Below are 275,375 nucleotides of genomic sequence, written 5' to 3' on the forward strand. Positions count from 1 at the left end.
AGTACTGAGAATTAATGACTGTCCTAAGGCTGTAATGAAAACCGTATTGACCCAGTGAAAAATGAACGGGACGATGGCTTAAACCAGACAGCAGGCCTAAAGGGTTTATAAACTACTTTCTCTACAATATTATTCTTTTAGGTTTGGTTCACAGGGCTGTGGTTTTTACAAAATTAATAACATAGTAAGTAAACACAAGGTTGAATTTGAATAAAATTAGAAATTTCATCCTGTTTATGATTTTCAACATCTTGACCAAATGTTAAACATTTAAATTTTTCATCTTCATTCTGTCCAGATGTTGTGGAATGTTAGAGGAAAATTAGAAATGAGACCAAAATAAACCAAGTCTAGTTTTTATTTTAAGTGGGGTTTGAGAAAAAGTCATTACACATTGCAGTGAATATTTGTGCCTCCTAAAACAATGAACAATCCTCAACATCCTAAAACCTAGGTAGTAATAGGCATCCATTCTATAAACACAGTTAATTCTAAAAAGCCATTTAGATATCAAGAAGACCCTCATTAGAAAGCTGTACCTTTAAAATATACAATCAACTCTAAAGATGCATAACCCTTCAAGTTTAAAGCTTCTCTAGTTGAAGATTCAAACATAAAGCCCTTATGAACAGAAAATTTTGTTGAGAAACCAAACTTAACCTCTTAAAACAAAGCATTTCTATTAAAATAACTTGTTTGGCACATCATTAAGGTTGTGCTATTATTAGTTCCAGGCAAACAGATGTCTTCCTGGATAAAATCCAAGCCAGGCATCCTTTTAATTTTTGGCAAGTGAGTAACATGTTAAATTATACTTTTTTCCAGCTTAGTAGCTTTATAGCATTAGACAGAGGCTTAATTTTGCAGATCCATTGGAATAGAGTTGTTAATGTAAAATTTTACAGTAGATACTACAACAACTTGGTTCAAAAGCAAGGTGGTAAATTCCAGCCTCTCAAAAAGCATAGATATTCCAGATAATGGTATTAAACTACAAGTCTAGAATGAAAATTGTACATAGTAACTGACATATATGAAGGATATTAAAATAGATTAAGCTCCACCAAAATTTGTCTTGTAATATAAATCAGAAATTCCCTTGCCATTTTTCCAAGATAAGGCAAATTTTAACAAGGTTTTCTATGGTTAAGTAATTATTTTGTTACTGTACATCTAAAAGTTACATGTCTTGTTGAGATAGTGACTTGCTCATTCATTAGCCATCATGCCTTTCCTCGTCTAGGTAAGAGAGTGCTCCTGCATTCATGGCAGGGCATGACTGTCCATTGGCCCCCAGCCACCCTTGACATAATGAATAGCCATATATTATGACCAATGGTTCAGAAGTAAGAGCAGCTTTGGGTTATTTCTTTAAATGCAAATGCTTTCCTTCATTTTTCCTTTGTCTTCTCTTGTGAGAGCTACTGCACATGAGCTAGCTCCAGAAACACAAATGGAAAGAACTTTAAATTCTCCTTGACCTTAGAGAGAAGAGCCACCTAAATTCACTGAACTGCTTATCTATTTCTACAATGTTCCGGAAGAGTCTGTTCTGAATCACTGAATGTTTCATCTACTCTGTTATATGTGCTTAATCTATTTGATGCATTGATATTTATAATGTGGCTAGTATAAACATATAGTATGTGAGAACCAAGCATGATGATACATACCTATAATCCTAGGATTGTGATTTGGAGGCCAGACTAGGCTATATCACCAGACTCTGGTTTTATGGTTGGGTTTTTTTTTAAGTTTTCTCTCATATGTGGATGTTACATCTAAAATAAAAATAAACATAGACAAACTCAGGTATATGCATATGCACATATAAACTGAATAAGATGTGGCATCTTCAGGAGTGAGATTCCATGATACCCCTTTGGATAATTAACATACAGTTAAACAAAAATATTATTATAAAGCTAAAATATGTCTTTGCTTGGGAGGGTGCCAATAGAAGGGGTCAGAAGAATGAAGAGGGATGAGGATGGTAAATATGACAAACATGAAAATAGTATAAAGCATTTATGAGACTAATGCAGGAAGGAGAAGTGAGAGGGGGAAATGAGGGAGGAGGTGAGTCTGATCAATGTGTTTTGTGTACATACATGGACACTTTAAAATGAAACCTAATATATAACTAATTAAATATGTTAGCAGTACAAAGGAACTAAGACCCTAACTTTTCACAAAGAAGTTCAATGCTCCTACCTCCTGTTCACTCAGAATACCATATTTTTCTGACCATTGTGAATAGTGAATGTTTATTTGTTAAACCCATGAGGAGAAAGATATATATTTTCTCTTTCAGGGTAAAAGGAAGAAAGTTCCAGCAAACTTAGACTCAGCTTACTTAGCTATCAGGTGGGAAAACCTAGCCTATAAATGAACACAAAAGAAAACAAAGAGATGGTATCACTTAAAGCCCTGCATCCTGTCAAAGCTAGATGCAGCCCTCATTTACAAGTTTTATGGGCCCATAAGTTTCCACTTGGGTGAAAAATAATTCAAAGTGAGTTTCAATAAATTACTACTAAGCAACTTTTTCTAATCTCTTTGGGGGATGGAGGAAGGTGCTTGAGATGAAGCACTTTATTCCTGAACTGCACTCTAGCTCCTAAGTAACTCTTGACTAAAACATCTGTGAATTACAATATTTTAATGAACAGAAAATATTACCCCAAGACCTTTGCTCTAAAAATAGTTCTTATTTTCCATGTTTCTGAAAATGTCATTTGAAGATGGTTGGTATTCATCTTGGCTTAGACCATAATTCCAGCCAATTAGAGACCAAATCTGACCATTTTACCCACATGACTCCAAGTCTAACCAACACTTTTAACCTGTTACTCATCTTCTGTGAGTAAAACACACACACATATACACATTTCCTTTACATATAGTGAAGTAAATAATTTAGTTCTAGTACATAGAATTTAATTTTGTTGTAATTTGAATTATAATTTTTCTTTTTCTACTTTTCTGTAACAATAGATAAAACCTCTATCTCTCTGTAGCTCATAAAAGATTATGAACTTTTACATCTTTAGATAAACTTTATCTAAAAATTGGCCAACCTACTGGGATATATGAGTGGGAGAATGATGGAAGGGCTGACACTGACCAAAATGCATTTTACTCATAAATTGACAATGATGATTTCAGAAACTCCTTTGTACAATTATCACAAAATAACAACAACAACAAAAAAGAAATAAAAGTAAAAATTGGCCAAGTTGTTTGGCAAAGCCAAGGTTTGGGAGACCAGTCACCACCAATTCATTCAATAGAAAATACTTCAACACCCTATGTGCCATGCAAGATTCTAAGCTGTGAAAGCATTATTGATCAAAATAAAGGACTTCTCTCACAAGGAGTTTGTCCCTGTTTTGACAGTCTAGCACAAAAATGCTTGCAACTGAGTAGCCTTGTCTCTATGTCCTCATTTCTAGTACACTCAGCCTTCCTGACCGTTCCTGCTCTTCTCTTTCCCAGCACTTGCCTTTGTAACTCTCTGGGATTCTTTTGCTTTCTTGTTTTGTTTTGTTTTAATACAACCATGAATAAATGTTATTTATGGTGGAAAAGAGTGTTCATTACAAATTTCTTATTTTGTTCTTTTTACAAGCACTGAGAAAAATTGTTGACATGACGATGTGGAAAGAGTTAGATGGGAATGGAGATTGGAGGATTGGATGTAATTCAACTATAAACTCCTTTGATGTTATATGCTCAAAACCACGGAGATTTATTATCGCAAATGCCTAGCTTAATGACCAATTCCTACAAGTGTTTTAAAACCAAAGAATTAGAAACCCCAGAATTTTAAGATTTGGTTTTGATTGGATGGAGACTTTGACTTCATTATCATCCATAAACAATTACTTTGGCTTGATGGACCATATTTTACACATTGAAACGAACATCAGACTTGATGATGTGTTGACCAGTCTTGAATCATGATAAAATATCTGAAATAAAGACCACAAAAAGAGGTAAGACTCATTTTAGTTCATAAACTGAGACGTTTCAGTCCACTACTTTTAGGCCTATAACAAGGCAGAACATTATGGTGAGGAGTGTTGGGGTCAGCTGTGCCTTTAAGGGGCCACTGCTGACCTTGGCTTGTCCCTCCCCTTCCTGCCTCTGGCAGGAAGAGAAGGCCCTATCTGGGGCAGCACATGTGTAACGGAGGACACCCCAGAAACCCATCCTTGAGGGGCTGGGGCTCCGCCCCTGAGGATGGTCCCCTGACATCACTTGATGGACAGCCCTCTGTGACCAATCTGCAATCCCTTTCTTGTGCCAGCCCTCGGGGGTATATTTGGGGGGCTCCTCATTTGAATAAACAGAAGCCCTAGAGGTTTTCTCAGAGATCTCACATGCTTGTGTCTTCCTTGGGCTGGCGAGTATGCAGGTCTCGCACCCACACGGGACCCAAGGCTAAACCCAGGACCTGACTCCCGCATCCATTACCCTACTGGCCGGAGGGGGCATGAGAGTTGGTATGGATCCCCCACTGAAGAGTTAGGTAAGCCCAGGATCCCTCCCCACGTGTTGGGGAGGGATAGGGTTAAGCCCAGCGAATTTACAACCCCAACAGAGGAGTACATGATGGAAAAAAAAGGGCAAAAAAAGCTTACTACCTACCTCATGGTAGTAAGGTTTTATTCAAGTATTTTTGGTGTGACACACCAAAAATAAATACATGAATAAAAACATAAATAAATAGAACCATTAGGAGCACTTCCTACTGGTCTTATTTTTTTCCACTGTTAAAGGGTCCTATTGCTCTCAAAAGAGCCATCAACGGCACCAAGCACCAAGTCTCCTCATTCGACTTTGAGGAACATGTAACAGGTGAAACATAAAGATGTGATATATTGTCTTGTTTTATAAAGAGAGAGAGAAATATGATTGAAAAAGAAAATCATGGTGCTTTACCTGACATTATCAAGCTGATTAGTATTAGAAAATAATATATATTGGACCTGAGTATTAGAGATATCAATCTCTTAAAATTATTCCCAGACTCTAGATATCAAGAGGTGCACATTTGTAGGACGGAAGACTACTGATCCACAATTCCATAAACCCCAACTTGATCTCATTGCTCGAGCCACCATGTTCTTCTACACTCTCAACTTCACTGAACCAGTTTATCTAATGCTCACAAATTCCTAATTCACAAATCCATGAATATATCAATTTTTGTATAGAATTCTTTGTGACATCAGCTCCTGGTGACTACTACATTTTTCTTGATACTTACTGTATTCAATTTTTACTGCTTTACTCCTTTTCCAATCAATTTTCTATATTTTTTTTGTACTAAAATGTTCCTCTTTTTGTCCTGAGGAATAATCTGAACAGGTGATCTCACTCACTTCTCCAACAGTTTCACATCATAGTAACTTTTGTATCTCAAGCTGACATTGTCACTAGGCACACAGGCTTTACTGTCAGTGCCTGTTTGACAGCTCCAGTTTGCTGTTGGCCATATGGCCTCGGACAGATCAAAATTTGACCTCTTTATCTTCCCTGTGTGTCTCTTCCTAGAGTCCCAAATACTTATGAATCATACCACCAAAGCTTCTAAATTAGACAGAACCAAGAGTCCTTGCACAAGAGTATCTCTTCTTTATTAGTGACTTTAATTCATCCATTTTGGAAATATTTATTATATACCTATCATATTGCTAGAGCTGTTCTAATCATAGCAATCTGTGATAAAGGTATACTCATATTTTTACTTGTTTTATATATATACACACGTACACACATATGTCTATGTATATAAATATAAGTACATAAGAATTCATACATTTGCTCTCCATATTAGAACTATACCAAATAAACTCCATTCAATATGGCTTTTTATGACTGTTCTGCAAACTAGAGGGAAATATTTTAGACAAACCTGTTTACTCAACATTTGGGGGGGCTAGTCAACATTTTTCTACACATTTTCCCTATTGTATGGAGTAATTTAATATCCCCAAATTCCTACAGTTCACATTGTCATTTTTGTTATATAATTAACTAATATGGAAATTATAAGACCATAACATAAGTCATTTCCTGTGAAAAATAATTTTGAGAAAAGAATTCAAAGATAAATTACAAGAGTGCCTGATAATCATTAAATATTTCATCATAATCACAACATGTTACACAACTTCTTATATTTTAAAACTTATTAAAAATGACCGCATTAACACACAATGGAATTCATCAAAAGAGAATGGCGTCGCCTCCATTGATAAGGGAATGGAAAGACTTGGAAAAAATTCACATTAAGTGAAGTAAGCCAGACCCAAAGAAACACAGGCTCCATGGTTTCCCTCATTTGAAATAATTAGTATATGTCTAGAATAGTCCTAGCAGAAGATCACAATAACTCAATAGCTGTGTACATAGAACCATATAAAATGATGCTAATTGAAATGAACTCCAAGATATGGAAACAAGAGGATTTTTTGGTAACGTTATTTTTTTAACATGCTGTATGGAGTTATTTATTTTTTTCTTTCACTTTTCCCCTTTGGTTTATCTCCTGTTGTCACTTTTTAATTTTGGTACCCTGTGTCTTGTGTATACATTTATCTGATTTGGGGAAAGGAAGGGGTATAGCAAAATGGTCACACAAAGGACAAAGGGTGAACCAATGCAACTGTGATACACACAACATAATATGTTGGAAATGAACTTAACAACTGGGCAGGAGTTGGGATGGAGGGAAAGTGGGAGAAAAGGAGAGAGGGAGTAACTATGTTTTTCAAGAAATGTTCTTATTATCTTACTTATGTAACTGTAACCCCACTGACATCATCCTTACAATAAAATAAAATAAAAATTTAAATTTAAACAAAAACAAAAAAGAGATAACCACATTAAAAACAAGTACTCCAAACAGGACATTATAATCCATTTTGATGCACTGTTATTTGAACATGAATTTTGTTTTAAAGATATAACAAGAATTTTATTAGCAAAACCACACATTTTACATAATTTTAGAAATGAATGTGAAACAACTTTCACAAGTATTCTACTTCTGGCCTGTGACACTATGACTGTAGCATATATTCTCTATTTAAAGTAAGAAGATAAGCCTTTATGTTCAGGTGAATCAAGGTCAACATAAAGCTACAGCAAATAATGATACTTCTTCTAAAGGAAAAATAAATATGTCTAGCCCATAAGTCATCCAACTCCTTAAAAAGAAAATGAATTTGCCTCCGTAATATTAACTTTCTCAGTTATAGCTCATTTCCTTCAGGGCATATTTATAAAATAGACAACAGAAGGTAGAAACATTATACTTTTGATCCTCCTCACAGGCCAGATGTCTTTCATAACCTATTGGCTGAACATCCAAAATAGAGACAGAGGAAACATATTGGTTACTATCACTCCTGTTGTGGGAGATTACTTCTACTTCCTGGATGTGGAATAGCACCAAGAAAATGCTTTCAAATATTAATCTGAATAGTTTTCTTAATTGGCAGACAACACTTACTAAATGCAAAAGGTAATTTTATTATTGAATTTAAATTTCATATCATCAGACTTTGGGAGACAAAATTATGTTTATGAACAAGCCATGATTTAGCAATTGCTAACCCAGCATTCATGTTCATAGTACTATGCTGCCACCTAGGGGAATAAAAATAGGATCCCAGTGCTGCTGAGAAATCCTTGTTAGCCTTCCACACTTAAACAAAAGATATAAAAGTTCTATGCATTTTTGTCTTTTATAAGAGTGTTTAAGCACACAAATGTGCTGTATTATGACACTTCTATATATGCACATAATGTTCTTTGATCCAATTGATTCTCATTACCTACTTTCTATCATTTAGGTGTGGGAGGGTACTGATCCTGGAGCTTGTACTCAGAGGGTCTGGACACCGACCCTGAGCTTTTGTGCTCTAATCTAGCTAGCACTCTACCAGTAGACCCCTTGAGCCATATTTCCATTTCCAGCAATTTAGGGGTAGTTAATTGGAGATAAGTATCTTATGGACTTCCCTGCCCAGGCTGACTTCAAACCACCATCCTTAGATCTCAGTCTTCTGACTAGTTTGGAGTACAGAAGTAAGCCTCAGGTGCCTGGCCCTATCCTCTTTTTAAATATTTTTAAATGTACTTCATCATATTTTCAAGGGCTATGTCTATTTGTGATTCTATTTCAAAATGATGGCTCCCTGGTCTCTGAAAAAAAATTACTGAATTGTGATACTGGCAAGATACTTGAAGACTATTTTACACCCCTGAGAGATAGAGAATGGATTTTCATGTGAAAGATTTTTAAGTAATTTTCGAAGACATGGGAAATCAGGAATTGTCCATCAGAAATAAAACCTGTCTAAAGTTTAAACAAGGTAAGTAAAGGGTTTGGGCTGCCACTATCAAGAATAAAATGCTTAAAATTTCGGATTTCCGCCCACTTTTCGAAAAAGACATATAGAACACAGGGAATTGATAGTTAAGCAGCCCTGTGTCTGAAAAGGTTGCATGTGATAGGTAATATGAAGTGAGGACCTTGAATTCACAAGGTGATCATTACAGCTGACCAGTTCTACTTGACATTTTGAAAAGATTCATGTTGACACCATCCACTGGAGTCAGGGGTTCAATTTATTCTGAGAGTCAGTGAACTCTGTATCATCTCTGTCAGACACTATTAGTATTCTGCCTTTCTTTCCCATTCACAAGAAGCAAACATGAACTCTTGTATTTATTACATGTCTTTCAATCCTGAAGAATCAAATCCTTATATCCAGCTCATTTATGTTGCCTCCCACTGGTACTTGTGAACACTGGGACTTCTGCTCACTGTGTGTTAGACATTGGAAAAAGTTGAGATTTCCTCATAAATTATTCCATCTCACTAACATTATTTCAGCAGATTCACAGATACACACACACACACACACACACACACACACACACAAACACATACACAGCTGCTCCCATCAATCACCTCATACCCATCCCTAGCCATCACTTCACAAAAACTCATACACATGAACATTCATGATCAGATTTGCAATCTGACTTCTTCCACTAACTTACACTTCTCATCATTCTCATAGTGCAAGCCTAGCCTTTATATTTTAAATGAAGATATCATGTTTTATTAACTCCTGCTTTTGTGATCAATTATATGAAAAGCTACAAATTATGCATAAAACTTGTTTATCAACCCATGAAACTCAGATTTTGTTTCTAGTAATAGCTAGCTCTTTCCTCTCTAGGTTAATTTTACTTAAAATGGACCTTCAAGGGGAGGAACTATGAATTTAAGGAAGGATGTAATTCTCCAATTAGATATTTGAAAAAGATTACCCCTGTCAACACAATTCTGAGAGATGAATAATCAAACATATGGGTAGTAACCTGGCTATACAAATGTTTCTAAAGTTTTAACTGACAGATACAAAAACAAATGCCTTATAGCTCTACTGACATTCTGTTGAGCAATCTGGATTCTTTTAACATCCATAAAGGCATGAATGATGTCGTTTTTATTATCATCCAATAATGAAATATGAGAAAATTGTATTTGATTTATCAGATGAGTATTGGATATTAAGAATTTAATTTTTTTAGCTAAGCACTGCTGGCTCACTCACTATTGTAATCCTAGCTATTCAGGATGCTGATATCTGAGGATCGCAGTTCAGTTTGAAGCCAGTCTGGACATAAAAGTCCCCTTAAGACTCTTATCTCCAATTAACCACTAAAAAGTTGAAACTATGTCTCAAGGTGGTAGAGCACTAGCCTTGAGCAAATGAACTCAGGGATAGCTCTCAGGCCCTAAGTCAAGGCCCCACAACCAAAAAACAAAACAAAAAAGAATTTAATTTTTTTAATGTTTATCACTTACACACTATCCTAAGTTTTAAAACATAACAGCTTTAAAAGGTGATTAGTTTTTTGTAATTGTTAAATATATACATATATGCACAGCCTCTCACATATAGAGTTAGAGATTAATGGTGATGGAAATAATGCATTTCACTCTGAAATCTAGCTCATCTTGCTGTAAAGAAAATATTAATAATAATTTATTGGGGTTTTTAAGTGTAAAATTAACTACATTTATAGGGTTTTTTTCTTAATGAACTTTTTCCTGGTGCATGGTGGTAACGTTTGGCTTTGTTAGTTGTTCCTCATTAGAGTTGTTGAAAGCCATTGACACAAGGGCTGCGTGGCATGCATCCAGAGAGTTCACATGTGCAGGTTTCCTAAAATCATCTTTTTTTCATATGATAGCAATTGCCATTTTCTCCTCTTCTGCCCTTGACATCGTCTAGTGGTTTCCTGCCATGATAAAATGGAACGAGTACCTTCTGCTCCTGTTTTTGTTAATGGTCCATCCACTCATGCTGTCTCCTGCTTTCAGTTTCCTAGATTCTAGCAAGGTGGCTTCTCTTTCAGAAACAATGGCACAAAAAATGGTCACCCCTGCTTTATGATGGTCCTCTCCTTAGAACATTAGAACCAAGCTCAGAGACAATCGTCATTGTTGGGTCAACATTACATACCTCAGAAATCTTTCCTATAACAATAAAGATTTATTTCAGTTTCCTGGTGTTGATTTAGTTATGCTATACACCATGGGAATCTATCTCTGTATATATCATGCTTTAGTCAGGCTAGTTATGCATATACACATACAGAGCAAGTGTTGACTGAGGGAGATAAGGCTTAAGATGGAAGGGTACAATCAAATGCAGCGAGGAATACTGGGTAAATACAGTCATAATATGTATGTAAAGATAGAAGTAGATACGGAGAAAATGGGTGGGATAGAAGAGTGAATTGTGAAAGAGGTGACATTGATCAATACATTGTACTTATAAAGTGAACAGTTGATACGGTGAACTGAAACCTCTTTATCCAACTAAAGATATACTTTTAATAAACTTTAAAAAAAAAAACAGCAATTTGTAGCTTAGGGAAATGCCTAACTCAATGAGTTCTATGCCAACCCCAATACTCAAACCCTATCCAAACTACACACACACACACACACACACACACACACACACACACACACACACACACACACACACACCTGATTTTCTCAAGTATAGACATACCCTGCACATCTTTCTCAGCCATTCATTTAATCTGTGCACATTGTTAGCAATCAGGAAATGTTTGGAACTATTTCTGAAAGTCAGCAATCACTTTGGATAAAATGTAGAATTGTTAGAAAATAATTTTGGAGGTTGAGGATTCCTAACTGTGACTGGGTTTACAACTTCTTAATGTGTCCATTTCATCCATTTCAACGGGCCAGTTGCCTTCTGAAACACTGATCAGTAATGTAGCTTGCAGAAAGGAGCAGAGTTGGGTGCTAACCGATCACCTTTCACCTTGGTTGCCTGATCTAGTTCAGCAAAAGGCAGTCAGGAGGCCTGGAACCTAACCACCATCACCAGGGAAACCCACCTGCAAGCTGTTGTCATAGAGACCAGCAGCCTCTGAACGCTTGACCAGGAGGCCTCAGCTCACTTCAGACAGGATGCTTCGCCCCAGAGGCCCTAAAGCGTCTGAAAGGCGAAGATGTTTGAGCGACAACCTCAGCTGGCAGCAAGACCAAGCTCTGAATAGCAGCATCTATCTCCTGAGAGAGATGGGACCCACCGGCTTCCTGCTGAGGGAGGAAGAGCCAGAAACCAGGGATTTCAGAGTAAAAACTGCAAGCTGACCCATTCACCTCTGCCCCAGTCCCTTCCCCCAACATAGGCCGGGTCTGTCTGGTTTCCCCCAGAGCCAAATGGCGCTTGAGCCACCCCCACATCCCCTGAAGACCCTGTTAGCCCTGGTCCAAAGGCATATCCTCGCAAATTCTCCAGACTTAAAAAAAATAAAGTGGGAATAACAGAGGGAAATAGGATTTACCGGGGAAGTTTCTTTTGAATTGCACCCAAATCTTACACAATGATGGCCCCTGATCCTAAGGCTTCAAAAGTAATATTTGGCTTGTAGTGTGCATGTTCTTGGAACTATAGTTAGTAGTCACTAGCCTTTTAAATCAAACAAATGGAAAATCCTACAATCTGCTGACTGTACATATTTGCTAAATAAATAAGTCCATTTTCTTACTCCAAATTAATAGCAAGGCCCCATGAAATGATGGTTTAAATGCAGAGGCCTTGGAAATGTCTTAATAAATAAAACTCTCATTTCGTTTTACTGAAAGACCAAAGAATATTTTATATTTACATATCTCATTCTCACCAGGCCAATATCAGCCCCACAACACCCACCAGTGGTGGATTAAGAACAGCTAACATTAGGGTCACACATTTCAGAGTACTGAATACATAAGTCTGCTTATTTAAAGCACCTTTTGTTTTGTTCCTTATAAAATGTATTGAATTTAATGGATTATTTTATGAACTATAGTCTTGGTAGTATAAAATTAGTTCTCTTAAATGAAATTAAGTTTCAAATTTTAAAAATCTAAAGTGAACTACCTTACAAAAAATATTTAGCTTCACTTCAGAGTAAACTTAACCATTTAGGGAAGTATAGTTTTTAAACTTAGCTTTACTTTTAACTGAGCACAGGTGACTTAAAAAATGTCTTTATCTATAATGCAAGTAATAAGCAAGGCCAAAAATAAGTGAAAAATTAGCATAGAATTTAGTGTCAATGGTTAAAATTTCCCAATAGATTCTGGTCAATAATAAAATCAGTTTGTAATCAACTAACCCAAATTGCCACTTCAAATCTCTCTTAATCTAAATACATGTCTACTTCGTTTTACTGTAACTCTAAACATTAACGGGCAATTTTTCTTTCAAAGGTTTTTCTAGGAAATCCTCATGTTTGTAACTGTTCTGCATTTCTGAAAGGACAGGAACTTTGTAAGCATATTTGTTGGTGAGTAACTTTCTGGGCTTTTGGAAGTACTGAGGTTTGAACTCTTGGTCTCAAGCTTGCTATATAGGAGCTCTACTAAGGAATCCTGCCTCCAGGCCTGTTTAACAATAATTTTGAAATAGAGTATCACTTCCTGCCCAGTAATCCAATTCCTGGGCAGTAATCCATGTACTTTTTGGCTTGTTTTTATTTGCCAGTTCTGGGCCTTGAACTCAAGGCCTGAGCACTGTCCCTGGCTTCTTTTTGCTCAAGGCTAGCACTGTGCCACTTGAGCCACAGTGCCACTTCTAGCCATTTTCTGTATATGTGGTGCTGAGGAATTAAACCCAGGGCTTCGTGTATATGAGGCAACACTCTTGCCACTAGGCCATATTCCCAGCCCTTTGGCTTTTGTCTTAGTTAAGATGAAGGCCCTCAGCTACACTTAGTTGAGAATTGACTTTTTAATGACAACCTTCACAGAGAATCATCTTGATATGTCACATCGTTGGCTTTTTCATGGCTTCAACAATGAAGAATAAAGAAATCTAGTGTTGGGAAGATATAAAGTTAAGACTGATACAATTTATCAATATTTTCTTTGTTATTCTATTTCATTCTGAAAACTGAGAACAACTTTAAATTGAAAAGACTTAATAATGTTCGTTTTAATAGAAAAACACAATTTCTATATTCTCACTATGTGCTCAAGTATGAATTCTATTAATAATATTTTAAAAACCTTGATTCATGCCAGTGATAGCTATGTGGTTCATTCTAGGGCATTATTGTTCAAATTTTTCTCTCTCCAAAAACAAATCTCAAAATCAAGTGTTCTATTTTCCACTTATAGACATAGAATATTCTCCCTTTTCATGCTGGCTTATGTTGATCAGGTTTCCAAAACGTTTTCTTTTCAATGAATGTTTAGTTCAAGGTAAAGTCAGGACTCAAAGAATCCTAATCTGAAATTTCCCTCCTGTGTCACAACCTGTTTACACTGTGATTAATCCCCAGAGATGTCTCTCTACATACTAACCCAGCTTTATTCACATCTTTACTTACCAACACTTTAGTAGTTATCTGCTAATATAGGTTATTTGCAAGAGTTAACATAAAGATAAAATATGTTCAAAACTTGCAAAGTGATATTATGACTATATTTACAGTGAATTATTCCAGTTTCATTTTATGTCAAGGAATGATCATTGTTTTCTGATTTTAATGGACTTAGCCCCTTTAATAATAGTATTTTAACCACAAACTGGAAATATAATATACTAAGGCATGTTTAAAATGCTTCTAAAAACAATTTAATATGTATTTCCCACTTAAAAAATCATTCTTTTTTTTTAATATTTCTTTATCTTTAAGTAGTTGTACAAAAGAGTTTCCATTCAATGAAGCAGTTTAAGAATACAGGGCACCCCTTTCAACATCCTCACCTAGACCTTTCCAACTCACCCCTTTCCCCACTTTTTTTTAATTTTTAAGTTATGTGTTGATTTTTTTCATTTAACAAAGCAGTTTATATATACAATGCACCTTAATCTGTGCCATCTCTTCAATATCTTCACCCCTTTCAATCTACCACGTTCCTTATTTTTCTCAAGTCTGTAGAATATATTATGAATTATTGCCTGTATTCTCTCCATTCTGAGCTTCATTCTTCTACTTCTATACCCTTGGACCACACCCCACCCTCTTGAAAGTATCCATTTCCTAGTACTTACTTTGTTGGAATTGGACTTAGTCTTCCTAAGAATTATACTTCTTGAAGCTATGTGCCTATGATCATATAAAATAATATTTGTCAAAATGAATTCCAAGAAATGGAAACAAGAGAGTATTTTTGTCTTGCTGTTGTTTTCTGTGCCTTTTGTCTTGTTTGTAAGTTTTTCTGTTTTGAGGAGGCCAAGGTGGAAAGCACAGAAAGGGTGGGACAAGGTGAACAAATACAGCAGTGATACTCACTAGACACTACATTGAAAATCAACCATACAACTTATGGTGGGGGATAGGAAGGAAAAACTGGAAGAGAGTGAGGGAAAGGGTAATTGTTCAGAAATAAATGTATACTCATTATCTGACATGTAATTGTAACCCCTCTACACATCACCTTTACAATATCTATCTATCTATCTGACTATGTATATATTTAAAGAAACAGAAAATACAAAGCAAAAAAGAAAGAATTATACTATTTGAGCTCCCCGTAGAGTATATTATATTTGAGTTAATTTATTTGTAACCAATTGCATACCACCCAGTATGTTTACTTGTAAATTTATAGGCACATTTTTAACTACCACAAATGAAGGAAAATATGCAACCTTTGTTTCTCTGGGTCTGGCTTACTTCGCTTAACTTAATTTCCAGGTATTTCCACTTCCTTATGAATGTACAATATCATTCTTTCTGATGAGTAGAATTCCAGTGTGTGTGTGTGTGTGTGTGTGTGTGTGTGTGTGTGTGTGTGTGTGTGTGACATTTTCTTGATCCATTGAAGGGCATCTGGGCTGATTCTACATCTTAGCTATGGTGAATAATGCTTCAGTTAACATGGTTGTGCTGTGGGCAGGGAATGTGGCCTAGTGGTAAACTGCTTGTCTAGCATGCATGAAGCCCTGGGTTTGATTCCTCAGCACCACATATACAGATAAAGCCACAAGTGGTTCTGTGGCTCAAGAGGTAGAGTGCTAGCCTTGAGCAAAAAGAAGCCAGAGACAGTGCTCAGGCCGTGAGTTCAAGCTCTGGGGCTGGCAAGAAAAGAAAGAAACGTGGTTGTACTGATAGTTTTAGGGTAACCCTGTTTGTATTCTATTGGATAAATGCCCAGGGTGGAACTGCTGGGTCAGAGTGGAGTTCTGTTTTCAATTTTTGGAGAAACCTCTACGATGCTTTCCAGAGTACTTGAACAAGTTTTCATTCTCAATAACAGTGTAATAGACTCCCCTTTTGGCCACATTATTTTTTCATGAAATTGGCCCTTCTATGTGAGATGAAGTGAAATCTGAAAATAACTTTGATTTGCATTACCTTTAAAAGTTATTTCATTTTAATGTGTGATATTTAGAAGTATTACTTCTATTGTACATTAAAGTAGTAGATTGTAGAGAAACAGTCTCTTGATTCTCTATCCAGAAAATCCCTTCCTTTGCAAAGAAGTTTAGAGGAAGTACTATGAAAACCAGAATTCCCTCACTTTCCTTTTGCCGTTCAAGAATTAGAGGTATTACTCCACTAGTATATGTCATAAGAAATACATGGACATTCTGATTAATCTCTTTACTACAGATGTCTTATTTTTCCATATTGTGCTTTTTCTTTCATATTCTTACTCATCATCTTAACTACAACAGAAAAGTGTTGAATTTTAGGCTTATTCATAATTTTCTGCAGTGCAAGTCCTACAATTTTTTCCTGTATTGTCAACGTGAAGTACAAAAGGGTTACAGTTTCATATGTAAGGAGACAGTAAGTACATTTCTTGTTCAATTTGTTACCTCCTCCCTCCTTCTCCCCCCTGTCTCTCCCCCTTTCCCTCTCCCCCCACACACACAATGAGTTGTACAGTTGGTTTATACCAAATGGTTTTGTAAGTATTGCTTTTGGAATCGTTTGTCTTTTTATACTTGGTCTCTCAATTTTGTTATTCCCTTTCCCTTTCCTAGTTCTAATATATGTATATACAATATCAAGGGTACTCAGATGAGATACAGTGATAGTGGGGTACAGCCACAGGAAGGGAATATGAGAGAGACAAAAAAAAAGGTATGGTTTCATATGGCATGTTGAAAATAATTACAACAATGATATACCACTTGTTTCCATAATGTGGAGTTCATTTCACTTAGCATCATCTTATATGTTCATAACGACATAGCTATTGGGCTATTGTGATCTGCTATGACTAATCTACAAAAATTTGAAACATTTTGAGCTATGTAAAAATGTTTTAATTTTTTTCTGTTTGTTAATATTAGGATCTTGTTGAAAAAATTCAAGCTCCCAAGGAATCATGAATGTAAGTTTTTAGTATTTCAATTTTTTTAATTTGAACCTAGCAAATATAATTTTTAAACATATTCTGAATTTTTACATTTATTTTTCTAGACAATCTTTTTTTTTTTTTTTTTTTTTTTTTTTTTTTTTGCCAGTCCTGGGGCTTGAACTTGGGGCCTGAGCACTGTCCCTGGCTTCATTTTGCTCAAGGCTAGCACTCTGACAACTTGAGCCACAGCGCCACTTCTGGCCTTTTCTATATATATGGTGCTGAGAAATCGAACCTAGGGCTTCATGTATATGAGGCAAGCACTCTTGCCACTGGGCCATATTCCCATCTTAGACAATCTTATAACTAGCTCTCTCCCAGTTTGTTATATTTCAAAAAGTTGGAGCCAGGCACTGGTGGATCAAACACTGATGAGCTATAATCCTACCTAATCAAAAGGCTGAAAGTCACGTTTCAAAACCAACCCAGGTAAAGAAGTCCACGAGACTCCTTTTCCAATTAACTACCAAAAAGCCAGAAATTGAGCCGTGGCTCAGAGTAGAGCACTAGCCTTGTGAACAAAAGCTCATAGACAGACAGCACTTAGGCCGTGAGTGCAAGCCCCATGACAGGCAAATGAAAATAAAAGGAAATAAAAGGTTGGGATATTTTTCTTAATAAAACATATGTCTTATACACCATTTAAAAAATCAAAGTCAAAGGTACTTGATTAAAAAATAAACAGGGACATATTAATAACTAGTTTATAGGGAAAAAATCCCTCTATTCAAAGTATCTATCCTGTATGCATCTATGGAATAATTGCAATGAACTCCCCCTTGTGCTAATGTATGCTAATAAAAAATAGCAAGTAATGATGTTCCTCATGTTTTAAGTAAAGATTTACAGTGCCTTCCATATGTAAACTGTTTTAAATTATAATCCAAATGCACTTACAACAAAGAAAGCATGCCACATATAGAAAGATTTTCTAATTAAAATTGTTTCGGAAGAATGAAAGACCTACAAATAAATAAAATGTGTTTTGTTTCCTTGAAAGAAATTAGATATTTTTGCCAGTCCTGGGGCTTGAACTCAGGGCCTGAGCACTGTCCCTGGCTTCTATTTGCTCAAGGCTAGTATTCTACCACTTGAGCCACAATGCCACTTCTGGCTTTTTCTATGTATGCGATGCCAAGGAATGGAACCCAGGGCTTCATGTATGCAAGGCTCTACCACTAGGCCATATTCACAGCCCCTAGATTTTTTTTTTAATCCAAAATGAGCTACCTTAGAGAAGATAGTTAGCTCTACTCTAGGATGAATTTTTTTTAGAAATTAACCATTTAGAGAGGTATAGTTCATTATAATAATGCATTCAGCACTATTAGAGATAACAGCATTGCTTTATGTCATAAGTACTTGATACACTTTTGACATAGTTGCAGAATATTAAAAGCCAGTGTCCTCAAAAAATGAAGTAAGAAAATAGTTCTATTCTAGTACACTAAGATCCCCTGTAATAAAAATACTGTCATTATGAGAGTCCCCTGCAATTGGGTTGTTTGACCTATGCTAGACACACATAAGAACTGCATTCTGAAACAACAACTTCATAATGTTCAAATAAATCTCTTATGTTCTGTTTTCTTTTCCATTACTTGAGGATGGAAACTTCTTTTTATATAAGATGACTAGGGAATGTTTTAACTGTTTACAATGAATTTCACCTATTAATTTTTAAACTGTATACTTCCTATGGAATTTAAATTATAAGTAAAATTAATTAAAATTTCTCATAGCTAGATTCAAAAGAAGTGTTAACTCTTTAGTTAACTAAGTTAACATTTAGTAACACTTCTACTTAGGAGAATCCTGTTTGTATCATATAGTTACGGACAATGTCATCACTATTCACAATAAAGTCAAAATAGACATCTTAATGACCATGAAATTTATTGTTTAAATGAAAGATAAGCAAACGTATATGAAAATTAAGTTAAAGGAAGCTAGAAAGATTATATAAAGCATTTAAGTGCAAAGGGGATGTTATTACTAATGGAGAAAGAATGTTTTGATATCATTCAGATACTCTTCTAAAAGGAGCCTCAAACAATAACTTATACCCTACTGTTGCAGATAAGAAACCTAAGATTCTATCTTATTTTTTGAAAACCTACAAAGGCAGTTATAAAAGAATTTTATTGTGAAAATATCAGTTTGAGAAAGCTGATCATTCTTTTTCCCACAAATATATTCCTTTCAACCCTAAATTTATCACCTGATGAATTTCTTCTGAGTACAGAGATCAGTAAAGACCATCTGTCCTTTCTTAACTTATTATGGATAAAAGAAAGCTCACATTGAAGCAAACATTTTCAAATTCTCATCACAAATATATAGTATGTGTGTGTTTGTGTGTGTGTTTGTGTGTGTGTATGTGTGTTTTGGCCTGAGGCTTGAACTCAGGGCCAGGGCACTATCCCTGAGGTTTTTTTGTTTGTTTGTTTGTTTGTTTTTGTTCAAAGATAACACTGTACCACTTAAGTCACAACTCCACTTCTGGATTGTTGTTTTTTTTGTTTGTTTGTTTTTGTTTTGAGTAGTTTATTGGAGATAATATTCTTACAGACTATCTTGAAAGGCTGGCTTCAAACCTCAATCCTCAAATCTCAGGGTCCTGAATAGCTAGGATTACAAGCATGAGCCACCAGCAATATTGTGCCTGAAAGTCTGTCATAATATTGTGTTCTGCTTTTATCAGAGAATTTCTATCATTTTGATTTTCACTACTATCTAAACTGTATAATTTAAAGTCACCAATAATCTTCCACTGAATAAGTATGTAAAAAATAATTGGATGTTCTTTCATGATTAGGCTTTTAATGCATTTCTATTTGCTATATGCTTTGTATATGAGTCTTTTTAGTTATTTACTTAGTTTTGCATCTCCTTTATTCAGATTTTTGGCATATACACCTTAAAATTTTTATTTCTGCTTTTCATATGAATTGCCAAATTCATCTTTCAGACACTTTGGGTGTTTATAATAACTTCAAAAATATACCAACATTTTTTAGATTTTTTTTTAAATCTAGAGTTTTTACAGTTTGAGTTTTGGCATCCATATTTATCCCTAATGAAAATAGATACATAGAAATATCATGACATGTTATTTTCATAATTTTAGAATGAACGACTAAGTCATGTAAAATGGGAAGAATGGCAGATACAAATCGTAGTATCTCCAGTAAATGATAAGTAGTTTCCATTCTCCCATACACCTAACCTTCCTGTATAGAAGATCTAAAATGCTGCCAAATGATTTTAAGTACAAAATAAAATGTTTCCTTGGTGGTGAAAAAAATAAAATACACAAAGCACATTTTCATTATTATATTTAGTAAATTTTCTTCAGTGTTACTTCTTCATTTCAAACTAAGAGAAAAAGAAAATCCTTTCACAACTCATTAAAACAACTGAATGGCAATATGAACAAAATTCACTCAAACAAATTCCACCCTCCAACTTCTAGCAACACAAGCCTAGCATTTTATTATTGTGCATTAGGGAGAAGAGAAGGGAAGGGGGGAGGAGCAAAGGAATGGGCCAGGGAATGGATTTAGAATGCTCTGATTAAAACTATAGACTCATTTATAAGGACAGCTGAATGGAGAATATTCAGAATTCAAAGATTACACATCCCAAGAGTACAGAAATACCCTGCCTAATAAATTATTCTGAACAATACTGACAAAATGTGAAGGAAGGAAGGAAGGAAGAAAGGAAGGGAAGGAGGGAGGGAGGGAGGGAGGGAGGGAGGGAGGGAGGGAGGGAGGGAGGGAGGGAGGGAGAGAGGGAGGGAGGGAGGGAGGGAGAGAGGGAGGGAGGGAGGGAAGGAAGAAAGGAGGAAGGGCTACTAGGACACTTGACAAAGACAAAATACAAAGAGGAAAATAGGTACAGTTGAGTTTTAGTCTTCCATTACCCAATCATTTATTTACTTATCTAGCAAATATTTATTTACCTATCTAGCAAATTTACTTATCTAGCAAATCAAATACAGTTGTATTTTTCTTTATGTATCTCTGTCCCCATTTCTTTTCTTTCTTTCTTTCTTCTTCTGGTACTAGTGACATCGGGGCCTTGGCACTATTCCTTAGCTTTTCTTGCTTAAGGCTGGTGTTTTACCACTTTAGCCATAGCCCTACTTCCAGCTTTTTGGTGAATGATTGAAGATAAGAGTCTCACAAACTCTCCATCTCTGATCCTCAGGTCTCTTCAGAGTAGCTAGGATTACAGGTGTGTGCCACTGTCACTCAGCTTCTTTTTAAATATACTTGTATGTTACCAAACTTATACAAACTGATGAAATAACTGAATGTGTGTGTGACAGAGAGAGAGAGAGAGAGAGAGAGAGAGAGAGAGACAGAGACAGAGACAGAGAGACAGAGTGACAGAGAGACAGAGAGACAGAGACAGAGACAGAAAGACAGAAAGAGAGAGAGCACTGAACCAAACTCAGGGCCTTACACTTACTAGGCAAGTACTCTTCCACTGAGCTCAATGTCCAACCCCAAAAATGATTTTGACATCTACCCATGAACACATTGTTTGCACTGACTTTCTTCAGTAGATTAAACAATAGCTTCCATTCTTTTTATTTTTTTTATAAAGGACTTTCTGACCTAGCTATAAAAGTAACACAAAGACATGGATCAATGTCAGAATAACAATCCAACAGACACTTTTTCTGATATCTGAAGGAAATTTTTTTAACTTAATCCATCTTATTACAAATCTCTGTTTCTAATTCCTCCACTAAACTTTAATACTTTGAGGGGTTTTGTTGCTGTTGCTCTTTTCAATAGTTGCTTTCCAGCTGGGTCTTCTGGAAGGAGAAATCAATGATTTACTGCGAGGAATCCATCAAGTCCTGACTCCCCTACAGAGAAGTGCCCCGGAAGCAGAGGAAGATGGGTCCCTGGCACAGAGGGACATAGACGCAGAGGACATCTGCTCCATTTGTCAAGAGGTGCTTTTAGAGAAAAAGCTGCCTGTTACCTTCTGCAGGTGAGAGGTTTTTGTCCTTGGATTCTAAAACTTTAGCAAAACTTGCCAAGAGCCAGTATTGCACATTTGAAAGCCTAGCTACTTAGAAGACTGAGATCTGAGGATCTTGGTTCACAGCCAGTTGCAGCAGGAATCCTTGACATTCTTATATATTGATAGAAAAAAAAGGCTTTGGCAATGTTTGACTTGTACTTTCTTTGTGTTTTATGTTTCCTAACATATATCTGTGGCATTATGTGATATATTATGTTTCCTGATATATACTGGTATTTAAATACTTGTGAGCTGTGTTTTCAAGGTAATAGTTACAAAGAGTTTTCTGAAAATATAGATCATTTTACTTTAAAATTTTTAAATTGTTTTTAGGTGTTTTTTAAATTCTATCATCAAATGCAATAATATTTATTGAGAGATTCAGGTTCAGGATACTTTTAAGTTGAACTTTGAAATTTTGGGTAGCCACTTGCTGAAATTTTCCATTTGTTGTTTTTTCTCCTGATTTCTTGTCACAATTTTCATCCTAGTTGCTGGTTTTTCATGTGGTTTGTATATTGTAAGATTAGCTACTTTCCCAAACACCTTTCTTCCTACCAGTTATTTCCTATATATTTTCAGATGCCATATGATTTCTTGAAAAACAGGCAGACACACTATGAGACAGTATCTTATTTTAATGGAATAAGGAAAGGTTTATGTTTGGAATTCTGATAAACTAAATTCATTACCAATTGAATAGATTTCAGTGTGTGAGTATATGTGTGAGAGAGCGCTTATATAATCAAGTGATATATATAAAATCAGTTTAGTCTACTTTAAACAGAGGCAAAATGCTAGCAATTTTATTTACATAAATATAGGTGTATAAATTTATACACTAAAATACAATAAAATTTATACACATATGTACATGTATATATGTATCCTCTCTGGTTGTAGATGTAAACTTGTATTTTCCTTTTGATAGATTTGGCTGTGGCAATAGTGTTCACATAAAATGCATGAAGATCTTAGCTAATTACCAAGATGTGACATCGAAAGTTGCCATGCTAAAATGTCCTCTGTGCAGGAAAGAATTTGTCCAACTAAGTGTTCTTTTGGAGGAATTTCAAAACTCTAGCAAACTTGTGGCTGCAGCTGAGAAAGAACCACTAAACAAACACCTTGGAATCCCCTGCAATAACTGTAAACAGTTTCCAATTGAGGGGACATGCTACAAGTAAGTGTAAAATTACCTTTTACAAAACTGACTATTAGAATACTATTCGTTGTCCTACTTTCTTCCTCCTTCATACCCAACATTTGCCTATTTATTGACAGCTTATTTAGTGTTTCCTTTTACAAGAGGGTAGCCTTTACAATGGGTTTTTTGTTGAGTATGAAGTATTACCATCCTAGAAGGTCTAGCACAGGCTTTCTTGCTTTGGCCTATCAAATTCTAAGATGACAGTGAGCAAATGTCTTTTTTTTTAATTTAATTTTATTGCCAAGCTGATGTACAGAGGAGTTACAGTTACATACATAGGGTGGTGAGTATATTTCTTATCAACCTTGTTACCCCCTCCCTCATTTTTCTGTGAGCAAATTTTTTTGGTCAGCCAATGAGGTCATTGTCAAAATTTCACATATTAATATAAAGGGATGTTAACTAGACAGAATTTTTCATCATTTTGCTCTTACTCCAAGTTGTAATGGATACATGTTTTGCTTCACTTCAATCTTTACTCAGCAAGATAATTACTAGACCAAAAAGGTTGTGCTGTTTTTATTAATACCTCCAAAGATCCCACAATTACCACAGTAAACATTAATTGATAAAGCTATGAAATAGTGTATCCTTAATGAAATGCCTCTTATCATGAAATTTTAATTAAGCCATTATCTGAATATTTTTTCTGTTGTGGTAGATTGTTCATATGCTACCCCCAACCCACTGTTGAACTTCTCTTTTGAGAATACATTCCCACTACTTTTTCTCTAAGAATTTGGCAGTTACTCACCTGTATCTCATCCCATTTCCTCAGATTACAGACTGTAATTGAAAAGTTTATAACTTGGAGTTTGTGAACTCCATCTTTCCTCAAAATCCTCACAATCTTCAGATTGAGAAAAATATTTCTAACCATTTTAAGATAGACTGGATAGAAAGCAAAGTAAACTTAAAGGCCTCTAAGATTTCTCTTCTTTAGAGATTTATGATACAGCTATTTTATTTTTAGGGTAATTTTTAAAATGTATCCATTGTCTGTAGAGGATAGAGATGTTTAACTTTTCCTAGCCTAGCATACATTGATAAATTGCAACATTGCTCTGACTCTTTGATATTAAGACTCTTCCCTATGTCTATAAATAGTCACAATGAATAAATTAGCACTTGCTTCTTCCAAAATGTCTCAGACAGATCTTTCCTTATTTCTCATGGAAATAGCCTTCTACACCTTAAATAATTTAAACTAGAAGGTGACCTCATTTGACTACTGCTCATGGTTTTGGGTTTTGATTAATTTTACAGCAAGAAATTAAAAACCTTGGCTTGTGGCAAAATTTGTAAATGATATAAACTTTAAATTGAGCTATTGTAGGAAATTATTTTTTTCTTAATTTATCAATAATTTTTATTGATACTGATTGTATAGTTATCATTTTCCATTCTTTGGTTAGAGAAAGGAAATATAATTCCACTTTCCGGAATGCAACACTGGATATTCACATAAAGTATCTAATATGCTGTAGATCCTATAGAAATTTAGAGGAAGATATAAATTTAACCTGAGAACTGAGACAATAAGAATGAGCTATGTGGTAGGAAAAGTAACAGTCTCCCAAATTTACCTTCAGCCTACATACATGTCATAGGGAAGTAAAGGTTGCACATGAAGTTAAAGCGTTTGAAGTAGGCAGCCAGGGTCTGGGAGGGACACCCTTATGTAACAAGTCTCAAGAATCATGGTTTTCCCACCACCACTGGGATAAACAACATAAGTCAATCTATTTCTTGCAGCCTGGTTCTCTAAGACCCCTTGAAGGAGTTATTACAAGAACAGATGAAGGGGGCATTCAAGGAGACCAGTTAAGAGGAGATAGACTAATTAGGACAAGTTTCTCAAAAAAATCATAGGTAGTGATTGGAAAGAAATACATTCTAAGTGGTAGGACTAAGTAGTAGGACTAAGCGAAGGCATTGGGACTGTAGGATTCCTGGTATAAGAGAACATTGTAAAGGTGAAACCAGATCATCAGAACCTGCCCTGCCATGCTAAGGAGCTTAGGCTTTATTCCTAAATCAAACCTAAGAATAGAAACTGAAGCTATCTGGCATTTGGCATGTATGTAGAAGTGAGAGGAGAGGGGAGAGTTTTGGAAAGAAAGACACACAAAGGTCAACTGTATAAATCTCTAGATCCGGTCATTCATATGCAGGCTCTCTGTGCATGGCCACACCCCATTTCCATTTCTGTCTGGGGAAGGGGGCTCCGCTCAGAGGTCTGTACTGAAAGTGAACCACACAAACACACCTATGCCATTGCCTTTCCCTTTAGTGTACTGGGGCACTCCATTTTCCACATTCCCTTCTTCCAAGAAATCAAATTAGTACCTTAAAGGTAGTCGTACCTGTTTCAGGCCTTCTGGCTCTGGCTGGGGCTCAGGCTTGTTCCATCCTCAGTAGAAATAAAGCTAATATTCTGCTATCCTTTCATTTTCTGCTTTCTCTTCTCTCCTGAAGTTTGTGTTTGCAATGTGCCGTGGACAGATTTCTATCTGGGTAGACAGTTTTACACCAACAATAATGTCATTTAAACTGATGAACTGAGCTGGGATGGTGGCTTAGTGGCAGAGTGCTTGCCTAGTATGCATTAGTCCCTGGGTTCAATTCCTCAGTGCCACATAAACAAAAAAAAATGCATAAAATGATGGACTTACTGAAGTATGGGGAAACTAATATACAATGTCATTTGTCATGAGCAAATATCAAATATTTGGATTGCTCTCAGAAATTTTCACCTAAAAATGGCAATAATTGGACATTTTTTTCTTAAATGTCTTGATTTGTTGCGTTTTCAGGTGTAGTGAATGTGTCGAATATCACCTGTGCCAAGAATGCTTTGACAACTGCTCTCATCTTTCTCACACATTCACATTTCGTGAGGTAATGTATACATCTTGAACCTAATACAGTATCTGTATTTGTCTTGTTGCAATACTAAGTAAATCTAAGAATGTGAAGAGCAAATGACACTCTAAAATTCAACTTTTTTTTTTTTACTGCCCGTGGTCTTGAACTCAGGGCCTCTATCACTTGAGACACAGCTTTGCTTCTAGCTCTGTGTGTGTGCGCATGCATGCATGTGTGTGTGTGTGTGTGAGAGAGAGAGAGAGCGAGAGAGAGAGAGAGAGAGAGAGAGAGGGAGAGAGAGAGGGTGAGAGAGAGAGAGATGGAGATTATTTGGAAGTAAGAATTTCACAGACTTTCCTGGCCAGCTGGATTTCTGCTGAGATCCTCAGATCTCAGCCTCCTAAGTAAGTAGGATTACAGGAGTGAGCCACCAGCAGCACCCAGCTAGCTTCTTGATAAAATCTAAGTGTATATTCTTAGAACTCTTTGACAGGGGTGCACAAGGCTACCAGTTCTTACACTGGTGATTCATGAAATGCAACACAACAGCATGCATCTGATGATATTATAAATAAATATTAAGAATAGAAACTGTGGTCTTCCAACTTGAAAAATTGTTATAAAAAATCTCAAACTTTAAAAGCTAGCCCTTAGTAACATTGCACTACCCTTTATTGTTTCCTCTTAATTTTTTTACACTAACAATAATGAATCATGGGACTTTATTGAGAACATTTCAACTACACGCTTTAAAGGTTTGGGTGATACTTTGCAATGATGTCATCTTTTTCTTGTTACAAGATAAAACATCCACATTTACCAGTTATATTTTTACTTTACAAAGTACCAAGTATGGTGGCAATCCAAGCTGCTCAGTAGGAAGAAGCAAGAGGGTCTCAAGTTTGAGGCTAGGCTATGCATTTGAGATTATCTCCAAATTTAAAAAAAAAAAGACAGTTTTAAGTGATGGATTATAGCTGATTGTTAAAGCACCCATCCCCCCATGTGTTCTACCCACAATTTTTTAAAAGAGTAAAAGTAATGTCATTGTAGAAGTTGTGAGTCACTAGATAAGACCCACTGATAGAATTTGTAATGTTGTTAAAACGGGTATGTTTAAATTAATGAACATTTCCCCTATTGTTGTTATTGATATAGTCTATCAATTTTAATCTACAAAAGACAACTTTCCATGATTTGCAAATTTAAATCTACTTTTCACTTATTTCAGAAGAGAAACCAAAAATGGAAATTACTAGAAAAAGCATCAGATGATGACACAAAATGTCTGGATGTTAAAAAAGAGTTAGAAGAAACAGTGCCACAATTTCAAGAAAAGAAAAGGTGAGGTTTTCAATTTTTTTTTAAAAAAAGTGTTTCTTTATAGCATTTGAGATCTTCCATCACTATTTCCATTTGAAAGAGTGATAGGTACACTTTGATATTTATTGAGTAATTGCTATATAGCAGGTAACATCATAGCACACATGGAATGAGCAAGACTATCTCTGCCTTCCTGAATCCAACCCCAGCTCAACCACCTATTCTGTGGCTTTTTGGCTTATTATACTTCTTCCTGCAAAATTTCCTCATCTTACAATGTGGATTTATAAGACCAGCCTCATAAGAGTTTTTTGTTTTTTTACTGTGAAGTTTAACATTACTCACAGTAAATGAAATCTATTGTTAAGCATTAGCCCTATCAGATTTACTAAGTGTAGGAACACAGTTCCCTGAGTAATCAAATAATCATCTAATAACTACAAAATCAAAACTGACATGAATGATGTAATGATAAAGAAGAAGTTTAGACATGCCTTTGTAATATTTGCCCTTTGAGAGAAGGATGTCTTTGCCTCTCCACCTTCTCCTCTGCCTTGGATTGAAGTGCAAGGGTGGGGTGAGGAGGGGTCAGAGTGCTGAGTAGGTGGACCATTCTTTCAAACACCAGATGGGCTCTATGTAGTACATAGGCCTATAAGAAAGTACTACGATTTTCCTGATAATAGGACATTCTTACTGGGGTGAGATGGAATCTCAATGTTGTTTTGATTTGCATTTCTTTTATGGCCAGTGATGTATAACACTTTTTCATATGTCTCTTGGCCATTCTCATTTCCTCATCAGAGAAGTCTCTTTTTAAGTCTTTAACCCACTTGTTCAGGGGGCTATTGGTTCTTTATGGTTTTGTTGTGGAGGAATTTAATTTTTTTAGTTCTGCATATATTTTAGATATGAAGCCTTTGTCCGTTGTATGGCCGGTAAAGATCTTTTCCCAACCTGTGGGCTTTCTGTTTATCTTGCAAACTATGTCCTTTGCCATGCAGAAGCTCTGCAGTTTGATGCAGTCCCATTTGTCCATCCTTTCTTTGACTTGTAACATTTCTGGGTTTTTGTTAAGGAAGTTCCTTCCTGTGCCAAGGAGGTCAAGTGTTTCTCCTACTCCTTCTTTTAGTGTTTTTAGGGTATCTGTTTTAATTTCGAATGTCCTATATCAAGAAAACTAACAATAATAAATGTTGGAGGGGATGTGGCCAAAAGGGAACCCTACTTCATTGTTGGTGGGAATGCAAACTGGTTCAGCCTCTCTGGCAAGCAATATGGAGATTCCTCAGAAGGCTGACCCAGCAACCCCACTTTGGGGCAACTACTGAAAAGACCACAAACAAGAACACACTAAAGCCACCAGCACAACAATGTTCATCGCAGCACAATTTGTCATAGCAAAAATATGGAACCAACCCAGATGCCCCTCAGTAGACGAATGGATCAGGAAAATGTGGTACATATACACAATGGAATTTTATACCTCCATCAGAAAGAATGGCATTGCCCCAGGCGTAAGGAAATGGAAGGACTTGGAAAAAAGTATACTAAGTGAAGTGAGCCAGACTCAAAGAAACATGACTGTATGGTCTCCCTCATAGGGAATAATTAGCACAGGTTTAGGCTAGTCACAGCAGAGGATCACAAGAGCTTAATAGCTATGCCCCTATGAATGCATAAGATAATGCTAAGTGAAATGAACTCCATGTTATGGAAACGAGTGATAGATCACTGATGTAATTACTTTCAACATGCCATGTGAAACCGTAGCTTCTATTGTTGATGATCCTCTTGTATCCCCTTCCTGTGGTTGTACCTGCACCATCACTGTATCTTATCTGAGTACATTGGAAACTGTATATACTGTTATTAGAACTAGGAAAGTGAAAGGGAATACCAAAATCAAGAGACACAGTATAAAAAGACAAATGACTACAAAAGCAATACTTGCAAAACTGTTTGGTGCAAACCAGCTGAACAACTCAAGGGGAGAGAGGAAAAGAGGGAGGGGAGGGGGGGAATGAAGGAGGAGGTAAAAAAACAGTACAAGAAATGTATCCAATGCCTAACGTATGAAACTGTAACCTTTCTGTACATCACTTTGACAATAAATAAGAAAAAATAAAATAAATAAAAAGAAAGTACTAGAAAAAGTAAATGCTCTGTTTATTGTTAAATTACATGTTGTAGCTGAGTGCTGATGGCTCACGCCTGTAATCTTAGCTACTCATGAAGCTGAGATCTGAGGATTACAGTTCAAAGCCAGCCCAGACAGGAAAATCTGTGAGACTCTTATCTCCAATAAACTACTCCAAAAAAGCCAGAAGTGGCGCTGTGTCTTAAGTGTCAGAGCACTAGCCTTGAGCACAAAAAAGCTCAGGGACAGCACCAGGCCCCGAGCTCAAGCCCCAGAACTAGCAAAAAATACATAAATAAATAAATAAAAAGTATATGCTGTAAAACACATATGAAAGAAATTTTAATAAAACAACACAAGATCAAAATATTTTAACATGTGCAATTAATCAAAACCTATGGTTATTCTAACCAAATGTATAAACATACATGTAATACAACCCACACACCCAAACACACTCACACATATGTTAAGTTTCAACCCAAGTCCCAGTGGGCATGTAGCCCAAGCCCTCTGGCAATGCCACACTCTTAGGAAACCAGAGCTTTATGCGACATACAAGAAACCTTTGCAGAGGTTCTCAGTCCCCTCTAGCTGGGTATCACATTTCAGCCTACTGAAATAAATTGATTAACTAAGGGTAGGGTTAGAAGACATGGGGTTGAAAGGTTGGGAGAGAAAATATTGGAGGAAAACATTCTAGGCAGACAAAATGGAGTAAAAAATATTTCAGAATAAAAAGTAGACAACCGTAACAATATTGTGGATGGCAAAATAATACTGTTTTTAGTATTGAATACTAAAGTTGTATATGTTTAGTTAAAATTGGACAGCATTGTAGAAGCAATCTTGTAGCAATATGGGGATATAATTGAAATTAAAATGTTAACTTTTGTGGACAGTATTTGTGGACCTTTGTTCCGAATAACTTATGAATATTATAATTGAAACAAATAATTATGATTCATTAGCTAAGTATTTATTTTTAATACTCATTTTACCAGTTTTAATGGAAGCAAATATCAATTAATTCAAGTTTATTCACCTTTACTAAGTCATTCAGTCCTCTCAGATTTATGTAAAGAGCATTTAACACTATTGTCCTAAGGGAACACTCCATGGAAAAAATAAATTTCATCACAGATTATGATCTGCCAGTTTACTATACACCTCACTTACTATGTGTTATCACAGTGATTTGGAGTGCATTTTCCTAATCGCATGTCTAAATAGTGATTCTGAATAAAGTAGCATCAGTATGTAGTCATCATTTTAAAGCTAGGCCCCAGTGGCTCATGACTGTAATCCTAGCTATTTGGAAGACTGAGATCAGAGGATCATGGTTCAAAGACAACCCAAGCAGAAAAGTCCATGAGACTCTTATCCCCAATCAAGCACCCAAAAGCCATAAGTAGAGTTAAAAAAAAAAAAAACTTAGGAACCGTGTCCAGGCACTGAGTTCAAGTTCCAATACCAGGACAAAAAAAAGGGAAAAAAATGATAAGGTTCTTGTTTTATTGACATTCAAATACAAATTTTAAAATTTTTATTATTTTATTTGTTGAGTAATCAAACTTTGCTCTTTATGAAGTTGGATTTATCATTTTGAGAACTGATATAACACTTTTTTTTAATTTAATAATATATGAGACTACATTTGGTTCAAAAATTTCAGTTGCATGATTTATATAGTAAATCTAGTGCTAGGGACTACCTCCAAATCTGTAATCCTATATCAATGGTCACATCTCTGCTTATTTCTGTTCAGCCAGGTTTACACACCTAAAGATGTTGTGAAGTCACTGCCTCTCCAGTTGATTACGAAAAAAAGTAAACTCCTTGCACCAGGGTACCAGTGTCGACTTTGTCTAAAATCATTTCATGTAGGTCAACAAACAAGGCTTCTACCATGTACTCATAAGGTAAAGGTCACATCAGTTTCATTCAATTTGCCCTGTCAAGCCAAGGTGTGGTAACTGTTCATTTCTTCTTACATATTTTTGTTTGGACTTGTACAGAGAAGTTAAGAAAGCTGGGTATATTCAAAAGCTAGCACAGGCCCTCATAATGTGTTCTGATTAAAACTCATTTCTGTAATAGTACTAAGAAAGATAAATGGCTGAATTAGGTTGCTTCATTTATTTTGATGATCATTGGATTAACTAACAATTATCTAGGTATTTTTACAGCTCCATAGATGTGACAGAAATTCCCAAATGGACAGTTAATTGTTTCACAGCAACTTACTAGACTCAAAATATAATACTTTTTGCCAGGCTAATCCTAGCTAATCAAGAGGCTGAACTCTGAGGATCACAGTTCGAGGTCAGCCTGAATAAGAAAGTCCATGAGATTCTTAATCTCCAACAAACCACCAAAAAGCTCAAAACAGAGCTGTGCCTCAAGTGTTAGAGTGCCAGGCTTGAGCAAAAAAAGCTAAGAGACACTTCCCAGGCCCCAAGTTTAACCCCTAAATATATATATATAGTTCCTTTTATTACCAAAGTGTGAATTATTTCACATCAGACTAATTTTCCTTTCTAATTTATTTTCATTTTTAATAATTTTCTTTTTTTTCTGTTCTTTTTTTTGTAGGTTGTGGGATTTGAACTCAGGGCCTGGGCACAGTCCCTGTGCTTTTTCACTCAAGGCTAGTACTCTACCACACAGCTCTATGTCCCATTTTTAGGTGGTTATTTGGAGATAAGAATATCATGGACTGTCCTGCCTGGGCTGGCTTCAAACCAGATCCTTAGATTGCAGCCTCCTGAGTAGCTAGGATTATAGGCATAAGCCACCAGCACTCAGCCATAATTTTCATTTCTTAGAAGTGTGAAATTAATATTTTGAAAAAATATTGAATTTTAAACATTATAAAGTCATATATATGTATATATACATAAGAGGTTTTGCACTTCAGTGTTGAAAATGGACATTATTCCATATAACCACTATTTTTTCTAAAAACTTGGTGAGTTAAAATTACATTAAATAGTTTTACATAGATTTTCTGAGCTGGAAAACCTTAAATAACTAATATCAATTATAAAGATAACAATTATAGCTCTGCATAATGTATAACCTTGTGTTTCAAGTTTCATAGGAAATGTATTGACAAGTGGCTACTCCACAAGTGCAATTCCTGCCCTATTGATGGACAAGTTATATATAACCCTTTAATGTGGAAAGGCAGTGCAGTGAATGGCCAAGCACATCCGTGCTCTTCAAACGTAGATATCATTCATCTGCCAAAGCAAGAACCACTAAAGCTTTTCATTCCTGGGACTAGACTAGTCCTAAAACAAAGCAGATATGGAATTTTACCTAGCATACCTCAATGTGATTCCCAAAAGTTGACCACACCTCAGAATCCATCAGAAATCTACCAGAATATAACAATTGATGACCTATGCTCTGTGAAATTAGATGACACAAATTCAAGAAAATTAATCCATGAATATGAAGTTAGCCAACATCTCCCCAGATATCTTCAAGATTTACCCACTGGATCATTTGGAAAGACAGTGTGTCAAACATTTCTTCCATCCCTTACTCAAGAGAATATCATATGTCTCAATGGAATTAAAATTCCAGGTAACCACAAAAAATGTAGTACCAGTCAAAGTCAAAAGACAAGCAAAGGCTGTAAATACATTAACCGTAAGCCAAAGAAGAATTGTGGTGTCAAAACACGAGAAGAAAACAGGAGATCAAACATGTTACTTCCAGAAGATCTACATCTTACTCTCAATGGGACTACAACTAAACTGAATTTGCCTAAAAGACATAATAATTGCATGGAAAAACTTAGACAAAAATGTATTCCTGCACCAAGACAACCTATGCCTCCCTCCTTACAGGCAAAAAGTACGTAGCATCTTTAATAATGGAAGGAGTTCAACTGTAAAAAAAAAAAAAAGTATTTTATTACCATCAGAAAATATTTGATTAAATATACAGATATTTTATTTATTGAACATAAATATATATATATATACGTTTTAACAAATGCATATAAAATCTTGTGTTGTCATTTTGCCTACTTGTCTGTGAAAAGCTTCTTTTCTTGAAGAAAATTAAGAAAAAGTGTTACATGTCATAATAAGTATGCTCAGGATGCTATGAATACCAGACCAAAGCTTTTATATTATTTTACAGTGAATAAAACCTTTAAAGTTACAGATTTTTTTTCCTCTACTTTGAGTCATTCTTTTCAAGTGTTTTACTTGATAACAGCTTGTTGGGCTTATTTCTGAGTACTTGCAACGATTCTGTACTTTTTATGGTAATCATTATAAACCTATAGAAAAATTTAAAAGGCAGCTTTCTTTTCAGTTTGTTTCCTCAAAGTGTTCATATATTAAGTGAAAATAAAATATAATTCTACAAGCAATGCCACATTTTAAGTAATTTTACTATTCTCACTTTCAAAAAAATTGTATTTTATAAATAGTACCAAACCTCTTAATCTTGTTTTGTTCTATTTTTTTTAAAAAGTCCTGTGCTTCAAAATGTTCATCCTGAAAATAACATTATTGGGTTCTTACTGTGTTTTTTTTTTAATGTTTTATTATCTTTAAGTGGTTGTACAAAGGAGTTGTCATTCAACAAAGTAATTTGCCAGTACAGTGCATCTTGATCATTGTCACCCCTTTCAACATTCTCACCCAGCTCTCATCTAACCCACCCCTTCTCTCACTTTTCTTAGTTGTTTAGCATAGGTATTGAATGTTTTAGCCATTTAGGAAAGCAGGTTTTGAATATGACGCATCTTGAGCTCTTTCAATCTCTTCAACATTTTTACCTCCCTTCAACCTACCCCTTCCCTTATTTTTCTTAATTTTGTGCTATATATAATGAATTTTTTACTCCATTTTCCCACCCCTCCCCCTTCATTCATCTACCCTTCTTCCCTGGGCCCCATTACCCCCTTGCAAGTACCCATTCCCTGGTGCCTATTTTGTTGGGCTTTGACTTTGTCTTTCTGAAGTATTACAATATTTGAGATTTCCATAGTCTATTATACTTTACTTAGTTCATTTGTAATGACTTGCATACCACTCGGTGTGTTTACATACAGAATTAGAGGCACATTCTAGTTCCCACAAATGAAGGAAAGCATGCAACCTTTGTTTCTCTAGGTCTGGTATACTTCATTTAATATAATTTTTCCAAGTCTTTCCATTTCCTTATGACTGGTGTGATATCTGTATTCTATGTTTCACCAGTTTTTCAAAATGATCTTTTTAAATTTTATTTTTAACAAAGGAAAAGAAACCTCACATGATTTGTCATTAGGGGTAATCAAATGCATAGCTATGCAAAACAGTCTAGCAGACAGTAATTTTTTTTAATTTCTTTATTGTCCAAGTGCTGTACAGAAGGGTTATAGTTTCATATGTAAGGCAGTGTGTACATTTCTTATCCAACTTGTTACCACCTCTCTCATTTCCCCCTTCCCCAACTTCCCCTCTCCCTACATCCCTCCCCTTATCATGAGTTGTACAGCTGGTTTACACCATATAGTTTTGTAAGTATTGCTGTTGCATTCATTAGTCTTTCATCATTTTTCTCTCGATTTTGATATTCCCTTCCCCTTCCCCAGTTCCAATACACATACATACAATATCCAGGGTACCAAAATCAGTTACAGTGACATCAGGGGTAAAACCATGAGAAAGAAAGAGAAAAAAAGGGCATAATTTCACATGGTATGTTGAAAATAACAGCAACAATGATAATCCACTTGTTTCCATAACTTGGAGTTCATTTCACTTAGTATCATCTTATGTGTTCATATGGACATAGCTATTGAGATCTTCTGCTAGGATTATCCTAGATGTGTGTTAATTATTCCCAATGAAGGAGACCATAGAGTCTATGTTTCGTTGGGTCTGGCTTACATTACTTAGTGTGATTTTTTGAAAATAGCATTTGAGCCTAGTGCTGTGGCTTATACCTGTAATCCTAGCACTGGGGGTAGGGGGGAAGAGGGGAGGCAAGATCTGAAGATTGGTTTCAAGGCTGGTCCAGTCAGAAAAATCTGTGAGATTTTTACCTTCAATTAACCACAAAAAATACTAGAAGTGGACTATGATTCAAATGGCAGAATACTAGCTGAAGGACAGCTCCACCATGAGTTTAAGCCCCAAGACTGGAACCAAAACAACAAAAAAATTGATATAAAGAAATTATTAAATTGATATTAATCACACAGGGAAAGTTATTACAAAAAGTAGTTGAGAGTTCATTACAACATGAGTCAAAGTTAGACTCAAATGAAGACATTTCTGATTTACAAAGTGAGCACCAAATGTATTTGTTAGTAACTTCAGACTTCACCAGCCTAATTATTTTGAACAATAGGGCTAAGGAAACTACAAAGTAATTTTTAATTTAACCAAATATTGTGTTCAAATAGATACTAAATTCTTTTATTCAAACTCATCCATCAGAAAAAGAAAAATGAACTGAGGGGTTTGGGGAAGAGGAAAGGTGGGAGAAAAATGAAGGAGGAAGTAACACGTTTGACAAGAAATGTACTCACTACCTTACATAAGTAACTGTAACCTCTCTGTACATCACCTTGACAATAAAAATTAAATTAAAAAAAACTCTTTAGAAAGCAACACAGTTGAAGATCTATAATATGATATTGGACTATTCATTAAGAAAAATAATGCTGTAAAATTCATTTTATTAAAAGAAAAAGGACAATGTTCTTAAGCAAGCAAACATTTTAGTAATCATTCTACAATATTTTAGCTTTATTGTTTCATTAATGTAATGATAAAAGAATAAAAGTTATCTGTTGCAGTAACAATTATGAGTACATTATAACTTATGAGTAACTTATGAGTACATTAGCAAGTTTTGGCCAAAGTTCAGAATGTGAGTTAGATGTCAGAGTGGGGAAGTTAGTCCATTTCTTGGTTCATTAGACAATTTTCATTCATTCATTATAGACAATTTTCAGAAAGTCATTTTCCTATTCCTGAGGAGGAAAAATGGCCAAAGGTATCTAGGATGCAAACTTGTAGGCAGTAGTAAATAATATAATAGGTCCAGCCAGGACCTAGAAGAAGATGGCAAGAAAGTAAACATGCTGGTCTGTGGTAAAGACATGTGGACAACATATGGGCAAGGCATTGCCAAAATTTCCACCCCTGAGAGCTCCACCCTTTGGTAGGACTTCCTTTCACCATTATGACAGGACAGAAACTATTTGAAAGCAGTGCTTCCTGCTTTCTCAGCATGCCTCCAGCTCTCAGAGCTGGTTTGGGGGTGGGGGTGGGGGAGGGCCAGTCCTGGGGCTCAAACGCAGGGCCTTGGTGCTGTCCTTGAGCTGCTTTTGCTCAAGGCTCTGGCTCTACCACTTGAGCCACAGCTCCACTCGCCTTTTTTGGTAGTTTTAGTGGAGGTAAGAGTCCCCCAGACTTTTCTGCCTGAACTGTGATCCTCAGATCATTATAAGCCACATGTGATATGTTTCTACTCTAACAGAGGCATGTAATAAATTTTCAAGTCTCTGCATGTAACTACCAGTCCACACTCTGTCCAGCAGCCCTCAAAACATTTGGCTCTCCCCTTTCTTTCTCCTAATGCACAACACCAGGGTGGTAATTCATCACACTCCTCAGGACTCTCGAACTTTAAAACACAATTCCATATTAAAAGAAGCCCCTCAGTTCTGCAATTAGGAAGACGATTAGCAAGCACAGGACTTGTGGGAAGTTATTAAGTGTATTTGTTATGGATTTAAATTTTCCTCATTAAATTTACCTCAGGTTTAACTTTAAATCAGGTGCCACATTGATTTGAGCAGTTCCCCAGTCTTCTAGTCTCCCTTATTTGCCTCTCTTTATCACTTGACTTGGCGAACTATCTCCATCTTTGTGAGTCAGCCCCTCTGTCTGCTACTCAGACTGCCATTTCTTATGTAATTATATCTACCTGAATTTTGGTGGTTATGTACCAGGTGGCCTATGTTGGTGCCCTTATCCCCATTGCTATTGGTAAGCTCTGGACTAAGAGCCTTTCCTGCTGTCAGTCCTGAGTTACAGAAGGGAGCCTCCACCACACATTGGAGCAATGCTGAGGCTGAAAACCAGCACTGCTCATGGCCTTGATAAATTTATTTTATTCATAATCTTCTGGCCTCACAGAGTATCTTCACTTTTAGCAAGCCCACGTTTTCATGCTGCTCGCAATCAGTCTATAGTGGCAATGCACCATCACCTGGAGTCCTTACCCAGTTATTAAATCCTACATCAAAACACATGCTCAAGCAAGTAAGCAATGTTCTTTTCTAGCCTGCTTAATTATTTAGCCTAAGAATTCAGAACCAACGTGTTCTTTTCCAGGACACAATACCCATTGGTAGGATATGCAGCAACTTTAAAGTACAATATCCAGCCAGGTGCTAGTGGCTCACACCTGTAAACCTAGCTACTCAGGAGGCTGAGATCTGAGGATCATGGTTCAAACCCAACTGGGGAAGGAAAGTCTGTGAGATTCTTTATATCCAATTACCCACCAGAAAACCAAAGTGGTGCTGTGGCTCAAGTGGTAGAGTGCTATCCTTGAGCTGAAGATCTTGGGAACAGCACCTAGCCCCAGAGTTCAAGCCACAGGACTGAGCAAAGAAATAAAATATACAGAGAAGCCATGGAAGCGTCACATCCCTAGCTGGGTTATGCTATGATTTTGTCTTCATTAAACACTAGTAACAAGAAGTAAATGCAAATTGTGAATGTTCTGGGGAAATCAAACTGACCATTACTTTCATGCAAGGGGAAAAACCTACTGCACGCCTGCCTCTGGCTCACAATTTTCAGAGACATCAATCAAATGTTCTCTTTCCAAGTGTTCCAAGTTGTTTCCAGTTAGGCTCCAATCTTGGCTTTACTTGCGTGCACTTGGTAAGTATTTTCTCTTGCCTGGAGTTCTACCTGGAAGGTCTGGTTCTCAGCCTGCTCATGCAGGTGTCTCTAGCTACCAGGAAAGTCTTTGGGCTTTCACATACTAGGTGGTCAGTAGAGTAGAAATTAGCTTAAGAGGATCCCTCTATTCCCATTTCTCTTATAGTTTATATCTCCCCCATATCACTTAAAGCTCAGCAACAGCACACCAAATAGTATTTATGCTCCTCCCCTAGTGACTCATTCATAGAGAAAGCATCAATAACTGGACACCCATGTTGTGCCCAGAGATGTGTGTTTCACTCGGCAGAGGCTCAGTGTTCACTGTAGCTTTGCAAAAGCAACCCACTCCCTCACTTCACACCTCTCCCTTTCTCGGCTTCCATAGATTGCTTCTTCCTAAAGCAGGTGCATAAGTAGAATTGGTGGGCTGACTCTTCATTAAGCATTAACACCTGTTAAAAAGCAATGGCCGGGCTGGGAATATGGCCTAGTGACAAGAGTGCTTGCCTCCTACACATGAAGCTCTGGTTCGATTCCCCAGCACCACATATATGAAAAACGGCCAGAAGGGACGCTGTGGCTCAGGTGGCAGAGTGCTAGCCTTGAGCGGGAAGAAGCCAGGGGCGGTGCTCAGGCCCTGAGTCCAAGGCCCAGGACTAGCCAAAAAAAAAAAACGCAAGGGCCTGCCAGGCACTGATGCCTCACAACTGTAATCCTAGCTGCTCAGGAGGCTGACATCTGAGGACCGTGGTTCAAAGCCAGTCCAGGCAGGATTCTCACCTCCAATTAATTACAGGAAACTGGAAGTCTTTGGCTCAAATTGGTAGAGCACCAGACCTTCAAATACTCAGGGACAGCACCCAAGCTCTAAGTTCAAGACCCACAACCAACCAAAGGAAAAAAACAAACAAAAAACAAGGGTCTGATTCTACAAAAAAATATATTGTTACTCTTCATCTTCATCCTTTCCCTGGGGAAAGAAAATATTTGGCAGAGGAAAGCTGGGCAATGTAGCACAAACCTGCAATCATACCTTTTCAGGAGGGAGAGGCAGAAGGATGTCAATTTTGAGGCTATCCCAAATGACGTTAGTGAGTCCCAATCTCAACAGTTCAAGTGTTGCCTATTTAGCAAGTTCTAAGACCTGCATTCAGTACTTGATAAAACCAAAAAGAAAAGGAATTAAGAAGGGGAGGGAAATAGACCTGTAATGATTTGGCTCTACTCCTGCCACAGCAAATTATGGGATAGTGGGCATTGCAGATAGGGTGTGATTTGGGGTTATTTAAGTGCTCATAAACTGAGAGAGCCTGAAGTAGCCGACTACAGAAGACTATCTGCTGTAACATTCTCATCAACCAACAGACTGATGAGGGCTACACATTTCCCCTCTATTGTAAGTACAGATGGAGAATGATATTTAGCCAAGGGCTGATTAGGACAAAAAGGTAAATGAAGTCCAAAACAATTTCTTTTGCAGTAGCCATTACTACTGCTCACCAGTAACCTTCCCCTGCAATTGGAGAGGTATATTTTGTAACTCTTCTGGAGTTATGTAGAATATTATAACGAGCTTTGACCAATGATAGGAGAAAATGAAGATGATTACTTTCAGACAGAGACAGAGAAAAGTTGATGCACATTCCATTCTCTCTTCCTCAGCCAGTAACTGGAGGGCCATATTTTCCCGACAGTACAGCAGCAATGTAACAGAGCCTCTATCAGCCTGCATCACTGAGGTAAATGTAACTTCAGAGTGATCAGAATGGGGCTTTAGGTAGAATATAAATTTAGAGGTTCCCCAGGCTCATACCTACTTATATAAGCTATTCAGGAGACTGAGATCTGAGGATTACAGTCCTAGGCTAGCCCCAGAAGGAAAGTCTGTGAGACTTCCACTTATGACCAACCACCAAAAAGCCATAAGTAGAGCTGTGGCTCAAGTGGTAGAGTGTTAGCCTTGAGCAAAAAAAAAAAAAATGGCACTGTGGCTCAAAGTAGTAGAGCCAGCCTTGGGCAAAAAAGTTCAGGGACAGCGCCCATGCCCTGAGTTCAATCCCCAAGACTGGCACAAAATATTTAGGGGTCATTGGCATTGCACTGAAGATTCTTTGCTCCTGGCAATGTAAAGCATCTTTCAGGTAGGCAAAAGAAGATGTGAGATAGGTTGGGAATGGGGGCCATGGTTCATTCACAGGCTCATTTTGTCTTCTAGCACCCTGCCAGCAATGGAGCACATTTATGACCTCTGTAGACCAACTGACCAAGTATGGTCTCAAGCTTACCTAAGGTGTCTCGTGTGAACATGGTCTCAGGGCTACATGAATATGTTGACTCTAAGTCCTCTGGGCTCATGTCACCAGGGTCCTCCAGAAGTGCTGCTATGGGAGCCCAGCTTACTCCATTGTCTCCTTAGGCCACCCATTTAGAGCATCTTGTCACATAATGTACATGTCATCTCTCTTCTGCAATGATCCCTGGGTGAGGAAGGCTGACTCCTGGACCTACATACCACACAACAGTGCATACCATAACAGCATGCTCTCAAGGGGCAGCCCCAATTTCTAAGAGTGCCAGGAACTAACACCAGGAGTGTCCCAAATTTGCACAACATTTCTGTAAGGGATATTTAGTAAGCTGTTAGATCAGGACAGTACTAATGTGACCATGTGTGGAATATAAACACTACCCTCGGTTTTCAGTAAGGCAGACAAACCTCTTTGGGCTGCAGGAAACCAATCTAGGGCCATGAAGTTCTGCAAGTATATTTCTACATTTGGTACACTACTTCATTCAATGAAGATGGGGTCTGGTGGGTCCCATTAATGCTCTGTTGGTATAGAGAGCTAATATAATTACCTGGGTTTCAACATAGGCATCTGTGCATTGAGGTGAGAGCAGTGCTACTGGAAAATACTACTGTGGAATGGACTTCACTCTATATCATGCCCAGGCTGCATCCCAATTTGGGGGGGTTCCTGCTGAATCTTGCATCCTACCAAGTCCAGGAGATATAGTCTGCTCCAGGTATACTTAACCAACCAACTCTGAGACAAATATGGCCATCCACATATATTCTGCAACCTCTGCCTATCTAAAATATCCTGCCAACACAAGGATAGATATCAAAGCTCTCTGATATTAATGTATGTCATAGTGTTAAGAAACTACTTAGTATGATTTCAAGTTTTAAAATTTGTGTCATGGTGTTTTATGGTGTCCACAGATTGGCATGGTTTCCTCTGGGCCCCTGAAAATGCTTCTACTAAGTCGCTGTGGAGGTTCCTGAGTAGGGAGATAAAAGAAGCAGGACCCATGTCTCACAGGCTTGATCACAGCTAAGATCATCAGGCTTGTCCCTGGGGGCTTGCATAAGCATATCCTCCACAATGGCTCTTATTGGAGGCCAATTTGCTTCATTCTATCATTCTACAGCCAACGGAGGATGGAACCATGTCTCAAGACCATTTCAGGCCTATAGCATAAATGGGCATCACTCTTCCTGTGTCCCATGGCTGATGGTTTTTATGGCAAGATCAAGTCCAGACAAGGAAATACCTGTATTCACAGGGTACAGGGAGGGAGGAGGGGACATTTCTGTGTCTGTAATAGGGAATAGCATCTACCAGCCATTAGTGTTCCTCCAATACAAATCCCTCTAGGCCTAGTCTGAATCCCAAAGCAAAGATTTCTCAATTGCTGCCAAATTGTTGTTGGGGATACAAGTTGGGGAGCTCTTTTACAACCTTTTGCTGACATTAGTTTCTCTAATTCTTAAAAAGAAATTAGGTTGTTTTCCATTGAACAAAATCCATTATCATCTATTTAGTTTGTAACTCCATTAATATTTATTGAGTAATCCTTATATAACAAAAGTATTGTGAGAATTAGGGGATTATAGAGTTTTTATCCATAAGGCTTTTAAGTTCTAAAGAGATAAACATAAGCAATATGCAAATATTAGTTCAATGTAAGAATTTAGGACAGACATCATTGTCTAACATCTGAAATCCTAGCTACTGAGGAAGCTGAGATTTGAGGATTGTGGTTCCAAAGCCAGCCTAGGCAGACAAATCTGAGAGACTTGTTATCTCTGACTATCCACCAAAAAGCTGGAAGTGAAGATATAGCTCAAGTTGTGGACCCTTGAATTTTTTTTTAAAAAGGCTAAGAAAAAGCAGAGGTCCCAATTCAAGCCCAAGTTCTCTCTCTCTCTCTCTCTCTCTCTCTCTCTCTCTCTCTCTCTCTCTCTCGCTCTCTCCTCTCTCTCTCTGTCACACACACACACACACACACACACACACACACACACACACACACACAGAACCTACCAGCATATTCATGATTAACTTGCAGGACTTACTGTCTTTAGAAGTAAAAACATTTTGGGTAAATGAGACTTCAGAAGTTCTCTGATTCACGTGGGCATTGTTTCACAAAGGCTAACAGTCATACCATTACATTTCAGATTGGATTCAATAAGCAGCAGGCAGAAAAGTTCCCAGTATGTTTCTGTTGTCACTAATACTTTGCAACATATTCTGAATCGTCACAGAAAAATAAAATGATGGATTAATGGCAAGGATTTTCTTTTTCTTGAGAGATCAGAGTTTCAGAAAACCAATATGAGCTAAAGATCATTAACATGAAAATCACTTTTGAAAATGTTTTCCCCATTTTATCCAAGCGTATGCGTGTATATGTATGTATGTGTGTGTATACACTAACACAGAAGTAATTCTTCCTTTCCCCATTTCTTTTGATGTTGTAAAATAAAAACATTTCCTAGAAAATGAAGAGGGAACAAAAGAAAAACTTCTGAATTATAAACCTCATCTACTTGTCCTCGACATGCTTTTATTAATAGTATTTTTGTTGAGTAAATCATGAATCATATAAAGAACTCATTTGCAGAAAATAGATGTAAACACTAAATAAAAATTAGTAACAATGAGAATATGAACTTGTGTTCATATTTAATGAATACAAGCATTTTGGAAGTTATCTAAATTAGCAATCAGGGTTTCAAAATAGTATTTCATATTCCACATTGCCTAATAGCTATGATTATGCTTTAAATGATGGTGTTTGGGAAAGGTTTTTAATGAAGTCATTCAAGTTTAATAATACCAGAAGCTCCTGGGAATATAATTACCTGGCTTGTTTTGAATCAAGTTGTCTGTAGTTTGTCTAGTGTTCTAATAAGCTCTACGGGGATTACAAACAGTCAATATATAAATTGCAAAACCCTAATCAACTTGAGGGAAAAAAAGACCAACTCATGTGGTCTTTGACAGAACTATCAAGTATTATTCACCAGCAAAGCTAGATATACAGTTCAACAATGGCAAGTTTTGTCAGCACAAACCTCACATGCGAACTTTCCAACAAGATTTCTGTGAAGGTAATTCATCTTCCCTAGCTAACAAAATGTACAAAAACATTACTACAAGATTTTCACAAATACTATAGGTAGTAAAATCTGTAACCCTTAAGTTATTTCAGAAAGATAAGTTATCTCATTTTCTCCCTAAGAAATTTTCTATGTTTATTAAAGTCGTTATTTCCTCGTTTGTAATTTTTATCCAAGTTGAACTCTGATGTCTAGACTAGCTTTCCTGAGTTAAACTCTGAAAATATTTCTATTTTAAAATTCTGAATTCAGTAAATAGAAATATATGGTTCTAAAGTGAATAGAATGTCAAAATAAAGAATATATATAAATATAAAAATTGAGTTTTTCATTATTCTCTATATAATATCATGTTATATATTATCATGATCACCATCCATCTGGCAGCTATGTATCAGAGTGTGATTTGGGAAAGGTTTTCCACGTGAGCTTGTGTTGTCTGTGACGTCCCCAGGAGCCACGTCTTGCCTGATGTGGCTTTGATGTGCCTTTGACGGACAGCAGGCACTAGAGCAAAGGCAGCCATAGCCTGGCTGGCACTTTCAAGGTTCCATGTTAAAGCCTTCATCACAATGTCAATGGAGAGAGTTACCATGGCAACAACAGTATATTTCTAAGTAGACTGAGAACCTAATTCCCATTCAAACCTCTGAAGGTAGACCTAGCGACAGGAAATATCTTTAGAACATAGCAACCAAGATAATTCTAAAAACTATACTGAAGCAGAGAATTTTGGAGACCTTACACTGCTTTTGTGTTATCATTTAGGCTTAGGTCTAAAGTCCAAAGAATATTTTTAAAGAGAGAGTGGGAGACTGTATGTCACTTTCTCACTTAGAATGTAAGTAATTCTCAAAACACTTATCAGATTACTTCAGTACATCTCATTGGGAAGAAAAGAATTTATCTACAACTGTAACACTGAAAATATGAGCTCTAGAGATATGAAATACAAAGAGAAAACAAGTGCATTAAACACAGGTTTATTTTACTAGGGGGAAAAAAATGAATAAAAAGTAATGGTTGGATATTTACTAGATTAAATGTTAATTGATAAAGCTTTTGCATTCTACCCCAAATTAAACAATGCACCCAATTTATTTTATTTCATTATCTTTAATGACCTATTCTTAACATTTTACAAATCTCCAGATTGAGAACAGTTTTCAGCAGTGGGTATAGTAATAACAGCAATAAATACACAGAAGCATGAGATTTCTCTGATGAGAGAGTATAGGAAAGAAACACTTGGAAATAAGAGGGCAAAATTTCAACTCTAGATCTGAAGGGGAAATTAATACAAACTCTTTTACAATGTCATTCCATGGAGAAATGAGTAACCCATAGCTTCACCTTTTGGGGAAATTTTGAGGGGCATTATTCAACCAATAGATTCCTAAAACCCTATGTACTATGTACGGATGCCAGGAGATTTTCAAAGTGACCTGAAAGTGATTGCCCAAAACACACACATGCTTTTTTTCCTCAACATTTGTTATCTTAGTGGCATATTAGACAGATTATAAAAGGGTATAATCTCTATACAGCTGCTTAAAGTCATAAAAATTGGTTCTAAAAAGTCTATGATCATATGTATTCAAAAATACATATAGATGTGCTTTAGTAAATTGATAGCTAATTGACATTTTTGCCTTTAAGACATATCCAAAGTATATACAAAGGATCCACAAATGTTAACCATTTGTAACCAAAATTATTTAGGTTTATATTTGCAAAAACGTGTTAGATTTCAAATTTAAAATTTAAGAAAGTTGTTTATTCTCATTTGTTGTATTCTCATTTAGAGTGGGAGGGTAAGAAAAGTAGATGGCTTCAGCTTTAACCAGGAAACATGTGAACCACTCATAAAGTCACATTTTTTTGATCACTAGAAAAGATAAGTTGCCTAAAATTCCTAATTTAAAAAAAAAACAGCATATGCAGTGTTGTTGTTTTTTTAAAAAAGGTTTTCTTCTCAAATCAAACAAGAAGTTCTAGGAAAGCCCTTGGGATATGAATTCTCCTTTTCCTCACATACAAATGAATAAAGTAACTTGCATACCTGGGTTGTATACCCACATAGGAATGTGTGTGTCTTATTACCAATCTGAGGGATGGGACAGTTTTAAAGGTGGAAAAAATACTTAAAATGTTGAAGACGAGAAGGAACTTTTTTGCTATACAGTTTCTAACCTCATTCCAACACACACAATGTATCAATATATACTGAATTCAAAAACAGGATTAAAACATAGAAAACAAAAAGAAATGCAACATGCAAAATTCATTGTTCCAACATGAAACACTAAGTCTATTTTTTAATAAAAACTGCACATCTGTTTTACTTGGCTAACAGAGATAATGTACACTGAAGAAAGGTGTTATTATATCCTTCTAATAATGCAATCTGTATCAAAGGCACTTCCACAGAGCACTAACTCCTTATTGTATCCCAAATCATTTTCATTCATGTTGTTTTAATCTATTAGTGTGTGTGTCCAACCAATAAAAAAAAATCTCTTCTAATTGTGAGCCTTGTCACTATTACTAAAAAAAAAAAAGCACACAAAAAGTCTATGTATTATCCAAACATTTATATTTTCTGTGGACTGAGTAATATATAGCAAACACTCCCTAAGTCTTTAAGTTCTTTGGGTTAACAAAGGAGATTTCGGAATAATTATAGGAAAATATTATTAGCTGAAGTGTACCATTTCAATTTTATCTACAATTTTACTAAAGCAAATGTGGCTGTTTTTGGTTTTAAACTTTCACCCTATTTATGTGGCTTAAGTCAATATTGCTCCTATGATGAGTAATAATAAAATGAGAAATAAAGCAATTTTATTTCATCTGTTTTATCAAGGAAAAGGGAACAATGCTTCATATATGTGTTTTCATGGAAAATTTAGGAGTAATGGGAAGGGTTGATTTTAATTAAAAGCTTTTAGGACATATGAATAATAACTTCAGAATTGAAGACACATATAAACAGCTAATGAATGTGTTCCCATTGAATTCTTTGCTATTTTGAAAAGCATACTGATATACTTTTAAAACGAAAGAGAGAGGGAGAGAGGAAGAGAGAGAGAGGAGAGATGGAAAGAGAGGCAAGAGGAAAGAAAGAAGGAAGGAGGGAACGAAAGAAAGCAGGAAGGAGCGAAGGAAGGCAGGCAGGCAGGAAGGGAGGGAGGGAGGGAGGAAGGGAAGGAGGGAGGGAGGGAGGGAGGGAGAGAGGGAAGGAGGGAGGGAGGGAGGGAGGGAGGAAGGAAGGAAGGAAGGAAGGAAGGAAGGAAGGAAGGAAGGAAGGAAGGAAGGAAGGAAGGAAGGAAGAGAAAAGGCAGGCAGGCATCAGTGGCTCATGCCTAGCTCAAGAAGCTGAGAGTTGAGGATTGTGGTTTGAAGCCAGCATAGGCAGGAAAGTCTGTGAGACTCTAATTAACTACCAAAAACCCAGACATGAAGCTGTGGCTCAAGTGGTAGAGCACTAACCTTGAGTAATAAAAGCTCAGTGACAGCGCCCAGGCACCGATTTCAAGTCCCAGGACCAGCACAAAACAAAAATAAATAAATTAAATTAAATTAAGTAAAAAATTACAATGCCTGCAAGTGAACATAGGAAGAATTTATGCTTCTACTGAATTGAGAGCATTTTTCTCAAACATCTTACAAATGTACCAACATGTATGTACCTATATAACTGATTTCCTAAAATATTTTTGAGCCTGGGGAAAATGGCCTTTTTTCTATTCATATAAAAAAATGTTTACTTCTTTTATCTCCTCATATTTTGTTAACTTTTTGGTGTCCATAGGAAACATTCATTATCATTATCACTTTTTATATCAAGTTTACTAGCTTTTAGTGACGGAGTTACAGCTTTTGGAATAGAAGAAACACATTAGATTCTTGCCTATATGTGTCAGTGAGCCTTAACATCAAAGTTTTGTTGTTATTTCAGATTGTTAAATTTTCTTTCATGACAACTTAGGTTGCTTCATTTTGAGGGTGGAAGATAAAATGAAAAATAAAAACCCTGCTTTACAACAATCATTTCTCAAATTTATTTTTTTAATTTCTCAAATTGCTATTTATTTTGTGGAGTGTGTGTGTGTGTGTGTGTGTGTGTGTGTGTGTGTATTTAAAGAGTTGGTACCTCCATCTCTTGGTCATCTTACCCATTTTATATGAGTGTCCAATTTACTTTGGGGATGATATGTGCTATTTATTTCACAAAAGCAAATATTGCCTGGTATTTGAAGTCTAACATAGTATCAGTTGAAACATTTATGAAGTCTATATCAAGTATAGGCAGAGGGGGATTTAATCCTAGCATTTCATGTGAGGTTCCTATAAAAGGGTAGTTATCAGGTAGACACATTTTTTAAGAGTAACTTTAGAAATATCCATTTCATTATTTTATTCTCAAGAGAGTCAGTCCCAATTTGGGTGACTGAGCAAATATTTTGTTAAATAATTAACATCTTGATGCTATATCCATATTTTGAAAAGCCAATACTTCAAATGATTCACTTAAAACTAAAAAAAAAAAAAAAAGAATAAGCTGGAAAAAGCATTCCTCAGTGCCTTCCTCTCTGGTTACTGAATTACCTATTTACTCTCCTTGAGACACGACCTGGGACCATGAGTTCACTCAGTCTCAACTTCTTCAGTTCATACTAAAATTTACAACAAGAAGCACAGATGCAGCCACCTTGCGACTTAATTTATGGGAAGTAGAGGGCGTTCCTCTCGCTTCTTCCAGATGTTAGTCTTGCTGTCTCTTTTGGTAAGTGGTGGTGGTCGGCCCCTTTTTCTGGTGGGAGATGTAGTGGCTTCAAAATCTTCAATGGTATTTTTTCTTGCTGAAGACTCTTCCCCAGGGTGCTCCAGGATAACTGCACTCCCTCCTCCATCCAAGATATGCCTCAACGTGGGGTCCTCCGGGGAGCAGACAGTGGTTCCACTCTCACTGCTGCTCAGGTCTAAATCTTCTAAGTAAAGGATCTTGGGCTGATGCATGCTTTTAATGAATGTTTTCTCCCTCTCAAGCTTTCTGTTCAATTGATGCTCATTCATATCCACCCCAGAGTCAAGACTTGTGTCATTGCTCTGGGCTCTCTTTCCCTTTTTCAGGTCTATGAAGGAGTGTCTCACTTGGGCAACCGGCTTTCCATCAAGGGACACAAACCAGGCTCTGGGATGTGGGGAAGGCTTTCCTTTGGACAGCTCCAAGAGGGTCTGCTCTGAAATTCCTTGAAGTTCTGAAGAAAATGGAGTCATTACAACAGCTTCGTTTAGTGTTCCGGGGACAGAGACAGATTCTAATAAGCTGTTGGAGTATCGGCTCCAATCTGAAGTCTGGGATGGCAAACTCTGCTGACCTTCCAGAACAATATCCTCTTCCCTCACATCTTGGGGCTGTGCATGGGAATGCATTGGCATTTTCGGCAATGTCTGTGTGAAGTTCTCTCTGTTTACTGGTTCCATCAATTGGCCGTAGACTAGCTGTCCTTTCCTTGGCAAAGTCGCTGACTTCGCAGTATGTAACTGCTCTGGCGTGGAGAAGAGGTCTGACGTTTGAAGGATGGCAATGGGCTGGCTGTAGATATGCATTAGCTGTTCAGGAAGGTGAGATCGTCCATACATCTCCTCATTACCTGTAAGATACCTCTTCTCCTCTTGAGCATCACCTAATGATGAAGACAGATTGTTGTTGATATGTTTAGGTTGTTTGGTCCCTCCAATTGGCTCCAAAGACTGTGTTGGGTTTCTTGAGTAGTTATTTTGATTGACTGATAGGAATGAAACATCTTCATTGTAGATTTTAAAGTTGTCCCGAGTTTTTACCATGGAAACTCTTTCTTCTCCTTCTGCTTTTGATGGTTCCTTTTTCTGAGGGCTGTAGGAGACGGCATTAAATATCTGTGACTTGTCCTCAGCTTTTAATGCAATTTTGACGGAACTGATGTGATTTATGTGTGTTGTTGATGTTGTCTGGTCTCTTTTGAGGACCTCAAGTTTAGTGATATTTCTTTCTCTTTTTTGTGGAGTACCACACTTATCCCTAGGAGAGAAATAACACGTTATTTAAAGGTTATGATCCAGAAGATTCATTTTTTAAAATCCCACAATACGCACATTATGTTGCTGTTAGAATATATATTTTGATTTCCAACATACATATTTTAAAGAGTATACAATTTACTTTTAGAGATAAACTTTGTAATGCACAGAATATAGTGAAATGATACTATAATTAGATAAAGAATATAATTCAATGATACTCTAATAGATGTGTGTGTTTGAGTGTGTGTTTATACACTTGACTAATGTTGATCTTACCTGCAGTAACAAAGTAGTACAGCAAAAAAACCAATGACAATGACTATTGTCCCTCCTAGTATGGCTGTAAGAAACACTGTGTGGTAGGCAGTTATGTCCTTGGGATCTTCACTTACACCTGAACCTACGTGGTAAAACATAAAGAAAGAAAACATACAGAAAATATTTCAGGAAAAAATATTCAACTATGTTATATCCTAGAGAAGGCAGACTGAATACAAGTACACACTTCTATTGCTTCTTTTCCTACCATGGCACACATTCCTGTCATCTTCCTTATCCTTTGTAATTTCATCAACAGACTTACTTTTAACAATGAAATGTGGACACCTTGAATGAGGTTGTATGGTGTAGTTGTGCCCCTCTTGGTGAGTCATTCAAAACTGTGAACATTGTATCCCATAGAGCCACTATTCCTCCAACCTGAGTTCTGAAATGTGAGAATACGTTGAACTAAACCAAGTTAAGCCCGGCAGTGTTTTGGTCAACACAAAGCACTCATGAGAAGAAAACTGCAAACAGTGCCTGCTATGGCTAGCCACTGAGGTAGGAAGAGTGTTTGCCACTGCATTAATAACTAGATTAGGCCAGAAATTATATCTGGATACTGAGATGCTGCTATATAAAAAGCCTAAAATATGTGACTCTAATCAGGCAGCAAAAAGGAAGGATATTGCTTTGGGAGGTCAAAATCGTAATTTGCGCTGTGTAATAAAATACTTAGTGAAATAAATGGTGAGTGCTATCTCTAACTAATGTGAACTGTCATGTGAGTTGTATTTAAAGAGGTTCTATGCTTTAAGCAACTTGGTCTGTGGTATTTTGTTATGGTAAAATGAGTAGACGGATACAATGTCCAACTCTCTCAGTTTAAAAATAAAAAAATCTAATGCTAAGATAAATAATTAACTACTTCAAATTCATCTTGTTAACTGTAAGCAAAGCCAGACAAACTATCAAGTTATCTTTGTGTGTAGGGTAAAGTATTGCTTTAGTTGTGATCTGCTTACAGAATACACTTTTGAAAAGCACTGCCAGAAGGTATTGACTCACACTAAGTGAAAATTTCATGATTCTATTTTAGTGTACTGCTCCACACAAAACCTTTTCCAACAGGTAAGCTACAACAGAACTTCACTCTGTTTTAGAAAATGACTGGCTTTTGTAATTCATAAAACCCATCATATTTAAGTTAGTTCTCTGAGGCATGTTTTTAGTGCAAGTACATATCTCTATAAAAGTTCCTTGGTTGATTTTTATTTAAAATGAAATAAATTAAACATTCTTTTTCATCAATATTTCATTATAGGCACCAATATAGATGGAATAAAGACAGACAGCTGGCAGGACAGCATGATATTTTGCATCATTTATAACAAAGGTGACCACCATCTGGCTTCCAAATAAATAATCTCACAAGTACTAAGTACAAATCTAACAGGAAAAAAAGAATATATTTCTTGATTATATATAGCTAATGGCTCATATTTCTGCTACTGAAAATCTACATATTTGTTTCACTGAAAAAAACCCTGACCCTAACCCTAACCCATGTTATTTTGCATAGTTTAAAAATCAATTGTTAGTGCAAAATGAAAATAAAACTGTCATTAAAAAACTTTTTCCAAACAGGCACCAGTGGTTCATACTTGTAATCCTAGCTACTCAGGAGGCTAAGATCTGAAGATAATAGTTAAAAGCCAGCCTCAGTAGGAAAGTCCATAAAAACAGCACCCAGGCTCTGAGTTCAAGCCCTACAACTAACCAAAGAAACCTTTTCCAGAAAAAAAAATCTAAGTCTTAAAAATAATACAAACAATAAAGTTACATAATACAATACTGCAAAAAATAAAACAAACATGTAAAATGTACACTCCTGGATTATATATTGAAATTAATTTCTTTATAATTTTTTTAATTTTTCTTTAAGTAATTGTACAAAGTAGTTGCCATTTAACAAAGAAGTTTATGAATATGCCTTGATCAATTAACCTTTTTGTATGTTTATTTGCATTCGGTTGTTTTTGAGACACAGTTGCACTATGTAGTCTATACTGCCATTATGCGTGTGATCCTTCTGCCTCAGTTTCCTCAGTACGGGGAGCACAGGTGCCCACCATCATGCGGGGTGAGACTATTTTTGACCAACATGAAATAGCCAGGTAGGAGCTGCCTCTCACCTGGGGCAAAGCACTTAAAAAAAGGAAAGGAATCATCTCTGACATGGTAGAGAATGGAGGAAGGATAGGCACACTCCCTTTCACTCCCAATCTTCACAAAAAAAATAAGACTAAAAGTTCTGCTTCATTTGTATGTTACATATACACAAACAATGAGACAGAAAGCTGCCAGAAGGCAGAAAGGTGAAAGCCAAGAAACACTGATTTATGCCAGCAAACACCAGAAGACCAGGAAACTATTAGCCGGAAAACCGTCCAACCAGTCTAGGTTAGAGGAGATTTATTTTGCTCATGAAGATTTAATGGAGAAAACACATCATGTTTAACTTAGAAATTTACAGAGTGAAATCAATGTAGGTTTGCAATAGCTAAACAATTTGAAAATGTCAACTATGAAAACAAAATACTCATGTCTTCAGGAATATGTGCAGGTGTCTGTACTGGATTCTTCTTGGTTTGTGGACATCACCTCCCACTCGCTGTCTGTTGAAAATATTGTTTCAATTTTTGTTTGGCCTATCACCTATCTTACAGTGAGGACATCCTATTATCCTAGAAGTTTTCATTCCCCAGACTACTCAAGACCCAAGTATAGACCACCCAGTGTCTTCATCTGTAGAATGTTCTAGCACTGTATGAGAAAAAAATACTTGAAATAATGGAGTTGGCCATCACATAGCAGCCACTCGGCAAAGACAGTCAAGTCATCCTCTTACCTACCCAGGCTCTCTGGAGCTGCAGAGTCCTGCCCTCCAGCTCCTGGTTCTTAGGCCTCCTTCATTCATATATCCCTATATCTCTTTCACCTTTAACAAAATTATCCAAAATGCTTCTGTTGCTGGCAAACAAAACCTATATAGAATCTGGATAAATTTATTCATGAAAAAAATAAGCTAATAAAATATTTGTTTTGAACAGACTTCATGCTTCACACATTCATCAGACATTATAGCTACATTATACCTTGGAGTTCATGGACCTTAATCTTTTCTTGCACACATGAAAAAAAGAAAAGAAAAGAAAATCTGAGATAAAAAGATAAGAAGCTCTATCCAGAGTCACACAGCTAGTAAGTATATGCTATTTGTTTTTCTCTTAGGAGAATTCAAATTTATTCTATCAGCAGGCCCAGAGGAGTTCCTCCTCCAAACTCTAAAAATGCTCCTGCAGAATTACAAAGTCTTTACAGGGTTACATAGTGCAGTGGGACTCCCAGGGTCATGCTGGTTGCCAATAAATGAGTGTAAACTAGGGGAGGAGGTTGCTTAGACAGGAACAAGTTAGGGTCTTGGCAAGAGGTCTGCTTATAGGAGGAGAACCCAGGATGTCATGCTATATAAGAAATTCACAGCCATTACATTGATTACAGTTTATTTACAAAAGTGGCAGGTGGTGATTAAGCTCTTCTTGGGCCAGTTATTGCTGTTAGATCAATTGTCCAGTAGGGGCATTCTAAGAAGAATAGTCACACCCTGGAATGGCACCAGCAGGGAGTCCTGTCTCAATTCAGGTTTCTGTGCCTAATGTGCCAAGTTCCTTGACATTCCCCCACACCCCCGAGATGCTTTTTCTAGCAAGAATGGGCATGGATCTTCTGTGGGATTTATCATACTGAATCTGGAGCATCTACAGTTTGATGGCCTTAGCATACACTTAAAATAGGATAAAATAGAAGCCAATTGGTAATTCCAGTATGTCTGGATTATTTTTAATTACTAAGTTGCATTTTCACAGTACCTCTAGATCCTGGAAGTGGAGCTGCTATCCAGTATCCCAGATGTGGTGCATCATAAGTCCAAACTAAGTGATTGTTATATTCTTTGACCATTCCCCAGCCATGATTTACCCAAGCACCTAAAAAGGAAGGTAAGTAATTTTTTTAAGTTAGTTATGCATCTTTTATACTAATAGTAGTTTGTTGATAGCAAAATAAGGATACTGGATCTAACCAGCACCATCTTGGCCACCTGGTGGATGATAAGGAATTGGGTTTAGTTGCCACCATCTTGTCTTCAAGATGGAGGAATGTAAAGTCTCATCCCCAGGTGAAGGGTGGCCTGAGTTCCTAGAGGCAGGGGTGGGGACTTGGACAATTTGACATTGGGCCTATCAGTCCTTTGCCTTGAACTCATGAGACTCTCTGTAACTCCCTGTGACCCCTGCCTCCCTGCCCTTAACTGTATTTAGGCCTGGACCAGCAGAGGAGCTATGAGGTCATACCTTGTGTCTCCTGTCTCCTAGCTCTCCTCTGGTCAGCATGGGTCCCATTTCAGCCCTCCATTGGAGTTGATCTGCTTGGTTAGTGTTGTTTGTTCTGCTCTTTTCTTTCTTCCTGCTGTCATGGCTCAGTTTTATAACACTGTTAAGTGTAATTGAGACTGCAAGTTTCCTGGGGACCTGTGTCTACCTGCAATCATTGGGTTTCTAATAAAGACTTCTGATTCAACCTCTCAAAATGTGGTTTCTCATGATTGAATTCCAGTATCACAAGTTGTCTTTTTAGTATGTGATTAGTGAAGTCAGACTTCAAGAACTACAGGAAGGTAGGTCAGTAGAAGAGCACTTGCCTAGCAGGCCTGGAGTCCAGTGTTCAATTTCCAGCACCACCAAAACCAGGTATATATACATACATGCACATGCGTATACATATACTGATTCATTAACAAATGGTTATCTGTCCCTTGTGCTGGGATTTTGATCAAATACTTACAATATAGGTCTTCTGACCTTATTAGGCTATTAAGCATTGTAATGTAAGTATGGTGTTTCTGGACTAAACATTTTAAACTTAAAAGAATGTTACCTATTCCAATAAAAATTTACCCTCTATAGAGAAAAGTTTATTTTTAAAAAACTTACATGTGTGGGGCTGGGGATATAGCCTAGTGGCAAGAGTGCCTGCCTCGGATACACGAGGCCCTAGGTTCGATTCCCCAGCACCACATATACAGAAAACGGCCAGAAGCGGCGCTGTGGCTCAAGTGGCAGAGTGCTAGCCTTGAGCGGGAAGAAGCCAGGGACAGTGCTCAGGCCCTGAGTCCAAGGCCCAGGACTGGCCAAAAAAAAAAAAAAAACTTACATGTATGAACACTACAACAAAGCTATTTAAGTTTGATATATATTTTTTAATTTAATTTTTTATTGTCAAGGTGATGTACAGAGGGGTTACAGTTACATACATAAGGCAGTAAGTACATTTCTTGTCAAACTTGTTACCTCCTCTCTCACTTTTCTCCCACCTTCCCTCCTTCCCAATCCCTCCCCCCTGAGTTATACAGTTACTTTACAACATATTGTCTTATAAGTATTGTTCTTGCATTGCTCCGCCTTTTACCCTTTGTCTCACCATTTTGATGTTCCCCTTCCCTTCCCTAATTCACATAAATGTATTTATATACGTTTATTGTAGCAAATTATGTATTTCAAATACAAAAATGGTATTTTACTTCTGTTTATAATTGATACACTTATATGTATTTGTAGGAAAGAGTATGATAATTTGATAGATGAATGCAATAACTAATATAAAAATCAGGGCAGTTGCCTGGGAATATGGCCTAGTGGCAAGAGTGCTTGCCTCGTCTACATGAAGCCCTGGGTTCAATTCCCCAGCACCACATATATAGAAAACGGCCAGAAGTGGCGCTATGGCTCAAGTGGCAGAGTGCTAGCTTTAAGCAAAGAGAAGCCAGGGACAGTGCTCAGGCCCTGAGTCCAAGGCCCAGGACTGGCAAAAACAAAACAAAACAAAATAAAACAAAAATCAGGGCAGTTAGCATTTCTATTTTTTTCTAACATTTATCATTCTATGTGCTGAAAATGTTTGGACCTGTCTAGTACTTCTGATTTTTATCATTCCAGCCCATTATAGGGCTGGAAATGTGGCTTCATGGTAGAGAGCTTGTCTAGCATGCATGAAGCCCTGGGTTCAATTCCTCATACATAAACAGAAAAGGCCAGAATTGGTGGTAGAGTGCTAACCTTGAGCAAAAGGAAGCTCAAGGACAGTGCCCAGGTTCTGTGTTTAAGATCCAGGACTGTCATATAAAAAAAGAAAGGAGAGGGGAGGGGAGGGGAGTAGAGGAGAGGAGGGGAGAGGAGGGGAGAGGAGAAGAGAGGAGAGGCACTGTTGTTTACTTTCATGAAATTGACACATCTTTCTGAACTGAATTAAGCTTTTAGATAAGCTCATATTACCTACTAAAAAATCCTGAGCATAAATAAATATTTTATGTGCCAGTCCTGGTGGTTGAACTCATGGCCTTGTATTCTCACTTGGCTTTTTCACTCAAGGGTGATGTTCTACCACTTGATCCCGAATCTCTATTTCTGGCTTTTTTCTGGTTAATTAGAGAGGAGAGTCTCACAGACTTTTCTGACCAAACTAGTATCAAACCGGGGTCCTTGGATCTCAGCCTCCTGAGTAGCTAAGATTACATACAGGTGTGAGCCATCAATGTCTGGCTTTCATTAATTTGTTAAAAAAAAAAATCTTTCAAAATTGCTGCCTCCAAACACAGAAGGAAGGCAAAGTGGTATTTCTGGCCCACACATCACCATCATTTGCCCCATTGTAATGCTACTTTAAGCTAATTTGGGTCACTAACAAAGAGCATTATATTGTAAGGTTACTGAAATTTATTTTTTTATTTTTTTACCATTCCTGGGCTTGGACTCAGGGCCTGAGCACTGTCCCTGCGCTTCTTTTTGCTCAAGGCTAGCACTCTGCCACTGAGCCACAGCGCCACTTCTGGCCATTTTCTATATATGTGGTGCTGGGGAATCGAACCCAGGGCTTCAAGTATACGAGGCAAACACTCTTGCCACTAGGCCATATTCCCAGCCCCTGAAATTTTCAAGACAATGTACTCAATCATTCAAAAGAAAAATACTCATGTTATGTTCATCTTGCTAACATACCTGTGTCCATATCGAATGCCCAAGCAGGTATGCGATCATCCCCATGGATGTCATCCGCATGTAGCAGAGGGAGTGAAACTTGAATGGAGCCATCCACCTTTAACTCCTTCCCACCAGAGTATATTTTCACACATATTGCAGCAAGAGGAGTCAATTCAATGCTTTCAAAACCTAAAATGGAGGACAGTTTTTCAAAAATCATGTATAAATGGAGAATGTATTTTAGATAATAAATTAGTATGAATCTAAAATATCTAGTTCTTCTAGTTGAGCAGTATTATCCATTCTCATGTCAGACATCAGTAGAGCCATATCTAGGATATTTTATTAGTATCTTTTGTAAAAATTTTATTGTCAGGGTTACAGTTACATATATAAGGTAGTGAGCTCATTTATTGTCAAACTTCTTAGCCCAGCCCTCATTTTTCTCCAACTTTTCCTCCCCCCACCCCACCCCCCCAAGTTGTAAAGTTAATTTCCAACATATTGTCTTGCGAATATTGCTGTTGCATTGGTTTACCCTTTGTCCTTTGTCTCACCATTTTGATGTTCCCCTTCTCTTCCCTAATATACAATACCCAGGGTACCAAAATCAAATATAGTGACAACAGGGGATAATCCATAGGAACGACAAAGGAAAGAAAAAGGAAATAATTTCATATAACACATTATTTTTAAGATGTAACTTCAAAGTAGCTCATAAATGCAAGCTCAAGAAGACAGCATTGACAAATTATCTCAGTCATCTCACTTAAGAACTTTGGAACCCAACTGAGTACTTTTGGGAAAAGGTACATCCATAAGATCATAGCCAAAGGCTATGTAGTTCCTCATTATCAATGCAGGTGCAACATCTGGCCTTTTTTCTTCCAAGAGTATTCCCATCAGTGCTAGAACCAGTAGACCCACCTGCACTCCTCATGTAGAAAGCACTCTTGTTCAAAATACAATGTTTAAGGGGCAATTATGGCAATGAGACATAAAACAACCGAGAAGACATTTCCATTAATTTAGAATAATGTGTGCCAATGACTGCATTCTTTTAATTTCCATAAAAAGGAATCACTTATAAATATTCCAACCAATTTTTATTTAAAAAGTGGCACATATTCTCCAAAACTTAAGTGAGAATTAAATTTCTAATAAGAAAATATCTAAACAAATTTTGAGGAAAGATTTATGTGCTGATGTTTCTTATAATTATTACATATCAGAAGACTCTTAGGGATGAGGGGATATCAATGACTCCAAGAGATCAGGAATTATTCCCAGTTCTGCTCCCTACCACATACAGAGCTCTGCTTTTTTACTCTTAATCAACATGTGGGGAAAGAATTAGCTGACTGAATTAAAAGAATGAAATGATAACATCTAAACTTTTTCTATAAAGTAATCACAGAAATCCAAGAAAAGCACTAAGGTAATGTGCGCAAACACCACAACTAAACAAACTCTGATCAGAGTTCCCACTGATGCCTTTTTCTTATTTAAGGGAAAATAATATCAGCAGTATCTGTAAGCAATGCAGATTAAATTTGTTTTTGTTCTGTGAAAAAAACAATTATGACACTATATAAAAGCTATGAATTACCTGGTTTGTTGAGAGTAAGTCCAGTTGTATACAGAAAATTGTCCACTTTCAAAAACTGCTGTAGAACTGTGAGATAGCCAGTAACGTTGCTAATGTGATGGTTGTCAGGAAGTTTAATTAAGGCTTTTGAAAACTGAACACTTGGTTGAGATTTGGCATCTGGAAAAAGGAAATCTCATTAAATGAAACAAAGGCATGTTAAGCACTGACATTTTACTTTAAAGGAAGTAGCTACAATTATTTCTAAATGTTGTCTAATGTACTTCTAATTTTTCTAAATCTCATATAATTATTATTTTAAATTCAGAAAGGACTGAATAAGAAACTTCCCTGACTTTAAACTAAACAAAGCATCTTTGCAAAAAGTCTGCTTGAGGTCTGTTGCCCAGAATCTCTTCATCCTTTCTTGGATTTCACTTTAAGGGACCACACACTGACCATTTTTTGTCCATGTGGCTCACTTGGGACTTCATTTCTGTAATAGCAGTGGAGTTGACAGCACTGGCCCAAATAGGCTGAAACCCATCCAACCATCTCACTATTCTCTTAGCCAAAGTGATTTGCTCAATAATGGGCCTTGTCCCAGTTAATAAGATGTACTGCGATTTCTCTGGATTTAGCAGGCACTTTCTTGTTTACTCCAATCGATTTTATCTAAGCAAGTATACAGCCAAGAGTTTCAATAACCATTTGTGACCAAAAATGAGAGCTTCTTAGAAAATGAAGAAAATGCTCAGAGAATGGAGCCAGGCACAGTGGCTTATTCCTGTAATCTCTGCTACTCAGCAGGCTGAGATAAGGAGAAACACCATTCAAGGTAGCTACCCCAGGCAAAACAGTTTGCAACACCTTTTCATAGTCAGTTAAAAAAAAAAAACTGCAATCATGAAGGCATGATTCAAGTGGTAAAGTGCCAGCTAAGTAAGCAAGCTGGAAAGCATGAGGCTCTGAGTTCAAACCCTAATGCTAACAACAGAAAGAAAGAAAATTAAAAAGCCAAAACAGCCATGCACTAGTAGTTCACACCTGTAATCCTAGCTACTCAGGATGCTGAAATTTGAGTGTACTGATTCAAAGCCAGCCCAGGCAGGAAAGTCCATGAGACTCATCTCCAGTTAATTACCAGAAAACTGAAAGTGGAGCTGTAGCTCAAACTGATAGGGTACTAGCTTTGAGCAAAAGAGCTCTGGAATAGTACCCAATAACTGACAAAAGAGAAAAACTAAAAGAAACAAAAATTTCCTACAAGTGAAAAATATGTGCTCTTTGCAAAACATCTTGTTGAATTTATGAAGATTTTGTACATTCCTAGAGTTATAATTTGTCCTCTTCCTTTTTACTACAAACATATTAACATGCATTTCATACATTCTCATTGTATAAAATGATCACCTTCCTGGTCAAATATTTTGTGGAAGTTAAAAAGTGAAAAAGTAGATGTATCATTATTATAAACAGCCATCCTTTCACACTTGCTTTAACCAATAGGTGGCCTCTTGGGGAAATAAGGGAACAAAGGAAGTAACTGAGGAACTCAGAGACTTCATGATGTTTTCCTGGGCAGCAGCCAATGTGTAACCAGTACTGTCAAGAGGAATGAGCACACTTCAAGGCTTGGTATGGTGGCAAAAGCATGGCACGGATACACCAATCCATGTCAGGCCAGCAGCAATTATGATTCCCAGCTGGGTTTGAAGAAGCCAATAAAGTGTTCAGGCTATGCCAAACAAGACTGGATCAAATAAAAAAAAAACACACTAAAATATGACTGTGGAGAAGCAGATTTCATCAAAGTCTTAGCAGCAGGAATCCCCTTTGTGGACGTGTGGGTCTTATTTACTGTGCATCCTTCCACATATAGCTCTATATCCTCCATTCACCAGCCAAATCAGCAGTTCAAAATTCTGTCAAATGCTATAGCCTTACTCAATATATTACTCCAAGATCAATCAAGTGCTAGTTCAACTTTTCCCCAACAATTGGAAAAACATATTTTCAAGAGTAAAGTACTCTTAATAGCTTAAAAGTAAAAGTGCTTCCAAGTGAAGAGCACTTTTTCACAAGCAGTTGGTCATTTGTAAAGCTATGACTGGTTAGGTGGTAAACAGGTGACAGGTTGCCAGAGGTTCCTCTAAGCACCTTTAAGAGGTATGGGGAGGTAAAGGGATGTCTGATCATTCCTTTGTCACCTTGGTGGTGGGTGAAGAGGAAGTGGAATCAGTCACCAAAATAAGGCTTCTTTGTGCACTTTCGCTTGGAGTGTACAAACAGGGTAAGTCATGGCTGCCCAGTAACCACATAACTACCCAGGGTTAGGCCTCTACCACCAATAGCAAGGCTAATCCAGGAGGGATGGCTTCCAACTATAGCATTCCATAGGTCACCGTGACCATGAGTTCTGTCCTTTCTCTCTTTCACCAGCCATGAATGTCCCTTGTGAGAGATGTGATTACACAGAAGGACAGACAGAAGTAGTTTACGTAATTCCAGTCATCCTAAAGTGAAATATTTCCATGGAAGAGGGTAAGTGACCTAGTAAAAGAACAGTCTTAGAGTACTATAAGGACCAGTTTAGAGTCAATTACAGTCAATATCAATCATCACTGCTCAATTCTGATTTTCCCCAATTCTGAATTTCTCAATTACTATTGAGATTGATTCACATCCATAAAAACCCCTGTATTTTCTCATTTAAAAAGAAGGAATGCACTTACCAGCTAATTTTCCAGTAATCAGAACAGTGTCTTCAAATAGCCATATATTTGCTTGGCTTTGCGGGAACAGGGAAAGGGTAACTGATGAATAAACTGTGAAATATAACACAGTTAAAATACTGAATGTGGGGGACCAAACTGGGGCAAATACAGTTCTGCTACTGGAAGTCCAAAGTTACAGGGTAGAGGAGCAAATCGCTCAATGAGAAGAGCAATGTAAAACAAAGGAAGAATGAATATAAAATATGATTGGATTGAGGGGAAGAAAAACACAATAAAAGTTACCATCTTACTGACCTTTTCCATTTCAAATAATAGTTGACACCACGCTAACTGATGATGGGTTATAACTTGGCCTTGATATAAATAATCCAGTTAACTGCCTGAACAACCGTTATTTTTTATGTAGTTATTTCTAATTTAGTTCTCAGGACTGTTTTGTTTATTTTGTGCTGCTATTGAAGCTTGAACTCAGGGCCTGGGCACTGTCCCTTAGCATTATTGTTTAAGGTTGGTGTTCTAACTCATGAGCCACAGCTTAACTTCCTGCTTTTTTGTGGTTAATTGGAGATAACAGTTTCACAGACTTTCTTGCATGGGATGGCTTTGAACTGAGATCCTCAGCTCTCAGTCTCCTGACTAGCCAGGATTACAGCCACGACACTGCCTTGCAAGACTTTTTTTTCCCTTCTTTTCTTCATTGACTCAAAGCTCCTCAGGGAAGATTACACCTACTCTTCATTTTTAACTTCCCACATAGAACACAAGGCGCTTTCACAGTATACAATTTTCCAAGTGGCTTACCGTTGGCAGAGGTGGAAACTAAAACTGTAATGCAGTCACTGTTGAGTAGTAATATGGAATGGGCTAAACCTGCCAAGAAGAGTAAGTGCCTGGCATAACCTGTGAGATGAAGAAGTGCAGATCTCCTGAAACAAGACTAAATTATTGCAATACCTGGAATCCTAGAAGTTGTGACAAAAGACCATTGTAGCCAAGAACAAATGAAACTGAACCAATCCTATGAATAAAAAGTTACCAAAAGTAAATGTTTCCACATGGTATCACCCTGCTACATGTAGGTAAGTGTTTAGTATGTAAATAGCAATAACACAGTAATCACAAATCTCTTAGAGGATAACAAGTTGCACGGAAGTATATTTAGTATTATGTGACATTAAAATAAACATTAAGGGTAAAATACAAAATGTATCTGATGATGAGAGATAGTAAAATGAAATACACATTTATTCTTTCTGTAGAAAAAAAAATGGAGTTACCAAATAAAACATCCATTTCAGAATCTAGTAACATTTAGACTCGTGGGTTTATTTAAATTGGAGAGGAGGTAGTAGAGTCACAGCATGGATTTCAAGATGATATATTCAGTATTTCCTCAGTCACAGGTAGCTTAAAATGGGGGGACCATCCTGACAACTTTTTAAGGCTTCAAAGCCAGAAGAGAATCTATCTGAACCTCACTAAAACTTATGTTCATATTTCTTTTCACTTAATTCTTTTCTTACTGTAAAGGGGATGTAAAATCCACTGTGAAAATGTTGAGAAACACAAAACAGGATTTAAAAAATTTACAGCGATTGTAAACCACTACCAAGACAAACCACTAATAATATTTTAGTATAATTCTTTATTGACATTTTTTTCATGTAACTTGTTTTTGCCAGTACTGGGACCTGTGCTTATCAATGTATAATAACCCACTGCTTCCTTCTGGCACTTTTCCCCTTGGTCTTTTCTTTTCTTTTTCTTTGAGTGAATGGTTTTGCTTAATTCCTTGATCTTTTTTTAAAGTTAGCATTTAAACTATCCATTTATGTCCAGCATCCCTATTATGACTTTATTCACTTTCCATTTTATTTCTTATTACAGACTTACGTAATGGTTCAAGAATTCAAATGTTCCAGTATGAAACCTATTGATTTCCAAAATAAGAATCATCATAAGGAAAAAGGAAACTAGTTAACTCACATATTAACCTTCAAGCAGTACTTTGTTATTTTGTACAGTACATCCTTCCCATAGTCCAATCAATCCCTCTACATACTGCCAATGCTTTCACTACATCCTTATCTCCCCTGTCCTTCCATTCCCTCTTGTATCAGGTGTTGTTACCCAGACTCCTGTCAAACTCCTTGGTCAAGCTCTCCAGATGCAGTTTAGCCCTCTTGATGGCCAGTAAGAGAGCATACATGACACTGCTAAAAAAAAAAATAAATAAAAATAGAAATAAAAATAAAAAACCTAGGTTCTAAAGGAGGCAACTGAATACTTTTTAAATAGGTCCTTTCACATCTACCCAACCCTAATTTCTTAGGAACCCTTCTGGCATACCAGTGTGTCCAGCTCCCAGTGCTACTTGAAGACAAGCTCATGCTCAAGGTCCCTTTAAGCCTCTGTAGGAAGAAAATAACTCCCTAATCCCTGTGATTTAAAGGTTTGTGTCTCCCTAAATTAATCAGTTGAACTCCTAACCTCCATGGTAGCATTATGTGGGGCCTTCTAGACAGCAATTAGGTCAAGAGAGCAGAGCCTTCATGAATATGGTTTGTGCCCCTAAATAAACAAATCAGTTAAACATGGCACCTTGACTCCTACCTGTAATCCCAGCATTTAGGAAGCTAAAGATTACAATTTTGAGGGCATGCTGGTCTCCTTAACAAAACCCTGTATTTTTCAGAAAACAAAAAAGGGAAGGGAAAGGAAGGGAATGGAAGATTGAAAACAAAATAGATTCCAAGGAACTCTTTTGCCAATTATACCTGTAAGGTCACCGTAGGAAGGTACGAGCTACAAAGCACAAAGCAGGCCCTCAGCAGACACTGAACCTTCTACTAGAAACATGATCTTGGACACTCCAACTTCCAGAACTATGAGAAATGAATTAATGTTATTTATAAATCACCCAATTTCAGGTGGTTTTTCTTTACAGTAACCAAAGGGACTGTGTTCTTCAAACTGGATCTCCCTTCTAACCTCTTCATAAGGACTTCCTTTATAAGTTAATTAAAATTTCCAATCTCAATGCTCTCTTACAGAAATAGATGTCCCCAAACCAAGGGGGAATCATTTACCTTTAGTGAACATGTAACACTGTTTAATTACTTACTTGGCATTCTTCCAGTCTTCCAAGGCAGAGGTGTCAACACGTAGCCATCTTTATAAGCAATGATGGTTAAGCTGAGGCCTAACTTATAGGGCACTTTTATCAACACTGCTCCATTATTTTTAGTTACTGTGGAGTTGGTCTTTGTGTAGTTTACAAATACTTCGACAACTGCTTGACTCAGGTATTGACGGCTGATAATGTCATTCACCTGGACTTTGAGCATAAACACGGACACTGGAAGAGAAAAAGTTTAGGAATTCCTTGAGTGATCTTGAGAGTATCTCACTATGTTTGAAGTGTTATTAAACACGTGGGAATAGCAGGCATACTGTTTTTAAATTTGGAATATGTATATCTATGGATGGACAAATAAAAAGCCAAGAATGTTCTAATAAATTCATTGCCATTTTTTCTGAATAATTATTTATTTATTGTTAAAGTAATGTACAGAGGGGTTACAGTTTCATACGTAAGGCAGTGGGTACATTTCTTGTTCCTAAAACTACTTACACTTGAGTATTTGTTATTAATAAGTAAGTTTTCTGTTACTCAATTTTTTCCTACCGATTTAAGAGAAGAATTAAGACTAGACAAAACAAAAAGGATTTTTCTTCCTCAAGAAAATGCATTTCTACTCTGTCTTGTTTATTCTAATGCTATCAAGTTATGCAGATTTAATACTAATTCCAAACACAGTTTAAGACCTAAACATATTCATCTTAATAAACTTAAGAGTGCATAGCTAGCACCTTTATTTTCTTCTATTGTCTAGGAAGCATTTACAAGTATACAAAATAACCAACATATTTTTGTCTATAATGTCAGAAAGCTGTATGCCTTGATTATATGAGAAACATATATTGGAGGAAAGGAAAATTAAGGCTGATTTTTACTTAACTCTTTGGTCTTACTCCTCAAGTATAAACTTGATAATGGGCTCACTGGATTTGACATTGGGCTCACTTGATTTACAAATAATTATGTCTGGTGGAAAGATAACTTATACTGTCAAGAACTTATGTAATTAAGCACTTAACATAATTTTATCAAAGAAAGCATGTTAGCTTAGAAAAAAATCCTAGTATTGACTAGGTTCCAGTTTTGCTAACATCACCAGTATGCCTTGTCTGTTCTAAATTTGTTAAATAAATCTTAAATTGTTTTTGCATCATCTTTAAAATATTTTAAACACAAATAAAACCAATTAATAAGCTTTCAGTGCCAGCAAAGGTAAAGTTCAAATAAAAAAAGTTGATCTTTCAAGAGTCCAAAAATGAGGTTTAATATTATGCAACTAAAATTAACTAAAATATCTTACTGTGAAAATGATTGACAAGTTTATTCTTTTTTTTTCTTCAAATTTTTATTATCAAACTGATGTACAGAGAGGTTACAGTTTCATACGTTAGGCATTGGATACATTACTTGTACTGTTTGTTACCTCGTCCCTCACACCCCCCTTCCTCCTCCCCCTTTCCCTTTCCCCCCATGAGGTGTTCAGTTCACTTACACCAAACAGTTTTGCACGAATTGCTTTTGTAGTTGTTTTTCTTTTTTTACCCTGTGTCTCTCAATTTTGGTATTCCCTTTCAATTTCTTAGTTCTAATACCAGTATACATGGTTTCCAATATACTCAGATAAGATTACAGAGATAGTGTAGGTACAACCACAGGAAGGTGATACAAGAACATCATCAATAATAGAAGCTACAGATACACATGGGACGTTGAAAGTAGTTACAACTGTGATATAACAATCGTTTCCATAACATGGAGTTCATTTCACTTAGCATCATCTTATGTGTTCATAAGGGTATAGCTATTGGGCTCTTGTGGTCCTCTGCTGTGACTTGCCTAAACCTGTACTAATTATTCCCAATAAGGGAGACCATAGAGTCCATGTTTCTTTGGGTCTGGCTCACTTCACTTAGTATACTTTTTTCCAAGTCCTTCCATTTCCTTACAAATGGGTCAATGTCATTCTTTCTGATAGAGGCACAAAATTCCGTTGTGTATATGTACCACATTTTCCTGATCCATTCGTCTACTGAGGGGCATCTGGGTTGGTTCCAGATTCTAGCTATGACAAATTGCGCTGCGATGAACATTGTTGTGCTGGTGGCTTTACTGTGATTTTGTTTGTGGTCTTTTGGATAGATACCCAAGAGTGGGGCTGCTGGGTCATAGGGGAGTTCTATATTTAGCCTTCTGAGGAATCTTCATACTGCTTGCCACAGTGGCTGAGCCAGTTTACATTCCCACCAACAATACATCACTGGCTATAAAAGAAATGCAAATCAAAACAACATTGAGATTCCATCTCACCCCAGTAAGAATGTCATATATCAAGAAAACCAACAATAACAATTGTTGGAGGGGATGTGGCCAAAGAGGAACCCTACTTCATTGTTGGTGGGAATGTAAACTGGTTCAGCCACTCTGGCAAGCAGTATGGAGATTCCTCAGAAGACAAGTTTATTCTTGCATGACATCAATCAAAAAGAAAAGTGTCCCCTGACCACCCCTTCCCTTCCCCACACAAGCCAACCATGGCCTCAAACACTTAGGAGAAGGAAGCCTACAAAATTGTAATATACATGACATGATGGGCCCCTAAGTTAAATGTAGTTATTGGGTCCATATTACATTAAAACAATGATTGCAAAGGACTAGTATCTGCTGCTCAAAATATTACTCAGAGCAACACAACCCCTTGTCCTCTAACCAACAGAATTTATACAAAATACATATGGTAGTGAATGTACCACAGACAGAGTCAGTCAAGGGCTCAAATTTTGAAAAAAATAAACACAGAGAAAATGGTTGCTAGAACTAAACTATAGGAGGAAGACTGTGAGCTCCTACTCATTGTGATATAAGCCCTATACTAGTCCCTCTCCTCCCACTCTGATATCAGCAATGCCCTGGATACTCTCTTCTCACTATGACATCAGCACTGTACCAGTCCCTCTCTATCAAGTGTGACCTCTCTACCAAGCACTGTTGTCTTTCTCCTCTAGCCATGACATCAACACTGCTCTAGTCTCTCTCCTCCCAAAACATCAGCACTTTCCTACTCCATCTCCTCCCTCTGTGACATAAGCACTGCACTGCGCCCTCTCCTCCCACTATGATATCAGCTCTGCCCTCTCCTCCCACTGTGACATGAGACTGCCCTAGTCCCCCTCCACCCAGAGACTAGTTGGTGCAACCTCCTTGATTGACATGTGAAGTCTATTATAACTTTCTGTGAAGTGGCTTTACTATATCCAGCTTCAGTTCTTTCACAATTCTCTTAATTGAGCACATTAAATGATATAAAGAACAAGTGTAAATAGGAGTTCATTTTTTCAATAGGCTAGTCTATGTTCTTTGTTTGTTTGTTTTGTTGGTTGTGGGGCTTGAACTCAGGGCCTGGGTGCTCTCCCTGAACATTTTTTGCTCAAGGCCAGCGCTCTATCACTTTGAGCCAAAGAGCCACTTCTGGTTTTCTGGTGGTTAATTGGAGATAAGAGTCTTATGAACTTTCCTGCCAGAACTGGCACTGAACCACAATCCTCTGATATCAGCTTCCTAAGTAGCTAGGATTACAGCTATGAACCACTGATGCCCAGCTCACATTCTTAAAAGAGAGAAAAGAAAGTTTTGTGGCTCCTGTGGCTTTTTTCTTGCTTTGCTTGTACCTTGTTCAATTCCAAATACAGCAAAATAAAGGACATAAGGGAGACTATATATCACAAAGGAATTTAATATTTAAAGTTGCTAATGGATTTATTCAATCCAATGTCCCTAAAATGGCTGCCTTGGTTGCTTGGTTTCCCTCATTTTTGGTAGGTTAATATACCTTTAAATCTATAAATAAACACACTGGGTGGTAAACGAGCAATTACAAATGAATTAACTGAAATACAGTAGACTCTATGGAGAGCTCAAATAGTATAATTCTTTAGAAAGATTAAGCCAAAGCCCAACAAAATAAGTATCAGGAAACAGGTACTTGCGGTGGAGGGGGGGGGGGGGAGTGGGGAATCTAAGAGGGAGAGATAGATAAATGAAGAAAGAAAGGGGAAAGAATGCAGTCAAGAATTCACTGTATATACCACAAATGTACGAAAAATAAGGGAAAGAGTGGTTCAAAAGGGGGTTAAAATGTTGAAGGGATGACACAGATTAAGATTCATTGTATACATAACCTGCTTTGTTAAACAGCAAAAAAAATTAATACAGATTCTAAAAATTAAAAAAAAATGAGGAAAGGGGTAGAATAAGAGGTGTGAATGAGAATGTTGCAAGAGATGACATTAATCATGGTAGACTGTATTCATAAACTGCATTGAATGGCAACTCCTTTGTACAGCTACTTAAAAATGAAATATCTTATTTCAGTTAATACATCTCTATACATGAGATTTCAAATAATGTAATTCCTTAGAAAGGCAAAAGCACAGTTCAGCAATATAAAACACCAGGAAATGGGTATTCCCAGGGGATGGAGTAAGGATCAAAGGGAAAAGATAAACAAATGAAGAGAAGAAGGGGGAAATGCAGTTATAAAATCCACTGTATATCCTACAAAATTAACAAGAGGGAAGGAGTGGATAAGGTAAAGATGGGTAAAGATGTTGAGAGGGGTAACATTGGTCAAGATATATTGCATTCACAAACTGCTTTGTTAAATGGCATCTCCTGTGTACAACTGCTTAACCATAAATATAATAATCAAAAGGAAAAAAATGAGTCTTACTAGGGATACTTTTTGTTTATTCATTTGCTTGAAACATCAATTTCAGAAATTTTCACAGACTTTAGATTTCCAGACAAATCTCAACGTGAGGTTTAAATTCTTAAGCCAAATTCACAAAGTAACTCTGGAAGTTTCAGCTGTCTCATCCTTGACAAGAATGGTTGCTAAAAGAAGACATAGTGTAACCTTCTCACAATCTGAAGCTGAGTTTGATTCAGAAAACATTTTTCAAATGTCTCCCAATCCAGAATAGATGGTTTTATGTTTTGCACACTCAATAGCAATGTTACACACTTGATGAGCAAATATCTGCAAGGCTGTCTCAACCATCAAAGCCACAGTCTTCCTTCCTGCTAAGGTATATCTTCAGTCACTTGGGGCTTAGTGTGCGAGGACAGCACACAGTAGGGCCCTCGCTATTCAACTTGGAAAAAAAAAACTTACGTCTTGCAATTGTTTTTTTCCCAGTCCTACTTGGTGGAAAATGACATAAAACACAAATTTTACATACACACATGCTTTCTGTGACACACCAAGGCCAGTGCTGGAGCTATATGTTTTCCAATTTCATCCTAATAAGCCTAGAAGGCAAAGATACGGAAGCTAAAACTGAACAGCCAGTGGAGTCCTTCAAATCTACACTCTTCTTGAGTGTGGAGAGAATTTCATCATATTTACTAGTGTTGTTTTCTTTCAATCAAAGCTAAAAGGCTTCGTTTTTGCCTAAGCCTATATTCCCCACTCTCAAACCTAATGTGTCTCTCACCTCAGCACAAACCACAGCAAAAGCAACATTTAAGAATTTGTTTTGTTCATCCAGCCTGAAAGCCTGGAAAAAGTAATTAAATAAACACAAATGATTCTTTTTCTTCAAATAAGAAAATCATAAACCAAACAAGCATCAGTAGTTCACAGCTATAATCCTAGCAATTCAAGAAGGTGAGATCTGAGGACCATGGTTCAAAGCCCAGGCAGAAAAGTCCATGAGACTCTTATCTCCAATTAACCACCAAAAAGCTGGAAATGGAAGTATGGTTCAAGTGGTAGAGCACCAGTCTTGAAAGAAAAACCTCAAGTACCAGCATAAGTTATAAGTTTTAAGTTACAAAGATTCCTGCTTCATTATATAAGGCGGGTATTCTGACTCTAATCATGGTCTATTTAGGCCAAGAGCACAGGCAAAGAGCTCTTGGTAGCCAGAATAAAATAGCTACAACCCCTTTCCAGTTCTGTCCTCCAACAAAAATACTTTGGCATTTACACTAGGCATATCCCATAATTAAATATGTGAATTTTCAGCCAGAAGTGCAATAGTCTCCATCTTCTCTTCTCCATTATATTTTTAACTTTCTATGAACATATTATTTTCTCTGTCACTTAATTATAATCATTACATCCTGCCTACATAATCTTCTTTTCAGTATGTCACCACTGATTTAAAAATGGTTCAATATCAAATGATTTCAAGTGCACCCTTAGAAAATATATACTTTAAATTTTCAAAGAAACATGTAAAAATAAAATACATACAATGAGCTGGGTCCTGAGGTTGCTGATTATGACTTTTTCCACATAATTAGAGAAAGCATTATTAAGTAGTGAGAATCACTAAAATTCAAAGAAAGAAAGAAAGAATCTTCAAAATATGTTTGAAAACCAATGCTATATTATGGGTTCACTACTGAATACTAGTAAGTTGCTCAAAATCTCTAGAGTATTTTTCTAAAATACTGTTGTCTATATCAGGTAACACCTACATCTTAATGTGAGACAAGCTGATAAAATTACAGTTCACTTCTTTATAAAAGTCTGCTATGATCTCATTACATTGTTAGCATTGTGTAACAACCTATGTAGGTTACAACTGCACTTATGGAGAAACTACCTCATTTTTTTATTTCTGTGGTAAAAAATTGCCAGACTTATTTTTTCCCCAGCATGTTGTAAGCACCTATAGTAACTTCATTTAATATACTACAGCTACTTTATTCAACAGGAATAGAATACTAAAGAGGAAGTTTTTTTTATAAACAGAAGGTAGGTCACAGTTTTCAAATTAAGTATTTGAAGTGAGGTACTGGTGGTCAATACCCATAATCCTAGTTACTCAGGAAGCTGAAATCTGAGGATCTGAGTTCAAAGCTAGCTCATGCAAGGAAGTCTATGAGAATGTAATGTCCAGAAAGCTGAAAGTTGAGCTGTGGCCCAAGTAGTAGAGTGCCAGCCTTTAGAGAAAACACGCACGTGCACACACATACACACACACACACACACACACACACGCATACACACAAAAGAAAAAAATCAAGTAACTGATGAGATTAATCGATCAAATAATTCATGTTCCTCAAAAACATTAGCAATAATTCATATTGAAGATTATGCATTATGACAGGAACAAGGGGGACAATTAAGATCACTCAAATACAGTAGAGTGAAATAGTTCATTCAGAATGATTAGAGTGCTCACATAGAGTAACTCATCCAACAAATGCTGAGTGCCTAATTAGGGTCATTCTGTACTAGAAGCACAGTGGGGATAAAAATATTCATAGATCTGCCTTAAGGAAGTTTATTTTGAAAGAAAACAACAGGTGCATGAAAAGAAATACAGAATTTCTAATATTAAAGGAGCAATATTATACAATACCATACTATAATAATACAATACGAAAGCAATACTAAAAATAGACAAAAGACCCTCAAAATGGGTGCAATATCTATTTTGAAATCGGTTCACACTGATTTTTTTAGGAGGGGGAAAATCTAGAATTCGAGTTCAGATATTCTAAGGGCCCACCCAGGCATTCTGTCCTACTTTCCATGATGAGGCTTTCCGGGACATTCCTACGGAGATTAACAATAAGAACCCAAAAGATTGCAGCGTTCTGATTATGACCCAAATCATTTGCTCATTTGCTCTCTCACATCATTTTCATATAAAATACTCAGTCACGGAAAAATCTTAGTTTCAAGCTTGGTATGCAAACATCTTTAAGCTATTAACAGAAAACATCTGTTTCTCAATTTAGATGTCTAGGTATTTACTCATTTTAGAAGAGCTATAACCACGATGGTTCTTTAAAGAGAGTATCATTCAACTCCTGTTTTGCCACATTCAAAATCCTCTGAAAACGAGACTTCCACCTCCCTTTTCAGGCTCATTTCCAGCGAACCTAACTCTTCAATAAGACTGTAGCAAACTGAACTAATGCTTGATTTTTAAATCCAAGCTTTACTGGAACACACTCAAGTTCCCTTCTTTTATGTGCCTCCTCTGTCCATTTCTGTTACAATGGCAAAGTTGCCAGTTGCATTAGAGGCCATATGGCCTGCAAACAAATTACAGAACACTGTTTTACATTGTCACTTAAGTGGGTCACTGGTCACTAACAAACTCAATCCTCTTCCTTGCTATAATACACTAATTCATTTATTTATTCTACATTTTTCTTTTTAAAATTTTATTATCTTAATGTAGCTGTACAATGGAGGTGTCATTTAACAAAGCAGTATATGAATACAGTGCATCTTCATCTGTGTCACCCCTTTCAATCACCTCATCCTCCTTCAACCCACTCCTTCCTTTACATTTCTTAATTTTGTGGTATATACATTGAATTCCTGACTGCATTCTCCCCCTCCCCACTATTTCACCGTCTCCTCCTTTCTTTTTGCCCTCCCCCTTTTCAAGTACCCATTTCTTGATTTGTTGGACTTTGACTTAGTCTTTCTAAAAAATTGTACCATTTGAGTTATCCATAGCATCTGCTGTAATTCAGTTAATTCATACATTCAGAACTGCTTGCGCACCATCCAGCATGTTTACTTATAGATTTATAGGCACATCTTATCTACTACCAATGACAGAAACCATGCAACCATTTCTTTCTTCCATCTCAAATGCCCTTTAAACTCTGCCTGGCAAGTCCTAATCCATCCTTCCATTTTGATAAACATGGTCCTGTTAAATACTTGTACCCTTATTCCACCTGGATTGGATCTGCTCTTCTACACTGATTGAGCTAATGGTCCATGATGCTTTCTGTTGTGTGTTTGCTTTTCTGTGTGTCTTGTTACTTCACAAGAGAGGTTCTTAATAGCCAATAATGTTTCAAACACAGCCTTGTATTTTATCAGGGCTTTATAGGCTTGCATGTACTCACTGAATGGAAAATGGATAAGGAAAAAGAGAAAGGAGTAGGATAAAGAATGAAAAAAAAAAAAGGAAAAAGGTTATTAAAAAAAAAAAAAGGCAAAGAAGCCAGGGGCCAGTGGCTTACGCCTGTAATCCTGGTTACTCAAGAGGCTGATATCTGAGGATTGAGGTTCAAAGCCAGCCCAGGCAGAAAAGTCCATGAGACTCTTATCTCCTATTAACCACCAGAAAACCAGAGATGGTGCTGTGGCTCAAGTGGTAGAGTACTAGCCTTGAGCTGAGGGGCTCAGGGACAGTGCCCAGGCCTAGAATTCAAGCCCCATGACTGAGAGGAAAAAAAAAAAAAAGGAAACAATCAGAGGTGGCTAAGTCTCTGGGGAAAAGAATACTTGTAGGAATTCCACAAGGATCACCTGAAATTACATTGCCTTCAAACCTCAGTATTATGTGCAAAGTGTTTAGCTTAGTCTCAAAGTTGCCACTGGAATATTGTTATAATACAATAATAAACAATAAATATAGGGTTGAGATGTAGCTCAGTGGCAAAGCACTTGCCTAGCAAGTGTAACATACTAGGTTCAATCCCCAGTACTAAAAAAAGAAAAGAACAAATAATACACTTAAAAAAACCAAACATAAATATTAAAATTCCTTCTTCTCTTAAAAATTAATACAACTTTTCATTCTTTATCATAAGAATATTTAACATGGGAACTCTGACCAGAGAATATACAATAGCAAAACAACAAAGATTAAACATTTCATTCTTCCTATTACAAAACGTCACTAACAAAGTGGATTTGTAAGTCTTGTTCTCAGGGCAGAAGTACTATTTCCCTACTGAGGTGGAAGGAAAGCTGAGAGTTTACAAAGGAGGAAGAGGACAGCAAAGGAGCTCCTAAGGAGAAAGGACTATATAATTATGCATTCTGTGAGGCACCACTGAAGGGACTTACACAGCTTGATCTTTACAGCATTTCAAATATGGGACACACAAGCACCCCTTCTTTTAAAAGAAAAACTGGTGCAGAATTCTTAAAAAGGAAAGAAAATCCCTCAATACAATAGAATAACTTCTTTTCAGTGCTTGAGCCTCTGAGTTGGATCCAAAAATGCTATTGGCTATGGAATTTAAAAGAAAAAAAATAGGTGTTAAAAGCAAACAAACCTAAACTAATATTTCAGTAAACCAATATTCATTACAGTGAAAGTGTTAATTCTAAGAAATACTTAGCGAAAATAATGACATAACCTCCAACGTTGAAAAATGTTAAGGATCAAACAAAATACGCGTCTTTTCCCACTAGAACTGAAACTTTGAATAAGCCTGATTCACCAAAACTAATGAAATGAGTAACATAAAAAGGGCCTTTATGATTTAAGAACAATTGCAACAATGGGTGATTCAACAGAGAACAAATGAAAGCACTGAGCCATTTGTGCATGGACTCAGATCCCTCTTGCCTCTTCAGAGGGCTCTTTTCCTCTGTGGAAATAAATCAAATGCATCGTCCAAGCTCAAGTCACAGGCACTTATTTTCCTTTCTTCCCAAACTTTCATCTTCCCTGAGAAACACTTGCAAAACCAAACAATCATGAATGCACTCAAGGTATTTTTTAAGTACAGTTTATGTGAAAGCACATAATATAATAATAAAATCTTTAAGTCATTTGGCTAATCCAAATGCTTGAAAATGCATTTTCAAAAATGGTGGCCATGAAAGAACTGGGCATTTACTAGAACAGGTATAGTTGAAAAACTCCTTTACAGAAACCAAACTACAGTTGAGGGTTTTTGTTTGTTTGGTTAGTTGGTGTGTGCATGTACATGGGTGCCGGGAATTGGGACCTGTCCATAACCTTTTTTGTACAAGGCTGGCACTCAACCACTTGAGTCAAAGCTCCATTTCTGGATTTTGGTGGTTAATTTGAGATAAAAGACTCATAGTCTTTCCTTCCTAGGCTGGATTTGAACCATGATCCTCATATCTCAGTGACCAGAGTAGCTAGAATTGCACATGTGAGCCCTGGGCTTCTGGCTGCAGCTCAGTTTTGAAGAATACATAGTACTGAAGAGTGTAACCCTGAAACCTGGGACATGAATCACTACTACTTAGCCATAGGACAAGTACTACACTTGCCATTTTTACAGATGGGAGGGATTGCTCGGGGAACTGGTTTTCCCTCTTAAACTGATAGCGCACTCAAGTAAGAACTCAGCCCAGCAAAGAACAAGTCTGTGCTTGGAACCACAGAACACATTAAGGGAGACTTTATTTCTAAAGTGAATTGGGAAAAAATTTTAAAGGCTAAGGAAAGAACTATGAGTTCAAAAGAAAATATGAGAAACCTTCAAAACATAGAATTCAGAAAAAGGCACTCCTCCTTAAAGCAAAGATAAGAATGCAGCAATATATCCAGCAAGTGTATGCTGACATCCTCTTCTACCCTCGAGAATGTGCCAGGTGCCACTGTACCCCACTGCAACTCCGGGCTCATGCCTACTTTGTCCACACTCATCCTGATGCTCTACAGCCTCTTTATGCTTCCTTCAACACGTCAGGAACTCCCACATCTGGCTCCTCATACAGACTGTTCCTTGTCCTGGCAATTCTCTACTCTCAGATTTCCAAATGGTTTGTGCTTTCATCTCCCTGAAGAATGTCAAGATGACGAACAGAAGTAACTCCTGTTTTCCCATTTCTATGTTTCAGAGGCCCTAAGTACACCTGAAATTTACTGATTTATCAAAACATGCACATGACTCAATGGCAGGTTAGACCTACAACTAATGTGGCTACATCAAAAGATAAAGAAATGAAACAATGGATACACACACACACATGCATGGCAAAGTTCACAGGGTCAGCACATTCCTCTTTGAGGATTACTGACCATCTGTTTTTCTCTAGCTGTGGACTCAGGACACACTCAAAATGTCTCTGTGAAGGAAGACCAGTTACACTCTAAAGCCTAAGAGTTAAGATTCTGGTCATGTGCATACATTTCCGTTACATAGTGAATCATGATAGTGAAAATATGGAATCCCAGCATAAAAACTAGCCACAGACCACAAACTTGCTAAGCGATTGTGAGAAGTCTTGAAAAGATAGAACAATGTGCCCCATTGCTCCAGACAGATCATATGTCCTCATCAACCTATAACATAGGAACATGGCAAGGGCTACATTCCAGAAGCCAGTGTGAGAGACAAAGTCGTCTGCTCAAACCCAAAGAGTAAAATGAGAGACATGGGTTATTGGCAGTCTTGCAAGGTAAGTGTCTGGTCAGCAGAGGCACACAGACAGGTTACAGAAAGCAATTTCTTCACTAATGTGAAAGTTCCTCCCCCTGGTTCCTCATTGTCTGAGTACTATGAGGTACACAGTCTTCCTGATTTATCACATGTACCTCTTTGGAACTAAGAGCATTTTAGAAGCAGGCTTTGGTTGTCACCATCTCCTTTGTCTTCTTGAATGGGAAAGCTTTGGTGTATATTCTTTCTCACATGGACACAGCTTTTACTTATTTTTTTTTTTCATTTCTCCCGGCTAATCAATCCCCTTTTAACATCCTGTTTGCCTAGGTATATGAACATTAGAGTCACTGTTAGGAACTCAGGAACCAAGCATAGTAAATGGACCACCGATAATTACTTATAACAATAGCAAGGGCAATCACAGCTCCAGGATGTATGGCATTCAAAAATTAGCAACCACACCTGCTGTAGTAACAGTCTATTTCTCCCATAATATTTTCCATAATATCCTCTTAACACATCAGTAATTCACTCGTGTTCATTTTCTGCCTCCCCAACTGTAATGTTATCTTTATGAAATTATGGACTTTTTTCATGTATTGCATATGGCCTAGTGGCAAGAGTGCTTGCCTCGTATACATGAGGCCCTGGGTTCAATTCCCCAGCACCACATATACAGAAAATGGCCAGAAGTGACACTGTGGCTCAAGTGGCAGAGTGCTGGCCTTGAGCAAAAAGAAGCCAGGGACAGTGCTCAGGCCCTGAGTCCAAGGCCCGGGACTGCCCCTCCCCCCAAAAAATCAAACATTGATTCTTACGTTGAATGAACAAATAATTGAATTGGAAAGTGGATTCTTTCTTCCAGTACCACAAGGTAGCACTATCAATTCAGAACCTCTTAATTGCAAGGAAAGATGAAAATGTATGACTACAGGAAGATGAACTTAAATGGTAAAGCAAAAAAAAAAAGCCATTTCTGTTTGTAGAACATTTGTAAGTTGTGTACTTTAGGCAAAGGATAAATTCTATGATTCTTCAGCATTTCTTCCTTCAGTAACTCCTTCCACAATGAGGTTGATGATTCTTATCATGTTGGGGAAGGACACTGAAACTCTAGTACATCAACCCACTGCTGCTTTTCCTTAGAAAAGCATACATATAAAGATAAGTCCCATTAATTATCTATTATACAACTTTAAAAAAATTAATTGGGAACAGACTGATACTAAAATTGAAACTAGCAGTAAACATGAGATAGTATGAAAAGGAAAAGCTGAGAGAAAGAGAAATTTCCATTTGAGAAGATCAAAAATAAATGAGAGGCCAGGAATGTGGCTTTGCAGTAGAGGGCTGGCCTAACATGCGTGAAGCCCTGGGTTTGATTCCTTAGCACCACATAAACAGAAAAGGCCGGAAGTGGTGCTGTGGCTCAAGAGGTAGAGTACTAGCCTTGAGCAAAAAGAAGCTAGGAACAGTGCTCAGGCCCTGAGTCCAAGCCCCAGGACTGGCAAAAATAAAAAAATAAATGAATGAATGAATGATGAAAGAGTTGTTAGAAAATCTATTTCACACAGGCTTAGATTTTGTTTTAAATTGCTTCAAAATAGGAGTCATCCAACAAGAAAGTTGCCATAATGCATTGATGTTTTCAGATGTTTCAAATAGATCTATGTTGATATGCGCATGGAAAACAAAAACTTCTTGGGGAATTAATAGTAACTGCATAGTCCTCTCATAAATATAACAATGGAAGTGATGTTAGATACTTAGCTGAGATACAGTACCCTCTTGGGAATGACTTAAGTGTGAATCACTTCAATGAAATAGGACTCTAATCTCCACTGTAACTTAATGATACTCTTAATTTAGTGAAATCAATAAGCAAAGATCAGACAGACCTATAACATCTACCAGCAAAAGGAAGAATCAAGTGATTGCTATTTACATAATTAATATCCCAGAAAGGTCTATTCACGTGTAAACTTTGAAAATACTCCCCCCAAATCATTCCCCTAGAAAATTGGAAACTTTCCTAAAAGTTTCTAAAAAGAATGCAATATTCTTACAAACCAAGTAATTGTAAGGTATAATTACTAGTTTTCAGTTGCAACCATCTAAGCTAAGAGGCCTAAAGTAAGACAGAACTGATTACTGGAGTACATGCTGATGCATTTCAACAGAATGGCTTTAACATGGGGCTGACCATTCATCTGGAAAGGTTGAAGGCCGCCTGCCTGGATGAGAGTCCAGCACTGTCCAAGGTCTTCATCTCTAATCCTCAGAAGACAAATTTTCTTTACCAATGCTGAAAAGTATATTCTGATTCAAAATATGTTCAAATTTCAAATGCATTAAAATGTTTCCCCCAAAAAAGTTGATCTCAGATTCAAAGAATATCCTATTTCAAAATATCTATTAGCACAGTGCCTGGAATCTTTTAACTGTTTCTTTTCTGAAGTATCTATTTTTAGTGATTCCACATCTTAATGCTGGAAAGAAATAGTGCAACCAGTCTTCTCTGGTGGAATGTATGTGAAAGCCTGGTGATTGAATACTTAAAAGTCTATCACATGGACAAAAGCTTACTACATAAATCCTGTACAGAAGCTAAAACAAAAATATCAGCTAAAGCCTGAGATTTGAGGCCACAGTTTCAGGAGGAGAAACAATAGGTCAAAGGTAAGAAAGAATTGTTCAAAGCATCTTGATATGTATTCTTGTTTCCAGAATAAGAACAATTTATCCTGCAAATAAAGGATTTTACTTTACTACAATAAAGGATTTTATTTTACTACAATCAATATGTCTGTGTGATTGCACCTTATTCCCCGTGAGCTAATATGAAAAAAGTTGGCAATTCAAATTTTGAAATCTTTCACTTTCCTGTAACTTACCTTTCATTCTCAACACCGTGAGTTCATGAGTTGTCTTTTTTTGCATCACCCTCTTGATAAGTTGAGAAAACATTTAGAAAGAAAATTAAATACAAACAAAAAGCAACAAGAGTTCACAGATATTCTTTTGTGATCCCATTGCTGAATTCACATACTTTCTTTCCTCACAGTAAAATAAAGTAGAAACGACTTAATAAAACACACATTTCCCCTTTGCAGAAGGCTTTCTCTCCTTGTTCTAAACACATACAAAGTATACCTAAATCAACAAAGAAAAAGTGGAATGTATTTAGAAACTTTAAGATATGTGCTTCAGCAAGTCTTTTTGAAAAGGTTTTAAACTTACTGTCAGTAGTTCCTTGAACGAGATGAGAGTCCTGGCATTTCTGTAATGTTTCTTCAATGTAACATCATCCCTATAATTTGATCTATACAGGGAGTCCTGATTGGCAGATAGAAATGCAGTTCTCCTGAGAATATAGTGTACCCAACATCTTAGCCTCCAACAAACACCCAGCATGAATAGGAGGAAAGCTGTGTATTTGTAGGTATTGCCAGCTCTGCAAATTTTAAGTGAAATAACAACTCAGTTGATTTTGGGGGGGGGGGGGCGGGCAGCAGGGAGCTGGGGACAGTCCTAGATCTCAGGGCCTAGGAAATGTCCCAGAGCCTCTCCGTGCTCAAAGCTAGCACTCTACCACTTGAGCCACAGCACCACTTCTGGCTGTTTTTGAGTAGTTTATTGGAGATAAGAGTCTCACAGGTTTTTCTGACTGGGCTGGTTTCGAAACGCAATCCTCAGAGCTCAGCCTCCTGAGAAGCTAGGATTACAGGTATAAGCCTCTGGTGTCTGACCAATTGGGTAATTTTTTAAAATAAAATATATCATTAAAAGAGCTTAAGGGCTGGGAATATGGCCTAGTGGCAAGAGTGCTTGCCTCATAAACATGAAGCCCTGGGTTCAATTCCCCAGCGCCACATCTATAGAAAATGGCCAGAAGTGGCACTGTGGCTCAAGTGGCAGAGTACTAGCCTTGAGCAAAAAGAAACCAGGGACAGTGCTCAGGCCCTGAGTCCAAGGCCTAGGACTGGCCAAAAAATAAATAAATAAAAAAGATTATCTGGCAAAATGCATATGCAGTACACATTTTACATAAAAAGAAAGTAGCATCTCAATGTTTTGAGTAAGACATCAAGTAAATTCACTAAACATTTATTGACTGCTGCCCAGGCATTAAGAAAATGCTATCTCTCAATACCTTCTCAGTCAATAACTAAGTTAATATGCATGTATGCTATTATAGTTAATATTCTATAATCTCACCACTGCAGTAGTGCAGTCTCTATTGGGAAGGCCATATAAAAATGATATGGAAAAAATAGTGTGGACATACATAATATATAAATGGTCAATAGGAATTCTAAATGAAAGAATGTGGAGTATTTTCAAGCAGGACTTAATTGAAGCTTAACTTGTAAGAGTACATAAACTTGAAAATCAAAAGCTGAGTTAAGGTCACATACAGAAGAAGGAATAGCCTGAGGAAGATCGTCAAGGGTTTGGGGCTTTTTTGTTTTTAAAAAGGAAACAAATATGGGCTGGGAATATGGCCTAGTGGAAAGAGTGCTTGCCTAGTATACATGAAGCCCTGGGTTCAATTCCCCAGAACCACATATACAGAAAATGGCCAGAAGTGGCGCTGTGGCTCAAGTGGCAGAGTGCTAGCCTTGAGTAAAAAGAAGCCAGGGACACTGCTCAGGCCCTGAGTTCAAGCTCCAGAACTGGCAAAAAATCAATCAATCAATCAATAAATAGGAAACAAATGCGTTGTTGAGAAAATGACAGTCAGTAATACCAATACAAAATATAAGAACACCGGGGATGACTCAATTTCGTGCCATTTCCAGAGTAATGAAGGCCAAACAGCTCCTCACAAGGCCTTTTTGATATCAAAAGACCTTCCTGGGAGCAATTTCTAAAGTAGTGAAAAACTGGATAAAGCAATTGGAATAGTTTAGGATAAAGCAGAGAAGTCAAAATCAGAGCAAAAGCAGTCACAAAGAAGGATCAAAGGGGAAACAGAGTTAGTAACTTAACCAACACTGTATTTTTAGTATATGCAATATATAATATAATATATGTAAACCACAGATATATATATATATAGAGAGAGAGAGAGCGCTTTTATGCTCTAGCAAGTAAGAAAATAAAAATATTTGACAATTATTTACTGAATAACTAACAAGTGTCATCAAGGAAATGATGGTCAGCCAAACAGTATAAAAGAACCTTAGCCCCTATTCCATGAACTAAGAAGTACAGTGGGAGGCAGCAAATAAATCAATAGGCCATTTCCCTGAGTGCAGAGCACTTTCAGTGAGACCAATGCATGAAAACACAGACCAGGGACAAAACAATTTAAAAAAAAAAAAAACCCAGACCTGACAGAAGAGAAAGCTGACTGCAGACAGTCTTTCCTAACCTTAACAACCAGAGCTATCTAGGCAGGAGAGAATTTGAGGCAGAGAGAGCAAACATATTGAAGTCTAAATTGACATTAGGGAAATGCAGACAGCAAAGTCTGTCTAGAGTATGGAATGGAGAGGAGTCAATGAGATAAGAGCAACACCTGGACAAGAAGCACTACTGCAGTACATGCATTCACTGTCATGTTCAGAGACATGAAAGAGTGTTCCAAATTAGCCCATCTCAGTAATTCTGTAACTCTGTATAAAAGATATGTTCTCTTCATTCCCAAACAGGAAACCTTTCATCTTTAGTTCCTTAAAGAATCTAATTTATCAATATCTCTCTCCTTATCCATACCCTAGTAAATAAGTAAATAACTAAAAGCATATTCTCACAAATGTAGAAAGTCTGCATGCAATTTCAGTGAGTTCAACTATTCCCATGAACTAAGGTTCTAAATAGCGACAAAGACATGATTTTATGCCATAGTCCACCATTTTTTTAGACAACAATGATTGTTTCAAATGGAAGTGGTAATTTCAAAAATATGTTTTGATCCAGTGGCTCATACCTGTAATCCAAGGTATTCAAGAGGATGAAATCTGATGATTGCAGTTCAAGAGCATTTAGCTTCAAAGTGAGTATTACTGGAGCTTGGTATGATTAATCTATATTTGCAAATATTTTTTTTAATTTCAAACAAAAATCTCCTGACTTTTTTCTTCAAGAAGAGATTCACTATGTAGCCCAAGTTGACCTCAAATTTGCATCTTCCTGCTTTAACCTCTACAGTGCTGGGATTATATGCATATCTCACCATACCCAGCAACCTCCTAAGATTTTTTAAGAGATTTTCTTACTTCACCAAGGCTTCCCTCTAAAAAATTAGCACATAATTTAATGTGTACAATTTGGCCCATCTGGAAATTTTTCCTGCCTGTTAAGTAAGATTATAAGAATGTTGTTTATCAACAACAAAAGCAATACTGCAAAACTGTTTGGTGTAAGTGAACTGAACACCTCAGGGGAGGAAAGGGGGAGGGGGGAGGGGGGTATGAGGGACAAGGTAACAAACAGTACAAGAAATGTATCCAATGCCTAACGTATGAAACTGTAACCTCTCTGTACATCAGTTTTATAATAAAAACTTTTAAAAAAAGAATGTTGTTTATTTCTATGAAACTAAGCAACCTCCAAAAATACTTTTTCATGAAAGTAAAATTATATGATACCATGGAACTGGAATATTGATGATTACTAAAAAGCCCTACAAAAGCAAATTATGAAAACGTACCATGTTTGCAAATTGCCAAAGCAATTGATTTGTTTTTCTTACTGTGTTAGGCAAATATTAATCATGCATTTAAATGTTCATTGAACAGATCTGAAAAGAAATAGAAAAGCTAATTAAAGAAATAGTATGTATTCAGTAAGCATCACTGACCAAAACTGTTAGCACTAGGATGGATAACACCAGTCTTGCCTAATAAACCACATATTTCTTTGTAACCAGAAGACATTTCAAGTCTCACCAACACTCCTTGTATTTTTATTCCTAAAGGAAAAATAGCAGTATTAGGAAAAATACTGTGTTCAACATCTCATTGCTGGAGAGTATGTTGATCAATTAAAAGCCTCATTCTTGCTCAAGTAGAAAAATAAGGTATCAGATGATATGGTATCGGCCCATTAGAAAACTTCCAGATCATCAGGTGTTCTAGAATCTACCCACAAATCTGAATACAAGTTGCCTTGGAGAAGCTACATGAACATCTACATTTATTATTCAGTCAACACTAAAAACAAATTCTCCTACATACCTGAATTCATGAAATTCTCACACTCCTAAGACAGAGATTGGTCTGTAACTTTGGTAGTAGCTAGCTACAAGAATGAGCTTTAAACATGGTTAATCTATGCAACAGTTGTATGATCTTGGAAGCAAAAATGACATGAAACTCACCTGGCCAATCATTGACAACTCATGAAACATACCTCTAGCAACCAAACAGTGACCAACATTTGTGAGCACCAGCCAATGGAATTAACTCAATCTAATGACCTCCCAGACAATCTGACCAAACTGAGACCAGAGCTTCTACTAACACTACCCCAAAAGTCCTCCAATCCCAGGATTTAATGTTTCCCAAAAATGCTTTCTAAAATCTATTTCTTTCTCTGTGAGAAAGCCTGTGCTTGGCCAATATATCTCTTTCTACCACTTAATAATTGTAGTTTTGTTGTGTTTTGTTTGGGAAGTATTAAATGGCTCTCTCATATCCTGATACACATCACATTGCTTGAGGCCTTAGCAGACAATGCACTTAGCATTTCCTACATTAAGAAATGAATTTGCTAACATTCTTATAAGGCTGATAATACATCCTTTATACCAGTACTATGCATGACATGAAATCGTTCGCCTTCCAGACCATATTCATCTTGAATGCCTCTAAAGCAACAGTATGTAATAAAAAATTCAAAAGGATGCAATGCATATTTAAAGAAAACTGATGCTGTATAAAATACAAATAACAAAATATTGATAAATGAAAAAGATAGATGGGTTGCCAGGTGCCAGGGGCTCAAGCCTGTAATCCTAGCTCCTCAAGCACTTGAGATCTGAGGATTGTGGTTCAAAGCCAGCCCAGACATCATTAAAGTCCATGAAATCCTTAGCTGCAATTTACCACCAAAAAGCCAAAAGTGAAGCTGTGATTCAAGTGGTAGAGCACTAGCTTCGAGCAGAAAAGTTCAGAGACAATGTCCAGGCCCTGAGTTCACACCAAAAAAAGGTTGTGCTTCTTAAATTTCTTGAGACTTGCTGAGCACTAGAAAAACAATGTATATAACATATAGACTTTTTTTTTTCTGGCCAGTCCTGGGTACTGGACTCAGGGCCTGAGCACTGTCCCTGGCTTCGTTTTCTGCTCAAGGCTAGCATTCTGCCACTTGAGCCACAGTGCCACTTCTGGCCATTTTCTGTATATGTGGTGCTTGGGGAATTGAACCCAGGGCTTCATGTATAGGAGGCGAGCACTTTTGCCACTAGGCCATATTCCCAGCCCCCGTATAGAAGTTTTTAAGAACAATGTCAAGATTTTAAATTATTTCTCCTTGTGCCTGACTTATAACTTACCTCAGAACAAGTCCTAGGCTAAAGAGATAAATATGAGCAGGAAATTGCCTAGAAGTATGTATGAACAGGAATTTTTTTAGAATCAAGTAAAAAATTAAAACGTATAGGTTATAGTTACATCAGACTTGGTGAGGAATTAAGATAGACAACTGAGTATGATGCTTAGTAATTACACTGAAGTAGAATGTGTAAAAAGAAAACACTGTGAGAGGCCCTGACTGGCTCAAGTGGTAGAGTGTCAGGCAAGCATAAGGAACTGTGTTCAAATTCCAGGAGGAAATGAGAATGGCCAAGAGACACATAAAGAAGTGCTCAACATCACTGGCCATAAAAGAAACACAAATCAAAACAACACTGAGATTCCACCTCATCCCACTAAGAATGACCATTATCAAGAAAACTAATAACAACAAATGCTGGCAGGGATGTGGCCAAAAGGGAGCCCTACTACACTGTTGGTGGGAGGGTAAATTTGTTCAACCACTCTGGAAAGCAATATGGCAGTTGCTCAAAAGGCTAAACGTAGAACTCCCCTATGGTCCAGCAGCCCAGCATTTGGGTATCTACCCAAAAGATTACAAGCAAGATCACACTAAAACCACCAGTACAACTATGTTCATCACAGCACAATTTACCATCTCTAAAATATGGAACCAACCCAGATGCCCCTCAGTAGATGAATGGTCAAGAAAGCATGGTACATATACACAAGGGAATTCTATGCCTCTCAGAAAGAATGACATTGCCCCATTAGTAAGGAAATGTAAGGACTTGGAAAAAATCATACTAAGTAAAGTGAGCCCAACTCAGAGAAACATAGACTCTATGGTTTCCCTCATTGGAAATAATTAATACACATCCAGGATAGTTCTAGCAGAAGATCACAATAGCTCAATATCTATGAACACATAATATCTATGAACACATGAAGCTAAGTGAAATGAACTCTGAGTTATGGAAATAAGTGATTTATCATTGTTGTTATTTTCAACATAGCATGTGAAATTATGCCTTTTTTTTTTTTGTCTTTCTTCCCCAAGGTTTTACCCCTGATGTCACTGTTACTGATTCCAGTACCCTGGGTATTGTATATACATTATTGGAACTAGGGAAGGGCAGGAGAACACCAAAATGGAGAGACAATGGATAAAAGATGAATCAATGCAATAGCAATATTTACAAAGCTATATGCTGTAAACCAAGTGTACAACTCATGGAGTGGGGGGAGGGGAGTGGGGAGGGAGGGAGGTGGGAGAAAAAGGAAGGAGGAGGTAACAAGTTGGATAAGAAATGTGCTCACTCCCTAATGCAAGAAACCGTAACCTCTCTGTACATCACTTTCACAATAATAAATTAATTTTTTTAAAAAAGACTAAATGAAGAAAAATACAAAAAAACTTTTTTTTCAAATTTTTATTATCAGACTTATGTACAGAGATGTTACAGTTTCATACGTTAAGCATTGGATACATTACTTGTATTGTTTGTTACCTTGTCCCTCATACCCCCCTCCCTCCTCCCCCTTTCCCTTTCCCCCCATGGGGTGTTCAGTTCACTTACACCAAACAGTTTTGCAAGTATTGCTTTTGTAGTTGTTTGTCTTTTTTTACCCTGTGTCTCTCGATTTTGGTATTCCCTTTCAATTTCCTAGTTCTAATACCAGTATACATGGTTTCCAATATACTCAGATAAGATTACAGAGATAGGGGGCTGGGGATATGGCCTAGTGGCAAGAGTGCTTGCCTCGTATACATGAGGCCCTGGGTTCAATTCCCCAGCACCACATATACAGAAAATGGCCAGAAGTGGCGCTGTGGCTCAAGTGACAGATTGCTAGCCTTGAGCAAAAAGAAGCCAGGGACAGTGCTCAGGACCTGAGTCCAAGCCCCAGGACTGGCCAAAAAAAAAAAAAAAAGATTACAGACATAGTGTAGGTACAACCACAGGAAGGTGATACAAGAACATCATCAATAATAGAAGCTACAGATACACATGGGACGTTGAAAGTAGTTACAACTGTGATATAACAATCGTTTCCGTAGCATGGAGTTCATTTTACTAAGCATCATCTTATGTGTTCATACGAAAAAACCCTTTGAGACAAAGACTCTTAAAAATGTTAAAAATCTGACTAGATTCTTGAAAGCACTACACAAAGCATAAAACTACAAAATATTATTATTTAAAAGAACTATGAAAAGAACAATAAAAGGAAAAGCAGAGCCAGCAGATGGAAACAAAACAGACATAAATGAATCCAAAAAGACAAGCCACCAAAAAGAAAGAAGAGAAAAAATATGCAAAAAAATACTGGACATTAATCTAAGGTCAGGATATACATCTTGAAAATTGTACAATTACTTCTAAGAGTAATTCAAACAAACTAGAAATACCAAAACTGGAACAAGAATAGAGCCTTATGCCTGTAATCCTCAACTATTTTGGCTCTAGTCTAGATGGGGCGGGGCGGGGGGGGGGGCGGCGGGGAAGTTAGGGAAACTCTCAACCAACAAGTTGGGCATGGTGGTTCCTGCCATCTAAGTAGGAAGAGAAGTAGGGAGAATTGCAGTCCAAGAATCACCCTGTTCATCCTTGGCACTCTACCACTTGAACCATGGGTTCAGCCCACTTTTTCCTATTTAGTTGGAAATAGAGTCATGCAGACTTTTATGTCTGGACTGGCTTCAAAGTTTGAACTTCAGATCTCAGCCTCCTGACTAGCTAAGATTACAGTAGGCTTCATCTCTGGCATCTCATAAAGATTTGTTGTTGTTGCTTGTTTATTTGTTGCTGGTCCTGAGGTTTGAACTCAGGACCTGAGTGCTATCCTTGAGCCTCTTTGCGGTCAAGGCTAATGCTCTGCCACTTGAGTCACAGCACCACTTCTGGCCTTTTCTGAGTAGGTTATTGGAGATAAGGGTCTCACAGACTTCTCTGCCTAGGCTGGCTTTGACTGCAGTCCTCAGATTTCAGACACCTGAGTAGCTAGGATTACAGGCATAAGCCACCAGCACCCAGCCCATAAGGTATTTTTTTTTATTATTGTCAAACTGAGATACAAAGAGGTTACACTTTCATACATTAGGCATTGGATCCATTTCTTGTACTGTTTGTTACCTCCTCCCTCATTACCCCCTTCCCCCTCCTCCTTTCCCTTTCCCCCCCATGAGTTGTTCAGTTCATTTATACCAAACAGTTTTGCAAGTATTGCTTTTGTAGTCGTTTGTCTTTTTTTATCCTGTGTCTCTTGAATTTGGTATTCCCTTTCTATTTCCTAGTGCTAATACCAGTATACATGGTTTCCAATGTACTCAGATAAGATAGTGCAGGTACAACCACAGGAAGGGGATACAAGAGGATCATCAATAATAGAAGCTACGGTTTCACATCGCATGTTGAAAGTAATTACAACAGTGATATGACAGTCGTTTCCATAACATGGAGTTCATTTCACTTAGCATCATCTTATGTGTTCATAAGGGCTATTGGACTGTTGTGATCCTCTGCTGTGACTAGCCTAAACCTGTGCTAATTATTCCCTATGAGGGAGACCATAGAGACCATGTTTCTTTGGGTCTGGCTCACTTCACTTAGTATAATTTTTTCCAAGTCCCATAAAGTTTTTTTTGTTTTTTTTTTTTTTTTGGCCAGTCCTGGGCTTTGGACCCAGGGCCTGAGCACTGTCCCTGGCTTGTTTTTGCTCAAGGCTAGCATTCTGCCACTTGAGCCACAGCGCCACTTCTGGCCATTTTCTGTATATGTGGTGCTGGGGAATTGAACCTAGGACCTCCTGTATACGAGGCGAGCACTCTTGCCACTAGGCCACATCCCCAGCCCACCCATAAGGTATTTTTTACAAAACAAAATAAAATAGAAGTGAGAGAATTCATTACTATGGTGAGTTATGAATAAATAATACTCGACCATAAAGAACAAAACCAGTTATGTCATTTACAAAATAATCCAAATTCAGAAAAACAAGTCTCACATGTTTACTGTCATTTGCTGAATCTAAGTGCTAAAATAAAAGAGGGGTATTAACATAAAAGGAGACAGACTTGGGAAGAAAACAGCAGGAGTGAGGGGAAGAAGGGACTGGGGAGTGGAGGTCAGTGAGTCTGGTCAAAGTAAATTGTAGGCACAATGTGAAAATATATTCATGAAACTTGTCTTTTATAAATGGTAACCAATAGAAAAAAAAATACAGGACTGATACAGCAGAGTCTTGGTGGGCTTCATGGTAAAAGACCCTGTCTCAAAAAAGAAAAAACAAGTTAAAATAAAGAGGGATAAAAAGGGGTGGGGATAGGGGAACAGTACAAGTATAATAGAAGGGGCAAATATAACTTAAGTGTATTACACATATGTATGAATATATCACAACAGAAGGCTTTCTTTGAAACAATTAATACATACTAATTTTTTAAGATAAATAAAGGCTTAGTTTCCATTTCCTTCGATAAGTTCTATTAGCAAGCCTTCAATTTAGAGAGACATGAGGGAAAAAAATCCTCACCACCATTTATGTGGTTCTGCACAAAGTAGGGCAATTAGCAGTTAACACAGTTAGGAATAATTGAAGTTTTGTCTTTCCCATGCTCCTACTATACCAAATGCTGACAAGAGTGTTTTACATCTTCCCTTATGCATGTTTATGACCTCTCCATCTGAATATTAAGTATCTTCAGAGAAAACAATCTGGTCAAATTACCTTTGGAAATCCTGAGATTCTATGCATAATAAACGCTTGCCTGCATTTGCTGTGTGCAGTCTGAGTATTGTACTATGCACCCACTTCTCAAGCTGTTTGGATAATCTTCCATATTATTAGTTCAACATATCACATTTGATTTTTATTTATTGAACCTCAAAGACTTGAAGAAATTATACTTCTACAATTAGTTTTTCTTATGACATTGGTTGAGAGAATAATACAAAACTGAGTTACACAGCTGCCTTATTAGCTTTCACCATTTTTGCCAATCACTTCTTCCTTACTAGTCATGAGACAAATGCTTATCCATCAAATAATAATTCAGAACAGTGTTACTGTACCAGGTACTTGGTGACTCACACCTGGCCTGTTAATTTTAGCTCCTCAGGAAAGTGAGATCTACAGTAGAGGATCACAGTTTAAGGCCAGCCCAGGCACAAAAGTCTTTAAGATTAAAACAAAAGTAGCCAGCAAAAACTAGGCTGGTGGCATGAATCCAGTTGTAGAGTATCATGCAAGCAAGAAATCTGAGAGAACACAAGACCCTGAGTTCAAAACACCAAGAAAGAAAGAAAAATATTACTAGGAATCTAACCTATGTCCAGGATATACACAACTTTTTGTGGATTTCAAGCTCTGAAAATATATAAATTTAACATCACTAAATCATTTCATTTTAGTTCTATACAAAACTGACTAAAAATATTTAAGTAATGTTCTCATTTATTTCTACACACACACACACACATACACACTTTCTAATCCTTCACCTCACTTATTACATTGATGTGGATGCAACCTGTGTCACAGTCTTCAAAATTCATGACTCTTGCTCCTTGATTGTGGATAAAGAATGAACCAGCAAATTATTTCTGAATACTTTTCTCTTACTGTATAGCTTCTAATTTTAGTGAAAATTACTTAAAATGTCATTTTACTTGTGAGTAATGTCATTGTTTGAAATGTGGGAATGATTTAGGTGTACCTGCTATGCCAGTCTAATTCCATCAGCCTGTAACTTCATATAACAAGTTTCTAGACCTAATCAATATATTAATCAATCAGCTGCCTCCATTTGGATGTTAATGTCCTGCCCTGTGGTGAAACAGCAGCGACTACAATACTAGAGAGAAATATGATTTATTACTCCTTTGAGGTTAAGTATGCAAAAAATAATTCTATCTGCTTTGTAGTAGAATTCCTTTCTCAACAGCCTGTTCCAGAACATAGCATCTTGGTGGATACATGACACTGCCCAAAACAAGGCTAAGGCCAGCAAACAGAAAGGAGAGCTGTCACACATTTCTTTTTTTTCCATAAAGAAAAATCATTACCTTTTCATTTATTTGTTTTGTTTTTGTTGCCAGTCCTGGGGCATGGACTCAGGGCCTGAGCACTGTCCTTGGCTTCTTTTTGCTCAAGGCTAGCACTCGACCTTTTTTTTTTTTTCCTCTTATTTATTGTCAAAGTGATGTACAGAGAGGTTACAGTTTCATATGTTAGGCATTGGATGCATGTCTTGTACTGTTTATTACCTACTCCCTCAAGGGCTAGCACTCTACCTCTTGAGCCACAGAGCCACTTCCGGCTTTTCTCTATATATGTGGTGCTGAGGAATCGAACCCAAGGCTTCATGTATATGAGGCAAGCACTTTACCACTAGGCCATATTCCCAGTCTCAATCATTACCTTTTCAATAAAAAGCTTTCCAGAGGACTAGAGGCAGCATTTTTTGGTTTATTTGTGTGCTATTAACATTCCAGCTCTCAATTTAATACTTTCTACAAAGAAAAAAACGTAATAAAAATCTGTTTGGATTTAGTCTCTCCCCCTCCCCACCCTACCCCCCAGTCCTGGGGCTTAGAACTCAGAACCTGAGCACTTTTGGCTTCTTTTTGCTTAAGGCTAGTACTTTACCTCTTGAGCCACAGTGCCACTTCTGGCTTTTTCTGTGTATGTGCTGCTGAGGAATTGAACCCTGGGCTTCATGCAAGCTAGGCAAGCACTCTTCATTCCCAGCCCCTAGATTCAATCTTTAACAGCCAATTTTTCTTCTCAGCAAAACAAAAGAAATCCACATACGTAGGAGTGAAAAAAACTGAGGCCCACAGATGAATGCCTTACTAATTTTGACTTCCCAATATATTTGCTTTGTTAGCTTATATTAGGCAATGTTTCCAAGACAATATTGTTTCTAGGTTGTTTTGAAAGAATAACAGAAATTTTGTTCTACAATGTTTTAACACTTCTTATTAGAGAAACATACATGTGTTTTAGAATGGATTTTCAGGAAGTACAATAATATCACAAAACCAAAATCAGTCTCACTTATTAATTAGTTGTTGGGCAGGTATATTTTCTTTTCATCATCCTTATTCAGCCCATACTACTAACACGATGTCATTGAATACAAATCAATAAAGTAAAATGGTCATACTTCTGAAATACTTATATTATGGAAAATCATCCTTAGTAGGAGTACTAATGTGTTGATAAGCATCTACTGAGGTCCACCTATTTTTCATGCATGATCTCTAGTGCAACAATTCTGTATGGTATATGTCATCTCCAACTCAATGAAGTTGACATCGGTTGCTCAAAAGTTCACCTAAGAGAGGTCAGAACAGATTTTGAACTCCGAATGTCTTAACACTGACATGCATGTTCTGGCCACCAAACCATACAACCCTAGCTCAAGCCCTCTGCTAATTTCATGAACCACAGATGCTCATAGGAGCACAAAACCTGCTCTGCCCTGGGTTTTGTTTCAAAACCCCTGCCCTTGCCTCCCTTCAGAACTCCAACCCAGGACTGCTCCCCTCACTCTCTCCAAGAGAGCCTTGCTGGCCTTTTAAAAGATTCAAATTCACTTGGCTTCCTCCCTGCCCAACCTTCCAGCCTATTTAGCTAGCCATCCAGATTTGTAAACCTGCCAGGAAAATATTCTAAAACTTTTTCTCAATTGTTCACACATTTAAGGCAAAAAGAACTTTGAATTATTATCAAGGACTAATTAGTTAAATGTACGTACTTGCAATGTAGATTTAAAATGTGTTTCTGGAATTCACAGATATATGGGCAGTACTTTGAGGAGAAAAACAAAACATTACTGTTAGGCAGACAGAATCCTAAGGCCATCTAAATGAGACTGTGAAGTCAGGGAAAGCTAAAGGTGAGAAGGAGGCAGAGTGAGAAAGCATGGGGCTATCATCACTGACTCAAATTAACAAAGTGCTAATAAGCAACAACAAACAAAGGTACAAATGGAAAGAAACAAAAATATAGAGCAGGGACAGAAAACCACCCAAAGCCTGGGACTCTAAATTGGAGATGTAGACTTGGGTATGTTTATATCATGATGAACTAACAGTGCTTATTCATAAAGCATCTCTCAGGATTATTCAATTCAACCTCTTTCAATTCATAACACCATCATTATCTGAGATGAAATCCATTAATTCAAAAAATCAGAATACTTATTATGTTTCTAGCTTTATGATATACAGAAAGATGAAAGAGCAAACCAAGGATATATCCTCCACCAGACAGCTAGGGGCAGAAAAGTCCATGAGACTCCATTTCAGGAAAAAACTCAGTGTGATGGGAAGCCTGAAGTAGGCAGATTGAGGTCTAAGGCAGGAAGCAAGACCTATCTCAAAAATAACCAGGGAAAAATGGGTCTGGCAGTATAACTCCTACCTAGCAAGCACAAGTTACTGAATTCAAAGCCCAGTACGACCAAAAATGATAAAGAGAGGAAAGTATATTTTTAGGAGAAGGAAGATGTGTTTCAGGAAACTGCATATAGCCTAATGTTGACTGGAATTGGGAGGAAGAAAACACGGAGTGCTCTAATAGATTGGTAATCCTCCAAACAGACTGAGTGAAAACGTAGGAAAGTGACTGTAAAGCAACAGGAACAGAAACAAAATGCACTGACCAGATGCTTAGAAGAGTGGAAGAGGATAGATAGGGAATAGAAACAGAAGTTTCAGAGGTGAGTTGATCTATAGGAATAATACAGTCTTGCCAAGTGCCAGTAGCTCACACTTATAATCCTAGCTACTATGGAGGCTGAGATCAGAGGAATGGTAGTTTGAAACCAACCTAGGCAGGAAAAATCTGTGAAACTTTTCTCTCCAATTAACTACCAAAAAAGTCAGAAGTGAAGCTATGGTTCAAGTGGTACAGCACTAACTTTGGGCAAAGAAGTTCAGGGACACTGTCTAGATCCTGAGCTCAAGCGCCAGAATAAATGACAGTCTCTCACTAAATAGATATATATAAAGTACCTCATCCATATAGCTTTCTCACTCTGTGAGGGTTATGTGTATAACCTCCCCCTTAGTCTTGTCTAAAAAGACAACATGCTACACATGTACCCTGGGAAAACTGAGCTGAAGCCTGGGGGAAAACAGCCCAATCCACCCATATGCTTCTATGTTAAGCCACCTGTTTCATGTCTCAGTTTCTCCAGGGTAGGAGCTTTGAAAAAGGAAAGAAGAAACAAAAGCAGGGATATTTAAATGTAGAAACTGCATATATGGTGTTTTAAGTGGTAAAAGTGATTGATTGTATCCATAAAATATATGCATCCATATAAATAGCGTAAAGTAAATGTGAGACCCTTCTCACAGCACTGGAAATTTCTGGTTAGGTGGTTTCTTGTTATCAATAAATCTGTAGGATAATGTGGAAAAAAAAAGAAACCATGAATACATGAAATTTCTGACATGTATTAGTTCTTAGGAACTTTGTAAATTAGCAAAAACCCAGGTTAATTCACTGAAGGGGAAAGCAGACACACCAAATTGTTTTCATGGAGGATGGTCTGGGGCGTGGTCACAAGCTGCACAGATGGGAAAGTGAGGGAAGCTTTAGTAGCACTGATATGCAGATTCTACTGGGCTTGAGGGATGGTTTGACATAGTAAAGAAACAGAAGAACTTGATGCTTTGGGCCAAAGCTTCAATCTGTATGTTATTATAACAGCTCACAACGGACATCAGCCATATAAAAATGAGAAGTATGATTGGATTCTGAATTCAACTCCTTTATGTAAGAAATTAAGATGCATTATCAGTCTGATTTCTTCAAGAAATGTGGAAGAAGCTGCATTATTTTTAAATAAAATAATAAACCATAAGAGGAATAAAAATTCTAAAGGGTGCTAAAGAAAGATGAAAGCTAGTGTAATTATATTTTTATCAGAAAAAGGTAGAAAATAATTCTAAATCAAAATGTAAGCTAGACAGACAATAGATTGATCGATGATAGATAAGCTAGATGACAGACAGACAGACAGACAGACAGACAGACAGATTTCTATTGCAATCCTGGGCTGAGGATGCAGGTTTAGTATAGTAATAGCCTAGTGTTGTACAGCTCCCTGTGTTTTATCCTCAGCATTGCAAAAAATAAAAAGAAGGGGAAAAAAGAAAAGAAATTACTTGCTCTTCCTTCTCATATAACTTTGTGATGTTTTTCAGTTTTTTGCAGTGTTCGGGATTGAACCCAAGGGTTTATACATGCTACCCGGTGCTTTATCACTGGGCTACATCTCCAGTCTCACTACACAATTCTGAAGCTCATTTTTTTTTTTTTTTTTTTTTTTTGGCCAGTCCTGGGCCTTGGACTCAGGGCCTGAGCACTGTCCCTGGCTTCTTCCCGCTCAAGGCTAGCACTCTGCCACTTGAGCCACAGCGCCGCTTCTGGCCGTTTTCTGTATATGTGGTACTGGGGAATCGAACCTAGGGCCTCGGGTATACCGAGGCAGGCACTCTTGCCACTAGGCTATATCCCCAGCCCCTGAAGCTCATTTTAAGTGTAATTTTTTCCAGGAAACTCAAGACAAATTACAGTTCCCCAAAACTGTGTTTCTACTGTAGCCCATTATATCCTCTTTGTCTCTTTACTGATATCACCACTGAGTATTCTATGCAGGTAGTGACAACGTATTTCTATATGTTTGGTATCCTACACACTATACAATACACAGCAGAGAAGGTTTATTAATTTGATTTAAAAAGAAAAAAAAATAGGGCTGGGGATGTAGCTCAGAGGTAGAATGCTTTTCTGGCACGAGCAAGGCTTTGGGCTTCACTTCAGCATTACAAAAGTAAATAAAATTAATTTACTTTAAAACTTTAAAAAGTAACTAAGGGTTCCCCATAAAAACATCTTACATAACTACCCTATGTATAAAGCAGTAAATGATGTAAAAAAAATTGGCTAAACACCAGCTCCTCTTCTTGTAAAGGTGTCTGTCCTTCTTGATATGAAATCCATATGCTTTGGGTTGTTGAGCTTCAACTCTTACAATTTTCCTACATAATTTTTATATATGCACTTTCGTGAGAATTCAATTAAATGTTGAAGAAGATATTTTGTTATTCAAATGTGCATCTGTAACAAAAGCATTTATTTCTCCTTCCAATAAATATTTATATAGGGATATATCCTCAAGCGAAGTATTTTTGCACTTGGCCTAATCTGGCTTTCATTGTAGAGGGAAATACAACGATGTGAATATGGAAAATGTGCCTAACCACAAATTAATTATAGACCTTAGACAAGTAGAAGGTGCTATGACAAAGGAATCAAGCTCAGACTAGAACACAAAGAAACAAAAATTAAACAAAGGACATTTAAACCTGATGTTTGGATGTAATTATCCAGGTAACTGCTAAGGAGTGGCTACACTGGATTGGAGAAGAGTTGCAAGAAGAGAAATAGCCTGTAGGAAAGGCCCAGATGTACAAAACTTGTCACAGAGCATCCAAAGTCAAACTGGAGAGCCTCTGGGCTGTTAAAGAATGTTTAACAAAGTGTCTTTTTCAGGAGAAAACTTACTAGATGATGAAACACAGATGTGAAACTATTCATGTGATTTACCAAAAGATATTAGAGTAGAAGTCACTATACAAACAAAATGGAAAATCGAAAGCCTGAAAGAACTGAATAAGGCCCCACACCCTCATCAATCACTGTATCTCAGCTTCAGGCTGGACTAGTCTTACACCATCACATTTACTGATTTTACCTATCACCTCTGTACCTCGGCACAAAACTTCACAGATTAAGGAAACACAAAAATATTGCATCTAAATGTCATTTGAATGTGAATGATGCCTTTGTTCTCTTCTTATTGAATCTTTTTAGAAAGGTTTGCCTAACCATAGCAGGTTTTCTTGACATTTGGCATTTGAAAATTCCTTTGAAAACCCTCATAGACACTGAATACTAGATAGGTGCAGGTTCCATCAAGTTCAAGGCTCTTCTCAACCCCCTGCCACCCCCCCCCACACACACACTTTCAATGGCTTGCTAGCACTTCTGCATTATAAGTCATACAGGATAGTGAGTGTCTTACACATAAGGAGGAAAAAAAAAGATTTACTGCTTGTGAGTACTTCCTTTTTCCAGATATTGTTGACTTACCTTGCTCCCTCTCATACTAGTCACAAAATGTACTATGATGCCTCTCCCTTCTCTAAAGCCTTCAATAGCTTCTCTTCTATACCTTTATTTCCTATGTTTGACAAACTTTATTGAGTAACAACACTTCTTCCTTATTTGGAATACTTTAGTACAGAAACGATTATGATATACACTCTTGACCCTTTCTGGAGATTATCAAACTTGAATCAAATGATAATTAAAATTATAAATCATGAAAATGTTCACTCTGTAATACTGGCTAAGAAAGAATTCATCAAAATAGCCTTAACAGTTCTATCAAACTTCCTAACTGCCAGGTGATACCACAATTTCTTTAATAGACATGTTACATCCTATGTTGTACAATTTTCAAATGTCACCAAAGCAAAGCATTTAATGGCAGGTTATTTCTACCTCATTCTAGTACCAAAATACTGTGATTCCAAAAAGCATTATTAGAAGGCATGGAATTTACTATACTCTGAACACTTTCAAATATTATGCTATATCTTATCACTTAGATATTGCTTTACCTTAACTACTATTAAAACATAAATTCAAAAATATTGCTACAAAAATATTTTTCTCACATGTAATTAAAATGAAAGCTAAATCTTGGTGGATATAAACACTGGGCCAGGTACTGTGACATGTATCTACCCTGTCTTCTCCAGGTACCAAGAGGTTAAGGCAGAAGGATTACCAGTTCAAGGCTAGCCTGGGCAACTTAGCAAGAATCTGTTTCCAAATTTTAAAAAAGGAGAGAAGACCCTGGGAGTATGGCTCAGCAGGAAAGCACTTGCCTAGCATTGCCAACACTCTGAGTTCAATTTCCAGGAAATAAAAAAAAAGAAAGAAAGAAAAGAAAAGAGAACGAAGAAAGAGAAAGAAGGAGAAAGGAGAGGAGAAGAGAGGAGAGGAGAGGAAAGGAAAGAAGGGAGGGAGGGAGGGTAAGAAATAAAAAGGAAGTCACAACTGATTAAAAAACAATAATAAAAAAACAGATCTTACCTTGTCTTTATTTTTGATATTTAAGGATACCAGTAGTTAAGTATAACAGATATGGTATACCCAAGGAAACTTATTGCACCCAAGTTTATGTGACAATAAAAAAATTTTAAATAAGACATTGCAAATAAGATTAAACATGAAATAATATTTTATTGTAAAATGAAGACAGAGGGAGGAAGAAAGAAAGAAACAGAAAAAGAGAGAAAGGAAGAAACAAAAAAATAAAGGAAGGAAAGAGGGAGGAAGAAAAAACAGAAAAGAGAGGAAGGAAGAAAGAGAGAAAGGGAGGGAGGGAGGAAGACAGAAAGAAAAAGAAGAAAAGAAAGAAAATAGTCATCGCTTTTCTGTTAAATGTAGGAAGTACTTATTTTAGGGGAAAAAAAAGTGTCTTCTATGGCAGGAGGGTTGCCAGTCCTTGGACATTGAAGTTAGGGCCTGGGTGTTGTCCTGAGCTTTTTTTGCTCAAGGTTAGCACTCCACTTCTTGAGCTACAGCTTCACTTCTGGCTTTTTTGTTGTTGTTGGTGGTGGTGGTGGTTAATTGGAGATAAGAGTCTCACAGACTTTCTTGCCCATTCTGGCTTTGAACCTCGATCCTCAAATCTCAGACTCCTGAGTAACCAGGATTACAGGTATGACAAATAATACCCTGCTGAGTATTTGTCTTCATTTTTTATTGTAAATTTTTATTGTGATATACAGATTACAGTTACAGAAGTAAGGTAAGTAAATTTCTTTTGAGCAGTGTTACTCTTTCCCTCATTTCCTCTCACTTTCCCTCCCCCCTCCCCCACAAGATGTAAAGTTCATTGACAACATAGTGTCTAGTGAGTATTGTTGTTGCATTGGTTCACTCTTTGTTGGTATTTGTCTTTAGATGTATAGATTTGAAAACACAAGCTCATTTAAATATGAATATTTAGAAAGATTTTGTTAATTTCAGGTACAAATTAGCTGATCATAATTATGTTTCCCAGCACACTCATCATTGATCCATGCTGGCTTCATTTCACTTGAAGGTTAAGTGAATTCTACAGTGCATTTTGTTCTTGGGTGCATTTCTTCCTTATATGAAAAATGTGGTTTTCCTCTAAATCTACCGTCTTCCAGTCAGTCAAATGGCTATCAAAGTCCAGCTAGCATTAGGGAACACATAAATGAATTATAATTGGTTTAGCCAGGTAAAAGGCTCTAAATTTCAGCAAAGCAAACAAATGAACTAAAAATATATCAGTTATAAGTAACACTTATTTACTGGAAGATATAAAATTAAACTAAGTGCAATGACTGATGATACTGGTGAATATTTGCTTAAATTATAACTCATTCCCTAAAGGGCTGCGATGTAGAAACCTGCTTGAGAAAAATAGCACATTTAATTAGGAATTAAAATCTTCCTCATAAGTGAAATTAATTCTAAATCTTTTTTGCAAGACACAGAACCTCAAGATGGGGAAGTAAGCATTACAATCACAAGTGTTAGAGTCACCAAATACTATGCAGTGTTTTATAGTCTTGGTTCACAAGGTCACTGTGCCCCATTTGACACCTTAGCAATGATGGAAAGTGATTACCATTTGCTTGACCTTCATTGCCGCACATTATATGGCACTCAGGATCACTCACACATTCACTAAGCCCAAGAGAACTTTGTAAAGACATCATTAATATGTATTTAAAAATAAAGCCTAGTTCCAGGCACCTGTAATCCTAGGTGCAAGGGAAGCTGAGATCTGAGGGTTCAAAGCCAGCCCAGGCAGAAAAGTCTGTGAGACTCTATTTCCAATTAATCACAGAAAAAGCTAGAAATGATGCTGTGTCTCAGATGGTAGAGTACTAACCTTGAGCTAAAGAAGCTTAGAGAGAGTCCCCAAGCCCAGAGTTCAAGCCCAGGACCAAAAAACAAACAAAACCTAGTAATTATAATACAGTATAATACAGCAGTTGAAATACAGAAAGAATTTGAAAGGCACAGAAATCTGATCTGCATTGGACATGGGGATTTTGCTTACACAAAAGGCCAATCTAAAAGACATGTTCAAAATGCAAACAGAAAATGTTTTCTCAAACTTACATTTCATTACTTCACATAAACATATAGCTTTCAGAGTTTAAGAATCTCCCAGGTAAGTTTTTCAAAGCATGTGTTTAACCAGTTGTAGATGGAAAATATCAGACAAAAGAAAATTAAGAAACATTATACACTAAGACAATTAAATGAATGACAACACTGCAGCTAACCTAGTCAGACAGAACTTTGAAAAGGAATCAAGTTCAATATTTATGTATTTGGGGGAAGAGTTTGATTTCAGAAAAATATTTAGTGAAATTTCTGTTCAGTCAAATTGAGAACACTGTAAAACCACCACTAAAACAAACTGGACTCAAATTCAACACAATGGCATGTGTTTTTCAACCTGTAATCAACACCAAGAAATAACTCCCTTTGGTTATTAAAATCCTGGAAAGAAATTATAATTACCCATCTGGGATTATGTCCTTTAAAGCATGAGTACTTGGAAATAGAACAGTCCTTTTCTAATTCTTCTTTTATATTGAATTTTAAATTCCATGAACAGAAAAAAGTAAATAAACACAGGCTTTTGTGGTTATAAGATTTAAATAGGGACTAAACTAGTTATAAGAACATGCTGGGCATGAGAAATTTGATATGAGTTGACTTTAAGTTCTTAATACAAAGAAAGAGAAAAAGTGGAAGGATAGGGTGGAGAGGAGAAATGGGAAAGGGGAAAGGAGAGGAGGGGAGGAGAGGAAAGGATAGGAAAAGGAAGAAAAGGTGAAGAAAAGTGAGAAGAGGAAGGGAAGGCAGGACAAAGGAGGGTAGGAGAGGGGAGTGAAAGAGAAGGGGGAGAGAAGAGGAAGAGAGAGAAGAGAGGGGAAACTGGAAAAGATTGAAGAAAGAGGAACTGGGAAATGAAGAAAAGTAAAACTTTTCTGAGGATGATTAATTTTTTAACTATGGTAACTACTTTATTATGTATATCAAAACATCATGTTGTACATCTCAAATATAATGAAGTATTTTATGAAATAAGTTTAAATTGATTTAAGAAAAGGAATAAGCACCCCAGAGGCTCACACCTGTAATCCCAGCCACTCAGGAGGTGGAGATTTGAAGATTGAGGTTCAAAGCCAGACTGGGAAAGAAAGTCTGTGAGAATCTTATCTCCAATAAACTATTCAAAAACAGCCAGAAGTGGTGTTGTGGCTCAAGTGGTAGAGTGTTAGTCTTGAGCAAATTAAAAAAAAAAGGACAGGGACAGTGAAAAAGCCATGAGTTCAAGCCCCAGGACCAGCACCACAAAAAATAAAATAAAAAAATAACAATAAAAAGGAGGAGGAGGAGGACTGTATTTCATTATTTTAAATTTATTGTTTAATGAAGTAAGTCTCTGCAGGAACTCTGTACAGGAGTGCAAATACTTTGTGTCTTGGTAGAAGTGATGGTTACATGGGTATATCGATTTGTCAAAACATTGAACTTAATTATATACATGTTCTATTGGTGCAGCTTTACCTCAAAGGGGGAAAAGAAAAGAAAATGTCATGTGGCTGAAAGAGTCTATTCTATTTCCAATGTATTAATATTTCCTAAATAAGGATATATATTTGAAATACACAATAAAAAATGTTTATGGAATAAATATATACTTCTCAAAACTGCAGGCAAAAGACATCCCCTGTATCTGTGCTTCTCATGGAGACTTTTAAATGCAGCTCATTATTTTCTCTAGCTCCTCACCACTCCAGCCTCAACCCAGCATGCCTCCCATCTAGTGAATCATTAGAGAGCATAAGATATAGTTGTCAACAATAGTTCTCAACTACCACTATCCCCCAAATTAATTCTTCCCTAGTCATTCAGATATTTATTTCTAGCAAAAACTAGTACAGATGGAGAAATCAGAGCTGCTGCATATGCTGCAAAATACAACTGATTTCACAGATCCCAAGCTTAGCCTTTTTTTCCTGAAGATTTTGTTTTTGTTAATGAGAAAATAAAAATGGGCCTTTTCTTAAATCCTGATTTTTAAAAACATGTCATATTCAAGTTTTTTTTAACTTCAGTATTTAGAATATTAAATCCTGGGAGCACTAACCAAGATCATTGGTCTGTTTTTCTACTTCTGACCCACATGCTCAGACACATACCAGTCACATCAATGAGTCTATCTTATTTTTCTAAAATTTGCCTATGGAAAAAAAGTTCCAGCTTTCACATGACATATCCAATGAATGAGAAGAATGACTGAGAAATAAAGAACATACTCAGGTTCAAACATGGCTATTTAAAGGTATAATATATTAATACTCTCCTAGGTAAGAGGACTATCCCTGCAGTTAGGTAAAGCATCCATCTTCTTCACAGAACATAATAAGCAATTCAAGTATCAGTATCAATTAGGTCTCTATACAAAGCATAAGATAAACTTTGAAATTAGCTAAAATTAAAGATCCAAAATTACTGTGTAATCTCTACTTTAAAAGCTTTTCACATAACTTTTTAAAAAATATTTGTACATCCTCCACTAAATCCCAAGTGAGAATTTCACCACCGGGTGAACAAACTCTCAGAAATTAAGTCCTCCTTTATGTTGTCCATTCATTCATTCATCTGCTCATCCAACCAAGAGTGGAGTGTCTACACATAGCCAGTGCTGAAATTCATCAGTGAATAAAACAGTGTCCATGCTCTTGTGGAGATTACCTTCTAACACAAGGAGAGATCCACAGAAAAAGATGAAGACAGTGAGGAGCACAGAGGAGCACAGTGAGGAGACAGGAGGAGCACAGAGTCATACCAGGGAAGGGGCTGAAGACATACAGACAGCCAGATCTAGACCCCGTGAGACTCTTATCTTCAATTAACCACTCCAAAACCAAAGTGGCACTGTGGCTCGAGTGGTAGAGCACTAGTTTGAGCCTAAACAGGCTCAGGGATAGTGCCCAAGCCCTGAGTTCAAGCCCCACAACCGACAAAAATAAATAAAGAACGAAAGAAAGAAGATGACCAGCTGTGTGAGGAGGACAGACAGTTGTTGAACAAAGGTTCAAACAAGAAGACCAATTCCATGATCAGATCACAATGTTTCACAGGAATATTGTAATGTCATTTGTTTCATGCTGCTCCATTCTTTGGCATGCTATTCCAGTGAGTCAAATGATAATCAACTGAGGTGTTCTTGTGTCATAAGCACTGAATATGGGATTAGGAGTATTATTATTATTATTATCTTTCAGTAGTTGTCCAAATGGGGTTTCAATTCAACAAAACAATCCATGAATTATGCATTTGATCAATATCCTCCATCTCTCCTGGTTAAGAGTTTTTGAAGAAGAGTCATGTGACTTTTCAGGATTTGGTTTGACTTATTTGACAGTGGTTCTTTCACCTAAATTAATGTAATGGATAAAGAAGACAAAGACTGCCAGTTGGCTGGACAATCAGTCACCTTTTCAAAATATGCCAGATACCAGAAAGCAAATATCTTCACTATCTTCATTTGTGGACAAAAACGTCTCATCACACTGTAGTTATTCATCATCTCCATAACAACATAGGCATGCCCTGATAGTCAAAACCCATCCCCCTACGACTCTAGAATGGTAAGTTGAAAAGGAATACACTGCAAATCATAAAATCCATCATCTCTCTACCAGACATCTGTTCCTTAGATAATTGATGAACTCCCTGTTGTAATGAAGACACACCATCACTCTTATCTCCAAGATCTTTGGGCTTACCACTTCTACCAGCATCCTCACCCATACCATGTTGTCATCTCTGGCAGGTAGGAAAAACTAGACAGTGCCTTCCTTTCAGGACTTTTAGCCACTCTTCATTGCTATTAATTGGTTTAAGAGGGTGTCAGAAACACATGCTTTCCTGCACACTTTGGTGATTTCATCGCAAGCTCAAAGCACTCAGATAAATTAAATCATCTGGCTGTGTCCTGAATCACAGCTGGCAGGCCTGACTACTGCTCTTGGAGGATGAGCAAACAATACAAAATAAGATGCTCACCCCACTCTGCATTCCCATTTGCAGCATCCAGAGCTATGTTAGTAGGAAGGATTTTAAAACAGAGATGTTATTTTTACAAAAATATTTTTTGTTTTATAACACCTAAGCCCCTATATCAGAACAGGGATGTTTTTTGTTTTGTTTTGTTTCAAAAATGCTGAAAGCCCCAACAGCTCAGAAAGGAACAGGGCTGGGGGCTGGGCAAGGCTCTTTAGATGGATAATCCTGCTCCTTGCTTACCAGTGGAGCTTTCATTAGGGGTGAGGGGGAAGCCGGAACTAGGGAACTGTTAACACCATAAATACTACAATCACATTTCCTTATCCTTGCTGAATGTGAGAAGAATGCGCCTCTTAAGTTCTACTAACAAGCCAGGAAATACCTTCTCTAGGGGGTGGGCTTAATTCTGTGCCAGGCTCACCCCTGTCTCTCTCTCCTGTTCCCTGGTCCTTTTCCTCCTTTGCATCATTTACAAACTCTGCTTTCATCTTGTTTTCTTTCATCTTATTGTGTGGGTAATTTTTTAATAAGGAGAAAGAAATAATAAGATGCACCCAGATTTCTCCAAGTCTAAATTTAAATACAGGCAGAGAGAAGCAGTAGAAAAGCGTGTGTGGGTGTGAATGGCGAGATTTCTCGGTAACTAGGGGATAAGGGCTCAGAGAATAAAATGCTAAAGGGATTTGTGAGCCGTGAGAGAGAGAGAGAGAGAGTGTGTGTGTGTGTGTGTGTGTGTGTGTGTGTGTGTGTGTGTGTGTGTGTAGCCATTCCTAGGGCAGAAAGGAAAATTCAGGAAGAAGGGAGGGGGGAAAAGAACAGGATTAATACAGACAGTCACCAACCCGACCCCGACTCAGACCCCTCGGGGCAGGGCAGATTTCCGACACCATGGAAACCAAGGACCAAAGATTGAGCAGGCCGGCCAGTGTCCCCGTAGCTCCGGAGGGACGGGAAGGAATAAAGGTGGGCTGAGAGGCGATCTGGCCAAAGAGATTGGCTGGTGATGAAAAGGCGGCATCAGGCCGCTGGGACCTACCTGGATCGGTCACGGTGGAGGATGCTCCTGGCCCCTCTGGCCTCTCTTCCTCAGCCTCCTCCCGCTGCCTCTGCTGCTGCTGCTGTTGCTGCTGGATGAGACTGAGGTCGGAGCGGCCGAGCTCGGCTCGGGCGGCCGCGGGGACCAGCCGTGCCTTCAGCAGCACGGCCGCCAGGCCGAGGAGCAGGGTGCAAGGGACGCGCCGGCAGAGCCTCGCCATGGCCGAGAGCCAGAGGGCCGCGGCGGCATATTGCGGGGCTCCTCCGGGCGGCGGCGGGCGCCAGGGCTGCGGGCTCCCGGCCGCGCCCGCTCGCTGGCTCCCCCAGTGCTGTCTGCGCGCACACCCTCAGCGCGAGCAGGAGGAGGGGGAGCGGGAGGAGGAGGAGCAGGAGAAGAAGGAGGGAGAGGAGGGGAGGGGGAGGCTCAGGAAGCGCTGGGCGGGGGAGGGAGGGGAGGACGGAGAGGAAGAGGACCAACCCCAAGTTTGCATCCATCCTAGAGCACGTGACTCGCCAGGAGGGACGTGCAGGGTCCCCCCCTGCCACCGGCCAGGATGCTGAGGCTAGGGTGCTCTGCTGGGTCTATAAGGAAGGGAGCCTTTGGAGGGGGGCTAGTAGTCCCTCAGACCCTCCAGCGCAGCAGTACCGAGGGAAAATTTGCAGAACGTGTAATAAAATTCCTCCCTCCTGACCCCAAATGAGAAAAGAGATAGCGAATCCATTAACCTCCCAGAGCACTAACTGAAGTTTCAGGGGACACAAAGGCCCAGGGTTCCCCAGCCCGGTACACTGTTGCACTTGGGCCATGATCCCTTAGCTAGAAGGTAAAGTGTGGCTCTCCCAGTGTCAAACTTTCCTTACTGCCTGAGTGGGAATTTCTTCTCCTTAAAGCATTAATTACATTTTTTCATAGTTGTGCCCTACACTGTCACATACATGCTTAATATGTATACAAAGTATGTGTATACAATGTATACACGTATGTAATCTTGGAATAAGTAAAATCCAGCCTCTGCATTCTGGGAACCCACCACCTATTGAGGAGGGCGGTGGGCAGGAGCTCACAGACAACACAGAAGCCACTGTGGAACTTGGTCCTGGAGAAGCATTACAATACCCAAGAGTTGTACAGTAATTGGAAAAAAATGGGGGTGGAAGCACTGTGAAACACTGGGAAAGGTAAGATAGAAAAAGAGAGATAGAAGCAATGAGATTGTCCAAAACAAAAATAGAAGTGTGTGTGTGTGTGTGTGTGTGTGTGTGTGTGTGTGTGTGTGTTCCAAAGGTGTGAGGCAGCACAGGGCACTTGGGACAGTGTTAGCCTTGATCCTAACAGAACTGTTGCAGAATGAGGAGAGTTGACTAGGTCCTTATAAGCACTTCCGTTTGGGTGGGTGTGGGTGAGGGTGTGCTGGTATAAAGACTTGAACTCAGAGCCTCTCACTCTCATCTTTCTTACTCCTGTGTTTTTACTACTTATGTCACAACTCCAGTCCACTATCAGAATTTTTAATAGGGAATTTATGATGTACTCTATACATGATCAAGAATAATTTTTTAGACTAGGAGGCAAGGCTTAAGTGGTAGAGTGCTTGTGTAGCAAGCTCAAGGCCCTGAACTCAAACCTCAGTGCTCAAAAAAAGAAAAGAGAGGGCTGGGGATATGGCCTAGTGGCAAGAGTGCCTGCCTCGGATACACGAGGCCCTGGGCTCGATTCCCCAGCACCACATATACAGAAAACGGCCAGAAGCGGCGCTGTGGCTCAAGTGGCAGAGTGCTAGCCTTGAGCGGGAAGAAGCCAGGGACAGTGCTCAGGCCCTGAGTCCAAGGCCCAGGACTGGCCAAAAAAAAAAAAAAAAGAAAAGAGAATAATTTATATTACTCTGGTGAAGGAACAATTTTGAAATCTACTATTACCTTAATAATATACATCAATTAACACCTTTATGAATAACCTTATAAAGATAATTAAAATGCTCATAACAAGATTACCTTAAAAGTGCTTCCCAAAGAGTCCATTTAAACTCTCTGGAAAATGGAGTAATGGAACTTTGGGATTCATTACTTAAAAAGCAAAAAAAAAAAAAAAAAACTAGTATTTTTAAGTAACAGGAAGATAAGTTACTGTGTTAAGACCTGACTGAAAATATAAACTCTAACTTTACAAAATTCAGAAAAGGGAAAAGGTTGGTTGGGAGAGGGGAGCAGTGAGAATGTTGAAAGATCAACAAAGCTAGAGAAACAAACTTCAGAACTGTAACACAGGCAGTAGTAAAAACAACAGTCCAACCTAATTTACTTTTCTGTTTCTGACATCTTTGTTCTTCTTTTTTCAAAGTTTCTGCTCCTTTGTCACTATATCCAATCTAAATTCCCAAACCTATGTCTATATGTTGTATATATTCAGAATATGTATTTAGAACACATGTTTAGAATATATATTAATATACATTTAGAATATTTATTCAGTATATATATATTTAGAATATGTTTAGAGAATATATATGTTCTAAATATATGTCCTACTTTTTATTTCCATTGTTGCTTCTCTTTGGAAGTAATGTGAAAATAATATCAGTCATTGTTTTAAGTCTTGCAAATATAATATGTCAATATGTGCAAATGTTTAAAAAGCAGCACATTTATGAAGTTACTGTTACAATGTCCATCATATAGAGCATTAGAAAAAGAAGTGCCCAGTGCAGTTCACACCTATAATCCTAACAGCTCAGGAGGTCAAGATCTGAGTATTGAGATTCAAAACCATCCCAAGGGGTTGAAGCTAGCTGGGGCAAGAAAGACTGTGAAACCCTTTCCTCCAATTAATCACCCAAAAAGCTGGAAGTGGAGCTGTGGCTCAAGTGGTAGAGTGCTAGACTTGAGCTAAAAAGCTCATGGACAGTGCTTAGCTAAAAAGCTAAGTGGGGGAAGCAGGAGAAGGAAGAGAGAGAAAGAGAGAGAAAGAGAGAGAGAAAGAGAGGGAGAGGGAGAGGGAGAGGGAGAGGGAGAGGGAGAGAGAGGAGGAAGGGAGGGAGGGGTTAGATTGCTTGTATAAAGACATTAAGAGTGTCTCTGCTTGGTACATATCCATTCTCCTAATCTTAGCTACTCACCCTGAATTCATTTTTAATCAATATGATGGGAATCAAAATAGTAGTTATAATATCTGTTGTTATATAAATTATTTACAACAAAGATATATCACCAAAGTCAATGCAGCATTTATTACAGGACAGCTACAAGTGTTGCCTTGCCATCTCTTACAATGAATGCAACAGTTACTTCTTGCTACAGGTGATTGAATTTTGTTTTACTCAGGCTGCTTGCAAATGGCTCCCTAACAGCTTGCCTGATTAATGACGTATCACCACTGTAAGGTTGGAAAATGTTTTAAAATTAACCTGGGAAAAGAAATACACTGCTATACGTTTTCTTCTTAAACTAATGAAGTGCTGGATAATGTGATTGATATTTGACAAGGACTTGTTTTAAACATGTGCCTTGATTGTCATGTTTATGTGTTCTCTCCAAAAACCACAACAAACTTTAAATGGAGAAGTTACTCCTGTGATTGGACAGAACTTTGAACAGTGTTCTAAATGATTTAGTATGCATTACTTCATTTGATCCAAGTATCTAGTAAGTGGGCCAGGACACAAAAGGCTCTGCTGTTTTATAATTCTCATATTCAGAATAAGAACTTGTACTGTTACCATATCTGAGTGGCTTGAGGTGCCAGTAGTGGTCAGCATAGGAGCAGCTGTTTCATTTGCTGGTTCAAATGTCAGTTCTAATGTAGGTGATGTTAAGAGGGTGACAAATGGTTACTTGTGTAATCTGGGCATTGTACCATGGAACGTAGCACAAAGTACTTCCTAGGTGCCAGTAATGCTCTAGCTCTCTGTCCATTTTGTTTTGGTAGAATTATGCCATGCTTTTTGTTTTGTTTTTCCCTACTTCAGCCTAATTTCCAAAAGGTTTTAAAGCTTAATTTTATTATCTCTGTATTTCATTTATAAAAACAGGTTTTGTTGTGGAGGAAACAACTTGTTTTGTTCTTTTCACATTTCATATAGCTTTTCTTAAATTTAATTTTGTCAAGGTGATGTATAGAGGGGCTAAAGTTACATAAGTAGTGAGTGCATTTCTTGTCAAACTTGTTACCTCCTCCCTTTTCTCTCACCTTCCCTCCTCCCCAACACCCCACTCCAGTTGTACAGTTCGTTTACAACATATTGTCTTTAAGTATCACTGTTGTGTTGGTTCACCTTTTACCCTTTGTCTCACCATTTTGATGTTTCCCCTCTCTTCCCGAATTCAAATAAATGTAAATACAATACCCAGGGTACCTTTGTTTAGGCTTAAAGTGTTGTTCCTGATTGTCCCATTTCCCAAAAGTAATTATTCAAATACTGTAATAAATGTATAACCTAATTTGTTTTTCAAAGTATATGCTGCCTCTTGGGAACTTCTGAACTTGCTTATGCCCAGGCATTCAGGAAGCAGTACTGAAAATAGTATCTTCTCCTGTATCATGTCCACCAGGCCTCTCAACGTCCATGAACTTTATGATCAAAAATGCTTTTTAAAGCAAACTACACGTGTGTGCATGCACACACACACACATTACCTTTTTTTCAGTGGCCTGTACAATCCTTTATTTGCGCTATTCACATGTCCCCTCTCTCACTGTGTGAGGTATCTTCAGGCTTACATTTATTGTTTGGGCCTTGGCATCTTTTTCTTCCATTTGTTGTTGTTGTTTTTATCAGTCATGGGGCTTGAACTAAGGGCCTGGGCACTGTCCATGAACCTTTTTACTCAAGGCTAGAACTCTACCTCTTTGAGGCACAGTGCCACTTCTGGTTTTCTGGTGGCTAAATGGAGATAAAAGTCTCACAGACTTTCCTGCCCAGGCTCAAAAATCAAGAATAACTAAATTTCAGGGAAGAAATACTAACAAATATCATGCTGATAATAAAAGTTACCTTCCATGGTAACATTTACTCGATTGCTTTTTTTAATTACATAAATTCAACTACCCATTTAATTTAGGTGTATATATTTTATTTCAAAATTTAATGGTGGTACATCCCGATAATCTCAGCATTTGAGAGGCTAAGGTAGGTTCATCACAAATTCTAAGCCAGTGTTGGCAACATAATGAGTTTGAGGCTAGTCTGGTTTATATGTACAGATTTTGTCTTGAAAAGGCCAAACTTTGAAAAATATCAAACAATAATGACAACAAACAGAAACTTTGAATAAAACACAACAAAAATAGCCTTGAAAAAAGGACAATCTCTTAGATGAAATTACTTAATAATTCACCAGTCTATTACATGAAGCTATTACCATTTTCTTTAAGCAAATGTTTTATCTATATCATTCTTCATTTTATCTGTATCATTCTTAAAAATCATGAATTATATATATTTTACCACCTTATATTAATAACATTTTGTGACTATTAAAACATAAAACTTAAGTATTTATGGAGTTCCTTGGACTCTCTAAGTTATATGTTGTATTTAAATCATGCTTAATATTTGTCTCTTCTCAAATATTTACACAGAACATATTCTTTCCTTTCTGTTTTAAAGGATTTTTAAAATTTTATTGTAAAGGTGTGTACAGTGGGATTACAGTTATGTAAATCAGGCAATGAGTACATTTTTTGGGTTTTGTTTTTGTTTTATTTTGGCCAGTCCTGGGGCTTGGACTCAGGGCCTAAGCACTGTCCCTGCGCTTCTTTTTTTTGTTCAAGGCTAGCACTCTGCCACTTGAGCCACAGTGCCACTTCTGGCCATTTTCTGTATATGTGGTGCTGGGGAATCGAACCCAGGGCCTCATGTATATGAGGCAGGCACTCTTGCCACTAGGCCATATCCCCAGCCCATTTGAGTACATTTTTTAACAGTGTCACCCCCTCAATCATTCTCTCCATTTTTCCCCTCACAACTTCCCTTCCCCAAAGTTGTATAATTCATTTCCAACTTGTGTCTAGTAGGTTTTGCTGCTGAATTGATTCACCCTTTGTACCATCATTTCTGTGCTTCCCACTTCCTTCCCAAATCAGATAAACTTATATACAAGACAAAGGGTAAAGAAATCAAATCATTTCCTTGGTTGCTCCTTATTAGTATTTGAGTTTGAATTCAGGCACTCTACCATCTCAGCCATGCCAGGAGCCATTTTTGTTTTGGTTATTTTTTAAACAGTCTTGCATTTGTGCCCAAGACTTCCTGGACTTTAATTCATTTACATTTATGCTGCCCATACAGGTGAGTTGACAGGTACTCTCTGCACTGAACCAGCTTCACTAACTGCCATGGTTCTTCTAAACTTTTTGCCACACTCTCGAGCTCCTCCTCTGAGTTGCTAGTATTAAAGCATTAACCAGGGCACTCAGTCAGTACAGACTTTCCACATAAAAGCATTTCCTTTATCTGAAATACTTTGGAACAGAATATTTTCAGATCTCAGAACTTTTTAGATTTTGGAATATCAGACCTTCCTGAATAAGCATCCTGACATTGAGCAATGACCTCATCCTCAGAAAATTTTCTTTCTTAACTTTCTAGTAAAGGATGTCCAATCTTTATTAAAACTGCTGATACACAAAAACAAAACAAGTGTGTGTGAGTGTGTGTGAGTGTGTGTATGTGTGTGTGTGTGTGTGTATGTATGTTTCCCAGTCCTGGAGCTTGGTCTCAGGACCTGGGCTCTGTCTCTGAGCTAGCACTCTACTATGTGAGCCACAGCACCACTTTGGGCTTTTTCTGTTTATGTGATACTGAGGAATCGAACTCAGGGCTTCATGCATGCTAGGCAAGCACTCTACCACTAAGCTACATTTACAGCCTAAATGTGTATTTTTTTTTAAAGCAATCTGTAAGTTGAGTTCTGGGTAATGGCATTTAGAAAGAATTTATTTAGAAATAAAAGGACTCGGTTGGGCACAGTGATGCATGTGTATAATCCCAGCACTAAGCAGGAAGAAGCTGGAGTATGAAAAGGATAACATTGCTGCACAGTGATACTGTGTTTCAAACAAGCAAACAAACAACCACCACACACAGAAATTGAAAGAAAAAAAATTAAACCCAGAAACTAAAGGATTCTTACATTTTGGCCAAATACATATTGACCTTTCAAAGAATGCATTTTATTATTTTTATTAGCGTAAATTTTTGTATTGTGATTTCATCATGATCTCCTGATACATGAATATGGAGTGCTTCAATCATATTTACCTCTCTTCATGTACCCAGTTTTCCAAGGATATGTTTGAACATTAAGTCCTTTTTGCCTCTTGGCTTCCTTTCTTCCAATGACTAATGCTCTTAAGAGCTTGGAGTATTACAGAGTATGTCACCGCATTGAGGTCACCCTGGTGGTGCATGACTGCTGGCTCATGTAACTGAAAAATGAAATCAAATGTCCTTGAAGGGAAAGAGAAGTCCACGCGCAAACATGGCACCATAGCTCAAGTTTATTGAACAGTCACAAGTTACATGTTGGAAACAAGGCAGAACACTATAAGAGCTTTCACTAACTCAAACCAAGTTAGCAAATGACAGATTTGAGAATACTTTATGTCTTACCCAATGTGGGTAATCACAAGAAGAGCTAAACAAAGATGAGCATTTTCTGTGTTACTAAGGCAGTAAATTAATTTGATATACACAGCTCTCATGTGACCTTAAGATACTTCAAAGTTTTAAGTACCTGTAAGGAATAGTTCATCTCCATCCTGAAATAAAATACAGAATGGTCCCTTCCAAAGTGAGTAATATCACTGGCATAACAACAACAGAATCACTCTTTCCCAGTAATAAGAGCATGAATAAATCTCTACTTAGATTAGGCTTACTAAATTAATGATGATTTTGCATTATCTAGGTTTGGTTACATTGTTATATTGCACTTGAGAACAATGACAACAAAAATCAGATTCAGTACCTTTTTCAAGAAATTCATTCCACATAAGAAATTACAGTAAAACCAAGTATGCACTATACATTGCACGGCCAGAGGTTCATTGTTCAAATGAGCCAACACCAAGTTAAAAGAGACACTTTCCCAAGCAGTGAGTATTAAGTTATTTCATTTAACTTTTTGGATCCCATACTCAATTTTCAAATTCTGTTTTATTTAACTTATCAAATTACTACATGGACAAGTTAAGGGTTCAAATAAGGTGGAATGGAATGAGACAATGGCCACACACCAGAGTTCAATGATCAGTCTCTTCTCCGTAAGGCCCACAGTACATTCTGAATACAGAAACTTATACATTCTGTGATACTTGACTTTTCTTATACATTTCTCCCTTTGAGTCTTAATTAACTATCAGAACTCTTTCATACCTCTCTTAGAGTACTCAGAAAAGTACTAATTATGAATTCTTGAACTTTTTCTTTATATAAGTATAAACATTGTATTTAGGAGGATTAACTATGAATCGCTAGTGCAGGTAGAATTGGGATGATAATATTTTGACTTAACTGTTTTACCTTTCAGAATTGAAACAGAATTTAAGAGATTAATTTACCAGAATTTGTGACCCTCATACAAATATCTGTCAAAATTTCAACTCTGAAATAAATTCTCTATGTAAGACACAAATATCAATATTTTTCACCTCTGTTCAATTCATTTGATATCCTATAGCTCATTCAAATATTTTTTTTGCCAGTCCTGGGGCTTGAACTCAGGGCCTGAGCACTGTCCCTGGCTTCTTTTTGCTCAAGGCTAGCTCTACCACTTCAGCCACAGCACCACTTCTGGCTTTTTCTACATATATATGGTGCTGAGGAATCAAACCCAGGGCTTCATGTATGCGAGGCAAACACTCTACCAGTAGGCCATATTCCCAGCCCCTCATTCAAATTTTTATATACTAAACTGGACTATGAGAATTTTATACTTTAGGAGGAATATTAATTCTCAACAACTTACAAATACAATGGTACTTTAAAGCGTTTGAAGATTTATATTGATTTCATAGAACTATTTTCTGTTATTTTTTCCAATATATACTACTTCGGGGTTAAAAAGAACTCAATGCTTTCTTTAGAAAACAGATTTTCAAATTATAATCTGCATTTTAGTAGATACATATTTTCATTTTTTGAAAGAATATCCATACTATTGCTTAAAAGAAAACATCATGCAGTCAATTTAAAGCATCATGTTAATTTTCATTTCTAGCGTCCTATCTATCTAATAGAAAACTATTCCTTGAGAAATACTAATTCTTCTGTGAAAGTGACTATATACACATTTACTTCTCAGGAATGATGGCTATTAAGTGGTGAAACAGGTAAGATAAAAGTTGTTACAGATCAAATTAGTGACTAGTGGTAGGAAATACTTAATCCAAGGACAAACATTAATTTTTTCTTAAAATAACTTAAACTATTGGCAACAAAAATATTTATGCATATGGCTAAACACCTCCAAGTCACTAATAACTTCAATGCTCCAAGACCCCATACATTTTTAAATTCATTGATTAAATACAGAATCTTGTCTATATTCTAACTTGCATAACTTACCTAAAAGGTACTTCAATTTTATGCATATCTTCTCCTGACAGCTCAGTCATTTATGCATGGAATGATACCACAAGATATGGTGAGATAAATTCCAATTATAGAAAAATAGTCAATTATTTAAGAGAAATATTTATCATTGCCTAATGAGGACAGCAATTAGCAAGCCATTAAGATTCTCAATTCCCTAGAGCAAAGCATGACATAATTGCATAAAAATAGGTATACTTGTGAGTTATCCCTAGGCCTTAGAGAACTGCAAATAAATCCCATTTCCTTCCCCAGAAGATTTGTCACCACACAAGTATTTAAAACTATAACTCACTACCTATGCTGCTTTTTATTAAAAACCCCAGAAACATAATTTATGTTAACAAACATAAGAAAGCTTAAAAAGTTTTCAATACCAAGAACTGCTTATATAAATACTTTGTAGCACTGAAGACAAGTGTTGCACTTTACCTTGGTTAAACTGAGGTACTATTCATGAGTAGCACCAGGCTATTGCTAGAAGAAAATCAGCGAGCTACCTTATGAGTTTTCACTCCAAGTATTTCTCATGGGACAAAAGTAGGAATCCAGGTTCCTCAACATTATAAAGATGATCTTGACCCCCTTCTCAGTTTGGGACTTTTAAGGAAAAACACATCTGTAGGAGGATAATAAATTAAGAACAACTAAAATCTGCATTCCATCTAAGAATGAACTATTGATAAGTAGATATATCTGAAAACTACAAAGCTCGAGTCATATTATAAATAGCCAGATGAAAACAAGGGGATAGATGTACTTTGAAAATCATTCCAATTCCATATGGCTTTAAACATCATTATATTAGCTGAAATTAACCCATTATACAAAAGAGGGACTTTTGATTGTAGATTAATTTTTAGTATAAGTTGGCTTAAAGAATTCGATAAACAACTTAAGCTATACAAGAGTATAATAAACTAGATTAGCAATTAAATATAAATAAAATTTAATAGCACGTACCTGAATATCATATTCAAATATTGTACCATTTTTATTATAGGAAACAATTTTTGTCTCAATGCTGGCGATTGAACCTAGGACCCTGAACATAGTAGGCATGTGTTGTACCACTGAGCTATAAGCCCTAGTAACAGACTTTGATGGTATCATGCACTAAAAAAAAAAAAAAAAAGTCCTACCATACCAATGGTATTAAAATCCATGTTTGTGTAGTTATAAAATCATAAGTTGCGTGAAAATTCATCTGTAGTGCAATATGTAAGAGAGTTCACTACCTGTACAAAACTGTGCAGGGTAAAGTCTAAATGTGGATTGCTCTAAAACTACAATTGTTTTAAAATAATAACAATGAACAGCAAAAACCCAACATACTAAAACAGAAGAGGTAATGTAGAAGGTACTATTTCATGTAAAGTAGTAACTCAAGCACTATGTACATGAATGAGATTCATCAGTTGAAATTTCATTATTTAAATACCTCAATACACAAGTCACTGGATTAAATGTATGTCTGAACTTATTTGTAAAGAGAAGATTGACAAATATTGCTTTCAATTTTGTAGTTAGACTGAGGCCAATGGGTTCCATCAGCAATGTCATCTTGAGATTTCACTTTTCATGAAGGAAATTCAAACCTATAGTCAAGTTGGTCATTCCCATAAGTAATGATATAGCATAACTTAAAATCACAGTTAAGTTTCCGAGTTTCCTTCACCATTTTCATGAGGTTGAAGTTGTTCCCTTTCTTGCTCTTCTTGGGGTGGCCGAACACGTTTAAAAAAGCCCATCTATCAGTGGGAAAAAGCAACATTACTGTCACATGAGTATAAACTACAACAAATAATTTCTGAATGAATGCATAATCACTATACCAATAAAATTCAAATGGCACTTTGTATGTGATTTCTCTTCCCTCAAACATTAAACTAATATCCATCATATATCACACTAAATGTTTTTCTTCCTTTTCTTGTCTTTTTTTTTCTTTTTTTTTTGGTGAGTCATGGGGCTTGAAGTCAGGACCTGGACCCTGTCCTTGAGCCTCTTTGTGCTCACAAGTTGCACAATACCACTTCTGGCTTTTTTGGGTCATTTATTGGAGATAAGAGTCTCAAGGGGACTTTTCTGCCTGGGCTGGCTCCAAACCGTGATACTCAGATCTCAGCCTCCTGAGTAGTTAGGATTATAGGCATGAGCCACTGGTGCTGGGCTCATTTTCTGTTACCATTCTTTTTTTTTTTTTTTTTTTTTTTTGGCCAGTCCTGGGCCTTGGACTCAGGGCCTGAGCACTGTCCCTGGCTTCCTTTTGCTCAAGGCTAGCATTCTGCCACTTGAGCCACAGCGCCACTTCTGGCCGTTTTCTGTATATGTGGTGCTGGGGAATCGAACCCAGGGCCTCATGTATACGAGGCAAGCTCTCTTGCCACTAGGCCATATCCCCAGCCCCTCTGTTACCATTCTTGTTGCTTCTCTTTCGTCCCCTTTTCTTTTATGTCCCCATTCCCTTCTCCCTCTCTCCAAGCACATTACTTACCCTGTACATTACAAATACCAAAATGGCCAGTAACAACAATCCTGCTAGAACTGCTAAAATGATCACCCACACAGGCACAGGCATGGGTGCTGGCTGAATGCCCCAGGTAATATTAGTGGTGACCTGTTAGGGAAAAACATTTTTAGCTTCAAAAATAGTCAGCAAGTACTAATATCTACAAAATTTTATTTTAGTGGTATTCCCATTTTACTTTTTCATTAGAGTAACTAAGCAGTTGCATGTTTGGTATCACTAACAGAGATATACCTATACAAAACTTGCAACAACAGGTTAATTTCTGATTATAACCAATATGGTTTTTAAATAATCTAATTCAGTTTATGTTGGCTGATCCCATTTCAAGTCCTTAAAGGTTTTCAAAAATACCTTCACTTGTTACAATCAATGGCCACTTTACTTAACTTGTGGGGAGAAAATATCCTAAGACAGTATTCTACACATAATTTAGTACATAGTTTGAAACAAAAAAGTGCTCGTCCATAGGAGTAGGTACTACAATAAAAGAGCCAGATTTAACATCCTAGGATAAGAGTAAAGTAATACTATTAAAAAGGCTATAATCATCTCAACACCTTATTGCTTTTTCTTTTACTTAGCATACATTAATAGCACAAGGGAGTCTCACTGTGACAATTCTGCCAATGTCTGCTGTATGCTCTGAACAAGTTCACCTCCTCTATTCTATTCTAAATTCCCTCCCTCCCCCACCACTTTAAATCATTAGAACAGTTAAGCTGCTGTTTTTTTAAACAAAATAGAAAGAGCTAAAGAAAACCATTTGTACTGAGTGCATTTTTCCCCATTCCTTCAAATCAATCACTTACTAATGTCGAGTTAGAGATATCCTCAATCAGAAGATTCTTATAAGGAAACTCTATGACACTGAATGAAGCAGATGACTTCAGAGAATACGAATGGTTCTGGTTTTCCTTCTGTATGGAAATAACAATGAGATTGGATCCCAGAGGGCAGGCCATTTTCATTGCTTTGAAAAACCAAAAGAAAAATGTGCTGAATGTTGGCTCCATCCACTTACATTCATAAAGGTCTCAGTCCACAGGAGTGACTTCACATACAGGATTGCACTCTTCCCCCGGTCCAGTCTCCCAACCTGGCAGACGATCTGCAAGCACTGCGCAACTCCACAACCCTGCAAACACCAACTATTTACTCACAAGAAAACATCACTCTCTCAACCCTTACACTGTGACATCATGCATCTTATTTTGCTCATTTTATGTGAAGGGCATAGAGCAACTATCTAGTTTCTTCTGTCTTGTACAAATGATGCTTAAAATGAATGAGCTATAATTGCTAAGGCTGAGATTTTCTTTACAGATGGATGGGTTTTCATATGATTTATTATGAGAGAATAAAATGTGTAACAGTGAAAGATTCATTTCAATGGCTAGAACTCAACATTCTTTAGGAAAACCCTGAATGTGTCCAAAAGAGCAATATATATCTTCAGCACCTTTGTGGATGAATATGGAAAACACACTAACTGAAAGAAGCCAGATGCAATAGACCTCATATTGTATGATTCTGTGCACATAAGCAGTGTCTAGAATAAGCGAATCGGTAGAACTGCATAGAATATCAGAACTGAAAGCATGTTAGTAGTGACCAGAGGCTGGTGGTTGAGGAGAATAAGTTGTAACTGTTTAATGGGGATAGTATTTTTTTTGGAAGTGATAATGTTTTGTAATTATAATGGGAATGGTGAATATACTAAAAAACACTACCTAATATACTTCAAAAAGTTTAAAATAATGAATTATATGCAACTTTTATATCCATTTTTTTAAAGAAGAGAATTCTAAAAAGATAAAAGTTCAGGATCAAAAGTGGAGTGGTGGAGACAAGGTAAGAGCACAGCAGAAGCAAAGTTTTACTTCCCATGGGTGGGTCATGGCTGTCCCTGTTAAAGCTCAACATGTAAGGACCCCAGAACAAGATCAATAAAAGACACATGGGTAAAAACCATTTCAAAAAAAGGAGGGGCAATTTTCAAAGCCTGGTGGCAGAAAATGCCTGTGGCTATTGGTTCAATAAACAACAAGGCATGTACTGGGGGAAGTAGAATGTGGAGACCTGCTGTAAGTTTAGAGGTGAGAAGGCCCTATTGTGTGTACTGAGCTGGGATTTGAGTTAGGATTTGTTTAAATTAGGTAGCAAGGCCCTATATGGTCCCTGGCCTGACCTGTATGTCAAAGAATCAGAATGTTTTCTACGCAGCAAATAAACTCTAGTGTCCATCAAGGCAGAAATTCAGAGACCAAATAGGGATTTGACAAAAGTCAAGTTAGAGAACAACCTAGCCTACATTAAGTTGTGGCAACATATTAGAGCTGGTGAAAAAGGTCCATCTGGGCCCTTTTGAAAGTAGATTTTGATAAAGTTTGCTTAAATCTAGGATGAGACTAAAAGAGCAATAGGGAAGGAGACAGAGACAGAAGATGCAGGTTTTGGAAAGAGAATGGAGTTGAGAGTTAATAATGTAGATCATTATGGAAAGAGAAATTGCAAAAACTCAAGTGTATTTTCAGAGTTAAGTTTGAAATTTCCTATTAGCCATTGAAAAAGGAGTTCTACTAGGCAGTTAGACATTAGAGTCCGGAGGCTAGAGTTCAGTACAAAGGCTCATAACAGATATACAAACCATGTCATTTGTGCCAGGCCTGGATTTAAAGCTATGAGACTCAATAATAGCATAGAGTACAGTATGTCTAAGAGGATTTGCTAAGATGATGGTAATCATGAAAATGCCATGTCTAATCAGCTTCCTGTGTCAAGTTGAACACATCCACATTGGCTGGTAGGGACAATAGTGGATAGCACAGATCTACTAAATGAATGTGAGTAGAAGCATAAAAGAAACCTAAAGTTGATCCCAGGAATATTCCAGAGATAACAATTTGGAAATGGAGACTAAGAAGGGGCCAATGGTAGAAAGCAGAGAAATAAAGATGAAAGTCATCAGGTGGTTACAGTGGATAAGGGTAAAGAAGGACCACACAATTTGGTGGTGTAAAAGAACTCATGTTTGCTTCTGAATATAAACAGAGATGTTAATTTTCAAAAAGCTAAATGACAAGCTCCTTTCAAAAACAATCACTGTGTAATCTGAGTCAACAAAAGTTAAGCAGAACACTAATTATTCTTCTATATATTTCATTAATGGTTCTTCTATATGTTTTTGAGCCATCTGCAACACAGTGAGATCAAGAAAGAGGTCATTTAAAAGGACAATCAAGAACATAAATTTGAACTTCAAATATTTTGTCTATGACAGATAACTTAAAAATGTGAATGAGGGGCTGGGGATATAGCCTAGTGGCAAGAGTGCCTGCCTCGGTATACCCGAGGCCCTAGGTTCGATTCCCCAGCACCACATATACAGAAAACGGCCAGAAGCGGCGCTGTGGCTCAAGTGGCAGAGTGCTAGCCTTGAGCGGGAAGAAGCCAGGGACAGTGCTTAGGCCCTGAGTCCAAGGCCCAGGACTGGCCAAAAAAAAAAAAAAAAAAATGTGAATGAATTTGACTAGGAAAAAAAGGAAAGTAAAAAGACTGAGTGGTATAAAAATATGTAATGTTCTTTCAGCATTCTGTTGTTATTTTTGAAATGTCCTTTGGCATCAGTCTCATAATCACATATTTTTAAATGTCTATACAGCACGCACTTCAAATAGCACTTACCAAAGTGTGAATGTCTCCACTGAGGGTGAGATCCCGCTTAGTGATGACATGGTTCCAGTCACCTTGCCCAGCAATGGTGTCATTCTTTTCAGGTGTTTGCAAAGAGGAGATCTGGATGACATTGGAAGTGGTGGAAAACAATAACAGAAAATATTTTATATTGATAGGATGACATATAGTCTTACATATGACTGGTAAATGGTATATGAATATTTGATATGACAAATTCACCACTTTATATTTGGTGAATGGTAAGAATAGATAGTAAAGACTAGAGTCCTGAATATGCTCCTTCAAAGATATTCTCTCTGTCATTATATTCTCCCACTGCACTGCTAGAAGAAAAATGGATGTAAACACATGAAATACCCTGAAGTCACACAATACAAACATGATGAGTATTGATTATGAGTGTATTTTTATTTTGTTTTCTTTATTTAGATCTTATCATTCAATAGCTTCTTATGAAAATGTATAATAGGATGCAGATGTCCTTATTCAAAAGTATATATAATTCTACAAAACAGCATTTCTTATGCTGAAGACAGAAATCTCAACAGCATAACAGCTTTAATACATGATCAGATGTGTGATAGACCAAAAAGCAATGCAATTTAGTACAAACTGAGTCCTAAAAATATCTCTCAGACGCTAAACATTCACACAGTGAGTCTGAAGAAGGATATTCTCAGGAGAGGATCACAAGGGCTCAATAGCTATGTACGTAAGATCATATAAAATGAATCTTATCAAAATAAACTCCAGAAATGGAAACAAGAGGTTTTTTTTATTGTACTGTTGGTGGTTCTTTTTATTTATTTATTTTTGGTTCTTCTTTTCTATTTTATCCCTTTTGTCACTGTTTTGGATTTCTGTACCCTTTGTCTTCTATGTAAATTCATCTGATTGGGGGAGGGAAAGAGGAAGCACCAAGGGTGAACTAATTCAGCAGTGATACAAACTAGACACAGTTGGAAGGGGAGGGGAGTCCAGACGGGGGAAAAACTGGCAAAAAAAAAAAAAAATGAGGGAAGGGGTCACACTGTTCAAAAAGAAAAGTCCTCATTGTCTGACTTACGTAACTGTAACCCCTCTGTATATCACCTTTACAATAAAAATTTTTTAAATATTATTAACACTTCACAAATATTCAGGACTTCACAGAATTTATTCTTACCCATAATATATAAATCTAATTCTGAATTTACTGGTTATAAACTAAAATGTTTTTTCAGAGTCTGAATTTAAATTGTTTCATTTCAGGTATTTCATTGCTACGTTTAATAAGAAAGCAATAAGAGGTTGTCATATTGAAGAGCAGCCATTAAGTGCACTACCTTGATTTTCAAAGGGTTGATCTCCATATCTGAAGTACAGTTCATCGGCCCATCAATGTCATAATGAAGGATGTACAATAAAGTGTTATTATTGTATTTGTATGGCCACTGGAGATTCAGCATGGCCTTGCTGAATGAACTCGGACCATTGTTTCTCAGCTAATAAAGAAGAGAAAATGTAAATAGTTTGGGCAAAAATCTACTCTGTAATCCTTAAACTTTAGAAATCATATAAAAATAGGATTTGAATAACAGAATTCTGATAGACTCAAAATCACAATAATATATAATGATTATAATATAGTCATTGTACAAAAAAAATCAAACTCAAATCTGTCTCTCAAGTGCAAGGATGAAAACATAGCAAGAGTTAAAGTTGGTTATTACTGGTCAGGCACCTGTAATCCTACCTACTTAGGGGGCTGAGATTTGAGGATCATAGTTCAAAGCCAGCACAGGCAGAAAAGTCTGTGATTATTCTTATCTACAATTAACCACTAGAAAACCAGAAGTGGCTCTATGGCTCAAAGTGGTAAAGCATTAGCCTTGAGCAAAAGGGCTCAGGGCCCAGGCATTGTGACTCAGATCTACAGTCCTAGCTCTGTGGAAGGCAGAGCTTAGGAGAGCATGGTTCAAGGCCACTCTAGGCGTAAGTTTGAGAGTCTTCATCTAACTTAATGGCTAGCACCTATTCCCCTTGCTACAGGGAAAGCCCAATAGCTGGAGACAGTGGTGCAAGCTTGTCATCCTCAGAGATGGGAAAACTCAAGTAGAAATACTGAAACCCAGGCTAACCTGGATATAAAACAAGACATATTTCAAAAATAACCAATGCAAAAAGATGCTAGAGGTGTGTCTCAAGTTGTAGAATACCTGCCTTTCAAATATGAGGCCCTGAATCCAATCCCCCATACCTCCAAAAAAAGGTGACTATTAAAGTTATTTTTAAATCACAAGAAAAAATATTCTTCCTATAGAAATAAAATTTTGATTATAGGCATTTTTAAGTTTTTAGACAGAAGGAAAAAGTGCCATTGAGGACACACCCAATGATCTGTTTCATTTGTCATGAAGAACTAATTGGTCTTAACAAATCATAGCAATTGTTTTGTCTACACGTTTAAAAACTATTTACCCAATAAAAATCAATTTATAAATATAAAATATTTCAAAGAAGAAATCTGTTATTAAAAATCTGCTTAAGCCATTCAAAGTTTACACAAAATTGTAGTCTGTTTTCTAAATTAGCTGCTGCCTTGTTGGTTTTCTCACTAGGTTTCCAGTAAATTCAATAGGTTTCTTTTAAATCTAATAGGTTTCTATTAAATCCAATAGGTACAGACCTCATAGATATGCTGAACAACAGGCCCAATGTCTTCTTCAGTGTCAGGGTTCTCCTTTTGTTCCCAATTTGGAATTGGAAGAAAGATGTGATCAGGACTTGAGACCCTAAACAAAGAAAAACTACCATGAATGTCAAAACAATGTAGTCAACTTGTTTTCAAAAATATCCTGCATTAAAATGGATAAAAATGAAGGAGGGGGGAGGCTAACAAATTTGACAAGAAATGTCCTCACTACCTTAAGTATGTAACTATAAGCCCTCTGTACATCTCCTTGATAGTAAAGTTAAATTTGAAAAATCTTGAGAGCCAGGCTTGGTGGCTAATGACTGTACATCCTAGCTACTCAGGATTCTGAGACCTAAGGATTAAGGTTCAAAGGCAGCTTGGGTTAATCTTCAATTAACCAGCCAAAAAAAAGCAAAAAAGAAGAAAGAAGTAGAGGTGTAGCTCAAGTTCTACAGCATCAGACTTGAGTGAAAAAGCTAAGAGATAACACTGGGGCCTGAGTTCAAGCCCTAATATAGCAGCATATACACCAAAAATAACAATAAAAATAATAACTTTAGGCCTGGTACAATGGCTCACAAATATAATACTATCTAATTAGGAGACTGAGATTGGAGGATTGTGGTTTAAGGCAAGATTGGATATGAAATAAGATCCTACATTAACAAGCTGAGCATGGTATATTTCTATTTTTCAACTTCTCAGGAGGCAGATGGGACTACAGTGGTCTAAGGCTAATCTGGGTAAAGTCTAACACCCTATCTAAAAAAAGAACTAAAGGAAACAAACAAACAAAAGCTAGGGGAATGTCTCAATTGTTAGAGTGCTTCCCTAGCAAGTATGAGTTTCTGAGTTCATTCACCAGTACTTCCTAAATAAACAAATATGGAAATATTTTTTAATTAAAAGATACATCTACTAGATCTGAAAGTAAAATAGGCTGTGTTGGGCGAATGGGTATCAATAGAAACATGGAGAGCAAACCGAGGGTGAATGAGGGTGAGTATGATCAAAGTAGTTTATACATGTTTATAAAAATAGAAAAATATCCCCTTCCTGTGGTTGTACTCACATTATCAATGTATCTTATCTGAGTACATTGGAAACTGTATATACTGGTATTAGAACTAGGGAAGTGAAGGGGAATATCAAAATCGAGAGACAAATGATAAAAAGACAAACAACTACAAAAGCAATACTTGGAAAACCATTTGGTGTAAACCAACTGAACAACTCATGGGGGGAGAGGGAAAAAGAGAGGGAGGAGGGGGGAATGAGGGAGGAGGTAACAAATAGTACAAGAAATGTACCCAAGGCCTAACATATGAAGCTGTAACCTCTCTGTACATCACTTTGACAATAAATAAGAAAAAAATAGAAAAATAAGGGCTGGGAATGTGGCTTAGCAGTAGAGTGCCTGCCTAGCATGCATGAAGTCCTGGGTTCAATTCTTCAGCACTACATGCAAAGAAAAAGCCCTAAGTGGTGCTGTGGCTCAAGAGGTAGAGTGCTAACCTTGAGCAAAAAGAAGCCAGGGACAGTGCTCAGGCCCTGAGTCCAAGCCCCAGGACTGGCAAAAAAAAAAAAAAAGAAAGAAAAATGACACAAATTGAAGTTGTTTTAAGAAGGTGGAGTGAGATAAGGGAGAGTGATAGGTGAAGACAGGTAAAGCTGAAGGGGAACACTGTCTGCATGTATGGAAATATAAAAATGAAATCACTCCTTTATGACTAATACATGCAAATAAGAAGTCACACACATAAAATTACCACACCTAAATCTACAGGTTACAGATAAAATAATTGGTAAAATAGTTGGTATAGAGAGCCAAATAAACTTATTTTAAAATTATTGTTACTGTATCTTGTTCCCATAAGGAGGAACTACCAAGTAAGTATTTGGAGCTTAGAACACACCTAGGACCTTATTTCTACAGAACTTACTGCCTAGTGAACCACCACTAAATGCAGAGTGCCTGTTGCCCAAAAAAGTCAGGGCCTAGTAGTTACTCTTCAGAAGCAATGGTGACAAGGGGATTCTCAACTTAGAAATTAGACTGACCCTCTAATCTCCACAGCAGCCAAAACAGCAAGGTCAACTTTGTGAGACACAAGAGGGCTGGCTTTGTCAAAAAGATTCGAGCTGAAAAGAAACAAACAAACAAACACATTGTTAGGGCTGAATCGAGCACAATTATCATCAAAAGTCTTCAAGAGGCAAAAAATCAAGAAACTAAAAATGAAGAAAACAGCAACAGAATAAAAAACTTAAAAGCCAAAACAATGATTTTTTTTCTTAGCATTTAATTACAAGAAGTTGACCAGGTTTTACTTCTTAATTTTTAAGTTTGTTTTACAAATTCATAACTGATATTACAATAATTTATATAATGTAGACTTAAAATTCTACAATTATATATGAGCATGTTAACCCGTGGTATTCCATAATGCTTAAAGTGCTTAAATTCGTTGAGATACCTCTGGATTTGTAAATCAAACATCACAGACGTGTCCATCTCGGATTGCTGATGCACACTGAATCGAAGACCAGCAAAGAGCTGCAAGAAGAGGTAACAAGCAGAATGTTAGCCAATGTCTCATCTGAAATTAGAAGTTTCAAATCCAGTGACCAAATAAGAAAGCATTCTAAAATACTGTTTTTGTGAACTTCTAACAAAAGTGAACTAAACTATTTCCCTGGATTTACTTTTATTCAAGATACTTGGGCCAGTCCATAGTGGAATCTACTTAACAGAAACTATTAATTATACCTTCTTATGATATTAACTATCATTTTAAAAATTCAAAAGTAAATATTTGGTGATCCAAGGCAAGTAAAGCAACTATACACTATAATTTGATAACAACAAACTACAGATACCAGAAAGGTAACAAATGGATTGTGTTAATGGGCAAAGAAAGGGGGAAAATGGATGCTTTATAAGAATAAGAGAATAGGGGCTGGGGATATGGCCTAGTGGCAAGAGCGCTTGCCTCGTATACATGAGGCCCTGGGTTCAATTCCCCAGCACCACATTTACAGAAAATGGCCAGAAGTGGCACTGTGGCTCAAGTGGCAGAGTACTAGCCTTGAGCAAAAAGAAGCCAGGGACAGTGCTCAGGCCCTGAGTCCAAGCCCCAGGACTGGCCAAAAAGAAGAAGGAAGGAAGGGAGGGAGGGAGGGAGGGAGGGAGGGAGGGAGGGAGGGAGGGAGGAAGGAAGGATAGTGGCTGAAGAAGGCATGAAAATTTCTTATCTCTCTCAAGTCTCCCCCTAGCTCCAGTACCAGACTTCTAACCCCTGCATCCAGAAAGTTCACAGATTTAGTAGAAAAATCTGAGCCTCCAAGTACAAGACAGTAGGATTCTTGGGAATCACACAAATCACATATAAAAATAACACCTCTTGGAGACTGACCCTCTCTTCCTCATATACAACTTTCCAAAGCCTGGAGCTGGTCCCTTAGAGTAACCAGGAATTCCCTACAGGAAGGAAGCCATGCACTGAGAAGCTGAAGACAAGGAGAACACAGAAAGCATGTTCTGTTCTACTGACTGAAAACATGTGAAAAACTGGAACTCAGGGTATGTGTTCAAGTTCTCTTCCCTAAGGTACTACACACCTAGAAGTAATGACCTTTAGTGAAAAATGTTTAAAAGAAAATCATGGAATGTTTGGGCTCCGGGTAAAACAGATCTTCAAATGACCAATACCAATGTGCCATTAATAACTCCAATATAAAAACAATGAACATATATTGTCATGTTTTCTTTATTCTAGGACCATGCGGGGTATACTTTCAGCTCCTTTTTAGAAGATCTGGGAAGAGACTCATGCAGTGCTTCTTTTCAATCTCCAGGAAACCCGGCCCTTTTCATGTGAAAGGGAGCCTGATCCAGACAAGTTTCTCTTTGATCTTCTGTGTGGCCTGATTATACAAGGATTCAAGTTAATGAGCTAGCTTGATTTCATCTAAGAACGAAAGTTCTTGCATTTAGCAGACTGGCTTCTGAAGACCAACTGAAGTGTTATTTCAAAATATAAAAATCAGAATTTCAATTCTTAATTTAAAACCATGATCTCATCTATTTACAAAATAGATTATAGTGTGGTGCAACTTATTATTATGTTAGGGCATACAAGCACTACCATCATCTTAGTATTTAGTTAAAAGGAAACAGAACAATGCTCATCATTAAACTGTAAATCAAAATCAGTTTAAAGATAACATTTTAATATGTACCGGCTTTTTTTTATTACTACAAACAAACCCACAGAAAAATATGGCACTGTCTTTGTAGGGGTAAAAATAATTCACAATATCTTACTTGAGTTCCAGCCTTCATTGGGTTTCCAAGGTCACATACCACCTGGCGGGTTTGGTTTTCTGTCTTAAATGCACAGGAAAGTCTTGCTAAGGCCTTCAATGGACAAAGAAAAAGGAAATAAAAAGAAGTTAAGCCAGAAGAACAGAAATCCTAAGACTATATATAATTCCTATACAATATCATAGTTACATATTTAAATTTCCCCTTTTTAAGGAGCAAATAAATCTGAGAAGCCAGATTTGTGTAAAATGACCAAATACAAATGTCACAGTGTTTTCAAAAGATTCCCTAGAGGATTTAGATATGTAACTATAATGCTTCTGACAAATAATTTGATGGACAGGCTTAGACACTTCATCTAATCTCCTCCACAAGCACTTCTAAAAATGGCATGTCAATACATTATGCAAAGTATAAGGCTTAAAGGAAATTATGTAAGCTAGGCACTCTACTATCCAGCAATTTAGTCTTAAGTAGAATAGCTAGGTTTTTGCTTCACTAAACAGGGGACTAGCTCATTAATGTTAATAAAGGCCTGTCAGGGCATTTCGATTTTTAAAGAAGGGAGTTGGCTTACTTCACTGTTTCGGACAACCCCTATGAAGTCAGCCTGCGGTGGGATGGAAACGATGAGCTCAGCTTCGTAGGCCCCTTCTCCTTGATTCTGTGCCTTAACAATCAATGTCAGAGGGTTGTCATCCCCAATGTAGACCTTCTTTTGATCACTGCAAGTTAATATAAATCTAGACTGTAAAAAAAGACTACACGGGGAGCACATGACTCTTCAAAGTGGTGAGATAAATACACAGCACTGACGAGTTCGACAGTGTCTCAAACTATTTAAGGCTTTATCACACCACCACAGAAAACAGAAAATAACACACATTGGTTACAAATCCAATTCTTCTTCAGTAAAAGAGAATATTAATGCCACTCAGATACTTCTATTTTTCATATTTAGTACTGAAGTAATTTTATATCTCTGGGTGGACTTTTTAATTCCATGATCTTTCCCTAAAAGATGAATTCCTTCTTTGTGATGATTCTTGGAATAACTTCCTAACATATATGGCATGGACAACAGTAAGGATACCCCTTGAGTTAAGAGGCTGTCTATAACGAGTGTCTTTAGAGGATGTGGTATTATTTTGTGACACTACCTGGAGATGAGTGGTTGTACTAGTTGATAGGCTAGACAACTAGTGAAAACATAGAGGTTTTTAAGCTCAAGATTAATAGTGCTATTATTATATAAAATCTTTAATTATCCTATTGTATAACTAATTCTCTGTAAAATATTGGATACATGCTCTTCTATTTAAACTTCTTGGGGTAATATTTACTGCTTGCAGTAAAACTTACCTGTCCACAGAGACTTCCAGTTTAGGTTTGCAGATATTGTCTTCACCACAATCAAGTAGAATATGAGCCTAGAAAAAATATCCAAGTTTCATTCCATGAATACCAAAATATTTTGCATATGCAGTACATATCAATATGTGGAGATATACATGTATACACTCTTGTTCTCTCTCTATTCATATATAGATGGATATAGAGATAGATATACCCTGAAGGCAAAAGAGTTCATGGCCATTGATTTATAAACAGGTAAATCTAGCTAGTGAAGAATGAAAACAAGAAATATCATTCATAGGATAAAATATAGTTACTTGAACTCATTTTGCTTTATAACAAATTAGCTGTTAACATTTTGCAGTGAGGTCTGCTGTAGAAGAGAAAGCAGAAATGAGGGTTCATTTCAAGTCTTTTGCGAGCTAAATCGTATGAACTTGGAAGGCCGAGGCAGGAGAATTGTGAGTTCAAGGTCAGCCTGACTAGGGAATGAGACTCTGTCTCAAAAAAAAAGAAAAAAAAAAATCAAACAAAAAAGCCAAACAAGTAGTGGGAGGATGTAAAGCTTAGGTAGGAGGTAAAATAAGGAATATAGAAGTTAAGATAAATCGATAAATAATGAAATAAAATATTTGACTATAGGTCTTTATAATTTTTTAAAATTATAAAGATTTGAATGAAATTTGGTCCTGTTTTATGAAAAGAATTATGGATGTGCTACATACATATGTGAATATATATGTACATATATATGTGTTTAAAAAAACCCAAAATGTACCCAAAGCTATTAGGCACCAAAGATGTTTAGCAAAATACTAAAAAATTAAATAAATCAGATTTTTTGAGGTAATTCATCTCCTGGAGCTACTTACTATTTTCCAAATATGAAATGTAACCCTGCCTTTCTCTTAACATAACTAGTGATCTCTGACCTGGAAATTTAGAATATTTTCCCTCAGGTTTCTTTAATTAAACATCTATCAACATGATAAAAGCAAATCTTTCTGGTCTTGAAAAATCGGAGCTATAAGATCTTAGGAAAAGATGGAAAAGCAAAGTTAGGAATAAGCAGAAAGCAGAGTACCTGTCGGCTAACATTGGCGGGAGTGAACTGGTTAAGAATGGGCTGTAAGCCCGTTGCATCTGCGGCTGTTCTGTAATCCAATCGGTACTCCATGAAAATTGTAATGGGAGTGAGTTTGTCTCTAAATTCAGATTCATCCTAGAAATAAAAACACTGCAAATTTAAAATGGCACCAACTTAAATGCTCTAGACAAGTTCATAAGTACGTATCACAAAACCAGCTTTTTCATCTCTTGAACTTTCAATTCTGTAGTAAGAACATTGTATCTGAAAAGCTCAGAGTGATCAAGTAGGAACATATAAGCAGTTTTTGTTTCATAATGCAGTATTTGCTTCACATGAAAGAATAAGGTGAGTTCACTGTAAAGTTCTCTCCAAGAGTCATGTGGATATTGATGAGTCTGCAGACTGAACTAGATCACCATGACTGGAGAGAGATGGGAAATGAAACATTGCATACTATAGGTTGTGTGTGACTATCTTTATTCTTTTTAAAATGGTTTACTATTGACTTCTAGCTAACTTAACATTTTCATGAATGCTACATAAAACCTATGTGATGTTAGCTACACCTGACAGATGTCTAGTTTCCATCAACCCAAGGCTACAAATGTGTGAAACATTTGAATCGTAAAAGATTTCTCCTGCCAGGCACAGTGGTATGTTCCTGTGATCCCCACTATATTAAAAGCATGTGTAGAAGGACTGAGATATGAGGCTAGACCCAAACTAAAACGTAAGACTCTCTCCAGAAAAACAACTATGGAAAAAAAGGACTGGGAGTATGAGTCAAGTGATAAAGCATCTACCTAATAGGCAGGGGGGCCCTGAGTTGCAACCCCAGCAGCCTTGTTATAGATCATATCTGAATCCCACTGAAGAGAAGCAACTTTCCCAGAGGCCATTTACTTGATGACCCCAGTTCCTTTCTTTGCTTCTGTGACTAGAGAAGCTCAGGTGACCTCTTCCATGCTGGACCATGTCCTTCAGTGGTTCAAGCATGGAAGAGGTCTGGCTCCCACATAAAGACTAGTTAGTTACATTTGGTTCGACTACATTGGTTAAGACTACCTTCTTATTTTTTTTAAGTGAGATTGTTATTTTGTATCAGCAAAATAAAAGGAGCTCCCAAAAAATACCAGTAAGGATAAAGTTCCTCATCTGCTGGGTGCCAGGTTGTAAACAGGCAATCCAATCAGCTTTTACATTGTGTGTGTCATTACACAATACTGTCTTCTAGTTTGCTTTTCCCTTTTCCCACTTGCCTCTATTTCAAATGGGAACCTATGTAGTGATCTGAGATTTGCTTTCTCTTCAATATCTTGTTAAGACTCTCATTTGTGCTGTCACGTACAGACAAGATTAACTGGCTATTCAGTGATATGCGTGCTATCTGTATAACACAGTCAATTTCTTTTCCTGAAAAAAAGGTATTTGATTTGTTTGGGGATTGTTCTTTCCTATTATAAAATGTCCACATATTCTCATACCTCATGACAAGATTTGTCAGCTTTGCATTACCATGTTATTTTCCTATCTTCAGAACAACCTACATCAGAACAACCATCGCCTATGAATAAGAGTTTTCATTCACTCATTTTCACCACTAGACATTGGCAGACCTTTCTTAAATTTAAAGTTATATTTCATCATAGTCACAATGAGCTGTTTGCTTGTTTTGTTTCTTAAACTACAAATACTTACCAAACTGAAAGCTTTTTCTGTACCTAAGTAAAAGAGTCATGTTCTACTTCCAAATTTTTTTATAAACACACTCTAATCCAACTAGGTCTATTTATCTTTTCCTATGGATTACTCGAGTTTAGTTTCCTTATACTGGCTAAGTAACTTTAAAAACATCTCTGTGTAAAACCCGAGTAAAATCCAATTTTCTTATTCTACCCTTCATCAAGTTAGGTATGTATTATACTCAGTCCTAGAATGTATTAAGAAAATTTTTCTGCTTTTTTCTAATCTCTTGAAGAGTTTATTATCAAAAATAAATAGTTCTTTATTGTAAGGGAGAAGCAATTTTGGGAATTGAACTAAGGGCTCTGTGCTTAGTAGACAAGTACTATAACATTTGAGCTATGTTTTCTTTTGAGAGAGATGTGGTCTTGCTATCTATGCCTGGGCTAGCCTACAGGCCTATATCACCATGCCCAGGTTAGAAATGGCTTATTCTTGAATGGTACCTTTGGCAATAAAACTATCTGGCCTTGTGGTTATTCTGAATAAAGACTTAGCAAAGGGCTACTACAGTTTGAATTGAGGATGTTGCACTTGCTACAGGCACTCTACCACTTGATCCATACCTACCAGACTATATCTTTTTGCTTTCATTATTTTTATGACAGGGTCTCATGGATTTTTTCCCCCTTTCAGAGCCAGCCTCAAAGCTTAATCCTCCTTCCTGTGTCTCCCTCATTGTTTGGATAATAGACACATACCATCGAGTCTGCTTTATTCCTTGAAATGGGATCCTGATCACTTTTAGTCCTGGCTGGCTTCACCTGAGTAACAGGGAGTAAGGTCTGATCCACTGAAAACTGCATGTGCACCATTTTTAAGTGAAGCTAAATCTTTGAAATGGTTATAGGATTGTGCCAGTTGTCCACTTCTTTTATGGTAGTTGTACTATGTCTATCTAGGAATTTTCTTGTTATCTAAGCTTTCATGGATATACTTAGTATCCTATTATTTTAACCCCTACTTTGTCTGTGGTTGTTTTCTTTTTCAATTTTAAATATGTAGGAATTGTGTTTGCTTATTTTTCCTTTATCTGTCAACTAAATTAAATAGCCTTCACAGTATACATTTACTGTTAGATTCTGCTTCTGTGACAGGCACATACTATGGTATGTATTATTCTCATGGTAATTCAGTCATAAGTAAATTTCCACTGTAACCTGTAAGTCATTTAAAATCACAGTCCTATGATACCCTAGCAAATCAATTTCCTAGCCTATCTTTGTTGCTGATTTCTAAAAAAAAAAAAAAAGACAACAGTTTGGATCTTTAGTATCACCCAAGTAATAAAGGTGTGGTCCCCAGTGTGGAAGGTTTCATCATTGAAGACATGCAATTGCGAAGTTTGACCCTTTCCTCTTTCTTTGCTTTCTGGGCTTTGCTTGCTTCTGTGCTTTATTACAGGCCCAAAAGGAACAGAGCCAACCAATCATGGATGAAAACTTTTAAAACTATGATTAGTTTTTCTCTTTGTATGTTGACTATCTGAACTATTTGTTACAGTGACAGGAAAATGACTGCTAGGAAACAACTACATGTGATTATATTCTACTCTCCCTCTATACTTTTTTTTCTTTTCACTTGGGGTTTTTCTAACTTTGTTTACCTAAACTGGCCCAGAACTTGCGATCCTCCTGCCTCTACCATCTGAATGATGAGATTTCGGGAATGTATCACACTCCTGGCCAGATAACATGCTTTCTATGAGATCCATTTTTTGGAATACCTTAAACTTTCTTTATGCATGGTCAATGTTTGTATTCTCTAACTGTTTAGTGCTGAGTTCTAGAGAGGTCTGTTAAAGCAAGCTGATCAATTATGTTGTGTCTTCTGAATCTTCACTGATGCTTTTTTCTTTCTTCTTTTAAAAGAAATTTTAAGCCTTTATTTTTGAACATTTTATACAAATTTCTATTCTATAAATGGTATGTCCATGTATTACATCCCAGACTAAAAGTTGGTTTCTTCTAGTGGCTGTCCTGCTTGTCTGATGCTTTTTTTTTTTTTTGGCCAGTCCTGGGGCTTGGACTCAGGGCCTGAGCGCTGTCCCTGGCTTCTTTTTGCTCAAGGCTAGCACTCTGCCACTTGAGCCACAGCACCCCTTCTGGCCATTTTCTGTATATGTGGTGCTGGGGAATCGAACCCAGGGCCTCATGTATATGAGGCAGGCACTCTTGCCACTAGGCCATACCCCCAGCCCGTCTGATGCTTTTTTTAAAATACTTTTTTAATGAATTTGTGTTATTAACCTCAACACACGGGAATGAAGAAGCCCACCCTGGAATGGTCTCCTCCAAAATGCTAGGCATTTGCTCTTGCTGGAGTAAGGTGGACCTCTGTCGAACATTCTAGCATCATTCAAAGTCCCAGGCTTCATGCAGGAGTTTCAAGGAGAGTCCCAGGGTCACAGGCTCAGGAGAGTCTGACCCCTGTGTTGATTTCTACAATTATCAGTTCCCATCACCCTCCTCCAGCAAACTAGGCTCACATTTGCTTACAACTCACTATTCAACCTTTGCCACTGTGGGTTTTTTTTTAATGGACTACTTATTACTTTTTTGAATCCTGGAGATTTCTTTCACTGTTATGAGAGTGAAGAAATAGCTAAGAAATATGTTTATCACAATCATTTCCGATTATTACTGATTATTTGGAATTATTGCAGAATTCAGTGGAAAGGCCATTCAAAACTTTTATCCAGTCTGCCCAGGAGCTGAGTCCATTACTTTCACTGCCAAATTTGACAATCAAAACTACACACCACCCCAAGTATAATTTACTATGCTTTTCATTACATTTGGACACCAATTCATAGAAAGTGAAAGTCATTTAGATGAAAGTAGTAAATGAAACATAGAAAAGATAATGGCACACAGAGGGCCCTTACCCGCAGATATGCTATGAGTTCCTCACACTGTGCAAGGCCCCCCCGTGGGATAGTCATGTTCTTGGAGTGACTCGGGGACCTGTTATGAAGAAACAGTGCTCGTCGAATTGCTCCCTTTTGCTTGAGTTTATCCAAAAGAAGCTCCACCTGGAAGTCTATACAAATTAAATGATTTATAACCAACATATTCCTTATGGATGTTATCTCTGCCTAGATAGAACTTTCATAGAAACATCAATATCACTGTCTTTGTAATACATTGCTGTAACATTTTACCATATCACTTCCAAAAAATATGTCATAATAATTCATCCAGTTATCTCCAAAGTAACATCATACATAATCTCAAACAATGATGGTGGTAAAGACAAATACTAGAGGAAAATTCTCACTTAATTTACATTGCAAGAAGTCTAGGGGATGAAAGATATAAGAATTTAGACTTTCATCACTAGATATCTCTAAGTAGTAAAGCATCTACTTGGCATGTATGAGGCCCTGGGTTCTACAGCCTGCACCAATAAAATAACAAGCATAAACTTCTACCATTAATCCATGTAGCAAGACTCAAGCAATTTCTATTGAGAGGTATTCATTAATATGAACCCATATTATTATATTAAATACTAAGATAAAGTGAACAGTCTATAGCATTTTTAAGTTCTGTTTCAAGGAAGTTACTATATCAAATTTTGAGGTAAATATGTCCCTCATGAAGCAAGTGACCAACTAGAGCTTCATGGGTCAAAAGTCCCCTAAAAATAAATAAGCAGTCAGGTGAATGAAAACACATGCAAAATTTGAAAACCACAAGTCCCTTTGCAAATGTCTTTAAATCTGACTTTTATTTTAATGTAAGGTGGATATTCTATCTCATGTTCTGTTCTGCTAAGCTATACTGCCCTCCATGTGGTTTCTCAAACACAGTACACATACTCCTGACAAAAGCTTCCTAAAATTACCACTCATCCTCCCTCCCTGTGTCTCATGGCTCCCTCATTTCTTCAGGTGCCCACAGAAAATGTTCTTGCTACTTTACATGGACAATCACACCAATCACACCCCTGTGGTTTCAGTCTTTTTCTCTGCTTTGTCATGGCTCACTGGCACTGTCATATCTAACATACTGGCCAATCACCACTCCTGGGACAACATCAATCATCTCCAGAAGAGCAGTAGAATTTTTTGGGTACACTAAGCTTTGGGACCAGACTGCTTTTCTTCTTCTCATCTTTTCTAAATACCTCCATTCCTAACTAAGACTGCTAGGGATTTCATCTCAGCAGATCACCCACACATGAACCAAGATGCTCACTTCCCCACAGCTAATTACCACATGTAAACTGCTCATGTCCTGAAGACAGCACACTCACCATCCTGCTTGCTACTTTGTTCTCAATGTCCAGGAATAAATGTACTATATCTGAATCAGCTGTAGAGTTGCCAAGCAAAGTCAAGTAATTACACTGCCATCGTAAGTATCTTTAAACTTATTCAAGTTACAAAAGAATAATGACAACAATTTGAATAACTATGTAATGTTGTTCAATGTCATTCAAATATCATGATTTTTCAATAAGATACTTACTAAGTCTCCTGGGAAGTGATCCTTTGCCATCTGCCTTTAAACAGAACTTGACATTAAAACTGCAGGAAAATAAAAAAGGGTATAAGTAAATCTTATAATCTAGATATAGTTTGAACTGCACCCAAGTGCTCATATTTCTAATACAGTTTTCCTGCCTGTCTAGGGGGAGGGAATTGGTTATAAGAAGTTCCCCTAATCAAAATAAAGAGACCAAGGGTAAAAGGTGAACCTACGCAATAGCAATACTTACAAGGCAATATGCTATAAACTGTACAACTGGGAAGGGGGGTTAGGGAAGGGAGGCAGGTAAGAGAGAAATAAGGGAGGAGGTAACAAGTTGGATAAGAAATGTACTCACTGCCTTACGTATGAAACTGTAACACCTCTGTACATCAATTTGACAATAAATAATTAATAAAATAAAAAAATTCTCCTATGTTTCTACCAAAGCCGGTGCATGCTCCTGACCCTTATATAACATTTCACATGATGTTGCATTTACATAGCTAGAGCTTACAGAGAGCCACCTGTGACTTTCCATTCATCTCCAGATAATGTATAAAAACCACATGCAATGTAAATGCATTGTTGTTTGGGCAATAATGATAGGAAAACCATCTCTGCATGTTCAGTACAGACACAACTGTTTGCTTTCATGTCAAGTCACTGTTGTCTAAATTTTCAATACAGAACCTACAGAGGCAATGTAGAAGGCTACTAGTGCATAGTTTTTATCAGGAAAGCATTTGTCCTCCCTTCATGTCTCAGTAGCATCCCTAAAACATAAAAGTAAACAAACCAGTACATCCTATTCTTTAATAAGTTAGGCATATTTGATCTCATGGTACCTTATTGAGAAAAAATAATGACAACTTTCTCTCAAGTTTATAGACCAGGTGATAAATCTAAGAGAGAAAAGATAGCTGAGATTCAAAATAATATCTCATTTAATAAAACTGTTTCCCAAGTTTTGGTGTTCTTTTTTTTTTTCCTTCAGCACTAGGCTAGACATTTGTGCTTATTCCAGGGTTTTGTGCATGCTACCACTTCAACCATGTCCCCAGCTCTTTTTGCTCTTGTGTCTTTTGGTTTTCACAGGGTCTTGTTAATTTTGCTGGGGCCTCCTCAGCTGCTGTGATTATAGATATACATCATTATACTTGGTAAACAATTTCCTAACAGGTCATAGATACTTCTCATTGGGTACTCTCAGATATAAACTGTGAAAAAAATATATTCAAAAAAACTGTATAGTTTTATCAGGCACTAGTGACTGATGCCTGTAATCCTAACTGCTTAAGAGGCGGAAGAATGTGAATTGAAGCTGAAGCTAAGGCTGAGGAACATACTTTGAAGCCAGTTTGGGTAGAAAAGTACAGGAGATTCTTATCTCTATAATTAACCAGCAAAAAGCCACATGTGGTTCTGTGGAAACCAAGTGAAAGGTGTAGGGAAGCCTCTTTTTTAAGTCCCTATAAACAACAGGCTTAGACAAGGTAGTGGGCCTGGGGAAGGGCAAATCTAAGCCTAAAAAATGGGAGCCAAATCAGCTTGACCTAGAGCTCCATGGCCTTTGTAAAAGAAAGGAATGAGGAAGACCACCCAGTTCGCATGTTTCAGTTATAGGAAGTTCCAGAAATAGAGATTTAAGGTTAATTAAGAAGTTAAATAGGTAAATACCAGTCACACTCAGAACCAAGAATTGTATTGCATTGATTGCTTTGTTTACCTGAGTTTTCTGGAATTGTAATCACAAAAAACAATTCTGCTTCTGTATGTCTGCTTGCTTGCTTTACCTAACTTGCCAGACCACCTGCGTGTGGTAATGTGATTTTTGCCTTTAAAAACTCATCCCTACTGAGGCCCAGCGCTGTTTGTCACCATCCTGGTGGTGATGATCAGATGCTGTGCACAACTAAATAAAAGATTCCTAGCCGGATTGACTGAGTGCTGGTGACTATTGTTGTGGATTGGAGGCCTACCTAGGTATCCAGTATACAACATTTTAAGTGGTAGGACACCAGTCTTGAGCAAAAACACCAAGTTAGGGTTAGAGGCCTTGAGCTCAAGCATTAGAACCAGCACATGCCCTTGTGCGCGCACGCGCGCGCGCACACACACACACACTATAGTCTCAAGGGCTTAAGGCCTGAGTTCTTTTTTTTTTTAATACTTGAAAACTTTATTTCCTCAAATGAGCTCCAACACAGATTGGAAATATGACAGAAACAATGTACTTCTCTAATACTGAATCACTATGTATAAATACAGGAAAGAGTGAAGACAAATTATCTGAAAACAATTACTTTTGTTATTGAAGCAAAAGTGACTTGAAAAATGCCACCAAAGAAAATCAAAAAACAAAAGCCCAAACCCAACAAATACAGTTTGTAAACACAAGCATAAATAGACAGATTCTGTATTGTAGGATAGTCTTTGCAGGTTGGGAAAAGGAAGCCAATGCCTGCTTTTTTTTTTTTTTTAATACAAGACAGATGGGCAGAAATAACTGGTTAGAGAGGCTAGATTATTTCTTTCTTGGCTTTATCCAAAACTGCTAGATTTCATGACTCTTTTAATTTTTTTAAATTAATCATCTCTTTACCTATAGGACCAACATGTTTTCTCATTTGAGGCAAATCTTTTACAATACAAAAGCTGATTGTGTTCAAGAATTGATTTACTATGTTCATCGCAGCACAATTTGTCATAGCTAGAACCTGGAACCAACGCAGATGCCCCTCAGTAGAAGAATGGATCAGGAAAATGTGGTACATATACACAATGGAATTTTATGCCTCTATTAGAAAGAATAACATTGCCCCATTTGTAAGGAAATGGAAGGACTTAGAAAAAGTTATACTAAGTGAAGTGAGCCCAGACCCAAAGAAACATGGACTCTATGGTCTCCCTTATAGGGAATAATTAGCACAGGTTTAGGCAAGTCACAGCAGAGGATCACAGGAGCCCAATAGCAATACCCTTACGAACACATAAGATAATGCTAAGTGAAATGAACTACATGTTATGTAAATGATTGTTATATCACAGTTGTAACTACTTTCAACATGCCATATGTAACTGTAGCCTCTATTATTGATGATCTTCTTGTATCACCTTCCTGTGGTCGTACCTACGCTTTCTCTGTATCTTATCTGAGTATAGTGGAAACCAGGTATACTGGTATTAGAACTAGGAAATTGGAAGTGAATACCAAAATCGAGAGACACAGGGTGAAAAAAGACAAACAACTACAAAAGCAATACTTGCAAAACTGCTTGGTGTAAATGAACTGAAAAACTCATGGGGGTGGGGGAGGAAAAGAGGGAGGGGGGAGGGGGCAATGAGAGACGAGCTAACAAACAGTACAAGAAATGTATCCAATGCCTAATGTATGAAACTGTAACCTGTCTGTAATTCAGTTTGATAATAAAAAATATTTAAAAAAAAAAAGAATTGATTTACTAATCTTCCTGAACTTGAGGCAATCTAACATTCGAGGAAAAAAAAGTAGTTCATCTATAAGGTATGTGTGTTATTAATGTTCTTTTAACCCAAACCAGCAAGCCAGTTAATATTTTACACAATGTGGCTTCTAAAGTGACTGGAGTCCTAGGACCCAAAATGTATTCAAATCTCAGAAGCACACATTTAACTTTGCTTGATCTTTACCAACAGATTTCCTTATAATCTGTAAGAGATGAACACACAAAGAAAGAAAAAGGGAACAAACTGGCAACAGCTCCATGCTCAAGAAAAAAATCCTCATGCTTTGTGCTGTTGGTCCACTCAGAAACAAAAAGCAGAGAGAAAGCTGGGTGCTGGTGGCTCATGCCTCTAATCCTTGCTACTCAGGAGGCTGAGATCTGAGGATCATGATAGGAAGCTCGCCTGAGCAGGAAAAGTTTCTCTCCAATTAACCACCAATAAGTAAGGCCTTGAGTTCTAAGATGATTTTTTTCTTATATTTAATGACCAAACATAATGACCATGACCAAACATAATTCTTTAAAAGCTACTTTTATAAATAATGCTTTCTACATGTAATCTTCTTTGGAGCACTATTTCTATTTTCCAATCTACAGTGTGAAAATAGAATACACCTAGAAACTGCTTGGTACCTTAATTATTAATTATTCTTATAATGACTAAAGCATGCATTGATGATCCTATTTTTTATACAAAAAAAAAAAAAAAGAAAGAAATCTTACCAGGAAACCTTAAGAGCTGACCCAGGTAGTGAGCAGGTTTTGTTGTCTTGATTTAAAATACTAGGGTACACTTCAAGGCCAGCATTTACAGTGATAACTGGTCTGGCCCTATATTTAAAAAAAAAAGAAAAAAGGAAGAAAAAGAAAATGTTATTTCAAATATTAAACTGATCTAAGCATTCACCACAGATCTAGTCCAATACATACTAAAGCACTGTGTCTAACTGCAAAACCAAACAGGAATAATCCAATGTCAGATGGCCAATCTGTCCTAATTTTAATACTGAATGCCCTGCCATTCAGGTCCAGGCAATGTGGAACAACAGATCGTCCTATCTGAATTCAGTCCATTAAAGCAGAATTTCCAATAGTGGTGTGACTCCCAACTAATGTAGTACAGCACCATAGGGGGCGTGAGTGCTACAAATCCTGTTGATCTGTAAGATATATCCAAGATACAATTGTAGCAGAAAAGGAAAAAAATCTAATAATGTATAAAGAATGCCTACAGATCAAACACAAACACACACACACACTTTACAAAACATATCTCATAGCACATACTAATAAGCCAGTAAAAAATAAGAGAAAATACAAGCAACTATTGTTTTATTTAGAGCAATGGTGAAATCCATGCAAATATTCAAAAATCCAATAGATTCCAAAAGCTATAACACTTCTGATCATCAGCCTTTCAGATGAGAGATATTCAGTCTGTCAATCTATTTTTCTAACATGTAGATCCACAAGTTTAAGTGAGTACACACATTCTCTCATAGCTGTAATTAAACTGAGCCATCACAAACTCATATACACAGCACCAACATCAGTATTCCTTCCACAAATAAACTCAGCCCGGAGTGCATCTTAATATACCAGAGGTGCCAGCTGCTATGAGAAGGCATGAAGAATTGATTAAATACAGACAACAACCAGGAATATATACACAGCTACGAACTAGATATGCAAGCTTATACATATGGCTCTAATAAAAATATTCATTTAGTACTCAGAGTACTTGAGATCCCAGAGTACTAAGGCACAAGCACCAAGTAAACGCCCTCCCTCTTTCAGAAGAATATGTAACACACAAGTTATACATCTTAGATTTATATTTTTGTAGGGCTAGGGATCAAGCCCAGGGCCTTGTCTATGGCAAATTGCTCTGCCACTGAGCTATACACCAGCCACTACACAGACAGATTTTAAACGCAAAGGAGGATGTTTTCCTAAATTAAAAAAAATGAAGTATAGTTTTCTATTAATAATTCCTTATATACATATTATTTGCCTGCTGCAAATCTTTCATAGAAAGAACAAACATACCATTACTTCAAGAAACTGAAACTGAAACACTGGCACTTAGAAAGCTTTCAAATATTTTTATGTTGAATATTTCTATGTTACAGAATATGGAACCTACCTGTACAAGACTGCTCGGTCTACACCAAAAGCTCCTACAATTAAATCTTGAGTAAAAGTGAAAAAAAGGTTAATAGCAATAATGCTTTTTAGATTTTATGTTATTTTATAAAATGCTTAATGCAATTAAAAAGAGCTCAGGGACAGCACCCAGGCTGAGTTCATGCCCCACAACCTATTTTAAAAAAAAATTAACAAGTATTTAAGAAGTATTAAATTTAAGAAGTATTAAATACCTTAGTATTTAAGGTACTAAGTAAGGCTTTTTAAAAATTGAATAAAGGGAAGAACAACCACATCTCAATAGCAAAGGAGACAAAAAAAAGACCTTAAAAAAACAAAATTGCAAAAAGATATAAATTTAAAATGCTCACTAGTAACCTAAAAGTGTTAACTGAAACAAAGTAATACTATCTATTTATTATACAGTTAAAATTATTTGAAAAGAGGAATGATTATGGAAAATAATCACTTGTTTGATGTTTTACAAAGCTAATGAGAAACATTCAGTAATTTGCCAATATATACTGGCATTCTTTAAAAAAGCCATGCATTTGATATCACAATTTTAGGGTTTTATCTTGAGGTACACAATAGAACTGTGCATGGAGATAAATGCATGAAGACAAAAAGTAAGGAAAAATAAGTTACAGCACAACAATCTGTTAGAAGGGAAACAAGTGGTAGAGCATCACCCATGCGCAAAAAAGCCAAGTGAAACCTCAAGGCTATGAGTTCAAAGCTAGTACCAGCACACATACAAAGAAAAAAAGCTCAAAAATGGCTAACATAAAAAAAAAAAAAACTTCGAACAAGTATCTGGCTTTTGTTTACAGAATCTATAATATTGGATTCTTTTTTTCTGATATTCTATTCAACTTCAAGATAATAAAATAAACTCAGAAAGCACCTTTCATAGTGGACTCCTATAAATACATAATAGGCATTCTGTTCTTATCCCTTTCAACAAGAACCATGTTTTGAATACAGCAGGTGCCTGATCGATACTTGAAATATTAAATTTAAAAGATATATCATTATTGCATGTAGGTAACTATAAGTTCTCTGTACAATCACCTTAGCAATAAAATTTAAATTAAAAAAGTCATAATCTAAATCAAGAAAATAGCTAAAACTGCTAACTAGAGAATGGAATAGTCTAAGAGCCACATGAATTGGTGGGAAAGTACCTGGATATCCATTTTTGTCTATGTCTGTGGCTCCCTTCATGGAATAGCCAAAGCTTGGTGGCATGCTCTGAGCAGTCCACTGGCCCTCAAGGATTTGAGATGGTACGGTATTCAAGCCCGTTGATCTTCCATTGAAAATGTAAACAATTCCTTTTTTATCTTCACCACCATATGGAGCTGCGATTGCAATATCTGGGAGGGGGAAAGAGGAGAGTGTGGCAAGAGATGGGAAAGAGAAATGAAAGGAGGAGTGAGGAAGACAAAGTAAGTAGAAAGTAGAGAAGAATGAAGAGAAGATTCTTAGTACTTACAATTACTTATATGAAGACCTCAGTATTTCTAGAACCCACTTAGCATTTAAATAATGGGTCAAAGTGCAATGGAGTATTCCATTTAAAAGGAATCATCTAATTCAAGAAATCTCAAGTAAAAGTTTTCAAAACTTGGGGCCAGATATTCTGGGTTTGATCTTGGACAAACAACTTTAGCTTTCCAAAGTTAAAATGCTTTATCTTCAAAATTTGGGAGTAGAAGGTGGCAAGGGTACAGATCAAAAACTCATCTAAAGTTCATTCTAAATCTTAAAATCCTGACCGCCCCCCTCATCATAATTTATTTAAACATAGTTTTTGTTTTTTTCTGAATAGAAGTCAATCTGGTTCAAAAAATTGTTAGAAAGTTATGACTTCATCTAGGTTTTGTCAAAACACACAAACATGTAACATTTCTAACACTTAAAAAAATTGTAATCCCAGCCAGGCACTGGTGGCTCATGTTTGTAATCCTAGCTACTCAAGAGGCTAAAATCTGTGGATCCTGGTTTGAAGCCAGCCCAGGCAGGTAAGTTCATGAGACTCAGAAAAAGCTGGAAGTGACACTGTGGCTCAAGTGGTAAAGCGCTACCTTGAGCAAAAGAGGCTTAAGGACAGTGTCCAGGCCCTGAATTCAAATCCTAGAACCAGCACACACACACACACACACACACACACACACACACACACACACACACAATATATATCCTGAACACTAACAGGTCACTATGACCTTCCTTAACTCTTAAAAAAAAATAAAAAAAGAACACTACAAACACATCAGCTTCCCACCTCATTGCTTTCCCTGAACCCCACATCAGACTCTTAAATAAGTGGCTCCCACTTCTATTTGTTCCCACGGCCCATTCTCTTCAAAACTGGCAAATATCTCTAAGCATCAGTGGCTCATACCTGTAAACATCCTAGCTACTCAGGAGGCTGAATTCTGAGGACTGAGCTTGGCAGCCAGCCCCAGCTGATATGCTCTTATCTCCAATTAAGTACCAAAAAAGCTGCAAGTGGCATGATGAAAGTAATTACAACAGTGATATATCACTCGTTTCCATAACATGCAGTTCATTTCACTTAGCATTATCTTATGCATTCATAGGGGCATAGCTATTAGGCTCTTGTGATCCTCTGCTATGACTAGCCTAAACCTATGCTAATTATTCCCTATGAGTTATACCATAGAGACCATGTTTCTTTGGGTCTGGGCTCACTTCACTTAGAATAATTTTTTCCAAGTCCTACCATTTCCTTACAAATGGGGCAATGTTATTCTTTCTGATAGAAGCATAAAATTCCATTGTGTATATGTACCACATTTTTCTGATCCATTCATCTACTGAGGGGCATCTGGGTTGGTTCCATATTTTAGCTATGACAAATTGTGCTGCAATGAACATTGTTGTGCTTGTGGCTTTAGTGTGTTCTTGTTTGTGGTCTTTTGGGTAGATGCCCAAAAATGGGGCTGCTGGGTCATAGGGGAGCTCTATGTTTAGCCTTCTGAGGAATCTCCATACTACTTGCCAGAGTGGCTGAACCAGTTTACATTCCCACCAACAATGAAGTAGGGTTCCCTTTTGGCAACATGCCATGTGAAATAGTAGCTTCTATTATTGATGATCCTCTTGTATCCCTTTCCTGTGGTTGTACCTGCACTATCACTGTATCTTATCTGAGTACATTAGAAACTGTATATACTGGTATTAGAACTAGGAAAGTGAAAGGGAATACCAAAATCAAGAGACACAGGATAAAACGACAAATGACTACAAAAGCAATACTTGCAAAACTGTTTGGTGTAAACCAACTAAACAACTCATGGGGACAGAGGGAAAGGGGGAGGAGAGAGGGGGAATGAGGGAGGAGGTAACAAACAGTACAAGAAGTGCATCCAATGCCTAACGTATGAAACTGTAACCTCTGTGTACATCACTTTGACAATAAATAAGAAAAAAAAATTTTAAAAAAAAACTGCAAGTGGAGCTCTGGCTGGAATGATAGAGGGCTAGCCTTGCACACAAAAAAGCTCAGGGACAGCACCTGGGCCCTGAGTTAAAGCCCCAGGACCAGCACAAAAATCAAAAGTTAAAAAAAAGAAAAGACATAAACTTCATGACATCAAGGACATGTTTCTCTTGCCTCTAATGGCTCTTCTGTACCAGCCATACCAAATTGCTCCAATTTCTTTATTGTACCCACATGACTTTATGACTCCTCGATGATAACCCTTGAGACACCAAAGACACTTGGATCTTTTCTCTTTGTGTTAAGCATCTCAAACACTGTGGTGGTCACACTCTAGTGTTGATTGTCTCACAAACAAATTGCCCCTCTGAAATGCCAGTTCCTAGGTGACCTGGGGGCTCATACTTCCTCTCTCATTTTCAGCACATAAAAGACTGGTCAGTACTAGCATAAATGAAAAATGTGCCATCTTTAAAAAATAAGTATTTAAATTATGTACTCTTTTTTCCTTTGTTAAACTGTAAACAGTAAGCATAATTTCTAAGCTGATATGTCCATTAAGTATTTGTTATAAGATTGTTCTAAGGAGGGATGATTTAATATAAACTTTTTCATGTGTGTGCCACTCCAGTGCTTGAACTCAGGGCAGTGCACTGTCCTTGAGTTTCTTTGTACTCAAAGCTAAAGCTCTGCTATTTCAGGCATAGCTCTAGTTCCAACTATTTTGGTAGATTATTGAAGATAAGAGTCTCATGAACTTTCTTGACTAAGCTGGCATTGAACTGCGATCTTCAGAACTCAGCCTCAGCCTCCTAAGATTACAGGCACAACCCCCTGGTGCCCAGCTAATAAAAACTGTAATTGTTCTAAACTCTTTTTTTTTTTTTTGGTCGGTTGTGAAGATTGAACTCAGGGCCTGGGCACTGCCCCTCAGCTTTGGCACTTAATGCTAGTACTCTAGCACTTTGTACCACCGCATCATTTCTGGTTTTCTGGTGCTTAATTAGACATAGGAATCTCATGGACTTTCCTGCCTAGGCTAGCTTTGAATCATGATCCTCATAACTCAGCCTACTTAGTAGCCATGATGACAAGAGGTTTGAACCACTGGTGCCCAGCTTAAACTCTTAAATATTTTTATAATTTTTATACATGGTTTTTATTTTCATTCTTGGTTATTATATCTGAATAGCTCTCTATTTTCAAGCAGTCAAGTTCTTCCTCTTCTTATCATTTTAGTTCTTCTTTTCTGGTTTGGGTTTTTGTGGGTAGGCTAGTGCTCTATCACTTGAGCTACAGCTCTATTTCTGACCTTTATTGGGGGGAGGAGTGCTCAATTGGAGGTAAGAGTCTCATAGACATTCCTGCCCAGGCTGGCTTTGAAATCCTCAGATCTCAGTTTCCTGAGTAGCTATGATTACAGGTCTGAGCTACAGACACCTGGCACATGGAATAGCTATTGTTTTGATAACCCTCTTTATGATATCTAAGGTTTTTCTGGTGGAGGTAGTTGGAAAGGAAGGATACAGGAATACAGAACCAATACCATTTAAATGTCATCATGTATAAAGGTAGTTTTCCTTACTGGTAAATCTTGTCATCTACATTTAATGTGTCTTGTTTATAATCTATATTTCATGTATCTGAAAAGTCCTACTGTCAGTCCCATTGTAAAACCTAACACTGCTTTTTAAAGATACCTACAACTATAAAAATTTTTAAATGGGCTTACACATTTTACATGTGCCCATGAACACACTCATATATGCTTACAGAACCACAAGAAATCTGCAGCTTAAAAATATAACTGGGAGGGCTGGCGATATGGCCTAGTGGCAAGAGTGCCTGCCTCATATACATGAGGCCCTGGGTTCGATTCCCCAGCACCACATATACAGAAAATGGCCAGAAGTGGCGCTGTGGCTCAAGTGGCAGAGTGCTAGCCTTGAGCAAAAAAGAAGCCAGGGACAGTGCTCAAGCCCTGAGTCCAAGCCCCAGGACTGGCAAAAAAAAAAAAAAATATATATATATAACTGGGAAATCACACCTAGGAAGTATGCATGCACTAGTCGCCCTGCTTTGACTACATGCCTGGGAGCATTTGTCATTAATATCCAAATTGACAGTAGAGGGTGCTGTCTCAGCAGGATGCAGAAAGAAATACCAACATTCACAGAAGGAAGGCTCCTTTCAGAAAGGAATAATTAGTACAGGTTTAGGCAAGCCATAGCAGAGCATCACAAGGCCCAATAGCTATACACTTAGAAACAAATAAGATGATGCTAAGTGAAATGAACTCCATGTTATGGAAACAAGTGATATATCACAGTTGTAACTACTTTCAACGTCCTATGTGTATGTGTAGTTTCTATTATTGATGATGTTTTGTATCACCTTCCTATGTTTGTACCTACACTATCTCTGTAATCTTACCTGAGTATATTGGAAACCGTGTTTACTGGTATTGGAAGTAGGAAATTCAAAGGGAATACCAAATTCGAGAGACACAGGGTAAAAAAAGAGAAATAACTACAAAAGCAATACTTGCAAAACTGTTTGGTGTAAGTGAACTGAACACCTGGGGGGGTAGGGAAAGGGGGGGAGGGAGGGGGGCATGAGGGACAAGGCAACAAACAGTACAAGAAATGTATCCAATGCCCAACGTATGATACTGTAACCTCTCTGTACGTCAGTTTGATAATAAAAATTTGAGAAAAAAAAAAAGAAAAAAAAAGAAAGGAATCATTTGACACTCTAACTTCAGATTGCTGAAATAGTAACTCACGAGAGTCAATTTTTAAAAATGGTTCTCATTTTTAATAAAGATTTTTTAAAAAGCAACCATCTTGGAGCTGGTAACATGGCCTAGTGGCAAGAGTAATTGCCTCTTATACATGAAGCCCTGGGTTCAATTCCCCAGCACCACATATATAGAAAATGGCCAGAAGTAGCACTGTGGCTCAAGTGGCAGAGTGCTAGCCTTGAGCAAAAAGAAGCCAGGGACAGTGTTCAGGCCCTGAGTTCAAGGCCCAGGACTGGCCAAAAAAAAGCAACCATCTTTTCACAAAGGATGTTTATTCAAGTGAGCTTCTACTGATAGGATTTTAGGGCATTTTTCAGGTGGAAACAGAAAATCAGAACACCCAACTGCTAAACTTTGACCTTACCATTGAAGCCATCCTGGTCCAGGTCTCCCAAGGGAGCAATGGCACTGCCAAACCTGGCAAAGACCTCAAAGCCATTGAGCTTTGTAGTCTGGAAGTCTCCTGAGGGTCTTTGCAGAGACACGGAGACCTGTCCCACCTCTTGGAGTTTGCCATCAGATCCTCGATCCATGAAGAGAGGCGCTCCAATAAATACATCTGCATAACTGAAACAACAGAATCTTCTCACTGAACAAAATCAAAGCACTCTATTTTCTTTCTTATTAAAACTCTGTTTCCAACCAGGCAGTGGTGTGGCTCAGCACTTAATCCTAGCTATTCAGCAGGCTGAGATCTGAGAATCACTTGGAACCAGCCAAGGCAGACAAATCTAATTTCTTTGAATAACAGCAGAAATCCAGAGTGGATATGTGGTTCAAATGGTAGAGCACCAGCTGTGAGCACAAAAACTGAACAACTGTGCCATGGCCCTAAGTTCAAGCCCTGGTACATGCCCCTTTGCACATCTGTGGCTACACTGACACCCAAAAGCAGTTATAGCAGTCATTGAGCAGTTTCAGGTAATGTAGACACATAGAACATGAAAGGTTCATCCAATGTGCAGTACAGGAACCCAGACTCAATCCTGGAGACAGGTGTAGTAACTCGTACTATCACATCAAAACACAGAAATCACAGCCTCAAAAGCCAAATCTCCCTTCAACTCTTTCAAGAAACTACCAGTACATTAAATGTATTCTTCTAGTTATAAAAGCTATTGAAAAAAATTATAGCCAACACAATTACTTACTAATATTCATTATTTGCATTGTTTCAAGTTATTGTCCTAAAAAGGAAGGCCATTAGCATGCAAGAGACAAAGAAAGAGAAGGAAAATTGTTTCACTTTAGGAAAGCATATACACAAAAACAAGAAACAGTTTTTGGAAACATTTTTTTAAACTTACTCATCCCCATTAATGTCAGTAGCAGCTACAGAGAATCCAAAATATGCGGCCATCTGAATAAGAAGATGCAGAAAAGATGTTTATATCTGAGCCAAGTAGAGCAGACAATTCACACTTGTAGTTCATGTAATCTCACAGGAAGGGTTATTATTTTTCTCAGAATGTACCATTTCAATCTGAATGCTTTGTCTTTTCTTATTCTACCAATGCAATTGGCAATAAGACCTGTTTATTTTTCTAGATTTATGGGTAAAACATATTCTAGGTACATCACTCTAATGTCTTCATTGTTCAAATCGTAGTTATTTCTCCTTTCAAAGCCAAACCTATCACTTCATTTCCTCTCCACTCCAAATGCCAGACATCCTAACAGAAAGACACCTAGTCGCAAACAGGCATTTTAAATGAACCCAAGGTGTTGTACATGGAAACCTATTAACTATTAGTAATTAATAAGAATTGTCTCTATGTTTAGTATGACTGAGGTGAAATAATAGTTTAGAAAGATATGGAATGGAGTTCATTTTTGTCTCGCATTTCAATCATGACTCCAGATGGTTCTACTTTTGAGGCTGACATAGCACAAATGCGTTTAAGTTTATTGTGCACAAGGAAAAGACATGTCCTCCGTCACCATCACACTCAGAGCAGCCTTGCTGGAAATAAGTGTGAAAGGGACATAAATCCAGATATCATAACATGCTCACAGAAAATGTTGAGTACTGGAATGAACTACTTTATTTTACTTCATGTAGTAAAATTAAGTTTGCTCATCTCATCTGTAACACATATCTTGTATGCTGTGTTTTGTTTTGCATCTAATAAAATAATTTCTTAAGGGCAATTTAGTGATGCCAGCAAAGAAAAACCAAGGTTTTTTTTGTTCTGTTTATATGCATTTTGATTTTCATTTCCTAATGAAACAAAGCAAACACTACTAGCCACATTATGTAATAACAGAAGGTTTCAGTTAAATAAATTACTCTGGCTAAAACAAAGGTGAAATACCTAAAGCCTTCTTGTATCTACAATACTGAGCCTTATTGAATCATAAAACCTTTTTAACAACTGCCAAAACTGTTTTAATATGCTAGAAAATGCTGATGAGAAAATGCTCACTAATATAGCAAAATCTTGCCCCCGCACAAAAAATGTGTTGAGTGTTCATTGCTAACAAGTAATAGATCTTATGCCTCAAACAAAAAGGAATGCTGACTGAAAAAAAAATGACATAGAATGTAAAATATATTAAACTAATACGTGTGTGTGTGTATATATATATATATATGCTCAAACTCAAAAGCAAAATGATAGTTTAATAGATTATCTGTTTGACTGAATTACAGATGTCTTTCACATTTTGCTCTATTATAAAGACTTTCTCCTATGTTATACTCTGTTTTTATGGTGAAGGGGAGGAGTAACATTTAAAAGCATACCTGCTCACCAGTAAAATTGTATAAGGAGGACATATTCTTCCCATCATAAATATAAACCTATGTAGGAAAAACAAAAGTAAATAAAACATAGTAAAACACAAGGTAATACAGATTCTTTAAATAACATCTTTGGTCTTTCCTACCATTCCCAAAGTCCTTGCTGCTCTTGGAACTCCTGAAACAAAGTCTGAAAAGTAAAAACAGAACTTAATTACTCATTCTTAAAGACCAACGTTGGAAATGGCAGAAGGTGACTCAATCAGAAAGTTTTAAGATTTGTTATGCTTGGTCAGTAGAAAATGAACATAAGATTTTTAAAAATTGGTACTCCACAATAAATCTAGCATTGTGTATGCATGTGTGTGCTGTGCACATGCACTCATGCACAGGGCCTCACCACTGTCCTCTTTTTGCTCAAGACTAACAATCTACCATTGGCGCCACAGCTCCACTTAGGGTTTTTTTGTTGCTTAATTGGAGATATGGGCCTCAAACTTTCCTGCTCAAGCCGGCTTTGAACCTTGATCTCAGCCTCCTGAGTATTAGCTTAGGATATCAAGTTTGAGCCACTGGAATCCAGCTAAATCTTGCACTTTTAACTATAAAATCATAATTTATAAAATGTCACATTCTCAGGAGCTCAGTGCAAAGAAATCTTCAAAGGATTTGCAATCTTATTAAACAAGAAGTGATATGAAAAATTACCCAAGAACTAAGAAATGCTGTATTTACAGTAATGAAAAGCAATCAAAAGCAAACTGAAATGGGGTAGTTAGTGGTGGCTGTGACCCAGAAACAGGAGCTACATCAGGTAAAATCTAAGCTTGCTTAGAAAGATGACAAACAGGGAGTGAAAAGTCATATCACAGTTGGTTCTCCGAAGCTACAAGGGAAAGAAAGGTTAACTGTTAGGTAGAGAGGTATAAAAAATGGCAGACACAACACATGGCAGGTAACATGGGGCCCATCAGAGCACTTATTCCCATAGTGCCTCAAGCTCTTGCTCAAATGCTTCTTTCCATAAAGAAACTAAACAAGTTGTAGACAAGTTGCAGAGTCAGGAGGACGGGGCTGGGAACTCACAGTGCTGGGGGCTGGGAAGGGAAAAAGACCAAGGCCCACAGCAGCTCTGTGAGTTCTCGGCCCCTACCCAGTGTAGAAGATGCCAGAGACTCATCTTGAACTCTCCTTGGTTCCTCCTTTCCGGTTATATTCTGTAGCAGTGCTTTAAGTTGCTGAAAAAGATTAATGTCAACATGCTTCAAATACCTAAACAGATCCCAAGTTCTTCTTACCATCTATGCCATCGCCATTGAAGTCTCCAACCGCCACTGAGTAACCTGAGCAAGAAACAAAGAGAGAGGACAGAAGGTGGAGTAGCTTTCTTTCCTGAAAATGTTTTAAGTAATTTCTTTAATTAAGTAACCCTTTGTCCTCTGAGGGTGGCAGATATTTACCATAGATGAATTTTACAATCAAGGTCAGTTAAATACTTAAACAGGTGTATCTACTAGGAATAGGTTAAGTCTGCAAAAACAGAGTACATGTGGGCTGGGAATATGGCCTAGTGGCAAGAGTGCTTGACTTGTATATATGAAGCCCCGGGTTCGATTCCCCAGCACCACATATATAGAAAACGGCCAGAAGTGGCGCTGTGGCTCAAGTGGCAGAGTGGTAGCCTTGAGCAAAAAGAAGCCAGGGACAGTGCTCAGGCCCTGAGTCCAAGGCCCAGGACTGGCCAAAAAACAAAACAAAACAGAGTACATGTGCAATTCATCCAAAGCACCAGAAATAACATATTCTCGCAAGCAGCAAATTAGTAGTTCTAGAGTGTTTTGGTTCCATAGATTACAAATAAAATTAAAGAGCAAGAACAACCATTAATAAATCCTCAAGTCTAAAAACAATAATTTAGCAGTTTTTGATAGTTCTGGAATCAGACTGGCTGGACTGGGTGACTTCAGGCATGGGGTGACACTGCCTCTCTGTGCCACTGAGTTACTGACCAGAAGGTAGGAATAATCATAATGCCCTTCTCAGAGCTTTGTTTTAAGGATTAAATGAGCAAATAAAATACTTACAGCAGTACCCAAAACATAGTACACTCACCTTAAAGACTAGCTATTACTATTTCTGTATACACACATAAACATACATACATATGTACATGTATGCATATATATGTGTGAGTGTATGCGTGTACTTATGTGTGTGTGTGTGTGTGTGTGCATGCGTGAGCCAAAACTAGGGAATTAACTCAGGGCCTTGTACTCTTGCTTTGCTTTTTTGCTCTACCACTTGAGCCACACCTCTACTTCCAGCTTTTTGCTGGTTAATTGTAGGTAAGAGTCTCACAGATTTTTCTGCTCAGTCTGGCTTTGAGCTGAGATCCACAGATATTAGCCTTCTAAATGCCTAAGATTATAGGCATGAGCCACCAGCACCCAATCTTATTTTTTGCTTTACCTTTATTTCACATAAAAGATTTTTCTACTAAAGTACTCCATGCAAATGACAGGATAAATACACAGCACTATTAAAGTAATCTCTATTTTAGTTTCACCTACCCAAATAACTGTCATCGAAAATTGCTTGTGCAGTCCGAGTTGCTAACTGGTTATTATACTTGATGCTGTAAACATTGGGGTCATATTTAGATACAATTTCTGCCACTTGATCCGAAATAAGTTGACCTTAAAAAAATAAACACACACACATAAATAACATTCGAATGGAAAACATTATGCAGACAATGGATGGTATTTACAACAACAAAAATAAATACTAGATATTAGTAGTTGTACTTCTTCATTTGTTTTGTTTTGTTTTTGAGACAAAATTCCTCTATGGGGTTGGGAATATGGCCTAGTGGCAAGAGCGCTTACCTCGTATACATGAAGCCCTGGGTTCGATTCCCCAGCACCACATATATAGAAAATGACCAGAAGTGGTGCTGTGGCTCAAGTGGCAGAGCACTAGCCTCGAGCAAAAAGAAGCCAGGGACAGTGCTCAGGCCCTGAGTCCAAGCCCCAGGACTGGCAAAAAAAAAAAAAAAAAAAAAATTCCTCTATGTTGTAGCTCAGGCCAGCCTTGAAATTGAGATCTTCCTGTCTTCACTAGTTAGATATTTCTATTACATATATTTCTAATTCTTAAGCCTTAAGTAACTCTCCTTATTGATGCTAAATCTAAGATTTGATTTTTTTTTTTACCCCTTTTTCTTTATGGTCAGTTATGGGGCTTGAACTCAGGGCCAAAACCCTGCCCCAGCCTTTTTTCTCAAGGCCAGCATTCTACCACTTTGAAACATAGCTCCATTTCTGGTTTTTGAGTGGTTAATTGGAGATAAGAGTCTCACAAGGGCTTTTCTGCCCCAGCTGGCTTCAAATCACAATCCTTAGAGTAGCTAGGATTATAGTATAGGTTTGCGCCACTGGTGCCCATGTGACTTCTTTTTTTTTTTCTTATAGTTATCTCTAAAATAACTCTCTTTGATAAGCTACATTGAATTCTGATCTTTCTTTTTAACTGACAATTGTTCCTGTTAAAGACAGTTCTTAAATAAGTCTCTGCTAATTAAAACTTCACAAAAATTTTCTTAATTTACTAAAAATCATAGTTTAATAAATACAAGAATGAAATCAAACAAAACCATTACAACTTGAAAAACTACTGAAATAACCAATTACTCTTACCTTTATCATGAGAATTGATCTACATTTTTAAAAAACTTAGTAATTTGAACATCTTCATGAGGCAACTTAAATGAATGAGCTCACTTTTGCACACAAATTATTAAATGGACAAGAACTCTGGATAACAACACAAAGGTCAGATGACTCTCCACTCTGAAATGTTGGCTGATGTATCAAATGTCCTCTCCATAAATCGAAATGAATATCCTCCTCATTCTTACTTTGAGAAGAAAGTCTTAAATGCCTGAGTTTTGGGTTGCACTCTTTGTCCAGTCACAGACAAATTCTATCTGGGCCACTAGTTCTTCCTGTGTGCTAAACAAGACTGAGAATACAAGGAATCTAACAACTATTTCTTGAACTCAAAAAACACAAACAATATTCATCATTCATTTGGAGTAAATTATCACCTTTTCTACTATTTTTGTTTTAATTTTTTATTTTATTGTAAAGGTTATGTACAGAGTGATTATAGTTACATAAGTAAATACATTTCTTTCTCATTTTCTCCCACTTTTTTCCCTCCCCAACCAGTTGTATTGTACATTTCCAATGTAGTGTCTAGTGGATATCACTGCTATATTAGTTCACCTTTTGTCTCACTATTTCTGTGCTTCCCCTTTCCCTCCCCAAATCAGATGAACTTATATACAAGACAAATAGTACAGAAATCAAAACCAGAGACAAAAAGGAAAAAATAGAAGGAAAAAAAAAAGAACTGAAAATAGTAGAATAAAAAAAACCTTCTGTTTCCATTACTTGGAGTTTATTTTGATAAGCATCATTTTAGCTACTGAGTCTTTGTGATCAATCATCTTCTAATAATAACCTTCTTTGGTTTCACTGTGTAAATGTTTAGAATCCTGTTTCATTTATCATGTCCAAGTGTAATTTGTGTGTGTGTGTGTGTTTTTAACCATTCATTGGGTTTACTTGTAGTTTTATAGGTACATTCGAATTATTACAAATGAGGGAAACCATGCAACCTATGTTTCTTTTGGACAAATGGATTAAAAAATATTGTATATATACACAGTGGAAGTCTATGCTTCCATCAGAAAGAATTACATCACCCCATTCCTAAGGAAATGGAAAGACTTGAAAAAAAAATGTTATTAAATGAAGTAAGCCAGACCTAAAGAAACCTTTTCTATTCTTTTAGAGACAATTCTGAGATCTACGAAAATATTCGTTATAATATACTTATTTATCCAGAATGGCACAAAGCAAATTCTCTGTAAACTGGTATGGTGTTCGGTTTTGTTTTCTGGTACCAGTACTGGGACTGGCACTCAGTGACTGGACGCTGTCCTAGAGCTTTATCACTCAAGGCTGGTGCTCTACCATTTGAGCCACAGCTTCACTTCTGGCTTTTTGCTGGTTAATTGGAAATAAGAATCTCATGGACTTTCCTGATTGAGCTGGCTTCTAACCAAGATCCTCAGATCTCAGCCTCCTGAGAAGTTAGGATTACTGGCATTAGCCACCAGTGCAGGTGCAAATGGTAATATAATTAGGCTTCTGAAGACTAAATACAGTGTTTCACTTTATATCAATTCTGAGTTTAATTATATTAAGAAACAATGAGATCATTTATTATTAAAAGTTTTCAACATTTAAGAAAGCGTTCTTAACCTTAATGATTAAGAGAAAATAATCATTTTGGTATTCTCATGAACAATTTCAAAATACTTTTCAACCCTGAGTTTTTATACTGTTACAGTTTGCTTATACTCGTGGGTTTTACACTTACTAATGCTTGAGCCTCCTAAAACAGACATATATGCCACATGCAACCATAAGGCATTATTTAAGATAACTGTATATATCTACTTAGTAAATTTTTATAAGGATTTTTTTTTCCATTGTGGGGCTTGAACTCAGAGCCTAGGTGCTGTCCATGAGTGATTTGACACAAGGCTAGCACTTTGAGCTACAGCTCCACTTTGGGTTTCTGAGTGGTTAATTGGAAATAAGAGTCTTATAGGACACTGTTCAATACCTGACATATGTAACTGTAACCCCTCTGTACATCACCTTTACAATAAAAAAAAAATGTAGCCATTTAAACAACAACAACAAGAGTTGGCCTGGGCTGGTTTCAAACTGGGATCCTCAGATCTCAGCCTTCTGAGTAGCTAGGATTATAGGCATGAGCCACTGGCTTAGGATTTTTTTATTTTCTAATATAATATATGCATATTTAATAAACATAACATTTGATGGATTCTACATTCTTTATAACATAGTGTATAAAAAGTAAAATTTAAATCACATTTCATACTTCTTTATAATAATCTGAAATTTTTCATGGGTGCATGAAGAGCCTGGTCACTCAGAAACACACAGGCATTACTGAACAAGTTAGACTATTAACTTACCTTGCCAATAAAAGCTACCAGGACCACCAAGAAGTACTCTGTCAGCCTGGATTGAATCATAGAACAAAAGAATACAAACTTAAATACAGCTTTGGAACAGAAATAAATGCAATAAACATATAATACTAAAAGGCATTTATGTTGTATTTACATTGATTCTATTATTAAAACAAAATCACAGACCTCAAACTCATGTAACTCAGTTTCAGTGGCTTGTACTGTACCTTCTCTAAAATAAAATTTAAAAATAAAGTTACAACACATTCATTAATGTGTGAAATATGTTTTTCTATAGATCTTGGCTGTTTTTCACATTTTGAATGAAGTACTAGTAGAAATATAGTAAAAAAAATTACCTCTTAATTTTGTATAGTAGATTTGTGATTTTTTAAACAGATTCTAATAATCATTGAGAAACTTTCTGCTAAAGGAAAACTATTTTTCATGTTTCACAAATTTAAACAGGTAGGGATAAAGGTATACAGAATACTAGTATTCTTATATCTATAACACACTATGAGCAGTTCAAAGTAATTCGTGTTTGAATACAGTATTATAGAAATTTTTCTTGCTGTATACAGATTTTCCCTTCATATATATGTATATGTACATATTGTACATATACATACAAACATATGTGAATATATATATATATTCTTTCTAAGCTTTCAATAATCTCAAGCTTGTTATGCCTTTACAGCATTTTTCAAAAATGGGTTTCAGGAAAGCACTGTTGATTTAGCAATAAGAGTACTGCAAGAGTACTTATGGGTAACAGTGGCATAGGGACAGGCACAGAGAACATGACATTATAAATGTGGGGCTGGGGATATAGCCTAGTGGCAAGAGTGCCTGCCTCGGATACACGAGGCCCTAGGTTCGATTCCCCAGCACCACATATACGGAAAACAGCCAGAAGCGGCGCTGTGGCTCAAGTGGCGGAGTGCTAGCCTTGAGCGGGAAGAAGTCAGGGACAGTGCTCAGGCCCTGAGTCCAAGGCCCAGGACTGGCCAAAAAAAAATAAAAATAAAAATAAAAATAAAAATAAATGTGAATAATGTCTGTTTGAAAATATCTCATGCAAACTTAAACCTAATTCTTATTTATCTTTGATTTCCTAAGATTCAGAATTATGGGTAATATGAAGCTGAGTCCATTTAAAATCAATTTATTTAGTAAAGTCTGTTACCTAGCAATAATTGCTCGTACCTATTGTACAAGAAAGTTAATAAAAGATACATATATTTTTAAATAAGCAAGTGTTTTATTAGTTCTTCTGCACCATGGGACTTAAACTCAGGGCCTAACACTCTCACGTGGCTCTTTCATTCATGGCTGACATCCTACTCCTTGAGCCACACCTCCACTTCCAGAAATTTAATATAGAATCACCATCAGTTACTGAGAAGATTCCCTACTTCTCTCAATTCTCACTGTGATGACTATTTCAAATAAGCAATGTTTAATAGGGAGGGAATAATAGAAGGCAAAGAATGTTAAAATGAGTGGGCTGTTTATTAGCTATTTTCTTTAAACACATAACTCAAATAATAAAGAAGCTAGAGGAATTTAGGAGGAGCTATTTTTAACCAAAACTGAGGCAATAAGGTAAATGCGAATCTAATGAGATTCAGGTTCTTCATTGAAAACTTACTTTCGTAAAATCAATGCTGAATCCTCCTTGACAAAATCCTTGTCCATCAGCATCAATATTTTCTAAAATGAAAAAATTGGAAATATATATCCAAACCCCAAAATGAGAAAATAACACAAAACAAAACAAGAGACAAACCTGGTATGACTATTAATGTAAGTTAATGTATTCGTTTCTGTGATTGGCCATCCCTTCAAGCACTTGGTTACTATCATACTCTGGATGTTAGCATACACATTGACCAATACCGCCTCCTCAGATCTGGAAACAAAGTTACAATGAAGCACCTACCAGAAATCAGAAGGATCTACAGAAAGTCTGTTTAGAACTTCTTTTTGAACCACAACACACATTAATATTATAGTTTATGTCACAATCTAAAATATATCGTGCAAGTGTGTGTATGTAAAATATACACTTTTATAAAACTTCACTAGGGCTGGGAATGTGGACTAGTGATAGAGTGCTTGCCTAGCATATATGAAGCCCTGGGTTCAATTCTCCAGTACCACATAAACAAAAAGCCAGAAGAGAAGTGGCACTGTGGCTCAAGTGGTAGAGTGCTAGCCTTGAGCAAAGGAAACTCAGGGAAAGTGCCCAGGTCCTGAGGTCAAGCCCCAAGACTGGCAAAAAAAAATTCACTATTCTGATATGTAATATACTTTAACATTTTCTATGTTACTATATTTATTTATATTATATAAGTAATATAATCATAGTAATGTATATTAGTAATATATTATTTTATTTACTATATTACTGTTTAATTAAACTTTTTTCTTTATTGTGAAAGTGTGGTAAGGAGGGGTTACAGATTCATATGTAAAGCAGTGAGTACATTTTTTGTTCAACTTGTTACCTCCTTCCTCATTTTCCCCCCTCCTCCCCCCTCCACTCTACCCTCTCCCCCCGAGTTGTGCAGTTGATTTACACCAAATGGTTTTGTAGGTATTGCTTTTGGAGTGGTTTGTCTTTTTGTCCTTTGTCTCTCAGTTTTGGTATTCCCTTTCCCTTCCCCAGTTCAAATACCCGTATAAACAGTATCCAGAGTGTTCGGATGAGATATAGTGGTAGTGGGGGTACAACCAAAGGAAGGAAAGACAAGAGAAACAAAACTGAACAGAACAATGGAACAAACAAGCAGACAAGAAAAAAATAATAAAAAAATATAAACGGTACGGTTTCACATGGGATGATGATAATAGTTACAACAGTGGTATAACTCTTGCCTCCGTAATGTGGAGTTCATTTCACTTGGCATCATCTTATGTGGTCATATGGGTACAGCTATCGGGGTATTTTGATCTTCTACCATGATTGGCCTAATCCTGTACTAGCTATTCCCTGTGAGGGACACCATAGGGTTTATGCTTCTTTGGGTCTGGGTTACTTCACTTAATATGATTTTTTCCAAGTCCTTCCATTTCTTTACGAATGGGGCAGTGTCATTCCTTCTGATGGAGGCATAGAATTCCATTGTGTATATGTACCACATTTTCCTGATCCAGTCATCTACTGAGGGGCATCTAGATTGGTTCCATGTTTTAGCAATGACAAATTGTGCTGCAGTGAACATAGCTGTGCTGGTGGCTTTAGTGTGGTCTTGCTTTTAGTTTTTTGGGTAGATGCCCAAAAGTGGCGCTGCTGGGCCATAGGGGAGCTCTATGTTTAGCCTTCAGTCAGTGGCTCATGCTTGTAATCTCAACTGTTCATAAGACTGTGATGAGACCTGAGGATCAGTGATACAAGCCAGACCAAGCACAAAAGTCCATGAGACTCTTGCCTCCAATTAACCACCAAAAGCCAGAAGTGGAGCTATGCCTCAAGAGGTAGAGTGCTAGCCTTGAGGAAAAAAAGCTCAGGGAGAGTGTCCAATCCTTGAGTTCAAGTCCTGGAATTTCACGCATACACACACACACACACACACACACACACACACACACACACACATTTAGTTGTGACCACTATACATAAAGCACTGAGTTTTGATCTGTAAACCTCAAATTCCAATCTGAAATGTCTTTCATCATTACCTTAGAGTTGCCAGGTTTTGCTACATTACTGTAAGTAACAGCAGAGAGATACAGATATTCATATACATTTCCTATACATGCATTTTTAAAGCTAGTAACAACAACAAAAAAAAAAACCTACAATCCAGAATTTTGGAAAATAGCAAAGCCCAAACTTAATGCTCTATGAAGAGCAAAATACACAACTATCCTTACAAACTACATAATACAGGGGAATCGAAGCAAGTATTGGGAAGCATGACACTTCAAGTATTATCCAGCCATGAGAGATTCAGCAAATTTGCTCATTTGCAAACTTACTATTATACTGATCACCAAATATAGGAACCAAAATTATCCATTTTCAGTCAAAAAAATTTTTTCAAAATAATTTCATCAAACAATTTGAACCCGTTTTTAAAACTTGAGAACTGCCCTCAAGATTGCACACTAAAAATCTAATTTCGTTCTTTTTGTTTGTTTGTTTAAGAAAATGGCCACAAAAGTGTAATACTACTCCAGTGTAAATTTTTCTAGCCAAGAGGGAGTGGGAAAATGTGGGTCTGGGGTTTCCAATGTCAAGTGAATCACACAAAGGAACTCTGCCCTAACCTCAAGTTGGCTCTGTGTTTCCTTCATTCAGGCTGCATCTGGGGAACTTTCATAGGCTATTTATAAAAACAGCTTTTTTTGATTATCATACTGTAAAACTATCTGCTTTATTTGGATTTTCAAAACATTCAGCTGAAACACACAACTACACCTTAAAACTTTATGAACAGGTACACATACATTAAGCTGAGGATTTCTTACAATTTATAACTTAAAACATTCATGTTGGGTTGGGAATGTGGCTTAGTGGTAGAGTGGTTGCCTAACAGAAGTCCTGGGTTCGATTCCTCAGTACCACATAAGCAGAAAAAGCCAGAAGTGGTACTGTGGCTCAAGTGGTAGAGAGCTAGCCTTGAGCACAGAGAGGCTCAGGGACAGAGCCCTGGGCCTGACTTCAAGTCCCAGGACCAGGAAAAAAAAAAAAGACATTCATATTTCTACAGATGGTTAGTACTTCTCCTACTAGTTTTAAAGCTGGTAATATGGTAATATAATATGTATAAATATTATCAACTACAACAGGAAAATTAACTATTTATTACACCCTTACTATGGGCTTGGCACTATGGTAAAGCATTTCTCGTGGCATTTTCTTTTCAATTTTAGGATTGCTATCAAGAGTTGGTATTAATATTAACCATCATTTGTACAATAGGGATAAAAAGGCTTAGGAAAATTATGTAAATTGATAATGTTCCTCCAGCTATGGGCCCATATCTGGGCATGTCTATAGCACCATGCTGCAACATCTTACTCAAACCTCTGAGCAATAGAAAAGGAAAAGGAAATACCAACAACTATAACAGAGACAATATAGACCAAAGAAACAAAGAATTGAGTCTGTGCATGGTGTTGGAAGGATATTTGTATCATATGACTTGTGGCTTAGGCACTTGTAGAACAGATGGACATTTAGTCTATTGTGTAACTCCAGGAATGATCACAGATGCCATTATGAAAAAAGCCAGAAGCAATCGTACTCAGTAATAAGGTAAATTGGTAGTAGACAGTGAAGTTCCTTTTCCAGGATAAACATGTGGGTTATGTTAAAAATAAAATCAACCATAAACCAAATAGAAGAAAACAAACTACCCCCTCCAGAAACTACCATAACCAAAACAAGCATAGTTATCAAGAAGTTGGCCATGTAGCCTGACAAAACTAGCATCATTATGTTAAGTCAATAACTGGGTTGCATAATTTACTGAACCATAAAGCAAATATAAAATATTAGTATTGTACATCTAGAGTGCTTTGTTGGGATTAGTGTTTTACCAATAATGAAACAGGGCCCAGAGTGGTTAAGTGAGTTTACCCACTACTACAGAATTGAAATTGTAACCTATATTTTCAAGCTTTGCTCCCTAGATTTTCTTCTCTTTAATTTCAGCCTGTAGGTACAACTATCAGGGCTGCTAAAAGCCAGGCCTATTAGGAAGAAAGACATTCAGTCTTTTTTGTGTGTTTATGAGATTGTGTTTTAAGCTTTTCCTAAGATTAAGGTTTTATCATTTAGATAAAAGTTCAATAAACTTTTCTGTGGAGGTCAAGGCAGTAAATATTCTATGCTTAGGGGCTAACAGCATACTACAGAAAGTACAGTACGCTGTAGCAACTACAGAAATATTCAGCTCTCCAAGGTGACATGAAAAAATGAGTATGGCACTTTCCAAAAAAAAAAAAAATGTACTCATAAGATAGCATTTGATCACCTGATCTAGATGCAAAACATATGAGAAACTATGGCTTTAAATTACACTAAGATCTGTGTGTTCTCTCTCTCTCTCTGTCTCTGTCTCTCTCTCTCTTTGTCTCTATCTCTCACATATGATGATAATTGCGATGGAAAGTATGTTCTGTTGTAATGGAGGGAGTAAGTTCTTTAGAATTAAGGAGTTGGTAACTCAGTGCTCAGCACGAATCAGACCCTGTGTTCAATCCCTAGAATCAAAATGAAAACTAGAAAAAAAGACCTGGGTTCAAATGTTCATTTAACCACTAAGTACTTTAGGATGTAGGGAAAAATATGTTTCAACTACTTCAGTCTCTAAACTTCTCAAATGAGAATTAGGCCGAGAGACAAAGGGAGGAAATGGGGGAGGAGGTTGTAGGGAGTAGGGAACAGTTTCTGTGTGTGTGCATATGAATGAATGCACATTCTATGAATAAGCGATACTCTGTCATGAAAGAGTTGGGCCTTCTTCATAACCAGAATATGTACCTTTTTGCAGTAAGAATATTTTTTTTCAATGTAGACATTAAGAATACAAGTTTAGGGGCTGGGGATATGGCCTAGTGGCAAGAGTGCTTGCCTTGTATACATGAGGCCCTGAGTTCGATTCCCCAGCACCACATATACAGAAAACGGCCAGAAGTGGCGCTGTGGCTCAAGTGGCAGAGTGCTAGCCTTGAGCAAAAAGAAGCCAGGGACAGTGCTCAGGCCCTGAGTTCAAGGCCCAGGACTGGCCAAAAAAAAAAACAAAGAATACAAGTTTACCCCTACCACACCACATCCAACATTGCACCCTAATGGTGATATGCAGGGCTCAAGGCTGTCCAGGGAGCTCTGACTGAATGACTGAAGTTTTAGTCACAGATTTGAATAGGTATCATTGTTTTGATTTCACTTTCCACTTACAAAAGATAGGATGATGATAGAAAGTTTGATATTGATGAAGAAATGTAAGTGATGAGTGAAACAATCTGAAACTTCCTGGAGGTTCAAATACTTAGAATTTTGAGAACCAAGCAGCTACTTTGACCTGCTGTCACATGTTGCCTAACTTGGAAGAAAAGGACTCTAGTAAGAAGAGTGTTCAATGTTGTACGTTAGTTAAAAATCCTCTGCTCAATTACTTATGAAGACTGAAAAAAAAGCAATGGCATACAAAGTAGTCTTATACTGGGGCTGGGAATATGGCTTAGTGGTAAAGTGCTCGTTTCATATACGTGAAGCCCTGGGTTCTATTCCTCAGCATCACATACACAGAAAAAGCCACAAGTGGCGCTGTGGCTCAAGTGGTAGAGTGCTAGCCTTGAGCAAAAAGAAGCCAGAGACAGTGCTCAGGCCCTGAGTTCAAGCCCCAGGATTGGAAAAAAATAAACAAACAAAGTAGTCTTATACTATACAATGGTTACCCTTTATTAGCATGATTTTGTATTCCACACTTTCAGCTACCTATTGTCAATAACATATTAAAAATACTAAATGGGGGGAGAGGGAAGATGGCACTGCCACAGTAGGGAGGCACCCCAACTCGCTCCAACTGAATAGCGAGCTGTGAACTCCAGCACCCAACACCCCATCAAGAACCCAGCAAACCCAGCAGCCAGAAGCAACAGAGAAACGCAGGAAACGAAAAAGAACAAAAAAAGAAGAGCCTATAACCTGCATGGAGCCAGAAAATCTCCAGAGTACCCCCCCACACCCTCCGACCCTGGCCCGAACAGGGCCAAGCTAGGAAAGGGGACTCAGTGCCAACAAACCGACTACCGAAAAGTCACGCCAGGAGCACAGAGTCCCGACAGCAAGAGCTCCAAGAACCCAAGACGGAGTGCAGACCACCAAGACAGATGGCAGCAGCGAAGGACCGAAGGTGCAGGGACTGAACAGCTGGGATCAGACATAAGCAGCAGGGGAACCCAAGGTGCAGACGGGGAGAGCAGGGGCCGCCACCACCAAATGACCGATTGCCACACCTCACCACCACAGCCCCGAAAAGCCCACAGCAGCACGGGACACACACTCAACCCAGGACCAGTAAGTTCCCCATTACCCCCCCCCCAAATGAGAGACCAGCTCTAGCAGAGACCCAAACCCTACAAAGAAGCTAGAGCTCCCTCCCTCCCCCTCTCTACCCCGAGGGAATAAAGCAGCTCCATTGCTGGCGGCACTAAGACCTCTGGGAGGACGAGGGAACTAACGGAGGCAGAGCAGCGCCAAGGCATCCCCCCCCCACAAAGCCCCAGCAGAGCTGCCTGAACCCCACTCCCCTCCTCAGCAGGGGCCCAGGGACTGGTAGGCTTTGGAAGCCCCAGGCTCGCTGGTGAGCAACACCAGCACAGCAGGGTCACCTGGGCGAAAACACCACCCCCCCACAGCGGAGGCATAGAGTCTGCAGGCACCAACCCGCGCCCAAACACTTGATCCTGCAGGGGCCCACACATACCGTCCCCCCACAACAAATTCGCAAGAGGACAAAAGCACGCTCCAACAACTCGGGCAACTCATCGCCAAAGGAAGCACTAGAGTGCACACGCACACGCCCCCTGGAGGGCCAGTGTGGGCCAGCGTGGTAGCCCTCCAGCAGGAAGACCTCTTGCCCAAACACCCGCGGGAGCACACAAGCGGGCACAAGTGAGGGTGACCACCTCAGCAACAATCGAGAAGGTCACGCGCACCATTGGGCCGTAAGGCTTAACAGCCAAACTCAAACCCAGAGCCAGGACACAAACAAGGCTCCCACTGACAGACCAGCGGGAACCAGCACAAAGCCAACCCAGGGAAACCACCCACAGATCTCCAGATGCGCAAATCACAATGAAATATAACAAATTTCATCAAAGGGCAAGCCAACTCACCAACTCCAAAAAGCGGAACGACTGAAGAGGAGATGGAGAATAAAAAATCAACTGAGGCTATGTTAGCAGAAATTATGGAAAGCCTCAGAAATGAAATCAGAAAACAATTCCAGGAGTTTAGAGTGGAAGTCTTAAAGGACATCCAGGAAGTCAAGAAAAAAATGGAAGCAAAAATGGATACAATGCAAACCTCCATTAAAGAAGACCTTAACATCCTGAGAAGTGAAATGCAGGAAAAAATAGATTTAAAATACAACTCTTTAAAGGAAGAAATCTCCACGATCAGAGCTGATCTGGCAACCTTAAATAGCTCTCTGACATCCATAAACTCCGCAATTAAATCAACAGCACATGAATTGACTATATGGAAGCCAGAATCTCTCTCTTAGACGATGATGCAGCCGATAACCAGAAAATTACCACACTCCAAGAAACGATAACGCTCCAGGGGAGAATAATCCAGGAGCTAGTGGACAAAGACAAGAGATATAATCTGTGCGTAATTGGAATAGAAAAAGGAGCCGAATACCAGAGCAGAGGGCTTCAACATATTTTCAATAAGTTATTGCAGAAAACTTCCCCAATCTCACAAGGAACCACATCCAGATAACCGAAGACTATAGGACACCTGGCAGGCCAGACCCCAGAAAAGCCACCCCAAGGCACAAAATATTCAAGACTTCAGATCTCAAGAATAAAGAGCAAATTTTGAATGCAGCCAAAGCGAAGAAAGAAATTTATTACAACGGGAAGAGGATCCAAATAACAGCAGACCTCTCCACACAAACCTACCACGTGTGAAGAAAATGGAAGAACACCATCCAAGTTCTACAGGCCAACCACTACCAACCTAGAATAAAATATCCAGCGAGCTGGAGTTCATATTCAAGGGGAAAACCAGATATTTCCATAGCAAAGAGGATCTAAAGGAGTATGTGAATAAAAAACCAGCCCTACAGCAAATTCTAAGAGGGGAACCCCACCCAACAGAAGCCGTACAGGACACACAGATAGAAACAGAAAGAAACTACAATAGCCAGAGACCAACAGCTCACTAAAGACAAGAAAAAAAAAAAGAGGAAAAACAGCCCAACAAGCAAATGGATGGAGAAAAAGCACTCTTATCCTTGATCTCTTTGAATATAAACGGTATAAACTCTCCGATAAAGAGGAGCAGACTGGCAGAATGGATCCGCAAACAAAAAGTTGCCATCTGTTGTCTACAAGAGACCCACCTTACAGCAAGGGATAAAAACAGGCTCCGAATGAAAGGATAGAGCAAGATCTTCCAAGCAAACGCACTTACCAAAGCGGCAGGAGTAGCCATCCTGATCTCAGACAAGCTGGAATTCTCATTAAAATCAACTCAAAAAGACAAGAGGGTCACTACATTTTAATACAAGGAAAAATCCCGAATCAAGACATCACGGTGATAAATGTATACTCACCGAACAAAAGAGGCCCTACATATGTCAAGCAAATTCTCACAGAACTACAGAACAAGATAGACCCAAACACAATCATAGTGGGTGACTTTAATAACCCACTCTCTCCAAGAGACAGATCCAACACCCAGAGGATTAGCAAGGGAACTGAGGACCTAAGTAACACCGTATCCCAAATGGATCTGACAGATCTATACAGAATCTTCCACCCTACAGAGACCCAATACACCTTCTTCTCAGCAGCTCATGGATCATACTACAAAATAGACCATGTCATAGCCCACACAAAGAACCTCAGCAAATACAAAAGTATTGACATCATCCCATGTATTATATCTAACCACAGTGGATTAAAGGTAACCCTCAATAACAACGGTTACCACAGAGGCTACACACATTCTTGGAGGCTAAACTCCACACTGTTATACAACACTTGGGCCACAGACCAAATTAGAGATGAAATCAACGAATTCATAAGCCACAATGACAATGAATATACATCACAAAGAAACCTGTGGGACACAGCTAAGGCTGTACTGAGGGGCAAGATCATTGTCCTCATCACTCACATTAAAAAAATGGAAACAGAGCAGGTGAATAACCTCACGATGAAACTAAAACAACCAGAGAAACAAGAAATGATCGAATCTAAAATGACTAGGAGAGATCACAGAGATTAAAGAGATAAATCTGATTGAAAATAGAAAGACCATTCAACAAATAAATAAGACTAAAAGCTGGTTCTTTGAGAAAATAAATAAAATTGACAGACCCCTCGCAAGACTTACAAAAAAAAGAAGAGAAGAGACTCATATATGTAAAATCAGGGACTCCACCGGAAAAATTAAAAGTACACACGATATTCAAACAATCATGAGGAACTATTTCCAGAACCTCTACTCACTAAAAAACATAATTTTAAAGAAATGGATCAATTCTTAGAGAAGTATAAACTGCCCAAACTGAACCAAGAAGAAATAAATCAACTAAATAAACCAATAACTTACAATGAGATACAGAGGGTAATCAAGAACCTCCCAACAAAGCAAAGCCCAGGCCCAGATGGATTCACCAACGAATTCTATAAAACCTTTAGTGAGGAGTTAATACCAATACTCCTCAAACTGTTCCGAGAAATAGAAACAGAGGGAGAAATCCCAAACTCATTCTATGAAGCTAATATCATACTCATTCCCAAACCAGGCGAAGACCCAACAAAAAAAGAGAACTACAGACCAATATCACTAATGAACACAGATGCAAAGCTCCTCAATAAAATATTAGCTAACAGGATCCAGAATCTGATCAAGAAAATTATACATCATGACCAAATAGGCTTCATCCCACAGTCACAAGGATGGTTCAACATCCATGAATCAATCAATGTAATTCACCACATAAACAGAACTAAAATCAAGAATCACATTGTTATCTCAGTCGATGCCCAAAAAGCCTTTGACAAAATACAACATTCATACTTATTAAAAGCTCTGGAGAGAACAGGAATAGATGGAACATTCCTCAAAACAATAAAAGCCATATACAGCAGACCAACTGCTAACATCGTATTAAATGGAGAGAAACTTAAATCATTCCCCCAAAACTCAGGAACAAGACAAGGATGCCCACTCTCCCCACTTCTTTTCAACATAGTGCTGGAATCCCTAGCCATAGCAATAAGGCAAGAGGAGGAGATAAAAGGGATCCACATCGGCAAGGAAGAAATCAAGCTATCCCTATTCGCAGATGACATGATCTTATATCTGAAGGACCCAAAAAACTCAGTCCCCAAACTCCTACACCTAATAAACCATTTTGGCAAAGTAGCAGGATACAAAATCAATCCACAAAAGTAAGCAGCTTTTCTGTACACCAGCAATGTACAAGCAGAAAAGGAAATTATGGAAACAATTCCATTTATAGTAGCCAAAAAAAGAATAAAGTACCTAGAGATCAACCTAACCAAGGACGTGACGGACCTATTTAATGAGAACTATAAAAATCTAATAAGGGAAATAAAAGAAGACACAAGGAGATGGAAAGACCTCCCATGCTCATCAGTAGGCAAAATCAATGTAGTGAAAATGGCCATATTGCCCAAACTGTTATACAAATTCCATGCAATCCCTATCAAAATCCCAGTTACACTCTTCACTGAAATAGAGAAAGCAATCCATAAATTCATATGGAACAGCAAAAGACCTAGAATAGCCAAAGCAATTCTAGGCAAAAAAAGCAGTGTAGGAAGTATCACAATACCAGACTTCAAGCTCTATTATAGGGCAAAAACAGCCTGGTATTGGTATAAAAACAGACTGGAAGACCAATGGATCAGAATTGAAGATCCGGAAATAAAACCGCACTCTTACAGTCAGCTGATATTCGACAAAGGAGCTAATGACATACAATGGAATAAACATAGCCTCTTCAACTACTGGTGCTGGGAGAACTGGGCAGCCATATGCAGAAAGCTCAAGGTAGACCCAAGCCTATCACCATGTACCAAGATCAACTCAAAATGGATCAAAGACCTCAATATCAGACCTGATTCCTTGAAACTACTGAAGGACAGAGTAGGAAAGACACTAGAACTTATAGGCACAGGAAGGAACTTCCTGAATATAGTCCCAGGGGCACAACAAATATGGGAGAGACTCGACAAATGGGACTACTACAAATTAAAAAGTTTCTGCACAGCTAAGCACATAGCCACCAAATAGAAAGACAGCCAACCATATGGGAAAGGATCTTTACCAGCACAGCAACAGACAAAGGCCTAATATCTGTCATCTACAGAGAACTCAAAAAACTAAGCCCCTCCAAGCCCAGTAAACCAATTAGGAAATGGGCAAAGGAGCCAAAGAGAGACTTCACAAGAGAAGAGATAAAAATGGCAAAGAAACATATGAGGAAATGTTCAACATCCCTGGTAGTAAAGGAAATGCAAAAAAAAACAACCCTGAGATACCACCTCACTCCAGTTAGAGGCCTATACTCTGAACTCAGGCAACAACAAATGCTGGAGGGGTGTGGGGAAAGAGGAACCCTTCTCCATTGTTGGTGGGAGTGCAAATTAGTACAACCACTTTGGAGATCAGTATGGAGGTTTCTCAAAAATCTCAATATAGACCTAACCTATGACCTAGCCATACCACTCCTAGGCTTCTATCCTGAACAGCAGGTCCCAAGATATCAAAAAGACATTTGTACTTCCATGTTTATCTCTGCACAATTCACAATAGCCAAAATATGGAATCAGCCCAGATGCCCCTCCACAGATGAATGGATCAAAAAAATATGGTACCTATACACAATGCAATACTACATAGCAATTAGGAATGGTGAAATATTGTTATTTGCAGGGAAATGGTCAGAACTTGAACAAATAATGTTGAGCGAGACAAGCCTAGAACACAGAAAAAAAAAGGGGCATGATCTCCCTGATATATGACTGTTAAGATGGGGTGACAGAGAGACAGTAGAGACCAGGTCTGGGAAACCAAAAACTGCTTGTCAAATGATATTTCCCACAGTATTGGGTCAGCGACCCAACATTATGTAACTAAAACCAAACAACCACTCAACATATAAAGGTCAAAAATTGACCTCTCAGTGGAATACAATATCTCAAAAGCTATGTGTGTACTTTCATACAAAACTACTGTCAACATATTGTCTAATGTGGACATTACATTTAAAGCCCTAGGCGAATTTTCTTGGGCGTAGGCCACGTGGCTACTGTATATGTTCTTGGTACATTGTGTATTGTATATATGTCTACCTGACCTAGGGAAGGGAAAGAAAAACAGGGTGTAAGATACCACAAGAAATGTACACACTGCCCTACTATGTAACTGTACCCTTTTTGCATAACACCCTGTCAAAAATTTTTTGTTTAATTAATAAATAAATTACAAAAAAAAGAAAATACTAAATGGAAAAAAATTTTGGTGGGGGGAGGAGGCAGTACTTGAGCTTTAACTCAGGCCTGGGAACTGTCCCTAAGCTCTTTGCTCAAGACTAGCACTCTAACCCGTAAGCCACAGATTCCCTTCTGGCTCTTTTTGGTGGTTAATTGGAGATGAGTCTCATGGATGGGGCTGGGAATATGGCCTAATGGCAAGAGTGCTCGCCTCATGTACATGAATGAAGCCTTGGGTTTGATTCCTCACCACCACATATATAGAAAACAGCCAGAAGTGGCACTGTGGGTCAAGTGGTAGAGTGCTAGCCTTGAGCAAAAAGAAGCCAGAGACAGTGCTCAGGCCTGGAGTTCAAGGCCCAGGAGTGGTCAAAAAACAACAACAACAACAAGAGTCTCATGGACTTTCTTGCCCAGGCCAGCTTTGAAATAAGATCCTCAGCTCTCAGCTTCCTGAGTAACCAGTATTATAGCTACAAGCCACTGAACAACTGGCCCATAGTAACGTTTATTATATACATAGTATGTTATTATAATCATTGTATTTAGTAGTTATGATTGTTAAACTCTTAGTGTGTCTAATTTATGAATTAAACTTTATTATAGGTTTGTATGCTTTGGCAAAAGCATTGTAATGAATAGAATTCAGCACCATGTGTAGTTTTAGGGCACACCTTGCAGTGAGTCCCCTAGACAAGGGGAACTCTGGTGCTGCATTTCACTAACTGATTTTATTTTACTGGTAAAAGGAGAATCTGAAATAGTGGCCAATCGACCAAAACGTACAGGAGAGAAAGAAATGCAATCTCTAAAGGAAAAATAAGATGTATAGAAAAGCATAATCAAAATTGTAAGTATGGGGTTGGGAATATGGCCTAGTGGTAGAGTAGTTCCCTCGTATACATGAAGCTCTGAGTTCAATTCCTCAGTACCACATATATAGAATAAGCCAGAAGTGATGCTGTGATTTAGGGCTAGAGTGCTAGCTTTGAGCAAAAAACAAAAAAGGCAGGGACAGTGCTCAGGCCCTGAGTTCAAGCCCCAGGACTGGCAAAAAAAAAAAATTATATATGCAGTCATCTTTGAAATTTGAACCCAAATCAATAAATAGCAAAAGACAGGTGAGGGGCTAGGAATATGTAAAGTTCTCACCTCATATACATGAAGCCCTGGGTTCAATTCCTCAGCACCACATATATAGTAAAAGCCAGAAGTGGCCCTGTGGCTCAAGGTAGAGTGCTAGCCTTGAGCAAAAAGAAACCAGAGACAGTGCTCAGGCTCTGAGTTCAAGCCCCAGGACTGGCAAAAAAAAAAAAATTCTAAGTATATGAAGTCATCTTTGAAATTTCAACCAAAATCAATGGATAGCAAAAGACAGGTGAGACAGGTGGAAGTAAATAAGCATAAAAAGTCTGAATGAGAAACTACTTAAAGAGTATAAAAAATAATTAATAAATAACCCTCCACCCCCACCTCCGAAAAAAGGAACTTGAATAATAATGGAAAATACTGAAGATTCTTAAATTCAGTATTCATTTTCCTATATGATCTGAGGCTTTGCTGTTCAACCTCACAATGTCTACATATTGTAACACACAGACACAGTCACACTCACATACATACATGTTTAACAAAGGAGGCTCCCCACTGCTCTTGTGAGCAGCAGGTACAACTTCCTATACATACTTGACCTGCACGGAGCATACTCAACAGTCTTGGTGCCATCTTGAAGGAAGCAAGTTCCAACAGGCTCTCTCTCCTGCTTCAGCTCAGTCCTCCAGTGGTACAATGGAGCACAGGCCTACAATCAAAAAAGTTCAATTCATAAAACATTTTCACTGGGCTGGGAATATGGCCTAGTGGCAAGAGTGCTTGCCTCCTACACATGAAGCTCTCAGTTTGATTCCCCAGCACCACATATGTGGAAAACGTCCAGAAGGGGCGCTGTGGCTCAGGTGGCAGAGTGCTAGCCTTGAGTGGGAAGAAGCCAGGGATGGTGCTCAGGCCCTGAGTCCAAGGCCCAGGACTGGCAAAAACAAAAAAACAAAAAAAATTTTCACTGTTTAGACCATTTCGAAGACCTCAAAGTCAGTGTGTGTGTGTGTGTGTGTGTGCGCGCGCGCACGCGCGCGCAATTGTGCATACAGATAGTGGGGCTTGAACTCTGAATTTCACATTCTCACTCGACTCTTGACTTTTTCCCTCAAGGCTCGTGTTCTACCACGACAGCCACATCTCCACCTCCGGCTCTTTACTAGTTTCTTAGAGATCAGAGACTCAGGAAGTTTTCCGCTGGGTCTGGGCTTCAGACCTTGACATTCTATCTCAACTTTCTGAGTAGTTAGGATTATAGACACGTGCCACTAGCAACTGATATGAAAATAAACACTTTTTAAGCACTAATAAAAATCTAACTTCTCAGGAATAAGGATTTTTAAAGTATGTTTCTCACACTCTCCTGAAGCTCATGTTTTTAGTCCATATACATAATTTCAAAATAGCAAAACTATTACTCTACTAGCATGTTTCTTGATGTTCTGTAACTAAGATGACAGTCACAGACTAAGTCAGCTTTTTTTTTTTTTTGGCCAGTCCTGGGCCTTGGACTCAGGGCCTGAGCACTGTCCCTGGCTTCTTCCCGCTCAAGGCTAGCACTCCGCCACTTGAGCCACAGCGCCGCTTCTGGCCGTTTTCTGTATATGTGGTGCTGGGGAATCGAACCTAGGGCCTCGTGTATCCGAGGCAGGCACTCTTGCCACTAGGCTATATCCCCAGCCCTAAGTCAGCTTTTGAACTAAATAACTTTCTTATACATGTAGGATGTAGGATACATCCCTAAAGTGACAAATACATCAATAAGAGAATAAAAGAATGAAGTGGTTATCTTATTTACTGTGAACTTATTGTTTTCAGAGTTCCAACTTAAATACTATATAGGAATGTTAAAATAACATATATTTCAGTGCCACAGAATTTCCTTAAAGTGTAAGAATTTAATTCTGTAACAGAAAGTTCAATGGATTGCTGTAAAAATTTTGGTAACGAAACAGTAACATATACATTGCAGACCTACATTAACAGTGGGTTTTATAGCCACTCTGACAAAACTGACAGTAGAAAGTCATTACTTCTCTATACATCCTTGATGATCCCAAGTGGGTGATTTTCTTATTTCTGTATCATGTATCTCTGCCTGGCATGCCCCCTTCTAAATCCTATTGTTATCTCCAACTGTAAAAGGTTAACAAATGGTCTAAAAGCCCTATGGAAACTTTACTTGAAAACAAAATTTTTCCTAATCACATAAATAAAAGGACAATACCAAATCCAAAGGAGGCAATTAAAATAGGGCAGGTCTCTAGGCGGAAATAAAATTAAACCTGAAATCTGAATGACAAGGAGCTAGCATATGATTTTTCCACCCAGAGGAAAGACCAACACTAAGGTACAAATTGGAAATGACTTGGCAGGAGGGAAAGATAAATAAAAAGACCATTATAACTGAAGAACATAAGATGGAGTGAAATGTTGCCAAGTGACAGCCTGTAACCTGAGTTTGGAGATGTTTATACACCAGGATGATATTTATTCTGGGAATTACTATTTATTTAGGGAACAAAAGAAAGCCACTAAACTGTTTTAACCAAGAGGGTTGAAATGCTTTGATTCCCTTTGTTAATTCAATGGAGAAGCGATTATAGCTGGAGCTTGAGAGGGGACAGAGAAGTAAGAAGAACAGTTGCAGTGACCCAGGTGAGTAATGGCAGGGGTTATGGCAGTACAGAAATAAGGCAAATGGAGATCAATTCATGTGTGGCACATATTTTAGAGTAGAGACAGATTAGGCAGGACTCACTGATGGATGGGGGGGAGAACCATAATCTCAGTAATCTGGAAAACAATTTATAAAGGAAGCATTTATGTGTTTTGTGTTCTTTGATGGAATATAAGAAGATTCCATTTTGCTCATTTCGTGTGTGTGTGTGTGTGTGTGTGTGTGTGTGTGTGTGTGTGTGTGAGACTAGGCTTTGAACTCTAGGCCTCAAGGCAGGCACCTTATCACCCAAGCCATATTCCCATATATCCTCTTATCTGAAAGAGTATACCAGTGGACTTCAGCCATTTGAAAATTAATTGTGACCTCCATCTTGCCTATCCACACCAGAATGGAACTGTCTGCAGGAGACTGCAAAGTGTGGAGATGGTTAGAATAGAAAACACACAAAAACCTCTTGAAGCCGGGTGCCAGTGACTCATGTCTGTAATCCTAGCTACTCAACAGACTGAGATCTGAGAATCTTATTGAGAGTCTTATTAACCACCAAAAACCTGGAAGTGGAGTTGTGGCTCAAGTAGTGGCTCAAGTTGTGGCTCAAGCCCCAGCCTTGAACAAAAAGCTCAGGGATAGTGCCGAGGCAAAGCAAAGACTAGCAAAAAAAAAAAGGAGCTTGAGAATAGGAGTAAGAAATACTGAAATACTGAAGCAGATGCGTACTCAAAGGCACAGAGTTCTTAAACAGGACTGGATAGAAACTGATGAAAACTACCAATTAGATCAGGAAAATGAACAGTGTGGGCATGGGGGTGAAAGACACAGAATCCTAATTCTAAAAAGGCAAGAGAAGATGGTACCCTCAGGTAGGTGGCCTTTGAGAGCTCTTACTTACATCTAGCATCTCTGATCATACTGAAATTTACCATCTGCTTGAAAACCTAAGAGTTCTGTGTCTGAAGCCAGTTATCCTAGCTACTCAGGAGACTATGCTCTAAGGATCATAGTTTGAAAGAAGTCCATGTGACTCTTATCCCCAATTACCTAAATGGAGCTGTGGCCTTGAGTTCAAGCCTCAGGACCAGTACACAGGCACATACACATACACACACACACACACACACACACACACACACACACACACACACACGAAAAAGAAAAAGAAAAAGACTTCTGTGTCTCTTCAAAAGTAAAATCACCTGCAAGGAAATACTCAAGACTTACCAAAATTTTATCCTGTTTTGACCTCACAGATGCTCCAAACCACTGATGGGACTTAAACTCCAATGGGTCATCTTTGGCGAAGTCTCTATTGCCTGAGGAAAAATATTGTGAAAGGTAAGGATCAAATACAATGTATAAGAGAGTATATTTCCAACCAAATTACAAATAGTACATCTTTAACTAATCCAGTGCTACACTGCGTGTGTATATAAAGGTGTGTGTGTACACACACACACACACACACTGCTTTCTCAACTAGTTAGGAAAATAAATACGTAATGACATGATGACTTATATCTCAGTTGCCATCAACAATATAAATTATCATGAAGCAGATGTAAAAATATACCTGCAAATGTTTTCTAATTACTAAATTGCTAAATAGTTAACTATTAGATAAATACTGTTTCCACATATCAAATTCCTTTAAGTTCTTTCTGGGACTTGAGGATATTTATGAAAACTAAACCATAGGAATACCTTATTATGTTACAGGTATTAAGCGACACAGCTAAGAAGACAACCACCAATGACTTAAAATACAAAAGTTAGAATCCAGAAGACATATTTGGCATACTACATTGAAACACTTATTTTTTATCCCTCCTCTATTGAGAAATTTATTTCTGATACCAGACACGAATGTGAGCTACTGTGAATAAATATCTATTTCCTCAGAAAAACATAGATTTAGCCAAGCTGAGAGTTAAAGGAAATATGTGTGATATATCTTGAGAAAGAAAAACTATTTTTAAAGTACTAAACTATTTTTAAATGCTTGCTTCTCTTATAATATGCTTATAACAATTGTTCTTGAAGTATGTGTTTTAATAACAATACTGGGAAAAATCAGTAGACACCTCAATTCTGAGTGGCAGCCATCATATCAATGTCATCAAAAGACTATTAGCTAAGTCAAGCCCCTGAACCACCCCTATTTCCAGGGAGTGTTCATGATTATTCAGAATGAAGAATTTAGACCAGTTAAAAGAAATGAAAATAATTAATGAGAATTTAATAATTTAAAGTATCATACACCAAATAAAGGGTCAACTATCATTCAGTGTATTATTATTTTAATTCTCTGATCCTGTGGAAAAAAATCTTAACTTGCAAAGGCATCTATTTAGAGTCTAAAACCCACTCCTTTTTAGTCAATCATTATAACGGGACCACTTTATACGCAGAGGGATGGGAAAAGGAGAAAATGGACTCACTGGTGTGTGTCTTTTGCCATGAAAACCAAAACTTCCAACAGGGTTGGAATTGCTTTAGGAGCCAATGTTCACAATGCTGTTCCAATGAGATAGAGCATACCAGTGTCCAAGCAGTGCACAGACTCACTTCCACTCTCCATCCTCTGACAGTTCAGTGAGGACCACAGAACCTTGCCCACACAGTAAGGGGAGCCATGGCAGCTGAAGTGGGTTTAATGAGTTAGTGCTTTCTTTAATGGATCTCTGTTTTCTGTGCCACCCATAGGGTTGTTAGAACAGACTGTGAACTAACAAACTATTCAACAAAATGAATACCAGAAAGCATAACTATGTTGGGGGATGGGGAGAAAGGGAACAGTAGGAGGGAGGAAGAGTAAGTAAATTCACTCATTGCATTCAATGGACATTATGCAAAATTGAACTATGTAAACTGAGGGCAGAGATAGGAAAGGGAATAATGGGAGAAAAATAGAAGAGGTAACATTAATCAAGAGGCATTGTACTTATAACCTGACTTATGGAATTGAACCTCTGGTACTACTACTTAGTAAATAATAATAATAGTAATAATAAACAGACTATAAGATATCACAGCCTCTGCCACACATTAGTAAGCCAGCCAAGTGAGCCACACTTGATAGTATAAGAACAAGAAATAATCTTTAAGTGGTTAAGAGAGAAGATGTGTTTATAGTTGTAGCATGTTGTTAATTAAAGCCCATCTTAGCACATATTGATGACATAATTATTTTGTATTGTATATTAATATACTATGATATGTAATTTTAATAGTTATATAATTTAGGATTATCTAGCAATCAATTATTCAATGACTATAAATTCTTTATTGTATATAATATAATTATAAATTGCATTATATATTACATATTATTAGGTAATTATCTACTCATTAGATAATCAATTATAAATTAATTATGGTGTATTTATAATAATTTAATACTATTTCGAAAAGGAACTGACCTACAACCACAAAGAAGCTTAGCCCTCAGAAGTAGATTTAGTTAATTTTGTTTTTCAAGAATTCTGACCAAAATATTCATCTTTTCAAGAAGTTTACTCTAGAGGAAGCATTCTTTACTAATCAGAATATTGTTTCCAGAGTTCCAGTTTTAAAGAAATTGATTCAACATGAGGCAGAAGTTTCCCTCAAAGGAAGTGTGAATAGAGGGGGTGGAGAAAGAAAGGAAGGCCTGCTCTCCAAACAGGCAGACAAGAAGCTCATTCACGACCTGGCTGGAACTGGCAGCAACTCTCCAACACATGAGTGAAGTAAATATTTTGAGTCACCACCCTGAAGTCACCATTCCGAGTGATGCCGGAACTCCCCAAACTGCTTGGACTGTGCTGTCACCGTGGAGAGGAAATAGGACATAGAAAACTGGAAAAATGCCAGGGCAGGAAGAAAGATTCTTCTGGTAACAGTCAGAGTTACAAGGACTTCTGTCCCTAATTATAAGACAAGAAGCTTTGAAAATAAGCTCTTATCACCCAAATAAAAAGGTAAAGGAAGCTTCTCAGACAATATATAAAAGAGAAGAGACTTCCCGATCCTACAGAAATTAACCTAACATTGTACATGACCACTTTCATAAATACAGGGGAAAATGTTGTTAGAGAAACATGGATGGAGATAAAAAATGTATACTCTGCCTTATCTGTGCTAATGATTGTCTAGGAAGCTCCGTCATTAATCAGCTCTTTATTTGGTTCTTTTGGGCATGGAGTGGCCTGAAATTGTATTATTCTTTCTTGAGAAAGGCACAAATACATTCTTTCTGTATTCTTAAGGTAAAATGAGCATTTGTGGAGTTGTGACACAGGATCATCTGCATGTAGTAAGGCTGTCTGTTTATCAACTTTCCTAATTATCAATCTTGGGAGTGCCATGCCTGTCACTGAGGTAAGGTCTTGCTATTAGTCCAGGCTGGCCTTGACCTCATAATCCTATGTCTCCCAAGTGTTGATATTACAGGCCTATACAACCATGTCCAACACTGCTTTTGTTTTTAATGAGACTGGTACCACCTATGCACTCACAGAACATGTCCAATGCCATTTTAACTAATGTAACTAGTCATTAACCAGAAAATCCACTGGTAGGGTTTCCTTTCTGAAGCAAAATGCTATTCAATTCTTAACTAGGTTACCTTATTTTCAAACGCAGCTGTATTTCTGAAGAGTACTGAACAAATGTGTATGATTTTCTGTGCCAGACTTTTGATCTTTTTTCAAGCACTATAATTGGTATGAATGGTTAGAAACAATAATATATTACGGTTTATATTTAACCCTTCTAGGACTGAACTGTATCTCCTATTAATTTCCCCCTGTGTCGTGATAAATGTTTGCCAGCCTTCAGTGCTGTGTTGGTCCAGATGTAGGTTTATATGCTCATTTTTAGCTTATTTCTCATACCTTGCAGCATGCTGTACTCATTCAGTCCTTAAGGGGTTTACTTTACAAACTGTGCGCCTGTAAGGTTTATTAGCAATAATATTGAAAATTGAGCAAGTTTATACCATAATTTTGTAGAAAAAAGAAATCTGCTCAGTTCCATATTTCATCCATGAAAAACCTGCAATACAGGCAGTTTCAAGAATAAATAAAAAGGAAATTTAAACCATTGTAAAAAAAAAAGAAACATGGATTGATTAGCAAATAAACTGCTGAAGACTTAAAATGTTAATGTCTATTTTGCCAGTTTTTCAAATTACTTATACGCATTATATCAGACTCACATGATGCAATGCTAAAGGACAGAGGCAAATAAGAAAACAGATTGTCACAGCTTCCGTTTCTGTGCCTTATTTGCAGTCGATGCTTCTATTTCCTCAGTATTTAAAAAGTCATTGTCGAACACCAGCATTCAATGTGCTAGACAAGTACAGCCATCTTTATATTTAAAACAAAGTTGCCTTGTCACCAAAGGCTAAAGCTTTTGTTTCTTCTTTCCTGCCTACAGAACGTCCTTTGGAGCAACAAGATTATGTCATTTTTCAAAGGCCAAAATGAAGAATAATATCAAAGCACTACAACATCAACAGTACCTTTTGTTCAGAAATTAAAATGTGGATTAAGTCGTTTGCTTTCCATTCATTACAGGAAAATGCTTTCCAATCCATTACAGGAAAATGATTAGGTCTTTAGGGGAAAAAGTTGCTTAAAAAAAACTTGGATGTCACTCCATATAAATCCTTTCATAAAACACCTAGAAGACTCCATAAATAGCTTTTTATCTCAAATACTTCAGCTCAATTGTACTTCCTAAAGAAAATTGGGTTGTAAGAAAAAAAAATCTCCCAGAAAAATTCATCGATGTGCAACCTGACAGGTCAGGTGAAGTCTTGTTGATGATTCATTACATAAGTAAGTTGTAGGTAATTCCTATGTCTACCTGCTAGAAAATATAGCAGTAAAAAAGATAAGCAAAATCCTAGAATAAATAATTACATATAAAGAGCTTGTCACAAATATTATAAAAGAAGTTTGGGAAAAGATGATGAAGCAGTAGTCAGACAAGCTATAATATTGTGAACTTGTAACCTAAAGAATGTAATACTTACAATATGATTTGGTGTAAACCAACTGAACAACTCATGGGAGGAGGGGGAAAAGGGGAGGGGGAGGGGAGAAATGAGGAAGGAGATAGCAAATTGTACAAGAAATGTACCCACTGCCTTACATATGAAACTATAACCCCTCTGTATATCACTTTGACAATAAATAATTATTCAGAAAAAATACTAAAGAAAAAATACTGCTGTGAAATAATGTAGCTCATTGACTCAAAGCTGCCAATATTTGAATGTCAACATCTCTGAAATCTGAATATGTATTATAATCAATCGCTACATATATATACACTTAGTGCTGTTTTAGTATCAATGACAACTTGACATTTCAATTAACTGACAAAGGTGCCAGGAAAAGTCAGTAGTAGAGTCTTGCCGCAAATTGTACTGGGTCACCTAGACATCTTTATGCAAAAAGATTAATTGGAGCTCTACTTCAACCATACAAAAAAAAATCCAAAATAGAATTCACATTCTTAAGTGTCAGGGCTAAAACTATAAAACTCTTAGAAGAAAACAGAATAACTCTGCATGAACTTGGGTTAAACACTGAAGAATCCAAGAGAAGAATCAAATAGAGATTCTTCAAAAAAAATGCAATGGGGGCTGGGGGTATAGCCTAGTGGCAAGAGTGCCTGCCTCGGATACACGAGGCCCTAGGTTCGATTCCCCAGCACCACATATACAGAAAACGGCCAGAATCGGCGCTGTGGCTCAAGTGGCAGAGTGCTAGCCTTGAGCGGGAAGAAGCCAGGGACAGTGCTCAGGCCCTGAGTCCAAGGCCCAGGACTGGCCAAAAAAAAAAAAAAAAAATGCAATGGTCAGTGAACATAAGAACTGATTCTCTACATTGGTCAACAGACAAAGACCAATCAGAGCCATTATGGCAATGACCTCATACTCTCTATGTAGTAGAGCAGCAGTCTGAGTGAAAAAGTTAAGGAAGACTACAAGGGTCTGAGTTCAAGCCCCATTATAGGGAGGGAGGGAGGGAGGGAGGGAGGGAGGGAGGGAAATTTATTAAGATGTGCACAATTAGTAACAGTAAGATACTATAATTAATGGAAGGATGATTTTCTTTATAAACTTCCAAAGTTGTCAGAGATGGGAGGGGTACTAAAATTTAAACCTAGGCCTTGCACTTGTTATACAAGTGCTCTATCACTTGCTCTATCACTTCTATCCCTTTTGGAGAGGGTCTCGTGTTCATGCCCAGGCCAGCCTGGACCAGGATCGGCTTATTTACACTTTCCATATAGCAGGGATAACAGGTACTTATCTGGGATGACAGATATGTATGATTATGCCCAGCTTTTATTAGTTGAGATAGAATCTCACAAACTTTTTGTTGCCAGGACTGACCTCACACTTCAGTTCTCCCAATCTCCACCTCCTGAGTAGCTAGCATTATAGGCATAAGCTACCATATTCAACTCAAAGTGTTTTCAAATATTCTGAAAGCGTTTAAAATGGCAAGAGAGAAACCATGCAACCTATGTTTCTTTGGGTCTTCACTCTTGTTATTTTAAATGCTTTCAGATGGTAACTAGAATGTGCCTATAAATTTTCAAGTAAATGTATATATTTATAAGCTGATAGTAAAAGTAAAATAAAAAATACACTGGGACATGTATACAGGTCTTTAGATATTTACACAGTGAGACCAAAGGAGGATGTTCATAGGAGGGGATCACAAAGGCTCAATTGCTATGTGCATATGATCATATAAAATAATGTTTTTCTAAATGAACTCTAAGAAATAAATTTTTGTTGTCTTTTCATTTTGTCTTGTTTGTTAGCTTGTTTGTCTTTAAAAGAGTAAGAAAAAGTGGGGCAATGAGTGAACAAATACAGCAGTGGTATTCACAGAACACTATGGAAAATGAACTATAAAACTTTTGGTTGGGAGGGGGGAAACTGGGAAAGAGTAAGAGAAGGGGTGACATGCTTCAAAAAGAAATGCACTCATTACCTGACTTATGTAACTGTTTAACCCCTATGTACACCTCTACAATCATATATTATACACATACACACACACACACACATATTGTACTGGGGATCGAACTCAATACGTTGCACTTGCTAGGCAAGTACTTTCTCACTAAGCCACATCTCAGCCCATATAAAATATATTTTAAAAAATAAGTAAATAAAATGACAAGAAACAAAGGTCCCTAAACCCAAGCATCTGTAGCGACAAGTTCCTGCAGATATATTTTTATAAAAACCCATATGTAATTCTATGTACCTACTTAAATTAGGTTATGTAATTTGATATGTATGTTCTAAAAATCATAACCTGTAGATATGAATGTTAATTTCCACAGAACTGTCTAGAAAGATCTCTTTACATTAAGAAAGCACTATTGTCTAAAAATAAAGTCAGAAAACTACATCAGGACTGCGCTCATTTCACTAGGAGTAGTATGATGTGCTTACTGCACACGCAGTATCACCACAGTGAACAGAGAATCCCAGCCCTCCCTCTTTGCCAAAAGCAAGCCCATAATTCCACTAGAAAGCAGCACAAAGAACACAGGCCTTCTGAGAACGGCTCTGCGTATCAATGCTGGCTTGTTCCTTTGACTGATGAGAAGGAAATGGTCCTGAAAGCCCCAACCCTGTAAAACAAAAACCCTTTACTAATGATGAAAATGTAAAAAAAAAAAAAAAAAAAAAAAAAAAAAAAAAAAACCTTTACTGAAGACTTAAAAAAAAAAATCCAATGTTAGGTTTTAGAAGAACAGCATGAGTCAGGGAACCTGTGCAAGGAAAGGAGATGCTGAAAGTGTTCAAAGGCTAAGTCAACAATGGCTGTTAATTAGTAATAAAGGTACTGAGCTAAGTGATTTCTAAGGGACTTACTAGGTCTCCATTGTATAATTCTAAACTGGATGATAATATGGTTATATCAGGGGGAAAAAATCATTAAAAAAAAAATACGCTTGGTATACCAGGCAGGTAGCTCAGGCCTGTAATACTAGCTACTCAAGAGGTTGAGATCTGAGAATTGAGGTTTGAAATCAGCTAGAGAGACTTCAATGGCCAATTAACTGGCAAAAAGGCAAAAGTGGTAGACACCAGCTTTGAACAAAAAAGTTTAAGGGGGTCTGGAATATGGCCTAGTGGCAAGAGTGCTTCCCTCGCATACATGAAGCCCTGGGTTCAATTCCTCACCACCACATATACAGAAAACAGCCAGAAGTGGCGCTGTGGCTCAAGTGACAGAGTGCTAGCCTTGAGCAAAAACAAGCCACAGACAGTGCTCAGGCCCTGAGTCCACGCCTCAGGACTGGCAAAAAAAAAAAAAAAAGTTTAAGGGACAGTACCCAGACTCTCAGTTCAAGCCCAAGTACTAGCTAGCACACCACACTCAAACACACACACATACATACAGAAACATAACCAAAAAAATCCCTAATATAAATTTATATTCTACTAACCAGGGAAGACAAACTACTTTCCCTTTTACTGTTAACCTTCTAATTACAAGATTGCTGCAATTAGAGAAATATCTGACATGTCTCAGTAGAAAGAGGAAGCGCTCCTTGCAGGGTCCTTTGCATGCCTTTTGTATGGCAATGATAAGGAATCTGCTAGAAGTATTATATTCTCTATGAATATCAGACTCATAGCAGGCAGAAAACACTCTACAGTATTTTTTTTCTTGAGCAAAGGAAGCACTATAGTCAAGGTGGCCCCCATAAGCTATGCCGGGGTCTCTCTGAGAGGAAGTTGAAATGTTGCAGAGAAATGTTTGGGATAGATAACTCCACACTATTTGGGGTATTGTTTTTAATGTCAGTACTGGATCTTGAACTCATGTCCTGAGCATTATTGCTTAGCTTTTTACTCAGAGTTGCGCTCTACCACTTTAGCCACAGCTCTACTCCCAGCTTCTTGCTGGTTTATTGGCAATAAAAGGCTCTTGGATTCATCTTTTCAGGCTGGCTTTCAACTGTGATCCTCAGGTCTCAGCCTCCTACATAGCTAGAATGACAGGGGTGAGCCACCATCCCCCAGTGCTTGTGTTTTTAAAGGACATATTTCCCAAGCATTCAGGTAAATCAGTATTTCCAGGCAAAGAAATGTATTATTCATCAATGGAGATCAGTAGCCTGTTTGAAAAGGATATTTCTGAGAAATCTTGGCAATGATCTGTCAAGTACAGCTACTTCCTTGATAAAGGAGAACTAACAGCGAGGAGAAAAGAGGAAAAGATTTTCCCAAGTGTCACACTAACAGATTAAAATGTAAACCATAACACTGTTCATTTAGAATCTCTAAAATTACTGTCTTTTTCCTCCTTTCCCAGAATTATCCACCTACCCAATTTTAATAAAGGCCTACTACAAAGCACCTTCCTTGTATAATGCTTCCTGTTTATTAAGTGCATACATAGAGTGACATTGACCAAGATACACTGTACTCATAAACTGATATACTGAATTGAAATCTCTTTGTACAACTACCTACTTCACAGACATGACATTTGTTCATCTGCCTGACAGCTCACAGGCAGATATTATGCTTATTTGAGAAATAGGAAAATGAAGACTGGCAAAGTTAAGTCATGGGCTCACAGTCATACACAGCAAGTATCGGTTCCTCAATCTGAATCAGCTATCTTCTACATCTAGTTTCCATTCCCAATAACCACAGCTGCCTATAGCCAAAGAATAAAGAGAAGAAATGATGCCTGCTTATAGAAGCACTGTTTTGCCTATGAACCACTTTCAGTATAATCAGGATCAGGGTCAATTTAAATTTATATGCAAGTACACTGTAGGCAATAGAGAAATATCCTCACCCTGAAACATACAAGTCCTGCTTCCAACATATTCATGGGAATGAATGTTTGTGATACTACATGGCAAAAAGAAAAAAGACTTTGCAGGTGTGATGGGATGCTATTCAGAAATGTCTAAGCAGACTCAAGAAGAAAAAGAAGAATTAGTGTTAGAACAAAGGAGTGTGAGAAAGACTCAGGTTGCCATAGCTGACTTTTAAGACAGACGAAGGGGCCACAATCCAAGGCCTGTTGACAACATCTAGAAGCTGGAATGAGGCAGAGTATAAATTCTTTTCCCCACTACAGCTTCCTGAAAAAACACAGCAATGCTGACACTGAAGACAGACGAAGGGGCCACAATCCAAGGCGTGCTGGCAACATCTAGAAGCTGGAATGAGACAGAATATAGATTCTTTTCCCCACTACATCCTCCTGAAGAAACACAGCAATGCTGACACTGTCTAAAGCCCAGTGAGACACACTTTGGATCTTTGACTCTGAATGTGATTAATATGTGCTATTCTGAGACTCTGTGGGCATGCTGGGTATAAAACAAGAGCTTTCTATAACACAGAGCTTATGACATCACCAATCGGAAACTAATACAGGCATGAACAGCCCATAGAGAAGACAGAATGCCCTACTCTGCAATATAAATAGAAAGACCCTCTGTATGATTTTACTGTTCACATAGCAAGCCCATACTCCTGGAAACATAGAGACTATTAATCACTAGGCTCAAATATGAACTAATTCTTTGCTTTAGTTCCACTTCTCCATATCCACATTAGGGTAAATTGTGAGCTGCTCTTTCTATCAGTCACTTTCATCTTAAAAATAAATGAATCACACCCCTCAAAATTACCTTTATCATTCCAATTCATTCCACAGTAGTTTATAAAGTTCTTATGATTCTGTCAACTTAGGAAAAAAAACAGTTTTCGGCCACTAGGTAGACCATAGCTAAAATCTACAAATCATGAGGTTTCACAGTTGGAAGACTTTTAAATTCTAAAAGCATAACTACTATTTCAAAAGCAAGTTGTGGTATTACAACCACTGCAAAACATGTAAAATAAGAAACCAGGCTTTTAAAAAGTTCCTAATTGTGGCTTTGCTAGATAATATATTAAAAATAATCAGAGAAACAGAAAAGCACAGAAGACAAGCAAGAGAAAAGAGGTTAAAATGAGATTAATATTTCAAAGCTAAGTTTCACTAATCCAAGGGATAACAAACTGTAAACTGAGATGTTTCCTTTCTTAATGTTCATTAAACCCATAAATATTATCCAAAAACTAAGCAAGGTATGCACTGATGTCTCACGCCTATAATCCTAGCTATTCAGGAGTCTGAGATCTGAGAATCACAGTTTGAAGACAGCAGGGCAACGAAGTCCCTGAGACTCTTAACTCCAATTAATGAGCAAAAAGAACAGAAATGAAAATGTAGCTCTCAAGTGGTAAAGCACCAATCTAGAGCAAAAAGCTAACAGAAAGTTTCTTGGCCTAAGGTTCAAGCCCAGTATCAGTGTATATGCATGCATGCACACATATACACACACACAAGCAGCAAGCAAGATTGTAGTGTTCAACTAAACTTTTTACAAAGTTAAAACTTGTCATCTCAGAAGCCCTCTTTACCATAATTGTTTAAAAGGTATATCTTCAATATTTTGAATTTATCCATATAATATTCATTATTTTATGAAGCTTGTATAGTTTTATAATGAGTAGGAAAATAATGGCCAGGTACACATGAAGTCTGAAATTCTAGCTATTCGAGAAGCAAAGATCAGGGGCCAGTTCTGCAGCAAAGTTCACAAGTTTCCATCTCAACCAACAGCTAGGTCTGATAACATATACTTGCCATCCCATGAGTCAGAGAAATGCAAATAAGAGGATTAAAATCTTGCCAGCATAAAGCAAGAATATATATCTCAAAGATTATACACACCAAAAGGGCTGGCTCTACCCACCCAACAATTGCAAGGTCTTGAGTTCAAACATAAGTACTGTCAAAAGAAAAAAAATACTAGGAAAATTAACAGTGTTCATTTCTACAGAGGACTGGTGGTTCAATACCTGCAATCCTACCCACTTAGTAGGTAAAGATTGGGAGGATGCTGGATCAAAAATAGTCCAGAAATAAATAAACAAAAACAAAAACGGGAGACCTCCCATCTCAATGGCAAAGTGGCAAATTCCTATTATCCCAGCCATGTGAGAGGCTGAGGTTGACCAGATGAAGGTCCCAGGCAAAAGTTTGAGAACAACATCTTAACAGAGAAAGTTAGGTGCAGTGGTAGGAAGTAGAAATTGGAGGACTGTGGTCCTGGTTGGCCAGAGAAAAGACTCTGTATGAAAATTAATGAGAAAAAAAGCTGGTTGCATGGTTCAAACAGTTGAGTCCCTCTCTAACAAGTGTGAGACCCTGAGTTCAATCCCCGTGTCACCACAAAGAAGAGCATAACGTCCATATTCTGGAAAACTGAAACAGGTTTTGTCAGTGAGGAGGTCAAGTGGGGGAAGGGGACAGATGAATGGAAAGAGAAATGGGGAAATAGGAGGGGGCAAGTACAATATAAGGTTCAATGTACGTATGAGAAAATAGAACCAGGTAATTTGAGGGGATAGGAAGGTTTTGGAGACATGGAGGAGGTGACACTGACGCCCTGTACTCATAAACTGACACACTGATTTAAAACGCTATAATTCCTTGATGATAGTAAATAAAAAGAAATAGTGTTATACAGCCATAAAACCAAATTCAGGCTTTCTTTCTCAGCCATCAGTGCGCGTTTTAATGCACTTGACAAGCCACCATAAAATGGTTTGCTAATACATTATATGGTGGCCAGTATCCAGGCACAGCTTGGTAAATAATAAAATTAGTCCAGGAATTATTGATTAGCCTAGCAGATAAATGGTAGATTTGTAAAGGATTTTTTTCTATTACCCTGTTGTCTAACCAGCTGAAAAAGATACCTTTCTTCTTGTGTTCTTTTTCTTCTTTTGAAAGACTTAAGTTCTTAGTTCCTTAAACAAAAATACCTCACTTTTTCTTTCTTTTTAACAAATCAAGCACTTGCATGCTACACAAACATGCTACCACTGAGCAACACTAACAGGGCTATAGTCTTTCACTTCTTAGTTGATAAGAAAAAGGGCACAGACTAGTCAATCACATACTGACAAAGAAGTGCAGCATGTCCATTCTGCCAAGGGGCAGAATGGGTCAATGTCATGCTAGTGGTACAGTTCCTTACTCAGCAACAACCTTCAGTTTCCACTGCTGTTAGCTTCTCTTTGTTCTTGCCACTTTTTCCAGTGTGTGTGTGTGTGTGTGTGTGACAGAGAGACAGAGAGACAGACAGAGAGAGAGAGAGAGAGAGAGAGAGAGAGAGAGAGAGAGAGAGAGAGAGAGTGTATGTCCTGGAGCTATAACTCAGGGCCTGGATGTTGTCCCTGAGTAGTTCCACTGCTCCTAATAAAGAACCCAACATTTACATGTAATAAATACATATATGAATCCTACCATATGTTAGACATTTCTCTACACACCAGCATGTGATGACAAGCAGAAATAAACTTCTCCCCTGCCTTTTGGAGAGCATAAATTTCCTTTGGAGAACATACAGTTATATCAGGAAAACAACCAAAAGCTCATTACAAAATAAATCCATGTAAATTTTAATTTACAGAAGAGAAAGTATAGATCTCAAGACTACACAGATTAGCTAAAGCACACCTGTAATCCCAGCTACTCAGGAGGTAGAAAGAAGAAGTTTCAAGGATCAAGGCCAGCTGGTACAAAAACTTAGCAAGAACTCACCTTAATCAATAAGATGGAGTTGGTAGTTTATGCCTGTGATTCTACCTATATTACTTTCTTATTATAAAAACAATTCTTGAGCCATTCATTCATTCATTCATTCATTCATTCATTCATATAATCAGTTTGGTAGGTACCAACAAAACCCAGGCACCAGGCATTATCCTAAACCCCAGGGCTTCCATGATAAATAATATAGATTGGGGATGGTGTCTCTATCCTTACATCCTAACTGAGAGAAAGCCTACTTGTTTTATTCAATAAAATAAGTAAGGAAATGGTCAAGTGGTAGAGTGCTAGGCTTGAGCTAAAGAGCTCAGGGACAGAGCCCCGGCCTAGAGTTCAAGCCCCAAGACTGACAAAATAAAGAAAGAAATGTATTTCTGACTGGGAATGTGGCATAACGGTAGAGTGCTTGCCTAGCATGAATGAAGCCCTGGGTTCGATTCCTCAACACCACAGAAACAGAAAAAGCCAGAAGTGGCACTCTGGCTTAAGAGGTAGAGTGCTGGGGGCTGGGGATATAGCCTAGTGGCAAGAGTGCCTGCCTCGGATACACGAGGCCCTAGGTTCGATTCCCTAGCACCACATATACAGAAAATGGCCAGAAGTGGCGCTGTGGCTCAAGTGGCAGAGTGCTAGCCTTGAGCGGGAAGAAGCCAGGGACAGTGCTCAGGCCCTGAGTCCAAGGCCCAGGACTGGCCAAAAAAAAAAAAAAAAAAAAAAAAAAAGAGGTAGAGTGCTAGCCTTGAGCAAAAAGAAGCCAGGGGCAGTGCTCAGGCTCTGAGTTCAAGTTCCAAGACTGGCAAATAATAATAATTATTATTATTAATAACCAAATAAAGTAAGATATAGCAATGTGTACTTCAGGGAAAAATAAAGCAGAGAAAAGGAAGTACAAGATAGAGAAGGAAAAGGACACAATGGACACAGGGAAAGAATGTCCTAGGCACAAAAAACAGGTCCGGCAAGGCTGGGATTGAAACACTAAAAGGATGCAGAGTCAGAGTTGGGGTAGGAGAATAACACCTCATCATCCCTATTTCATGGTGGTATCTTAGCCATTCCCAGAGCCCCCTGTGCTAACGCCCACCTTCCGTTAATATGGGCCTAGAGGAAGGAAACTAGAGGTCTAGGTGGGTGATAGGGGTGGGGGTTGCCCTTCAAGGGAATATTGGGAACCCAGTCTCTTCCTCTCTCTCTATGTCTGTCTCGCTCACACTCTCACTCTCTATTTCCTGCACTCTAAGTGGTGACAACTTAACTCCATCAGCCTTTGCCAGCCCTTGGGCCTCAATAGAGGCCTGAAGTGAAAGGGCCAAGCAACCTTGGAAAGAACTTTCTGAAAACAAGACCCAAAGTAAAATTGATCTCCTTTCTGGGCTGATGATCTCAGGCTTGGTGTCCCAGAAACTGAGAGCTGACTAACATCCTGCTCTTCCCTTCCAGCCACTTGGGCTGGACACTACCCTCTAACTTGGCACCTGGCTTTCCCCACCTAGTCAGTCCTCTGTCACTGGGCCCCTCAGAACCAATTCCTTCAAGACTAGGGGCCAGTTTTATCTAGTGCTAGTATACTACAAATTGCAGAGTATTTGCACAATTCTTAGTGAACAAGCTATGTATGTTTTCCATCTCATTTCAAGGAATGCCACTCACCCAACCCGGGGTTCTGAAATCTGGGGCCTCATGGGGACAATGTGGCATGGAACAGGACAAGGGTAAGCTAGTAGTAAGGTGAAAAAAAAAAAAAGATTTTCACTCACTCACAAATTCGTATCAACATGATTCTGGTTTCTGTCCTTAGCACTGAAAGGTTACTGTACCCTTACTTGAGATTCATTTTAAACAATAGAAAACACTCATACAGTTGGAAAGCAAGTCACAAAAAGAATACCTATGCCTCCCAAAAACCTTTCCAATTACTATTAAAAGAAGGAAAATCAGTATTACAGATGCTATCTGCCTTTCACGATGATTGAAATTTTTGCTATCATGTAAAAAAAAGCTACATGCTAGAAAAATAAACAAAATTGGGCTGTGGATATGGCCTAGTGACAAAAGTGCCTGCCTCATATACATGAGGCCCTGGGTTCGATTCCCCAGCACCACATATACAGAAAATGGCCAGAAGTGGCGCTGTGGCTCAAGTGGCAGACTGCTAGCCTTGAGCAAAAAAAAAGAAGCCAGGGACAGTGCTCAGGCCCTGAGTCCAAGCCCCAGGACTGGCCAAAAAGAAAAACAAAAACAAAATTGATCCAAAGCCAAATTTCCAAAATAATTTAAAAGATCGACAATATATTACCTCTCATGAACAAAAATCTATAGTATTAAATGCAGACATATATCTGAACAAACTGAACTATATTTTATTATTATTTATATTTTACTATTGATATTTTGTTGAAGGACAAATGTTATGACCCATAATATTCTGAATGACCTACATATCATATAGTGAATAACAGGCATTTCTCCATTTGTGTAAAAAGTGAGCCTGTTTACAAACTCAGGATTTTCCAAGTATTAATGATGTATGAGGGGGAAAAAAAACACAGGACCTAATATAAGTAGCTTAAAATGGGGAGAAAAGCCTATAAAAACCAGTGACCTAGTTCTAATTAACAGCTGGGACTACAGTCATCATAGCCTTCCCCCCAGGTCAAATAGAACAGTTCACTGGGTGATTTTTATTCACTGATACTACAGTTCCCAGAAATGATACATTTTACAGCTAGCAGGAAATAATGGCAGGAGAAAGGGGATTCTTTTTATTAAGGCTTATCTGAAAGCACTCGGTGAAAGCTAAGAAAATAGAATCATTAAAAAAAAACTATTAGAAGAAATATTACATTATTTCTTTGATGGTCCTCTACACTTCCACAAATAAATATATGCATATATATATATATACAGCAATCTAAGTATGTGTAAAGTTGTGCAATTTCACTGGTATAAATATAAAACATACATTTTTCATCATCCTTAAAAGCTATTTTTCTCTTATAATCTTGATTTCATTGATATAAATACATCTCTGGGAATAAAATGACCCAGTTATCAGAAACATGTCATGTAATTTTCCCAATAAAATTTTTTTTTTTTTTTTTTGCCAGTCCTGGGCCTTGGACTCAGGGCCTAAGCACTGTCCCTGGCTTCTTCCCGCTCAAGGCTAGCACTCTGCCACTTGAGCCACAGCGCCGCTTCTGGCCGTTTTCTGCATATGTGGTGCTGGGGAATCGAACCTAGGGCCTTGTGTATCCGAGGCAGGCACTCTTGCCACTAGGCTATATCCCCAGCCCCCCCAATAAATTTTTAATAAAGGGCTTTTGTTAAGTCTTCTAAACCTATTAGAATACAAAAGATTTCTCAACCGGTTTTGGTAGTACAACCCATGGCCTAGCTGTATTCGTCATTACTGAGTTGTTCTACAGTAGTCAGTGAGCCATGCTTCAATTTAGCTGACAGAAACGCAACAAAAGCTTTCCTGTGCCTATCAACTTCCTCTAGAACAAATCCAAAAATATCCTAATAGATTTTCCCCAGAATTGTACATGCTGACATTATCAGTTCAAACTGGAAGATATCTAAAACAACAGAAATGTAAAATATTTTTAATGCTTTTATATGACCAAGGCTGCAGGAACAATCACATAAACCACTACATTTTTTGTGCTTGTTGGTCCCAGGACTTGAACTCTGGGACTAGCACTAGCTTAGCACTCTCTCTCAGCTTGTTTGTTTGCTCATAACTGGTACTCTACCACATAAGTCATAAGTCATGCTTCCAATCCAGCATTTTTCTAGTCACAGTCTCTTCTACCTAAGCTAACTTTCTTTCTTTTCTTTTCTTTTCTTTTTTTTTTTTTTTTTTTTGGCCAGTCGTGGGGCTTGAACTCAGGCAGTGTCCCTAAGCTTCTTTTCTCAAGGCTAGCACTCTACCACTTGAGCCACTTTGCCACTTTAGTTTTTTCTGTTTATATGGTACTGAGGAATCAAACCCAGGGATTCATGCATGCTAGGCAAGTGCTCTACCACTAAGCCACATTCCCAGCCCAACCTGGACTAACATTGAACCAAAATCCTCAGATCTCAGCCTCTTGAACAGAGAGAATTTCAGACATGAGCTAATAACCAGCTCAAAAACCTTTTATATAACTTTCTTGATAAATGTGATTATATTCATTACTTTACTGAACTTAACTTTTTAATCAAATTATGTGAGTTAAGAAACAGAAGCAAAGCTAAAACACGTACCTGTTGAATCAAATTCAATGGGCTGGCAGCGGCGGCTGTAAGACCAATCACATTTGAGCACTTGGCCTCCCTCCACAATCCCTGGCTGGGTAGTGTTGGCTTTCGGAGCTCCCACCAGGAGAAACATTCTGTCAAAATACATAAAAGGACAATATTTTAAATGAGACAAAATTTAAGCAATATCTTAATACTCATGAGAAGCAATCACTGTCTTGATATTATCCACAAATACATTTAAAAGCCACTTACTACTCATAATTCTCAAAATTCACTCAGATATACATATGCATGCATTATGTAGAATTCTTTGTTGATCTTGATAACATCATAAAACAAGTTGTTACATTCACTTAAAAATCTTTGCTGGATATATCCCACAAGGCCTAATATCCAAAAATGTACAAGGAACTCAAAACATTAATATACCCCAAAACTATAATAAACCAAACAGTAAATGGGCAAACGAGCTGAAGAGAGACTTGTCAGAACATGAAGAATGGCAAATAAACACATGAGGAAATGCTGAACATCCCTGAGATTGTGTCACACCCCAGTTAGATTGGCCAACATCAAGAATTTGAACAACAAATACTGGCAGGGAGGTGGGGGGAAAGGAGCCCTACTGTACTGTTGGTGGGAATGAAAACTAATACAACCACTCTGGAAAGTAGTTTGGAAGGTCCTCAAGAAAACTAAACATAGAAATTCCCAATGATCCAGTCATACCACTTTTGGGCATCTAGCCAGAACATTATAAGACAAGATATATAGTAAAGACACTTGCACATCTGTGTTCATTGCTGCATTATTCACAGTAGCTAAATTATGGAAAGAGCCTAGATGCCTGATAAAAGATGAGTGGATAAAATATGTGGTGCTTATACACAATGGAATTTTTTATTCATCCATTACAAAGAATAAGATTATATGATTTGCTGGGAAAGCAGATAGACCTAGAACGAATAATAGTTAGTGAGGTAAGACAAACTCAGAGAGAAAAACCACACGTTTCTCTCATATGTGAGCTAGATACCAAATACAACTGGCCATGATAACCTATACAGGACTCTAGGCATTCCCAAACAGACTAAAGGAGGATACCCTTAGAGGAGGAACCCAAAGGTGTAACACCTCTGAACATTTAAAATACTGTTTATCAAAATGAATTCTAGGAAATAGAAACATGAGTTCTGCTGGTGGTAGTGGTGGTGCTTTCGTTGTTGCTGTTTTGTCTTTTTAGGAGGTAGCAAAGAGGATTGCACAAAGGGAAGGAAGAAGGGTGAATAAATGCATTCATGGCATTCAGTATACACCATGTAGAAAAGGAACTATGTAATTCATGGGCAGAGACAAAAGGGCGAAACTGGGAAAAGGAAAGGAAGGGGTAACATTGTCCAAAAAAAAAAAAAATGTTCTCAGGACTTGACTTATGAAACGATAACCCCTCTTAATAATAACAATAAAATTATATTTACAAACACTTGCTGGTTTCTGTGCAGCCGTGTCTCTCATTGTAACCATAGCTACTCAGGACACTAAGATATGAGGATCAAGATTTGAAGTCAGGCAAAAAAATCCAATAGACTCTTATCCCTAATTACCTAGTAAAATGCCAGACTGGGAGTATGACTCCAGGATAGAACTCAGCCATGAATGAAAAAGCCAATGGAAAGAGTAAGGCCCGGAGTTCAAGTCCTAGTACCAGCAGACAGACAGACAGACACATGCACGCATGTGCGCACACACACACACACACACACACAATTTTCTAGCAACCATGTGTAGTAGTATACACTTATCATCTCAATGCTAAAGGTCTAAGGCAGACGGATCTCAAATTTTAGACAAGGCTGGGAAAAATAGTGAGATCTGGTCTCCAGAAAGCACACACAGACACAAAAGCATATGCCTAGTATTCAGGAAGCTGAGATTAAAGGATCTCAGATGCCAGAAAAGGCTGAGACTCCATCTCCAATTAATCAGAAAGATGCCAGGCTATAAGTATATTTCATAAAGTTGAATGGCAGCCATGACACATGACACAGGCCCTGAGTTAAAATCCCAATACTACAAATCTCTCTCTATCTATCTATCTATCTCTCTCTCTCTCTCTTGTTCAAGCACACTCATAAAACACATGTGGGCTAGTGAACTAGTCAGGGAAGTTGGATTCTGGCTTTTGTTGACTTTTTATGCATTTTATTTAAAGGGCATTGTGTGAAGTTTTGATATGTGTATGCTTTATGTATTGCTTAAATCAGGGCAAACATATCTTATCTCCTTAAAAAATGTACGCTTTCTTTATGATGAAAGCATACCAAGTCCATTCTCACTGAAGTGTACAGTATATTACCAGTACAACAGCTATAGCTACAGCTACCTGGTGTGCCACAGAGGGCCAGAACTTCTTAACTTCTTTCCCCTCACCATACCTAGGTGTTCTGATCTGCATCTTCTGTTCTGAATCCTAAGCAAAACAAGTGATTCTAAATAAATTATTATAACCTGTGGTCATTCTAAATATAATTGTTTTCCATTAGTGGAGGGAGGGGGGTAGAGATGCTGGGCACTGGTGGTTCATGCCTATAGTCCTAACTACTCAGAAAGCTGAGATCTGAGGATCATGATTCAAAGCCAGCGCCAGCAAGAAAGTCCATGAGACTCCTATCTCCAATTAACTACCAGAATACCAGAAGTGGTGCTGTGGCTCAAGGTGGTAAAACATTAGCTTTAAGTGAAAAAGCTCAAAGAAAGCACCCAGGCCCCAAGCCCCAGGACTGAAAAAGAATTTCTAGGATTGTTGTACTTTAATTTTTTTACGTTAGACTAATAAATTGGGTATTTTGTTTGTTTTGTCAGTCCTCAGGCTTGAACTTGAGGCTTGAGCACTGTCCCTGAGCTATTTTGCTTCGAGCCACAGCACCACTTCTGATTTTTGGTAGTTAGTTAGTGATAAGAGCTTCATGGCTTTTCCTGACTGGACTGGCTTTGAACTGTGATCCTAAGATCTCAGCCTCCTAAGTAGCTAGATTACAGGCCTGAACTGCTAGCACCTGGATAACCTAATAAATTGTTCCACACAACATTAACCTAGTGAATTTTCAATAAAAGAATAGGCCCACTATTCCTTATCAAAGTAAAAGAAATTGAAGACAAAATAGTGAGGAGTCAAAGTCTATACATACAAAGAAGTATTTATCCGTAATTCCTCTCTATTCATTCAAATAAAGATGCGGATTGAACATCTATCTCTGCTGTCTGCACCAGGCACCGGGCTAGACCAGCTTCAGGGGCTCTCTTTCCCCTGGAGGGAAGAAAGTAGCCAACAAAGCATGAAGGAACCAATTAACTGACTCAAAGAGATTATTTGGTAATAGGAAGGGAAAACTGTTTAACTAATGGAGAGTTATCTCCAAGGAATGGAGGGAAGAAAGTTCCTTAATTCTTTATGTATATGTGCATCCCTTTTTTTTTTTTTTTTGCCATTCCTGGGGCTTGGACTCAGGGCCTGAGCACTGTCTCTGGCTTCTTTTTGCTCAAGGCTAGCACTCTGCCACTTGAGCCACAGCGCCACTTCTGGCTGTTTTCTGTATATGTAGTACTGGGGAATCGAACCCAGGGCTTCATGTATATGAGGCAAGCACTCTTGCCACTAGGCCATATTGCCAGCCTATGAGCATCCATGGATGTGTACATGTGTTCGGTTGTTTGGTTGGGTTTGGTAGTACGAAGGTTTGAACTCAGGGCTCTGCCTAAGGACAACTGCCCTGACCTTGCTCTGCAGCCACTCCACCACCAGAGCCACATCCTCACCCCAGAGATATATTAGCAGAATGATCTTCTACAAATGAGGAAGAGAGACTTCTTTCTCATAAAGTTTTGGAGGGCAATTATCTCCAAGGAACTCACAGTAAATTGGGAAGAGCAGAATTAGAAGAGGGTTTATGGGGGCAGAAAAGGTGGACTTGACAGAGTGGGATGACCAGGAGAAGGGGAGCACACAGGATAAGGCAAAGAGATACTGAGCAGCAGAGAATTTCCTCTCAGGAGTTAAGAAAAGAGGTGTGGTGGAGTAGAGAGAGCCATCTAGGAGTAGTATAAAATAACAGTGCAGAAGCTTGGAGAAAATTAAACAGACTTTTCACACCTGTAAAAACCTCAGATTTTTAGTTACACTTTCAAACACTTTCGGGAAACTAAAAGGAAGAGAAAAATGAAACACGTAAAGCAAAGGAAAAAAAAAAAAACTTGCAGCAGCCCAGTAGTAATCCTGACCTGCAGGAAGAAGGTGGGTAGATCTGAAAAAAAATCAGGAAAATGAGCAAAAAGAGTTGGCAGCTTTGCTGGTAAAAGACAAGGAACCCTGGAGAAGGAAGCTCAGATTGTGTTTTTTAGTGCATGGACAGAAGATGCCAGAAAGTAGGGAACTGAAGGCAAATTCGGTATTTACTGAGTACCAGAGTTCTGTCTTCAGTGTGTTAGTTTGAGATGTCTGTTAGACACCTAATTGGCCCTCTGGAGCCAAGAGGAGAGGTTGAGGTTTTGCTGGTGCCAGTGGCTTATACATGTAATCCTACTTACTCAGGAGGCTGAGATCTGAGGATCATGGTTCAAAGCCAGCCTACGCAGGAAAGGTCATGAGTTTCTTATCTCCAAATTAACCACCAAAAATCCAGACGTTGAGGTCTGGCTCAAGTGTCAGGATGTCAGCTTTGATTTAAAAAGCTAAGAAGCAGTGGCCAGGCCCTGAGTTTAAACCTGGAGTAATATCAGAGACAAGAGAACCAAAGAGTAAGCCCTGAGGGACAGTACCTCAGGGGCAATAAGATGAAGAATTTAGAAAAAGAATGTAGAGAAAGAGGCCCACAGACTTTCCTCTTAAGAAATGGATTGAGATATAGAAGAAGAAAAACAGCACACAGGGAGACAAAGACAGCATGAAACCAATGCCATGTCATGACCATTTCATCTCATTAAGCACTGTCACTTAAATTCTTCTCACAAAAGAAACATTTACAATTGCTATAATGAACAAACCCAACCATTAAGACAAAATGCATTCATTTTAACTTTTAAATCAAATTCAGCTTCATTTATTGTGTCATAACCGCCAAATGTCTTCTCAACTAGACAAAAACTGGCTATGTGGATTGCTATGTAATAAGCATCCTGCTTTCTGGCAATTATCTTGAAACCCACAAATCCAAAATTAAAATTAAAATTCGCAACCAAGACACGCCCTATTTAATAAAGCTTTATGCAGTCATACTTGGCATCAGTAAATCATCAACCCTGGCTCTCTCCCATCAAACCAAAATGATTCTGGGTAAGAAGTAACTTAATGTTCATTCAGCAAAAGTCTTTTGTAAGAAAATTTAAATACAAGCTCAGTGTCAGTGACTCACTGCTGTACTCCTAGTTGCTCAAGAGGCTGAGCTCTGAGAATCACAGGTCAAAGCCAGCCCAGTCAGGAAACTTTGTGGGACAGCTTCAATTAACCAACAATAAGCCAAAAGAAGAGCTATGGCTCAAATGGAAGAGTGCCAGCCTTGGGTGATAAAAGTGAAGGGAGAATGCCAGGTGCTGAGCTGATGCCCCCCCCAACACACACACACACACACACACACACACACACACACACACGCATGATATTAATACTAATAATAATACAAGGTTGAGTAAAGGAACCAACACCTGCCCTGAAGCAAACAACAGCAGCCTGTAATCACAGCTCTACCCTTTTTCTACAGCAGAGCTTGATAATAGAGTCAAAATATGTGCATGTATAAATGATAAGATCTAAACTTTAATATATATATAAATAACCAAAGTTTTATCCTTTCAAAAGATAAAAAATATGACCACATGGCTAGAGGTATAGCTCAGTAGTACAGTGCTTATCCATCATATAAGAAGCTATGAAGCCATAAGTTTGATCCCTAAGAACAGACACACAGACACACAGACAGACACACACACACACACACACACATACACACACACACACACACACACCCAATCAGCACAAAAATGTTCTCCATCAAAATTAAGTGGGTTTTGTTGTTTTTTTTTAATATATAGTGCAGATAGAGAATAGTTCAGGTTAACATGTTGCTTTCAGGGTCTTTTATCTGCTATGGGTTAAAGATAAAACAAAGCACAGGTAGGTGCATGGTTTTAGTGCTGGCTCATCCATGCCAACTTCTCAGAGATCAGAATAGGAAAAGTGGAAAAGTCATGCCAGGAGCGCAGAGTCCAGACAGCGGGACTCCACGGACCCCAGGGGGAGCGCGGAACAATCAAGACAGTGGCGACAGGGTCGGGACCTGGGGAACCGAGCAGCGCAGAAGGGGAGAGCCGGGGCGGCCACCACCAAACGACCGCCCAGCACCCCACCCCCAAAGGGCCAACAGCAGCGTGGGACACACACACACAAAATCCAGGACCAGTAAGTACCCCATTACCCCCTCCCCCAACAGGAGAACAGCTATCAGAGACCCAAACCCTACAAAGAAGCTAGAACTCCCTCCCTCCCCCTCCCCACCCCGAGGGAACAAATAACCCCCAAATCAGGCTGCAAAAGGTCCCTTCAGACTCTGAGAGGACACAGGAGCTAGCAGGGGAGGGGCGGAGCAGCACCAAGGCAGCAGAGGAGCCTGAACCCACCGCACTGGCCCTACCCCCCTTCCCAACAGGGGCCCAGGGACCAGTAGACATTGGAAGCCCAACATGAGGCGACTCACGGACTTTTTCAATTAAAGTCACAGGAACGCTGGTGGGCAATACCAGCCCAGCAGGGACACCTGGGCCCGATCACACGCTCCCCCTCACAGTGGAGGCGCAGTCTGTGTGCGCTAACCCGTGCCAGGACACTTGATCCCACTGGGGCCCACACATACCGCCCCCCACAGCAAACTCGTGGGAGGGAAAAAACACATCCCAACAACCCGGGGCTCCATCTGGTAGGTGTACCCCGCACAGGTGGGCAGCGCCCCCCAGCGGCAGCACCTGCTGTGGAAGGCCCACGTTGCACAGGTGGGAAGGGCGCCCCCCCCCCAAGGCAGAGCAGCCCAACGGCAGCTCCCACTCAGTTTGGCACATTTGCACAAGTGGGTGGGCCGCCCTTCAACAACACCGGCCCCAGAGCAATCCACACAGGAGGACAAACCACCTGAGAGGTGAGCTCCTCTGACCAAGATACAGAGTGGGGAAAAAAGAACCAAAGAAGAGAGAACGCTGAATCAGCGACCAGCAAACCCCCACCAGGGGCACACTAGGGTCAGCATAACACAGCGGCAAGACACTATACCACAGAGAAAGACACAGAACCTACCCACCCCCGAGTGCAGGGAGGGTGACCACCCCGGCAACAACCGAGATGGTCACGCTCACCCATTGGGCAGTAAGGTTCAACAGCCAAACTCAAACCCAGAGCCAGGACACAAGTCTCCCAATGATGGACCAGCGGGAACCAGCACAATGCCAAACCAGGGAAGCTACCCACAGATCTCCAGATGCGCAAATCACAAAGAAATATAACACATTTCATCAAAGGGCAAGCCAACTCGCCAGCGCCAAAGAGCAGCACGACAGAAGAGGAGATGGATAATAAAAAATCAGCTGAGGTTATGTTAGCAGAAATGATGGAAAGGCTCAGAAACGAAATCAGAAAACAATTCCAGGAGTTTAGAGTGGAAGTCTCGGACATCCAGGAAGCCAAGAAAGAAATGGAAGCAAAAATGGATACAGTGCAAACCTCCGTTAAAGAAGACCTTAACATCCTGAGAAGTGAAATGCATGAAAAAATAGAGTTAAAATACAACTCTTTAAAGGAAGAAATTTCCACGATCAGAGCTGATCTGGCAACCATAAATAGCTCTCTGATATCCATAAACGACACACTCAAATCCACAGCACAAAGAATTAACCATATTGAATCCAGAATCTCTCTCGGACAATGATGCAGCCGATAAGAACCAAAAAATTACCACACTCCAAGAAACGGTAAAACTCCAGGGGAGAATAATCCAGGAGCTTGTGGACAAAGACAAGAGATATAATCTGCGCATAATTGGAATAGAAAAAGGAGCCAAATACCAGAGCAGAGGGCTTCAACATATTTTCAATAAAGTTATTGCAGAAAACTTCCCCAATCTCACAAGGGACCCATCCAGGTAACCGAAGCCTATAGGACACCTGGCAGACCAGACCCCAGAAAAGCCACACCAAGGCACATAATATTCAAGACTTCAAGTCTCAGGAATAGAGCAAATTTTGAATGCAGCCAAAGCAAAGAAAGAAATTTATTACAATGGGAAGAGGATCCGAATAACAGCAGACCTCTCCACACAAACCTACCACTCGCGAAGAAAATGGAAGAACACCATCCAAGTTCTACAGGCCAACCACTGCCAACTGAGAATAAAATATCCAGCGAAGCTGGAGTTCATATTCTAGGGGAAAACCAGATATTTCCATAGCAAAGAGGATCTAAAGGAGTATGTGAATAAAAAACCAGCCCTACAGCGAATTCTAAGAGGGGAACCCACCCAACGGAAGCTGTACAGGACACACAGAGAGAAACAGAAAGAAACTACAATAGCCAGAGCCCAACATGAAAAGCAACTCACTAAAGACAAGAAAAAAAAAAAAGAGGAAAAAACAGCCCAACAAGAAAATGGATGGAGAAAAAGTACTCTTATCCTTGATCTCTTTGAATATAAACGGTATAAACTCTCCGATAAAGAGGAGCAGACTGGCAGAATGGATCTGCAAACAAAAAGTTGCCATCTGTTGTCTACAAGAGACCCACCTTACAGCAAGGGATAAAAACAGGCTCCGAATGAAAGGATAGAGCAAGATCTTCCAAACAAACGCACTTACCAAAGCGGCAGGAGTAGCCATCCTGATCTCAGACAAGCTGGAATTCTCACTAAAATCAACTCAAAAAGACAAAGAAGGTCACTACATTTTAATACAAGGAAAAATCCCGAATCAAGACATCACGGTGATAAATGTATACTCACCGAACAAAAGAGGCCCTACATATGTCAAGCAAATTCTCACAGAACTACAGAACAAGGTAGACCCAAACACAATCATAGTGGGTGACTTTAATAACCCACTCTCTCCAAGAGACAGAGCCAACACCCAGAGGATTAGCAAGGGAGTTGAGGACCTAAGTAACACCGTATCCCAAATGGATCTGACAGATCTATACAGAATCTTCCACCCTACAGAGACCCAATACACCTTCTTCTCAGCAGCTCATGGATCATACTCCAAAATAGACCATGTCATAGCCCACACAAAGAACCTCAGCAAATACAAAAGTATTGACATCATATCCCATGTATTATATCTGACCACAGTGGATTAAAGGTAACCCTCAATAACAACAGTTACCACAGAGGCTATCCACATTCTCGGAGGCGAAACCCCACACTGTTATACAACACTTGGGCCACAGACCAAATTAAAGATGAAATCAACAAATTCATAAGCCACAATGACAATGAATATACATCACAAAGAAACCTGTGGGACACAGCTAAGGCAGTACTGAGGGGCAAGATCATTGTCCTCAGCACTCACATTAAAAGAATCTAAACAGAGCAGGTGAATAACCTCACGATGAAACTAAAACAACCAGAGAAACAAGAAATGATCAAATCTAAATGACTAGGAGGAGAGAGATCACAAAGATTAAAGAAGAGATAAATCTGATTGAAAATAGAAAGACCATTCGACAAATAAATAAGACAAAAAGCTGGTTCTTTGAGAAAATAAATGAAATTGGCAGACCCCTCGCAAGACTTACAAAAAAAAAGAAGAGAAGAGACTCATATACGTAAAATCAGGGACTCCACCGGAAAAATTACAAGTACACACGATATTCAAACAATCATAAGGAACTATTTCCAGAACCTCTACTCACTAAAAAACATAATTGTAAAGAAATGGATCAATTCTTAGAGAAGTATAAACTGCCCAAACTGAACCAAGAAGAAATAAATCAACTAAATTAACCAATAACTTACAACGAGATACAGGGGGTAATCAAGAACCTCCCAACAAAGAAAAGCCCAGGCCCAGATGGATTCACCAACGAATTCTATAAAACCTCTAGTGAGGAGCTAATACCAATACTCCTCAAACTGTTCCGAGAAATAGAAACAGAGGGAGAAATCCCAAACTCATTCTATGAAGCTAATATCATACTCCTTCCCAAACCAAGCAAAGACCCAACAAAAAAAGAGAACTACAGACCAATATCACTAATGAACACAGACGCAAAGCTCCTCAATAAAATATTAACTAACAGGATCCAGAATCTGATCAAGAAAATTATACATCATGACCAAGTAGGCTGCATCCCACAGTCACAAGGATGGTTCAACATCCATAAATCAATCAATGTAATTCACCACATAAACAGAACTAAAATCAAGAATCACATTGTTATCTCAGTCGATGCCCAAAAAGCCTTTGACAAAATACAACATTCATACTTATTAAAAGCTCTGGAGAGAACAGGAATAGATGGAACATTCCTCAAAACAATAAAAGCCATATACAGCAGACCAACTGCTAACATCGTATTAAATGGAGAGAAACTTAAATCATTCCCCCTAAACTCAGGAACAAGACAAGGATGCCCACTCTCCCCACTTCTTTTCAACATAGTGCTGGAATCCCTAGCCATAGCAATAAGGCAAGAGGAGGACATAAAAGGGATCCACATTGGCAAGGAAGAAATCAAGCTATCCCTATTCGCAGACGACATGATCTTATATCTGAAGGACCCAAAAAACTCAGTCCCCAAACTCCTACACCTAATAAACCATTTTGGCAAAGTAACAGGATACAAAATCAATCCACAAAAGTCAGCAGCTTTTCTGTACACCATCAATGTACAAGCAGAAAAGGAAATTATGGAAACAATTCCATTTACAGTAGCCAAAAAAAGAATAAAGTACCTAGAGATCAACCTAACCAAGGACGTGACGGACCTATTTAATGAGAACTATAAAAATCTAATAAGGGAAATAAAAGAAGACACAAGGAGATGGAAAGACCTCCCATGCTCATCAGTAGGCAAAATCAATGTAGTGAAAATGGCCATATTGCCCAAACTGTTATACAAATTCCATGCAATCCCTATCAAAATTCCAGTTACACTCTTCACTGAAATAGAGAAAGCAATCCATAAATTCATATGGAACAGCAAAAGATCTAGAATAGCCAAAGCAATTCTAGGCAAAAAAAAGCAGTGCAGGAGATATCACAATACCAGACTTCAAGCTCTATTATAGGGCAAAAACAGCCTGGTATTGGTATAAAAACAGACTGGAAGACCAATGGATCAGAATTGAAGATCCGGAAATAAAACTGCACTCTTACAGTCAGCTGATATTCGACAAAGGAGCTAATGACATACAATGGAATAAACATAGCCTCTTCAACTACTGGTGCTGGGAGAACTGGGCAGCCATATGCAGAAAGCTCAAGGTAGACCCAAGCCTATCACCATGTACCAAGATCAACTCAAAATGGATCAAAGACATCAATATCAGACCTGAATCCTTGAAACTACTGAAGGACAGAGTAGGAAAGACACTAGAACTTATAGGCACAGGAAGGAACTTCCTGAATATAGTCCCAGGGGCACAACAAATATGGGAGAGACTCGACAAATGGGACTACTACAAATTAAAAAGTTTCTGCACAGCTAAGGACATAGCCACCAAATAGAAAGACAGCCAACCATATGGGAAAGGATATTTACCAGCACAGCAACAGACAAAGGCCTAATATCTGTCATCTACAGAGAACTCAAAAAACTAAGCCCCTCCAAGCCCAGTAAACCAATTGGGAAATGGGCAAAGGAGCCAAAGAGAGACTTCACAAGAGAAGAGATAAAAATGGCAAAGAAACACATGAGGAAATGTTCAACATCCTTGGTAGTAAAGGAAATGCAAATAAAAACAACCCTGAGATACCACTTCACTCCAGTTAGAATGGCCTATACTCTGAATTCAGGCAACAAGAAATGCTGGAGTGGCTGTGGAAAGAGGAACCCTTCTCCATTGTTGGTGGGAGTGCAAATTAGTACAACCACTTTGGAGATCAGTATGGAGGTTTCTCAAAAATCTCAATACAGACCTACCCTATGACCCAGCCATACCACTCCTAGGCATCTATCCTGAACAGCAGGTCCCAAGATATCAAAATGACATTTGTACTTCCATGTTTATCGCTGCACAGTTCACAATAGCCAAAATATGGAATCAGCCCAGATGCCCCTCCACAGATGAATGGATCCACAAAAATATGGTACCTATACACAATGGAATACTACATAGAGATTAGGAATGGTGTAATATTGTTATTTGCAGGGAAATGGTCAGAACTTGAACAAATAATGTTGAGCGAGACAAGCCTAGAACACAGAAAACAAAGGGGCATGATCTCCCTGATATATGACTGTTAAGATGGGGTGACAGAGAGACAGTAGAGACCAGGTCTGTGAAACCAAAAACTGCTTGTCAAATGGTATTTCCCACAGTATTGGGTCAGCGACCCAACATTATGTAACTAAAACCAAACAACCACTCAACATATAAAGGTCAAAAATTGACCTCTCAGTGGAATACAATAGCTCAAAAGCTATGTATGTACATTCACATAAGACCACTCTAGACCTATTGTCTAATGTCGACATTACATTTAAAGCCCTAGGCGAATTTTCTTGGGCGTAGGCCACGTGGCTACTGTATATGTTCTCGGTACATTGTGTATTGTATATATGTCTACCTGACCTAGGGAAGGGAAAGAAAAACAGGGTGTAAGATAGCACAAGAAATGTACACACTGCCCTACTATGTAACTGTACCTCTTTTGCACAACACCTTGTCAAAAAAAATTTTGTTAATTAATCAATAAATTACAAAAAAAAAAAGAATAGGAAAAGTATCTGGACACCAAGCAAGCACATTTCTGGACTGTCATCAGAGAGCACTTTTCAGAGCCTTTTACAATTGTTAGTCAAAACTCACCTTTCCATATTATGTTAAGAATATAAGGGACTCTAATTCATCTTTATGCCTGTCATATAGAAGAACTCATGAAAAGGTAAACTGAAAAAGAAAGTTGCCAGTGTAATAGGATATCAATTCAAAAGCTATACATCCGAGTCTTCAGTACTGGGGATTGAACCTAGTGTGCTGAACTCAGTAGGCAAGTACTTCACCATTTAAGCCACACCCCAATCTTAAAAGTAGGCTTATATAAGCAAGTCATTTCCACATGCCCCAACTTTCCAGAATACAAAAATCATCCACTACTAAACATCCAAATCATTGAAATTACCCTTAAAACAATTCCTTATATAACAACTCTATTTAATTTTGTACTTCAGATATTTTCTTTAGTTGGCAACTACAAAACAGAACTGGGCAGTTCCCAAGGGACAGGCTGGACTTCAGCAGAGAGAAAAAATGCACAGTAGGCGAGTGTTCTCTGAATGGAAACAGCTCTCCGTTGGCAGCACAAAGCCTGTGGTCCTGGGATAAGCCCATGATCAAGGTGGCTGCTTTTCTTCAGACTATTTGCATTGCATAGGCATGAAATGATGGTAATTAGGGAAATAAGATAGATGCTTACTCATTTTCTGAAGTACACCTTCATATGCCACCTTGCAGACTAGGGATAAAATGTGTAAAAATAGTAGAACTCTCTATAAAAGGAATATGTGAGCACTGTTGGTATCTAAGTGCTAGGTTACTGAGAGAATAAAGTTCCTTTGTCTAAAATATCAACTGTGAAGGTGAAGTCAGTTTTAAGATATCTAATTAAGTTTCCTTCCTTTTTTGTGCAAATATAGGGGCATTGAACACAAGAGTCTGGGCACTGTGTCCCTTATCTTTTTTGCCCAAGGCTCTACCACTTGAACTACAGCTCCATTCCCAGTTTTTCTATTGGTTAATTGGGGGAGTCCAAGGAAATTTCCTGCCCAGGCTGGCTTCCAAATGCACTCCTCAGACCTCAGCCTCCTGAGTTCCTAGTATTACAGGTGTGAGCCACAGGTGCCCAGCTACATATAAGTCTTTAACTATAATTTTGGGGGGGGTCTTTTCTTTTTTGTACTGAGGATCGAACCCAAGGTGTTGTACTTGCTAGGCTACGTCCCAATCCTAATTATGTTTTTAACAGAGAAAGATGGAGAGATAAAGAAACTAAAATTACTTTTGGTACAAGTTACTTAAGATATAAAATTTTAAGAAAAAGATGCAGGTTGAAGAAAAAAAATCCTTGACTAAAGGATACAGGATGGTTATTAAAATAAAGGTTATGGGAAAAAAGATGAAGGAATATAAAAGGGGTTACACACAAAAAAAACAAAAGGTGGAACCTGGAATGTGTCTGTGGTAGAGTGCTTGCCTAGCAAGCATGAAGCTCCAGAAGTACCACATACAAAACCAGAAAAGGCCAGAAGTGACACTGTGGCTCAAATAGTAGAATGCTAGTCTTAAGCAAAAGAAGCTCAAGGACTATTGCCCAGGCTCTTGAGTTCAAGCCAAACAAAAAACTCAAAAGTCTGTTTATGAAATGCCTTATAAAATAATCAAGTAATTGTTCCCTAAATTCATGTAAAAATGTCTAGTAAATGTCTACATCAGCTTAATTCAGGTAAGTCAAGGGACAGAGAAGGGGGAAAAAAGTGTCCATCATGTATGGAGAATGACCAAGTGCAGTTTGGGACTCAAAATCACAACACTCCAAGTCAACAGGTTAATTTAAAAAGCCATTGAAATATCTGAGCTCTGGTTCTGGATTCTGGACACGGAGATACCAAAGTTCATTGTAATTAATTTAAAAGAGGCTTTTCAAGTTAGATAGTAGATGAATGCAAATTTAGAAAATGCAAAAGCATCATAAAAATACAAAGTTATGATACTGGAACTAAAAACAACCAAAACGGGGCTGGGAATATGGCCTAGTGGCAAGAGTGCTTGCCTCCTACACATGAAACTCTCCGTTTGATTCCCCAGCACCACATATATGGAAAACAGCCAGAAGGGGCGCTGTGGCTCAGGTGGCAGAGTGCTAGGCTAGGCTTGAGCAGGAAGAAGCCAGGCCCTGAGTCCAAGGCCCAGGACTGGCCAAAAAAAAAACCAAAAAACAACCAAAACAATTAACAAACTAGTCCTTAACAAAGTAGGAAATATAACGCTTAAAGAACTATTCCCAGGAGGGCTTTTCTTTCTTCAGTTTTCTCTAAGTTAGTAATGGTGAAGCAACTAACTCAAGTGAAGGAGGAAAAGATCAAGGTAGGAAATAGCTCATGGCATTTCCTGACAATAGGGGAAACAACCTTGGGGTTCCATGAGACTGACAAGAGATATCCCTGATGAGCAGTGAAAATCTGAAGCTGAGCAACTTAGCTTCACATGTCCAGTTTACCTGACAGACTCCATCTCCCTCCAACTATCTGCCCAAGAATCTCAGAATCCTCATTCCCACTATTATTTTGGGATGCCTAGATTCACTTCCACTAATTACTTACGGCTCTAGAAGAAAGGTTTACACCTATGAGTCGGCTGTTAAGGGGATGTCAAGAACTGCTAAGAGGAAAGGGGGCTGGGCAGAACAGAAAGAAAACAAAAAGGGTAAGAAGGAAGAAGGAAGAGAGAAGAATGAGCATAGAGGAAAAGGAAAAAGGAGATAGAGGACAGATACAGGAGGAAACAGGAAGACAGAGAGGAGATATGGGAAGGGGAAGAAGTGAGACAGTTGAGGATTGGAGAAGACAATCCAGAAACCATATCCCCTGGATGCATTCATTTCCTGTCTGGTGTGTATTGGAAGGGTAGTTGCTTCGGAGAATGTGACCCTGACTACCAAAGAAGGGCAATCTGCCAAACAATGACAAGTACATTTCTCAAACCCTCCAAGTGAACTAAGTTATTTGGCTGCTTTCAGCACTGACCTTTCCAAGATAAAGCATGTTTAATATATTTAGCTGACTCTGGGGTGACCAATGAGCCTTTCCCAAAGGGAATTGCTGTTATATATGCATATAGGAAACAATGAGTTTACAATAGTACAGAATGTGACTACAGAGCTATAATTCCCTTTCCAGATCTATTTTCATTTAATAAATGTTATGAAGTGAAGACTTATATGATGGAAAACAGAAACAGTAACTACAAATCCTATTCTTTCCTTTCTTGGTGTCCTAAAAACCCATGGCCTTTGGAGTAACAGTCTTTGCATATGCTTTACTTATGAAGAGAAAAACTAACCCACATAGCCAGGCCACACTTAAGTTCTTGAAAATATACTGAAGACATTTAGTAAAGTATTGGAACAAGAGTGAACAGAGTAACAGGACAAGAGGTTTAAACAGTGGTAGAGGCTAACATGGTGAAGCCACTTTATAGAGTGTATATACACTACAAAATGAATGACGGGAAGATTAAGTTCTGTGGGGAGGCAGGTGTCAGAGGAAGTGTGGAGGGCCAACAGAGGGGTGAAGGAGGGTGAATATGGTCAGTATGTCAAAGTAGTTTATTTGTAAGAAGAAAAAGTAATGGAAGGGGGTAGATGTGGTAGGTTGTAAGCATGTATGAAAATGTCACAACAAAATTCCCATTGCATAACAAATGTATGTTATTTAAAACCTTAAAATAAACACATAATTATTTTCTTTTTCTTTCTTTTTTTTTTTTTTTTTTTTTTTTGCCAGTCCTGGGGCTTGAACTTGGGGCCTGAACACTGTCCCTGGCTTCGCTTTGCTCAAGGCTAGCACTCTGCCAACTTGAGCCACAGCACCACTTCTGGCTTTTTCTATATATATGGTGCTGAGGAATCGAACCTAGGGCTTCATGTATAGGGGGCAAGCACTCTTGCCACTAGGCCATATTCCAGCCCTAAACACATAATTAAGTAAGTACAGATTGAGACTGAAGACCTTAAGGGACCTTAATCTAGGTTAATCAGTTTGGACTTTCAGGCAATTGAAGCATTGTTGAGGGAATTTAAGCAGCAGAATATCAGGATCAAAAGAGGATCTTTTTGACAGAGATGATGTTTGTTAGGGAGAACCTGAGTGTGATGATCGGTGATGACCTTCAGAGGTCACAGTGAGGGGAAAGCAGAGGTAGATGCAGGAAAACCTTAACATGGAGCAGGTTCCAAGATCTTTGCCAAGTGACTAAGCACTGACTAATATTGAGGGAGTGCAAAGAAAAATAGAAAGTGAGAGGGAGGAATATGAAATCATTTCCAGGGCAACAGAGAAAATGATGGCACCGTGAATAGAAATGGAGGTGTAACTGGCAGGGCAAAAAAGGATTTTGTTTTAGTCAAGCGAGCAGAACCATCTATGAGCCATTAAATATCAAGTTGGAGCTCCACTTAATTTATATCTGCGATACATGAGGGCAGAGCTTTTAGCCAAAAAATTAAAAAAAAAAAAACTTGAGTGTTGCCAGGTTGGGAGTGAGAACCACTAAAGACATGGAAAGACCTCCAGTTTCTAAGACACATAATGTATCTTTAGGGTCACAATAACACATACTAAGCATAAAAGAAACAGTGGGGAAGACAAGAATCTGAAATCAGTGATATGTGTGTATACATATACACAGAAAGAGAGATTCATTTTATGGATATATAGATCTATCTATAATGAGAATCATTTATAATAGTAGTGAGAGAATACATAAGAAAATTGCTTAATTACTCTATTCTTATATTTTAAATATTTGCTAGGCACTAAGGGTTCACACCTTTAACCCTGACTACTCAGGAAGCTGAGATATAAGGACTTCAGTGCAAAGCTAGTCCAGAGCGGAATGTCTGTGAGACCCCAGCCACCCACCAAAAAAAGTTTAAGAGTGTAGCTGTGGCTCAAGTGATAGAGCGCTAACCTTAAGTGAAAATGGTAAAGGATAGGCCCAGGTCCTGAATTAAAGTCCAGGACTAGCACAAAAAAAAAATATTTGAAAATGACTAAGAAAGTAATGATGGAATATAGTTGATCAAAGTATCTTAGATGTACATATGTATGCAAACTTCCTTGTACAATTAACATATAGTTTCTCAAACAAACAAAAATTAAATACTTGAACAAAAGAAGAACCTGGAGATGTAGCTCAGTAGTAGAGTATTCACATGACACATGCGGAGCCTTGGGTTCAGTCCTCAGCACAATCCACACATACACAAAAATCAATATTCAAGTTTTTAATCTATTTAATTGTTATCCACAAGGAAAATAAGACTAGTTCTTGACCTTCATATGATCTTTATATTTTATGTAAGCTTAACAATATAGTTAATAATAAACTAATGGGTATAGGAGAAAAAACGGTAAAATGCTAAGTTTTTTTTATTTTTAATCACTTTTTTGTGAATTTTAAACTCAAATCGAAGACTCATTCTGGAAACAGTGTCTTGAGGAGCTACCATAACACTTTCACTTAGTCTTTCACTTTTTCCTTCTCTTTAGTAAATGCCCATCTATTCGTTCTCACAATAATATGGAGATAATTTGATAATGATTTTCAAAAGTGAGAAAAAAAGACATAGAGCAGTTCTGCAGCTTGCCTAGGTTATCTAGACACTTTATACTGGAGTAGGCTTCAGAACCATCACTGCTGCTCCTCAATAATCCTCTTTCCCTCAAAGAAAATCTTAAACTGGCAAACACTGTCTTATTATGTAGCTATTTTTTTCCTTTAGAAGTTTATAATACCAAAAGATGACAAGAAATCCATCTGATAATATCCTAAGTGACATTCCATGAACCTTGTGTTCCAATTAGGTTTAATAGTTTAATTTTCACCATATTAAGCATAACTTGGCATTAGTATTCGTTTAATGTGAACAAGTTAGTAAGTAGAAACCTGCATTATAGGAAATCACATCCAAGTTCAGTGTTGCCTTACCATTTCAGGCACATGGTGAGGTCAGATAACATAAACACATATGCGGGCATGTAAATGTGACATCATAGTAGAATGACTGGAATGACCAGCCAAAGATCAATCACATCCCTTGTGAAAGCAAGAGGAAATATCATCAACTGTTCAACAGTACTATATTTTCCCTGGTTGCTTTAAAAAGTGACCAAAAGTTTCACATATCTTTACACAAAATTCAGCTGTTTGCCACAGAATTAACAGAAAAGTTGTACAACTATCAACTTTGAAATATGTAAATAGTAATGCTTAACAAAAGACAGATTAATATATTCTCACAATTATAATTTCTGTACAAATTAAATCTAAAAGAGCATCCTTGAAAGCGACAATGCTGTAAAGATTTTTTTTAATCCTTCAAAATATCTGAAAAGTAATTTTTTTGTTGTTTTTTGCCGGTCCTTAGGCTTGAGCTCTGGGACTGGGCACTGTCCCGAAGCTCCTTTTGTTCAAGGCTAGCACTCTACAACTTGAGCCACAGTGCCACTTCTGGCTTTTTCTGTGATTCATTGGAGATAAAAGTCTCAAGGACTTTCCTGACCCAGCTGGCTTCAAACCCTGATCCTCAGATCTCAGACTCTTGAGTAGCTAGGATTACAGGAGTGAACCACCAGCTCCCAGCCAAAGTAAATTATTTTAATGAGAAGTATGACAGAAATGATTAAACAAAAGACTTGGGAGTGTGGCTTTGGTAGTTGGATGCAATCTTAGCATACTAGAATCCTCAGGGTGGGGTCCAATCCCAACTCCCACCCCCACCTCCAAGTTGAAATCAAGTGTGAAGGTGGTAAATGCTGCCTAAGGTTAATTATTTTATTAAGTAAATACAAGGCAGTTTCAAATCCAGATGTCAGGTACTGTGCATCTTGATCAAGGGCATCTCTTCCATCATGTCCCCCATTTTTCCCTACCCCATCCTACACTTACTGATTTTGAAAATCATTTTGGAAAACTCTGTGCCCAGGTCTCACAGGAAGAAGCACTGTAACTGGAAGTCACAAAGATGAGTTTGCTACATAGAGCACTGGGCAGGTTCCACTGCGGACACCCAGCTGTGTATAATGCCACAAGGTTTGTTACCAAATGAATGATTCAGCCACACTCAGAAACAGGCTGAAAATAAATTTTGACCACCATCAAATTATGCATGTGTGTACTGGAAAAAAAATGGTCCTGTGCAATTACTGACCATCAAAAGTATTCACAGTCCTCAAAGGGGGTGGTTGGGTAGCTTACAGAGAAACTCTGAAACAAACCTAACTTGTCACAGCTGTTAAAAACTTAGAAGGACTGAAGGAACAGCAGCATCCCTCTTGGAAACAGGAATGAAACTCATAAAACATCCAGTGAACACCCATTAAATCAGAATTTCTAACGCTAGCGTGAGGGGGAGGGGTGAGAATGACGTCAGCGTTCCACCAAGTCCAAGACAACTTTTTAGTCCAATAATCACAAGAACTGTTACAAACCCTGACAACGCAGACCTGGGCAGTCTGAAAATATAAGCACTAAATACTGCAGTATTCAAGTGTCCTGCAGAAAATGAAAAGTCAGCAAACACTCTGGCTCGTTGGGAACAATGACCTAAATGGTGCATCTCTATAAAAAGAGCAGATGACACACTGAATTCATCTGTTTAGCCTCAACAGCTTAAAATTGTTCTCCCAGTAACAAAGATAAGGCACAATAAATGCAATGCAATAACATGGTCCCTTTAGTCATCGGGGTGTCTGGAACAGGAGTGAGAAGAAACAGAAATCAGTCTGGGAGGCAAGAGTGGGGGAGGGCTTTTTCGGGAGGTGGGGAGAGATGAACTTCGGGGAGTGAAGCAGAGCGGAGCCAGTGAACAGGCTGCCTGGTACAGGAGAAAACGTTGGAAGATGAAATCAACCAAGTTCCCCAAGTGACAGAGGCCGGCGATGGGTCCCAGCCGGGGAGGATCTCTCAGTCTAAGCAAAGAAGGGTCTGGTGGAAAGCTCAGTCTTCCCATCGGCCCTAGTTTAAAGAGACGAGCGGAACTCGCGGTTGAGTGCCTAGACTCAGAGTCCATAATCATTGCCGCGCCCCCCCCCCAAATATTCCAACCACCCAGGACTCAGCCACCTCTGGGATGGGGAGCGTGGGACAGGCAAACTCTAGGCTCTGCGGGGAGAGAAGCGGGGTGAGGGACGCGGGGCTGGGGGAGGGGTCACTTACTTAGACGCACTGGGCGCGAAGAAATCCACCGCGAAGCCGAAGTAACTTCCCTCGGGGCCAGAATACTCGGCAGGACTGTCCACGTCTAGATTGAAGGCTCCACCGAGAGGCAGCAGGAACCCGGGGACAAGGAGCAGGAGGCAGCCGGGACGAACGTGCATCGGACGCCGCACCGGAGAAGCCATCACCGAAGCGCGCGTGGCGCGGAGCCCCTAGGCGGCCGCCCTCTCCCGGGGCGCAGTGTGCCCGCGGCCCGCCGCCTGCGCGCCCAAACTTGCCGGCCACTGGCTTCCCCGAGAGCCCGAGACAGAGTTGGGGAGTAAGGAGGGCTGAGCTTCTCAGCGGCTGCTCCGGGAAGTGGAGTGGGAAGCGCGCAAGGCGGGGACGGCCAACTCCGGGCCCCTCGCCTTGATCCAGCCGGCCACTGAGCGCTAGGACCCGCGGTCGGGGACTGCCCGGACGATCAAGCCGAGCCAGCGCCGCACCTCGGCCTCTGAGAGCTGCCCGGGGCAGGGGGAGGAGGCAGGGCGAGAGGAGGAGCCGCGCCCCAGAGGCTGAGCGCTCGCGCGGGAGGAGGAAGTGGGGGCCGAGCTGATCTCCGACTGGAGAAAGCCGAGCGCACTTCCGTGCGCGCGGTCGCCGCCTGTTCTGAGATCCCGTGCTGAGTTCGGTGTCCAGAGCTTCAGGGCCTGGGACAGGAGCAGAAATCCTATATCTGAGCCCCAGACCTGCGCTTTGCAAACTCGAGATAGCGATGATCAGACGCCCCAACCCAACCCTTGGTTCATGAGAGTGGCTGCCGAACCCCAAGCTCTCTGGTCCCGCCGGCAACCACACTGTGAACTTTTGTTTAAGAATGCGGAAAGCTTTATCCGCTGCTCCTATTTCTGTTTCTTAGTCTGGCAGGCGCTCACCCACAGAACTCTATAATTATTTGTCCTTTGCCTCCCCATCCTATCCCCCACACAAAACACTGAACTTAATTATAAACTTCCAGAATGCTAGCACAGCCTCTCCCAGATGAGGTGGATTACAGCTGAACTTAGGTGGTTGAAAGAAAAAAGCAAACGCCCTTCAATAAAAAGCAAAGAATTGGAAAAGAAAAATTTTAATAAATAAAACCAGTCCTCTTTTTTTTGTCTGAGTTGTTTAATTGTGGAAAACTGATTCGTTGGCTTAGTCCTGATTTTAGAACTGGAAGAAATAAGGTTTCTTGCCGTTTACTTGATCTTGGCAGCACCGAACTGAGAGCCAGGCTGATGTTTAGGAAATTGACCTGCCTTTGTATTTCCAGTTTCCACCACCTTGTCAAGCAGAAAACAATCAATCAATACAATGTTGGACCACTGAATGAATAGCACACAAAATGAAAACTCAGATTTGTTTAGGAGAAGTGACTTTCCTATGCTGTGTATCTTATACTAAAGAATTTGGTGAGGATAAAATATAAGTGCATTCCAATGCTTGCAAGTACTGGAAAGGAAATTTTGGTCTGTTTTCCCAAAACTACTAAAATCTCATGCACAGACCAGGCATGGTAATGTGGAACACACCCATACTCCCAGCACTTGAGGAGGCTGAGATGGGAAAATTTCTTCAGGCCAGAAGTTCAAGACTAGCCTAGACAACACAGAGAGACATCTGTCTCCCTAAAAATATTAAATAATCCTGTGAAATAATATGTGTATAAATAGAAATCAAATGCCTGCTTAGAAGTCAGGATGCATTAAGCACTTTGGTTTTCCAATTATCTTTCAATATGCAGCAACATGTCTGGAATGTTTTATAAGCATGGTCCAACAACTTCAGGGGGGAAAAAAAAGCCAAGGGAGACAGATAATCAGATGTGAATATTTACATGTAAATATGTCATTGTGTTTCAGAATTATCCCAGTAGTTCGTGTGTGTGTGTGTGTATCCCAAAGTACTTAATATGTTGAAAACCTGAGAACCAATCCAACTGGGGACCATATGGAGGAGGGCAGGAAGACCGAAGTTATTCCCACAATCAATAAGCCTCCTACTTGGAGCTCTTGATCCTGAGACAGAAGTCAAATAGATCAAAGGGAAAGAGCAAAGGAATGCAAGGGGCAGGGAAAGGCAGAATCTAAAGAAACCTTATCACATTTGAGTTTACCCAAACCTGAGTGAACAAGACATCCCAACATGGGCCCACAATCTGCCACTAAAGCACTTACTCCTTAGTGTCTTTATTTCCAATGTGCAGTCTTGCAAATCAATGAATTTGTTTTATAAAACAAACACACATTCATTTCTATTAGGAAATCATGGAGCAGAGTAACCCAGTCTTAAGGAATTGGAGGATATAAATGCAAAGTTCTCTGTGTGAGCATGCTTGAACAGCTATCCATAGTGCCATGCAAATTGCATTACAGAGCGTATCCACTTGGCTTATTCAGTCTCCACATTGTGCAGGTTGCTTTATACTTGGGAGTGGGAAAAAACATGTTTTCTTCAAGAGGAGAAAATCAGTGCCCCTCCTTACCCAAAGCACTTTTCTTTAGGTACATTATTCCTAACTTACAAGGAGGACTGCCTGAGATACTGACATTAAGCATAATTCCTGTTTCACAAGGAAAATACAATAGTCAAAAGAAATTTGAGTTTGAATGTTAACCAGTACACTCCTATGTCCTTTCATTAGCATACTGAACTCTAGTTTCTGCAAATTCAAGTGCCTAGGTTCAATTCTTCCCTTCACAAAGTTCTAGTTGAGTGACTCTGGGAAAATCAACCCAACTGCCTTGTGCCTCTGTTTTCTTATCTACAAAATGGAAATGATCATAGTACTATCTCAGAGAGTTGAAAAACACCTTGTTGCCATTAATATTTACTACTATTAGTTTAGCACAGTAGTAAGAGTAAATTTGGGTGGCAATTAGTACAGTCTAACAGTTCTCCTACTAATCCAACAGTTCATTAATAACAAAAATCAAACCATTGCTCAAAGGAGTTTATTTCAATCATGCCATAATCATTTAAGGGAAACTTTACATTATTTTTTATCTTAAAGAACAACAAGGAGGGGTTGGGCAGACTAAGATATGGCTGAGGGTATGGCTTGCCTTGCAAACATGAAGTCCTGAGTTCAATCTCAAGGAGAGGGGAAGAGAGACAAGAAGACAGGAATAGAAGAGAGAAGAGGATTCCATCCATAACTCAAAAAAAATCCCTAGTAAAATTCAATTTTAACACCCTCTATTCTTCCTGAACCAGAAGATCCTAGGGTTTTCATGGCTGTTTTTGTTTGTCCAACTTTCTCTAGTCTCCTGTGCTAGCTATTTACTAGAGATTGACTTGATCTTTCTTGTTTCTTACCCCTGCCTTTGTTGCATTTTCCTATCTGATATGGGTCAAAATATGATCCCAGACAGCACCATGATCATGGTGGGAAAGAAAAGAATGCAGGCAGGAAACTTGTCTCCTTTCTAAGCTGTTTCCTAAACTACACCATTCAATACCAAAGACCTCTGAGTCTCTATCCTTCGTTCACTGCATTTCTCATTCTATACATCCCCAGGGGAGCTTATTCAATCTAACCTACAAAGGACTGTTAGCAATAGTACATTACTATTTCTCTAGCATCCTCTCTCTCTCTCCCTCTCTCTCTCCCTCTCTCTCCCTCTTTCTCTCTCTTGTTTGTTTTTGTTTGTTTTTTAGTCTTGTGGCTTGAACTCAGGGCCTGGACAACTGTCCCTGAGCTTTTTTGCTCAAAGCTAGCACTCCACCACTTGAACCCACAGTGCCACTTCTGCTTTTTTCTATTTGTGTGGTACTGAGGAATCGAACCCAGGGCTTCGTGCATGCTAGGCAAGCACTGTACCACTAAGCCACATTTCTAGCCCCTACTGCCTTTTTCATGGAGCTCTATCCTTCTGAAAAACATTAGCCTTCCTCCTTCAGAATTTTCCACAGCCCCCATCCTCCTGTCAAGTAGAAACCTGGTCATTCCTGCTCTTTCAAGACCTGCATCAAGCTGTATGCCCTCCAGGAAGGCCTGCTCTCAATAACTGTTGAAACAGGCAGACAAGACAGAATGCATAGATTCTTTAGCCCTCAAATCGGCCCCTGCCTGAAAAATGCCTTAAGACCTCTTCTAATCTCTTTGCCTCATGACCACCAAAGATTACTGATAAAATGTCCTGTAGGCCAACAACAAACAAAGCCATGTCTCAAGAACAAGGATGCTTGCCTAGCAAAATAAGTTCCCCTCAGTTGCACACATGCAATATTGGTGACCTTAAGTGAATTTTTTGGAGTGACTCCTAATGAAGGCTTTATATTTATCATTAATATAATAATAACAGTGCATTATGGGAGTGAGCATTGCGATATAAAACCTGTTATATAACCACTACCTGCTACTCAAACATGTCCATCATAAAGGACCCACCTGACGACACAGTTCAAGCCATCCTCAGTTGTCAAAGACATTATTCCTTAGGGCCTGGGGTATCTTTTAGGTCAGACACCCCTTCCATACATAGACTTCGAAAAATTAGTTTCAAACTTAAAAAGTTTCAGATAAATGTCAGGGCTGTGTAGAATTATATTTGTTCCCTTCTCTAAAGTACAACACACCCCCTGAATATCTGAAATGAAGGTAATAACTCAAAAAGTACTTTTTTTTCCCCCAGTTGTGGGGCTTGAACTCAGGGCCTGAGCACTGTCTCTATCTTCTTTTTGCTCAATGCTAGCACTCTACCACTTGAGCCACACCGCCACTTCTGGCTTTTTCTGTATATGTGGTGCTGAGGAATTTAACTCAGGGCCTCATGCATACTAGGTAAGCACTCTACCACTATGCTATATTACCAGATCAATAAGTAGTTTGAATAATAATTCAACTAAGTACTCAATAAGGAAGGAAGGAGGGAGGAATGGAGGGAGGAAAGGAAGGAAAGAAGGAAGGAAAGAAGGAAGGAAGGAAAGGAAGGAAGAAAGGAAGGAAGGAAGGAAGGAAGAAAGGAAGGAAGGAAGGAAAGAAGGAAGGAAAGAAGGAAAGAAGGAAGGAAGGAAGGAAGGAAGGAAGGAAGGAAGGAAGGAAGGAAGGAAGGAAGGAAGGAAAGAAGGAAGGAAGGAAGGGAGGGAGGACTTTTCAAGAAATAGAAAAGCCCAGCAGTATCTAGTGTATTTGTTTAATAGCTAGAGAAGAAATGGGGTAATACGCCTAATTTCAATGAGATCCGTGCTTCTTATTTTCTGTTTCTGTTTTTTTGTTTTGTTTTGTTTTTGTTTATTTGCCAGTCCTGGGGCTTGAACTCAGGGCCTGAGCACTGTCCCTGGCTTCTTTTTGCTCAAGGCTAGCACTGTACCACATGAGCCACAGTGCCACTTCTGGTCTTTTCTATATATGTGGTGCTGAGGAATCGAACCTAGGGCTTCAGGTATACAAGGCAAGCACTCTTGCCTCTAGGCCATATTCCCAGCCCCTGTCACTGTTTTTTTTTTTTTTTAATGGTTTGTTGCAATTTAGGATAAGAGCATGGGGTATAAAGGAGACAAATGCATTAGAAATAACAAGAATATGATATGGACTACTACCTCTCCTTGTCACTGAGAAAACAATATGCTCTCAAGACAGGCATTCTCAACTTTAAGCATATGCTTGGTGGTTTGCAAAATTCCCTTTAAACTGTTAACATGTAAAAATTCTAAAGAGGTTCATGTATCTTACTATATTGAAATAAAGAATAATTACAACATCTTCATGCTTTAGAGCAGCTTAAGGATATGTAAAAGATTTGCTTTAAAGACTTCAGTGGTATGTGCAACCCTCTGATAGATGTTAAATAAATATAATTTCTCACTACAGCACCAGCATACAGGAAGATCCAGGATTGGAGAAATGTGTTACTATCTAAGTCACTCTTGTATTATTGAAAAATTAGTGGCTTAAAGAAAACAAAACAGTTATGGTATGTTTAGTCTTGACTTAATGCAATTATTTTTCTTTGTGAGATGGAAAAAAATCCAGAAGTGGCTCTGTGGCTCAAGTGGTAGAGTGATAGCCTTGAGCAAAAAGAAGCCAGGGACAGTGCTCAGGCCCTGAGTGCAAGCCCCAGGACTGGCACAAAAAGAAAACAAAAAAAAAAGAAAGAATATGGGAAGTTTTTAAATCATTCTTTTGTGTACTGAGTCACAGAAATAATCATGTGGGATAATAGAAAATGTTTCCAGCACTAGATACATGATTGCTAATACCTTCCATCTGCTAATCATTTTGTATAAATATAGCCTTGTTGTTACTAGAGAGTCTAAACTAAAAATTTTAACACTTGCTTCCTTCAGGTTTATGATAAGCGTAAATAATCATAGTGGAAGTGCTTTTAAAACTGTAGTTTATAAAGTTACACACATTTTATATTATACCTACATATACTTCCTGAAATTATTTACATTTGCTACATGCTTTAACTCTAAAGTTGTTTAGCAATTATTGAATACTCTGGTAAAATAATTTTTACTTCTCAAAAAGGCACACTGTATGTCTACATATACTATATAAACAAAATTTGCAGGAATAAATTTAAATGTTTGTGTGTATGTTTGCCAATCCTGGAGCTTGAACTCAGGGCCCAGATGCTGTCTCTGAGCTTTTGTGTTCAACATTTGCACTCTACTACTTGAGCCATGGCTCCACTTCTGGTTTTAGTAGATAATAGTCTCACAGACTGTCTTGCCTGAGTTAGCTTTGAGCCACAATCCTCAGATCTCAGCCTTTTGAGAAGCTAGGATTACAGGTATGAGCCACCTGTGCTTGGGTCAGAAAATTTAAATTTTAAGAGGGGATGGGGTGCAGATTAATGGTACTTAGCATGTGTGAGACTCTGGTTTCATTCCTTGTCCTACAACCATAAAATAAATACTAAGAGCATAAGAGTTGGAGGTTGTGGTAGCTGGTAGATTGTCAGCCTAGCAAGCACAAAACCCTGAGTTGTAACTTAGTTACCACCCCACCCAAAAAAGGCAGGCAGGCAGGGAGGGAGGGAGAGAGGGAGGAAAGAAGGGAAGGAATGACAAGGATGTGACAAGGACAAGGATGTGATCCTTCAGAATCTCTAGCATCCTAGTATGATGGATGTGTACTGCTACAAAGTACATTATATGCTTGTATAGAAATGTCATGATGAAAATTCCATACACTGGACAATTCATATTGCTAATAAAAATGAGGAAAAAGATAAGCTGAACATGGTGGTATATACCTGGAATCTCAGCTACTCCAGAGGCAGTAGTAGGAGGATCACCATATTAGACTGGAGGAGCAAAAGTACAAAACCGTATCTGAGAAACAAACTAAAACCAAAAGGACTGTGAGGAAAAGCACTTGCTAGTTCATACACCAGTGATGCTAAGAAGTAAAAAAGAAACACCCCGGTTATATGGTCTTATTACAGATCATGCCAATCATTCACATAAACATCAAATCTCTACTAAGAAATTTGTTAACCAGATCTAAAGACAAATGGAAGCTTCCTTTGCCTTCTCTTTTGGACCAGAAATGAGCTTCCATGGTGTGGGAACCCTCAGGTTGCCTTGTGGAGAGGTCAATGTGGTACAGACACATGGTCTACACACAGCTGGTATAGGTGTGGGGCATTCTCTGAGCAGCTAGAACAGCACCCATCTTCACAGGGATTGTTCTCAGGCGGAGAGGCAGCCCCTGATGGCTTCCACCTCAACACAGGTCTTGAGGCAGAACTTCTTCCTTACTCAACAACCCTACTATAATAATAGGGTTACTAGTTTAAGCCAATATATTTTGGGATTCATAGTTATTCGGATAACCTATACAATGAATTTCAGTAAATGAGTAATTAGCTAAAGTTATAGAGCTAGGCTGTAACCAGTTTGGCTAAGATGATCATATGATTTATTGTCCACCACAGACATTTTAGAGAATATAGGACTAATAATAATTAAGGGCCAACAAAGATGTTGTTCTTAGTGTAGAACAATTACAATCTGGACCTCTTTGAGAAAACTGGAATGTAGGATCACTTAATTAGAGCCTATTATCCTGGTTAATACACAACTCTCTTTCCAGTATAAATTATTAAACATATGTGACCAGTACAATCATGGGAGGCCAGCACAGGGAGTATAGTCTACCTGCTCCAAGAGTGCCTGCTAAGCACCTCTTCAGTATTCATTGACTCTGTCTTCTGCACATGGTATGGCAGCAGTAATGCATATAGTTGGAAAAAAGAAATAGGAATTCCTGGGGCTGGGGATATGGCCTAGTGGCAAGAGAGCTTGCCTTGTATACATGAGGCCCTGGGTTCGATTCCCCAGCACCACATATACAGAAAAACGGCCAGAAGTGGCGCTGTGGCTCAAGTGGCAGAGTGCTAGCCTTGAGCAAAAGGAAGCCAGGGACAGTGCTCAGGCCCTGAGTCAAGGCCCAGGACTGGCCAAAAAAAAAAAAAAAAAAAAAGAAAGAGCAATTCCTGGCTCCTTTACAGATGGCCAAAGACATCAGTTGAAGTTGTCAGGGAAAATTCTCTTGCTGTGGGGAGGCTACATTCACTTTGAGAATGATTGTAAATTCTTTGAAACACAGGATGGGGTGAGGCCACAGCAGCTTTATTGTGAACACAGAGAACTACTTGATAATTGAAGTGATGATCCAAAAATTACAACCTAAAAAAAAAATGGACTTTTTGTAACCACAGACTATCATTCCAGTGCTGGACTATAAGCTTTAGCACTGTATGACATGAGAGAAAAATATACCTGTAACTTTAGTTTCTTTTTTTTTTTTGCCAGTCCTGGGCCTTGGACTCAGGGCCTGAGCACTGTCCCTGGCTTCTTCCCGCTCAAGGCTAGCACTCTGCCACTTGAGCCACAGCGCCGCTTCTGGCCGTTTTCTGTATATGTGGTGCTGGGGAATCGACCCTAGGGCCTCGTGTATCCGAGGCAGGCACTCTTGCCACTAGGCCATATCCCCAGCCCCAACTTTAGTTTCTTAAACAAGAGATAAAAGTTGAGAGTCCGTCCTACTTATTCTGGCCTTATTTATAGAAATCAGTCTAGAAATACCAACCTCTCTTCCTGTTGCTAAAGCTGAGTAATGGTTGACAATTTTCTTGATGGTACAAGTTTCTGGAGCCTATCACTTTTTAGTGTCTTTGGGAGTCTTATATGTCTCCAGTATTGATACTAACATAATGTGAACAATACTCTATATTTTAAAAATATTTTTGTAATTCTTGGGTGGCAAACATTGTACAATTGAGCTACATTCTGGAGCCTTATTTTTCAACATCTTGCTATGTAGCCCAGTCTGGTCTTGAACTCACTATGCAGTCCAGTCTGCCCTGGAACACAATGTCTTCCCTCCTCTACCTTTAAAGTGCGTGGATTACAGGCCTGAACTACCACACTTGGCAATACCCTGAGTTTTGAATGGCCTGGTGGCTTTCCCAGTTTTGTACCTTTTGAATTAGTCATTGGGGGAGATGGGGTAAAATCTCTGCTATTACTTCCTGTATGTCCTGAGGAATAACTAAGAAGTTCTACCTTTCAACCATTAAGAAAATCGGAATTTTCATGAAATATTTGAATTTAATAGGGAATGATTACATAAACTAACCAGTTTGACAGACATGTTAATTAGATAACTGGATTGGGTTTAGCTCATAGGAAAAGCAATTAACAATGCATTGGTTCATGTCAACATTTTGTGAAGCATAAAGGTGTTTCCATGGTTAAATATTTTTTCTTTTCAATTTTGAAGAAATTAACTATTCTGATGAAGATGTTTACATCTACTGTTTAGGCATAACTAGGGTTTTTTGTTGTTGTTGTTGTTGTTTGTCAGTCCTGGGCTTGAACTCAGGGCCTGGACACTGTCCCTGGCTTCTTTTTGCTCAAGGCTAGCACTCTACCACTTGAGCCACAGTGCCACCTCTGGCTTTTTCTGTTTATGTGGTGCTGAGGAATTGAACCCAGGGTTTCATGCATGCTAGGCAAGCACTCTACCACTAAACCACATTCCCAGCCCCTAACTAAGATTCTTTAAGAATCTTTATTTAGTTTTTCTTTCTTTTTCAGTATTGGAGTTTGATCCTCAGGCCTGTGTTTGCTACAGTAGGCACTCTATCACTTAAATCACACTCTAGTTCTTTTTGCTTTCAGTTATCTTTCAGACAGGATCTCACACATTTTTTTATGGGTGGGTCCTTAGACCAAAAACCTCCAACTTGCCTCCTATAGTTTGGATTGCACACTAATTGAGAAGCTGTCGAAAGAAAGATTGATGTCTGCGGCCAGCCCCACGCAAAAGCATGAAACCTTATCTGCAAAATAACTAAAGCAAAAGGCCAGAGGATGACTCAAATGGTCATGTGCCTTTATAGCAAGGTCTTGCATTCCCCGCCCCACCCCACACACACACACAAAAAAAAAAAGAAGAAGAAAAGAAAAGAAGAGGAGGAGAGGAACAGAATTTACAACTGGACTGATCATTTCATAGGGATGTAATCAAACTAGTGACTTCAAATAGAATTTTCTGCAGCAAGGAAACCATATTTATAGTGTTACTTGTATTACCCACCAGCAATTGTCAAACGCTTGAAGTGATTAGACAGAACTTTGGAACAGTTTTCATTGCTACTTGTGGCTTATAATTTCCAAATTGTACACTATACCTGTAAAGATCCAGAATCACAACAAACCAAAGAAAGACTGGATAAATGGGATTGCCTCAAACTGAAGAGTTTCTGCATGGCAAAGGAAGTAGCTATCAAGATAAATATAAAGCCCACAGAATGGCAGAATATTTTTACGAGTCATGAATCAGATAAGGGGTTAGTATCTAAAATGTACTCAGAGCTTTAAAAGTTAACCCCTCCCCCCCCCAAAAAAAACCTCAAGAAAACAGCAACCCAATTACTAAATGGGCTAAAGATTTAAAGAGAGACTTCTCAGAAGAAGAATGGCCATTCAGCATGTAAAGAAAAATATTCAACATCTCTAGCCACAAAAGAATTGCAAATTAAAACAACATTGAGATTCCACCTCACCCCATTTAGAATGGCCACTATCAAAGAAAATTAACAGTAACAAATGCTGGCACGGATGTGGCCAAAAGGGAACTTTATTAAACTGTTGGTGGGAATGTAAACTTGCTTAACTACTATGGAAAGCAGTATGCAGTTTCCTCAGAAGACCACACATAGAACTTCCCCATGACCCAGCCATTCCACTCCTGAGCATTTATCCAATAGCATATAAACAAAGCCACACTAAAGCTACAGCACAGCCATGTTCATTGCAACATTGTTTACCATAGCCAAGATATGGAATCAACACATTTGCCCCTCAGTGAACAAAAGGATCAAGAAAACGTCATTGGGAACTGTTGGTTCATATCTGCAATCTTAGCTATTCAGGAAGCTAACATCTGAGGGTTGTGGTTCAAAGCAAGCTCAGGCAGGAAAGTTCATGAGACTCTTTATCTCCAATTAACCACCAGAAAATGGGAAGGGGCTCTGTGGCTTGACCAGTAGAGCACTAGCCTTGAGCTCAAGAGCTCAGGGACAGCACTCAGTCCCAGAGTTCAAGCCCCAAGACTAACAGAAAGAAAGAAGGAACATAAGAAATAATAAAGAAAAAAAAAAGACAGGAAAATGTGCTATATACACACAGTAGAATTCAGTTTATCTATGAGAGAGAATGATAGTATATCATTCAAAAGGCAATGGAAAGACTTGGAAAAAATTATATTAAGTGAAGTAAGCCAGACCCCAAGAAACACAGGCTGTATGGTTTTCCTCATTTGTGGTACCTAGGATGTGCCCATAAATCTACAAGTAATTCTTGAAGCTAGTGGCTCATGCCTATAATCGTACCTTCTCAGAAAGCTGAGATCTAAGGATCACTCACCATTGGAATTCAACACACGGTGGCTTATCGCCATTAAACTACTCAGAAAAAGGCAGAAGTGACACTGTGGTTCAAGTGGTAGAGTGCTGCCTTTGAGCAAAAGCAGCTCAGGGACAGCACCCAGGCCCAGAGTTCAAGGCTCAAGATCAGAAGAAAAAATATATATCTACAAGTAAATACACTGGGTGGTAAAGGAAAAAATAAAAAGCACTGGGACATGATAAATTATATCTAGTCATTTACACAGAGTGAGATCAAAGTAGGATATTCTTAGGAGAGGATCATAAAGGTTCAATAGCTATGTGAAAAAGAAAACCACAAAAACATAGTTATGTGAATATGATGATATAAAATAATAAAATAAATTTTATTGAAATAAACTCGAAGAAATGGAAACAAGAGGATTTTGTTCTTTGTTGCTCTTTTCCTTTCTTCTTGTTTGTTCATGTGTCAGTCTTTGGGTAGATAAGGAGTCACAGGGTGGTGGGACAAAGGGTTAATAAATGCAGCAGTGGTACTCATTAGACTATGTTCAAAATGAACTATACAACTTGTGGGTGGGGACTAGAGGAAACTGGGAGAGAGCAAGGGAAAGGGTAAATTGTTCAAAAAGAAATGTACTTTATATGACTATGTAGCTGTTTCCTGTACATCACCTTTACAATAACAACTAACAAAGGTGTAAAAAAAAAAAAAAGGTTAGAGGATCCAATTTGATGGATTCCAAAGTTTCTCTTAACCTTATCTTGGTGTAGCAACAATAAACATTGGTTAGTTTATCTTCTTTTCTGCTTTTTTATGCATTAAAATTTTCCATTGCTAATACTCACTTGTTAATTTAGTCATCATGTTCCAAGCCAATCCTGGCTAATATGGATGTGTTATGCTACAAGTGAGCAGAGTTATAAATGATAGATTTATAGTAATTATAAAATCCCTAGATATTTCCCCTTATATTACATTATATACAGCCTGTACAATGTATACAAACACACATCTCTTCCCTGTTTTCTTCTAAGCCTGTTCCTTCATCTGTTCCCCAAATCCATAACCTATGTAAGTGAATTCTACCTTTTGAGTATGGTACTAACTGGTGAACAAAGACTATATTCGCTAGGCAAATACATTTGAGCCATGTCACTAGTACGTTTGGTTCTTAGGTTCAGATCTTGTACTTTTGTCTGGTCTAGTCTTAAACCATGATTTTCCCATTCCTACCTCCTGAGTAGCTGGGGCTGCAGGTATGAACTCCATGCCCAGCTTATTGGTTCACATGTGGTCTTGCTAACATTTTTCTTAGACTAACCTTCTAAGTTATGATCATCCAGCTCTCTGCTTCCTACATAGCTAGGATTATAGGTATGAGCCACTATAACCAACTGAAAATGTCTAAAGGGATTTCAATTCTGTGAGCATATGAGTATAATGTATCTTAATCAGTGTCATCCCTTTTATTGTCTTTTTTTTTTTTTTTTTTTTTTTGCCAGTCCTGGGCCTTGGACTCAGGGCCTGAGCACTGTCCCTGGCTTCTTTTTGCTCACGGCTAGCTAGCACTCTGCCACTTGAGCCACAGTGCCACTTCTGGCCATTTTCTATATATGTGGTGCTGGGGAATTGAACCCTGGGCTTCATGTATACAAGGCAAGCAATCTTGCCACTAGGCCATATTCCAAGCCCTTTATTGTCTCTTGTACCTCTTCCAACCTCACCCATTCCTTCATGTTGCTTGGCTACATTTTCACACATTTACATTGAATATTATGATTTTGCCAGGCCTTCCCCTCTCCACTTATTTGTTTTTCCTTCCCTTGGCTTTCCCCCCAATATCCTCACCATCCCCAACACAAATTCCAGCTTTCTTGTATTCATCCAAGTTAAACTGTATTTTCATTGCGCATAGGAGCTATTAGTCTCCTTTTTTTTTTTCACAGAGTCAACTGCAAAACTTTTCTAATACTAGATTACGACCATGGGGATTGAAATGATCATGAAAGTTCCAGATTTGGGTATCTGTCAGCTTTTCTTGGCCATGGAACCTTTTGCTTCTACTTTCTAGGAATTGGTTTCTTTCCTTTCAGGACCTGAACCCAGGACTGTCAATACAGTCATGTACCACCACTTACAGCAACTATGACCTTATTTTAAAAAATTATTATGACAGAATTGTATTTTTTCATGTTTTCTTCATCACTTTCTCAATATGAAAATTAAAGTCACAGTTGCATGATGTGAACTGATTTTTGTCTTCTTCAGTAACTTGTCCTTGACTCTGATAACAGCAAAAGTTCTAAATCAGGCACAAACAGGCAAGCAGAATAAAGGAAGGTTGAAGCCAAGTAGAGAAGTCCGGTACGGTGGAAAATAAATTCCATTTCAGGAGGTAGTGCTGACATGCCAGACTTGCCTAGAGCTGCAGAGCTTGTTTTGAGTTAGTAAGGGAGGGAAGGCAGTCATCCAAGCCACACCCATGTCCTTGCTCTAAGAACCTGCCACAGTACCCAGGGAAAACTATCAGTGCCACTAAGAAAACATGCTTAAAATGTATTGTTGCTAAGGGACTCTAAGAGTGCTTAAACAGCAGTGATTTTCAAGAAAAAATGTTTGAGTACAGTAGTCAAATAAATCCTCAAGTATCTTTTAAAAGACATTTTCTATGGGATTGCCATAGGCAAAACTAGTCCTAAGCTTACTAAAATGTGATTCACTGCCTGTACATTAAAGTGTTAGAATATATTTTCATATATTTTAGCATTTACTTTGTGGGTTTTTTTTTCTTTCTGGACTTTTTTCCCCTTTGATTTAGTCTGAAGGAAAAGTTTGCCAGCTTTTGTGTGTTCCTGAGTCAGCAAGTAAATTTCCCATTGATAGTCCAGTGAGATGAGTCACCAGCGTGGCTTGGGGAAGTTTGGAGTCCTGGATGTCTGGGTTGAATGAGAAACAACATTACAGTCGATTAGTCTAGACAGCCTAGGGTGCAGCCACTTGGCCATACATGGTATCATTTCCTCTTTTTTCACTGAAAGAGCATAGAGAGCAGAGTGTCTCCTGGGAATATATAGAAGGTTGCTATATTTAGCAGACAAAAATACAGGATGTTTGGTTAAATTTTGATTTTAGGTAAACAATGATTTTTTTTAAAAAAAGAATACATACAGTCCTGGCAATATTTTGGACATAATTTTCACTTAAAACTAAAATAACAACTTACCTGGCATTACTTTTAGTTGGGCATCCTGTGTTTTATCTAGCCCTTGATATGATTTACCCTTTTCTTGTTTTATTATTATTCATTGCTTATCATGCTATGGAATATCATACAGATGAAAGTCTATTTTCCTGATTTTTCAAAAATGAAAGTGGTTATTTTTCTTTCATCTTTGGTTTGCCATGTCATTACTGTTTAACATCAAAGAAAGATGCAAGTGATCAACAATAGGAATCCTTTAGAACAGGGCTGCTCAAACTTGCCTGTATGCATGATCCATGTGTGGGTTCTGGGGAAAATTCAGATTTTAATTCACCAATCTTGGGTGGGTCCTGACAGTCTGTACTTCTAACACAGCTCCTATGAGAGGAAGCTTAAAAGATACTGCTTCTGGGCCCTGTGAATTCACTAAGAATTCCCCACCCCTATATCTGTGCCCTCTGATCTGAACTATTCTCTGCTCAAGTTACTTTACAACCACCTGGGCTCCAGAGAAGAGAAGAATCATCAATAATTATGTGGTGTAGAAGGCAATCTACTCCCTCAAACAGGAAATGCTTTCTTATCATCTTAAGGGAAAACCTCAGATCACCTGCCAAGCAATTTGTTCCTGCTCTGTCCCAGTGGTAACATGATAGAAACTTCTCTACATCTCCTCCAGAGACAAAGACTGAGCTAATGGTCAACCAGATCACACTGTTCCGTGGGCCACTTTTCTCACCTCTTATTCCTAATTCTATTTACTGAAGCCAATGTCTGTACCCCTGAAGATGGCTAACAATGTACTTCAGAGCTATCTTCTCATGGCTGTCATGTAATAAGTCTCCTTTCTCTGTCCTTCATCACATCTTTCTTTTTGTGATTTGGAGATGAGTGGCCAGGCTTAACTTGGGGCTCTTGGACTTTGGGCCTGGGGTCTAAAAATCTGGTTTTATTTTCAGTGAAAGAACTGGGTTTTACTCTAGGCAAGAGCTTGCTACTGATATTTCTGTGCCACTGCTCCACAGACAAATGTTGCTGTATGTAAGAAACTCCTAGGGATCTTTTGAAATCCAATGACTAGGCTACAACCTGTCCAAATAAAACATGGTGTATCTGTGTATATTTGCACGCATGCGTGTGCACACCCACATGCTTCAGTAGGCAATCAAAGTTGAGAACTGTTTTCTTTGCTCAACCAGATCACTTCTATCCTGGATAACATTCATTATTATCACTTGAGTGGGAGGTGGCTCATAAAAACATCTGGAATATTGATTGTTCCAAGTTTGAAGGGTAGTGAGTCTTTTCATTGCATTCACTTTCAGTTATTCTTTCTAAGCCACTGTAAAGAGATTTCTATTATTTTACCTGTTATAATATTTTCCACTAAATACTTTCCAGATTTGGAAATTTGGTATCTGTACTATCATGAGTATTGGAAAAGTACTTTTTCCATGAATCTAAAATAAGGTATTTAGTGTTCTAATGGAAACCTAAAACCACTAACTATATTAATGTTTGTCTGGCCTGGAAAAGACCATACTTTATTGTACATTACTGTTTTTGTGGCTTAGTTACAGTCAAGAATTGTGACTTAAAATAAAATAAAATCTTTAAGTTTTTGTTGTTCACTTAAAGATATGTCAACAATAAAAAATATGTTTGCAAAGCTATTGACACAAATACAGCTTGCAAGTAACACATACAGAAATAGATGGCTAACTTAGGAAGTCTTCTGTACAAATCTCATTTCTTGAAGAAATACCTTCATTTCTCTTTGGGTTTTTTTGTTGTTTCTTTTATTTATTGTCTAAGTTTCATACATAAGTCAGTAAGTACATTTCTTATCCAACTTGTTACCTCCTCCCTCAGTTTTCTTCCACATTGACCCCTCACCATTTCCCTCCCCCCATGAGTTGTACAGTTGGGTTACATTACACAGTTTTGTGACTATTGCTGTTGTATTGGTTTGTCTTTTATCCTTTGTCTCTATTTTGACATTCCCTTCTCTTCCCTAGATCCAATAAATGTATATACAATACTCAGTGTATCAAAATCAGTTACAGTGAAATCCCAGATAAAACCATGGGGAATAAAGACAAGAGAAAAAAAGCATAATTTCACATGGTATGCTCTGATTTTACTCTCCAGTTTAGCCTAATTTTCTTAAATCACGATCCTAAAATTTTAATCTTGTTTAGATTGAGGCATGCTTTTTCAATATCTTGTACTTTATGCTGGAGTGCTAGCCTATGAAAACTTTCTTTTCTTTCCCTAGTTATTATCTACTTTGTTCACCATACTTTCTCTTCCTTCCTGCCAATCTTCCATTTTACATCTCTTCACTGCCTAATCCTCTATGTTAGTGCCCAAAGATTTTACAATCTGTAACCAGAGCTGCTCCTTGACCAGTCTTTCTCATCAATACCAGCAGCAGTTATCTCGCCCTGAGAAACAGCTGAAACAAATCCACATTGGCCTGAAACTGGGCAGCTGGCCCCATTGACTCATTGAAAGGCTGCCAACTTGCAAAGGTGACTCAGAAGAGTACAAGACCATAAGGAGGTGGGTGGCATATTGCTATGTAAACATTTAACTGCAGGTCCTCCCTTTATGCCCTTTCTAAAAACTTTTGCCTGTGGGCAGGTAAAGGCAAAGTGTAAATCAGCACCAGGTCTGTCTGTTGTACAAAGTCAGCCAGCCAAATAAAGTTTTTTGGGGTTTGTTTTCTTTCCTTCTAAACAATAATAATCTTCTCTTCCTCCCAGGAAAGGCTGTTAGGAAACTTCTTTAAACATACTCCACACCACAAAAGGGCAGTGTAACTGTGGTACAAAACAGTATCTATGGCCATGTTTGCTAAACAGTCACTTTATATTCATTAGAGCTTTAAATCTTTGTGAAAAACCCAAATAAGTAGTACCACTTCCCCCATTGCAAAAATGATGAAAATAAGAAAGAGAAAAATGACATCACCTTGATCACACTGATCGTTGAGTAGTGATAACAAGATGTGAATAGAATGAAGGCAGAGATAGAACTCTGAGCATGGCTCAATTATTCTACGTTTGACTCTATCAAGGGCCTCTGCTACTCCACGCTGCCTCTTACTGTTCTTGCTAACAGACCCTATTTTTTTTTTTAATTTATGTCAAGGTGATGTACAGAGGGGTTACATACATAAGGTAAGTGAGTATATTTCTTTTCAAACTTGTTACCTCCTCCCTCATTTTTCTCCCACCTTCTCTCCTCCTTAATCCCCCTACCCCTTGAGTTTTATAGTTAGTTTGCAACATATTGTCTTGTAAGTATTGCTGTTGCATAGGTTCCCTTTTGACCCTTTGCCTTACTATTTTGATGTTCCCCTTCCCTAATTGAGACAAATATATACAATACCCAGAGCACCAGAATCAAATACAGGGACAACAGGGGATAAACCATAGGAAAGAAAAATGAAGGAAAAAAGAAATAGTTTCACATAGTACATTTAAAATAACAAAAAAGTGAAACTGCTTATTTCCCTATCTTGGAGTTCATTTCACTTAGCATCATCTTATGTGATCTTATGTGATAGATTATTCTAACACTTTGTCTCATGAGTCTCTATTCAATCCATCTTTAATGACACTGCAACAGTAAATACCTGTGTATAAGAATTTTTTTAACTTTTTATGTAATTGTATACACACAGAGACAGGCACACATATACTTATTTGTAATAAAAGAAGTGCTTATCTAGAAGTTTTAGGAATTCTACAGAAGTAACGGGTTTTTCTGAAAGGACATTGTTTCTGCTTTTGATATCAAAAACTATAAAATAAGCCAAGTGCTGGTGGCTCTTTCCTGTAATCCTAGCTACTCAGGAGGCTGAGATCTGAGAATCCTAGATCAAAGCCAGCCTGGGTAGACATATTGACAGACTCTTATCTACAACTGACCAGCAAAAAGCTGGAAATGGAGGTTTACCCAAGTGTTAGAGTGCCAGCCTTGAGTGAAAGAGCTAAGTGACAATAAATAATTAGGGCCTGAGTTTAAGCCCCAGTAATCATCCTAACACATACACACACACACACACACACACACACACACACACACACACACACACACATCAAATGTAAAGGCTTATTTGGGAGTGAAGGTAAGGCTTAATTGTAGGTAGGCAAACCTTTAACCAGTTACAACTTGGTTTACTCTGTGAGAAAATGAAGCTTTCACTTCTTTCACACCATTCAGGCACTAGCTTGAATTCCAGGAATGCCTGTGGCCCTCACTAGAGGCTGTACTTCCTTCTGTGTTTGTTTATTTCTGCAGGGGGAAAGTACAGTCAATTACCATTGGTTATTGCACTAGGGTGTAATTATAGGCTGGATGATGAGCAAGCTGCCTTCTCTTGCTTAATGTCTTTCTGCAGACCCTTGTGCAGAGAGCTGCCAGGGGGCAATGAAACAATAGGTGAAGCAATAGTGAAACAATAGGTGGCTCATTTTTTCATGAAAGCCCTTAAATTCTCCAGGTTCTGCTTATAGGACAAAACCTAAAAAGCAATTACACAATAAAAGCACAAAAACAGGGTTAAAGGGCTGATGCAAGTGGTAGAGCAGCTGCCTAACAAGTAGGAGGCTTTGAGTTCAAACTCTAAACAAAGAAGTAACAAAAGACTAATTCTTATTAGTTGTAAGAGATCATTTAAACATTCCAATTTTGTGCTTTTCTATTACAAACATATGGCAATTGTAGCATATTTGTAGGACAGGAAACAATGCAATTAAGAAAGGTTTAGAAAAGATATATTAGTTTCATCACCTTCCACCTGGCATAATTCCTATGTTTTCTTCATCAAATAACAGTTTGAGTATTTTATGCATGAGACATAATGGTGCATAATGAAAGGTGTGGAAAAACTGCATTAGAAGGGAGGAAGGGAACAGTAGTAAATATGCCATAAGTCATCTCAAAGAAATGGAGGGACAAATGAAGAACAATGTCATGGGGGGTGTCACTAGACACTATGTTGTGTGTAGGGACAGGAGGAAAACAATGGGAAGAGAGGGAAAGGGTGATATTGTCCAAAAAGAAAGGTAGTCATTACCTGACTTATGGAACTGTACCTCTCTGTACATTTCCTTTATAATAACACTTTTAAAAAAATCTATGAATACACATCAAATCCACTAACAAAATAAAACCAGAAGCTAAGTTCCAATAATAATAATAATAATAATAATAATAATAATAATAATAATCAGAACAATGAGGCCCGGTTTAGGTTGTGTTGAGAAGAGGGAAGTCATGTGAAGAGGGAAGTGATGGAGAGGGTGAGATTGAGATCCCATATAAGCACATGTGAAAATGTCACAATGGCCCTCCCTAGTACAACTAATGAATGCTAACTTTTTTAAGCAACTGCATGGGAAGATAACATCCTTGAGATTCTGTCTGTATCTACAACACATTTGCCATGAACTGTCTTTTGTAGATCCCTGAACTGGAGCCTATCGCTTGAAACATAATATATGTGTTAAATGTTTAATTAAAAAAACTTTGTAAGAAAAGTCTCATATAAAATTCTGACTCTGTGACCTACTTATGGCCCCAAATAACTTGTCTGTGGTTTAGTGATTGCCAATGCTGTAGTAGATCAATTAAATGAATCAACCCTTTTTCATTTTCTATTGTTCTTTTCAGAGTCACTATCTATAAATTGACCAATAGGATTGGTACAGTAGTTAGTGAGAAGGAAAGAGCGAACTAGAACAGAATCCAAGTCTTGGGTCTTGTTTAAAATTTTTCTTTCAGTTGACATTATTGATTCAAATAATTTTTGCCCTTGTGACTTGTTAATTCCCCACAGAAAAGCAACATTTTAGTACTTCTTTCACCTTAACATGTGAGTTTTAGCAATATGCTCACTCAAAGGAGACGTTACTGTTGAGGGCAGTCAGACTCCATCTCAGTTTAGTTAAAGAAAGCAGAATCTGACTCCATCTTCACTAAGTTCTCCCCTGCCCCTGAGCTTCAGGGTCGAGGGCTGCGTCCTGTCTGCTCAGAGTCCAGGGAAGATCCCCCTTGCTGTGTTAAGAAACTGCTTGACCACCGGCGTTGTGGAACACTCAAGGTTAGCAATAGTATTCTTGACCCCATGAGTAAGCGTATCCGCCTGCGTTGTGTGGGGCCCACCAAATTCGGCACTAACTCTAACTAAAAGGTTGATTCAAACATTCAAACATACTATGTGGCAGGTTGTAGCTCCATTGGCCACCTGCATGTGGCCTGGCATGATTATGAGGTTTTCTGTATGTGTCCTAACCCCATTGGCCACCTGCGTGTTGCCAGGCATTACTATATGGTGTTTTTCCTTTTAAACCCCAATTTGAAATTGAGAGACACAGGGTAAAAAAAAAAAAAAAAAAAAAAAAAGACAAACAACTACAAAAGCAATACTTGCAAAACTGTTTGGTGAAAGTGAACTGAACACTTGGGGGGGGGGGGAAGGGAAAGGGGGAGGAGGGAGGGAGGTATGAGGGACAGGGTAACAAACAGTACAAGAAATGTATCCAATGCCTAACATATGAAACTGTAACCTCTCTGTATATCAGTTTGATAATAAAAATTTGAAAAAAAAAATAAACCCCAATTTGAGGTCCGCTCCGGGTCAAATTGTTAGCTCCTGAGTCTGTGCTGTGCCCCTGGCCCATCAGTTTGTATTTTACTTCCCCAATAAATCCGTCTTTTTACTTGAGACTGCCTCTGAGTGGTGGGCTCTTGGAGAGATGTGGAATCTCCTCCCTCGAACCCCATAACACTTACGAAGTTGAAGAAGTAGGTTTTATTATGGACCTTCCTAGATTAGATGCTGATCTGTAGGGGGCTACTGTGGCTTGGTGTGTATAACTTAAGAGTGTGGGAAACAGAAGTCAAATCTATGGCTCTCATTTTGTCACTTATAGCTAGGTGACCTCAAGCAAATTGCTTAACTTCTCTATGACTGTATTTTCCCTTGTCAGATTTCAAATCTATCCACTCATTTTAAAAATTGTCATTTGCTTTTCCTTACTTGTTTCTTTATTATACACTTAGTTATTTTCAAAATATTTAAGAAGTTTATAACTTATTTTAAATCTTTCTGCTTTTTTTTTTTTTCAACTTAGTGATTGTTCTTCCCAGTTATGGTACCTGCTGGCTCATGCTTATGACAAATGATTTTGATATGCATCTTAGCATGCATTGGAGACTGCTTTTGTTGTAGAAATTTTCTATAGCCCTCTTTGCAGTAGTGGTCTTCAGGGTGCCCTTTCACCTTTCCTGCTCTTCTAGAACCCTGCTATCCAGACGGCCATTCCCTTGACTTCTCCTGACAGTCCCTGTGCCAACATTTTCTTGTTCTTTCAGTAGGGGTGGGGACTTTTGTGAGCTTTGGTTCATATAGAGATCTTCAAGTTTCAAATCTCTGTTTTAACACTTGTTTCTGTTGAGTTTTAAAGTCCAAAGTCTAGACTTTAAGGTCTATTTAAACTTTATAACTTCCTTGGGGTAAAACTTGGTTATTAATTTTTAGTATCTTGTTAGTGCCTGCCAGTTTCCTGGTTTTTGGTTGTTGTTTTTGTTTTTTTGCAAGCTGAAATCTAGTTTATTTATGCCAATGGAGATATTGATAGGAAGGATTCTCTATTAGTTTACTCTACCATGACAACCCCAAACTATTTTTTTGCCTCTTCAAGCAACAGTATCTGCACATGTAACACAAGGATAGTGATGGAATACCTCTACATTCTCTTACAGAAGAAATAAAAATTAAAGTGCTTAGGGCTGTGCCACACACACAGTTTTGCATAAAAAATGTCAGCCTTCACTATCAAGCTGCTGTTGCTATAATTGCCAGTATTCTCTTGGGCTTAATCTCTGACACACTGTTAATACTGCATGAGTAGTAGCCCTCCTACAATTTGCCAAATTGTGGTAATTGTTTTCTTTCCAGATACAACAGCAGCTTTGGTTTACATGTTTTCTCCTAGCAAACTAGAGAGTCCTGGAAGATTAAGATCTGTCTTTGTTAGTCAACTTCTACCACCATAGCAAAAGATGTGAGATAATCAGCTCGTATAGGGAAAAAAAAGATTACTTTGGTTTATAGATTGGAGGTTCCAGTCCATGATCAAATGGCCCTATTGTTTTGGACCTATTGTGAGGTGACACATCACAGTAGGAACTAAGTAGAACATGTAGCACAGAAAATCCATTCCTGGAGTTGCAAAGGTTCAACTAAAGGCAGGGGAAGCATTTTCCAACAAATTTGGTCCAGCTACTCACACCAGAAATCAAACAGAAAAGTAATGATGGAAAGTTAGGAAAGGAACTTTAATTAATATAGTCATATGGGAAAGACAAAGGAATCTGTATCCTTGGCTCTGTCTTCAGAGTACTGACATTAATCCTGGTTTATATAGAGAAGGGACTAAATGAGATTTGGGGAAAACTCATGTATAGTTAAACAATCTTTGTGGAACTATGGATTTCTTTAACATTTGTTTTGAGATTGGTTAGATGAGACTTTAGAAAGGCATTGTTGATGCCTCAGATATTCAGTTGAGTGTTCAGACTTGTTTCTGCAATGCAGAAGAGAATGAGTCAAAGCAAAGGAGACAGAGTCAAAATAAAGGTATAGAGGCCAAAGGGGGTTGTTGTTTTTCCAGTCCTGCAGCTTGAACTCAAGGCCTCAGCACTGTCCCTGGCTTCTTTTTGCTCAAAGCTAGCACTCTATCCTTGAGCCACAGTGCCACTTCTGTTTATGTTGTGCTGAGGAATCAAACACAGGGATTCATGCATGCAAGGCAAGCACTCTACTGCTAAGCCATATTCCCAGCCCCTGCTTGTTTGTTATTGTTTAAGTCCTAGGGCTTGAACTTGGGGCCTAGGCACTCTCCCTGAGCTAGTACTCTTTCACTTTAGCCACAGCTCTACTTCTGCCTTTCTTGGTACTGGATTGGACATGAGAGTTTCACAGACTTTCCTGTCTGTGCTGGCTTTAAACCAAGATCCACAGATCTCAGCTTCCTGACTAGCTAGGATTAATGAGACACTAGAACCCAGCTGGGTTCCATTTCCAAGATGAAGTGCCAAATATTAGAAAATAAATTTGGATACTGAAAACTCAGTTTAGCAAAGGCTAAATTTCAAGATGACCTCTCCATAGAGGAGACATGCTTGACCTGACATGACAGAAAGGTAGAAACAAGTAAACTAGCCAAAGGGTGTGTAAAGACACCTTAACAAGGACTTACATACATCCCTTCTCAGTCAGCTATAATGGGATTTAGATCAAACTTTCAACATAAATATCCTAGTGGTTGATTTTACCTGTAGTTGTTACTAACTTTGCTTATCTCCCCCATTCTTCATCCTCCAGGCTCTGTCAGTAATTTTAGGATATTTCAGCATTTTAAAAAATAAAAATTAACATTTAACTGTACCACATGTATTTTGTGAGGTCTTTAAGACCTTAAGATAAACACATTGACTTTACTTACTTAATTTTTTAACCATTGATTATATTCTCAGTCTGGCAAAGTGCCTGGTACATAATAAAAAAAATAGGTGTTTGCTGAATTAATGAGTGTGTAAAAGGCATACTGATGAGGAAAGAAAGCTGAGAGAAACATAACACAATAAAGCTTCTGGAATGAGCCTGGGGGGCATCATCTCTTTCCAGAATTTTCTTTCCTATGAGTAAAACTGAGAGACATAAGTGTCCTTGTAATTCTACACAATTATTCTGTTCATTCTGTTCTTTCCACCCTGGATAAAGTCTTCCTACTAAAGGAGTAGCTTTCTCTACTTTATGTCAGTGAACTAAATCATTTGGTCTAGGTCTTAACCTGATCTCTTACTCCTCTCCTTGTACCCTGTAACATGTATAATAAATTATCAGAATCTGGCAGGAGTCTAATGAAGCATGGAAGATGAAGCATAGGAAGATGTATAATAACCTGACCATTTCATTGTAGTTTCATTTGCTGGATGTATAACTTTGGATCTAGGCTTAACTTTCTGTAAAGTGAGGATAATATTAAATGCATTTACCAGGGTTGCTGAATGGGATATGTGAGACAGACAATATAAAACTCCTAGGAGGGATTATCTCTTCCTATGTATACAACAAATGTGAACAATTCCTATTAAACTAACTATTATGTTTTCATTCTCCCTTCCCTGGCATACAACTTCTAATATCTGTGGAATCTCCAAAGCCTGTGCTCTTATCTAGCTAATGAGTTCACTTGATGAATAAGGATTGGGGAAGTAGGGCTGTAGCTCAGTGCTAGGTTATTTCCCTAGTATGCAGGAGGCTCAGGATGGGTCCTCAGAATCACAAAAGAAGAAGGAAAGAGGAGGAAAAGGAGCTGGAGGAGAGGAAGAAGTCTTTTGCTGGAAAGACTAAGGCACAATGAGAGGTTTGGGACTTCCATGACCCTGGTGGTTGCATCCCCCCCCCCCCCCCACACACACACATCTCCAAGACAAAGAGAGAGGACCTAAGGTAAGTTGATCATGTTTAATAAACCAGTTGGTCTGTGAAATAAAGCCTTCATAAAGACCCTAAAAGTATTCAAAAGCCTCTAGAAGGAAAGTCCAGAAGAAGGTCCCTGGCAAAACATAGAAGCTCTGTGTCTCTTCCCAAATCTGTGCCTCACTTGAAGCATCTCTTCATCTTAGTCCTGTATACTATTCCTTATAAACCAGTAAAAATGTATCCTTGATTCACTGAGTCACACAAAAATGTACCTAGGAGTCACTTCAGTACATTAGTTCTAACTGGTATAGGGCTTATGAAAACTCTGATTTACTGTTGGTAGTTCAGGAACACAGGTAAAAGCATCTGAGGCCTAAAACTGTGGGGGTTTTTTGTTTTGTTTTTGTTTTTGTTTTTTTTGTTTGTTTTTTGCCAGTCCTGGGCCTTTGACTCAGGGCTTGAGCACTGACCCTGGCTTCTTTTTGCTCAAGGCTAGCACTCTGCCACTTGAGCCACAGCGCCACTTCTGGCCATTTTCTATATATGTGGTGCTGGGGAATGGAACCCAGGGCTTCATGTATATGAAGCAAGCACTCTTGCCACTAGGCCATATTCCCAGGCCTACAACTGTCTTCTCAAGTCAAACTGAGCTCAAATCTAGAGAGTGAGAGAACAGAATTGTTTATAGGACATCTATCTGGCTGGAGTCCTGTGCTCAGAACTGCCTGCTTGCCTGTTGATGAACAAAAATGTCAAATTTTCTGGACTCACAGAAGTTTCTACAACTATGATGTGAGAAGAGAGTTTGTTTTCCCAACACAAAGAACACTAGGAGATGATGCCTTCACTTTTACTGGGCAGTCAGGGACCTTCCTCAATGCTGACCATCCATGAGAACTGCTGAGGAAAAAAAGAGTGAGAACAGATGAGGTGGTAGAGACAGAGGTTTTCCAATGTTCCATGCAGAAAGTGGCAAGGCCAGTTAGGAAGGTGGGGCAGGACAGTCAACAAGTGCCAGTTATACTGGCTCCCAGGGCCAGATAAGATCTGATAATTTCTTCACAAAGAAGGCAATAACCTGGAGGCACCTATCCAAGTCATGGGTTATAGAGGACAAATAGCACAGACTCAATGGACTGGAGAGAAAGGGAGTTTCCTTAATGTGTAATTCCTGAATTAGCTGCTGTTGACCTAAGGTAACATTTCACAAATGCACAAGTTGTATGAGGCACACACACAAAAGGAAAAGCAAACAAGAACCCAAATCCCCCTCCCCCAAATGAACAAGTTTAAGAAAGGAAATATGAATGTGGATAGGAGGGAAACACTGTGAGAGTACCAGGGAAAGGATGACATTGTCCAGAAAGAAATGTACTCTTACCTGACTTGTGTAAGCATAAGCCTTCTGTATATCACCTTTATAATAACAATAAAAAATAAAAGAAAAGAAATGAACCAGTCCACATAATGGCTACATTCAATTTTAGAATGTTTTGGGGTTCTATCTCTTCGCTCAACCCTAATGTTTCTTCAGATCTATGTACAATTGGTCAGACTTTGACAATAGTGCTATAACACCTCCATCTTCACAAACTTTCTGGTTGGAGTTAAGCAAAAAAGGAGTCTGACAGCAAAGTCTGAAAGTCACATTAACATGAAAAGCTAAAATGGACATCATATAAAATTATGTTCTGGTTGGGTCCTGTTCCTAGTCTTAGCTTGTAGTCCTAGCTATTAGGGAAGCTAAGATCTGAATAGAAAGGTCTGAAGTCAGCCTGGGCAGAAAAGTCAGCAAGACTTATCTCCAGTTGACTAGCAGAATATAAGATTGGAAGTGTATCTCCAGTGGTTGTGCACCAACTATGTTCAAAAAAGCTGAATGAGGGCCTGAGTTCAAGCTTCAATTCCAGTAATAAACAAACATATACATAAATAATATGCTCTGGCAAGGCAGCAGTGGACCATGCCTGTAATCCTAGCCTTTAGGGAGGCTAAGATTGAAAAGAGCACTGTTCTAGGTCAGCCCAGACATAAAAGTCCACAAGATTCCAATCTAATGGAATGAAGCCGGCAATGATGGCACATATCTGATATCTTAGTTATTCAGTCAAGCCTAAAATAGGTGGATTGCAGTCCAGGCTTTTAATCTGGCAGGAAGCAAGACCTTATCTCAAAAAGAACCAGCACAAAAAGGGGGTAGAGCTTGATGCTGGTGGTTCACACCTGTAATCCTACTTGGGAGGCTGAGATCTGAGGACCCTGGGCAGCTCTGACACAAAAGTCCGTGAGACTGTTATCTTGAAATAACCACTTCGAAACCAGAAGTTGTACTGTGGCTCAAGTGGTGGAGTGCTAGACTTGAGCACAAAAAGGCTCAGGGACAGCACCCAGACCCTGATTTCAAACCCCACAACCAATAAAACAATAAACAAGCAAACAAAAAAGGGCTGGCATTCTGAATCCATTGTAGAGTATCTGCCTAGTAAGCATGAGGTCTTAAGTTCAAACTACACACACACACACACACACACAAACACACAAACATACACACATATACACACACACACACACACACACACACACGATGGTCTGTTTGGCCTAGATTGAATCATGGAACACGCTCTGGCAAGAACTGGAATTTGCTGTATCGACTGAGTGACAGTGAGGAGAGGGAAGAGTGTAAATCTCCAGACATCAATTGTGGGTTCCCATCAGAAATTGAGTAAATAACTATGAAGCAAGTTGACTGTGCTTATTATTTTATTCTGCACATGTTTTAGGCATTATTGAAATGAAAATATACACATTGAGAATCTGGGTCAGACTACTAGACCCTCTTGCTTAGGCATTAGCTTGGGAATTCCCTGACTAGTGATTATCAAGCACAACAGTTTAGATAGTCTTGACTATACTACTCAGGCTGTTTTCTCACAGTCAGCTTTGTGTGTGTGTGTGTGTGTGTGTGTGTGTGTGTGTGTGTGTGTTTATATGTATGTAAGTATGTATGTATCTACCTATATATGTATCTATGGTGTGTGTGTGTGTGTGTGTGTGTGTGTGTGTGTGTGTGTGTGTGTGTGTAAGCCATTATACAAGCCAGGCATTCAGGATCCCTCCATAATGCCAGTATTAATAAATGAATTTGTTCAGTGACTCAGTCTCTTAAGTGCTCTATTTCCAGTAAGGTTTGATACAGCCAGAAACATATGAATCTGGGGGAGAGAGGACTCAGGGGGGAAAACTGGGAGAAAATGAGGGAACAAGAAACACAGTTCAAAAAGAAATGTACTCATTACCCAACTTATGTAACTGTAACTCCTCAGGGTACCAACTTTATAGTAAAAATAAATTTTTTAAAGTGAGGGGAGAAAAGAAATATGTGAATCTTCTTTGGTTTGAAAACAGGAATTATAATTCCTTTTGGCACATATGGAATCATCTTAACTCATGTTCTTTAAAAACACATTTTATAAAACATCCTGCTGACTGGAAAGATGAATACAATCCTTCCACAGAGCAATTGCTCATTCAACATTTAGGTTTTAAACGGAAAAAAACTTTCAAGCTTTTGCCTTTGATCATGTGCCAGTCAGACATAAGCCTATACTATTATTCTTTGGAACATAGGTACTTTTTCAAGATAAGGACTTCCCTTTCCGTTGTAAATAAAGTGCAAATTTATCAATTCAGAAGTTAAGTATCTATTTATAAAGGAGTCACTCTGTTGTGATCCTGAAGAAATGTGTGTGTGTGGATGCACATGTGCTTGTGCACATTGTGTAGGTGCATGTTTGAGAGTTATACAAAGAATAACAAGAACAGTGACTACTAAAAATGTATCCGTTGTATAGAGAACATTGAATTTAGGTGATACAAGTAAGTATCAGAAGCCAGGTACCTGTGACCATGCCAGTAATCGTAGCTAATGGAGAGGCTGAGATCTGAGGATCATAGTTCGAAGCTAGCCCAGGAGCAGGAGAGTCTATGAGACTCTGATGTCCAGTTAACCAGCAGAAGATTGGAGGTGGTGCTGTGTCTCAAAGTGATAGGGCATTAGCCTTGAGCAAAAATCTGAAGGACAGTGCCCTGGTCCTAAGTTCTCAAGCCCCACAAAGCAGGAAAAAAAAATCAGAAATGAACTCAGAAAATGGAAACAAGAGGTTTTTTTTTCTTTGTTGTTGTTTTTTTCCTTTTCTTTCTGTTTTGTTTATTAATTTATCAGTCTTTTGGAGGATAAGGGAGGGGGGAATAGAACTGGAGGAACAAAGGATTAACAAATGCAGCAGTGGTACTCACTAGACACTGTGCTGAAAATGAACTATACAACTTGTGGGTGGGGATGGGAGAGAAAAACTGGGAATAAGGGAAGGAAAGGACGACATTGTCCAAATAGAAATGCATTCTTTTGCCTGATTTATGTAACTTTAACTCCTCTGTACCTTACCTTCATGATAACAATACTTTTTTAATAAAAAAGGAAATATCAAGGAGCAAACTTGGAATGCAATTAAGGAATGAATTAAAGCAGAATGAACTGATAGACTAATTCTATGCAACAGGCAATAGCAAGTAAAATAATAGAAACTAGTACGTCAGTATTAGTCTGCATAGCAATCACTAGCTTAAAAAAATTGTTTAAGTCCTTCACACAGGAAACTTATTGTCTTCCTTTCTTAGTTACATCATGAGGAGAGCTACTGGGGTTTTTTTTTTTTTATAAAGAACCAATGCTCAGTAAATATTCTCCAATATCAGTGACTCGATTTGCCAATGGGATAAGGAATGAAGTGTGGGGGCAGATAAAGAGACACTTCATAAGCAGTCAAGTGAAACCATTGACTATTTTTATGAGGTATCAAGGCTTTGGCTGTAGCTGAACAGAGGCTGTTAATCAGATTCTATACAGATTTTGTCCAAGTTCCAGGAGTAATTTAAATGTTTCATTAAAGAAGCCCTTGACATGCAATGGAATGATGGTAACTCTATAAACGTCATTCCACTCTCACCTTGTACTGCTTCCCCTAGCCTCTCCTATGGTCTGCATGCCATCAGTATAATTACACCTCCCCATATTGCAATACTGGGCAGATTAAAAAAACACCTACAAAGGCTGGAGAATGAGAGTAGAAGATATGAAGAGACACATACACTAGAGATTTGTATCACTTGACTATACATTTTACAATGGAAAAACAGTAAATGAAAAGCAATGCTGATTGAAGATGGCTATTTAGATTACAGTTTCGTGAGCAATGCAAACATTTGATTATTTCATCACCTAAGTAACATATCATTTATTTATAAACCATGGAACCAATAATAACCTATGTAAAAAACCTATGAAAAAGAAAAATAATGAGGTATTGAAATTTCTTGCTTGGTGAATCTGAAGTAATGATGGTAGAGGTTTATGTAGCACAATAGTATGCTACATTAACATTTTTCAATATAAATAGTTGGGTTGTACAGGAGAGAGTCTTTGAATTACAGCTCTACTAGTTACTAGCTATGTGGCCTAAGACAACTTCCAAAACTTTCTTTACCCGTTTCTTTTTCTGTAATGTGGAGATAGATTTAAAGGTGATAAGTCAGTTAATATAATGAAAACCTAGGCCATCAACCTAAGTATCTGTGAGATATAGTATATACTATCACCACCGTTACATCCATGTGCATCTCTAGATTCTGTTAAGTCACTTATATCTATTCCTTGCCCTATGGATCCGGTGGGGTGGTAGAAAGACAGTTCTTTTGGCTTTCAACATCTTCAGCAAAGTCAGTCCTGTGTGGAATTTCTACCCCAGATTAATAACTCATAGGTAATAACTGCTGTTAGTTGCTTCTTTCCCTGAAAAAGGAGTGATGTGTCTGATTAGTGAAAGGGAGTAGGCTTTGGGGGTGGGCTGTGTGCTTAGTTAAGCTATCACTATACTGACCAGGTATATACTGACCTGGATTTCTTCTGTGCAGTCAAGGCTGGCTGACTGGCTAGCTCTCCCACCAGAGAGTGGGTAAGCCTACTACTTCAGTGGTACAGTATCATCATATCCTTTGGTCGTACTTTGTACTTTAGTTCTTATCAGTGTTAAAGCAGATACATCTCTACAAATCTGACTTTAATACTTTTTTGATGTAAAAGAAAAAGTTTTACTTTCTGGATTCCAAGATCCTCAGGACCTATTGCATGTAAGGTTTTAAGAGACTGCCATAGGTGACACACTGATGATTAATACCCCTACTCCCCCATGCTACTACTTCATGGCACCTCCATAACACCTCTTTCCCTTGGGGAGGTTGAAGTCTAGTTAAAAAGAATAACATTGTGTCAAAGGTAACTATAACATAAGATTAATAATTAAAATAAGTGAAACAAAATGAAGTGTTATGGAAAATCCTTAATATCAGTGTTGCCTGGAAACATCAAGAAAAAAAAAAACTTATGGAAGAGATGGTATTTAACAGTTATTACCCATACAGAACAGTTATTATGTGAACTGGGGTAGGAGGAGTATGATAGCAAGAGCAAATCTTTGGAGATCAGGTCCCCACACACACGCCATGCTTTCACTTTGCATGATCTGGTAAAAATAAAATTACACTTTGAGGGAGAGAGAGATTTATTGTGAGAAATTGACATGATTACGGCAGCTGGGAAGTCCCATAAGCACACGATCCAGAAATGCTGGTAGTATGTTTTAGTCCAAACCTGAGAAGCAGGGAACCTGAGTAATGAAGTCCCAGTCCCAGTGTGGACAAGGTGAGCTGAGTCAGCTCTGCTCAAGTAGGCAGACAGGAAGCAAATAAGGAAAATGCCTCCTTCTTGTACCATTTATTCTTCTCAGCCCTTAATGGATTGGAGATTAGATGATATACAACCACATTAAGGACTACAATCTAATGCGTCACCTGATTTAATGATAAACTCATTTGGAAACACTCACAGATACACCAAGAAATAATATTTAATCTGGGTTTATCTCGGTCCCTCACATAGACATATACAATTAAGTAGCACCTGTAAAAATGACATTAATTCATACTTAAATATTTAGTTTGCAGTGCTTTCAAGTACATAACTCTAGTTACTTCTGTCTCATCCTATCCTGCAAGTGGCAGGAAATATTTTTAATATTTTCATTTTTATTCCATCACTTCCAGCTAGTGACTTATTAGTTCTATGATCCTGAGCATTTTACTTTATTTAAGTTTACTGACCCTGAGTTTCCTAAGGTGGCTTAGACTTCTGAAAGTCAGATAACACATATGGTTATCTTGTATAGTTCTCAGCATTGATAGGTACTCAGAAAAAATAGGTATAACTATGATAATCATGAAGTCAGAACCTATCTCATAGTGTGTGTCTGTCTCCTGGGGCTTGAACTTAGGGCCTAGCTTTTTTTGTCGCTGAGCTTTTTTTGCTCAGGGCTAGTCTTCTACCACTTGAGCTACACTCCATTTTTGGTTTTTGGTGGTTAACTGGAGATGAGTCCTACAGACTTTCCTGCCTGGGTTGGCATTGAATCATGATCCTCAGATTTCAGATGGAGTAAGGAGTGGGGGAAGGAAAATGACAGATACTTTTTAAAAAATGTTTTCCAAAGAAAGGAAGAAAACAGCACAGGGCAGATACCTAGAGCACTTCAGGTTCAGGAAGGACCTGTATAAGAGGAAGAATATTTTTAGGAACTCAAGAGAGGGTAAATGAATTGCCATCAAGAGGGGTTCATGGTAAAATAAAATCCTAAAGGGTCACAAAATAATGAGAATTGGGCCAGGCTGGGCCTCACAATGGCAAAGATTCATATACTTGGAGACCAGAGTAAGAGAGTGGGTTCTAAAATTTGTGAGATACACTGACACAAAGACAAAATTGCACAGCATTCATCATAAAGCTTGGATCTTACTGGCAAATAAACAAGTGATTTTCTGGTTGTGGGAGATTCTTGGAGCCATGTGGATATGGATTGAAGACAGGGGAGCCATTATGAATGATTGAGAGCTGACTATGGAAGGGATGAATTAATTTCTGGGCATTAATAACAGCTTGGCTGAAAGAACATACAATGAATTGCTACAGTGTCAACTGACTTTCCCCAAAAATATTTACTGTTCAGAGAATAAAAGCAGAGATAACCTGCTTTTCATGATACTGAGCTTAAAAATGCTTACACAAGAATGAGAGTAGATGCTGGAATATGGCCAAAATATACACACAACAGGTTTGCAGTCCCAGAGCCACAGCTCCAAGGCCTGGCTCTGCTACTCTCCAGTTAGTGACCCTGTGCAGGTTATTAACTTTTCAACGTTACTTTCCCTTTCTTTTCTTTTGCTCTTTTTCTTTCTACCTATCTCTCTACCCTCCTTTTGTGTGTGTGTGTGTGTGTGTGTGTGTGTGTGTGTGTGTGTGTGTGTGTGTCTTTGTGGTGTTCATGCCTGTACTGGGGTTTGATATCAGGGCCTGGGCACTGTGTCTTAGGTTTTTTGCTCAAGGCTACCAGTCTACCGCTTTAGCCACAGCTCTACTTCTGGCTTCTTGGTAGTTAATTGAAGATAAAAGTATCACAGACTTTCCTACCCATGCTGGCTTTCAACCACAAATTCTAAGATTTCAGCCTTCTGAGTAGCTAGGGTTACATGTGAGAGCCATCATTGTCTGGCTTAATGATGTCATAAAACACCCCATGTGCATGTTGTTTATCTTCTCAGGCTATTTCCTGTCATGATACCAAAACTGTGCTTGCAGTTTTAGTTATCCTTAGGGAATGAATCTGGGGAATCATTAGTTGATCTCTTGACAATATGAGGAACATGCCCCTATTAATTTCAGTTTGAGAACAAAGATAACAAACAAACACTATTCTATATTTAGTTATAATATAGTGCTCTAGTGGGCATCCTGGTAATGGATTCTTTATGCATATGTACTATATCTTCTAGGAAGATGTAGAATTACTTCCAAGTGCCATACTTTAAGCACTGCAGGTACAAATTGCTGCTCTACAATCTTATTAGCAGTGTCCATGAAAATAAGGATTTTCCTATATATATCCAAACTTTGATAATATCCAACCTTGAAATATTTGCTAATCTGACAATTGAAAAGTATATATTTACTATTTCTATTATGATTGTGCATTTTCCTGGTTCAAATGAGGTTATCTCTTCAAATGTTTGTGAGTCATTTCCTCTTAATTTGTATATTTTCTGATTATAACTTTCATTTGCTTTTATTGGATTATTCATCCTTCCTTTTCTTCCTTCACCTCTTCCCTGCCTCCTCATCCTTTTGAGACAGGTCTTCTATGGAGCCCAGGCTTGTCTTCAATTCACAATTCTTGTGTCTCCACCTCCCAACTGCTGAGATTATAGGTTTGTACTACTATGCCCCACTTTTTAAAGTTTGTAAAGATTGTCTATGTAGTTTGAATAATAACCTTTTAATATTCTCTATGCACAGACTTTGTCTATAGCTTTTTTCTTTTGAAATAGGATCTTGTAATATAGCTCAAGCTAGTCTCAATTCAGAATCCTCTTGTCTCTACCTTCCAAATGTTGAGATTACAGGCATTATACATCACACTCAGTTCTGCCTTAACTATTTCTCAAGATGTTTAGTGTAGAAAATAAGTGTTAATTTGCACATAAGTTTTTGTATTTTTGGACTTGAGCTGTTATCAGTAACTAGCTTTTAGATTTCCGAGATCAACTCTGCCCAAGGTCAATTACAGGAAGTTCTCTACAGAGTCATTTAAAGGATAAGGAGAGAAAGGCTCAGCTGCTCAAATATGTTCCGTGGGTCTGATGCCATGGCTGAAATCCTCCAGGTTATTCATAGTGACTCTTGTGGGATTTTCTGAGAATTTAAGTCCTGAGTTCCACTTAGTGAAGGGTGTTATTACCTTGTTGAGTCAGGATATTACTGTTTTTACACATCTTCAGTGATTATGTTCTTCAACTAAATGTTTTGCCATGCTTCTCTATGACAAAAGGAAGTAGAGGAATATTTTTGGGAATAGTGCTAGATGGACAGGAATATTTGGAACACAGCACAAGGTCCATGTTATTGAAGAATTTGGTTCTGCAGATCAAATGGAGGTTCTCACACTTGCTAGGCAAAGACCCTACCATTGAACTACAGGCACACAGCATGTTTTGAGATGGGGCCTTCCTAGCTTTTAAATAGATGGCCTGGCACTGCAATCCTCCAGTGTCTGATTCCCATGTAGCTGGCACTGCAATAGTGCTTTAGCACACCTTGCCTTGTAGAACTTGAATGGAGGACTCAGGGCAGCAAGAAAGAAGTTTCAAGGAAGTTCCTCTTTTAGGAAAGTGAGAAAGGAGGAAATATTTAGGAAATATTGTCAAATTGAAGTCTGACTTTTTTCTCTGAGTCTAAAGCTTTTACTGGGGCTGGGAATATGGCCTAGTCTTGCCTCGCATACATGAAGCCCTGGGTTCGATTCCTCAGCACCACATAAACAGAAAATGTCACAAGTGATGCTGTGGCTCAAGTGGTAGAGTGCCAGCCTTGAGCAAAAAGAAGCCAGGGACTCAGCCCCTGAGTTCAAGCCCCAGGACTGGCAAAAAAAAAAATAGAACTAAAGCTTTTACTTCTTCAGTATTTGGTCTACTTGATATCAGTAACAAAATGTGATAGTTTTTCTTGTAGGCACCATTTTAATTATATTTTTGTTGTTCTTTCTTTCTCTCTCTCTCTCTTTTTTTTAGATCCTGGTGCTTGAACTCTGGCCTGGGTGCTGCTGTCCCTTAGCTTTTTTGTTCAAAGCTAGCAAACTCACTCCTGTCATAGCTCTCCTTCCAGTTTTTTGTAGTTAATTGGAGATATGAATCACATAGGCTTCCCTGTCCAGGCTGTCTTTGCACCCAGATCCTCAGATCTCAGCCTCCTAAGAAGGATTATAGTTGGGAGCCACTGGTGCCCAACCAGTGTTGTTCTTCGGAAACAATGTTGTATGTAGTTCAGGCTGATCAATCATTTGTTATGTAGCCCAGACTGGCCTTGAACTTAAGATTTGTCTCCTGCATGCTAGGATTACAGTACAACCAGTGATTACTCCTTATTAAGGCAAGTTTAATAAGTAGGTATAGAGTTATGATTCAATAGATCTTTTTGAGCTTTCCACACAGGCATCCAGTGATACCAAAAGTTATTTAAGATTTCCAATGAGAGAATTAGAAAGAATGAGGCATACAAGGCTTGTCCTGGGGCTGGGGTTTTAGCTCAGTAGTAGTGAGCTTGCCTAGCATTTGTGAGTTGCTGGTTGGTCCCAAGCTCTACAAAAAAATAAATAAATAAAAACAAAAACACATTAAGTTATAAAAATTTATTCTTTTTTTTTTTGCCAGTCCTAGAGCTTAAACTCAGGGCCTGAGCACTGTCACTGGCTAGTATTCTACCAACTTGAGCCACAGTGCCACTTCTGGCCTTTTCTATATATGTAGTGCTAAGGAATCGAACCTAGGACTTCATGTATACAAGATAAGCACTCTTGCCACTAGGCCATATTCCCAGCCCTAGAATTTATTCTTTATAAATGGTTTTAGTCTCTGAGAGAAAAATATTTTAAAAAGTAGATGCTGGTTGGTCACATTTAAGCTCTTATGGACCCAAACATGTTTTTAATTTGTGTATTGAGTTATGTGGAAGGAGGCTGAGTGAATCCTCTACCAAAATACTAAACAGTAGATTTCCTTGTGCTGTCAATATCAAAGAAGTTGGAATACATTATTTCTACAGATGGTTTAAAACTCTTAAAAAAATTCTGCACTTGTTTAAGACAAGCTTTGTGCCCAGTGCTGCCTTACTATTCTGTAAACTGAGATCTGAGGATCATGATTCAAAGCTAGCTCAAGTTGGAAAGTTTGTGAGATTCTTATCTCTAATTAACCAACGAAAGATCTAGAAGTGTGACTAAAGTGGTAGAGTGCCAGCCTTAAGTGAAGAAGTTAAGAGACAGTGTCCAGGCCCTGAGTTCAACCCCCAATATGAGTGTCTACCCCTACTTCTTCCCCCACAAGCTCTATTTTTATTTTATTTTATTTTGCCTTTGTCCCAGTTTCTGGCCATTAGCTGACCTGGCATCTGTCAACTCCCTACCTCCTTCCTCAAAACTCAAGATACTTCCCTAACTCACTGTCCAACTCTTCACACAGAAGAAGTGAGGGGTAGTCAGATACATTCAGAGTATAATGGAAGTAATATTGACCTCTTATTTAGCAAACATTTACAAATTGCTTGTCATGTGTCAGACATATCATGGATGAAGTCAGTGCTCTGAAGATCCCTCTCACAGTAGACTAAAGACTGACCCAGAGGTCCACCCCTAAAACCTTCTCATAGGAAGAATACTGGCACTGAGAACTGAAAGAGGAAGAAGTATTAAGAGATAAACAAGTGGGTGGCTGTCTGTGATAAGAGCACTGCAGGCAGAGCAGGCATTCATGAGTCCTATAGCAGGAGGGAGCCTAGTGGCTTCAGGAAAGGGTGGGCAGAGGTTGATGCTGAAGGACTTAGCAATGACTTGGACAAGCTGGTAAAGTTCTTCCTCAGATCTTACCACTCTTCTCTCTTTTCCTATAATTTAATTTCTCATTTCCAATTTTCATTTCCTATAATTCCATATAATAAATACTCCATCAGGAACTTAATCCACATTAAGTCTCAGCAGCTCAGCAACAACTCAGTGAATATACAACAAGTGTACATGAATTCACGGTGCTTTACCTTTTTCCTCCTCTCATACTCTGAGCTATCATCAAGATTCTTGTGGTGACAGGCCCAGGGTCACTTAAGAAGATGAAAAACAAACAGACGGGGTATGAAAAAGGTTTTGGTCATAACTGTGTATTTAGGAAGAATACTGTCCAATCCGTGCATGTGTTGCATTGCATAATATTTTAATTGTAAATTATATGAAGTACTATTGTAAATTATTTACTCCTCACACCCAACCCTATGATGACCATTTTACAAAGGAAACAAAAAATATCAACACAGATCCAAAGATGCAGCAAGGCGTGTGGAAGGAAGTTGGGGCCGTGGACTCAGGGGCCATGCATTAACAACAGGCTTTATGTGCTCATTAGTGTGACTGGTGAATAAATGCCTGTTATCTCATAAAACTATCCTCTTCCCTCTCTAAGCATCTCTTCTGAGATACGAAGAAAGACAAGTCTTCATGATAAACACGACAGTAACAACATGAAAATATGAAATGGATGAAACTAAGATCACAAACATTGAAACTGCCTCTTTTTGACAAAAATGATTTGCATTTGAGAAGCCAGGCCTGTAATCCCCGATGCTTAGGAGGCTAAAATTTAAGAATCATCGTTGAAAGGCAGTCCTGGAAGAAAGGTACATAGGCACACATCTCCAAAATAATGCAGAAAACTAGATGGGAGCCATGGTTCACATTGCAGATCACTAGCCAAGCAAGCAAGTGCAGTAATTGAAAGGTTCTGAGGGGTTGGGAATAAGGCTTAGCAGTAAGACTGCTTGCCTTGTATACATGAAGCCCTGGGTTCGAATCCTCAGCAACACATATATAGAAAAGCCAGAATTGGCACTGTGGCTCAAGAGGTAGAGTGCTCATCTTGAGCAAAAAGAAGCCAGGAACAGTACTCAGGCTCTGAGTTCAAGCCCAGGACTGGCAAAAGAAAAAGAAAAAAAAAAAGAAAGAAAGGCTCTGAGTTCAAACCCCAGTACTTGCAAAAATGTTACAAATGAAAGTATGGAAGTAATTCTTTCGTAAATGGACATGGAATATGGAAGGTATGCAACATATGTCCAAACTAGCTGTATGAAAACAGCCCTAAGGCTGCTTCTGAGCAGAGATTATTGTCAACTCTGTTCTACTAATTACAGAAGGAAAGAGAGACCATTCTTAACAAAGCTGCAGACATTCTCATATTTGCATCAAGTATTTGCCATTTTCTTGGCATATATTTCTCTTTGAATGTATGAGAGATTATATGTTTTGAGTCTGCCTCTCTCATTTGGGTCCAAGACAAATTCCACAGTGTTCTTTTGTGTGAAGGGATTTCTATGAAGTTTAAAAAGTTCTTTTCACATCTCCTGAGACCTAAAGAAGCAGGATTTCAGGCTGTCACTCATCACTTCCCTTTGTTCTTCAATTTCTTCTTCTTACTCTCTTAGGTAACCAAGTATAGCTTTAAACCTTTCTAAGTGCCAGCCATTGTCATCTGCACTTTATGCTTGTTAACTGTTGTTTGATGCTATGACAGAACACAGGTGCCAGCTGCAAGAGGTTGCGTGTCAGGTGCCTGAAGTATGTAACTTTTTCTAAATACTTCTAGTTTCTCTCTGCAAATGGGAAACAGGGCTATATTCAACAAAGGGCCAGAAGCACAGAGAAGGTAATTAATTTTCTGAAGACCACACAGTTGCTAAGTGTCAGAAAGGGGATTTTAATGTAGGTAGTCTGATTTCATCACACCTATCCTCCACAGGAAAAAGCCTCCCTGGTTAAATAAAACTGTACCATTTTTTGCTTGTATTTACGCAAATTTCGGTATGCTGATTATTCTCACTTCTAACTCAATCCTCAGCAACCTACTTTTCTTTTTAAAAATGTTTCAATGTTTTATTTTATTTTTTCTTTTCTTTTTTAAATTTAACTTTATTGTCAACGTGATGTACAGAGGGGCTACAATTATGTATGTAAGGTAGTGAGTACATTTCTTGTTATACTTGTCAAGCCATATGATTCTTTCATATCTTTCCTCTCTTTTCATTTTTAGCTCTGTGTGTGTGTGTGTGTGTGTGTAAAGTGTGATAATTTTCCTTCCCCTCATAGAGGACACAGTTGATTCCTCTAGAACAAATGACAGATCAAAAGAAAAAAGTGAAACATATCAACTTAAACATTTCAGAAATGACCAGAACACTTCAGATAACACTGTCCATTTTTATGCTGAGATTCTATTACCTAGTTTGGGAGAAAAAAGTGAGCAGGAGAAAGAAAGAATGTCAAAAGCACATACTCTTTCAATGTCCTTCTGCTTCAAGTACTCAGTATTAGAAAGTGCAACATGTTGCGTTCACACTTCCTGACACCTGACCCTTGCTTCCTATTTAGTTAAGAAAATGGTAACAGAAGAGAACTTCCAAATGTTACTACCATGACATCTATTGACCTTTTTGTATTTAACTCTAAATAATCTATCCAACGGTCTACCATGATGAGTATTGTCTAAGTCCAATATTTTCTCTTTTAAAACATTATAGTCTTAAGAGGCTCTTACACAGTAAACCCCACAATCCTATCCCCTTACCTTCTCCTCAGGTTGACTCTCATTGGTTCTTTCTCTCTGTCATCAGCTTCCATACCTGCCAGTGAAGGTAACTCATTCTCATCCACACACAGACACACTGGTATATCCTTTATCTCAACAGAAAGACAACAACTTGTTAGTTGTCACTCCATCCTAACAAACAAAAGACTGGACATAATGAAAAAAAAATCAATTCTTAACTCATGCCATGCTTGCAGCAGAAGGAAAAGAAAAGAATCTGAAATATTCCAGAGCATCCAGTTTTTAATATTTTGACCTTAAGAGGAATGACTGGAGCTGGATCCACTGGAGAGTCACCAGAGTATAACTAACTTATAGGAAGGGAAATACCTAATTGGAGCTTACGTAGACAAGCATGAAAGATTGGGAAGCACTCGTGAGATTCACAGTACAGAGGTACCGGCTCTACAAGGGCTGAGACCTGATCATAGGACCGTGGATCCTCCCTCATACCTCACATCACGCAAGGCTTTTTTTTTTTTAACTGTGGTTCTGTTTATCCAATATACTCTTTTGGGCTATCAAGAAAAAAAAAAAACCTAGAGGAATTGAGCAAAGCGGTACATATCTATAATCCCACCATTTGAGGGAGCAAGGCAGGAGGTTTAAAAATTGAAGGCCACCCTTAGCTACAATGTAAGAGATCTGAAGTGTGCAGGGTGGGGGTGGGGAGACAAAGAGATACAGAGAGAAAGAGAGACTGGGGGAGGGCAGAAAGCATGCCTCAGAACCAGACCCAGAATGGCTGTTGACCAGTTCACAAGTTTAAAGTAACTATGATTATTATGATAAAGACTCTTATGGGTAAACTAGACAGAATTCAAGATTGACAGATGGACTATAAAAGCAGACAGAAATATAAGAACTTAAAAAATGTCTAGAGGCCAAAAGCACCATGACAGAAGAGTTAAAATAAAAGCTCTTTTTGTAGGTGGGGATGGAAGAGAAAAAATTGAGAAGAGAGCAAGAAAAGGGGTAACATTGTCCAAAAAGAAATGTACTCTTTGCCTGACTCATGTAACTGGAACACCTTTGTACATCACCTTTGTAATAATAAAAACATTAAATTAAAAATACTTAAAAAGAGGTGTTCATTACATTCTTAATTTACCTAAGAGATAATAGTGTATTCAAAACACTCACATTGGTATATTCAAATATGCATGCATAAATGTTATATACACATATACAGATGCTTGTCACAAGGAAATTTTAAGGCACAAATGATACAATGGACAGCAAGAAGGAATAAGGATTATTATGTAATTATTTCATTACCTGTGAAGTGATACAGTGGATAAGTGGACTTGAATTCCTCCTCCTCTTCACTTTCAACATTTGCTGGGAAAGCACACTACCACTTTGAACCATGCTCTTGCATCCTCTGGATTAGCTCTAAAAGTATATGCAAATTTTAGAGCAGCCATAAAAAACCTACTAGTATACTCCAATTGGAATTTGCTAGTTAGTATTTAGTTGGTAGGATAACATAAAGATTAGCATTAGAAAGAAAAGTATAGTGTGTGAAAATTGAAGTTGTAGACATAATCTTTTTTTTTCTAGAAACATGATGTTATACAGCATGGAGAAAAGCAAGAAGAGGGGTGGAGGAGACAAAGGACAGGGAACTGACAATTACAAGAGGTTCCACATTGTGTTAAGTGCAACTCATACCCTTTCTTCTTCACATCTCAGCATCCTTAGGGTAAGATTCAGCATTTTGCAGATGAGGAAGGTCAGAAGGCTAAGGTAATACAACTTTTAAGGGGAAGAGTAACTAGGGTTAGTCTACTTCAAAACCTTGAGTTTAGTTTTTTTTAGTCATTTTATTTTCAACATGCTGGGCTTGGTCTTTAAATCTTTCTACAAAGAGTAAGTCTTGTTTATTGAGTCTGTGAGTGAAGCCAGAAACCAAGTATAAAACAAGAGCTCTTTTCAGCCTGAAAATGTCAAGGGTGATAATAAGTAGCAGTATTCTTACCATCCAGCTTAAATTCTTGCAACTCAGGCTTTTGCAAGAACAAGAAGGGAAATTATTGTCCATCAGCACTCCCCCAAAATTAAAAAAAGATAAAATGCTACTTACACAATTACAATATATGACCTTTTCCCCCTGGAACTCTTCCATGATGGAGGATACAAATCAACTATAAACAGAATGTTTTAGCTCATCTTCCCTTCCATTTCTCTCTCCTTCCTTCCTTCCTTCCTTCCTTCCTTCCTTCCTTCCTTCCTTCCTTCCTTCCTTCCTTCCTTCCTCCCACCCTCCCTCCGTTCTTTCTTTTTCTTTCTTTCTTTCTTTCTTTCTTTCTTTCTTTCTTTCTTTCTTTCTTTCTTTCTTTCTTTCTTTCTTTCTTTCTTTCTTTCTTCCTTCCTTCCTTTCTTTCTTCCTTCCTTTCTTTCTTCCTTCCTTCCTTTCTTTCTTTCTTTTCTTTCTTTCCCTCTTTCTCTCTTTTTCTTTGTTTCTTTCTTATATTGGAGCTTGAACTCAGGGTCTTAAGGTTCCACTCTTTTTTTCACTGAAGGCTGACACTCTACACTTGAGCAACTCCCCCACTTTCTTTCTGTTCTGATCCAATGAAATTTAGTATCTAAAGGGGTTTAAGAGTATCACTGAATTTGCTTTTCAACAGGTAAAGATTTTGAAATAGTGTATGCCTTAAAATTATAACTCACTTTTACATGGTCATTTAAAGTGTATACACACACACATATGACTCTACATATCCATATCTGTAGATCTTTCATATCAAAAATATTTAAAGAAAGATAATCTCTTATTTGCCCAGGAGAGCTTAAATCACAGGGAAAAAAATACACAACTAGATAATTCATTCAAATCAACATAATTTATAAGGTATCTACTTTGAACTCTGTTGGATACCATGAATAAAGCACTCCTAGTTTATCGCTTTTAGAAATACTTGACTTTTCTTTTTTTCAGCTCTCAGGCAATGTAAAAGCTATTTGTAGTGAGCTATATCCTGAGTACAAAGAAGTCATTTAAGTTGGCCAGCTCAACCCCATTCACGGAGCAAGAACTGAAATGAGGGCAATGTATTCTTTCTTAATTCTCTGTGCAACCATTTAATCCTTTAAATGTCTCCTAAATTAATCTGTCTTGTTTATTAATTGCTTTTTGAATCTATGCCAAGATACTTGGCATACTCTAGTACTTAGAAGTGCTTAGAAATAGAAGTAAAACATTTCCACCACTCTTCTGATTATAGATGTCTTTAAAAATTCACTCTGGCTACCCTATTCAGAGCTGCCCTACAAAATACACTGCTGATATTCCATCTCCTCTGGCTTGATCTTTATATTTTTCTTTTGGATTAAATATTTAGTTCATTTGTTGCTATAAACATCCTCAGGCTCATTCAACGCTTTGTGTTGCCAAGAACATGTTTTAGTTTACATACATCTTTTTGTTTTTGTTTCTGCTCTCTCAAGAATTTGCAATAATAGTCAATCTCCATTTGGGGCCATCAGTGTTAGGCTTCTCTTCCAGATCACAAAGAAGTTTTTCATGGTGTTATATATGACAGCTGGAAGATTCTGAGGCAAAGTTTATTCAAGTCCAAATCAGCCACACCCTTCTATACACATATACAGCAATGTCTAAACATGGATGAGAAAAGCACTTGGCAAACAAGACTACAATACAGATGGGGAAGGAAGAGGGATGACACACTGGCTATGAATTTTCACTTCTGAAGCCAAAATGGTCCTTCTGCCTGCACTTCTCAACTCTCTCATCCACTCTAGGTTGTTGAAAGTCCTGTTTCAAGAATCCTTTACCAGTGTAGCAGTCATATCTGCTTTGCACTTCCTGGGCTTCAAATTGGATATCTATGTGTGTCATGAACATGTCAAGACCACAGGCAATTTTCAGTGAACCTAAGAAGCAATTATGACTCCTACGTAATTTAATTTTTTCTTCTTTATCTAGTAATGGAACACACCAGTGTTGTCATTTTGTGGTATAAGCATAATTGGATGTTACAGATTAGGAAAGGAGAAAGAAACCCTTTCTCTTCCTACGTTCAAGCATGGGACTCCAAAATATACTGAGACCTTACATTCCAGTATGAAATCTCAAGCTGTAATATGTTATTTGCTTTTTTGTTTCTTTCTTTCTTTCTTTCTTTTTTTTTTTAGTGCCAATCCTCTGGCTTGAACTCAGGGCCTGAACACTGTCCCTGGCTTTTTGCTCAAGGCTAGCACTCTACCACTTTACCCACAGCATCGCTTCTGACTTTTCTGTTTATGTGGTGATGAGGAATCAAACCCAGGGCTTTATGCATGCAAAGTAAGCATTCTACTGCTAAACCATATTCCCAGCCCTATTATTCACTATTTTTAAGGAATAATGATCTAGGATACTATTGGAAAGACATAGTTAATAGAAAGTAATTTGAGATTTTAGTGAACTCTAGAAATAAGTTCTTTTCATTTTCATGTGGAATTCTGGAAAATAATTGAAGAATACAACTTGAAAATGAATACTGGACATACATACTTTATTTCACTGTTTTAATTTTTTCCTTTAGTTTGTTAATTTATTAACTAAAATTAATCTACTTTTTTGAGGGTATCTAATCAAGAAAATTTAAGAGAATTTGGCCAATTCTGACATATTCTATGTGTGGTTACTATCTATCAAATCGCAAGCAATACTAGATTGAAATATGCTTGAAAGTTGTTGCCAAGTAGTTCATTGAGAATGACAGAATCCAGGGGCAGGTGGGATAGTATTAGTAGGTAAAACCATATTTTGGGAAACAAAATCTGCACCTATATTGTTTTGTGGCACTACTGATCAGACCGAAGGATGGCTATTTTTTTTTTAAATGGTATAGTAGTCCATAGAATTACCTTTGTTAGGGCTGGGAATGTGGCTTAGTGGTAGAGTGCTTGCATAGCATGCATGATGCCCCGGGTTCTATTCCTCAGACCACACCACAGAAAAAAAGTGGAAGAGGCACTGTGGCTCAAGGGATAGAGTGTTATACTTGAGCAAAACTCAGAAACAGTGCCCAGGCTCTGACTGCCAAGCCCCAGGACTGGCAAAAAAATAAGAAAAGAGGAAAAAAACAACAACGACGAATTTACTCCGTTATTGTTTGGGGTTGATGAGTGGCTGCTAGAGGTGAGCATTTCCAGCAACAATGTGGACTCGGCAGTGGGGACTTCCCAGTATTGGATCATTTTGAGCAGATGCTAAGTAGCTCTTTCTTCATGAGCTATTACTTGAGCCAACTCAGAAATGTGCCTAGTAGAATCTTTGCTCCTCTGCTCAAGCTACAACAGTACTTCAGGACCTTAAACCTCACTTTCTATGACCTGGAAAGCCTTTAGCAAAATCCAATTTTGGAAAGACTTCTGAGCTAATAATGTTCCTTTAAATTTAGCAAAATTATTTGACTGTGAGTTTGCTCTTGAACTTTTAAGATATGAAAACTTAATTATGGTTTCCCTATGCCTAGAATATTTTCAACCATTAAATCAGAAAAGCTTTGCCATTACTATTTTTTATGTTCCTTTATTTCCAGTGGAATGCTGTTGTGATCTTCCCTGTTTGGGTAAGTTGTGTTTTTCACATGCTCTTATTGACTCATATACACATTTCTATGACTCTGTATTAAAATATTCCATTAATTTTTCTACCTTCCTCGTTAGACTGGGACCTCCTGGAGATAAAAAAAAACAAAACAAACCTTGTTACCTCAAAACACTGAGAGGCACATGTAGCTGGATAAGTGAAAGAACACAAGTTGAGATGCTTAACAAAGAAACAAAATGGTAATGACTTTTTTTCTGTTCATGTTGATGGAATATACTAGTCATTGCTAAGTAGACACAGAACTTATTCAGCCAGTTTCTATTCTGATCCTTGCCACTAAGCTGACCTTACATGAATCATTCTTTGGATAACAAGCTGTCCATATGGAGCAAGCAAATTAGCTTCATATTACTAATACTATGTTATACGTTAGTTCATGATCAGTAGGGCTTTTCTGATCATTTTAAATATAACCTTCTAGCTATAACTGCCTGGAAGATGTCACACTAAAAAGGCATCAATGAGTAGGTTCATTAGATGAAATGAGGAGACTCATTGAATTTATGAATTCACTGACATCATTGCACAACCCTTTTGATCACAGAGCTGAGATTCATTTTGAATGGATTGGCTGAGACTTGGGATCAAGGCCAATTAATTCATCTTGTACACTACTGCCTAGATCTGAGTACTTGAATAGACTCAAGATATTCTAATAAAATCATAGTAAATATTGGAAAATTAATCACAATAGCCCCATAGTATACTAATTAGGTTAGGAATAAAGAACTACTTATGCCAGGTCCCAGTGGCTCTTGTCTGTAATCCTAGTTTCTCAGGGGACTGAGATCTGAAAAAGCTGTTAAGTTGTGGCTCAAGTGGTATAACACTAGCCTTTGGGGGTATGTGTGCGTGTGTGGAGAAACTCAAGCAGACCAGAGAGTACCTAGGCCCCAAGTTCAAGTCCTAGGACTAGCTAACCAAGGGGGAATAAAAAGCTTCTTATAAAATAATGCTCTTAGCAAAGCTGTTAAGACTGAGATTCCCTTTCTGCTTGGTGATTTTCTTAGAGATACTAGAACACAGAACATAGGGTTGTCATGAAGGAAGGCAACTAGCACATAACGAATTTATCACAGTGACTAGGGCACAGTAATTTTGCTTAATAAACACACAGTGTTATCATCATCTTCACTGCAATTATTACTAATGTTTCTATACAAGGTTGATATTTCTTCTAACCTTTTTAGGTTTGAAGTTTAGCAAAAGAAAACCTTCTTTCCCCACTTTGGCATTGTGCTTGAACTTGGGGCCTGGGCACTGTCCTTTAGCTTGTTTACTCAAGGCCAGTGCTCTACCACTTGAGTTACACCTCTAACTCTAGCTTTTTGCTGGCTAATTCTAGATAGGAGTCTTATGGACTTTCTTGCCTGAGTTGGCTAGAAACCCTGATTCTCAGATCTTAGTTTCCTGAGTAGCAAGGATTACAAATGCCACCAACACCTAGCCTTTTTTCCTGATTTTAAAACACACTACACACGGGCTGGGGATATAGCCTAGTGGCAAGAGTGCCTGCCTCGGATACACGAGGCCCTAGGTTCGATTCCCCAGCACCACATATACAGAAAACGGCCAGAAGCGGCGCTGTGGCTCAAGTGGCAGAGTGCTAGCCTTGAGCGGGAAGAAGCCAGGGACAGTGCTCAGGCCCTGAGTCCAAGGCCCAGGACTGGCCAAAAAAAAAAACAACAACAAAAAAAAAAAAAACAAAAAAAACACACTACACAGAACAGTGAACAAGAAAATTGTGGTTCTGGCATAAACACAGCTATACAGAAAAGTGGAACAGAAAACAGAGCTCAGAAATAAACTCTATTGTCTATTGTCAAAAGACATCTCAATGGATGTCTCATCCACAAATGGTATTGGGAAAACTGAGTATTCACGTGCAAAAAAAAAATTACCCTGCATAGTTACCTAACAATATGTAAAAAAATGAACACAAAATGGATTAAAGACCTAAAACTACCAAATTTCTAGAGAAAACAAGGCAGAAAGCTTTAGTACAAAAATAGCTATGATGATGTATGCTTATAATCCCAGAGAGGCTGAGACAGGGAGATTTTAGGTTTTAGGCCAGCCTAGGCTACACACTAAGATCCTGTCTCAAAAAACAAAACCTCAAGCTATAACACAAGCTATAACACAAGTTCTATACATGCCCAACATGTATAAACTCTAAGCTGACCTGTCTTGTAGAATTTATAATTGTTGAATGGCATCATTTTTCCTTCAATTTTATACAGTACTTTATCATGTTACTCACAAATAAATCTGAGTTGTTGTAAAACAACAGACAGATGTGACTATTATCAAACTTAAAAACCACTGTGCATCAAATGAAAGAGTGAACAGCAAGCTGTGCAATGGGAGAAAACATTTGCAAATCATGTATCAGTTGTGGGCCCATGTCCACAACATGAAAAATGCTATTATGATTCTACAATAAATGCAAGAATAACCAAACTAAAATAGGCAAAGGCCTTGCAAAGCCAATTTGGCAGACACAGAAGTGACTACCAAACAAATGAAAAGACGTGCAACATCCCTAACCACTGGAGGAAGGAAAACCAAAGCCACATTGAGGTATCACCTCATCACCATTAGGATGACCATAATCAAAAGAACAGAAAATAATAAGTACTGGGTGGGATGTAGAAAACTTTGAACCACTGTATACTGTTGTTAGGAATGTAAAATGATAAAGCTATTATGGAAAACAGTATGAATGTTCCTTAAAAAAACTGAAAATAGACATCATGGGATTCAGTAGTTCTATTCTGAGTTCCAAAGTGATTCAAATCTAAGTTCAAAGAGGTCCTTGCACATCCCTATGCCCAGGTTGGTAGGGACAGTACCAGTGAATACATGGAGGCTTACTATATCTACTAAAAAAAGTTGTCTTAGCATTTCACACTCAAAAACATCCCTGGCATGGAAATTATATGTGCCTATGAACATATAAGAATCTGGGTAACAGGATAGTAAGAAACATTGGTGTGGTAGAATAATGAGTATTTTTCAGTCCGAATGTCTTAACAATAAAGTCTTATGGGAAAAAAATAAGAAGAGGAAATGGTTTGGGCAAGAAAATGGTAGCTTTGGCTTGGAATCTGAGGCACTGGCAGGTGTTCATATTGCTGTGTAGGAGCTTACTGCAGATGTGTGGAGGAGACAGTTACTCATGTGTGTCTGTGGAAATCATGGAAGTGAATGACATTCATGGGACAGAGGAAAAATCAGCAGGGGCAACAAAGCCTAGAGAACAAGAAAGGGCTCTTTAGGAAACACCTCAAAAGGTATAATAGCAAATGAGGTTAAAGAAATTCTATAATGACTTGACAATTTTTTCTGACCTAGTTAAAATTACTAACTGCACATGTGGAGTGCTGAGTTTGAAAATATTTGAACAGGAAAGTGAAGAGCAGCTTCACAACCTGTTTCTATTATTAGTTTATGGCATATTCAACATTTTTTTCTAGTGAATGTGAGCTCCTGAGTATTATGAGCAGTCTTTTAGCTTGTGGCTAAAAGTGACTGAAAGATGTGGGCTACTCAATCATCCACATTTTCTGGCTTTCCTGCACATTAGTACATCTATAGAATAATGTTACTGTTTGCCATACAACCTACCAGCCAAGCTGAGGGTTCTCCTACATGCTCAATGACAGGGAGTTCAAAAAGAGAACAACAAGACATACTGCTAAGCATTTGCATGCGGAAGCCTATGACTTACAATCTCATTTACAGAGATGATCTTTTCAGCTAGGAAAGCAAGACAAAAGAAAAATAGGATAGGGAATTGATAAACACCTTAAAAAATTGTTGTGAATGAGAAAAAGGGGCATTAAAAATTTACATTTTTATCAGGCAAATTTATACCTTTCTTGTTCTTAAAGTCAGAAGCACATCAAATGCAAAAAACCAAGAACCAAAACAAAATAAACCGCTCAAAACCATACTATGAAAGGTAAAATTAGAAATCTAGAAAACTGAACTTAGATAGCATGCTTATCCTTGCCACTCACTTTGCGTTGGTAAGTACCAATAACATCCAGTTTAAGTACAGTGGTGTCATACTTATCTTTTGCTTGACTTAACAGACCTCATTTTTATTTTAAGGTTTATAAGGAGGTTTATTAGTGGGGCCATATCTCCCATGGGAGAGGAAGCAATATGGCGTCTGCACCTTAATCCAGGTGGATGCCTATATGGAAACCTCATCTTTTTGAAAGAGAATTCCTAATGTAGACTATATTTCTTCACATATCTGAAAGCAAATTTGGGGTTGTAAAAATATATGAAGAAAATAGAATGGAAAATGTGTCTTTCCAAGTGATATAAATACATTGCAAACCTAAACTACTGTAAGTAATGTGTAGCATATGGTGGGTGTAGTGGTTCACCCTGTAATTACAGCACTCTTGGTAAGCTGATCTAAGAGTGGAGAATATGAAGCCAACCCTAGATACGCAGCAATATCCTGTTTATGCATGCACAAACTCATACCTGTGCGCGTGCTCACACACACACACACACACTTACGACCACATAAACTTCAGAAAAGTAGACAATGTGTTTTTAATACCTGCTTGGAAGAGAACTCTGTATGTATCCAGTTAAGAATTTGAATTTGTTGCCAATATTGTGAAATGAATTCAGGCACTTGTGGGAATCTGCAAGCTGCAGAACTTGTTACACAATCAAGGCAGCCAATTTTTTAAGGCTGGCCTGAGGCCTTTCAAATGTAACTAATTTTTAATATGGTTATCAAGGGAGGCTTGCTCTTTGATGGTAATACACATTCAGTAACAAGCTGTGAAGAGTTAATAAAATGATTGGATAGAATCTTGTCAGACCATGGACATTATTAATGGTCTCATCAATACTGAACTGTCATATTGAGATAAGTCTGCAAAGCTTTGCAAGCAATATGTTTAGGACAAAGACATACCACCCTATGCAGATGGTGACAAGATTATTATATACCAGTGATTGTAGCAGTGAAATATTCTAAGGTTAAGGCAAACTTTTATCCCTCCTCTTGAATTTCTAGAGCCCAGACTCAAAATTCAATCTTGACTGTTATCACTTCATAGTTTTCCCTATCTACTATGATAGGGACTTCTCAGATCATAATGAAGCTGAAAAATTCCTACCACCTCATGACATTGTAGCTGAAACATGTTGAAACATAAGGCATTACAGGTGAATTGTTGTGATGCTTGTGTAAACAAACATATTTTGTTGCACTTCGAGCCATGTACTATTATGCCTAGCTATTAAACTATAATTCAATATTAATCACTAGTTATACATTGAATTAAAAACCATAATAGCATCAAAACTATCAAATACATAAGAATAAAGGATACTTAAATTGTATACTTAAAACCATCAACATTGCTGACAGATATTTAAAAAGACATACACTATATATACCAGAAGTCATTACTTATTAATATTGAGATGTTAATTTTCTGCAAATATGACCTATTGATTTAATGCAAACCCAATTAAAATTCCATTTTCTTTTGTAGAAACTGACAAACGGACTCTAAAATACAATGGAAATGTATATAGAAGAGCATCTGAAACATTGGAAAGTTTATGTTGGAGATTCATTCTACCTGATTTCAACACTTGATTCATGTAAAGGAAGCTATAGTCAAGATAGTATGGCAAATTAAGTGAATCTGACTATAGCCAGACCCATATGATCACATAGGAAGATGCCAAGTGAAATGAACTCCACGTTAGGGAACCAAAGTTATACCACTGTTGTAATTATTTTTCAACATGCCATGTGAACTTGTACTACTTTTTTTTCTCTTCTTCCTTGTCTGTTTGACTGATTGGTTTGTTTAGATTTGTTTCTCTTCTACTCTCTTCCTGTGGCTGTACCCTCCCTACCACTGTATCACATCTGAGTAACCTGGACACTGTTTATACAGGTATTACAACTGGGGAAGAGAGAGGGAATACCAAAATTGAGAGACAAAAGAACAAAATGACAAACCATTCAAAAAGCAACACTTAAAAAACCATTTGGTGTAAACCAACCGCACAACTCTTGGGGGGAGAGGGGAAAGGAGAGGGGGGTGGGGGGAAATGAGGGAGGAAGTATCAAGTAGAACAGGAAATGTACTCACTGCCTTTCATAGGAATCTGTAACTCCTCTGAATCAGACTTTGTCAATAAAGAAAAAAAAGAAAAAAAACACATCATCTTAAGAAAACACTTTAAAAAAAGGAATTTATGATAGTAAAAATAATTTCGGGGAAGAGAATCATTTCAACAAATAATTCTAGAAATAGGTTGTTCACCAAATGCAAAAAGGGGAACTGTGATTCATATCTGAGACTACATGTGATTTAACAAAAAATGGATTACAAACCTAATTTAAAATTGACCACATCAAGTGGTAGGCTTTGTTGGAATTTGCAAACTGCTCATAATATAAAATGGCACAGCTTTGGAAAACACTGTGGAAACTTTCTAAAAATTTAAACATTTAACCAGACATTCCACTTTATATTTACCCCAAAGAAATGAAACCTTATGTTCAAATAAAGACTTGTACATGAGTGTTCACGTCACTTTATTTGTAACAGCCAAAACAGGAAACAACCCTAGCCCATAGACAGGTGAATGGATAAACAAACTGTTTCATTTACAAAAAACAAAAACAAAAACAAAAAAACCCCGGAATAATTTAACAATATGGACTATTAATACATGCAACAGCACAGAAAAACCTCCCATTATACCTAGTGAAAACACAAAGTACATATTATAATCCCATTTATATCCAATTATAAAAATATGTAAACTTGTCTGGGAATGAGACATGAAGGTGTTTGCCTTAGGAAGGAAAAGGGATTTTTTGGAAGATACCTTATATGATATACATCATATACATATGATACATATTTTATCTTGTGATTATTTGTCAAACATCAAGTATATGTTGCACATTAATTATATCTTAATAAAGATGTTAAAAGTTTAGGAAATACGTATAAAAACTACTTTAGTGGAAGTGGCTCTGTGGCTCAACTGGTAGAACAGCTAGCCTTGAGCTGAAAAGCTCAGGGACAGTGCCTAGGCTCCCAGAGTGCAAGCCCTATGAACAACAAAGACAAAAACAAAAACAACAAAACAAAAAAACGCTCTTTAGTGTACACCAGAGGAATTAACCAAACACAATATTTACCTCTTTTGAGATTTGGCTTATTTTATACTTTTAGATGTATATATAATCTCACATTTTGAGGGGGGAAAAAATCACTCTGTGGCCCTGGCCCAGTGTTTGTGACAATAATCTAAACTACTCATGAGGCAGGTAGGGAGGATCCTGGATTGAAACCAGCCTACAAGAAAAGTTCAGGACTCTATCTCAACCAATAAATAAATGGTAGTGAGGCACACTTGTCATTGCAGCTCTCAGTCCAGGCAGGTCCGAGTATATACATGGATCCCTATTTGGAAAACAACATGTTGCTCAAGTGGTAGAGTATCTACCTTGGAAGTACAAGGCACTAAATTCAAACTGTAGTACAACAAACACCAAAAACTATATCCGGCCAACCTCCATTGGAAAGCTAAGTCTTTTTCATAGATGACATTCTCATCTCAATTGGCAGTATAAAGATACACTTATTTATAAAATCAAAGCAGATAGAAAGATTTAAGTATAATCTTTTTAACACCAACAAACAGGAATAAACCTGCTGGCAGTCTACATTTGTTGTCAAAACCTCTGATATCTTCTGGACCACTTTAAACATTTTTCCTATGCTTTTCATACTTTGCCTCTGGACAAGTTTTGACAGTTTTGCATTTAGCTTTCTAATATTCAGCTGTCAAAGGGGAGAGATGAAAAAAATGGGAGTCTTTGGAAAACTTTACACCATATCATTCTGTTCTGTCTGAATGAGGAATGATGCCTTATGTATTTAAAAAGCCTCTCCCCCCCCCCCCCACCCCACCCCCGCCCCGCCCCGCCCCGCCAGTTGCAGGGCTTAAATTCAGGGCCTGGGCATTGTCCCTGAGCTCTTTTGCTCAAGGCTAGAGCTCTATCACTTTGAGCCACAATGCCACTTCTGATTTTCTAGTGGCTAATTGCACATAAGAATCTCACAACTTTCTTTCCTAGGCTGGCTTTGAATCCCCACCCTCAGATCTCAGCTTCCTGAGAAGCCAGGATTTCAGGTATGAGCCACAAGCACTGGGAGTCACCAGCACCTGGACTTAAAAATCTTAATGAAGCCTAAAAGAAACCCCATAATTGTTTTCATTTGACTTCTAAGGAAATTGGTAACAGAATTCTAAGAAGTAAATAAAACTAATGGAGCTTAAGATGACTGGCTACAACATACTATTAACTTTGGAATGTTAAACAGATTACCCCTTAAAAAGAAAACTAAAGTTCTGCTGGGCATCAGTGGTTTACACCCATAATCCATGGTACCTAGGAGGCTAAAAGTTATGGAGATTCAAAGCCAGCTCTCAAGATTTAATCTTGAGACTCAAGTCTCCAATTAGCCAGCAAAATAACAGGACTGAGGAGTGGCTCAAATGATAGCATACTGTAAGGCCCCATTTAAGTCTCCAAATTCAAGTCCTCATATAGGCAATTTTTTTCCCCTCATTTTGCTGTTTTCTGATCCCTGAATCATTTTTTGTTTTGGTGAAGGGTTATGGTAGTAAATATTTACCAATATTTATCTATTTCTGTATGCTAAACTTCTAGAAATGCTCTGAAAACCATCTTTTGAATACTTATGATTTGAAGAAAAGGCAGGTATGCCTGAATAATTAATACTTCACTTTCAGGCAGGGGATGGGCCTCAGTGGTAACAGCTTATGTAGGAGGCCCTGGGTTCAAACATAAAACAAAACTTCACTTTTATGGCACTTCTACTGTCACACAAAATTTTTCAAACTTATTTAAAGTACAAACTTTTTGGAATCACTATCTTATCCTGAAACCTCATCCTTGTGAAAACTTACTATTTCTAAATATTACCAATAGAAGGTTAGAAACTGTCATTCTATAATAAAAGCGCACAATATTTAATCTTGTATCTCTTTGAATGAGTTGCACATCAATTTCATACTCAAACTGGGGGATGCAAGTAGCAGAGGCACCTGCAGGTTTGCTTAATTCTTCCAATCTCATGGTTTTATTATGGTTTATGCCTTGCAGGAACAACTGAAATTGCCAAGTAGCTCTGGTCAGTGAAACCAGAAGGACTTAATTATTTCATGTGAGACCGTGCTTTTTTTTTTAATGGTTATATTCTGTAGTAATGTATTAAAGAGAATTAGATGTAATCCAACACATTTATCCAAGAAATCAAGTTAGGATTATAACATTTACATCTTCCAAATCCTGTTTTTTTTTAATTCTAAAAGATAGGCATGATGCCTTTATAATTCTAGCATCTTCAGAGGCAGAGATCAAGAGATTGAAGTTCCAAGCCAGCATCAGAAAAAAACAAAATATTTGTGAGGTTCTGTTGGCCGAGAGCTGGGTGCAATGACATGCAGTGACTCAGGGAAGCATAAATAGGATTGTACTCCAGATCAGCCTGAGCATAAAAACAAGAGCCTGTCACAAACATAACCAATTCTTGGCTGGGAATGTGGCTCAATCATAGAGTGCCTGCCTTGCTTGCATGAAGCCCTGGGTTCAATTCCTCGGTAACACATACACAGAAAAAAAAGCTGGAAGTGGCGCTGTGGCTCAGAGTGGTAGAGCACTAACCTTGAGCACAAAAGCTCAGAGACAGCACCAGGTCCTGAGTTCAAGCCTTATGATTGACAAAAATATCTTCCAAACCCAAAACCAAACTTTATGTTACATATCTAGCCTTTTTCCTTCCAGGTAAACACTGTTCTGATAGAAAATACAAGATCAATTAAGTAACTAAAAATTTGTACAATTAGCTCAAACTAGATTATATGATTCTTTCCTCTATCTTTTCATCAAGAAAAATAAGCTTAAACTGTCAACGACTCACTTTCTTTTGTGCAATAGAAATGTTAGTAATCATAAACATATACAACTATTTTTCAACTAAAAATAATTTTAAAAATTCCATTTTTACTTTTTCTTTTAACATGGGTAATTTGTGTAAGAAGTAGTAACATTTAATAAGACTTGGTACATCAGAAGAAAATGGTCCATAGTGAAACAATATGACTAATTAGCTTGCATACAACCAATAACACTGTATATTTCCATAAATTAACTGCCTTTTCCAACCAAATGTTAATTGACATATTACCAAAAAGATTATTACTAAACTGCCTACTGAATCCTGTATAAATATTCAAAGATGAATATCTCCCTAATACAATGGATTCTATTTCTCCCACACTGAACTTTTATAAGAGCAAATATATACAATATGTGCAATAGTGAACAAACCTGAAATGAGCTACACAATTACATTATTATACTTTTGATTTGAGAGGTTTCAGTTAAATACTTCTGAATTAGTCTTTATGCATGCTGTAATGTTGTAAACAAGATTACTCAGAATAACTACCAATTAAATATGGTAACACACCAGTTCTTTGAATGTACAGTAATAAGAGGCATAGTGATAGTCTCTGTCACTAACACAGTTTCTGAATACAGATAAAAGTATAAAGAATTCACATGTAACACAGTTGTGCATTTGGAAGGAAATTGATATATGTGGTCCTTTGAAAACACTGGTATAATTTGGAGATGAATTGGCAAAAACATTGGTAAGTATTCACAGTTGTGTGTCTGTGCGAACACAACAGTATTATAGGAATCAAACCTAAAACCTGATTGTTAGGCAGGCACTCTACTACTCAGCATCTTCCCAGCCTTTCACTTTCTTTTGGATTAGTAAGGCTAACTAGGTAAGACTAAGGAAACTAAGCCCTGGTGCATAAATCCTATAAGAACTTATTTAACTTTATATACATCTGTTTATAAAAAGTAGATCTGCTGCATGTAAATGTTTGTCTCCAGGGATCAAGCACAAAATAATCATCATTGCTTAAAAAATGGCCATCAGAGTATTTTCACAAAGAGATTTATACTTAAAAACAAACAATGATGTATGAACACAAAATCATTGGGCTCGCCCATAGTTTGATTAAAAAGGTATCCCTCTTAATGGTTAGGTACTACTTCAATGTTCCATCTCCCTTCTAAAATACATACTTATAACAGGGACAACCATGTCTAAAATTACAACCCATAGTCCATATTATCTATGGTGTCTAAAGTAAGTACTGCCTTTGAAAATGAACAACCATGTGTATTAATTGAATGATATTTTCCAGAAAACACAATTATAATTAGTAGAATGTATACTTAAAAAAGGGTGAAAACCCCAAACAGAAGACTTTGGTAGTACATGTTGTTGAGCTTATACGAGATGAACAAAACAGTACATTAAGTCCCTGGAAGCATTCCTGTAATATATGGAGTGATCTGAACTTTTCATGAAATACAAAGTTAATTACTATGAAAAAGAATAGAACTTACAACACCATGGATGATGTTGATGAAACACTGTCACAAACTCTTTTAGTGAGTTAAGACTTGGGGATGGATACAATGCTTTTCTAGTGATTTACTACATCTAAACATTCTATCCTGTAGTTACATTACTATCACATTCAAACAGTCACAGTTCATTACTTCAAAAATCAAAATACAATGTATAGTTACATAATTTACATCAGCCCATGTACTGGAGGACAAGCAATAGCTGAAAAGCCACCTGTGTAAGATAAGGTAATGGTCAATCTATATTAGTATTCTGAAGTATAAAGGTTCTGAAAAACAGGAAATCACTCATTATAGGTCAGAATAGTTACAGGCCAGAATCGTTACTAAGTACAACAATATTCCCGAGCAGGATTATGCTGTTCAAATTTTAGATATGAAGAACAAAAATGTTCTTAACACATGCAAATCATCTTTTAAAGTACACACAAAGTCCACTCACAAAGTCCATTCCCTTTGTGGTAGAAAGGAAATATTTTAAGTTCTTGGTTTTCTAAACTATAGCCATTTTAAAATGAACCTAAAATAGGTTCACTGAAAATAGATCATATAGCTATGCTACCAGTGGGAATTATACAAAAAATACTACTTGAAATTAAAGTTATACATAAATGGGTTAGTAGTGATTAACTGCACTAATTTGGAGTGTACCTTAAGCAATAAGGAAGCTGTTAATATTAGTCACTGGTTTAACTACTTTAGAAACATTTAATTTTCCACTTTGATTTTCTCAGAATACATGCTTCTGCTTTGTGTAATAAGTATGCAGTCTTTATAATTGAAGGGACTTTCAGGCCAGATAGATGAGGCATCCATGAACCACTGACTACTTTTATTCAGAAACAGTCTCTTTGACTCACAGCAACAAGACTTCAAGATTTATTTGCCTAGTGCTTAAATAATGCTTTAATGTAAGAAACTTTTTTGAGGGGGTCAGTTATAGTGCTTGAACTTGGAGCCTGGTCACCTGTCCCTGAACTTTTCGGCTTGAGGCTGGTTCTGTACTACTTTGACCTACAGTTCCACTTCTGTTTTTCCGGTGGTTGACTGGATATGAGTTTCATGGACTTTCCTGCCAGGGCTGGCTTTGAACGTTCATCTTTAGATCTCTGCCTCCTGAATAGCTAGGAGTACAGGTGTGAGCCACCAGTGCCTGGCTTAAAAAAAAAAAAAAAAGTATAAAAAGATGGGAAATAAACTAGGTTTACATAATAAACTATTCTCTATAAAAAATGTCAACTTTATTTCTACTATTGGAAAGCTA

At 38.0% G+C, this 275,375-nt stretch overlaps 3 protein-coding genes and 1 long non-coding RNA gene across 4 annotated transcripts; 2 read left to right on the forward strand and 2 right to left on the reverse strand.

Annotated features, from left to right (window-relative positions):
* Positions 1–11,545: 11,545 nt before the first annotated feature.
* Zswim2 (zinc finger SWIM-type containing 2) lies at positions 11,546–33,407 on the forward strand. The gene is made up of 9 exons (XM_048344210.1): positions 11,546–11,713; positions 12,836–12,912; positions 16,878–16,918; positions 21,757–21,958; positions 22,923–23,174; positions 26,018–26,102; positions 27,301–27,413; positions 31,301–31,454; positions 32,628–33,407. The coding sequence occupies exons 1-9, from the start codon at positions 11,546–11,548 to the stop codon at positions 33,405–33,407; spliced, it is 1,872 nt and encodes a 623-aa protein (XP_048200167.1).
* A 13,952-nt stretch (positions 33,408–47,359) lies between these two features.
* Fam171b (family with sequence similarity 171 member B) lies at positions 47,360–105,975 on the reverse strand. The gene is made up of 8 exons (XM_048345127.1): positions 105,658–105,975; positions 64,747–64,980; positions 61,620–61,712; positions 58,906–59,064; positions 57,315–57,485; positions 54,132–54,248; positions 50,215–50,338; positions 47,360–49,936 (listed from the first exon to the last, which is right to left on the reverse strand). The coding sequence occupies exons 1-8, from the start codon at positions 105,875–105,877 to the stop codon at positions 48,592–48,594; spliced, it is 2,463 nt and encodes an 820-aa protein (XP_048201084.1). The 5' UTR covers positions 105,878–105,975; the 3' UTR covers positions 47,360–48,591.
* Positions 105,976–114,482: 8,507 nt separating this feature from the next.
* Positions 114,483–216,672, reverse strand: Itgav (integrin subunit alpha V). Its single transcript, XM_048345128.1, has 30 exons — positions 215,980–216,672; positions 194,795–194,922; positions 177,099–177,190; positions 173,789–173,903; positions 159,531–159,592; positions 157,877–157,922; positions 154,368–154,493; positions 153,096–153,140; positions 151,944–151,987; positions 151,801–151,857; positions 150,362–150,414; positions 149,419–149,621; positions 143,967–144,158; positions 142,778–142,823; positions 141,355–141,462; positions 137,144–137,202; positions 135,556–135,710; positions 130,920–131,057; positions 129,842–129,909; positions 129,057–129,204; positions 128,480–128,572; positions 126,630–126,709; positions 126,214–126,294; positions 124,144–124,249; positions 122,801–122,959; positions 121,464–121,574; positions 118,801–118,914; positions 118,589–118,696; positions 117,744–117,866; positions 114,483–116,997 (listed from the first exon to the last, which is right to left on the reverse strand). Exons 1-30 carry the CDS (start codon positions 216,162–216,164, stop codon positions 116,902–116,904), a joined length of 3,141 nt encoding a protein of 1,046 aa, XP_048201085.1. The 5' UTR covers positions 216,165–216,672; the 3' UTR covers positions 114,483–116,901.
* LOC125350486 lies at positions 131,064–135,545 on the forward strand. Its single transcript, XR_007210752.1, has 3 exons — positions 131,064–131,549; positions 132,860–132,862; positions 134,997–135,545. It is a non-coding gene; the product is annotated as an uncharacterized LOC125350486 (long non-coding RNA).
* Positions 216,673–275,375: the final 58,703 nt, after the last annotated feature.

The sequence above is a fragment of the Perognathus longimembris genome, chromosome 4 (assembly GCF_023159225.1).
Source record: "Perognathus longimembris pacificus isolate PPM17 chromosome 4, ASM2315922v1, whole genome shotgun sequence".
Lineage (NCBI taxonomy): Eukaryota > Metazoa > Chordata > Mammalia > Rodentia > Heteromyidae > Perognathus > Perognathus longimembris.

Bases quoted from the DNA above. Each gene is read 5' to 3' on its own strand.
- Fam171b (XM_048345127.1), bottom strand. From the start codon at position 105,877: ATGGCGAGGCTCTGCCGGCGCGTCCCTTGCACCCTGCTCCTCGGCCTG. The intron at 57,486-58,905 runs GTAATTCATAGC...CCTCCATTTTAG, and splicing joins ACTTACTCTCAACAAACCAG to GTTTTGAAAGCATTGAATTG. The intron at 50,339-54,131 runs GTACTGTGAAAA...TTTACCACGTAG, and splicing joins TCCACTTCCAGGATCTAGAG to GTTCAGGTGTAAGTGAAGAT.
- Itgav (XM_048345128.1), bottom strand. From the start codon at position 216,164: ATGGCTTCTCCGGTGCGGCGTCCGATGCACGTTCGTCCCGGCTGCCTC. The intron at 142,824-143,966 runs GTACTTTCCCAC...CTTTTACTCAAG, and splicing joins AGACAAAAATGGATATCCAG to ATTTAATTGTAGGAGCTTTT. The intron at 128,573-129,056 runs GTAAGCCAACTC...TGTCCATTGAAG, and splicing joins GGGTTGTCCGAAACAGTGAA to GCCTTAGCAAGACTTTCCTG.
- Zswim2 (XM_048344210.1), top strand. From the start codon at position 11,546: ATGCTTCGCCCCAGAGGCCCTAAAGCGTCTGAAAGGCGAAGATGTTTG. The intron at 12,913-16,877 runs GTGAGTAACTTT...TGTTAATATTAG, and splicing joins CTTTGTAAGCATATTTGTTG to GATCTTGTTGAAAAAATTCA. The intron at 26,103-27,300 runs GTAATGTATACA...CACTTATTTCAG, and splicing joins ACACATTCACATTTCGTGAG to AAGAGAAACCAAAAATGGAA.